The sequence below is a fragment of the Hibiscus syriacus genome, unplaced genomic scaffold (genome assembly GCF_006381635.1).
Source record: "Hibiscus syriacus cultivar Baekdansim isolate YM2019G1 unplaced genomic scaffold, ASM638163v2 tig00117056_pilon, whole genome shotgun sequence".
Lineage (NCBI taxonomy): Eukaryota > Viridiplantae > Streptophyta > Magnoliopsida > Malvales > Malvaceae > Hibiscus > Hibiscus syriacus.
Window position 1 is genome coordinate 8,301,412 of NW_024063539.1, and position 288,358 is coordinate 8,589,769.

The following is a 288,358-nucleotide window of genomic DNA, read 5'->3' on the forward strand; positions in this document are numbered from 1 at the left end:
TAATCCAATTACCATTTCAACAATAATAACAAAAAGACATTGATACTTACTAAAAGTACATATATCCACCCTTTGGTTGCTTTCGAGTCTCGGCCTCAATTTCAAAGTCATCTGCTCCACCAACAATTTTCCAACCCATTGACTCCATTTTTCCTTCATATATCAGTTTACGCAAATCAAATTATTTTGTTACATACACTTTTCAATATACAAATATAGATAACTACTCTTGTGGTAAAACGGTTTTCTTCAAAAGAATTTGAATGGCCACACCAAAATGTGTCGGCACATTTATACAACCTATAATATCATTTTCTACCTATAATATTTAATAAAAGTATCGACATTTATATTTTCCTTGAATATCTATTTCTACCTGCAATCGGTCCCAAATGCTTCCTTACTCCAAAACCCAAACAAACATAAAAAAACCCTATCGTGATTACTGTAATAATTAAAAATTAGGGTTTCGACAACATACTTTTCGATTCGACTGCAGCAACAAACAAACAAACTTCGCTTTAGAAACGCCTTCTGAAATGCAGCAACAATTACTCTTCGATTTCAAAAACTCGTCCATTCTATCTTTTTCAGAGGATATTTAGCTATGGCCTTTATATTTTCATCGGATATGTTATTTATATTTAATCGATACAAATACAAAAGTGTCGATACTTTTATGTCAGGTGTCGATACTTTCGAAAGGATAATTACCTATTTCTTTGAAAGTGTCGATAATTTATTACACGTACTTACGAAAGTATCGACACTTTCAATATATCCGGTATCATTTTACCGGTTTTATCATTTTGATACCGGTTTTATCATATTTTTACCTGTTATATCGTTGTGGATCGATATATTTTTTTAAAGTATCGACACATTATAGGCGCTATAACTGCTTCTCTTTTAAATTCACAAAGTGTCGATCCTTATATAACGTATCGACACTTTTAAATTTACCGGTTTTATCATTTTGTTACGGTTTTATCATATTTTTACCTGGTATATCGTTTTGGATCAATATATTTTTTAAAAGTATCGACACTTTTTAGGATTTATAACCGCTTTTAAAGTTATGTAATTTATGTTTCAATTTATTTAATAGTGTTTCATGTTTTCCACCTACAATATTAATTTAATAATTTAATTTACACAAAATTTTATTTGATTGTTTTGATATTTTATAAATATTATTTAGAATTTAAATTTAACAATATTAACCAAATATAATAATAAATATGTTTTCAACAGTGAAATAAGTATGGACACTTTATAAAAATGATATATACTTTTTTGAAAGTTATGTAATTTATGTTTCAATTTTTTTTTAATAGTGTTTCATGTTTTCCACCTACAATATTAATTTAATAATTTCATTTACACAAAATTTATTTGATTTTTTGATATTTTATAAAATATTATTTAGATTTTAAATTTAACAATATTAACTAAAGATAATAATAAATATATTTTCACAGTGAAATAAGTATGGACACTTTTATAAAAAGGATAGATAATTTACAATATAACATGTAAAAATATGACAAAACCAGATTCATTATGACAAAACCGGTAAAATTTACTTGATATGTTAAAAGTATGGACACTTTTATAAAAAAGATAGATACTTACCGATAACCAAAGTTTACCGGTTACCAAATTTTTTAATAGTTTTTCATATTTTCTACCTAAAACATTATTAGTTGTCAACATAATAGGTACCGCTAAACCGAATTTATTAAATACATTTTAATGTATCCGGTAATACTGTATATTAACCGTATATTAACCCGCTCCTGACACATTCCCATATATACACTCGCGGTGCAAGATGGTAAAGTTCCGTGCATAATGATATATGGATTAAGAGTACAAAGATAATGAGACATGCATTAATAGCTTACAATTTTTTAGTTTATTGTACTTTTTTAATTGAATTACTATCACTTAAATTTGTGTACTAAATTCAATCAAATATTTTATCATTAATTTATATTTTACTTTTTTGTTAATGTGTAAATAATTTATATCATATTATATATGATCTAGATTATTAAATAAGTCTAAATTCGAAAAACATAAATACATAGAATTTGAAAGAACATTTTTTAAAATGTCTAGGCTGAAATGATAAAATAAACAATTATCTTAATTATAATGCTTGTTTGATATAAAATCAAGGGTTAATATAAAAATAAGTGTTCAAATTATACTGTTTTACTTATTTTGGTGTCAAAATTATTTTTCGGTCAATCTAAGCGCATAACATTACAAACGTTATCATTTTAAGTGTCCTGAATGTAAAGGCCGATAAAAAATCATGTTAAATAACACGAGTCACGTTATGATAATTTGAAGATTTATTAAAAAAATACTTAAAATAAATTATTATATTTAAAAAAAAAATTCTCCCAACCCCCGTCCCCTCCCTCCCCTCCCTGATTGAAAATAGATTATTGATAGATAATATTTTCAGATGACGAATACCTATACTCACTCTCTTAGTACACCCCTAATTGAAACTAAATTATGAAAAAAAATAAATTTATAATATATGATAATTTAAAATTTATAAGAGAACCGCGTACTCTTCTTCTATCCATCTCCGGTTGAAACTAAGACACTGTGAGAGCCCCATGATGGGCCAGTGGGCGAGAGGGCATTCACCAAGTCTGCAACGTCTTCCTGTGGGTTATGAAAGACTGTAATTATTATGTTTTTTTCCCCTTTTTGTTGGGCACAGCACCTCAGAAAAAACCATTGTCAGGGGTCACAACGTCTAATTTTGATTCAAATTTGAAAAGGGAACGGTTATTCATTCACTTTGGTCACGTAAATATGCAAAGCATTGGCAGATCAACTCTAAACTGACCAACAATAAATATGCATATTCATAGCATCCCCCCCCCCCTAATAACTAACCCAATTTATGCTTCTAAGCTTCAACCCAACAGAAAACGAAAGGCTCCCTTTCTTAAATGGGTTGGTTCCTATTTTCAAATTTTGAGTTTGGATAGAGATGGGTCAATAAAAGAAATTATCTTTTCATTTATGAAAATTGAATTTGTAAGTATTATATTTTAAAATTATTACTTTATTTAATTTATAAATACACATTAAAGTATTTTTTAACAATTTTAAGAGAACAAATAATTTTCAAATACGTTGAGGGGCCAATATAAAAAATATATTGTCTATTAAAAGAAACAAAGCAAACATTAGTAAATTAAGCATTAAATCCTGTAGACTTCCATAAATAATCAAATAGATAATTAGTGTCATAATTCCCCTTAAATCCAAATACCCATTATACACCATTTATTTTTTAACACAATTTAAAAGTGATAATCAATTACGAATCAAGCAATCCCAGTAATTAAGAGATTTGTTGTTATCTCTTGAGGTCTTGAGCTTGAGCACTGTGAATGGTTAAAAATCTTTTAACGTATATTACCTTGTATTCACCTTGAATTTATCCAAAAATAATAATAATAAAAATCAACCGTTTTAAAAGAAAATTAAATATATATTTAATATTTAAAATATTTTTTTTTAAATTAATATTTAAAAAGTATTTTTAAATCAGTACTTAAATTAGACTCGTTTTTTAAGTTGTTACGTAAAAAGATTTTATTCTGACTCCTGAACTAGACACTTTTGTCAAGTTTTCCTTAATTTTTTAATAAAAATAAATTAAAAAATTTTAAATCTCATAAATTTAATTCCTAAAACACTTAAACTTAATATAATTGTTCTAATAAACTATTTGACAAATACTTGACAATCCTAAGAGTGTAAATGAATCGAGCTTGAACGAATAAGATTATGTTCGTGTTTAATGATATAATTTTTTCACATATTTGTTTAATGTTCGCGAACGTGTTTGTTTAGTGTCCGTTTATATGTCCAATTTTTAGTTTTACCCTTTCATTTGCAAGTTAAAGAGAAATGATAAAATTACACCACTAGTGCTTAAACTCCTTAAGATTCACAGTTTGAATTTTAACTTTTATCATGTGTTCAATTTAGATTGTACCTTCACAAATATTTAAAATGTTAAAAAAAGGAAAATGAGAACCGGGTAAATGAGTTTGTTCATGAACATAAATGAACGAGTCGATAAACGAACTTTTCATAAACAAGCTTGTTCGTGAATATAAACGAAGCGAACACATCTTTGTTCGCTTATTTAGCTTAATAAATGAACATAAATGAACGTTATACAAACAGTTCACCGAACTCTCTGTTCATTTACCCCTAATCATCCCTTTGGAAGTCAACATCAACAAACTAAATCCTTGAGTTGGAGCAACCAACCAAAACCCTTGCAAGCAAAGTTATAAAAAGAAAGAAAATAAGAAGGGAAGTTGGAGTCTATACGTTAAACAAAGGAAGGGGATGATATTGAAAATGATGACACCTTGGCTTAAACTCCAATGTCATTTTCAATGTTAGTTATCAGTTATGAGGGGGGAAATTGCTTGATTTCTCTGTTGCTTTCATCTTTCGATTACTCTCTCAATCCTAAACCCATGTCCCTTTCATTTTTGGAAAAATTAAATAAAATAAAAGAAGAAAACAACATAAAATTACATTAAAAAGTATTCCTCAAATGTATATGCAATCAGTCGGTGATAGATACAATTATATTTTAAGATACAAAACATATAGTCCTTAAATTAATGTTTCATTTATATACAAAAATTTATTAATTGACCGAGTGATAAAAATATTTATATTATTTCACTTTATATTAATTTGAATCTTAGTATTTATCTCTAAAAAAGTAATATATTTAGTTAATTAAAAAATGTTTCATTCACGTACAAATGTTCGTCTAAACCCTAACTATATTTATTTGAGGATGTCTAAGGAAAAAAATAACTTAATATAAGGTTAAGAAAGACGCTACCGAAAGTGTTAATATTTTTTTTAATATTTTTAGTAGAGTACTACCTAAAATGTTATTTTTCTACCGAAAATATTAATATCAAACGTTACCTAAAATGTTAGTTTTTTATCGAAAATGTTAATATCAAAAATATTCATTTGAGATAACGAAATTAAAATTTCCGGTAGAAAAAAAATAGCATTTTAAGTAACACTCTATCGAAAATATTAAAAAAATATTAATATTTCCGATAACGTATTTATTTAACCTTATATTTGGTATTATAATTACCTCCCTATTTGTTGAATAACAGATAAAGTAGGGTTGTTTTAATTTGGGACTTGGGGATTTACCAAACAATCCCTTGTACCCATAAGGAATTACCGAATTGGTCTGCCGTTCATAGTATTCCATCTCGATGTTACCCAGGAGGCAAAGTCATCTCTTTTTCCATTATACATAGTATTCATCACAATGATGGATGATTGGTAAGTCCGTCGCCTACACGGCTCCTCCAATTAACTTACTTTATCATTAATTTTCAAACATACCCTGCTGATCGTTAAGATTTTGTTTGTTTTGATTTGGTTAAAAATTTCAAAATAGGAAAAAAAAATGGGAAATGTGAGGAGGTCTTTAATAGTTTTAGAGACGAAGAAAAAGGCTCTCCTAGTCATGTCTTTGTGCAGGCCTCAGTAATCATCACCAGCTACTCCCCCACGTATAAGAACATAAAGCTTCTGCCTTTTTTCTGAAGGGAAAAAAACCCACACTAAGTTTTCTGCTTTTTTTGTTACTTCTATTTTACCCCATTGAAGTAGACATGTTGGCAACCTTATGGATGGAGCTTTCACCAACCAAGAACAAATAGGGTCTACCAAACAGCAACAACAACATCATTCATTACCAGTTCAAGCCTCATATGCCTTTGCCAAAGCTAAAAGCTAAGAGCTTTTGGGTTTCCAAATCTTTTAGAAGGTTGTGTTACAAAGCTAAGGAGTCCAATTTTTGTTGCTCACAAAAGTTGGAGTGTAGTGGTATGATAGTTAGCAACTCTGTTTTTTGTCCTTCACCTGCTCCGTCTGAAGAACAGCCAGCTGAAATGGAGCGTTTGGTTGAGAAAAATGGAAGCTTTGAAGAGAAAGATGAAAGCTTTGGGGAGAACGGGGTTCAAATGGGGACATTTGGCGAGTTGCTTGAAGAAAAGGGTCGTGAAAGCAGTTCAAGTTCCGATTTTTTAACATCTGAAACAACAGTTCAAGAGGAGGAACACAGTCAGAGTAGTTCAGAGGAAGGGACAACTTCATCACCTTCATTAGGATGGCCTGTAAAGGAAAATGCCGGGGAAGAAGACTGCACCAGCACTAATTGTAGTGAAGATGGAAAGAAAGCCCCATTGGATAATAGGAAATTAGAGAAACAAGGTTCTACAATTTCAGGTATTATTATTGATATCATGTGATTATTATGTCTCACACCATTTCCTTGCTTGAAGTTTAACCATTTGTTTTAATTTGTTTGGTTAATGGGGTTATAGAGATTGAGTTGATGAAGGAAAGATTTGCAAAATTGTTGCTTGGAGAAGATATGTCTGGCTGTGGAAATGGTGTTTGCACAGCCTTGGCTATTTCAAATGCCATCACCAATCTTTGTGGTATGATATAGTTTTCATCAATTCTTTTTGACAATTTGTCCATGTGGGAATTTGTTTCTTATTTTATGTTGGTTAATTGCCATTGACCTTTTTGTTTGATTGTTATTTCCCATTCATTTCCATTTTGAAGCTACCTTATTTGGGCAAATATGGAGATTAGAACCAGTTCCTCCTGAGAAGAAAGCAATGTGGCGACGAGAGATGGAATGGCTTCTTTCTGTTAGTGATCACATTGTTGAGCTGACACCTTCGTGGCAGACTTTCCCGGACGGAAGCAAGCTCGAGGTATAGTTTTCCCTATAAACATCTCCCAGGATTTGAAATTTCGATATTAGGTCGGTGTTTGAGTTCTAGGGAGCAAGTTCTATCCAGTGGAAGATTTGTAGCTTAAAATGGCAAATGCCGTTGGTGATGAAATACACCCCAAGAAAAGCTACTAAAAAAGTTTTATAATCGTGTAATGTATAGTCTAAATAAGTTAGTATATTGCACTGTGTTACATGGATATGGTTCTTGTTGTGATTGCAGGTCATGACTTGCAGGCCTCGTTCGGATCTTTACATTAATATTCCGGCTTTAAGAAAATTGGACAACATGCTTCTTGTGAGATCCACTGTCTTTATGACAATGTACATATCATTCTGATTGGAGAGTGTTTTTTTATTATAACATTATTTTTGCAGGAGATATTAGATAGTTTTACCGATACCGAGTTCTGGTACGTTGACCAAGGGATTCTAGCCCCAGAGGCTGATGGATCAACCTCTTTCCGGAAAGCCCTTCAACGACAAGAGGAAAAATGGTGGCTGCCGGTCTCTCGAGTGCCGCCAGGGGGCCTCCATGAAAATTCAAGGAAGCAGTTGCAGCATAAACGTGACTGTACAAACCAGATCCTAAAGGCTGCCATGGCAATCAACAGTATTACTCTAGCTGACATGGATGTCCCTGAATCATATTTGGAATCTCTTCCAAAGGTAAAAGAGAATTAATAAATACTAGCCATTCTTCATTCTATTTTCTTCTATTAAAACTTTGGTGCAAACTTGTTTCAGAATAGCCGAGTGAGCCTAGGAGATCTCATATATCGCTATATTTCATCGGATATGTTTACACCTGAATGCCTTCTTGATTGCCTTGAGCTATCATCTGAGCATCAAGCTATAGAGATTGCCAATCGAGTGGAGGCCTCGATATATTTATGGCAGAAAAAATCAAACTCCAAACCTCTCAGCACAACACGGTCCAGTTCAAGGTCGTCATGGGATTTGGTCAAGGACCTAATGACCGATGCTGACAAGAGAGAGATGCTTGCCGGTCGAGCAGAGAGCCTCTTGCTTTGCTTGAAGCAACGTTTCCCTGGTCTTCCCCAGACCACTTTAGATATGAGCAAAATTCAGTATAACAAGGTTTGTGTCAATATTTCTAGTTCGAGTTATGTTCTTATGAATTCTTTTAATTACAAAATTCATGCTGATGAATGAACATTACGGTGGTTATCAGGATGTTGGGAAATCCATTTTGGAGAGCTACTCGAGAGTTTTGGAGAGCCTTGCGTTCAACATTGTTGCACGTATTGATGATGTGCTCTATGTAGATGACTTGACCAAGCATTCGGATCAGTTCTCTTTGCTTTCCAGGATTGGTGTTATCGGTCAGAAGAGTCTCTCAATCCCATGCTCAGTGCCCTTCCCCAGCACTCCTTATAGAACAGCATTTTCGACCCCAAACTTTTCACCTGCACCATTAGCTACCCCTTCCAAGGGTAATAGATCACCGTTTCTCTCAAACAGCAAAGTTCCTCAGCGTGGGATGAGTGTGGCAAAGGTCTTGACAGATTATCTTAGTATCGATTTAAAGCCAAAGGAATACAGTAATTCAAATGAAGGAACTGAATCCGGTTCAACCGTAGGTAAAGAAACATCGGTATCTTTTGAACCTCTAACAGAGGCAGCGAGCTTACCAAAATTGGAGTCAGTTCCAGAGAAAGAGCCCTGAAGCTGGACATCACGAGCCAATTTTATTTTTTGTTTTAAATTTGGTAGGAATAGGAAAATGCTTGAGAATGACAAACATTCACCCGTTTCTGTAAATGTTAAATAAGTGGAGTGATCCATGCTTTCTTAGGGCATCGTTTATGGTCTCAAAGTGGATCATGGCTGAACATTCTATGAATCAAATTCAGAATAGGAAAAATAACCTCTTTTAGTATCTTTTATGTCCGTTTTACGGTTTATGTTCGAGGTTCGTGGCTGCGCCTCTTTATGCGAATAGCCAACGTTAAATGTAACTCTTAATGTTAATAAAGATGGGGGTAGTTGATTGTAAGTTGATTACACGTTGCCAAAAAAAAAAGGAAGTTTGATTGGAGCAGGCACTGTATTGGGTTGTTGTTGGCAGAGTTTAAGAAATACGGGGATGAAGTGGCTAAATGGCAAGCTTTGGTCGGTTTTACAGTCGTTGAGATGATTCTGAAATCAAAGTGCTACTATTATAAAATTGTCTCTTATTATAGTGCTACCTCCATTATACCATTAGTGCCTGGTGCTTTAATTCCATCTCATGCTCAAGTTTCAGTTATAAATACCCAGCTTCGGAATCGGTAATCTGCATTCAGGTTCAGGTTCAGCTGAGTGTTCTTGGATTTGTTCAGATAAGATAAAAATGGCAGCCGCATTGAAACTTATGTGTGTTATGGGATTGATTGTGCTCATTAGCATTTTGGAGATACGGAAGGTTAATGCAGTAGGGGAATGTGGAAAATCATCTCCTGATAATGAGGCAATGAAGCTAGCCCCATGTGCCGAAGCAGCACAAGACGCGAAAGCTCCTGTTTCAGCCGCTTGCTGCGCACAGGTGAAGAACATGGGCCAAAATCCGAGCTGTCTCTGCGCGATTTTGCTATCCAACACTGCTAAAGCATCCGGAATTAAGCTCGAGAACGCCATAACCATCCCTAAACGCTGCAACTTCGCCAACCGTCCAGTCGGTTACAAATGCGGACGTGAGTCATGATTTTTCATTGTTCCATATATTCTTTTACACTTCCATTTCCAAGTTCTTACACCACAACTGTTTGTTTTGCAGCTTATACACTTCCTTGAAGTGAAAGTTTGGGGACTGGAAAACTGATGCCGGAGCTCACTTGTACTACTGAATTTGTAGCTTAAGCTTACCTTTGTACGAATAAAAATAGCCCTGTTTATATTATTATATCCAATCTTTATGCCTTTTATTATCATCGCCTTTTGAATCACATGCATGGATGTAACATGAAAATCCTAATCAACTTTGATAAAAATAAGTAAAAAATGGGTTTACATAATCTTTCTTCCGACATAAAATCATGCGTTCATCCTTGTGTATAATTATGATAGATTAGATTGTCGTATAATGATGGACTAAACTGTTATCTGTATATATTTTCAATTAGAAATTTGTAATTGGAAAAAATAACACTATTAAAATTGGACAATCATTTAAAATAATTTAACATTATATATCTCCACATATGAGAGAAATAATATTACACATAAGATACATATATATATGTCGCAACCGTCTTTAGGTTGTGCCTCGGAATTGGGCTTCGACTTGAAAAATATGGATTGGAGTCGTCACCGATCATTTATTTAAAACAAATGGGTTGATCGGATACCCTATTTCTTACCTGATCTGCGTCTTTCCAAAGATGTGTCGGGTTCGGGAGTCGGTTACGGTCAAGAAAGGATTAGCACCCTTGAACCGTCCTTTCGGTACTACGTAATTTCCAGTTGTCTTTGATTAAGAAAATTACAAGTTAAATTAAAAAGGTAAAATTTGATCCGAATTACTTACCCTTAATGAGTTTACAGAAATACCCTTAAAAATAAGATTTTAAAAGAAAATAATAATAATAAAAGAAAGTAACAAAACTAAAGAGTAAACCAAGGAAGTAAATGAAACCAATAATAATAAACATAAAATAATTGGATGGAAAAAATGAAATTGAATAAAATAAAATAAAATAAATGAAGATAAAATATATATACAAAAAGAATAAAAAAGGTAAAGTGTTTTTTTAAAAGAAAAATAATAATAAGAGCAAAGAAACTAAAAATATAATGAAAATAAATAAATAGTATAAATAAAATAATAAAATATATATATATAAAAATATAAAAATGTATGTATAATATAATAAAATACTAAATAGTAATAATAATAATAAATAAATAAAAAATAAATATACATATAATATTAACTAAAAAAATAGTAATTATAGAAATATAAAATAAAATAAAATAAGAATATATATATAACGTTAGGAAAATATAGTAAAAAAAACATAGTAAATAAGTAAACATAAATAAAAAATAATAATATAATATATATATATATAATAATAGAAAAATAATATAATATAACGCAAAGAAAAATGAAAAAAATTATAATAAATAAATAAATAAAATATAATTAAATATATACATATATACATATAAATAATAAGGGTTAAATTAAAATAAAAAATGAATTAGAAGTCAAAATTAAAAGCCAATCGAAGAAAAAAATGACAAAACACGCGGATCCACACGACCCGTTTATAAAAATCCGAATAGTTTTTCAAAAACACAATCCTCGGGGACTAGATCTACGAAAATAGATCTCGAAAACGCCCCCGTTCATCGGCCAAAAACACTTCTCTCAGTTTTGTTTCGAAATCAAAACACAACAAGGGTAAGGAAAAAATAACATGCGAATGTATGAACTTTACCTTTCAAAATATAAATGCTTCGAAAAATGGGTACGAGTTGCTTGTAATTTTTTGCTTGGTATTTCGTATATCCTCCTCCGAATGTGTTACAATAGTGAGTTACAATGACTATTTATAATGCTTGTGGATCCTATCTTTAGGAGTTTAAATAATAGTAGAACTCTATCCTATTTTTAGGAGTTTGAATCCTAGTAGGACGAAAAAGTGTGTTGACAGCTGTCCCTCTTTGCCCATAGTCGTGTAACGGGGATAGGGCAAAGATTAAAAGACACACTTTTCGTCCAGTGGAGTTGAAAATGACTCTGATGTTTCAATTGTCTAATTGAGTTACGGATGACTCCTCCATCGTGAAGTCGAGTTCATCTTGAAATGATATGAAATTGAAGCCGTAGTTCGAAATTTAAATCAGCACGTGGCTTCCCGTTGCCCTTCGGTCTTCTTCTCGGTTTAAAGACCTTGGATCGGAATCGAACTGAGAAATCTTCATTGACAGATAGCTTTTGCTTGAAAATGGTTGCTTGTTACTAAAGCACGGTTAACCCAGGTCCTCTTCTCGACTTGAAAACCTCGACTGCAACTGGAAAGTAGTGCGATTGATGTGTCATCGAGCTGAATGGAATCGAACTCGACAATTTTGATGGCAGATAACCCTTCTAGCCTTGAGTTATGCTGTAAATGATGTGCCTTGGAGCTGAGCGTAGTCGAACTCGAAGGTCTTTGTTGATAGATACTCCTTCTTTGAGTTGGATATCCTTCGTCGTGAAGTTGAAATCCAATCTAAAGATGGATGATGCTTGTGAGCACGATTCCCTTCGTCGTGAAGTTAAAACCGCGGGTGGCCCTTCGTCGTGAAGTTGAGCCTGAAATTGGATATCCTTTGTCGTGAAGTTGAAATCCAAGTAAGTAGCATTGTTTTGAGTCCAATATCCTCCGTCGTGAAGTTGAAATTGGCTCTGGAACCGGGAAATTATTTGTTGACAACCAGCCGTCCCTTCGTTGTGAAGTTGAACTTGTGTTGTCTCGAGTCCAATATCCTTCGCTGTGAAGTTGAAATTGACTCTGAATGAATTTTTTTGACAATCAGCGCCCTTCGTCGTGAAGTTGAGCTTGTGTTGTCTTGGGTCCAAGATCCTTCGCTGAGAAGTTGAAATTGGCTCTGAAATTGGGAAGTTGTTTATTGACAACCAGTGGTCCCTTCGTCGTGAAGTTGAACTTGCGTTGTCTTGAGTCCAATATCCTACGTTGTGAAGTTGAAATTGGCTCTGAAATTTGGAAATTGTTTATTGACAACCAGCGGTCCCTTCATCGTGAAGTTGAACTTGCGTTGTCTGGAGTCCAATATCCTTCGTTGTGAAGTTGAAATTGGCTCTAAAATTGAGAAGTTGTTTGTTGACAACCAGCGGTCCCTTCGTCGTGAAGTTGAACTTGCGTTGTCTGGAGTCCAATATCCTTCGCTGTGAAGTTGAAATTGGCTCTGAAATTGGGAAGTTGTTTATTGACAACCAGCGGTCCCTTCGTCGTGAAGTTGAACTTGCGTTGTCTTGAGTCCAATATCCTTCGCTGTGAATTTAAAATTGGCTCTGAAATTTGGAAATTGTTTGTTGACAACCAGGGGTCCCTTCGTCGTGAAGTTGAACTTGTGTTGTCTAGAGTCCAATATCTTTCGTTGTGAAGTTGAAATTGGCTCTGAAATTGAGAAGTTGTTTGTTGACAACCAGCGGTCCCTTCGTCGTGAAGTTGAACTTGCGTTGTCTGGAGTCCAATATCCTTCGCTGTGAAGTTGAAATTGGCTCTGAAATTGAGAAATTGTTTATTGACAACCGGCGGTCCCTTCGTCGCGAAGTTGAACTTGCGTTTTCTGGAGTCCAATATCCTTCGTTGTGAAGTTGAAATTGGCTCTGAAATTGAGAAGTTGTTTGTTGACAACCAGCGGTCCCTTCATTGTGAAGTTGAACTTGTGTTGTCTTGAGTGGCACGATATCCTCTGTCGTGGATTTGAAATCGTGGATGTTTGGCTTCGAGCTAGATATCATTCGTTGTGAAGTTAAAATCTACTCTCGAGCAAATTGTGAGTTCGAGAGAAACTTTCAATATGTCGAGTTGGTCGAAGTGTAGCTTCTTGCTGCTGAGTTAAACAACCAACATGAATCTTTAATGGTGCTTTTGAATCGAGTATCCTTCGTCTTGAAGTCGAAACTTGACTCTAAAAGCTGCAAAAAATTATGTATGTGGAAAATGATAAATATGATGCTCTAAAATGTATGCATAAGATGCATGTAACATGAATTAGTTATATTTTATCTCCTGAAAAAGGTCTGAAATGCCCCAATATTTGATGTTGAATCTTCAAAGATGCCCCAAATGTTCCTCATTTCTTGCTTCAGTATTGATTCTGAGCATGAGTTTTATGGTTCCATGTCATTTACCAAGATCCACTCTAGAGAGACTGTCTTGTTTGAAAAAAATGTTTTTCTTTCTCTTTTATTTTCAAAGTTATGAAAATATCAATTAAAAGAGTTTTGAAAAATGTTTGATCCAAATTTTTGAAAATATTGTCACTTTCACGGTTTTACAATTGAGACGAATCATAAACTAGAGTTCATCGGATATCAAAGAATTAATTATATTGTTAATCCTTCAATGAATTATAGCTCTTTGACAAGTGCCAAGATCAAAGCTATTTTTGGGAAGTGGTTAAGTAAGGAAAGGATAAAAAAAATCTCAGGTTATTATGTTTGGTCAAAGGTTTGGCATTTTATGCTCAAAGGTTTGGCATTTGATGCTCATAGGTTTGGCATTTGATGCTCAACGGTTTGATGGGGTAGCTTGCATGCTCCTCTACTGGAAGTGTTCTCTGACTCCCAACCTTCGTGGTCACACTAGGGTTGTAAGATGTCGTATCAAGGAATTTGTGTGATTGCCTCAGTTGCACAATTTTTATATTCGAGCCGCCTTTTCAGGTTTTCAACTCGAACCCTCCTTTGGTTTCAAGACGTTATTCAGGATTTACGTCTTGAACCCCCCTTTGTTATTTTTCTCTACCATGCATTAATTACATTGTTTTTTGCAAACAAAGATTAATCCTGATGGGCGGGATGAAATCTGAAGATAATCTCTTATGTTTAGAAATCCATGTATGATTAGAAAGGACTTTTAAGGCACGTAATGTATGTCAGGGTTCATGGTTATGAAAGAAAAGGATAAATAGGCCCAAACAAGTGTTTCAGTGTGTTGAACCAAGGATCAATTCATTCTGATGCCTTCAATCATGTCATGCTCAAAATGTCTCTCTCTTGATTCTCTATGATCTTCGAGTGAAGTGATTCAGTGATTCGGGAATGATTGTGCTTGATCAATCTCATAGTTTGAAGCTTGATGTGCCATTTCAAACAAGTGTTTCAGGGTGTTGAACCAAAGATCAATTCATTATGATGTCTTCAATCCTGCTCAAAATGTTTCTCTCTCTTGATGCTCTATGATCTTCAGTGAAGTGATTCAGTGATTCGGGAATGATTGTGCTTGATCAATCTCATAGTTTGAAGCTTGATGTGCCATTTTTTTTAGGGAATCTTTGCATGTGCTTTTGTCCCTTTTTTTTTTCTTTTTGTTCTTGTTTCTCTTTTTTCTTTTTTTTTTTTTTTGCTTCTTTTCTTTTTTGTTCTTGATTGGATCTTCGCACTTGCCATTTGGTCCACGTTTTGGTATCTCATCTGAATCAATGTCTTCGCTCATGTGAGCATATTTCTTCCACCTTGCCCCCCAGTGTGGAGGGTGATCCTTGGTTAGGGTTGAATCAAAAGAAAAATAATACAGGCTCAAAAGGGGACACAAGGGATATATTTTTTTCTCCTGTTGTGAAGGGATAAAGAAAGAAAGCCGTTCATCATTTCATACATTTAAATCTTCACAGAAGAGGTATCCCCATGGGGGATAGATTTTCAAGATTAATTCTATTCACACGAAAACAGTGTAATTAATGCATGATAGAATTATTTCGAATGAATTTTTCTTTTTTTTCTAGATGTCTCAATGTTCAGGCTCCCGCGAGATACCTCAAGTTGGTTCTTTAGAAGAATGCTCATGTTAAAATGAACAACTCAATGCCTTGGGTTTTAATGGTAAGAAAGGTTATTTTTGAGTCTAAAAAAGACAGTGGTGTGATCTTATTGACTCAAAGAAAGGTGTGGGTGTATCAAAAAGATAAAGGTAATGTTCAAGAATTTCAAAGGGAGGTAATGTCAAAATTTGGTCTTTTTGGTAATGACCATGAGTTATTTTGGGTAAAGAATCAAGGTATTTTATTTTGGGGTTTGAGACAGGATAAGAAAAGACTAACCTTGCCATATGTCAAAAATCTATAATTCTTGAAGAATTAAAAGAATCCTTAATTCATTTAATATTCGAAGAACTAAAGATTAGAATTTGTTCAATTGCTCCACCTTAGAAAGTAGCATAAATTCAATCCTTTAAAATATTAAGCAAACGATGAAAGATTAGAGACGTGTTTAAACAAAATAATCCTCTAAGTGCAAATGGTATATGCCATGCCCTCTTCTTCGGCCGTTTATGCCCCTTAATCCATCAGGTTTTGGATCTTGCGCTTCAGTGCCTTATAGTTCTCAGAGGAATGTTTGGGGCTTCTTATGTGGTAACACCTAACAGCTTCAACATCGTAGTCCTTAGGATATGGGGATTCTTTTCTTAGATCATCCTGGCCGGCTTTGTCCTACCATCAGCTGATCAGGTTCTTTAATGTTACAATCTTGCTTCCATGTGGTTAAATCCACTTCATCGAGTCCTTCATGACTTAATTTCATATTTGTGAAAATGCTTGAAAATGTAGATGAAGATGCAAAAATGCAAAATGCAAGAATGCATGAAATGTTTGAGGCATTGATCCAGAAAAGTGTCCATTATTATAAATAATCTTTACTTAGACAAAAATGTTTTATCTTATAAGAGACATAAAAACGATCAAAGGTACATTCGGACTAAATCCTATAGACCCTGAACAGCTTCTAATAGATTGACAAGTCTTCTGTCTTCATCTGTCACTGGTTGTATACCTTGTCGGACCATTCCAGCTTCCCTTGCCAGGCCGTGTAGATGACGAGCTGCCTTCTGTACTTGATCCAGGAAGTCTCGAATGACTGCATCTCTGGCCTTCACCCTTTGTTGTGCTTGCTCCCAACGAAAACGCCACTGTAAACCTCCGTCGAAGAGCACTATCTGAAGCTCGCTCACTTTCTTCTTGAACCCATCTACAATAGCTTCTAACTCAGCTATTGTTTTGTCATTTCTCTCATGTTGTTTCTCCATATCAGCCATCCAGATTCTCAAGCATTAGTTTTGATGTTGACTGTCTGCTAAGCGCCTCTGGGCAGTCTTCATCTGTTCCTTCCAAGCTCTCTCATCAGGCCTTTCGAACTTTCTTTTCAGGCTATGAGCTTCGTCTTTCCAGTATTCAGAAGCCACTTTCAACTTGGAGTTATCCTTGACTTTATCTTGATACCCATTTCTCAAGTCTTCGAGCTCAAAACAGACTTTTTTCTGTTCTTTTTCAAGTTTATCTGCTCGATCTTTCTGAAAGTCGACATCTAGCTTCCACTGATAGTGCTCAGCTTCAAGCTCCTTTACCCTCTGCTTCAGCTCGTTATTCACAGCTTCAAACTCTATCTTGGCTATCTCAAGTTCTGAAAAGACGGGCCTGAGATGTTCTTCCAGGGTTCAGGTGTCCTCACAGTCTGGCACCGGGATATTGTCCTTTTTTCTCAATCTTCGCCACTCCACATAGTCCAGAGTAAGCATGTTTCTGGCAGCTACAACATCCATCCGGAATACTTTCCTCCATGAATTGAATGCTTCCTTGATCATCTTCTTATAGTTGTCACTGTGATACTCAAACTCTGATTTAGCTAGTCCGCATGTTGCTGGGACAAACTGACATGCCCCATAATGTCTAAGTGCTAACAATGGAGCATACCCAACTGCATCCCAAAGTTCAGGTAAGGTCATAGTGTTAGAGTCCCCACATTGGAAAAGAACGACACTGAGAAACAACCAGGGGGCTCTCCAAGTAATATCTCGGTCTTGATAGATGAGTGAAGACTTTCATCCACTTCTCTTTTGAAGTTCCTTCATGCCATTTCATGGTGATAAACTCTCTCAAAGGTGAATACGTAGTGCTAAATCGGCGGTAGGCAACCCAATTAGTCTTCCAGAAGTGGTTGTGAATCCAGACTTGAAGGAGCTGAACACATCCTGTAACACCCCCAACCCATACCCGACCCGGATATGAGTCAGATATATTACATTGACTTTAAAACACAACTCTTAATAAATAATAGTAAAATATTTGATCTTATATTAAGAAAATACAATAATATACATACTGTAATATAAGTTTACCAAAATATTCAGAGCATACACAACTTAACCCTTTAATTACATGCCAACTGCTATTTACATAACATGATGACCTACTGATTAAGTTGCTTCTGATCTGATGGTTGCAGGAGTAATACTGTCAAGCTGCTTCACCTGTCTCGTCTAATTCCTCGGATCCTACGTGTGAAACACTCACACGCTAAGTCATCGACTTAGTGAGGCAATAATAATAACAAGGCAATGTAATGTAATGAAAATGTCAGGATCATATGAGATGAGATGCAAACATGTACTTAATCAATGTAGTATACTTCATCAATATCCATACCTGTAAGCGTATGACTGTAACATTCATGAATCTGTATTAATAAGTTTATTGGCCCATGATAGCATATTGAGAACCTAAGGTATCGGAGTAATGTGAGGTTGTGCACTATGCTGTCACCACAGCTCGTATAAATGCACCGAAGTGCCCCGTAGAATTGCACCGTAGTGCCATATAATGATGTCCATAAGGACCACATAGAATTCCTTAAGAATCATATACATATACTAGGGATCAAGTATGTGTCTTTCAAGACTTCACACATGTTCCAAAGAATATACATATGTCCCAAAGAACCGCGTAGACCCTCTACCCTTGGCATGCCAACTATACCTATAGTTCTCATCTACATAACATGGGCTTTTACATTTCACGTAGTCTATATCGCGTAGACATGTAATTTCTTACCTTTTCACATAGCTCATAATTTTTCCCACATATTCATGTCATATAATGCATTTATATGAACTCATGTCATGTCTCATAATACAAAATATGCTCATGTATCAAAATATAAAATCTAGACTTATCACAAGTCTAGAATGTAGGATATTTATAATCATGCTATGCATATGCACTCACCTATACTTCTTTGCCTTTTCCTCGATCGATCCTACTTGTAGATTGTTCCCGAACTCGTGTAGGCTCGGTATCTTTACTTGCAAGCTCCACGTTTGGAGAAGGAAGAGAAGAAGATAAGAAAGAAGGAAGAAGAAATGAGAGAATTCTGGAAACCTAATGCTCCACGTGGGTTCTCATATATCCCCATAACATTTTTTTAATTATAATTTTCCTTACAAATGACCATTTGGTCCTCACCTTCATTTCATATTTACTAACCTTTATTTTTAAACTATATAATTATTCTACTTTAATCACCAAATGTTGAAACTTTGCAAATTAATCACTAACCCAGCATGGAGGATGTTACAAATCTCTCCCCCTTAAGAAAATTCGTCCTCGAATTTTTCATTGCACGAACAAATGAGGGTATTGATGTCGCATATCCTCTTCACGCTCCCACGTTGCTTCTTCTACTCTGTGATTTCTCCACAACACTTTGACCAAAGGAATAGTCTTGTTCCTCAATTGCTTAACTTCATGGGCTAAAATTTGAATCGGTTCTTCCTCATAAGTCATATCCGATTGTACCTCGATCTCTTCTGGATTTACAATATGGGAGGGATCCGATCGATATCTTCGAAGCATTGAAACGTGAAAGATATCATGTATCTTTTCCATCTCAGGTGGTAAAGCTAGCTGATATGCTACCGGTCCTACTCTCTTTACAATCTCATAAGGTCCAATAAACCGGGGACTCAATTTTCCTTTTCGACCAAATCTCAACACCTTCTTCCATGGGGACACTTTTAAAAACACTTTATCTCCAACTTGAAATTCAATTTCTTTCCTTTTAAGATCAGAATAGGACTTTTGCCGATCAGAGGCCACTTTGAGGTTATGCTGAATTTTTCGAACTTTCTGTTCTACATCTTGAATTAAATCCGGACCAAGAACACTTCGGTCTTTGAGTTCATACCAATTTAATGGAGTACGACTTTTTTTCCATATAATGCTTCATATGGGGCCATCTTTATACTAGACTGATAACTATTGTTGTAAGCGAACTCTGCCAGCGGTAAATACTTTCCCATGATCCTTTAAATTCCATTACGCATGCTCTCAACATATCTTCCAATATCTGAATAGTTCTCTCTGATTGCCCATCAGTCTGAGGATGAAAAGCCGTACTAAAGTTTAAACGAGTCCCCAACGCTCCATGCAAAGATTTCCAGAATCTAGAAGTGAATCGAGGGTCTCGATCAGAGACTATGGAAACAGATACTCCATGCAATCTAATAACTTCTCTAATATACAGTTCTGCATACTTTTCCATAGAGAAATCCGTTCTAACAGGGAGGAAATACGCTGACTTAGTTAATCGATCAACAATTACCCAGATTGATTCTCTTTTGTTCGGAGTCAAGGGTAACCCCGAAACAAAATCCATCGTAACATTTTCCCATTTCATTGAGGAATGAAAAGCGGTTGCAATAATCCTGATGGAACTTGATGCTCGGCTTTCACTTGTTGACATATCAAACACTTAGACACAAATTCGGTGATGCTTCGCTTCATCCCTGACCACCAAAATCGATCCTTCAAATCCATATACATCTTGGTTCCACCCGGGTGCATCGTTAACGGACTGCAATGAGCCTCTGTTAATATTTCTTTCTTCAAGTCGTCATTGTCGGGTATAACAATTCTTCCTTTACAATATAGATTTCCATCTGACTTAATCTCAAAGTCTTTAATCTCTTTGTTCTTTACTTGTTCAATTCTTTTCAAACACATTTCATCTTTACCTTGCAATTCTCCTATTCGTTCTAACCATGCTGGTTTAAGGGTTAATTCCGCACAAAGACCACCGTCTCCCGTTAAAGATAATCTTGCATCCATAGCTCGTAAAGCTGCAAACGTCTTTCTACTCAGAGCATCTGCTACCACATTAGCCTTTCGGGATGATAGTCAATTATCACATCATAATCCTTTAAGAAATCTACCCATCTACGTTGCCTCAAATTCAATTCTTTTTGAGTCATCAGGTACTTCAGGCTCTTATGATCCGTATATAAGTAACAACGCTCCCCATAAAGATAATGACGCCAAATCCTAAGAGCGAATACTACAGCAGCCATTTCTAAATCATGAGTGGGGTAATTCCTTTCATGTGGTTTCAACTGTCTCGATGCGTACGCTACCACTTTTCCTTCTTGCATTAATACACACCCAACTGTTATGGGATGCGTCACTGTATACTACAAAATTCTTGCCAGATTCCGGTTGAACCAATATCGGAGTTTCCGTCAGAATTCTTTTAAAGCTTCGAAGCTTTTGACATTCAGAAGTCCAAACAAATGGTACTTTCTTTCTCATTAGCTTTGTTAGAGGCAACACAATCATAGAAAAATTCTTAACGAATCTTCGATAGTAACCGGCAAGTCCAAGAAAACTCCGAACTTCAGACCATTCTTAGGAACTTGCCAATCCATTATAGCTTTAACTTTCTGAGGGTCTACTCTAATCCCAACTGCCGAGATCACATGCCCTAAGAAAATTACTTCGTCTAGCCAAAATTCACATTTAGACAATTTCGTATAGAGATTTTTATCCCTGAGAATTTGCAAAACTAGCCTCAAATGTGTGCTGTGCTCTTCAATGGACTTCGAGTAAACCAGTATGTCATCAATAAAGACAACAACAAACTGGTCCAGATAGGGCTAAAAATCCTGTTCATGAGATCCATGAAAGCAGCAGGTGCATTCGTTACTCCGAATGGCATTACGATGAATTTATAATGACCATATCTCGTTCTGAAAGCTGTTTTCGGAATATTTTTCTCCTGGATCTTCAATTGATGATAACCCGAACGTAGATCAATCTTCGAAAATACCGAAGCTCCTTTTAGTTGATCAAACAAGTCATCAATGCGCGGAAGGGGATACTTGTTCTTGATGGTCACCTTATTGAGCTGTCGATAGTCAATGCAAAGACGCATTGATCCATCCTTCTTTTTAACAAATAACACCGGAGCTCCCCAAGGTGACACACTTGGTCGAATAAATCCTTTCTCTAGCAACTCTTGTAATTGATTCTTTAACTCTTGCAATTCTTTCGGAGCCATTCGATAAGGTGCCATTGCAATCAGAGTGTTCCGGCATTATTTCAATTTGGAATTCTACCTCTCTATCCGGAGGTAATCCTGGCAATTCAGCAGGAAAAACATCAGGGAACTCTTGAACTATTGGAATTTCCTCTAACCTTTTCTCTTGAGCTCTTGAATCAATCACATTTGCAAGAAAACCCTGACATCCTTGTAGCAATAATTTCTTGGCAGACATCACTGATATTACATTTGCTAAAGGATTAAACTTTCACTGCTCACACTTATCTCTATTCCTTCTGGACTTTTCAGAGTTACCTTTTTCAATCTGCAACTAACATCTCCATAATAACGGAACAACCAATCCATTCCCAGAATCACTTCAAACTCGTCAAAGGGTAATTCCATCAGATTAGCAGGGAATTCAATTCCCTGAACCTTTATGGGACACCCCTTACAGACTTTATTCACCGGGCACTATGGCCTAACGGAGTTGTTACTATAATCTCATTACTCGTAGCTTCTAAGGGAATCCCCAACTCCTTTACTAACTTACTTGTAATATAAGACTAATTAGAACCCGGATCAATCAGTACCAATACTAATTTATCATACAACTGAAAAGTACCTGCTATAATATCAGGGTCATCACGGTCTTCACTTGTCTTTAGGTTGTATGCTCGAGCAGTGGATCGAACTTCAGGTTGAGCAGAGAATTCAGATGGGTTCCTTCCTCTGCCTCTTCCTCGTCCTCTTTGTGAGGAAGAACCAGCTCTTCCAGATGGTGATGGCTCACCAACAATCAATGGACAATCCCGGACAAAATGTCCGGCATCTCACATCGAAAACAAGTCCCAACTGCCATACGACAAGCTCCATAATGGTTTTTCCCACAATGCTGACACTGTCTCCCTTGACCCGGAGTAGATCTCCCAGCACCAGATTCCACTGACTGCGTCTGTCTAGGTCTTGCCTGACTTGCTCCCCTAGCAGACGATGCAACTGATTCTGATCTATTTGTGATCGAAATCCCGAGTCTTCCCCTTTTTGTTGGTACTGAGCTAGAAGAAGTAGTCGTCCTCTTTGATGTCTGAACTCTTGAGTCCCCAAATCGTTCATTCTGAGCCCTTTCAAGAGCTTTTGCACGATTGATCACCTCCTGGAACGAGGAAAGGTTTAATACTATCAACATTTCTTTAAGTCTAGGGCGCAAGCCCTCCACGAACCATTCACAAGCATCTTTCTCAGTAGGCACAAGCTCAGCTGCAAACCTGCTCAGCTTATTAAACTCATATTCATACTCATATACAGAGCGGCTCATCTGCTTCAAATTCATAAACTCCTGCTTCATTTGTCGGATAAACTGATCTCCAATATACTTGTTTTTAAATTCTTCTAAAAACAAAGACCAAGTCAACTGGTCGGTTGACATCCTCATGGTGACGTTCGTCCACCATATCCTCGCCTGACCCTCAATAAAGACACAGCTCCATCTAATTTCTCCACTTCGAACAGTGGAGACCATCTAACATGATTTTCAAATCATTCAACCAAAGATCCGCTGACACTGGACCTTCCTCAGCTTCTCCCTTAAATTCGGGAGCTCCTAAACTTCTCAACTCTTTTGCTACATTAATTCTTGGAGTTAGTGGAGCAGGAGGTTGAAGACGCGTCAGAATAGCGTCTAACGTTCTGAAGAACGTATCTTGATCTTGCACAGGCACTCCTTGAGATGCATGTTCTTCACCTTGCCTGGCTAGGGCAGGTGAATTACTGCTTTCAGCATGCCTATCTTCTCCCGCTTCACTTCGGGAGCTATTATGTCGGACATCTAATAAGAATAAACACATTATTCTATTAGCAAAACAGCATACTCATACTATACCAGATCAGAAGTTCTCGCTATTTGTTGGCATGTATTCCATTTAAAGACTCTATAGACTCTGGTTTATGCCTAGAATCGGCTAAACCATAGCTCTGATACCATTAAATGTAACACCCCCAACCCATACCCGACCCGGATATGAGTCAGAGATATTACATTGACTTTAAAACACAACTCTTAATAAATAATAGTAAAATATTTGATTTATATTAAGAAAATACAATAATATACATACTGTAATATAAGTTTACCAAAATATTCAGAGCATACACAACTTAACCCTTTAATTACATGCCAACTGCTATTTACATAACATGATGACCTACTGATTAAGTTGCTTCTGATCTGATGGTTGCAGGAGTAATACTGTCAAGCTGCTTCACCTGTCTCGTCTAATTCCTCGGATCCTACGTGTGAAACACTCACACGCTAAGTCATCGACTTAGTGAGGCAATAATAATAACAAGGCAATGTAATGTAATGAAAATGTCAGGATCATATGAGATGAGATGCAAACATGTACTTAATCAATGTAGTGTACTTCATCAATATCCATACCTGTAAGCGTATGACTGTAACATTCATGAATCTGTATTAATAAGTTTATTGGCCCATGATAGCATATTGAGAACCTAAGGTATCGGAGTAATGTGAGGTTGTGCACTATGCTGTCACCACAGCTCGTATAAATGCACCGAAGTGCCCCGTAGAATTGCACCGTAGTGCCATATAATGATGTCCATAAGGACCACATAGAATTCCTTAAGAATCATATACATATACTATGGATCAAGTATGTGTCTTTCAAGACTTCACACATGTTCCAAAGGATATACATATGTCCTAAAGAACCGCGTAGAATTGCACCGTAGTGCCATATAATGATGTCCATAAGGACCACATAGAATTCCTTAAGAATCATATACATATACTAGGGATCAAGTATGTGTCTTTCAAGACTTCACACATGTTCCAAAGAATATACATATGTCTCAAAGAACCGCGTAGACCCTCTACCCTTGGCATGCCAACTATACCTATAGTTCTCATCTACATAACATGGGCTTTTACATTTCACGTAGTCTATATCGCGTAGACATGTAATTTCTTACCTTTTCACATAGCTCATAATTTTTCCCACATATTCATGTCATATAATGCATTTATATGAACTCATGTCATGTCTCATAATACAAAATATGCTCATGTATCAAAATATAAAATCTAGACTTATCACAAGTCTAGAATGTAGGATATTTCTATAATCATGCTATGCATATGCACTCACCTATACTTCTTTGCCTTTTCGATCGATCCTACTTGTAGATTGTTCCCGAACTCGTGTAGGCTCGGTATCTTTACTTGCAAGCTCCACGTTTGGAGAAGGAAGAGAAGAAGATAAGAAAGAAGGAAGAAGAAATGAGAGAATTCTGGAAACCTAATGCTCCACGTGGGTTCTCATATATCCCCATAACATTTTTTTAATTATAATTTTTCCTTACAAATGACCATTTGGTCCTCACCTTCATTTCATATTTACTAACCTTTATTTTTAAACTATATAATTATTCTACTTTAATCACCAAATGTTGAAACTTTGCAAATTAATCACTAACCCGGCATGGAGGATGTTACACATCCAATGAATCTACCTCCACCAGCTCTTTGGCAATGGTTGAGAGACCGAAAGGTCTCGGCTAAGATGGTTGGTGTTGGGTTGACTCGTTTCGGAAGTTACTCAAACAGTTCCACCACGGCTACGTCAATGCATCCCAAAATCTTCGGAAAGATGATCAAGCCATACAGACCTAGTGTAAAAAAGGTCTATAGTCTTCCATTCATCAGGGTGGTCATTTATTAGTTTCCTTATGTGGATCCACTGAATTCCTTGCCCGTTACCTTTGTTTCGGAGTCAGTCAGTCACCCACTTTTCATCAACTCCTACAATCTTAGCCAGTCTGTTCTTGAAAGGCTGACTCTTGATGTGTTTGAGTAGGCTCGCTCCAGTTTAATGCTTTCACAGTGCAATAGTATAGTATACTCCTCGATGGTAGGTACCATGTCCTCTTGGTTAAAAGTGAAACAATTGTATCACGGGTTCCATAATTGAACCAAGGCTCTGATTAAGGGTTCACCGGTCTTAACATGAAGCAAAAGTGCAATGTCACCATACCACTGACTGAGCTTCTATTTTCGATCATTCTTTCAACTGTCCCAGATGTCTCGAAGTTCTTGCACATTGTTCTGTTTTAGGCTGATAGAGGCATAGCTAACAAGCTCTAACACATAACTTCCTTGAAGATTATCTCCATTTTCTTTCTGAGTCTTCTCGGACCATAGTCGTACCTCGGGGTTTTTAATCTCCTGTATTACAACACCTTTGTCCATTAATCCAGATTATTTATGGTTAACGAACACATTTTTTGGTGGTTCAACACCTCTTTTGAATGATGCAGATGATGGAAATAAAATAAAAGAGAGGAAAAAAATTGAAAAGAGTTAGTAAGGTAAAGATAATAATCAAAGCAATCATGAAAATAAAAGTCCTACCCCACATGCTAATTATTCCTACCCGGACATGATCTCTATCCCGCAAGTTGATTTTGAACAAGTCCTAACGCATAAATTTATAGTTCACATGTTTTGAACAGAAAGTAAAGCAGAAAATAATTTTGGCATCCTAGGGTGTAAAATGAGGTTTTGGGGTGGGCCCTAACTCCTTGTAGTCTCTGGGTTTAGGTTCTAAAAAAAGGTACTCGAGTTCTCCTTGTTGGTGCCCCCTTGGGCTTACCAGACCCTTAGTCCTAAACCCATCACAGGATTGTGTGGACTAAGTTAAACTTGAGAGGAAACATTCCCTTATGCCCATACGGAGAATAAATTCACACGAAGGCATAAGGTATATGAATCCCGAAGGTTACTTGTTAGGCCCATACGATGAATAAATTCACACGAAGGCGTCGCTTTCACCCCACTTAAAATGGTTTCGGAGCTCGGGTATAGAGCCTTTGGATGAAAAATCTTTAAGGGCTGAAATCATTAAAAAACGGTCAGTACAACTATTTACTCGAAAATATAATCAAAAGTAAGTAATAAGGATCGAAATGTTACCTTAAAATTTAAACTTACCCTTTTCATTAAAAAGACAACTGGAAATTACCTTAGCCTGACTCACTTACCTGTGTCCCCAGCGGAGTCACCAAGCTGTCGCAACCGTCTTTCGGTTGTGCCCCGGAATTGGGCTTCGACTTGAAAAATATGGATTGGAGTCGCCACCGATCATTTATTTAAAACAAATGGGTTAATCGGATACCTTATTTCTTACCTGATCTGCGTCTTTCCAAAGATGTGTCGGGTTCGGGAGTCGGTTACGGTCAAGGAAGGATTAGCACCCTTGAACCGTCCTTTCGGTACTACGTAATTTCCAGTTGTCTTTGATTAAAAAAATTGCAAGTTAAATTAAAAAGGTAAAATTTGATCCGAATTACTTACCCTTAATGAGTTTACAGAAATACCCTTAAAAATAAGATTTTAAAAGAAAATAATAATAATAAAAGAAAGTAACAAAACTAAAGAGTAAACCAAGGAAATAAATGAAACCAATAATAATAAACATAAAATAATTGGATGGAAAAAAATGAAATTGAATAAAATAAAATAAATGAAGATAAAATATATATACAAAAAGAATAAAAAAGGTAAAGTGTTTTTTTTAAAGAAAAATAATAATAATAGCAAAGAAACTAAAAATATAATAAAAATAAATAAATAGTATAAATAAAATAATAAAAAATATAATATAAAAATATGAAAATGTATGTATAATATAATAAAATACTAAATAGTAATAATAAATAAATGAAAAATAAATATACATATAATATTAACTAAAAAAGTAGTAATCATAGAAATATAAAATAAAATAAAGTAAGAATATATATATATAACGTTAGGAAAATATAGTAAAAAAACATATTAAATAAGTAAATATAGATAAAAAATAATATAATATATATATATAATTATAGGAAAATAATATAATATAACGCAAAGAAAAATGAAAAAAATTATAATAAATAAATAAATAAAATATAATTAAATATATCATATACATATAAATAATAAGGGTTAAATTAAAATAAAAAATGAATTAGAAATCAAAATTAAAAGCCAATCGAAGAAAAAAATGACAAAACACGCGGATCCACACGTCCCGTTTATAAAAATCCGAATAGTTTTTCAAAAACACAAGCCTCGGGGACTAGATCTACAAAAATAGATCTCGAAAACACCCCCGTTCATCGGCCAAAAACACTTCTCTCAGTTTTGTTTCGAAATCAAAACACAACAAGGGTAAGGAAAAAATAACATGCGAAGGTATGAACTTTACCTTTCAAAATATAAATGCTTCGAAAAATGGCTACGAGTTGCTTGTAATTTTTTGCTTGGTATTTCGTATATCCTCCTCCGAATGTGTTATAACAGTGAGTTACAATGACTATTTATAATGCTTGTGGATCCTATCTTTAGGAGTTTAAATAATAGTATAACTCTATCCTATTGTTAAGAGTTTGAATCCTAGTAGGACGAAAAATGTGGATTAGGAGTCGCCACCGATCATTTATTTAAAAATAAATGGGTTGATCGGATACCCTATTTCTTACATGATCTGCATCTTACCAGAAATATGTCAGGTTCGGGAGTCGGTTACGGTCAAGGAATGATTAACACCCTTAAACCGCCCTTTCGATACTATGTAATTTCCCGTTGTCTTAATTAAGAAAATTGTAATTTTAAATTAAAAGGTAAAATTTGATAATGAATTACTTACCTCTGATTAATTGATGAAAATATCCTTAAAAAGTCATAAGATGTGTTAGAGGGAAAAAATGAATAAATGAAAAAAATGAAGAATAAAAATAAGTAAAAAAATAAAATAAAAGAATAAATAAATAAATAAATAAATGAAATATTAAAATACATATATATATATATATATGAGTAAATAGAAAAATAATAATCATAACAATAATGATAGTAATATGAAAATATAATATAATATAAACAAATAAAAAAACCAAAAACAAAAATAAATAAATATATAAACCAAATATAAAAGTATACAAACATACATATATACGTATAATGATAAAGTAAAAAAAAAATTAAATAAAGATAATTACAATATATATATAGTAATAATACGCTTATAAGTAAAATATTTAAATAAAATATATATATATATATATATAATAAATATAGTATTAAAAAATAACCAAATGAATATAAATAAAAAAATATATATGTATATATAATAATATATAATGTAAAAAAATCAATTGAAAATCATTTAAAAAAACATACGTATATATATTTATATAATGACAATAATGTAAATAATAAATAAATAAAAATATCTATACAATAAATAAAAGGACTAATATAAAGAAAAATAAAAATTGGGGCCAAATTTGAAAGCAATTAACGTCGATATTGCGCATTAGGGGGATAAAAATGAACACGCCTCGGGGTAGATCTAGGTTCAAAACTTCGAAACCCCACCTATTTTTGGTCGTCGGCGCAACCCACGTTTTGGATTATTCGAACCAAATCTCAAGAAAAATAACGTGCACATGCGAGAAATGAATGAATCAAAAAAAATGCTACCTTTTATTTCTTTTTCAAATCGTTTACAATAGTTTTACTTTTGTACTTTCCGTGCTTTCCTCTGTATTTTGTCTGTAAATCTTGTGTTACAATAGTGAGTTATAATGGCTATTTATAGTGCTTGTGAGTCCTATCTTTAGGAGTTTAAATCATAGTAGAACTCTATCCTATTTTTAGGAGTTTGAATCCTAGCAAAATTATATCTAACTTTTAGGAGTTTGAATCTTAGTAGGACGAAAAGGTGTGTTGACAATATATATTATAAATAAGTTAATATTTTGTCCAAAGATTAATATTGATGGAGTATACCTTTATTCAACTTTAATTCAAATAAATAAACAATATTATGGTTAATATTATTGTCTAAAAACGTAATATTAATGTTGTGTTTGATATCTCGAGAAGTAACTGTTATTTTGAATTATTATTATTATTTTTGATTTATTTTTATTTATGAATATTGACATGAACTTATTTGTATTTTATATTCAGTTAGTTCATCTTTTGTCGTCACAATATCTACTAATATTAATTCTATACGTATGCTTAATTGGACTAATTTTGAGGAATAAAAAAGAACTTTATTTATAGTTCTTGGTTGTATGGGCATAAACCTTGCACTAAAGGAAGAACAACATGTATCTCTCGTTATGACAAGCATCCTTAATGGTAAAAGAGATTTGTATAAATCTAATAATCATGAAGAACGTCATTTCAAAAGCTTTAGGGAAACAACACCGAGATTCTTTAGAATAAGAATTTCTTTGAAGAAATTGAAAAATATTTTATCAAAAACGCTAAGGTTGAACTACTAAGCGATCTAGGAGTTATAAGATTTATAATTCCACGATTAAGAATATTTTTTTAGATTAGAACTGTAACATTTTTTTATGATGTTAAATTTGAGGAGAAAAACAAGGTTAGAGCCATTACTTTTGGGAATGAATTAAACTTTAACTTAGTTGCTACTATCACTTTTGATGATTGGTCAGAAAAGTGATTATAGAACTTTAAAAAGACAATATTAAAGATTAGATAATTGTTTAGAGAACAAACTCAATAATTTCAAGAACAAGTATCATTAAGGAGGTCTATGAGAGATTAAAAAAACATTATTTTAGATAATTACATTGTATTTTTTAAAAGAAATGATGATGATAATGAATTAGTAAAAGATGATTCAATTAATTTTCGCCAAATCATTTCGAATTCTATATCAGTTTTGTTTACCGTTAAAGTGCATGCATTTGATTTTGATACATGGAATAACAAGGAAATGATAATAAGAATCGTTATAAGTAGAGTAATATCCGGCCTAACTGGTAACCTTGACCAATCATTTCAAATTGGTTAGTTGTATTGAACTGGACTGAAGCTATTGGCTCGTACCGTTGGTGAAGTAGTCACTTGTGATTGCTTTTTTCTTTACTAGAGGCGGTTGGTAGGGATAGACCGAGAGATAAATAGAGACAGTCGTTCCTTTAAATTTAAAATTATCATATATTTTAGATTTTTCTATGTATTTTATATTAAAAATATTTTTTCATTCCCTAAAATTTTATAGATGTGCATCCTAAAATTTTAAAGTTTCACTCTCCCTACCGGTTGCATTGTAAAGTGGTTCACTAAAAAACGAAGTAGTTGATTACACATAGCCAACAAAAAATACCCTGATTTGAACAAGCACTTTATTGGGTGGTGGTTGTTGGCAGATTTCAGAAATAGTGGGATGGATGAAGTGGCTAAATGGCAAGCTTTTGACGGTTTTACAGAGTCGTTGGGATGATTACATATGGTGGAATACTTTGATGTATGATGGGACTTAAACGAGAAGTAGATAATTTATTCTTAAATCAAAGTGTTACTATTATAAAATTGTCTCTTCTCATAGTGCCACTTCCATTATTTCGGTAGCTTGGTTCTCAAGTTTCAGTATAAACTGCATTCAGATTCCAGGGCCAGGTTCAGTTGAGTGTTCTTGGATTTGTTCAGATAAAAGAAAAAATGGCAGCTGCATTGAAACTTATGTGTGTTATGGGGTTGATTGTGCTTGTTAGCATTTTGGAGATGGGGAAAGTTAACGCAACAGGGGAATGTCGGAAATCATCTCCTGATAATGAGGCAATGAAGCTAGCCCGTGTGCCGAAGCCGCACAAGACGTGAAAGCTCCTGTTTCAGCCGCTTGCTGTGCACAGATAAAGAACATGGGCCAAAATCCGAGCTGTCTCTGCGCCGTTTTGCCATCCAACACCGCTAAAGTATCCGGAATTAAGCTCGAGAACGCCATAACCATCCCTAAACGCTGCAACTTCGCCAACCGTCCAGATCAGTTACAAATGCGGACGTGAGTCATGATTTTTCATTGTTCCTTATTTTTTTACACTTCCATTTCCATGTTCTTACACCGCAACTGTTTGTTTTGCAGCTTATACACTTCCTTGAAGTGAAAATTTGGGGACTGGAAAACGGATGCTGGAGCACACTTGTACTACTGAATATGCAGCTTAAGCTTACCTTTGTATGAATAAAAGCTTAAAGCCTTGTTTATGTTATTATATCCAACAATGAATAATAATTTTCAGACAAAACTATTGGATAATTTTCAAGATAATTGCGGTATGTGGGCCGTAGCAATTGAAGGTTGTCTTTAACTTTTTATGGTGCGTCATCTTCAGAGACAATCTGTGAGTGTTCATGAAGCGGAAAGGTGGGGCTTTCAGTGTTACCGGTAACCTCAAAGACAGTTTTAAAGGAAAGAAATGTTCTGTCCGCTTCATACTTTGACTTGTTCAAAGCAAAAACTAAAAATGGGTTTATTTCATGTCCTTGGGATTGTAAATGAAGAGTCTAAAGAAGCTAAGAAAATCATGACAAGACTTGGAACAAGATAAAGGATTTTTCCTATCCAAACATAAAGCAAATTCTCATGTTGGCTAAAGGCTAAAAGAAGAAAAGAATCCATCCATGGATTCTATGATATTATCAAGTCACTTAAGCACATATCATGTTCCATTATCCTTTACAGTAAACAAAGGTAAAAACAACATATATCTGTTTGGCTCGAGAAAGTAATATCGGTATACTGGCTGCGACGTTTTAATAACTAATGTCCACCTCCCACATGTATAACCAGAGATTGATTAAACCGTTATCTATATGTTCCTATGTACCTGCTAAGGATAAATTCAACAAACAAAGATGCAGTATCATAAAAAAAAAAAGATAAAGGGAATATGGTGAAGTCATGTTAAGTGTTTTGCATATTATTCGATTGATCAAACTTTATGAAAAAACAGTATTATTCGTGATATGATTGATATAAAACTCAAGTGACAATGGATATCAGACTAATGGTACCTTGATATGAGTATGTTGAAAGACAAACAAACTCTTGGTAATATAGAGACCCTGCAGAAAGAAAATATAGCAAAAGATTAACAAAGATGTCAACCTTACAGTTAAAGAGTTCTCCACTATGCTCAATATATCCCATCAGACAATTTCATACCTTTCCACCAGTTCCTCTTGTTGCACTCCCCGAATCATCTTCTCCGCCATATTTCTTGTACTAGGATGAAAAGTAAACATGTTAGCAGATTCCTAAATCGAAAGACTCGTCAAACTAAAGAACGTTCTCAACACGTGATGCCTATAGGATAAGTAGGTGTACTCACCACAGAGTTCAACCCAGAGCCCTGGCTCTGGGGACTAGGGTACATCTTGCCCGCCATAGATGATCGACGAACTTAAAGGACACGGTTGCACTCTCTGCTCCTAATACATGTAACTCCCGTCTTGTACATTCTGATTTTCACCTTCATGTCCTCCCGAAGAAACACCTAATGATTTACAGTGTCTCAGATGCAAAACTGAGAATTCAAGAACTACTTGGTGTTTCAGAATCGTTGGGGGATAAAAGAACTAATTGTAAAATCAAGCAGTCAGTAAACTTCAGATTATCACTATACAAATTAAAACCAAGAACTACAAAAACAGTGGTCTTGTTTGGGTCTAATGTTCAACAAAAAACGAACCAACATATGATATAATAAAATTGAGTCAAATAAATTCCCAGTCATGTAAAAGCTAAGACTGATGCACAAACCAGAGGCTCCAGGATTTGTGTTCAAGGGCTCATTTGGAGAATGATGGCTTCTGGTCCCAGCAGGACGTAGAGACTCCCTTCCTAGCACCTAAATACCAGCTTGGAGAAATTAGAACTTGCTTGAACAAAATATAACAAGATTGACACAAAAAAGATGCACAAAGAGACTAGTGGTTCTTAATAATAGAGAGCTTGCATTCATTTGAGAAAGAAGAAACCATGGAAAAAGAAACGAGAAAAGATTCAATCGCTTGACAGTCTTGTTTTTCACCTTCAAAATCGTTCGATCACTGTCTTAACACAATCTCAAGTTTGTAATTCACTACCATCAGTGAAGCTCTTGTCATTAAAACAAACAACTTTAGAACAATAGTTTCTTGAACCGTCTCAGATTACCCAATTGAAAAAAAGATTCAATCTTTGAAACTTCACGGACAATGAACAAAAAAGCTTAAAACCCCATTATCAAGAACATGGAATACCAAAGAAATACCTTAGAGGGAGAAGCATATATTGAGCCGAAAATCCAAGTGGAAGGTGACGGAGAATCTTTTGAACCAAAGAGCTCTGAAGTAAAGGAAGACGACCCCACGTTTTCCTTCCCTCCATTCTTTGTTCTCAACAAATTACAACTACTGATCCTAATCAAATCTTATAAGCCTATTAATCCTTGTTTAGTATCCAACAAAATGAGACACGTATATTTAGAGAGAAAGCACAGTCAAGATAAAAAAAAATCAGAGAAACAAAAAGGAAAAGGGAGAGAATAGAACTTGGAAAGAAAGGAAAGGAGTAAATAATGGGGAAAAGAAAGGAAAGACACGTGAAGGTTGAGCCTTTGTTTTAAGAAAGATATAAATCAAGAGAAAAAAACAACTCATTTTGCGTCATGAACTTGTAAGTTAGTTGTTGCCGACGGCGATCATTGCCTTTAACCTTAAAAATCTGTTTGATGGTATTTGGTGTTTTGAATTTGTTGAGAAAGAACGTGATTTTACTAGCACGAGTAACTCGGTGCATAATAATAATTCCCCGAAGCGTTATGCTTGCACTGACGGTGTGTTCCCTCTGGATTTTAGATGAACCTTCACCCTGTTGAACTCGATTTGACCACCTGACCTGACTTGAGCTGACGAGTGAGTGAGTCAGCCCCACTTTATGAGCTTATCTCATTGTCGTAGCATACACTGACGGGTCTTCTTCAATCCACTTCCACTTTCACTTTCTGTCATTGCTTTATTTGTTGATAATGGATAGGGAGGCGATATTCCCAAAAAAAAAAAAAAAAATAACCCTACATTTATATATTTCCCTCATTTTAGGTTGATCTCACGTCACGTGGGTTAAACGTGTTCACTAAAGTGTTTTGTTAAATGTGTAAAATTTAAATATTAATTTTGTAAATATTTTTAAACTGGTATCTAATATGTAATTAATTTCTGTTAGAGTGATATATGTGTAAAAACGTTAATTTTATCTATTTTTTTGATATTATTTTTAACAACCGTTAATATATTTATTGACTTTTAAAATTATTTGTTTAAAAATATTAAAATAAATTTAATTACAATTGAAATATCAATTAATTATTATTAATTTTTTTAAAAAAATTAAAAAAATAAGTAAAGCTAAAAAATATCTTTATTTAAAATATTCTTTTAATATTAATTTTAAAAAATATTAAAAAAATATTAAATTTTAATTTTATTAAAAATGAATAAACAAATTAATTATTGTTAAATAATAATAATTAATGAATAATAGTTCATTTGATCCTCAATTGTAATTAAAGTTTATTTTAGTCAAGTTTATGATTGTTAAACAGTCGTAAGTGTGGAAAGCTACATGAATCGAATGAAAATTCGATCGTACAAAGTCAATAACTTAAAATTGTCTAATTTATGTCTAAATATCAACTCAATTGTACCACGAATAAACATCCGATCAAAGAGTTGATCTTTTCTACTCAATCTTCACAAAAACGTTTTGTCTAGTCATTAATTATTATTTTTTAACAACAGTTAATAATATTTATTTTTTTTAATAAAATTAAAATTATATAGTTTATTTTTTAAATTAATTTTTTTAAAAAGTGGTGATATTTTTTAGCTTTGCATTATATTTTTGTTGAATTTTATTCATTTTTAATTCATTTTATTGCATTTTTCTTTATTTTTAAAAAAATGAATAATAATTAATGTGATCTCTGAATTGTAATTAAAAGTTTATTTAATATTTTAAACAATTAATTTTAAAATCCAATAAGCTGTCTAATATCAACTCAATTGTACCACGAATAAACATCCGATCAAAGAGTTGATCTTTTCTGCTCAATATTCACAAAAACTGTTTTGTCTCGTCATTAATTATTATTTTTTAACAACAGTTAATAATATTTATTCATTTTTAATAAAATTAAAATTAAATATTTATTTTATATTTTTAAAATTAATATTAGAAAGAATATTTTAAATAAAGATGTGATATTTTTAGCTTTACATTATATTTTTATTGAATTTTATTCATTTTTAATTCATTTTTATTGAATTTTCTTTATTTTTTTTAAAAAGTGAATAATAATGCATTGATCTCCCAATTGTAATTAAAAGTTTATTTTAATATTTTTAAACAATTAATTTTAAAAGTCAATAAACATTATTAACTGTAGTTAAAAATAATATCACAAAAAATAAATAGATAAAGTTGGTTTTTTTACACAAATATCACCCTAACATAAATTAATTAATATTAGGTACCACTTTAAAAATATTTATAAAATTAGCATCCGAATTTTTACACGTTTAACAAGACGCGTTGTAGGGGACGCACCTTACCCCACATGGTGTAAAGTGCGGTGCAGGGGCACACTTTACTACTAAGGATATTATATTGAGAAATATAGCCTGAACGATGATTAAGGGAAATATAGGTGTAGGGTGATTTTAGGGAAAATCGCCGGATAGGGAGAAGTATAGAACTACACTCACAATTCATTATTCATAATATGTTAATCTTGGTAAGCAAAAATATTTTAATATATTATCTAAGATTTTGGGGTAATCATATACAATGTTATCTGATTCCTGGGTTAGTTCATATGAGAAACGAAAATTGCAACATAAGTTTTTGTTTTTATAAAATATAAGGTAAAGTACACAAATGATCCCCTGACAATAAGATATTGTTTTGTTGAGTCTCTTGACTATTAAAAGTTACAAAATGATCTTTCAACTATAGAGAGTTGCTTTGTTGAGTCCCTCAACTATTAAAAGTTACAAAATGATCATACTATTTATTATGTTCTAAACTCGTCATTTTCCATTAAAAACTAACAACAATATAAGTTGGACTTTAATATACTGACTGAGATATGATAATCGTTTGAGATCATGAGATCAAATTTTATCATATATCAGTCAACAGGTTATCGTTCAACTCAGATTGTCATATTAAAAACCAATTAATATTTAGAGCACTCTAGTAGATTGTTAGATTGAAGAAATGACCTGATTCAAACCATATCAATAGTTTGAGACAATGAAAATATTTTAAAATTTAGATACTAATATATAATCTAGACATAATTTGAGGGTATTAAGTGCAATTAACTCTTTAAACTGATTTAATCCCTAAGCCTGGTCCAAAACCAGAAGTATCCCAAGAAAGAATTGCAATATGAAGATATGGCATAAAAGAACCCTATAAATAAATGGGTTAACAAGTATGTGAAAAATGGGCCTCGGGTCTGCTCCAGTATCGGTGGATCCACAATATTACGAGAATGGGCACGTGACTACTTAAAATTTGAATTTTTTCGATCAATTATTTATTTTAATTATAATATCCACTTCAAAATCTTACTTGTGTTCGCATCATTCAAAATTTTATATTGTTAACATATATATATATATATTCACTCTCAAGAATATTTCTAGATCCACGACTACATCTTACCATTAACTAGGCTAAAAGTATAAACTCTTAACTTTTGGTAACTTGAAATGGCTCACGTTAGAAGTGTCTGACTGAAAAGTAGCACATAGGATAAATTACACAATAATCACTAATGTTTGCATATATTTTTATTTTTCCTACTGAAATTTCAAAAGTAACAAATTGATCACTAACATTATTGATTTATAATAAAATGATTACTCCACCGTCATTCCTATTAAATTAATTATGTATCAATGTTAAAAAAAAGGTTAATATTTAATTTTACTCTTAAACTATTAAAACATCAAATAAATCTTTAAACAACAATTTTGTATCTAATTTACCCTAAATTTTTCTAATGAGAGCTAAAAGATGGTGAAAACAAATCCTCCACCAGAAGCCTGCAACACTCAGCTGATCAATGTGTGAGTTTTCTTCATTGAGGTCATGAATGCTTTGAATCTCAGCAACCCGGGGCTAATGATCTTTGTACCATCCATCATCCCACCAATATTTAGTCAAACTAAGAGTTATATGTTAATAAACCGATATGAGAATAAATAAGAAATCTATCATGTTTTGTCATGGAGATGCTTCTAGCTACATTCAAATGGCAGAATCAAGATCCTTACACTTATCTTCAAATTCTCCTAGTTTCATTTCTATAATCAGGCCATACTTCGAGCAACTACGAAAAAAAAAAACGGCTGATAAACCAACCTGACAAGAATGTACACAACTTATCTGGTTAATAAGTAAAAACATGGTGACAAACCCTTCTGTTTGATCTCGCTGGAAGACGGTGAGCTTGAGAGTCGGTGGTAGAAACCCTTTCTTCCACTCAATCATTTCCAACATTTCCTATAGGCTGCTGGCTGCAACTCCTTCACCTAGTAACCTCAAAAGCATGCTACCCCAATTCCCATTACACACTTTAGATTGAAGATAGCAGTCAAAAGAAAACAGAAATTGGATTTCAGTTGCAGCAGGCAGGAGTAAAATATTTAAGGCTGGCACTTCCCAGCAAATCCTACATAATAAACAGCTTAACACAAAATATCATTCATTTGGTTTGGGGGAATAATTCCTTTGGTAACTCCCACCGGGTTTTTTTTGACATCGTATGAGGACAGGACCTTCCTCTGCAACAACCAAGGAGAACAAGAAGTCAAAACATTTAAGAACGGTCTTTCAATTATATATATTCTCTTGTTAAAATAACCGGGAAGGAGTTGAATTATAAGAGTACTCGAACATTATAGACGAATATGCATATGAAGTAGCACTCATGAGAAAAGTTTACATTGATGGGAAGAAAAAGATCGAAAGCATATAGTTTCCTATGCCAATAAATTCGTAACGGAAATAATGTGTGAAAGTGAAATATAAACATAAACTTAAATACTTACAATTGGCTCAAAATCTGGACTACACAAGTTAACGGTGAGGTTTCTCATCAGTAACAAAACCTGCATGGCATAAGAGAAGGTATTACATACAGTAACTCAAACGATTTAGAACAAGACAAATTTTAGGGGGCAAAGGAGTGATAGAGCCCCAGCCCCCAGGCTTCAATGGGTATACTGCTTGTTTCTCAAGGCAGCTTGGGATGTGGTAGAGGAGGATCTTGTAAAAGCTGTGCAACATTTCTTTCAAAAGTCAGAATTAGTCATGCCTTTAACTCTACTGTTGTGGTGTTAGTTCCAACAACAAATAATCTGAATCATGTCAAGGAGTCAGGCTGATTTCCTGCTACTCTGTGGTGTACAAATGCATCACGAAAATCATGGCAAAAAGGTTAAAAAAGTATCTTCCTGGAATAATCTCAAGTAGTCAAAGTGTTTTCATTGAAGATAGGAGTATTTTTTATAATATCCTTATGGCTCAAGAATTGGTGGGTTCTTTTTCTCCTAGATGTGTTGTTAAGATAGATTTACAAAATGCATGCGATTCCATTAGCTGGGAATTTATTTTGAACGTGCTTGAAGCACTGAGGTACCCAGAATTTTTTGTCAATTGGACTAAAGACAGCATAACTACTCCTAGGTTCTCCATCTCCATTAATGGATGACTTGAGGGTTATTTCAAGGGTGACAGAGGCATTGGGAAGGGGACTCTTTGTCCCCTTACCTGTTTGTGTTAGCGATGAGTGCATTATCTAGAATACTGGAAGCAGCTGCAGCTAATGGAATCTTCAAATTTAATCCTAAATGTCACGAAGTTGAGCCGTCTCACTGTTGTTACATGGATGACATTATGGTCTTTTCCAAGGGGACTATTGATTCCGCTGTTGGTATTTGGAGTGTTCTAAATCAGTTTTACCTGAATTCTTTGATTGCGGCTGAATACTAATAAAAGTGAGATTTTTTGTTTTAAGGAGGGAAAACCTAGGAGATACTTGCAGGTGCCCTTTGTCACAATGAAACTGTCTGAAACAGATTGTATGCCTCTTTTGGAGAAAACAAAAGGAAAAATAAATAGCTGAGTAGCAAGCCAGCTCAGTTATGCTGAGAGAATGCAATTAATACAGTCAGTTATCTTTAATATTCAAAATTACAGGTGCAGGCACTTCGTTTTGCCTAAAATGGTTTTGAAGAGGATCATCAGCTGTGTATGAGATATTTTTGGAGGGTTCAGGATATAGCAGTTGCTGGTGCAAGAGTCAGCCGGTCTCAAATCTATTTGTTGAAGGCTGAAGGTGGATTGGGGATGAAAGATTTGGAGGGCTTGAACAAGGCGTGTCCTGAAATTAGTAAGTTTTCTAGCGGGGGAAGGTTCAATCTGGATTGCTTGTCTGCAAGCTTACATCTTCAAAGAATCTGATTTTTGGTATGTGTTACCTAAAGCAAATCTGAACTGGATCTCAAGGAAAACGTTGAAATTAAGAGAGGAGGTCATTAATATTCATCATCTGCTTATACCAGGTCATAGAAAGATCTCGGTTACTAAGATTTGGTCTGAAATAAGATTGAAGCGAGAAAGGGTGGTGTGGCATGGACTCATTTGGTTCCATTTGCATATTCCAAGACAGTCAATAATAGCTTGGAAGTCTATTTTGGATAATTTCCCAATGAAAGATCGGATGATTCGAAGAGGGCAAGCTGTTAATGATTCTCAATGCAAGTTATGTTGCAATGAACTGAGAAGAGAGCATTTGGTTTTCGATGTAGCTACTTGAGGAAGGTCTGTGAAGATATTCTTAAGCTTTTGCAAGGTTAATAGAAGAGTTTTAACTGGAAGCAGGAATTAGTTTGGGCTTTCTCTAAACCAAAGGTAAGTCTCTTATTACTATAATAATGAAGATTGTTTGGTGTGCCTATATATTTGATTTGGAGGGAGAGGACTCGTAGGTTACAAACCAGCATATAACGTTATATGCATATCTAAAACATTATCAATATAAATGAAGATTGCGTATAACGTTACAAATATGCTATCTAGAAAATTACGTATAACATAAATTAGGGTATTTCCTTAGATGCTACAATTATAAAATGTTGAAATAAAAAAAGAAAGTGTCATTTTGACTTACAGTTTCAAAATTTATGGGGTCCATCTCTTTGAGTTTTTGCACGTGACCCTCGGTGTCTGGATCGAAGACACTCCCAATGAAGCTATAAACTTCAGCAAAATCAGGTATACCTGCAAAACAGACAAAGTTAGCCAAATACCATCAAGTATGAAGTAACTAGGGAAAACAATTGATTACGATCAATACAATTACCGTGAAGCATGGATGCTTGTTTCCCTTGCTTTGGCATATCAGAATGAGGTACTGCCCGGCTAGAGCTTCCAATGCCACTAACATCACTGTTACAAATCCTTGCTATGCCCTTTGATCCAATATCACCTGAATCAGTAATGTTATATGCATAAGAAATGCTGGAAAATTTCCTTTAGGAAATCTAGTTTACTACTTATAACAAAGGTATTGTCATAGAAAAGAATTCATGCCTTCCACTACTCGAAGACTTGAAAATTCATCTTGTTGTGACATGATTTTGCTCGAGGCACTGTTTGCTAGCATGGAAGCTTCATCCCAGGGACCATATCCAGGTGGAATGGTATTTATCAAAGAAGGAAAACCCATGGATGCTTGTAATGGCACTAAAACTGGTATTATAAGAGCATGTCAAAATGAAATTATACCCCAAGAATTCAATCAAAAATCATCACAATCCAGTTTTAGAAACCAAACCATTTTTAGAGGCCTTTGAGGGTAAGGGTGATCAGCTTTGCGTTTGGGACGAGGTGGCGGCACATGTGCAACTGTCCCATTCTTTTGAACCTTCAAAAATATTTCTGGGCATGACTTCGAATCTGTAAAGACAGCAAAATATCCATTTGAAAAAATGAAGCAAAATGAGAATAAAGATTGAAAACCTTAGCTCAATAAAAAAAAAACATCAAATCTTCGTCTTTAAACCTGGATAACTGTCTTTGAACCGACAAAATCTTCAATCTTTTTCCACTCACGATCAAACCTAAGTCAGCAAGAAAGATAGAAAACTATTTAACAGGCTAACAGGGATGTTTTTTTTTCTATCATAGAACAATATCAATCCTTATAGCTCATATTCCTAATAGACGCAAAGAGGAACAAGACAATAGCTGCTAATGTATTTCCATTGGCACCCTCGTACGACGTTCAATACAATACAGGCTGACAAGGAAGCTTTAAAAAAACATGACTAGTTAATTCTTGTACCAAATCCAACCAAAAATTGAGCTCCAAAACACCTTGAATTGAAAACCAAGTTTACATAATCAATTTCTCCGAACAAACATCCCTTCACAGTTAAACCAAGGAAAATCTCGATCAAGATTTTCTCAGTTCTCTACTAGCCAAAACAGAAGAATTGAAACTAAGAAACAACATAGAGAAAGGCAAATTCCCTAAAAAAAGGGTGAAATCAAAATATTGGGTACTTTTAATTCAGCTTTTTTTTTCATTAAGAAAAAAGGAAAAAATGGAACAAAAGTTTCCATCTTTGGAAAAAAAAAGAACATACAGTTGAAGAGCTTCAAGGAACTTGTCGTGTTCTTCTTCAGTCCAGCTCTCACGTGATTTGGTAATGGTGTAAGGTTTCCTAATTTTCTTGCCGAAGCCATCTGCTGCGGCAGTGGTGGAAGTGGAAGACTGCGGCGGAGGAGGCGGCGGCTGTGGAGGATTGGGTGATGAGTTCATGGTTTTTACTCAGTTTCCTTTGCTTGCCTTTGGTTTTTGCTACCTAACAAATAGACAAATGAGTATATCTTTCCAGAGTGGGAGAGAAGAGGTTGGCTGAGTAGTTTCGTTTGGCTGAAGAATACGTTGGGTGTGTTATCTAAGGCCTGCTCAATTAATCGTCTGGTTTCAATTCCTCGTATCCGCGATTTTAGTTCATGGTTCTTATCCCCGATCAGAATTGAGAGAGGATTGTTTCGTGTGTGGGTCTCATTCACCACCCATATGCACTGTCTAATCTAATTCAACACTCTGATTGGAGAACCGCCTAAATTTCATTATTCTATGGTCTAAGCCCTATACTTTTTGTAAATCTATAATTTAAGGTTTGTTTATTTTACATAATTTATTTACTACAAATATTTTTTATCTTTGAATAATACGAAATAAATTAATTAATGTAATTTATTTTTTGTTGTATTACAAACATACAAGATAGGTGGGAGAGGTAATAACCCCTCCAAACTTTAATGGTCTAATTACATTTTTAGGCTAATGCTAATTTTGAAATTGAAATCATTATAATTGAGTTATTAATTGAATGTTGAGTGAAGCTTTCTTTACTTTTAAGATATTCAACATTAAGGTTTAAGAAAGAATTACTTTTATAAAAAGAGAAAATCGCCTCAGTGACCAAAAATGCCTTATAATATACGATTTTAACCAATTTTTTTTGGATTTGCCAAAATGACCAACAAAATCGTAATGCGATCTCTAATTCGCAACGCGATTTCCAGTATCACAAATTCGCGCTGCATTTCGCGTTGCGATAGTTGAAAATCGTGTTTCGATAGTCTACAGTATCGTTGCGATTTTCCATTTCGCGTTGCGATAGTTGAAAATCGCGTTGCGATTATCCATTTCGCGTTGCGATAGTGTACAGTGTCATTACGATTTTCCAAATTCGTTGCGATAAGAATTTTCTCTAAAAAGATAGTATGCGCGCGGACGTGTCGAAGACACGTATGACCACGACCACGACCACGACCCGAGACGAGACGGCGGCGGCGGCGGCGGCGACGGCGCGCGAGAGTCCCCCTTGTTCTCTTTCACTCAACAAGGAAATGGGAAATCCAAGCCTTAAATACACTTCCATATAGTGTTTCCAATACTATGTGGGATTGAGCATTACTCAACTTCAAGAAAATATAGCAATTTTGTAGCATGTTTCCTACTTAATCCATATCTAAAATATTAAAACATTTTATCATATTAAACTATATGTATAAGTTTGAATTGAAATGTAGATATCTACAACTCTTTTAATTCTCTTGATAAAATGATAAAATGTTTTTTTAATTTACTGTAGACTATCGCAACGAATTTGAAAAATCGCATCGACACTGAGACGATTTTCTCTTATAAAAAAGGGATTCATGACTTCTATTAAAGCAGTCTATGTATATGATAATGATTTAATCGATCTGACCCCTACGAAATATTTGCGCATTTGAATGTTACTACCATATTTGCGATAGATCATTTAGACTCAACGTCAATTATGCTCCAACCTCAATCGTTAGAGAGGAACATTATGAAACTGCGTAAAGATTAAGTAAATCTTACAACGTTATAAAAACTTCAATACATTATAACTATAATCAAGTTGGACAAATTATCTGAGAGTCGCTTAATCATATTAAGAGTACAAAAAATTGAACTTTCTTATCATAATATTTTTTTCATAACAGAAGTATTTATTGGTTCCCCTGAAAAATATGTCAGTATAGTAGAAACAATTGGATATGAAGTATTTATAGATTTAAATTTATCCTTTCTGACGAATTAGATATTCTTTCTGAACATGCCTTTTATTTGGTAAGTAATCGATGAAAGCTGCTACGAAGGCTATGACCTTAAAATGGAGTGAAAATTGGAGAAATTACCTTAAATCTGTGTGAACTTACCCTCAATTGAATTGTTTAAGATTCAAAAGCAAAAGAAATCATTTTATCTAGTAGTAGAAGACAAATTGACGTATTACCAAATCACGTATCTATTATCACAATTGTAGATATAGGTATTTTAAGAATACAACTTAACGACCAATGGTTAGCGATGGCTCTGATGAGTGATTTTGTTAGAATAAACAACAATAAAATTATACTTTAATAAATTATACGAAAAGGATAGTAACATTCATCCACAAAATGCTTAGCAAACTCTTGAATAGCAGAAGCTAACTTGAGGAAAGCTGAGGGCAAGAGACAAACAATTGAGGTAAATTTAGCTCTCAAACAGGCTAGAACATGAGTAGAGGTTATCAGCGTGATTTTGTAATTAGTTAGTTAATTGAAAGAATTTATGTAAACAAAACAAAAGAATTCATCATATTTCAAAGACGCAACATGCTCTTTCATTAACCGATAGAAGATCAGCTAGTCTACCATAGAACTTCTAGGAGAAAAGAATAAGATGACTTTATGTTCTTTGATTCATTATTGATAGGGAGCATTCCAAAGTATTTCAAAAAAAGTAATTGTTATCTTGACGTAGGTCTACATCTTGCCTAGATCAATTTAAGTTAAATGGAGTCTTCATTATCCTGATTCTCAAATGATAAATTCTTTTGATTACATGATTGACTAATTTAAATTAGGTATTATTTACTCCATTATAATGTTAGGATTTAAATTATTGGTCTTATTTAAGGGATCTAGTCTCTCTCCCACTAGATCAATTAGTTCTTTATAATTTAGTAATGTTTTTATCATAAATAATAATGACTAAATCATAACTATAATATTTTAAATTTAATAATATTATATTTTAAAATAAATAATATTATTTAATATATTTTAGGTTTATAATGAATAATATTTGGAAATCTTATTAAACAATTAAAAATTTTTCACAATATCATTTAAATAATAAATTTTAAAAAATATATATATAATAAATTTTCAATGAAATAAATCAATCTTAAACTCTTTACATTTATTTTTATGAAATTATTATTTTTTTTATTTTGCAAATTCAAAATTTAAGAAAATTTCTTCTTTAATGTTCAAATAAAAGATTGATCAGTTGGCGCCTCATTGATTAGATTCAACCCGATGTGCATCGATAATTTATGTTTATATGATTGACAAGAAAATAATAAACATGTTAGTAATAACAAAATATTTAAATTAATATTATAAATTTACCAAAAAATTTGAGCTGATTTTTTTACAATAATGCAGTCGAAATTTTTCGAATAAAGTATTCTTGAAATTATTTCTTTAAATAAGTTGATTGTTATAGTACCCTAAATACGTATTATAATTTATATGACTCTAATATAAATTTAAAGGAGATGCATGAAGTGCAATACATTTCCCATATTTTTTTCTTCCATATTTTAAATTTATTTAAGTTTTAATCATTATAAAAAAATGAGAAATGCTAAAATTGGAGGTGGAGGTGGAGGTGGAGGTGGAGGAGAGACGCATTGTGATCCGGGGAGGGGGAGTCGCATGGCATTTCATGCGATCTTCGGGAGACACGGAGAGTCCACTGCGACTTTGATATATATTGTAGCATTCACTCCATTCGAATAAAATAATATTTCGAATAACTTATTCGAAAGATTATTTTTAAAACTGTGTTATTGTAAAAAATCACCCAAAAATTTGAGTATACTAGTTTCCATCTAAAAACTGGCCACACCATAGTTGCCATGGGGAAACAAGCAGAGGAATGGCTTCAATTGGTAGCAGTAGCACAAACAGGCGCGTGCCGCCGATGTTTGAGAAGTTTTGAAAATCGGCAAGAAGGTGGGTCCTAACTACTGTAGAGTTCTGAAAGCGACACCCAATCTTTCTTTCCCACTAAATAACAACCACCCAAAATTTTGTGTATGTCCCACTTGTCCCGTTTTTAATTATTTGTACTATTTTCAAAATATATATATATATATATTAAAATAAGTGTAAAGTATAAGTGGTTCGCCTTTCTATAAAATATTATTTCGTTGATTTATTAAATTATTAAAAATTAAATAAATTTTTAATTATGTAATGTTATTTATTTATTTATTTATTAAAAGTTATAAAATAAATTTTTTATTTATTATGTTTTAAACTCGTTCTTTTTTATAAGAAACTTGCGATCATCTGAATTTAATGTTAATATGCTGACTGAGATATGATAGTTGTTTGAGATTAGATTTATCATATCTCAATTAGCAGTTTAACGTCCAGCTCAGACTGTTAAATTTTTAATGAAAAATGATGAATTTGAAACATAAAATAGTCGGATGACTATAAATTTTAATAGTTGATGGACTCAAAAAAGTAACGTCTTATAATCAAATAAATGATTTATTACTTTTAATAATCAACTCTACAAAATAACATATTACAGTTGAAGAACTTTTTGTATACTTTACCTAAAATAATTAGATGAGGAATAAAAAACAGTGGCACATAATATGTTACATTGCCGGTCTTGACTAGAAAGGATTAGGGGTTGTTTTTTTTTCAAAATATTTTTTTTTTTTTAAGAAAAAATAATTTAATCTCTTTAAAAATTATTAAGATATTTTTTTAAAAATATTCTTAATTAAGTGGGCTTTTCAAGATTCTTAAAAGTTGTTATTAAGTTTTAATTTTTTTTGAAAATTTCATTTTAAATGGAATACTTTAAATTCGATCCTTTTCAAGATAAATTTAATATGTCACATTAAGTCATCAAAACGATAATTATTTTAATTTTGTTATTAAGAATATAAAGCCGTTGATTAATCCTAAATATTAAAATTCATATGATGATAAAAATTCTTATAAAAACTGAAACTACATTATACAAAGTATAAATTAAAATAAGTTCAAAATATAAATAGAATTACAGATCAAATACACATGAGGGTCATATGAATATACATGCCACTAAAGTATTCAGATATTGTACTCTGATATAGATGTTGAAAATCATACAGTGACGATGTTCCATGAACTATTTAATATACTAACCTACGAAAAACATTTGAACGCGAAGCTTCACAAGTTCAATAGTACATTATTAGTCTAATATATGTCATGAAGTTCATAAGCATAAGCATGATAAAACTATAAGCAATGAACGGTGAGTGTAAACATGTTTCATTATTCCAAGGTATATTATATCTATGATCAATCAACTAGAAATATTTCAACGTTATTAGTCTCATGATTGCCTAGCCCTTACTCTTAGGAACTAGTCATGAAATTACACCAACAATGATAAATTGTCTGGTTTTACCTACCATAAGATAAAATAGACAATGTCAAATATTCAATCACAATCACATAAAACACAATAATATCATTCGTTCTCACAAAACAATCAAGTAATAAAGTTATAATGACACTTGACGTCATATAAATAATCAAGTATTAATAATAGGGGTGGTACTCGGTCTCACAAAGCACTGAGTGTTATTCCATCATATAATCTTAAATATGGCTACTCGATCCCACTCAGCATCAAATTATTTATTCACAAATATCCAAATAATTCTATGTTATTAAGATCGTATAGATAAATATTATCTTACTACTGAGACTGAATATAAACATTCTCACATAGAGCCACATATCGATAATTACCCTTATGGCTAACAATTGTAGCTGAACTACATAAGACGTGTGTTTTAATCTTGAAGGTATATTCATCTAGTCTACACATAAGGTTCACATGACTAATTAGTAAGTCTTATACGTTAATTACCTTTTTACGTATTATAACCTTTTCTTTACGCATTTAGCTAATAAGAGTATTTTTGTAATCTTACACTTAAAAGTACGTTTTATTAATATATCTCAAGGTACTTCAATTATTTAATAAGTTAATGTATCTTTTTAATCTCATTTAATTCTATTAGGCCATCACCCATCAACCTTAATTGATTTTTGGACAAAACAAGGTTTTCCTAATCTTCAGTATCAATATCATGCAGTTAGTATCGATACTCAATCTATGATATCGAAACTCTTAGAAAATATTGATACCATATAAGCACACTAAAGTGCATCTTTCAATTTTATCATCGATAGTGGTAGCTCAGTATCGATACCCTATGATTTTTTTGCCTAGATTTCAACCAATTCATAAATATTGATACCTTATAAATGCATGATTTCGATACTCGAACTTAAAAATAACCATTTTAAGATCGAAACTCATCACAAATCCCCTTTACATATACATTTAAGCTTTACACTATTTTAAGGATAAAGGGGCTGACATGGGATCATATGCATCATTTATACATATGTTTAACATATAATAATCATTTTGGCCATCAAATATACTTAACTCAAACATGGTCAGCAAACAACATACAACACATAAGACATTATTTTATGAATGTCATGATACACAATAAGATTTTACCTTAGTTCAAAACACCAAATGAAATTCTTACTAACTTCCACCAATCTTCTCTTTACTTCTAACTATAGAGGATTCACCTCATTCTATTGCTAACCATATAAAATTAAAAGAAATACATAATTAACAAAGTCATAATAAAATTATTTAAGCAACTATAAAATACATGAATGCATTAGATTAAGCTCTCTTCATCCCAAAGACTAAAATCCCTTCAAAACTCAAGTTTGTTCTTTATCTTTTTTTTTCCGTATGAAATATAAAATATAAAATATAATACTACCTATGAAAATATAAAATTGAAGTTTAGATGATGAGACCAGAAGTCTTACATCCCAAGTCATTGAATCTCCTTTAAACTTATTAATTTTACTTCTAAGATTTTTTATTTGGTTTACGAAGAAGAGATAGGAAAGAAAATTACGATGAAGTAATATGAGAGGAATAGTAAGTAAAATGTCATGGTCAAGGTTCATAATGAAGAGATGATTGAAGGAAGTAAAGGGTTAAGGATTTGTAAACTGAAATTATGGGAAATTGAGAATTGAGAAAATACGAGCATTATACTTGGAGATGGAAACAATAGCGTTTTGATATTTAGCAATGATGTCAATGAGAAGTGGGTTAGAGCAACAAACCGTGAGAAAGCCCCAACAATAAACACTTTGATGAATGTTCAACAACAACCTAATCAAGGGGCCAAGTAACAATAATTATTCTGCAGATGAGACAAAAACTGTTCTATTCTAGGACAACTGGAAATTAGTACATTGTTAATGAATATAAGGATGTACAAACAATAAAAAAGGTATCTGGATATTGAATTAAGTTATATTTCCTTAAATCTCCCTTTCTTCTCTAAATCTTTTTATCTTAATCTCTCATTTTTATTTTTCTTTGATCATATTTCTTTCGATTCTCTTAGATTCATGACAAATTGGTATCAGAGCAATTCATACTTCTAACATAACTTGTGCACTTGTATTTAAAGTGGAAACCATGGGTACTGTTTGTGGAAGAGAGAACATTTATTTAGTTCATCTCGTTATACACACAATATATTCTTGCTTACAATGGTAAGGGTTGCAAAGATTGTGAGTATTGTTAGTGTCATGAGCAATGGTGTACTAAGAAAGGATAAAACACATGAAGCAGTAGTGAAATCCACAAAATCTCCAAACCTCAATAAGGATGATAAAATCCAGGTAGCATTTCAGGGAATTAACATCAGTAAGGTGATTATTGAAGCATCTATGAGAAATAATGTCATGACCAACACAATGCTTAGTTTTAATTTTGCAATATTACTTGCTTTATGTTGGCATTAGGTGTCTTACAAGATTTTAAGCGACACACACTCCTTAAAGGTATTTCTATTGTTGCTTCTATTGTTTGATACTTGGGAACAATAATCATCTAGAGAAGAGGGGAATGTCATAACTATATGGGAAATCAACATTGAATCTATCAAAATTAAAGTAAAAGTTAAAAAGCAATTGGAAATTAAATTCTTTGGTATAATTTCAACTCATTGTTCATATGAAGATTGTAGCTTGGTAATGGTTTCTTATAACATGAAAAGGTTCTTAGAGCCTAAATTAATGGAGTTGATAGCTGCAACCATAAATAAGAAAAATGATAGGCAATTTACAGTTCAATTAGTGCAAGAAATGCTCAAATATAGGGAAAACATGAATCAAATGTTAAAGGTACAGCTTAAGAAGACATAAAACATCATGAAAATTTATACAAGCAATAAACGTACAAAGAAAAATTATAAATGAGAGAAATGATTTACTTAAAAGTACAACCCTACCAACAAATATCCTTGGCTCTTTGAGGAACTTAAAACTGGTTGCTCAAGTTTATGGCCCCTTGTAACATCCCAAACTACGGATTAATGACTAAATTGTAAAATTTCAGAATTTGGTGATTAAAGTAGAATAGTTCAATAGTTCAATGATTTATTTGGAAATATTTCTTGAAAGTTTTTAGTAATTATTAAAGGAATTAAAGGACAAAATGGTCATTTGATATGAAAGATATTTTTCTCCCCTTTAATAGAAGATAAACACGTAGGGGGAGAGTGAGATGTAAAACTCTCTTCTTCTTACGTTAATTACCCTTTTTACATATTATAATATGTCTTTACGCATTTAGCTAATAAGAGTATTTTTGTAATCTTACACTTAAAAGTACGTTTTATTAATTTATATCTCTCAAGGGTACTTCAATTATTTAATAAGTTAATATATCTTTTTAATCTCATTTAATTATATTTGGCCATCACCCATCATCCTTGAGTGATTTTTGGACAAAACAAGGTTTTCCTAATCTTCAGTATCAATATCATGCAGTTAGTATCGATACTCAATCCTATGATATCGAAACTCTTAGAAAATATCGATACCATATAAGCACACTAAAGTGCATCATTCAATTTTGGCATTGATACTAATAGCTCGGTATCGATACCAAGGGGTCAATATCGATACCCTGTGATTTTTTTGCCTAGATTTCAACTACCAATTCATAAAATATTGATACCTTATAAATGCATGATATCGATACTCAAACTTAAAAATAACCATTTTAAGATCGAAATTCATCACAAATTTCCTTTACAGATTACATTTAAGCCTTACACTATTTTTAAGGATAAAGGGGTTGACATGGGATCATATGCATCATTTATACATATGTTTAACAATATAATAATCATTTTGGCCATCAAATATGCTTAACACTCAAACATGATCAACAAACAACATACAACACATAAGACATTATTTTATGAATGTCATGATACACAATAAGATTCTACCTTAGTTCAAAACACCAAATGAAATCTTCTTACCTAGCTTCCACCAATCTTCTCTTTACTTTTAACTATAGAGGATTCACCTCATTCTATTACTAACCATATAAAACTAAAAGAAATACATAATTAAACAAAGTCATAATAAAATTATTTAAGCAGCTATAAAATATATGAATGCATTAGATTAAGCTCTCTTCATCCCAGAGACTAAAACCCCTTCAAAACCCAAGTTTGTTCTTTATTTTTTTTTCCGTATGAAATATAAAATATAATATTGCCTAAGAAAATATAATATTGAAGCTTAGATGATTAGATCAGAAGTCTTATATCCCAAGTCATTGAATCTCCTTTAAACTTATCAATTTTACTTCTAAGATTTCTTTTATTTGGTTTACGAAGAAATAGATAGGAAAGAAAATTATGATGAAGTAATATGAGAGGAATAATAAGTAAAATGTCATAGCCATGAAATTAGGGGAAATTGAGAATTGGGAAAATACGAGCATTATACTTGGAGATAGAAACGATAGCGTTTTGATATCTAGCAACGGTGTCAAGGAGAAGTGGGCTAGAGCAACAAACCGTGAGAAGGCCCCAATAATCAACACTTTGATGAATGTTCAACATCAGCCTAATCAAGGAGGGCCAAGTAACATTAACTATCCTGCAGATGAGACAAAAATTGTTCTATTCTAGGACAGTTGAAAATTAGTACATTGTAAATGAATAAAAGAATGTACAAACAATAAAAAAATGTATTTGAATATTGAATTAAGTTATATTTTCTTAAATCTCTCTTTATTCTTTAAATCTTCTCTTCTCTTAATCTCTTAATTTCTATTTTCTTTGATCATATTTCTTTCGATTTTCATGGGTTCATGCAAATTGGTGTCAGAGCAGGTTCATTAATCAAATTTCAAGTTGGGTGAATCAAATAAAATGCATAAAAAAAATTAGTGAAAGCAATGAATCCACAACAATACAAAAAATTCTTTAAAAACCAAAGAAGAGGTTCTAACATGGAGGACAAAGCAAAAAACTATCTTGGAGGAAAGAATGGACACCATAATCAAGAAAAAGAGGTGTCTCATCAAAATATTGGAGTTATTCATGCAAAAATGAGTTGGTTTTACCTACCAAGACATTGATTTGGTGATTCAAAAACAAACAAAAATCAATATTGTTCATCTTACATATATACTGCATAATCAAGCCATGCAGGATGACACAAAAGCTACTATGATGGATGATGATTATGGTAAGAACAACTATATTGTTTACACACTAAAAAAATTTGACATTTTGTCCAAGAGTAACCTAGAGAGCAGTGACCAACCACCTAAAAATGATACTAAACCAGAACATGGTACCTCCACTAATGAGTTTACAACCAAGGATGCCACCACCCTAATAGCCTTTCCAAAACCCATAACTAAAGCATGTAAGCTTCAACTACTGCCCAACAAATTCCCTAATTAATATAAATTAGCCTACATCAACCTTATTCATTATTTATTGTTTGCAAAGCAATTACCATTGATCAACAAAGCATTTCATCATCAAAGAAAATTCTTTAAAAGGTTGCATACAAGGTATTATGGTGTTTCACACCAAAGAATAAACTATTCAACGAAAGGTCAAACCTAAAGTGTTGATATATGGTTGGATTATGGAAATGTTTTCAGACATGCAACAGATTTATCAATTTCAAAATTGAACAGATCATGGCAATAATAATAAACAAAATGAAGCTTTCTTTACTCAGGTAGCTAAGCTAAATTCATGTTATTATGGGAGTTTGGCATAATATAATAAAAATAGTAAAGAACTCTTAGTCAAGTTAAAAGTTGGGACGAACTCATATACTTACTTTATATCTTCAATTCTATTTAGAGAAGTTATATCTTGTGGTGAGGATAAATTCTTCAAAATTAAGGTGTCAAATGTCAAAAGGGTTGGAAGTGTGAAGTTTGATTATTTATCTGTGTTATACATAGCAATTCAAGCATTAGATGAGCTTAATTATGAAGTTGGTTGTCTACCTACTTTGGATTTAAAGAAGCACGCCAAGAAGCTTACTTCTAACATTACTTGTGCACTTGCATATAAAGTGGAAATCATGGGTACTGTTTGTGGAACAGAGAACATTTATGTTAGTTCATCTCATTATACACACAATATATTCTTACTTACAATGGTAAGGGTTGCAAAGACTGTGAGTATTGTTAGTGTCATGAGCAATGGTGTACTAAGAAAGGATAAACACATGAAGCAGTAGTGAAATTCAAAAACTCTCCAAACCTCAATAAGGATGATAAAATTCGGGTAGCATTTCAGGGAATTAACATCAGTAAGGTGATTATTGAAGCATCTATGAGAAATAATGTCATGACCAACACAATGCTTAGTTTTAATTTTGCAATATTACTTGCTTTATGTTGGCATTGGGTGTCTTACAAGATTTTAAGCGACACACACTCCTTAAAGGTATTTCTATTGTTGCTTCCATTGTTTGATCCTCGGGATCTAAAGAAGAGGGGAATGTCATAACTATATGGGAAATCAACATTGAATGCATCAAAACTAAATTAAAAGTTAAAAGCAATTGGAAATTAAATTCTTTGGTACAATTTCAGCTCATTGTTCATATGAAGATTGTAGCTTGGTAATGGTTTCTTATAACATGAAAAGGTTCTTAGAGCCTAAATTAATGGAGTTGATAGCTGCAACCATAAATAAGAAAAATGATAGGCAATTTACAGTTCAATTAGTGCAAGAAATGCTCAAATATAGGGAAAACATGAATCAAATGTTAAAGGTATAACTTAAGAAGACACAAAGCATCATGAAAATTTATACAAGCAAGAAACGTACAAAGAAAAATTGCAAATGGGATAAAAGATTTACCTAAAACTACAACCCTACCAGCAAATATCCTTGGCTCTTTGAGGAACTTAAAACTGGTTGCTCGAGTTTATGGCCCCTGCACAGTAATTCGAGAAATGGGATCAATAGCCTACAGATTACAACTACGAGACACTTCAAGAGTACACCCAATGTTTTACATCAGTTTCTCTAAAAGAAAAGAAATAGAAATTGTTACCTCATTAGACCTCCTAAATTGGGGTCAAATGGCCAACTGAAGGTCTCTCATGTTATTGTTTTAGATAAGCGTACAGTGAAGAAGAAGAACCAGACCATCATTCAATTATTGGTGCAGTGAAAGAATTTGGGACCTAAAAACACCAACTGGGAGGATTATATGGTGCTAAAGAGGCAGCTTTCGGATTTTGATCCTTGGGGACAAGAATCGTTTGAAGGGGAATGAATTGTAATGGTCAAGGTTCAAAATGAAGAAATGATGAAGAAAGTAAAGGGTTAGGGATTTGTAAACTAAAATTGGGGGAAATTGAGAATTGGAAAAATGCGAGCATTATATTTGGAGATGGAAACGACAGACTTTTGATATCTAGCAATGATGTCAAGGAGAAGTGGGCTAAAGCAACAAACCGAGAGAAGACTCCAACAATAAACACTTTGATGAATGTTCAACAGCAGCCTGATCAATGAGGGCCAAGTAATAGTAATTATCCCGTAAATGAGACAAAAATTATTTTGTTTTAGGGCAGTTGGAAATTACATTGTAATGAATAAAAGGATGTACAAACAATCAAAAAGGATATTTGAATATTGAATGAAGTTATATTTTCTTAAATCTTTATTCCCTTAATCTTCTCTTCTCTTACTCTCTCAATTTCTACTTTCTTTGATCATCTTTTTTTCGATTCTCTTAGTTCATGACATAAAATCAACTTTTTATCCATAATCCCATGCCACATTGAAGAGAACTAAGGTGTGTTTGGTTGGGGGAATGTGAGATTCCCATGTGAATGTAATCCACATTCCCCGTTTGGTTGGGGGAATGTTATTCCGGTAATCTTACATTACCAATAGTGGATTTTTTGGGGTATATTACCGGGAATGTCATACCTCCCTTTCCTTAGGTATTGTTGGATTACCGACGTTTTGGACTAAAATGCCCTTAAATTTTTTTTTCTTTAAAAAATATCCTTATTCTATCATTGAATAATAAAATTTCTACGAATGTTAAATTACAAATTTATCCTTAAACTATTTTAGATTTACAAAAGAAAGTCTATAATTAAAATTTTATATGAAATTCAGGGTTAAAATAAAATTTTACCCTTTCATTAAACATTTTTATATTTTCAATTTTGTAAAAATATATATATAAATTTTATGAAATTATTTTTTTAAAAAGAAAATATATAAATATTTTCCAACTTGTTAAAAAACAAATATATAATAAGGACAATTTGGTCGAATATACATTCAAATAATATTTTATTCTGTTAAGTTAATCGATCGATGAAATTGGCCAAAAGGGGGGTGAATTGGCAATAAAAAATTTTGGTGGAAGCTTTTGCAAAAAATTGAAAATATTTGCACAACGATTTAGAGTGGTTCGACTTTCTCAACCAAAGTTTACGTCCACTACCTTAGCTATCCACACTAAGGATTTTCCAACAAATTCACTAATTTGTTCTTTCTTTTGAGGACAAAGAGTAACCTTACAACTCCCTCAAGAATTATACCCCAAATTCTTGAGCACACTCTTTTTCAAAGAGAAATATACAAATTTGCAAACTTACAAGGAAAACCTCACAAGGTAGATTGTTTGCACAATTCTAGAACAAAGAAAGAACACTCAAGAATAAATACAATAGAGCACAAATGGTGTTCTTGAAAGTACAATGAATATTGAATGAAAAATAGGCTTGAAGTGCTCAAACAATGAGTTTGATGCTTTCTCTTTGATTCTATCTCAATTCTTGATAATTGTTGTTGATCAATAGCTTCTAAACTTGTTTATAAACTCCTTCAATTGATTCTAAACGTTGAGGATCATTAGTGGAGTCAATAGAGTCGTTATTGTGTGAAAATAATTAATAAAACAACCTGGAGCGTGGGGGGAATCGGTTCCTGCAGTGTAAAATTCAAATATTTCAACCGTTAGACAGGGGGAATCGGTACTCCCTGGGGGGGGGAATCGGTTCCCTCCAAGCATTATGTTTTTCTCGGAGCCAAACCATTCAGGGGGGAATCGATACCCCCTTGGGGAGGAATCGGTTCCCTCTGAGCAATCTGGAATTTTTGGCTTTGAAATGGTTCGAAATACTTTGTAAAATTGTTTTGAAATTATTTTAAGATTAAAACTTAATTTTACACTTGAGTAAGGATTAAAAATGACATTTGAAAGATTTGGAGTAATATTTTGATATTCGAATAATTATATCGAATATACTTAGAAAATCTTTTGGAAAATCTTAAAATTCATTTAACTTAATTTGTTATATCGAGATATCAAAATGTTTTCAACAATCTCCCTCTTTTTGATATAACAAAACATTTTAGTAATTTTAAGATTTTGAAATCAAGTTTGAAATTACTCCCCCTTACTCTAACACTTCTCCCCTTTAAAACACTTCTCCCCCTTTTTGTTAAATAAAAAAGACTTTAAAATATTTTAAACAAGGTTTTGAAAAAGCATAGCCAAGTGATTATAAATATAGCTTAAGCTGCTAAGATCAAAGATCAAGAGAAAAGTTAGCCATTAGTTTCATAATCACTATTCATGAATAATGTGAAATGGCAAAGTTTGTCATATATCTAACATGATGTAAATGATGCAATAATGAATGAATTTAACCAAACCAAATATATTGAAATATAAGTTCAAACATCCATAAACCATCAAACAAATTCAAACATCCAATAATCAAAGTTAAAAAATCCAAAAGTATTCAAAATGTTGAAAACAATAAGTTTGAAGTTTTGATCCAAGAAAGCTAAGCAAGAAACATGGCCTAATCATCTATCGGTGCATCAGGAGGAGATAAATGTGACCAAATGTTAGTCACATCATGTGAAAGTGCATCGACCCTTTCATCTAAAGTGTCAAAATGACGATTCAGTGTTTCGGTTGTAGCAGTCAGATTTGAATCGATGGATGCAAACATCAAATCAATGTTCTCTATAAATGATCGGAAGTATGGAGGCACTTGATCTTCTTGCTGTACTTGTTCCTCGTGCTACTCCGGCTCATCATCGGAGTCGTCTGCTTCAGGAGGTTGCTCACCGGTACGAACCCAAAGACCAGTTTCTTCATTGATCTTCCATCCCGATTTAGTTAAAGAAAATAAGTTGATTTGGTTTTTGAGGGGAAAGGAAGCATCAAGACCAACTCTAAGTCCAACCTTTTTGAACAGATTACTAAGAATACAACCGTAAACTAAAGATGAACATAATTTCTTATTGGGAACAAGATTTAAGGTTTCGGCAAGTTCAACAAAGATAATCTGTGGAAGGTTGATTTTAAGATTATTTTGGACACAATGTAGTTAAAATAAATCCAAGGCTCGAAGAGTGGAGTATCGGCCTCCGGATGGTCGAAACCACCAAGAGATCATCAGATGAAGAAAACGGTCATGAAGATCTAAAACACTCGCAATATCTCTTCATTTATACTGAGATCCTACCGTTAGTTTTTCATTATCTAACCCGTCATTATCTAATCCTAATATGGTGGCAATGTATTCCGAGTCAAGATGAAAGAATCATCCTAGAAGATAGGATCGGATTCCTATGGTTAAGGTTTTATCTCGGTTTTGAATGCAAATGGCATTAGAGTAGAAGATACGAATAAGTTGAAAAGTATACTTCTCATGCTCACTAAGAACCGTAATCAAACATGGTTGTTTACCTCCATTTTTGTTCTGTTTTTCAGCTACTGTTGGTTGACTCTTCACTGACTGAGGTGAATCTTTCTCCTCAGCTGCTTGATTGACCAGCTGTAGGATCCTCTGTAAATACACCCTATTTTCAGTCATTCCATCCTCCAATGCTTGAATCCTCCCTTCCAGCTCTTCTTTCTGCTCCGCCCACCAAGAAGGTAAAGTCTCCTCCTTAGCCTCCACTGCTGATTGTTCTGGTACTTCTGTGATTCCAGTTTTTTTTTTTTTGTCTTTCCCAGCGTGAAAAATTGCTTTTGGATCACTAAAACTCAGCTCTGATTACCAATTTGTTATGTTTCCGGGTCAAATAAGAGAGAATTTTAGGGATTTAAGAAGTGTAGAGAGAAATAGATACAGAAAACTTGTAATTCATTCATATATAACCCTTAAAGGATTGGTACACATTATTTATACTCAGTACCAGCTGTCATAATAGCAATCTAACAAATAACCGTTTGAAGATGACTCACCCTCCAAACATCTCTCCTAAAATGATTCTATCCAGCAAGCCCAACATAGAAGCCCACCTGAACTCATATGGGTTGAGTATTAAAACCCATTATCCTTTCCTCTGCCCAAGTATTCAATACCGTCTCATACTCTTACTTTTTCCCCCGATTCCAATCCCCAATTCCTCAGATAGGATCTCAATCCCTAGCTTCCCTCTCAATCCCTAACTTCATTCGATCTTCCCCTAATTGCTGCTGTGATTTCCCAATTCTTCCCTTCACCATTTCCCCCAAATCAACACTATCCAACCCTAACTTTCCTGTCATCATAACAAATATACTAACTGGTTTTATCTTCAAGCAACCTACACAACTTGACCTTCATCCAGTCAGCCTGCACGTAAACTGTTAATGATGGAAATTTGAAGAAAGCTGTATGATAATATTCATGTCCGTCAGATTAATTACAGGTGAAACAACTTAGAAACCTTGAAAAAGTTCAGTGAGCATAAACCTTGATGATTAGTTATAAGAACAGAAATCTCTAAGCTTTCATTAAGTCATATGATGAATTTGTCTTTAAATCAACATTCAAGAGATTATGCATTGTTCAGTCAATGTGCTTATTTATGCTGAAGCCATACCAATTCTTTGTTTTTCTAGGGTTGACAAATCAAATGAGGTGGGCAGCTCAAAACCAGAATTTGGTTAAAGTTTATATGCTGAAAAAAAAGTAGGCAAGAATCAACGGCTCATGGAAATTATTAAATCAGTTGCTTAAACACATACAATCCGTGGTATGTGGACCCTTACAGTATAAAACAAGTATCATTGATGAATGGCTACCTGATGAAAAATGAAGTGTACAAATGCTAAGAAGACGAAAGAGAAGTACCTGCTCCTAAATATCTGGTAGATAACCAACTAAATCTGCACTTAAGCTACAAAGCAATTGATCCAGAAAAGAGGAATGGGACTCCAACTTAAGTTCATCTCCATCAGCTAAATCTTCAACAAGCTTAGCTTCTTCCAATAGTGAACCACGCTCGTTTTTTACACAGTACCGTGTATATGCAAGTCCTTTTGAAGCTTTCGTAAATCGGCTTCTTTTTGTTCTTTCCTCAACATCCAGTAGCACAGATGGTCTAAGCTTGTCTCTCAGCTTTCGCAATTTAGCATCAGTCACAGCCAAAAACCCCATGCAGGCAGTCAAAACAAGTTGGCTGCTGTCAAATGTTGAGACAACAAGGGATTGCAGCAAATTGATGGCATCCCCAGCATCCTTAGTTGTAATTAAGGCAGCACCTACAGTAAACTTTAAGTAACTATTGCTTTTTGGGTTCCTCATCCACATTTATGCTTCAGATATTTTTTAAAAGTACAAAATCTTGATACCATAACTCCATCAAAGCAAGGGCCATACGAAATAGCATAACACGATTTCCTTCAAATATAAGTACATCCCAAATGCGAAGAACTGGAGACCAAGAAATCCATTACAAAGTAAACATGGTTACGAATAAAGAGAGTGCAAGGCGCTCAAACTTGCAGCAAAGTTTTAATCTTACCACTCTCCCAAGGAAGCGTATTAATAAAAATGGAAAGAAACCAAGGTGCGCATATCCATGCCACCTGCACTCCCAAGTAATCCAGATGATTGACTGTAGATGAAATAAAAATCACAAATATTATTTCATGTAAAGCATGAGAAATAATTAATATAGAGAATGCTTAAAAGGAGCAAACCCAATTTGGGATATCTTCCATGCATCAACTCATCGAATACAAGTTGGTCAACCTATGAAAATAGAAATATTAGAAGCACAAGTTATAAATTGGCAAATCTCTTTAAAAATACTACAATATCAGAGTGTTGGTTAACATGAAGAGAAGGAACATGGAGTATCATAAAAAAGACGCAATAAAAAAAAATAAAAAAACCTGATATTCTATCATTCCCTCTGTATGGTAACCTTCAAAGTAATCATCAATAATAGTCACCAAGGCCCTGAGAATACATTGAAGAAATCAGTCTTTAAGGCTGACCTAGCTATTCTTGTATCATGAGTATGCATGTGTCTATATATGCCTTTGCATAACAATTAGCACGAGAGAATAAGATGACTGTGTTTAGAAAGACGACACCTTTTTCATTTTGCATGGAAAAATAAATTATTTTTAGCACCATTAGGCAAAAGTTGGCCTAAAAAGCTTCTGCACACCCAAAATCATTTGAGGGTAAAACATACAATATTCTAGGGATATAAATAGCCACTTCCCGAAATTCATTATTTTTATAGAAAGCTACCTAAACTTACCAAAAGGCACTTTCCTCTGGCATCACAAGTAACAATAATCCAGTAAGAAATTCATTGGCTGCATGTGTTTGACGTCAAATTAGATGACAAGAATAAGTACAAGGAGTGTGGTTATTAAAAATATTTATCACTTGCAAAATGAGATTGTTAAGATCCATTAAGAGCAAATTTAAATCCTAGGTAAAATCGATGACATGCTAGACATAAGGTTTTTCAAGTTGCACTTAAAAAGTTCATGCTTACAACTTTTCTGGAAAAACAGATTTAGTAGGGAAAACCTCATGTTCTTACAATTTGGGAGCAATTTGTACACTTTTTAGGTTAAAAAAGTGTAATGCAACATAAGCACAATCATAATTTTAGAACATTAGATTTGTTCTCAAGGACCATGAGTTTTCAATCAACAGAATAATGGCCTCTTGGTGCCGTGCTTATAAAGCAACGGCATGACTGAAATGAAGGAGATAATACGAAATTGGATAATTTCTCTTTAAATCTAAAGAAAATTCTTAGATTATAAAGAACATAAGAGTGAAGATAGAACTGGAGTGAGTGAGAGAATAACGCTGTAATACAGATGGACAATTGTAAAAGTTACAACTAACAAGTAAGTTTCTAGTGATAAAGGAGAAGAAAATTGCCATATATGGGGCGAGTTTAAAAGAGAGACACCAATTAAAATTAACACTAAATCATTTTTACCAGTTGAACTCATTTCAGAGAATAAAAGCTTCAGATAATCAGTTACCTGACAGTAACCAACAGAGGGATTATGTCGTGCATATGCTAAAAGTAAACGCCTCAAGGAATCCCTATTCAAAGTTGGATGACCAGGAAAAGTACGCATTATATCCTGAAAACATAAGCAGAAGAGTTAACATAGGGAGAAATGCAAAAGCAATATAAAGCAAAAGAAGTAGAACCTATGAATTGATAACAATGAACTATAAAGTATACGGTGCATGTATCTAATGACCTTCTCAATCTGCTTCCTCCAATTTCTGAACAGACCAGATGAGTTGCTATGCTGATCATCATTTTCTTGAGCCAGCAACTCCTCATAATATCTTTCCACTCGTCGTGCCTTGACACCCATAACAGCTTGCCATACCTGCAAATGCAAGCCATAGTATAGAAAACAGGGCATTTTTCAACAAATAAATAGCAAGGCAATAATAAACGGAGTAGTTTCAACCTCACCTCCCCTGGAGATCCTTTGGTACTCCTCCATGGACAAGGCTTTCCAGCTCTTCTTTCCAAGGGAAAAAGGATTCTTGAGAGTCCTCATTGTCTTCACTTTCATTCACATTTTTATTTTTCATATGATTTCCTTTCTTAACCCTTGAATTCATCATACTCTCAATGCAACTAAGGACTGGTCTACTCTTGGCCCATCCTTTGGCCTTACTTGTCTTTGCATGATGTTCAAGGAAGATCTTCCATTTCTCCGATCTTTCCTCTTCCTCTTCCTGGTATAACAAATTACTATATCAATTTACCAAATAAAAAGAACAAACTACACATTATACATTAGAGACATTCTTTAGAGTAAATACAAGAACTAAACCTATATAGAAACTTTTACCTTACAAATATTAAGGCATTGTCGAGATGTTTGTATGTGTTGCGGTCTGACAGCAAATCCATAGGCATCCCTAACCACATTATCGCGCACATTCGGATGTATATTAAACCAGGGAACACATGGGTGCTCAAAAAACAAAGAAGAATTTGGAAAAGGAAATCATAAAAGAAGACCCGTCACTCAAAGATCCTGACCACTAACTATAGTAAACAAGTTGGATATCAGAATGTCTTGAAATTTAGACAAAAACATCAGGATTTATAAAGTTATCAATCTTCAAGTGTGCTAAATAATTAAGCAAAGGGGCATACTGGAATCACCCTTCAATGAGAGAAATTACAAAAATCCATCTAAAATTAACCAATACTCCACGTTCTTTTTAGCTCAAAATTCCCAAACCTATTCAAAAGAAAATTAATATTAGCTTGAAAAAAAAAGGTCACCTTTGTTTGTTTAGATAGATTCCCCCCCCCTAAAATTTTCTAACTGAAACAGTGAAAACTGAAACTAAGAAATTGTCAAATTCATGAAAAAGAATTAAGCTTTAATAAGCAAATGCAGGAACAACAAAACTGAAGTACCTCATTGGTTCGAGAGATTGAAGGAGATCGAAGTTCGAGTCCATCGTTTTCGGGTTGATCAACGGCTGGAATTGATTTCTTCTTTTCCTAATTTTTGTATGATCAACAGAAATTCATGTTTAATTAGTATGATTCGGAAGATCTAAGGATTTTGCCTGATTTCTACTAACAGAAACTTCATTTTAAAAAAATCAGGTGAGTAAGCTCCAAGTTCAAGCTGCTGGTTTTTTACTCGTTACAGACTTGGCACTTGTTAATTTAGCGGGTACGACAAAAGTGATTTTGTTTTGCCACGTGTAGAAATGTGAAGCGGTGGATTTAGAGGCAGCGCTTAACTTTGAGTCACAGATGGGTAAGGTTAGGTTTGACCATTTGAGTTTGACTGAGCAGGATCCACTACAGTGCTTGTAGACCTTACCGGTCAGTTAACCATTTAAATACACGTTGTCCTGTCTTTTCACTATATTTTTACTGTATAAAATTTTAAAAAGGATAAAGTATATAAATGGTCACTAATATTTGAATTAAGTTTTTGTTTTTCACTAAAATTTTAAAAGTAACAAATCAGCCATTAACATTATCAATTTGTAACAAAATGATCACTCCACTATCATCCCGTTAAATTGATGATTAGTAATGTTAATAAAAAGAATAATATTTAATTTATCCCTAAATTACTGCTAAAACATCAAAGAGGTGTTTAAACAATAATTTTATATCAAAATTGTTCTAATTTTCAATTTTTTTCAAACACCCCATCACCTCTCCCATATTCGAACAACCTTCCTTACAAAATCAAAAACCACACTTAAACAAACTCTCACCATAATTGTTAACACCTTTCCTTCCCTAATTGTTAACATCTGCAACCTTTTCAGCAACTTTACCGTATACGTTGGATCATCGTTTCTAGTTTGAGCTACAACAGAATCTGGGGCTGAATTGGATACATATAGATTCTGCTTCTGCATTATTTCAGTTTCTGAATTAGTAATCTTTGGTGTTGTCACTGTATAAGGTTTCGTGCTAGTTTTCGGTTAATTGGTGGATGTCAACTTAGTGGGAGTATGCAGCTGCTGTAACCTGTAATCGGGTCCGGGTTGATGGCAAGTCTTCCAGGTATAAAATTCACAAGTGTATAAAAAAGACGTTAAAAGTCAACAAATACAAGACTCAAAGAATGCAATATATAATAATCTAATGCTTAATTAGGCTTGCCAATAAATTTTTATGCAATGATAGGGTTGTCAAGGTTTTCAGCCATCTTAGAACCGATTGAAAATTTTAGCAAACCAGTGCACATTCCTGTAGAAAAATGCAAGTGTTTCCTCGTGTGGCTAAAGCATTTATGGTTGTAAAATCTAATGCTGAATTGTTATTTTTTCTTTTTGATTAAGTAATGCAGAATCTTATGAGCGTGCATAAAGGAGAAATTTCATTCATCCGAGAAGGTTCTAAATTTATGTTGATCATCACATGGAGAATCGACACTAGTCCCTATAATTAAATCCACATTGTGCTTTTAGCAGATGCCATATGTTGATTTGATTCACAAGTTTTCATATAATAATGCTCAAAACAAAAAACATCGAACCGAGTCAAGCTCAAATAGTGTGAAGCTCGAGCTTGAACTTAAATTTGTTGTTAGAAACTGGACACGAGCTCAGTCGAAAACACTATTATTTAAGCTCAAGCTTCACTAGAAATAAAACTTAATCTATTCAAGCTTCGCTTGATTACATGATTTATATACTCAAACTCAAGCTCAAGCTCAAGCTCAAGCTCAAGCTCAAGCTCAAGCTCGTTTCATATATTAATTTTTTTATTTAAGCAATGATTATTTTGGAAAAAGTAAAAAAAAAATTAACATCAACCGAATTCAAAATTTTCAAAACATAAAAAAGAGGATTACAGTTGCTTTGAGGAAAAAGAAGCTGCCAAATCACCGGAAGAATTGCAAAGCATGAAGCACCTGAAGGATGAGAAAGAAGCGTTAGAAAGCTCAGCAACGGTGACCGGAGTAAACATCGGTGATCAATGATGAGGAAGAAACGATTTAACAAGAAGAGCAAAACAGGAACGAAAGAAACAAGATAGAACATAACCTCTGAATTTTATTAATTGTAAAGAATAAATCCCATAACAGCCAATACAATAGACCCAACTATATAACCCAACAGAGGCCTAACAAACTCAAACAGACTTCTAACCAACTCAAACGATTAGCTACAGTAGAAACAAACTAGAAATTCTAATACTCTCCTGGTTTTCCCTTTGCCTGCTATTAGAATACTCTAATACTCTTCTGGTTTTTCCCTTTGCCTGAACCTCTTCATAAGACTTAACACCAAGTTGATAACAAATTCGAGGGAAGGCAGCTCGTGGCACAGGTTTAGTCAGAATATCTGCAGCCTGCTCACTGCTGGGAACATAGTTAACAACCAACTGCCCAGTCAGAACACGTTCTCGAGCAAATTACATGTCAATTTTAACATGCTTCACACGAGCATGGTGTGTAGGATTTACAGCTGAGGTGTTATCACACCAAACAACTGGCTTCCCAAGAACAACACCACCAATTTCATTCAACAACTGTTCTCCATATTAATTCAGAAACATCATTAGCTAGACTCCTGTATTCAGCGTCACATGTGGACCTTGACACTACACTTTGTTTTTTAGAGCTCCAAGCAATTGGGTTGCCACCAATATAATGCAGCAGCCAGAAGTGGACCTGCGATCTTCAACAGATGTTGCCCAGTCAGCATCAGAATAGCAGACAATATGAAAAGGATTTCCAGCAGAAAAAATATCCATGATCCAAGGTTCCCTTAAGATACCTTCAGACTCATGGCATTATGCACACGTAGGCCTGCCACACACTTCTAAACAAAATGGTACTGTTGAAAGAAAACATAGGCAAATAGTAGAGGTTGGTCTTACCTTGTTAGCTCAAGCATCCATGCCTCTTACCTTCAGACTCCATGCCTCTTATTAATACGTTACCTTCAAAAGCTTTGCTTGGTCAGTCCCCTTATGAAAAATTGTTTAAAGTGTGTCCTGATTATAGGTTTCTAAAGGTTTTTGGTTGTTTGGCTTTTCCTTTTTTGGGTCCTTATAATAAAAAAAAGCTACAATTTTGATACTCTGAATGTGTTTTTCTAGGCTACTCGCCTAATCATAGGGGTTATAAGTGTTCAAGTTCTACAGGAAGAATTTATATTTCAAGGCATGTCAAATTTGATGAGTGTGTTTCCCTTTGTTTCTAGTTCTAAGTTCTCTGTTCATGAGTCTCATTTGAAAGCAAAATGTGTTCACTGTCATAAACAAAGATCTTTCAATATACACTCAATGTTGAGTCCTTTGGCTAAGGTTATACAGTCAGGTTCTGGTTTTCTTCCTCACGTGTCTGTTGTTTTGTCCACATCACCTCATCACTCTACTGCTATTCCATCTCCATTACATTCATCACCACATAATATTACTACTATTCCATCTCCTTCACATTCTTCACCACATAGCACTACTGCAATTCCATCTTCTTCACATTCATCACCACCTAATGCTTCTGCTATATCACCTCCATCGCCACTGTCCCCACATATTTCCACTTCTACTACTATTCCATCTCCATTACCGCCATCACCATATAATACTTCTGATGTGCAATCTTCGTCACCATCATTATCACATAATGCTCCTGCTATTTCATCTCCATCACCATCATCATCTCATTCCTCTTCTTCTATATCACAATTCATCTTCTTCATCATCCACTGCCCCTCAAACTTCATCAGTTCCATTGTGTGTGAAAAATGCTCATCCTATGGTTACTCGTGGAAAATCTGGAATATTTAAGCCCAAGTCCTTTTTGGCTTATAGTGTCTCTCAGGAACCTCTTGATGTGCATACTGCCTTGAAAGATCCAAACTGGAAGCCGGCTGTTCACAATAAGTATGATGCTTTAATTAAGAATGGCACCTGGGAGCTTCAAGTTTTGCCACCTACAAGGAAGGCGATTGGATGTAAATGGTTATTTAAGATGAAGAGGAAACCGGATGGTTCTGTGGAGAGGTTCAAAGCGCGACTGGTAGCTAAAGGCTTCTCTTAAACAGCAGGTTGTGATTTTCGTGAGACCTTCAGTCCTGCGGTGAGATCTAGTACAATCAGAACTGTGTTGGCTACTGTTGTGATGAAGAAGTGGACAGTCGGGCAAATTGACATAAATAATGCCCTTTTAAATGGCGAGTTAGCTGAAGATATTTACATGTCTCAGCCTCCTGGTTTGAACAAAAAGGGTCACATGGAGAGCATCTTGTTTGTCACCTCAAAAAGGCACAATATGGGCTTAAGCAGGCTCCAAGGGCCTGGTTTAACACACTTAAGGATTTTTTGATCACTAAGCTTGATTTTAAAGCTTCCAAAGCTGACATTTCTTTTTTCATCAAGACCTCCAATGAGTCAACAGTGTTGCTTATGGTGTATGTTGATGTCATTACAAGAGGTAATACTGCTGAGGTTGATGATGTTGTTCTGTAGATAAATTCTGAATTTTCTCTGAAAGATTTGGGTCATCTTGGTTTTTCCTTGGGATGAAGGTTCAAGCATATCCTGAAGGGGTTCTGCTCAATCAAAGGAAGTATGTGCAACAGCTGCTGGAACGAACTGATATGCTGTAATCAACTCCTATTCCAACACCCATGGTTGTCACTCCCAAGCTTGTTGCTCATGGATATTAGAATACTTTAATAATAAGCATAAGTTGAATCTCTACAATCAGAGCTAGATGTCCTCAAAACTCAATGCAATAAATTGAAACATTTTATATCTGGAGAAGTAGTGGAAAAAAAACCTCAAAAACACGTAGTTCAACTAAATGGTGACCTTAAGAAGAAGGAAAATACATTTACTAGCCTGGAAAAGAAGCTGAAAGAGAGCAATGGAAGAGCAACGGTTTCTTATGGAACAAGAGCACCGTTAAGAAACAATAGATCTCCCACGGTTCCCAGTAGTTCTAAAGGTTGCAGATGTTAACAATTAGGGAAGGAAAAATGTTAACAATTATGGAGAGGGTTTGTTTAAGTGTGATTTTCGTTTTGTAAGGAATGTGGTGGTTCAATATAGGGATGTGGTAGGGTGTTTAAAATAAAACTGAAAATAAGAAAGTTTTAGGAGTAAATTAGATATAAAATTATTGTTCAATGACCTATTTGAGGTTTTAGCAATAGTTTAGGGGTAAAACTAAATATTACCCTTTTTGTTAATGTTGTCACATCATCAATTTAACGGTAAAAATAGTAACTAATTTGTTACTTTAGAAATTTCAGTAAAAAATAAAAACTTATTCAAACATCAGTGACCATTTGTATAGTTTACCCTTTTAAAAATATATTTTAATTAATATGATTGATAATGTGATTTTAACACCAGAATTCAAAATAGTGAAAAATTGAATCCAAAATATCACATCAATTAATTAAAAGTAAATCAAATTTGAATTAAAATCAAAATATAGATTTAATCACTCAAGCATCACAATTTACCGTAATAAGGACTGTGTTGACATATACAAGTATGAAGGCCATATTGTAACATAATAAATTAAAAAAAAGATTAAATCGAACAATTTATCAAAGTTGAAAAAAAAATATTAATTTTAAACTCTCTAAGTAGCCTATTTCAGAGGTTTCAAAATTAAAGATAATGGTCATTCATGTAATCTATCCTAAAAATTAATATTGATAAAATATTAATTAATACCAATATGACAGTTTAAAATTAATAGAAAAAATATCATATCACTACATAGTTAAAAATATAATGGTAGGATGATTAAGAAATTGAATCTTCAAAATGAAGTGATTAAATTAATAAGATTTAAATTTCAACGATCAAAGTAGAAATAAAAGTAAAATTAAGTGATAAAATTTATTCTAAATATTAATATAAGGCCCATATATTATTATTTTGAATTCTACTTGTCAAAATTCTAAACACGTCGCATGAGATTATTTTCATAAGCGATCTTGAAATTTTATAAGTTCAACCATAATGTGTCTGTCCCGGTCTAGATATAACTACTAGCAAATTTATTCATATAGGTGGCAGATACAAGTACACCATAGATGCTTAACCGAGAAAACAAATCACTGATCTAAGCACAGCTCATTGTCATTCTTTCTCACACACATTCATATGATGGTGGCAATTTCATCGCTTCTAGGCCTGCAACAATAAGAATTTATTTCACTGGTTAGAAACTTCTGGTATAATAATTAATGATGCAATTCTAATAATCTAAGGGTATGAACAGAATAGTACTTTGAACATCTTCTTATAGAGTGCCACTAATTCATTTGGATCAGTTTTCTTCGTCTGCTTATACGCATCGATCTTGTTCGCTGCCTGCATCATGAAGTTATAACAACAAATGTTGCAGAATATGACATTGCAGACAAACATGGAGGCATGGAACACAAAATGCAAGCAAAACAACTCTAGATGCAAATTGGGACATAGTCCGGTTGGTTCATGCAACCGTTCTTAAGAAATGACGTCTAATAGGCTCGTTTTTGAATCCCGATATCTGTTATTTCTTCCTATATCTCATTTGAGGCCTCCTTTGTACAAAAAGAAACTCACAATGTGCAAAAGCATTTTAAGAACATTGCTAAAACCTGCATGTCTTCAGCTGCAAAGTGGCTATAAATCTGAAGGTAAGCATATGATTTAAATTATACCTCAATCCATGCTGTTAATTTTGGCCTGCCGACTGCGATGTCGTAATTAAATACCTCCGATAAGTAGATCTGGAATCTTTCTACTAACGTAATGTAGGCAACGTCCGCCTGAAAATATGACAAAATCATTCATAGATCTTTGCAGAAAAACAAAAGATACATAATGATATCACTATTAGCAAGCTATAAGCCTTTTTTTTTTATCCTGAAAGTTTATCATTAATTCAACCTTTTACATAGCTTTCACACATTACCATTCATTTAAGAAACATACGGTGACAATATTACAGCACTGCCAAAACAATTTAGCACCACTGGAGAACCAACTTACCAGAGAAAACTCATCGCCAAGGAGGAATGGGCCATCATATTTTGTAAGAGCATGTTCCAAGTGATCAAAAGCAACACCTGATGCAGGTCCTAAGATTTAGCTGGTTCATATCGTATTATATACAGATACATGATACACTCGGTAAAACGGAAGTCTCTTTTAGACTAACCAGCTTCAGTTGTTGAGTCTCCTTTAAATGTAGTAAACACCATCCCTGCAAATTTGTCCATGTCTGATAACAGCTCCTCGTATAACTTTCGTTTTTCGGGATCCTAAAACATTTTTAAGAGACTGCTTAGTTAATATAGATAACGGGAGAGAAATCTCCACCGAGAGCACTAAACAATTCAACAGATCTTACATTAGGTAAAAGGGAAGGCCCTGCAAAGTTGCTATTAACATATTTAATCAAATCAAGACTGTCCCCAATGACTTTGCCATTATGTTCCAAGGCTGGAACCTGAAAATGAAATTCATTAACATAATAATTAATAAAAGAACATTGGATTGACATTTTCATCAAAGCACTATTTTGATTCTCATACAGAGATTTTTTCTTGACAATTCTCAATGGAACTTGGAGATGCAATCCAATGCAAGATCAAGTAGCTCTACCAAGTTCACAACAGATTTTCAACCCTTTTTTTGTCTGAATTGTTCATTTATCAAAACACATTTTACCATGACAAATTCACATAATTCCTTATTGAACATGTCTCACCTTATTTTCAGGGTAAACTTTTTCCTTGAACCAGCAGGTCTATTTTCTAGGTTCAAAGGAACCAACTTAATCTTGTCTTGCAAACCCTGCAACTCAATCAAATTCACAACAATTATTTACTTGAAAATTTTGGGGAAAGGAAAAGTAATCAACAAATCAGGAGGGAAAAAAAGGAAAGAATAGTGCAAACTAAACCAAGGGAATTAGACAACCTTATAATTCCTGGTGATCCACACACGCTGAGCAAAAGGGCAAGTGTAAGTCATATACAACCTTCAAATGGGAGGAGAAGACAAGGATCAACTTTATTTTGTAGCAATAAACACAAGCAAACAAGATTGCCGCAAAAAGGTGTTATATCTCCTGAGGGTAACCTCTGGAAATTGCCAGCCATCCGCTAGACAAGTTACCGGAGTCTCAAAGGAGCCCTTATCCTCCGTACATAAATCTTCTAGTTTATTATGGTTCATAGACAAGATCTGACATGCTAAAACGAAGTACAAGATCTAATTACTAGATCTACCTTGGCTATCAACAAATAGCTATAATTACTTTATATTTGACACCAGGTCACTATAAATACCACAATTAAGATTGATAAATCGAATCTCCTACAATCTAGACTCATCTTCATCTTCTTTATGACTATCTCTCTCACATAAAAACATCAGCTAACGGCTGTTCTCGACCGTGACTCTCCATTTAAACTAAAAGTGGTGAACCACCCACAAGATAAACTTGTCATCGTCAACAAAAGAAAAAAAAGTGAAACCTGGTAGTTCCATCAAAGATAGCCGGTTGCTCTGCAGTAGCATCCAATGGAGGAGGCAAGTACTCTAGAGTTCTGAAATAACAAACCAAAGAAGTGAAAAAAAGGAGATTTTTTGAGAAACTCAAAAGCTAAAATTGGCAGAGAAGCTTGAAATTTGAGAAGATAGTTGAAGATTCTTACACAGTTGCCATGTTCCTGGGGAATTCCGTACATCTCAGCTTCAAAAATGTTCCATTTCGATTGTTGATGCTATTAAATTTGCTTAAAAATTGTCTCCACATTCAGGAAGGAATTCTTTGCCTACAGATAAATTCGAGAACTGCTTAACTGATACTCAGCAATCACGAAATTGATAAAAAGATTAATTGTCAATAACTTTGCTTCTCCCACCACCGCCTTATACATTTCCTTGGTTTACTTTGACCATTCCAAATCCAAGAACCAAGATGGAGGGTTCTGAGAGTCGTCATCAACGACGGCATCAGACAATAACTTCTTTTTTTTAAAATGATAGTCACATGCGACCGCCAAAGTGTTCATATTGGAAAATGATAATGGAACCTGGATTGCGGTTCTTGTTTATTATATTATTGTGTGTTCTCTATTTAATTGATAATATTGTTAATTTACGACAGCGTTTTATTTTCCTCTCATATATTATAATAATAATAATAATAAAACTCTTTTTTATTGATATTTATTATTATTTTTTGGTACACAAAAGTTTAGGTAAGGTGTGGGTTCTCTTGTCTAAGGTCGGGATATACCTAAGATCCAATTGAGATTTATATAAGAATTTATAGATTTTCCACCAAGACTGACGGTGATAAGATTCGAACTTGGCCTTACAAGCTCAAATTCCTGAATAACGAATCCATTACCTCTAGGAAAAATAATGAATCTCCTAACTATTGAGGTCAATTGGTTCGTGCATCGATATTTGTTATTTTAACTATAGTATAAAATATTATAAAATAAATTATTTTGAGATTAAATTATGATATTTGCTTTAATATTTTTTAATATTATATTATATGATAAATATTAGTATGACACTTAAATAATACATGGAGAATAATATTATACTTAGTTAAATCAATTTTTAAATAAAGGAGTAATATCTAAATTTGTTTTTACAAATCCTTTTTTTATCAACTAAAATTATTAAATTATATTCTCATCATTTCAATTAAATCTATTATTACGACGAGCAATGTACATACATAAGATTAAGCTTTTTCCCTTAATGAAATCATTTTTCTGATTTTGAATGGTCATAATAAGGACTTTATGATTTCACTGACGTGAAAATGAAGAGTTTTTTAATCTTGATTATTTTATATCTTAAAGTTGGATAATATTATTGAAAATGACTTGAGAGGGACGAACCTACATAGTAGGTTGTTCCTCCCAAATTTTGATGGTTTAATTATTTTTAGGTTATTATATTTTTAAAATCATTACAATTAAGTTCTTGCCTTCCCAAAATTTATTGGTTTAATTATTTTTAAGACCCTTTTGATTTTAAAATGAAATTATGATTTGACTTCTAATTTTTCTGGTTTAATTACTCTTTAAGACCTTTTAATTTTAAATTTAGTGGAATTAAATCAGGACTCATTCAATTTTATGGTTTATTTTATTTTAAAGATCCTTTTTTGTTTTAAAGTTAGACAACTTGCCCCCTCGTAGTTCAATTCCGACTCCGTCCGTGAGACTTGATGAATTCATCGACAAGAAATGTTGAGTATTATACTCTTAATGAATTCATATCTCATAGGTTGGTTTTTTTCTAGAAAAATTGATGAATTCATTGTATTTAAAATTCGAGAGGTTGAACTTACTATAACATTCTTAAAGATTTCATAGTCTTGATTCGAGTGGTTTATATCGAAATAGATTTGATGAAATCATCTAAATAAGTGTGAAGAATTATTCAACTTCTATAGAATATATTAGCATTTATCACCACTTACCATCATCTTGAGGTGTATTTACTAAAATTGTTAATCTATGATATGACTCAACCGTATGAAGAGGTTAGCTTTCTGTTATGATTTTACTCTTATTTTGACAAGTTTCATATTCGATCACTTTTTAACCGACTAATTATTCATTTTAATAGTTTCAAATATGTTCATTAGTACTTAATATAAACGACCTTGTTTGATCATAAATATATAAGATTTGATTTTTTAAATGTAGTTTAACTTAATATAATTCAAGTTGATTATATCAAATTATCATTCACTATGAGTTAAGTATTATTATTATTATTATTATTAAAAAAAAGCTGCAAATTATTTTTAAATTAAACACATTGAGTGGATTGGTTTGACTTGTTAATGATATGGTAAGAAGATGAGATTATGATACTAAAAGAGTATGTGGTGATAGATCAGAATCACAGTACATATCCAACTATGAAATTTAACACCATCATGTCACATGCTTCAAACTTATTCATATATATAGGTACCAAACACTAACACAACATTGATTCTTAACTCAAAGCAAATCACTCTGATCCAAGCAGAGAGTTTATCAAAAGTCACACACACACATTAATATATAATCATATGAGGGTGGCAATATCATCACTTCTTGGCCTGCAACAGCAAGAAATCATTCCACTAATTAGCAACTTTTGGTATAATAATAGTAAAATACTTAGATTGTTAAGGGTATACACAGAACAGTACCGAGAACATCATCTTATAAAGTGCCACTATTTCTTTCGGATCAGCTTTCTTTGTCTGCGTATACGCATCGATCTTGTTCACCGCCTGCATTTATTAAGTAATGTTTCAACAATTGAAATATATTGGCTATATTTCTAAACCATCTTTATCTACATTTTCTGATGCAAACATTCATATGTTGCTCTAGTAATGTTTAGGCATATGTTTTCGATTATACCTCAATCCATGCTGCCACTTTAGGCCTGCCTGCTGTGATGTCATACTTAAACACCTCCGATAAGTAGATTTGGAATCTTTCAACCAGAGGAATGAAGGCAATGTCCGCCTGCAATTCAAAAAATCATTCATACACCTTTGCAGAAAAACTCCAACTAGTGCAAGCAAACTATATTACATATCTTCTAACACATTGCAACAAAGGTAAGAAACAGCAACAGCAAATTAGCATCACTGGAGAGCCAACTTACCAGACTAAACTCGTCGCCGAGGAGGAATGGGCCATCATATTTATTTAGAGCATTTTCCAAGCGATCAAAGGCAATACCTGATGCAAGTCCAAAGTTTTAGCTGCTTCATATCATATCATATACAAATACACACTACACTCAACAAAGCTGAAGTATATTTCATTCAGACTAACCAGCTTCTGTTGTGGAGTCTCCTCTAAAGGTAGTAAACACATTCCCTGCAAATTGGTCTATGTGTGATAACAGCTCCTCAAAGAACTTCTTTTTGTCAGCATCCTGAAACATTTTCAAAAGACGACTTTGTTAATATAGATAACAAGAGAGAGAAGCCTCTACTGAGAGCAGTATTCGACAGATCTTACGTTAGGCAAAAGAGAAGGGCCTTCGAAGTTGGAATCAACATATTTAATCAAATCAATACTCTCCCCCATCACTTTGCCATCATGTTCCAAGGACGGCACCTGAAAAATGAAATTAACTAACACCATGATTCAACATATTACTTGTGATCAACGTTTTGAAAAGAGATAATATGTTGATAACTTCAGACCTTGTTGACAGAGTAAACTTTCTCCTTGTACCAAGCAGGCCTATTTTGAAGGTTCAACGGAACCAGCTTAATCTTTTCCTGCAAACCTTTAGAGTTCCTGGTGATCCATACACGCTGTGCGAAAGGGCAAGTGTAGGTCATGTAGAACCTTCAAAAGAAGGACGAAGAACAGGGTCAACTTTATTATGTAGCAATAAGCACAAGCAAAAAAAAAAGACAGAAGACTATTGTAAAAGCACCAAGAAAAAAAGAAAGAGTGGAACCTGGTAGTTCCATCAAAGAGAGCCGGTTCCTCAGCGGTAGCATCCAATGGAGGGGGCAAATACTCAGTAGCCATTGCTGCCGGGGGAATTCAAAAGTTTGCCTTTTGTGTGTTTGTTAATTTGCTTAACAGTTCTGTACACATTCAGGAGGGAATTCCTTGCCTTTAAGTAAGTCTAGGAATTGTTAAGGTGAGAGTCAGCAATGACGAAATTGATAATATAAATAAATGCCAAGAAACTTTGAACTTGATTATTTTTTCCTAACATATTTCCTTGTTTTACTTTGACCAAATCCAACGACTAAGATTGAGAGCTCTGGAAGTCTTTCATCAACGACGGCATCGGGCAGTAACCTTGCCTTGCTGCACTGGCGGAACATCGGGAGGCTAAGGGGAGCCTTGGCTCCCGCTAAATTTTTTAATTATTAATTAATATTAAAAAAATTATATATTTTTGAAAGTTAAATAAAAAAAATTATCATACATCTTCAATTAAAAAAAATTACATTTATAAAAAATAAAAAATATTTTAACTCTCGCTATAATAAATTCTTAATTCGGCCTTTTCCTTGCCATTAATATGGTTGAGTTATTGCAATTTTGATTTGGAAATGGGAAGTGCTTTTTCATTCTGCATGGGCTTTTTGCGGATTTTCCAACAAATTATGGATCCTTTATCAGTTTTCGGTTTAATACGTTGAAAATGGTTAAATACAAAATCGTAAAAATAATTATAATTTAAAAAGAGAGTAGGGATCCTTTATAAGACTTTTAGAACACTGACAGAGGCCAAATATATTTTTATTTATTAATTAATATTAAAAATGTATATTTAAAAAGAAAAATAAAGAAAATTTTACCAAGTCCCCTCAATTAAAAAATTGCATTTATGGAAAATAAAAATATTTAAACTCCCCCTATAATAAATTTCTAGTTTCGTCCATACTATAGAAAGAACAACATTCTCTTTACCACTAAAACCACGTGACGGTTTCATAATTTGGAAACAATTTTTAGTTGGTTTAATCCGTCTTTAATTGGCTTTTTATTTTAATGCCCTTTTTTACCGGTTTACGATGATTATTTTATATAATTAATTAAGTTGTTTGGGTTATTAACACTTAATTCAAATAATCAATTTAATTGAGATTCAATAATTGACCGTGTGACCAATAATATTTATGTTGTCCTATCTTACATAGATTTAAATTTTGACATTTTAAAAATATAATACCTCTCAATTTAACTAAAAAAGTAATCAACTTAATGAAAATGATTTTGACAATCCTTAAAAATCTCAAAGAAAATAAATATACTTTTATTTATTTTAAATGTATATAAAAGAAATTAATATATGAATGTAAAAAAATGTATTAATCGGTCTAATTTTCCTTTTTTATCTTTTTATTTCCCCTCTAAAAGAGCATTTCCTTGAAGAAAAAAATAGAGAAGATGGTTATATTGCCTTTAAGTTTTATTTTCAATCAAATTCTCTCACTATACCTAATTAAAGCCAACCACCAATAAAGTTTGATTTAGAAATACTAATTAGTGTCGTGGAACTTAATTATGCCTTTTTCGAAACTATACTTTGTTTTAATCCGATATTATTTTTTATTAAGTAGAAATAAGGTTGTAAAGTCGTGTCATCGTTTCAGTTTCAATAAGATTTTGTTAAGTCATGTAAAATCGGATACATGTTGAGTCAGATCAATTTAATGGTTCGATTTTGATTAGGTCGAGTATAAGTCAAATTATTTTTAGGTTGATTTGTCATCATATTCAATTCGAATTTAAGTCAAATAAGTTCGAGTCATTTTTAGGTTGATTTGACATTATATTCAGTTCAGGTTCAAGTTAAGTTAATTTCAGTTCGGATCGATATCAGTTCGGATCAAAACGATTCCGGTCCAAAAAAATTAAATACTAAGTTAATTTAGGTCTGATATTATTTTTTATTAAATAGAATTTAAAAAATATTATAATATCAGGACAAATATCAAAATTTAAACTCACACAAAATAAAATAATATGGACATCTTTAACCATCGAATTAATTAATAAATCTCAATCAAATCTTATTTTTGATTACACTTCCTTTCACATTGTACCATCAAATAGTCAAAAATCATTTTCTATGTTCATTCACACTTTCAATTGAAACTTAAATTCAAATAAAAAATAAAAAATTAATTCAAATAAATATACACTTACTAGTCTGTCTATATAATCACCTTTTTCAATAAAATCTATAACTTAATGAGTACTATTTTTTAAAAATAATATTAAATATATTTAATGTAATAAATATTCATTAATAATTGAAAATTTTAATTAAGAAACTTTTTCTGTAATTAAGTTTTTATATAATCAAGTAATATACTATATATATAAAGATGATGTTGGCACACACGACGAGCACATATGAGCATTGTTCATAATAAGCATGTTGAGTTAATCGATCGACGGAATCGGTCAAGAGGGGGTGAATTGGCAATTAAAATTTTAGTAGAAGCTTTTGCAGAAAATTGAAAGTAATTGCACAGCGATTTAGAGTGGTTCGACTTTCTCAATCAAAGTCTACGTCCACTACCTTAGCTATCCACACTAACGATTTTCCAACAAATTCACTAATTTGTTCTTTCTTTTGAGGCCAAAGAGATAACCTTACAACTCTCTCAAGAATAAACCCCAATTCTTGAGAACACTCTTTCTCAAAGAGAAGATTGCAAATTTGCAAACTTACAAGGAAATCCTCACAAGGTAGATTGTTTGCACAATTCTAGAACAAAGAAAAGAACATTAAAAAATGAATACAATTGAGTACAAGTAGTGTTCTTGAAAGCAAAATAAATATTGAATGAAAAATAGGCTTGAAATGCTCAAACTTAATGTTTGATGCTTTCTCTTTGATTCTCTCTTGATTCTTGTTGATTGTTGTTTCTTGTTATTGATCAATGGCTTCTAAGCTTGTTTAAATATACTTTCAAATGATTCTGAACGTTAGGGAAGCTTAGTGGAGTCAATAGAGATGTTTAAGTGTGAAAACAATTAATTAAAGCAGTTGGGAGCGTTAGTGCATCGATGCATACCCATGGTGCATCGGTGTAAAATTCAAATATTTTGACCGTTGGACCCTTAGTTCATCGGTGCACTAAGAGTGCATCGATGCATCAAGTGCATTCTATGTTTCAAAATAGCCAGAGTACATTGATGCATGGCTGGTGCATCGATACATCAAATGCATTCGATGTTTTCATAAAATCCTTAGTGCATCGATGCATGAAATGCATTCGATGTTCAATTTAATTCATGGTGCACCGATGCATGGATTGGTGCATCGGTGCATCACTTTGATTAATTGATTTTAGGCTTGATTTTGGTTCAAAATACTTTATGAAAATTGATTCAAAAATAGTTTAAGTATAAAACACAATTTTACACATTTAGTAAGGTTTGAATTTGAACTTGAAAGACTTGGAGTAATAATTTGATATTCGATTAATTAAATCGAATATACTTAGAAAATCATTTGTAAAATCTTAAAATTCATTTAAACTTAATTTGTTATATCAAAACACAAAAATGTTTTCAACAATCTCCCCCTTTTTGATATAACAAAACATTTGTGTTATTTTAAGATTTTCTAAAATTTTGAAATCAATTTTGAAAAATTACTCTCCCTTACTACAACACTTCTCCCCTTTAACACTTTTACACTTATCCCCCTTTTTGTTAAATCAAAAAGACATTAAAATGTTTTAAACAAGGTTTTGAAAAGCATAACCAATTGATTTTAAATATATATATATAGCTTAAGCTGCTAAGATCACAATCAAAAGAGAGATTAGCCATTAGTTCCATAACCAATAATAAACAAATGTGAAATGACATAATTGGTCATATATATCTAATGATGCAAAAGTAAGAAAATTCAACCAAACCAAATAAATATATATATTAAGTTCAAAATCCAATCATCCAAACCATAACAAATTCAAGCATTTAACAATCCAAAACAAACAATCCAGAAACATCAAAAACAATCCAAGTTTGAAATACTAAGAAAGCATGGAGAAAAGGTCTAATCCATCGGAGGGTCGGGAGGAGGAGGATAATGAGCTCGAACTTCAAGAGTGAGCGCGTCCATACGTTCACGCATCTCCCGTTGAAACTCAGTAATCTGAGACTCCATGGAGGCAAACCTCAGATCAAACGACTCCAAGAAGGATCAAAAATATGGTGGCATTTGATCTTCTTGCCGTGTCGGTTCTGGTGCAGGCTCATCGTCTGGAACGTGATCGTCGATATCTTGCATAAGTTGTTGAAACTCAGGATCATCGTCAGCAGCCGGTGCCGGAGGAGAACGAGGAGCACGAGAAGAGCTAGGAGCAGCTCGTGAAGAGCTAGCTCCCGGAGTTTGCTTACCGGGTCGAAATACCCAAAGACCGGTTTCCTCGTTTTGTTTCCAATCCGCTTTCTTCAAGGAAGTAAGATTGATTTGATTTTGGAGTGGGATAGGATTGTCGAGAGAGAAGTTTAGACCGAGTTTGATAAAGAGGTTACTCAGAAGACATCTATAAATCAATGTTTCAACATGTTTTGAAGGAACAATGTTTATGATATCCACTAGTTGACTAAAAATAATAATGTGGGGTAGATTTATTTTGATCTTAGTTTTAATGCAGTGCATCCACCATAAATCCCTAGCACGAAGAGTGGAGTACCTACCTCCAGATGGTCTAAACCACCAAGAGATCATTAAATGAAGAAAACGATCGTGGTGAGATCGCAGAGTACTAACACTAGAATTTGGAACATAGGGATATTCCACATTTTCATTCTCATTATATAACCCATCATCATCTAACCCAAAACGGAAAGCTATAGTCTCGAGGTAAATATTAATATATTGGCCTAAAAGATAGGATCTAATGGCTACAGTCCCACATTGAGTTTCGTTTTGAATACATACCGCATTGGAATAGAAAATGCGGACTAATTGTTGATAAACAATAGGTTTGAGCTGAAACATTTTATCAAACTTCCAAGCTTTAAGAATCGGAAGGTATTCAAAGTCAATATCTATCATAGCTTGAAGAGAAGGAATACGCTCTTCCCAGATTCTATAAGATTGAAAAGAATTTATGTACCTAGAGTACAATTCGTCTCTACGATGCTCAGGCATGTTAAAACAAGATCCTAATAGAGATGTAGGTGGAGGAGGAACGAGATTAGGAGATTGGTTTGAACAAGAACGACTCGATGAAGTCCTAGGGCGTTTGAGATTTGAAATTTTTAAAGATTCAGAAAAGGAATGTAACCTGCAATTTGAAACACATGTATGCACAATAATCAATCCCAAAACTCAATAGAGTCCTCAATAATTCAAGGTTCTCTAAACCGAATCCTAATGGGCAAGGTTTTGAAAACTATTTGAAAACAATTTTTGTAAAATCATAATATGTATTGTTTTTATCAAAACAACATAATTAAATCAAAAACATCAAATTTAAAAATTAAATTCAATTTTTCAATTTTTTAATTTCTAAAATTCAAAAATTCCTTTGAAAATTTGTGAGGTTTTGATGAAATTAGTTGTAAAATCTAGTTTGTAATAATCAAACAATCAATGCCCAATAAAATGTTCATCCTAGAACTAATTAAAACTAGTCCTAAGATTAGAATATGATAAAATAGAGGTTTTTAGAAAAATACCTTGAAAATTTTGGATTTAAGAGAAATGAGATGTTGTGTTGCACGATTTAATGATAGTAGCAGGATATAGAGATGAAAAGCTCGAAGATTCCGACAAATTTTTGATGATTTTGAGCAAAAGGAGATTTAGAGAAAGAGAGGCGACAATGGAGTGTTTTTGAGGGTTTTGAAACAAAGAAGAGAATCAGGGTTTTTAACCAAAACCTGATGGATGCATCGATGCATGGCCTTGTGCATTGATGCACATTCAAGGCGTGCATTGGTGCACCTTCATGGTGTATCGATGCACATTCAAGGATGCATCGATGCACTGTTAGGTGTATCGATGCATGAAGTACAAAAATGTCAAAAATCTATTTTAAACACTCAAAATGCTAAATTAATTGGCTCTAGTGGTATTGGCAATTCATATATTTAAAATTAATCATGTTCAATCAATAAAATTAATCCTTAAACTACTTTTGAACATAAAATTAATTTTCATCAAGCAGCATAAACTCCCCCTAACTAATAGCAAAGAATGCAATAAAAATTATTATTATAAGCATTTTTCATTTATACTTAAAAGTGATAAAATTATTTTAAACACTAAGTGAAGATAGGTCAGTTAAACCTAATTCTCTCCTAAGTGTCCACAATCTTTCATTGTCTAAAGGTTTTGTAAAGATATCCGCTAATTGGTGCAAAGTATCAACAAATTCTAGAACTACATCTTCCTTAGCGATATGGTCTCTAATGAAGTGATGTCTAATTTCAATATGCTTAGTTCTAGAGTGTTGGATGAGATTTTTAGTGAGACAAATAACACTAGTATTGTCATACTTGATAGGAATGATACCTACTTCAATTCCATAATCAAAAAGTTGTTGTTTCATCCATAAAACTTGTACACAACAATTACCGTCTGAAATGTATTCCGCTTCAGTGGTAGATAATGCAACACAATTTTGTTTCTTTGAAAACCAAGAAATCAACATATTTCCAAGGAATTGGCAAGTACCGGAGGTGCTTTTCCTATCTAATTTGCATCCTCCATAATCCGCATCAGAGAAGGCATGCAAGCTAAAGCTAGAGTCTCTAGGATACCAAAGTCCTAAACTAGGAGTGTCCTTAAGGTATCTAAAGATCCTCTTAACAGCTAGTAAATGTGATTCCTTAGGGCATGATTGAAATATAGCACATAAGCAAACACTAAACATAATGTCTGGTCTACTTGTAGTTAGATAAAGCAAAGAACCAATCATTGACCTATATAATTTAACATCCATACATTTACCATCCTTGACATAGTTGTACTCTCTTGGGTAAGATACTTCCCTTTCTTCAATATTTGGATTCTCGAGAGGATCTTGAGTTTCCTCATCTTTCGTTTCTTCCTTTGATGATGGTTCTCCAACGTCATGTTCAACGTCGTTTATATTTATAATACATACATCATCATTCAAACAAGAATCCTTCCTCGGAAGGGGATTATCATCGAAAACAATATGTATAAACTCTTCTACAACTAAAGTTTTTTTATTAAATACTTGATCATCTTTATAATTTAAGGAATAACCCAGAAAAATTCCTTCATCACTTTTAGCATCAAATTTGCCAAGATTGTCTTTACCGTTGTTTAAAACAAAACATTTACATCCAAAAGGATGAAAATAGATAATGTTAGGCTTTTTATCTTTGAAAATTTCATATGGAGTTTTCTTTAAGATTGACCTAATCATTACTCGATTTACAACATAACAAGCGGTATTTGTGGCTTCCGCCCAAAAATATTTTGGCAAATTGTTTTCACAAAGCATGGTTCTAGCCATTTCTTCTAAAGTTCGATTTTTCCTCTCAACAATTCCTTTTTGTTGAGGGGTTCTAGGTGCTGAAAAATTATGGCTAATACCATTAGAATTACAAAAATCAGTAAATCCAAGATTTTCAAATTCAGTTCCATGATCACTCCTAACTCTAATTATAGAGTAACCTTATTCGTTTTGGATTACTTTTGAAAACGTGATGAATTTTTCTAATGCTTCATCTTTAGTACTTAAGAATAGAACCCAAGTATATCTAGAATAGTCATCTACCAAGACAAATGCATATTGTTTTCCACCCAAGCTAGTAGTCCTAGTTGGCCCAAAAAGATCTATATAGATCAATTGTAATACTCTACTAGTTGATTCATCATTAATGGATTTAAAAGAAATTCGCTTTTGTTTTCCTTTAGCACAAGCATCACAGATTTTATCATTATCAAATTTAAGCTTAAGCAACCCTCGAACTAAATTTCTTTGAATTAACTGTTGCAAAACACTTATACTAGCATGTCCTAGTCTCCTATACCATAACCAACTATCATGCTCATCCTTAGCAGCTAGGCATAAATTAGTCATATCAATAGAGTCTAAATGCACCATGTATATGTTTCCTATTCTATGACCAACAAGCATAATCCGATTAGATGCAATGTTAATAACTTTACAACCATTAGTTTCAAACATGACATTGAATCCTTTATCACATAATTGACTAATACTTAAGAGATTATGCTTTAATCCATTCACATATAAACATTTTTAATTTGTATGGAAGAAGTATTACCTATGGTACCTATACCTTCGATGTGGCCTTTTGAATTATCACCAAAAGTCAATTCTCCTCTATTTTTGGCGTTAAGCTCTATGAACCGGCTTTTGTCTCCGGTCATGTGTCTTGAGCATCCACTATCAAGGCACCATGAGTTTGAATTTGTTTCTCGTGCCTTGTAGCAATGCTCCTTTTCCTACAAACATAGATTAATTTCTAATTTTTGGTACCCAAATTCTTTTGGGTCCATATTCATTAGTTTCCAAAATCCTAGTCCCCTTAGGTATCCATTTGTGTAGGATATCTTTATCTTTAGTAGTAATGAGTTCTTTAGGAACCCATATACTTCTAACAATTTTTCCATTAGAGGTTCTTCGGGGACCTCTATGATTGTAGTTTTTAAAACTTTTTCTAACAAAGTTGAATTTTGAATTTTCTCCATTTTCAAAACGTTTTGTTCCAACTTTATCAAAAGAAGCTTTAAGATCATCAATTTTCTTTTGATGATCATCATTGACCTTTGAAAGTAAATTTTGCAAATCCAAATTTTTCTTTTCAAACTCTTCTAGTTTGATTTGTAAATCTTTGATTTTACTTTCAAAATCATTGCTGGTCTTGGATATGAGCTTATTTTCTTTTTTCAATTTTGAGACATCATTTTTATATTTTAAAAACAATTTCTCATAATCTGAAGCCAACCCATTATATTCCTTTAATAACTCATCATAAGATAAATCATCTAATTCAAACGAGTTAGAGGTTACCTTAGAATCTTCCCCAAATGCCATCAAGCACAAGTTTGCTACTTCTTGTTCCTCTTCATCGGAACCCTCTTCATCACTCCATGTAGCCACATGAGCCTCGTGCTTATTCTTTGATTGACCCTTTCTTTTCAATTGTGGGCAATCATATTTGACATGCCCTGGCTTTTTGCATTCATAGCAAATGATAGGGTCATTCTCTTTTGGTTCATTTTTTAGACCTTCATTTCGTTTGAATTTTCTTCCTCGGTAAGGTCTCATCATTTTTCTAAATCGTTTGGCAAACAATGCCATTTCCTCATCATCGTCATCTTCATCTGAATCACTCTCATGTTTTGTGGATTTGAGAGCAACTCCAATGTTTTCTTCTTCTCCTTCTCCTTTGGTGTCTCATCAATCTTATCGAGGTCCACCTCATCTTCAAGCATCATTTCATGAATGAGGAGGGAACCAATTAGCTCTTCAAGAGTTAAGGATTTTAGGTTCTTAGCCTCGATGATTGTCATCTTCTTGGATTACCACAATTTTAGAAGTGAGTAAACTAACTTCCTCACAAGCTTTTCGTTTGGAATGATCTCTCCATATGATTTGAGACCATTGAAAATCGTTGAGAATTTATCCGTCATAGCTTTGATATATTTATTTGGTTTCATCCTGAAATTTTCATAGCTATGTGTTAGAAGACTAATTTTAGATTCTTTTACCTCGTCGGTGCCTTCATGAGTGACTTGTAGTTTATCCCATATTTCTTTAGCAGTTGTACAAGATGAAACTCTTCCATATTCATCTGGTCCAAGAACACAAAATATGATATGGATTGCTTTGGAGTTGAGCTAGAACATTCTTGTCTCTCATTCTTCACTCCACAATCTTGGATGAGTGAGAGGATTGATATATCTGTCATCTACAACATTCCATGCTCTCATGTCACTTGCTTGAATGAAATACATCATCTTATTCTTCCAATAGGCATAGTTAGCTCCATTAAAGAAAGGAGGCTTGTTGACGGGCATCGAATCGAGACCGGAGTTGACATTTGAAGTAGAGGCCATTGATGACTTGATAATCGATGTAACTCTTCCCGAATCAACCCAAGAGGTGATTAAACCTTCAAATAAGTGAGGATATGATACTAATTATTAAGTTAATCGATCGACGGAATCGGCCAAGAGGGGGGTGAATTGGCAATTAAAATTTTAGTGGAAGCTTTTGTAGAAAATTGAAAGTAATTGCATAGCGATTTAGAGTGGTTCGACTTTCTCAATCAAAGTCTACGTCTACTACCTTAGCTATCCACACTAAGGATTTTCCAACAAATTCACTAATTTGTTCTTTCTTTTGAGGCCTAAGAGATATCCTTACAACTCCCTCAAGAATATACCCTAATTCTTAAGAACACTTTTTCTCAAAGAGAATATTACAAATTTATAAACTTACAAGGAAATCCTCACAAGGTAGATTGTTTGCAAAATTCTAGAACAAATAAAAGAACACTAAAAATAAATACAATTGAGTACAAGTAGTGTTCTTGAAAGCAAAATGAATATTGAATGAAAAATAGGCTTGAAATGCTCAAACTTGAGGTTTGATGCTTTATCTTTGATTCTCTCTTGATTCTTGTTGATTGTTGTTTCTTGTTAATGATCAATGGCTTCTAAGCTTGTTTAAATACACCTTCAAATGATTCTGAACGTTGGGGAAGCTTAGTGGAGTCAATAGAGCTGTTTAAGTGTGAAAACAATTAATTAAAGCAGTTGGGAGCGTCAGTGCATCGATGCATACCCATGGTGCATCGGTGTAAAATTCAAATATTTTGACCGTTGGACCCTTAGTGCATCGGTGCACTAAGAGTGCATCGATGCATCAAGTGCATTCGATGTTTCAAAATAGTCAGAGTGCATCGATGCATGGCTGGTGCATCGATGCATCAAATGCATTTGATGTTTTCATAAAATCCTCAGTGCATCGATGCATGGTATGTGCATCGATGCATGAAATGCATTCGATGTTCAATTTAATTCATGGTGCATCGGTGCATGGATTGGTGCATCGGTGCATCACTTTGATAAATTGATTTTAGGCTTGATTTTGGTTCAAAATACTTTATGAAAATTGAAGGACTTGGAGTAATAATTTGATATTCAATTAATTAAATCGAATATACTTAGAAAATCATTTGTAAAATCTTAAAATTCATTTAAACTTAATTTGTTATATCGAAACACAAAAATGTTTTCAACAAAGCATCATTAAATTAATTTATAAAACGTTAAATTTTAAAGTACTAAATGTATAATTATAAATTAGTTAAAAATCTAAATGTAATTTGATTAAAATACAATATTTATAAAACATCAGTTTTTAGGGCAAATTATACTATTGACCACCTAACTATTTATCTCTTTTACTTTAACTATCGATTTTTTAATTTTGTCAATCGGATCACCTAACTATTTAAATCTTGTCAATCAAGTCATTTTCCATTAAATATTAATAAAGAAGATGATGTGACAATTAATAAATTTTATATAATTATACATTTTATTTTTTAATACTTATGCATTCTATTAATTTGATCCTAACATTTATTTAATTCAATAAATTTAATTCGATGGTGACATATGTCACTGTGTAATTGGATTTTTTAATATGTTTTATTTAATAAAATTATCATCCAATCAAATGGTGCCACGTTTCACCAATTGAATGGAAAATAAATTAAATCAATAACCACTGTTAGTATAGTTTGAACCTGGGATGCAAGTCAAAAAATTAAACGTCCTAACCACTCAGCTAGACCACTAAATTTGTCTAGTATACAAAATATAATCTATATAATTTATAATATAGTCAATGGTAATAAATGATCTTATAAGGGTTCAAACATGAAATAATTGAATAATATGAAAATATAAAATATATATAAACAAATATTATAATTGATTAATAAAATGAATATGTTTTATTTATATTTTAAATCACATTTAATGCAAAATTAAAATAAAAGTGAATTTAATATGGTATAATTGAAATGTATCATTTTACATATTTTAAATTAGTAAATTATCTTCATTACATATTTTATTGAATTGCAATGTATCATATCTTATATTTTAAAATATTATAATATCGATCGAATTCTAATCTTATTTAACAACTCTATATTAAAATAGACTAATTCAATAAAATCAAGTTTCCTCTAAAATTTTCTTCAAATATATAATAATGAATAAATAATAAAATATAAAATATTTATTCTGACTGGATATAAACAAGTCAATGCATAAGTTAAAATACTTACTACAATAAGCCCTCAACTATTAAGGAAAATTCCAAGTCAACGAAACTCTTCGTTATATTTTAATTATAATATATATTATTAATTTTATTATTTGAATCATATATAGGCCCAAATGTTTCCAGCAGTCTGCTATGGCCCAAACCAACAACAAGCCTACATGCAGCAGGTTAGGGTTTCCATAAACCCTAGCTTTCCATTCTCTCATCCAGCGCCGAAATTCCGTCCTAGCCGAGGACTCCTCGCCACACAGCCGTGTATCACTCTGATTCTCTCGACCTCTAACCAACGTGAGCATATGGAACTCTAACAACCCGAGTTCTCCGGCGCACTCATCCACAACCAACACAACAATTATATTAGTGTTATTTTCGGTTTAAAACACCTAAAAAAGTAGGGTTTTTAGTCCTATAAATTCATGTAAGCAAATCCATTTGTAACTATGGATTTCATATGAAATAAAAGCATAAACTTTCGAAATAAAACCACGAGCATTATCAAGGCAAAACCGAAGCGTTGTTTTGAGTTTTTGAGAAGAACCAAAAGGTAAAGTCCATACCTTTCTTCGTTTTGGTTGCTTGCATGTCGTTGTGTTGAGTTTTTGATCCCAAAAAAGCATTTTTCGGCCGATGAACGAAGTGAGGCTATTCTTTCCGAAAACTATTTTCTAGATCTACGCATTTCCAAGAGTTTTTTTTTTGAAAAATCACTTTGCTTTTCGGGTTGTGGAGAGAAAGGGCTTTAAAAAATATGGGTTTCGATGTGGACCACCGTCGGTGAGCGGCGGCGAGGCGGTGGCCACCGGCCGAAATCTAGAATCCCACGGCGGTGTTCATCTCAGGGGATGAATAAAGCAGAGAAAAAACGAGGAATAGGGGGGGGACTTGGTTTAAAATGAAAGGAAATGGGAAATTAAGGCACATTTTTGAGTTAAATACTCAACCCGAGGATGCCTAGTGACCTGACCCATACCCGAACGCGGTCCGCGTGTTTTTTTTTAAAAGGGATAAACCGTGCTTTTAAGCCTGTTGGTTTTGAAAACCTTCTATTTTAGCCCCAAATCAACTTTAATACTCCCGGTTATTTCGGAATTTGGCCCCAACTTTGTCTTTTCTTTCATAGCAGTCCTTTATTTATTATATACATATTTTCATTTATTTCTTTTTGGTAATTCGTGTTATTAAATATATATATATATTAATTATTTTTTTCTTTTTTATGTTATATTATCGTTTTACATGTATATATTTTTAGTAGTTTATAAATCTATCATTATTACACGTATATCCTAATTAGCTTTGTTTGATTATTTTTCCATTGTAGTTTACCATTACATGCACATATGTATATGATTAACACTTTATTTATACGTCTACTATAATACTTTTTTCTGATTTTATTTTTTATTTACTTTATATTACATGTGCATATACTTATTTATTTTTACATAATATTTCATACCTCTACTATTTTTTTAACTATCGTTTTACCTATTATATTAATTATGATAGCTTATTATGTATATGTATATATTCTTTATATATTTTATTATTATTTTTTTGTGTGCGTTTTGTTTCTATTTTGTCTTGGTTTTTGCTATTGTTCCTTTTATGTTTTTATATTTTCTTCCCTTATTTATTTATTTATTTTTTTCATTTTATCTTCTGTTTGTTTATTTTGTCGTTGTATTTGTTTTCCTTATGCTATTTATTTTATTATCATTTTCGTTTTCATTGTTTATTAGCCTTTTATATCTCAATCCAATTCGGCTTCTCATTCCAAATTTAACATTTAAGTCCTTTTAAGGGTACAATTTCAAATCGATCGGAGGTAAGTAATTTTGGATCGTTATTTTACCTTTTAAGTTAAACTTACAATTTTCTTACTTAATGACAACTGGAAATTACGTAGTACCGAAAGGGCAGTTCAAGGGTGCTAACCCTTCCTTGACAGTAACCGACTCCCGAATCCAACATGTCACTGGTAAGACGCATATCAGGTAAGAAATAAGGTATCCGATCAACCCATTTTTAATAAAATAAATGATCGGTGGCGATTCCTAATCCATTTTCCCAAGTCAAAGCCCAATGTGGGGCCCAGCCGAAAGACGGTTACGACAGCTTGGCGACTCCGTTGGGGACACAGGTAAGTGAGTCAGGCAAAGGTAATTTCCAGTTCTATTTCTAACGAAAAGGGTAAGTTTAAATTTTGAGGTAACATTTCGATCCTTATAGCTTACTTTTGATTATATTTTCGAGTAAATAGTTGTACTAATCGTTTTCTCATGATTTCAGCCTTCAAAGTTTTTTTCACTTAAGGCTCTAAACTCGAGCTCCAAACCTGTTTTAAGTGGGGGTGAAAGCGACGCCTTCGTGTGAATTTATTCACCGTATGGGCTTAGCAAGTAGCCTTCGGGATTCATATACCTTATGCCTTCGTGTGAATTTATTCTCCGTATGGGCATAAGGGAATGTGTCCTCTCGATTTTAACTTAGTCCACACAAGCCTGTGATAGGTTTAAGACTAAGGGTCTGGTAAGCCCAAGGGGGCACCGGCAAGGAGAACTCGGGTACCGTTTTTAGAACCTAAACCGGGAAGCTATGGAGAAATAGAGCCTACCTCGAAACCACATTTCAAACCCTAAGACATTTTTACCCTAACCATGTTTTTGTTCCTTCTTATTTTTCTTTCTTCATTTCATATTTATTTATATGTTTTCATTTTACTAACGTTTTTACCTTTGTATTTGTTTTCTAGCATTTGTATCATTACAAGAGGCTATTGATCCCTAAAAAGCATTTTTTATACACAAAATAATTCGAATTAATGGACAAAGGTGTTGTAATGCAAGAGATTAAAAACCCTGAGGTACGACTATGGTCTAAGAAGACCCAGAAGGAAAAGGGAGACAATCTTCAAGGAAGCTATGTGTTAGAGCTGGTTAATTATGCCTCTATCAGCCTAAAACAAAACAATGTTCAAGAGCTTCGAGATATCTGGGACAGTTGGAAGAATGATCGAAAACAAAAGTTCAACCAACGATACGGTGACATTGCACTTCTACTCCAGGTTAAGACTGATGAGCCCTTAATCAGAGCCTTGGTTCAGTTCTGGAACCCGGGATATAGTTGCTTCACTTTTAACCGGGAGGACATGGTACCCACCATTGAAGAATACACTACACTGCTGCATTGTGAAAACATCAAACTAGAGCGAGCCTACATTAAACACATTAAAAGTCAGCCTTTTAAGAATACACTGGCCATGGTTACGGAGTAGACGAAAAATGGGTAAATGACCGGACTCAGCGTAGAGGCAGTAGGGAAGGAATTGAATGGATCCACATAAGGAGATTAATGAAGAACCACCCTGATGAGTGGAAGACTATAGACCTTTTTGCACTAGGTCTGTACAGGTTAATTATCTTTCCGAAGGTATTGGGCTGCATTGACGCAACTGTGGTAGAATTGTTTGAACAACTTCTGAGATGAGTTAACCCAGCACCGACCATCTTAGCCGAGACCTTTCGGTCTCATAATCATTGTCGAAGATCTGGCGGAGGAAGGTTCGTGTGGTGTGTTCAGCTCCTTCAAGTCTGGATTCACAACCACTTCTAGAAGACTAACGGGGTTGCCTACCGCCGATTTAGCACCACATATTCACCTTTAGGAGAGTTCATCACAATGAAATGGCATGAAGGTTCTTCAAAGGAAAAGTGGATGAAAGGTTTTACACATCTTCAGGATCGGGATATTACCTGGAGAGCCCCATGGTTGTTCCTCGGTGACATTCTTTTCTGTTGTGGGGATTTTGATACTATAACTTTACTTGGACTTTGGGGTGCAGTTGGGTATACTCCGTTGTTGGCACTGAGGCAGTATGGGGCACATCAGTTTGTCCCCGCAACATACAGACTAATTAAATCAGAGTTTGTGTATAGCAGTGACAGTTATAAGAAGATAATCAAGGAAGCAACCGATTCATGGAAACAAGTATTTCGGATGGATTTTGTAGCTTCCAGAGACATGCTTACTTCGGACTATGTGGAGTGGAGAAGATTGAGAAAGAATGATAACATCCCGGTGCCAGACTGCGAAGACACCCGAACTATGGAGGAACATCTCATGACTGTCCCTTCTGGACTTGAGATAGACAGGATAGAGTTTGAAGCTGTGAATAACGAGCTTAAGCAGAGGATTAAGGAACTTGATGCTAAACGTTATCAATGGAAGCTAGATGTCGACTCTCAGAAAGATAGAGCAGACAAACTTGAAAGAGAACAGAAAAGAGTCTGTTTTGAGCTCGAAGATTTGAGAAAGGGGTATCAAGATAAAGTCAAAGATAACTCAAAGTTGAAAGTAACCTCTGAATACTGGAAAAATGAAGCTCACAGTCTAAAAAGAAAGTTCGAGGGACCTGATGAAAGAGCTTGGAAGGAACAGCTGAAGACTGCTCAGAGGCGCTTGGTAGACAGTCAACATCAGAACCAACGCTTGAGAATCCGAGTGGCTGACTTAGAGAAACAACATGAAAAGGATGGCAAGACAATAGCTGAGTTAGAAGCTATTGTAGATGAGTTCAAAAGGAAAACGAACGAGCTTCAGATAGTGCCTTTCGATGGAGGTTTACAATGGCGTTTTCGTTGGGAGCAAGCATAACGAAGAGTAAGGGCCAGAGACGCAACCATCAGAGATTTCCTGGAACAAGTACAGAATGTGGCTCATCATCTTCACGGCCTGGCCAGGGAACCAGGAGTAGTTCGACAAGGCATTCAACCAGTGACAGATGAAGGCAGAAGACTTGTCAACCTACTAGAAGCTGTTAGGGGTCTAGAGGATTTAGTCTGAATGTACCTTTAATTTGTTTTTATATCTCTTAAAAGATAAAACATTTTTGTCTGAATAAGGATTATTTATAATGATGAACACTTTTCTGGATCAATGCCTCCAAATTGCATACATCATGCATTGCATTTCTTGCATTTTATATTTCATGTTTGTTTTTATTTTATATTTTCCATGTTTTTACATTCGTATTAACAAACAGAACATGTCTCAGACACCAAGCTTACCGCCGCAAGCATTAGATACACATCACCCTCACAACACTCGTGCAAAAAAGAAACAAATGGATGCCAAAATTGAGAAGATTGAGGAGAACATGGCAAGACTGCAGAAAGAATTGGAGGACAAAATGGCTCAGAACAGTCAACGTACCATGGAGTCCATTAAGAAAAGCACGGAGTCCTTAGTCGACCAGATCGTGGCTAAGTTATCTGGTTTACAACAACAGACAAGTGCATCCGGAGAATGTGCATCTGAGGGGATAATCATACCACCAACCCCACAAGTGGTTATCTCATCCGGGACCTTACCCGGACTGCAAGGTGACTCATCCGCCGCCAAAGGGAAAGCTGCATCAGTGGCAAATTTACAGACTTCAGCGGCGAAACCTGACAGTCAGTCATCCGGACGACTGCCCTATCCCAGATTTTGACGAGGAGGATAAGGCAAGGAAGATGGAAGAAAAGATCAGGATGTTAGAAGACCAAATGAAGATGGTCCAAGGAGACCATGATTATTATGGTGTGGATGCAATGTAACTAAGTTTGGTTCCCGATTTGGTACTTCCACCAAAATTTAAGGTTCTTGTGTAACACCCCCAAACCGTATACCAACCCGTATACCAACCCGGATACGAGTTAGAGATATTACATTGACTTTTAAAACACAACACATTACAAATAATAGTAAAATACTTGAACTTATATTACGAAAATACAATAATATACATATGGTACTATAAGTTTACCAAAATATTCAGAGCATACACAACTTAACTTTTTAATTACATGCCAACATCCATTTTCCTAACAAAATGACCTACTGATTAAGTTGCTTCTGATTTGATAGTTGCAGGAGTAATGTTGTCCAACTGCTTAACCTCGATCGTCTACTTTATCGGATCCTACGTGTGAAACGCTCACACGCTAAGTCATTGACTTAGTGAGGCAATAATATAATAATAATATCAATAAACATAAAGTAATTGCCAAAATGAGATGGGTTGCAATAATAAGATGTATGTAAACAATGCAATAACCAAAACCATGTTTCTTACACATATACTTATCAAATTCACATTCATAAGTTCGCCTTAGTAAGTTCATTAGCCCATAGTACCATACAGAGAACCTAAGGTATGTGAGTATTGTGAGGTTGTGCACTATGCTGTCACCACAGCTCATATAATTGCACCTTAGTGCCACGTAGAATTGCACTGGAGTACCGCGTAGAATTGCACCGTAGTGCCATATAATAATGTCCATAAGGACCACATATCATTCCTTAAGAATCATATACATATACCAAGGATCAAGTATGTGCTCACCAGACCTCACACATGTTCCAAAGAATACATATATGTCCCGAAGGACCACATATCATTCCTTAAGAATCATATACATATACCAAGGATCAAGTATGTGTCTCACCAGACCTCACACATGTTCCAAAGAATACATATATATCCCGAAGGACCACATAGACCCTCTACCCTTGGCATGCCAACTATACCTATAGTTCTCCTTTACATAACATGGCCTTTCACAATTTATCTAACTCATATCACGTAGACATATTATTTCCATACCTTTATCATATAACTCATATAACTTTTCTTTCATATTCATGTCCCATAATGCATATGGTATGGATTCATGTCATATATCATCATATGAACTACGATCATGTATCAAAATATTGAATCTAGACTTATCACAAGTCTAGAACTGAATAAAATACATATTCATGCTATGCATATGCACCCACCTAGATTTCTTTGTCTTTCCCTCGATTGATCCTACTTGTCGATGGTTCCAGAACTCGATTAGGCTCAATATCTACATAAGCATAATTTTCAAGATGATTATCAGATGCCTAAGTCTTGAAATTAATCTTTAATAGCCTACCAATTTAAGGGATTAATAGTTTAGTCTTTCTTCTTTCTTCTTTCTTCTTTCTTCTTCTTTTTTTTATATGGGGGAATCGGTTCCCCCTGGGGGTATCGATTCCCCTCAAGCATTCTGGAAATTCATATTCGTTGAGGGGGTATCGATTCCCCTTGAATGGGTACCGATTCCCCTAGCCTAGAAATCCTATTTTGAGCTCGAAAATCATCTCATTTCAGCTCAAACCTTCATATTTTTACTCCCTTTAATACTCTTAACTTTCATACACTTATGTAAACTAATTATTATCCATTCAATACCTCTAAAACTAAAAAAACTAATCCTCTATATAGAATTTAAGAATCTTACTCAAATTCCAACTTGTTCTAATTTTAATTCTATCACCTCATACTTCTTAATTAGCTTGATGACAAGTCAAATCCAGCTTCTAATTCTTATTATGACCTTTAATCTAAGATTTCATTCAATGGCTCCCAACATTTAATCTCCCTTAACTTACAATTCTTTGAGTTCTAGGATCCTTGTTTCTCTCCATCATATTTCCTAAATCTTCATTAACCAAACCCATGCTTAACTCATAAGAATTAATCCAAAAGAAGACAACTCACCTTTGCTTGCAAGCTTCACGGTTGGAGAAGAAGAAGAAGAAGAGAAATGTCTGGAACCTTGTTTATCTCAAATGCTTTCCACGTGATTTATAAAATCACCTTAAGGAATATTTAATTATTACTCTTACTAAAATACTCTTTTGCCCTCTTAATTTTCCTTCTTTATAATTCAATCCTACACCAAATAACTCAAATAGGTCATTGAACTCTTCCATCATTTTACTTAAATCACCAAATGCTGAAACTTTACAAATTAATCACTAACCCGGCATGGAGGATGTTACAAATCTCCCTCCCTTAAGAAAATTCGTCCTCGAATTTTCAATAAGAAAAGAGATGGGGATACTGATTCCTCATATCCTCCTCACGCTCCCATGCTGCTTCCTCTACTTTGTGATTCTTCCATAAAACTTTAACCAATGGAATAGTCTTGTTCCTCAATTGTTTAACCTCATGAGCTAAAATTTGAATCGGTTCTTCCTCATAAGTCATATCCGGTTGTACCTCGATCCCTTCTGGATTTACGATATGGGAGGCATCCGATCGATATCTTCTAAGCATTGAGACATGGAATACATTGTGAATCTTTTCCATTTCTGGTGGTAAAGTCAATTGGTATGCTACGGGTCCCACCTTTTTTACAATCTCATATGGTCTAATAAATCGGGGACTTAACTTTCCTTTCCGACCAAACCTCAACACATTCTTCCATGGAGATATCTTTAAAAACACTTTATCCCCAACTTCAAATTCAATCTCCTTTCTTTTAAGATCAGAATAGGACTTTTGCCGATCAGAGGCCACTTTGAGGTTATGCTGAATTTCTCGAACTTTTTGTTCTACATCTTGAATTAAATCCGGACCAAGAACACTTCGATCTTTGAGTTCATACCACTTTAATGGAGTACAACATTTTCTTCCATATAATGCTTCATATGGGCCATCTTTATACTAGACTGATAACTATTGTTGTAAGCGAACTCTGCCAGCGGTAAATACTTTTCCCATGATCCTTTGAATTCCATTACGCATGCTCTTAACATATCTTCCAATATCTGAATAGTTCTCTCTGATTGCCCATCAGTCTGAGGATGAAAAGCCGTACTAAAGTTTAAACGAGTCCCCAACGCTCCATGCAAAAATTTCCAGAATCTAGAAGTGAATCGAGGGTCTCGATCAGAGACTATGGAAACAGGCACTCCATGCAATCTAATAACTTCTCTAATATACAGCTCTGCATACTTTTCCATAGAGAAATCCGTTCTAACCGGAAGGAAATGCGCTGACTTAGTTATCGATCAACAATTACCCAGATTAATTCTCTTTTGTTCGGAGTCAAGGGTAACCCCGAAACAAAATCCATCGTAACATTTTCCCATTTCCATTGAGGAATGAAAAGCGGTTGCAATAATCCTGATGGAACTTGATGCTCGGCTTTGACTTGTTGACATATCAAACACTTAGACACAAATTCGGTGATGCTTCGCTTCATCCCTGACCACCAAAATCGATCCTTCAAATCCATATACATCTTGGTTCCACCCGGGTGCATCGTTAACGGACTGCAATGATCCTCTGTTAATATTTCTTTCTTCAAGTCGTCATTGTCGGGTATTACAATTCTTCCTTTACAATATAGATTTCCATCTGACTTAATCTCAAAGTCTTTAATCTCTTTGTTCTTTACTTGTTCAATTCTTTTCAAACACACTTCATCTTTACTTTGCAATTCTCCTATTCGTTCCAACCATGTTGGTTTAAGGGTTAATTCTGCATAAAGACCACCGTCTCCCGTTAAAGATAATCTTGCATCCATAGCTCGTAAAGCTGCAAATGTCTTTCTACTCAGAGCATCTGCTACCACATTAGCCTTTCCGGGATGATAGTCAATTATCACATCATAATCTTTTAAGAACTCTACCCATCTACGTTGCCTCAAATTCAACTCTTTTTGAGTCATCAGGTACTTCAGGCTCTTATGATCCGTATATAAGTAACAACGCTCCCCATAAAGATAATGACGCCAAATCCTGAGAGCGAATACTACAGCAGCCATTTCTAAATCATGAGTGGGGTAATTCTTTTCATGTGGTTTCAACTGTCTCGATGCATACGCTACCACCTTTTCTTCTTGCATTAATACACACCCCAACCTGTTATGGGATGCGTCACTGTATACTACAAAATTCTTTCCAGATTCCGGTTGAACCAATATCGGAGTTTCCGTCAGAATTCTCTTTAAAGCTTCGAAACTTTCTTGACATTCAGAAGTCCAAACAAATGGTACATTCTTTCTCATTAACTTTGTTAGAGGCAGCACAATCATTGAAAAATTCTTAACGAATCTTCGATAGTAACCGGCAAGTCCAAGAAAACTCCGAACTTCAGACACATTCTTAGGAACTTCCCAATCCATTATAGCTTTAACCTTCTGAGGGTCTACTCTAATCCCAACTACCGAGATCACATGCCCCAAGAAAATTACTTCGTTTAGCCAAAATTCACATTTGGACAATTTCGCATAGAGATTTTTATCCCTGAGAATTTGCAAAACTAGCCTCAGATGTGTGCTGTACTCTTCAATGGACTTCGAGTAAACCAATATGTCATCAATAAAGACAACAACAAACTGGTCCAGATAGGACTGAAAAATCCTATTCATAAGATCCATGAAAGCAGCTGGTGCATTCGTTACTCCGAATGGCATTACGATGAATTCATAATGACCATATCTCGTTCTGAAAGCCGTTTTCGGAATATCTTTCTCCTGGATCTTCAATTGATGATAACCCGAACGTAGATCGATCTTCGAAAATACTGAAGCTCCTTTTAGTTGATCAAACAAGTCATCAATGCACGGAAGGGGATACTTGTTCTTGATGGTCACCTTATTAAGCTGTCGATAATCAATACAGAGACGCATTGATCCATCCTTCTTCTTAACAAATAACACCGGAGCTCCCCAAGGTGACACACTTGGTCGAATAAATCCTTTTTCTAACAACTCTTGCAATTGATTCTTTAACTCTTGCAATTCTTTCGGAGCCATCCGATAAGGTGCCATTGCAATTGGAGCGGTTCCTGGCATTATTTCAATTTGAAATTCTACCTCTCTATCCGGAGGTAATCCTGGCAACTCAGCCGGGGAAAACTTCAGGGAATTCTTGAACAATTGGAATCTCCTTTAGCCCTTTCTCTATAGCTCTTAAATCTATTACATTTGCAAGAAATCCTTGACATCCCTGTAGCAATAGCTTCTTAGCTGACATTACTGACATTACATTTGCTAAGGGATTAAACTTTTCACTGCTCACACTTATCTCTGTTCCTCCAGGACTTTTCAGGGTTACTTTTTTTCAATCTACAATTAACATCTCCATAGTAACGGAATAACCAATCTATTCCCAGAATCACTTCAAACTCGTCAAAGGGTAATTCCATCAGATTAGCAGGGAATTCAATTCCCTGAACCTTTATGGGACACCCCTTATAGACTTTATTCACCCGGGCACTATGGCCTAACGGAGTTGTTACTATAATCTCATTACTCGTAGCTTCTAAGGGAATCCTCAACTCCTTTACTAACTTACTTGTAATATAAGAATAATTAGAACCCGGATCAATCAGTACCAATACTAATTTATCATACAACTGAAAAGTACCTGCTATAATATCAGGGTCATCACGGTCTTCACTTGTCTTTAGATTGTACACCCGTGCGGTTGATCGAACTTCAGGTTGAGCAGAGAATTCAGACGGGTTCCTTCCTCTGCCTCTTCCTCGTCCTCTTTGTGAGGAATAACCAACTCTTTCAGATGGTGCAGGCTCACCAACAATCAATGGACAATCCCGGATAAAATGTCTGGCATCTCCTCATCGAAAACAAGTCCCAGCAGCCATCCGACAAGCCCCAGAATGGTTTTTCTCACAGTGCTGACACTGTCTCACTTGACTCGGAGTAGATCTCCCAGCACCAGATTCCACTGACTGCGTCTGTCTAGGTCTTGCCTGACTTGCTCCCCTAGCAGACGATGCAACTGATTCTAATCTAGCTTGTGATCGAAATCCCGAGTCTCTTCCCCTTTTTGATGGTACTGAGCTAGAAGAAGCACCCGTTCTCTTTGATGTTTGAACTCTAAAATCCCTAAATCTCTCATTCTGAGCTCTTTCAAGAGCCTTGGCGTGATTGATCACCTCTTGGAACGAGGACAAATTCAACACTATCAGCATCTCTTTCAATCTAGGGCGTAAGCCCTCCACGAACCATTCGTAAGCCTCTTTTTCGGTAGGCACAAACTCGGATGCAAACCTACTCAGCTTGTTGAACTCACATTCATACTCATATACAGAGCGATTTATCTGTTTCAAATTCAAAAACTCCTTCTTCATTTGCCGAATGAATTGTTCTCCTATGTACTTGTTTTTGAATTCATCTAAGAACAAAGACCAAGTCAACTGGTCACTGGGCATCCTTATGGTGACATTCGTCCACCATATCCTCGCCTGACCCCTCAATAAAGATACAGCTCCATCTAACTTCTCCACTTCAGAACAGTGGAGATCATCTAACATGATTTTCAAATCATTCAACCAAAGATCCGCTGACACTGGACCTTCCTCAGCTTCTCCCTTAAATTCAGGAGCTCCTAAGCCTCTCAACTCTTTTGCTACATTTATTCTTTGAGTTAGTGGAACAGAAGGTTGAAGACGCGTCAGAATAGCGTCTAACGTTCTGAAGAACGTATCTTGATCTTGCACAGGCACTCCTTGAGATGCCTGTTCTTCACCTTGCCTGGCCAGGGCAGGTGAATTACTGCTTTCAGCATTCCTATCTTCTCCCGCTTCACTTCGGGAGCTATTATGTCCGGACATCTAATAAGAATAAACATATTGTTCTATTAGCAAAACAGCATACTCATACTATACCAGATCAAAAGTTCTCACTATTTGTTAGCATGTATTCCATTTAAAGACTCTATAGACTCTGGTTTATGCCTAGAATCGGCTAAACCATAGCTCTGATACCATTAAATATAACACCCCCAACCCGTATACCAACCTGGATACGAGTCAGAGATATTACATTGACTTTTAAAACACAACACATTACAAATAATAGTAAAATACTTGAACTTATATTACGAAAATACAATAATATACATATGGTACTATAAGTTTACCAAAATATTCAGAGCATACACAACTTAACTTTTTAATTACATGCCAACATCCATTTTCCTAACAAAATGACCTACTGATTAAGTTGCTTCTGATCTGATAGTTGCAGGAGTAATGTTGTCCAACTGCTTAACCTCGATCATCTACTTTATCGGATCCTACGTGTGAAACACTCACACGCTAAGTCATTGACTTAGTGAGGCAATAATATAATAATAATATCAATAAACATAAAGTAATTGCCAAAATGAGATGGGTTGCAATAATAAGATGTATGTAAACAATGCAATAACCAAAACCATGTTTCTTACACATATACTTATCAAATTCACATTCATAAGTTCGCCTTAGTAAGTTCATTAGCCCATGGTACCATACAGAGAACCTAAGGTATGTGAGTATTGTGAGGTTGTGCACTATGCTGTCACCACAGCTCATATAATTGCACCTTAGTGCCACGTAGAATTGCATCGGAGTGCCGCGTAGAATTGCACCGTAGTGCCATATAATAATGTCCATAAGGACCACATATCATTCCTTAAGAATCATATACATATACCAAGGATCAAGTATGTGTCTCACCAGACCTCACACATGTTCCAAAGAATACATATATATCCCGAAGGACCACATATCATTCCTTAAGAATCATATACATATACCAAGGATCAAGTATGTGTCTCACCAAACCTCACACATGTTCCAAAGAATACATATATGTCCCGAAGGACCACATAGACCCTCTACCCTTGGCATGCCAACTATACCTATAGTTCTCCTTTACATAACATGGGCTTTCACAATTTATCTAACTCATATCACGTAGACATATTATTTCCATACCTTTATCATATAACTCATATAAATTTTCTTTCATATTCATGTCCCATAATGCATATGGTATGGATTCATGTCATTATCATCATATGAACTACGATCATGTATCAAAATATTGAATCTAGACTTATCACAAGTCTAGAACTGAATAAAATATATATTCATGCTATGCATATGCACTCACCTAGATTTCTTTGTCTTTCCCTCGATTGATCCTACTTGTCGATGGTTCCAGAACTCGATTAGGCTCAATATCTACATAAGCATAATTTTCAAGATGATTATCAGATGCCTAAGTCTTGAAATTAATCTTTAATAGCCTACCAATTTAAGGGATTAATAGTTTAGTCATTCTTCTTTCTTCTTTCTTCTTTTTTTTATATGGGGGAATCGGTTCCCCCCTGGGGGTATCGATTCCCCTCAAGCATTCTGGAAATTCATATTCGTTGAGGGGGTATCGATTCCCCTTGAATGGGTATTGATTCCCCTAGCCTAGAAATCCTATTTTGAGCTCGAAAATCATCTCATTTCAGCTCAAACCTTCATATTTTTACTCCCTTTAATACTCTTAACTTTCATACACTTATGTAAACTAATTATTATCCATTAAATACCTCTAAAACTAAAAAACCTAATCCTCCATATAGAATTTAAGAATCTTACTCAAATTCCAACTTGTTCTAATTTTAATTCTATCACCTCATACTTCTTAATTAGCTTGATGACAAGTCAAATCCATCTTCTAATTCTTATTATGGCCTTTAATCTAAGATTTCATTCAATGGCTCCCAACCTTTAATCTCCCTTAACTTACAATTCTTTGAGTTCTAGGATCCTTGTTTCTCTCCATCATATTTCCTAAATCTTCATTAACCAAACCCATTAACTCAAATAGGTCATTGAACTCTTCCATCATTTTACTTAAATCACCAAATGCTGAAACTTTACAAATTAATCACTAACCCGGCATGGAGGATGTTACATCTTGAGTTTGAGAAGTTCGACGGGAACAGCTGCCTTTCAGCCCATATCACTATGTTCTGTCGGAAGATGACAGGGTACGGGGGAAATGACCAACTCTTAATCCACTACTTTCAGGAGAGCCTGTCTGGTTCAGCTATCCGGTGGTATAACCAGCTTAGCCGAACTCATATCAAGACATGGAAAGACTTAGCCAAGTCTTTCTTAGAGCAGTACAAAGATATCAATGATATGAGACCAGACTGAGTTATGCTGCAGAGCTTGGAAAAGAAGTATAAAGAAAGTTTCCGACAATACGCACAGAGATGGAGGGATTTATTTGTGCAAGTTCATCCACCATTGGATGAAAAGGAAACTAGAAAGTTGTTTGTACAAACCCTGAAGGCACCTTACTTCAGGCATTTGGTAGCAATCACGTCGGAAAGTTTCTCAGATTTAGTCATAGCTTGTGAGATGGTTGAACTGACCATAAAACAAGGAAATATTGAAGGAGGTGACTCTAGTAGAAAGCCTCCCGTGAAGAACAAGGACCGCGAGATCAACAATGTCAACACCTAAAACGCTATCAAAGGTGTTACGATCTCAAAAACAACTACAGTTGTACCATCTGGTACTTCTAACCAATCTCAGAGAGAACCAAGGAGGGAAAGGGAAAGGGAGGAGTTCGATCCCATTCCCATGACATATAAAGAGTTATATCAAACAACTCTTCGACATTCACACAGTATTACCCTACCCAATGGATCCGATAAAGCCCCTATATCCAAAATGGTTTGACGAGAACGCCCACTGTGAATATCATGGAGGTGTGCAGGGGCATTCAATTGAAAACTGTCTCGCATTCAAGAGGCTTGTACAACGAATGCGAAACAAGAATTGGATTCATTTCAACTTCGGAGCACCGAACGTCGCCCAGAATCCCTTGCCTAATCATCTAGAGACCGAGAGATCAACGCAATCACCACAGAGAATGGCAAGAGAGTCAAAACTTGTGTTTCGGAAGTTAAAGCTCCTTTGGCTTGGGTATGAAGCCAAATGATAAAGGTCGGGCTTCTTACACCCCATTCATGGGCAACAAGGATAGGAGATGGTGACTATTATTGTTACCACAATGAAGAGGGGCATAATATGCAAGAATGCCCAGAGTTCATATCGTTAGTCCAGCTCATGATGGACCGGAAAGAGCTGGAATTTTACGAGGAAATTCAAGATTCTTCGAAAGAAGATGTTTGCACTACCGAAGAATCATCCGACAAGAGGTATGGCAGGGGTGGTCCTCTGATAATTACCCCTAAATAGAAGACGACAACAACAACACAAGCCAGGATGGTGATCACAACACCTCGACCTTTTCAATACAAGGACAATCGACAAGTGCCATGGAAGTACGAATGCCAATTGAGTACTTCTAAAGGATGTGATGGCAAAGTGGGACAAAGACCACTTGAGCCATTCAAAGAAGATGTGTTAGCTGTCAACGAGCCCATAAAGGAGGAAGAAGCTAAAGAGTTCCTCAAGATCTTGAAGTACAACGAGTACAACATTGTAGAACAACTCCATAACTTACCTACGCGTACTTCAATGCTAGCACTATTTTTAAACTCGGAGGCATACCGAGAAGCATTGTTAAAAGTCCTTAATCAAACGTTCGTGCCACAAGACATACCAGTCAGTAAGATGGATCGACTGGTAAACAATATTCAAGCTGATAATCTCATATCGTTTTCAGATGATGAGATTCCATCCGGAGGAAGAGACCGAACAAAGGAGTTACACATTACCACCTACTGTAAGGGGCACGCTTTACCAAGTGTCTTGATCGATAAGGCTCAGCCTTGAACGTGATGCCTTTGGTGACACTGAAAAGGCTGCCAATAGATACCTCACATATGAGAGCCTGCCAGAATATGGTCTGAGCATTTGATGGGACTAAAAAAGAGGTTATTGGCAAGATCGAGGTACCGTTGACCATTGGACCAGCCACCTATGATGTTGAATTTCTTGTGATGGATATCAGGCTGTCCTACAGCTATCTTTTGGGAAGGCCATGGATTTATCAAGTAGGTGCAGTACCCTCCACGCTGCACTAAAAAGTTAAATTTGTTATTGATGGGGCCCTGGTAATCATTAATACTGAGGAAGATATCATTGCAAGTGTAACCACGGAGGCCCCATACATCAAAGTAGATGAAGAAGCGGTGGAGTGCTCATTCCGCTCCTTGGAATTTGTGAATGCCACATTCGTGGCAGAGGGAAAGAAGATTTCTAAACCTCGACTCTCCAAATACACAAAGATGGATATCAATCAAACCTTAAGACGATGTGCTAAAATTAGAAGAGGGTTTGGGAAACAGTTACAAGGGAGGATTAATCCAGTCCTTCCCATTTCAAAGCTAGATTAGTTTGGGCTCGGTTTTCAGCCCAGTTATCAGGAAAAGAGGAAAGAGATCCAAAAGAGTCGGGAGAGGAGATTAGCAAGGTTGGCTAGAAATGAATTCCAATGGAAGCCTATGACATTCCCGCCTCTTTACAAAACATTCAAGTCAGGTGGTTATGTGTTTGAAACCACCATATCTGAGTTAGAAGTGACTCTGAAAGATCTTAATATCAATGCCATGACCACAGAAGATGTTGACAACGAAGATATATCTGGGATATGCCCTCTGCCACCTGGGTTCGTGCCTAGCAGTTGGTCGGTGGAAGAACTACATGTGGTTTACAAGAGTATTTCAGAGTAATATTCGAACTATCCCTATTTGCCCATACCCGGGGCAATAGGTGATCTTTTGTAAGAGTGAATAAACATTTGCTTTAATTTCAATAAAGGATGCATTTTTTTCTATATTCATGGCAAACACATTTTCTTTTATTTCTTTTTGAATTCATTGTCTATTTTCTTCATTTCAACACTTCATTTCCATTTCTCGGTCAAATTTAATTCTTTGACCGTTTCATGTGGGTTATTTCCTCTCACACACCCATACCTTCTTTGTTCTTTCAGGACCCCAGATAACGATAATGTAGGCACTGATGGTCTTGATCCGAAAGTGGATTTTGAATCAGTCATTTGCCTCAGAGAATTTGATGAATGCGACACTGAAGAGGAGTGTAACTTGCCTACCGAATTGTTGAGGATGGTATAAAGAGAGGAGAAGCAAATTCTACCACATGAGGAAGCGATAGAAATCATGAATTTAGGCACTGAAGATGACAGAAAAGAGGTTAAAATCGGCACAACTCTCTCGGCTGAAGCAAGACAAAACCTGATAGTCTTACTTTAGGAGTATAGAGATGTGTTCGCCTGGTCATATCAAGACATGCCAGGATTAGGCACAAATATGGTAGTTCATAAACTGCCAATTAAGCCAGAGTGCAAACCCGTGCAACATAAACTGAGAAGGATGTGACCTGAGATGCTCCTTAAAATTAAAGAAGAAGTCAAAAAGTAATTCGATGTCGGTTTCCTTCAAGTGGCCAACATAGTGCCAGTTCTGAAAAAGGACGGGAAGGTTTGCATGCGCGTCGATTACCATGATCTTAATAAGGCGAGCCCTAAAGACAACTTTCCTCTGCCTCACATTGACACGTTGGTAGACAATACAGCTGGGAATACATTCTTTTCATTCATGGATGGATTTTTGGGATATAACCAGATCAAGATGCATCCTGAAGACATGGAGAAAACCGCGTTCGTCACAATATGGGGAACCTTCTGCTAAAAGGTGATGCCCTTCGGACTAAAGAATGCTGGGGCAATATATCAAAGAGCTATGGTGACCCTGTTTCACGACATGATGCACAAAGAGATAGAAGTTTTTGTTGATGACATGATTGTCAAGGCACAAACCGAGAATGAACATGTCGAGAATCTGAGGAAGCTCTTCCAGAGATTGAGGAAGTTCCAACTAAGATTGAACCCTAGCAAGTGCACTTTCGGGGTAATATCCGAGAAACTATTAGGCTTCGTAGTCAGCAGGAAAGGCATCGAGGTTGATCCTGATAAAGTTAAGGGTATCCAAAATCTGCCTCCCCTACGAACACAGAAGAAGGTCCGAGGTTTTCTAGGTAGATTGAATTACATAGTACAGTTCATATCCCAGTTAACCGACAAGTGTGATCCAATCTTCTGTCTTCTCCAAAAGAACAACGCTGGAGCGTGGAATAAAAAATGTCAGATTGCATTCAAGAAAGTAAAAGAGTATTTGTCTCACACTCCTGTCCTGATGTCCCCTATCCTGGGCAAACCTCTGTTCTTGTATCTCTCCATATTCGAGAACTTAATGGGGTGTGTTTTAGGTCAACATGATGAATCCAGGAAGAAAGAAAGAGCCCTCTACTATTTAAGCAAGAAGTTCACCGATTGCGAGGTCAGATATTCTCCTATCGAGAATGTTTGTTGTGCTTTAGTCTGGGCTACAAGAAGACTCCGACAATACATGTTGTATTATACCACTTGGCTGATTTCTAAGTGAGATCCCCTTAAGTACATGATGGATATACCTGCCTTATCTGGAAGGTTAGCCCGATGGTAGATGCTCTTGTCTGAATTTGACATCGAGTACGTGAGCCAGAAAGTAGTCAAAGGGAGTGCCATATCGAAGTTCTTAGCAAGTAGAACCAATGAGAGTTACGAGCCTTTGGACTTTGACTTTCCAGACGAAGAATTGATGGCTATATCCTTAGAAGAAACAAGTACTTCAACGGACAGTTCATGGAGAATGCATTTCGATGGTGCATCAAATGCATTAGGACATGGCATCAGGGTAATCCTGATCTCTCTAGAAGGAAATCACTACCCATTTACCAGTAGACTGAACTTCGATTACACCAATAACATGGCAGACTATGAAGCATGTGTCTTGGGGAATCCGAGTAGCACTGGGGCAAAGCATAAAGACCTTGCGGATATACGAAGATTCAATGTTAGTAATCTATCAGCTCCGCGGAGAATGGGAAACCAAGGATACAAAGCTAATGGAATACCGGAGACTGATACTGGGTCGGCTCGAAGAATTCGATGAAGTCACCTTCCACTATGTGTCTAGAGAAGAAAATCAAATGGCTGACGCTTTAGCTACCTTGGTAGCTGCATTCAAGGCTGGCGGGGAGTCTTAAATAATGCCAATTAACATGCAATCGTATGAGTACTCGGTTCATTGTTACTAAATTGAAGAAGTGAAAGACACTAAGCCTTGGTACTACGACATTCTGCAGTATATCAAGCATCGGAGTTATCCAGAAGAAGCCACTGAAACCGATAAAAGAACCATTAGAAGAATGGCAGCTGGATACGTCCTTGACGGAGAGGTTTTATACAAGAAAAGCCATAATCAAATCCTGTTAAGATGCGTCGATGCTGAAGAGGCAAAAATGATAGTGGAAGAAGTACATGATGGAGTTTGTGGAGCACATGCAAATGGACATACGATGTCAAGACAAATAATGAGATGTGGATATTTTTTGTCCACACTTGAAAGTGATTGCATCAACTACGCTAGAAGATGTTATAAATGTCATATTTACGGAGATAAAATCAATGTTCCACCTCATCCACTTCATGTAATGACGTCACCATGGCCTTTCTCTATGTGGGGCATGGACGTTATCGGGCAAATCCATCCAAAGGCTTCGAATGGTCATCGTTTCATTCTCGTGGCAATCGATTGCTTCACGAAATGGGTAGAGGCTGCATCATATGCCAATGTCACTCAGTCCACTATTTGTAAGTTTTTGAAGAAAAAAAATCATATGTCGGTATGGTCTACCTGAAAGGATCACCACCGATAACGCTACAAACTTGAACAACAAAATGATGAATGTTGCTTGTGAGCAGTTCAACATAAAGCATCACAATTCTACTTCTTACAGACCAAAGATAAACGGAGCAGTAGAAGCAGCAAATAAAAATATTAAGAAGATAGTGGAAAAAACGACTGAAACTTACAAAGACTGGCATGAGAAGTTACCTTTTGCTTTGTTCGCCTATCGAACCTCGGTACGAACCTCGACTGGGGCAACTCCATTTTCACTAGCTTATGTAATGGAAGCAGTATTATCCATTGAAGTAGAGATTCCTTCACTTCGGGTCTTGAAAGAAGTTAAACTGGATGATGCAGAATGGGTACAATTCATATATGATCAGCTTAATCTGATAGATGAAAAGAGACTGAACGCGAAGGAGATCTGGTGCTAAAAAGAGTTTGGCCAGTCCAGAAAGATTTTTGAGGAAAATGGATGCCAAATTGGGAAGGACCTTATGTCGTGAAAAAGGCCTTCTCTGGAGGAGCCCTTGTCTTAGCTGAAATGGACGGACCTGAATTGTTGCATCCCATTAACTCGGATGCAGTCAAGAAATACTTCGCTTAGGATGAAAACCATAAAGGGCATCATAGGTTGGGAAAAAAGAAAAAAAAAACAAGAAAAAGAAAAAACGTTTAGGGTGAAAACCCGAAAGGGCGCCCTAAATTAAAAAAAAGAAAAAGAAAAAAGAGAAAAAGAGAAAAAGAAAAAAAGAAAAAAAGAAAAAAAGAAAAAAGAACGAAACAAGAAAAATAAGGTGGGTTCAAGATGAAAACCTGCAAAGGGCGTCTTGCAACCAAGGATGGGTCCAAGTTGAAAACCCGAAAGGGCGATTTGGATATCAGTTCAAGAAATACAGACAGTGGAAGCATCCCGGCGTATGAATCTTCTACAGACTCAATAAGTCGGAGAAAGGTTGCACTCTCCAGAATATTGTCGTATTTTCAAAGATCCCTTGGCAAAGGCTGCGTTCGAAGTCACTTAACGGATTTTCAGCTCAGAAGTGCCCACATTATCGTGATCTAAGACATTCGTTTACACCTCATCACGTATTCATTTTCCAGAATGTTTGTCATGTATTATTTGTTCTTTTTTTTTTCTCATGAATAAAAGACAATATTTTCTCTAAATCAATTCCTTTTGAGCATCTTGAATTGAACTTAAACTCAATGATTTATCTACTTATGAAAAAGATAATCGCATATTACTGTACAAAGATTCATTGAAAAGTACAGGTATCTGAAAGCCGATCAAGGCTCATGCACATACTTGAGATGGTCGAGAAGTATTTCCCAAATCAAGAAGCAAATAGAATGCGTACATCAGATTGAAACATTTAAAGAATCCAAGATCAAGGATTAGAACTTCAAGATTTCAAAATCAAGAGTCAACACGACGGGAAATCGGAGATCAAGATTTCTCTCCAGAGTCCCAAGATAACATATGTTGCATATGCATTTTAGGCACACCTAAGAGCATTGCATTCATAACATCGCATATATGCATATCTTTGCAGGTTTTATCTAGAGCCAATTTCAACTTCGCAGCGAAGGATATTGGACTAAAAAAACGACACAATTTGCTCGAGTAGATTTCAACTTCACGACGAGGATATCTAGCTCGAAGCCAAACTTCATAATAAAGGGGTCATACACGGTTTCAACTTCACGGCGAAGGGAATCGTGTCCACCCGCGACATACAATACTTGGATTTCAACTTCACGACGAAGGATATTCAAGTCAAGGCTCAACTTCACGACGAAGGGGCCATCCGCGATTTCAACTTCACGACGGAGGATATCGTACCCACACATCCACAATTTTAACTCCACGATGGAGGATATCGTGCCATTCGGGGCTCAACTTCTCGACGAAGGGGATTCTTAATTTCATAACCAATTTCAACTTCACAGCGAAGGATATTGGACCCAAGACAACACAAGCTCAACTTCACGACGAAGGGGTGGCTGATTGTCAACAAACAACTTTCAGAGTCAATCTAAACTTCACAACGAAGGATATTAGACTCGAGACAGCACAAGCTCAACTTCACGGTGAAGGGGCGGCTGACTGTCAACAAACAACTTTCCAGTTTCAAAGTCAATTTCAACTTCACAATGAAGAATATTGGCCTCGAAACAACGCAACTTACATTGGATTTCAATTTCACGATGAAAGATATCCAATTCCCAGGCTCAACTTCACGACGAATGGGTCGTATACAATTCTAACTTCACAAACAAATTAACCCAACTTCACGACGAAGGAGGTATCTGTGACACATCAACACCAAAGTCTTCAAGTCAATTTTCACCTTCACGACGAAGTATCTTGAGCTAGAAGGCGATCCATGAGTCACTTGCCAAAAAGCTTCAAGTTCGATTTCAACTTCACAACGAAGGATATCGTGCTCAAAAGTTTTCGGTTCAACTCGACCTCACGATGAGGGAGTCATTTCATATTTCAGTTCAAATTGACAAACCAGCCTTACATTTAATTTTAACTCTACAACAGGGGATATTCGATCTGGCCGAAATTCGTGTCTTTTAATCTTTGCTCCATTTTTGTTACACGTAAATGAGCAAAGAGGGGCAGCTGAAGACACTTAATTTCGTCTAATGCTATTAATATTATTATATTATATAATATTACAAGTTATATTGTATGATTATATATATAATATTATTAATTTTATTATTTAGATCATATACAAGCCCAAATGTTTCCAGCAGTCTCCTATGGCCCAAACCAACAACAAGCCCATACGCAGTAGGTTAGGGTTTTCAGAAACCCTAGCTTTCCATTCTCTCATCCAACGCCGCAATTTCGTCCCAGCTGAGGACTCCTCGCCACACAGCCGTATATCACTCCGATTCTCTCAGCCTCCAACCAACGTGAGCATATGGAACTCCAACAACCCGAGTTCTCCGACGCACTCATCTACAACCAACACAACAATTATATTAGTGTTATTTTCGGTTTAAAACACCTAAAAAGTAAGGTTTTTAGTCCTATAAATTCATGTAAGCAAAATCCATTTGTAACTACGTATTTCATATGAAATAAAAGCATAAACTTTTGAAATAAAACCACGAGCATTATCAAGGCAAAACCGAAGCGTTTTTTGAGTTTTTAAGAAGAACCAAAAGGTAAAGTCCATACCTTTCTTCGTTTTGGTTGCTTGCATGTCGTTGTGTTGAGTTTTTGATCCCAAAAAAGCATTTTTCGGCCGATGAACAAAGTGAGGCTATTCTTTTCGAAAACAAATTTCTAGATCTACGCCTTTCCAAGAGTTTTTTTTTGAAAAATCACTTTGCTTTTCGGGTTGTGGAGAGAAAGGGCTTTAAAAAAAAATATGGGTTTCGATGTGGACCACCTTCGGTGAGCAGCGGCGAGGCGGTGGCCACCGGCAGGAATCTGGAATCCCACAGCGATGTTCATCTCAAGGGATGAACAAAGCAGAGAAAAAACGAGGAATGGGGGGGACTTGGTTTCAAATGAAAGGAAATGGGAAATTAAGGCACGTTTTTGAGTTAAATACTCAACTCGAGGATGCCTAGTGACCCGACCCATACCCGAACGCGGTCCGCGTGTTTTTTTAAAAGGGATAAACCGTGCTTTTAAGCCTGCTGGTTTTGAAAACCTTCTATTTTAGCCCCAAATCAACTTTAATACCCCCGGTTGTTTCAGAATTTGGCCCCAACTTTGTCTTTTCTTTCATAGCAGTCCTTTATTTATTATATACATATTTTCATTTATTTCTTTTTGGTAATTCGTGTTATTAAATATATATATATATATATATATATATATATTAATTATTTTTTTCTTTTTTATGTTATATATATCGTTTTATATGTATATATTTTTAGTAGTTTATAAATCTATCATTATTACACGTATATCCTAATTAGCTTTGTTTGATTATTTTTCCATTGTAGTTTACCATTACATGCACATATGTATACGATTAACACTTTATTTATATGTCTACTATAATACTTTTTTCTGATTTTATTTTTTATTTACTTTATATTACATGTGCATATACTTATTTATTTTTACATAATATTTCATACCTCTACTATTTTTTTAACTATCATTTTACCTATTATATTAATTATGATAGCTTATTATGTATATGTATATATTCTTTACATATTTTATTATTTATTTTTTTTGCGTTTTGTTTCTATTTTGTCTTGGTTTTTGCTATTGTTCCTTTTATGTTTTTATATTTTCTTCCCTTATTTATTTATTTTTTTTTCATTTTATCTTCTGTTTGTTTATTTTGTCGTTGTATTTGTTTTCCTTATGCTATTTATTTTATTATCATTTTCGTCTTCATTGTTTATTAGCCTTTTATATCTCAATCCAATTCGGCTTCTCATTCCAAATTTAACATTTAAGTCCTTTTAAGGGTACAATTTCAAATGGATCGGAGGTAAGTAATTTTGGATCGTTATTTTACCTTTTAAGTTAAACTTACAATTTTCTTACTTAATGACAACTGGAAATTACGTAGTACCGAAAAGGCAGTTCAAGAGTGCTAACCCTTCCTTGACTGTAACCAACTCCCGAATCCGACATGTCACTGGTAAGACGCATATCAGGTAAGAAATAAGGTATCCGATCAACCCATTTTTAATAAAATAAATGATCGGTGGCGACTCCTAATCCATTTTCCCAAGTCGAAGCCCAATGCAGGGCCCAATCGAAAGACGGTTACGACAAATATATAAATAAAATACATTTACATATTAATCAATTATAATATTTGTGTATATGTATCATATTATCGTATTATTCAATTATTCTATGTTGGAGTTCTTATGAGGTATTTTTTCCCTTTTCATTTCCATTAACTATATATATTATGTCGTGATAAGTTTGTCATTTGAATGGTGTAACCCATTGGTTGGGGCGTTTTCTTTCTCTCTTGACGTATTGGGTTCAAACCTCACCAATAACAATTATTGATTCAATTTATTAAATTAAATAAAAATATTAAGAAAAAAATTCAATCACATGCCATCTGATTGTAGACTAAATTTATTGAATTAATTAAAAGTTATGACCAAATTAATTGTAAGTAATGAGGACTAAATTTATAATTATATAAAATAATATATAATGAGGACTAAATGTGTAATTATATAAATTATATAAACAATTCATCCGCGCTCGACTAAAGTTATAGAACTTTCCTATATATGAATAGTTGGATTTAAACTTCAAAATTATGATAATGGAAAGAGATGCAATTTTTTTATGATCTTTATGTGAAAGGTTTCGTAATTTTTTTCGTATGAAAATTGCGTAGATGATTTACAATATTTTAGTGTAAAAATCAATATTTACTATGATTAGTTTTTATTTATTTTAATCTCTTTCAAGTACCTGCATTTCAACAAACATCCTATTTTGATCATTAAAAATAATTTATTTTAGTAAGAAATATTTCTAACTACTTCGGTCGGTTTAAAAAATACTCGGTCATTCCAAATTTATTTATTCATTTAGAATAAAATAACCTTATGGATCTGGTTTATTGGTCAAGTTGAAAGGAATTATAAGATTATTTTTTAATTAGTCAAAGTCAATAATGAAATTTCATTTTGATATTTTAGAACAAATTGAATGAATTTGTTTTATGAAATTAGTCATCTTAAGTTGGACTCATTCTAATTTTTCAATTACTTTTATATTAATATTTTGTATAATTAAATTGAAACAAAAATAATAAATGGCAATTCATATCAAACGGATTAGACTTGAATTATAAAATTATTTTTGAATGGTCTGAATTTATAAAATTATTTATCCAGGGTGCCCGTCATTCTAAATTTATAACATTATTTTTGAATGATCTAAATTTACAAAATATTAAGAAAGGGTGCGCGTCATTCTAAATGGCAACATAAAACACGATATTAATTATTAGAAGGTAACATATATATATATATAAAATGATCATCCGATTATAGAATATTGTTTTATTGGATCCTACGATTATTAAAAATTAAAAAAAAATAGTCACTTTGACTAATTCGGATTGATCCGTGTCGTATACCTAACTTTGATAGGTGAATCTTTCTGCAGAGATTTTCAACATACATAAAAACTCGTACTTAAAACCTTGTTTAAACGATGTTAAGTTAATTACCACTTGAACTATTATTACTAATTCGGCTTGTGTCATTTTTCTTATTATTTCTTCCATGTTTCTCTCTTTTTCATTTTCTAAGATTTTTATTTTACATACCTATTTTATAGATTTATAATTCTTATTATTACTTTTTCTTGGTATCTCTTGATGTTTTCAATTTTTGTACAAATTTTAGTTTTATTTTTGGAATCTTTAGGGTAAATATATACATGACCACTTGATTTTTGTTTCTTTTTATTTTAGTTATCAATTTTTGAATTTTTTTATCATACCACTTAACTATTTAAGTGTTTCAATCAAATCATTTGCCATTAACATTTGACGGAGGAGCTGACATGAAAAATAAAATCATTCCGAATTTATTTTCCTTTTATGAGAAGGGGACTCTATGCAACATTTTCGTTAGTCAAGAAGGAACCCTAAGATTTATTTGTTACTTGGTCATGGTCCATCTAGAAAATACATTTTAAATGATAATTCAAATCAACTTTAATAATAAAATAATTTATTGACTGGACCTGAGTTATAAAATAATTTATCTAAAGTTTGACCTATTTTAAAATAATGAATGATAAATCAATTAATTATTAAATGGTAAGATAAATAGTTATGGTATTATGGATAATTAATTTACATATTGAATTAAAAAAATCTATTTATTTCGTATTAGATAATATTCGGAAAAAACTTTAATAGTTAAGAATAGAGAAAAAAATTCATACGAAAATTTTTGGCGTTTCGTTTATATTAGTGGTTAAATACATATATATTAATCAGACCCATTTCTCATATTTTGGTGGCCCTTTGCGAACCAAAATATTAAGTCCCCAGTCAAGGATTTAAATTACAGTTTGTATTTATGTCTTCAATCACGTTGCATTATCGCTATTGTGAACATGAAGGATAATATTGTGATCACTACAAGTATCATGGTTTGGATTTTTAATAACATATGTTATTGTGGACATAAAAATTGTAGATATTGCAATTTTGGACGATGTCGTTACCATTGTATAACGGTCATTGTTGTGGTTACATACCGTTATTTAAGTAATTGTTCCTAATAACAAGTGTTAAAAGTATATTTTAAAGGTAACTCAATAATAACAAGTATTGAAAAATATGGATCCCTGATAACAAATATTTAAAAAAATTAAATTTTAAGAGTATGTTTATAATAACAAATGTTGAAAAAAATAGACATTTAATAAAAAAATACTGAAAAAAGTGGACTCATAACAACAAATAAATATTAGAAAAGAAATTAAATTTTACAAGTATGTTCCTAACAACAAATATTGAAAAAAATTGGACCTTTAATGACAAATGTTAGAAAAATATTGGTAAAAAATTGGACACATATAAAATATTAAAAAGATATATTATAATAATATGCTCCTAATAATAAATACTAAAAAAATTGAATCTATAATAATAAATAGGAGAAAAAGTAAACATTTATAACAAGTATTAAAAATAATTGGGTCCTATAATTAATATAAATTAATTGTTTTACAAATATAATACATTATATAAATTTTGGCCGTAGCCCGTATATGATCCTGATATTAATAACATAAACTTTTATGTGTGTATATAAATAAAATTTTATGGTGATATAATCAATAAAATAAATAATTATTCAAAGAAAATTTAGATTTTATGATATAAAAGTGGATGAAGACTTTAAGGACACTTCATCTCGTTGGATTTGGTCAAAGTAAAACAAGGAATTATATAAGAAATTTTGGTTGAAAATGGAGCAAAGTTTTTTTTTAACAATTAGTGTTTTTATCAGTTTCGTCATTGCTGACTATCAATTTAAGGTTCCTACACTTATAAAATGGCAAAGAATTCCATCTTGAATGTAGGCTCAATTGTTAACCAAATTAAACTTTTTGAAGCTAAGATCTCCGGAATTCCCAATCAGAAATGGCAGCTGAGTAAGAATCTTGAACTACCTTCCAATGCTCAACCTTATCTGTCAAGCTTAGCTTTTGTGTAACTTAAAAAATAATGTTTCTTGTCTTTGGTTTGTGATTTCAGATATTTGCCCCCTCCATTGGATGCTACTGCAGAGGAACCCGCTCTCTTTGATGGAACTACCAGGTTTCACTCTTTCTTTCTTTCTTTCTTGGTGCTTTTACAATAGTCTTCAGTGTCTTTTTTGCTTGTGCTTATTGCTACATAATAAAGTTGACCCTTTTCTTCTTCCTTCTTTTGAAGGTTGTACATGACTTACACTTGCCCTTTCGCACAGCGTGTATGGATCACCAGGAACTCCAAGGGTTTGCAGGACAAGATTAACCTGGTTCCATTGAACCTTCAAAATAGGCCTGCTTGGTACAAGGAGAAAGTTTATTCTGTCAACAAGGTGTCAAGTTATCAACATATTCTCTCTTTTCAAAATGTTGATCCCAAGTAATATGTTGAATCATGGTGTTAGTTAATTTCATTTTTCAGGTGCCGTCCTTGGAACATGATGGCAAAGTGATGGGGGAGAGTATTGATTTGATTAAATATGTTGATTCCAACTTTGAAGGCCCTTCTCTTTTGCCTAATGTAAGATCTGTCGAATCGTTTACTGCTCTCAGTGGAGGCTTCTCTCTTCTTATCTATATGAACAAACTCATCTTTTGAAAATGTTTCAGGATGCTGACAAAAAGAAGTTCTTTGAGGAGCTGTTATCACGCATAGACCAATTTGCAGGGAATGTGTTTACTACCTTTAAAGGAGACTCCACAACTGAAGCTGGTTAGTCTGAATGGAATATACTTCTGCTTTGTTGAGTGTAGTGTGTATTTGTATATGATATTATATGAAGCAGCTAAAACTTTGGACTTGCATCAGGTATTGCATTTGATCACTTGGAAAATGCTCTTAATAAATATGATGGCCCATTCCTCCTCGGCAACGAGTTTAGTCTGGTAAGTTGGCTCTCCAGTGATGCTAATTTGCTGTTGCTGTTTCTTACCTGTGTTAGAAGATGTGTAATATAGTTTGCTTGCACTAGTTGGAGTTTTTCTGCAACGATGTATGAATGATTTTGTGATTTGCAGGCGGACATTGCTTTCATTCCTCTGGTTGAAAGATTCCAGATCTACTTGTTGGAGGTGTTTAAGTACGACATCACAGCAGGCAGGCCTAAAGTGGCAGCATGGATTGAGGTATAATCAAAAGCGTATGCCTAAACATTACTAGAACAACATATGAATGTTTGCATCAGAAAATGTAGATGAAGATGGTTTAGAACTGTAGCCGATATATTTCAGTTGTTGAAACATTACTTATTATACGCAGGCGGTGAACAAGATCGATTCGTATACACAGACAAAGAAAGCTGATCCGAAAGAAATAGTGGCACTTTATAAAATGATGTTCTCGGTACTGTTCTGTGTATACCCTTAACAATCAAAGTATTTAACTATTATTATACCAAAAGTTGCTAATTAGTGGAATGATTTCTTGTTGTTGCAGGCCAAGAAGTGATGATATTGCTACCGTCATATGATTATATATTAATGTGTGTGTGTGACTATTGATAAACTCTCTGCTTGGATCAGAGTGATATGTTTTGAGTTAAGAATCAATGTTGTGTTAGTGTTTGGTACCAATATGAATAAGTTTGAAGCATGTGATACGATGGTGTTAAATTTGATAGTTATATATGTACTGTGATTCTGATCTATCACTACATACTCTTTTAGTATAATAATCTCATCTTCTTACCATATCATTAACAAGTCAGACCAACAACACCGACTACTTGCAGTGGATTCATGCAGCTCCAAGGCAGTCTCTGAGTTGCAAGTTCCCAAAGAATGACTCTGAAACTATAAACATCGCATCTATACATGCAAAAAAAAAAGGTTTTTTGTTGGAAGCGTAGATGGGCACTCAGTAATTTATAACACTCAAACCTTTTATTGATACGAAACAAAATATGTTACAACGACACTCTTAATATTACAATACTAGCTTCTGCTAGTTCACAAAACACTTATAGCTTTGCTAAGCTTTCTTTCTAATTTTTCTTCCTCTCACTCGTTACTCATTTTTCCTCACTTGTTTACATGCTTGCTTTGCTCACACACACACATATATATATGTAATAAACCGACTTTGAAAATGTTAGAAGCTTCTCAATTTCTCCATTATTGCCGCCTTACATGATGAATATATTTGCTTGTCTTCATTTGCTTTCATTAAAAATCTTTGCCGACATACTAGTGCATTGCCACGCTATTTCCTTTGTTTTTAAGCATTAGCATGCTTCCAAAAGTTGCTGCCATTTTATAATTTTTTATGGGACCACCTAAGCTTTCTACACTCTTCTTTTGAGTTTGACTTCAACACTCCCCCTCAAACTCGACTTTCAATTCCAAGCTTTTCTTTGAGTCGGTTGAATATATATGCTCTCAATGGTTTTGTGAAAATATCTGCTAGTTGATCTTCAGTTCTGCAGTAAATTAGCTCCACATTTTTGTTCTTCACCTGCTCTCGTATAAAGTGATACTTTGTATCAATATGCTTGCTTCGGCTATGGGAGACTGGATTCTTGGCAAGGGAAATTGTAGACTTGTTGTCGACATAGATTGTAGTTGGTTCTTCTTGTACCACATTTAGCTCGTTCAAAATATTTTTTAACCACATTGCTTGGCAAGTACACGCTGCTGCGGCTATGTATTCTGCTTCACACGTTGAAAGAGCTACCGTTTGTTGCTTCTTTGATGACCATGGAAATGTTGCAGAGCCGATATGAAATAGATATCCAATTGTGCTTTTCCGATCGTCTAAGTCTCCCCCATAATCACTATTAGAATAACCAACCAGCTTCGAATTTTCTGAATGCGTGTAGAATAAGCCATGACATGTTGTACCTTTGACATATTTGAGGATTCTTTTTGCTGCAATCCAATGATCTTGTTTCGGATTCTCCATGAATCTCCTTACCAATCCCACAGCGTATGTTATGTCTGGTCGTGTGATAGTCAGATACCTTAGACTTCCAACGATGCTTTTGAACAACGTAGGATTCACTTGCTCTCTTGTTGAATTCACACTTAATTTGACTCCTGGTTCTGCTGGAGTGGCTACCGGCTTGCAATCTTCCATTCTGAATCTTCTTAAAATTTCTTCTGCATACTTCTTTTGTGATATAAATATTCCTTCTTGCATTTGCTTCACTTCAACTCCAAGAAAGTATGACATTTCTCCAATATCTGTCATTTCAAATTCTTTAGTCATAGCTTTCTTAAAATCATTGAACATACCTGGATTATTTCCTGTGAAAATTATGTCATCCACATATAAGCACACGATCATGATATCACCGTCTTCATTTTTCTTTGTGTATAAGGCATGCTCGTATGGACTCTTCATGAACCCATTTCTCTGAAAATATTCATCAATTCTTGTGTTCCATGCTCTCGGGGCTTGCTTCAGACCATATAGTGCTTTCTTCAATCGGTAAACTTTGTCTTCATGTCCTTTTTAATGTATCCATGTGGTTGCTCAATATAAACTTCTTCTTCTAGGTAGCCATTTAGAAATGTTGGCTTCACATCCATTTGATAAATTTTCCATCCTTTTTGTGCTGCAACTGCTGTGAGAAGTCTGATGGTCTTGATCCTTGCTACTGGAGCAAATACTTCATCATAGTCTATTCCTTGTCTTTGCATATAGCCTTTGACAACTAGCCTCGCTTTGTGCTTCTCGACCTTTCCTTCTTTATTGGTCTTTGTCTTGTAAACCCATTTTACTTCAATTGGGTTATGGCCTTCTGGTTGTCTTGTTAGCTCCCATGTATCATTTCTTTCTATTGATGCAATTTCTTCATCCATTGCATTCCTCCATTTGTCATCTTCAACCGTTTCTTCGTATGTTATTGGATCACTGTTCACAAGCAAGCAGAAAAGTGAAACATTATTTAGTTCATAATCGTTGTACCTTTTTGGCATTCTTCTCTCTCTTGTGGATCTTCGAAGTTCTATGGGAGGTGCTTCAGGATCTTCTATTATGTTGTTGGCATCGCTGCTGCTTGAGGACAATGGTACATTTTGTTGAGGACATTGATCATCAGCTTGTTCATCTTGATTGATAAGATCATCATCTTTAAAAAATAGTCCTTCAACTTTCTTTTCCTCTTTGCTCCATCTCCAATAATCTGCTTCATCGAACTCGACATCTCTTGAAATAATTATCTTCTTGGTAAGAGGATTATATAATCTGTAAGCTTTGCTTCTTTCATCATAGCCAATGAAAATACATTTTTCTCCTTTGTCATCAAGCTTTTTTTTGGTCTGTTCAGGAACGTGGGCATATGCGATGCATCCAAATCTTGAGGTGTCCAACTCCTAGTTTCTGACCACTCCATGCTTCGTTTGGCGTCATATACTTCACACTTTTTATTGGACATCTGTTCAATAGGTAAACTGCACATCGAACTGCTTCAGCCCAGAAATTTCTCGGTAGTTGTTTGCCTTTTATCATGCTTCTCGCCATGTCAAGAATTGTGCTATTCTTTCTTTCTGCAACTCCATTTTGTTGTGGCGTGTATCTGGCTGTCAGCTGATGGATGATGCCATGCTCCTTGCAGAATTGTTCAAATAACTTTGATGTATATTCGCCTCCTCTATCTGATCTGAGTATCTTCAAATATTGACCGCTTTGTTTTTCCGTTATTGCTTTAAATTCTTTCAATTTTTCCAGCACTTTTGACTTTTCTTTCAAGATGTAAATCCAACATTTCTTACTAAAATCATCAATAAAAGTTAGGTAGTACATGTTACCTCTAAGCGATGATATATCAAAAGGACCAGCTATATCTGTGTGTACTATCTCCAGCGGTCTTCGGGCATGCCAGGATCTACCAACTTCAAAGCTTTGTCTATGTTGTTTTCCTTTGATGCAAGCCTCACATAATTGATTTGGAGGTTGATCTCTGGTAGTCCTTTCACCATGCTTGTTTTTTATAACAGCTTCAAACCAGAAATTCCAAGATGTCCATATCTTAGATGCCATAGCCATGAATCATCTTTGATCACGGTCTTCATGCACTTGACTTCTCCCGACTAGATATCAATTTTAAAGAGACGATTTCGAGTCATATCAGCTTGGGTTATCAATTCTCCTTCTTTATTTTTGATGACAAGCGAGCTATTCTTCATCTGCACTTCGTATCCTTTTTCAAGGAGTTGACCAAGACTGAGGATATTGCTTTTCAAACCAGGTACATAATAAACATCTGAAATATATTTCTTTTCTCTATTTCTTTGAGTAATCATGACTTCGCCTTTTCCTTTTAGTTCTGTGTGCGAGTCATCTCCGAACGTTACTCGTCCATGAACTGTTTCATCTAATTTCACAAACAGTTCCCTTTGACCACACATATGGTTACTGACACAATTATCAAGATACCAAATATTTTTCTTGAATTCTTCATTTCCTTTATAAGTGAGGAATACATGAGATTTTTCAATTTTTTTCTTCTTCAGCTGCTGCTACGTTATTTCTTTCTTCTTGTTTAGGAGCATATCTACAGTCATAACTATAATGACCATACTTATTACAATTATAACAGTGTACCTGGAATTTATTTCCTTGCTGATATCTGCCTCTACCTCGGCCTCTAAATCCTCATCCACGACCTGATGTTGGATTGTTTTCAGTTATTTGAACGGTGCCATATGATCGACCACCACGTCTACGAGTTCCTTGTCCTCCTCTATATCTTCCACGATTTCCTTGACCTCGTATGTAGCTGCTGCTATCTTCTCCTTCGTTTGACATTCATCTTGCTTTGTAGAGCTTGCTCCAAATTTTCTGAATCTTCATTTTGTTTCATTTTTTGTTCATGGGCTTGAAGTGAACCCACAAGCTCACCGATCGATATCTGAGATAAATCTTTCGATTCTTCGATTGCCACCACCACGTAATCGAATTTTCTTGTCAATGACCGCAAAAGTTTTTCCATCACTCTAATATCGTCGAGTGATTCACCATTTCATTTCATTTCATTCACGATCGCTTTCACACGGCTAATATAATCATCGATGGTTTCTGTATTTTTCATTTTTAACATCTCAAACTCAGCTCTGAGAGTTTGTAAGCGTACCTTTTTTGCTTTTTCGGCACCTTGTAGATTTTTGCATTAGAAATTTTTTCAAATGTAGATTCTTCTACTCCTTGAAAAATAAAGAACAACGCTCTTTTATCTTTTTTCCGGGATTCCTTCAATACCTTCTTTTCTTCATTGGCCAGGGCTGCTTCTGCTGCTGCATTTTCAGGCTCGGTGTAACCATCCTCGATGATATCCCAACAATCTTGAGAGCCTAGTAACGCCTTCATTTGAATGCTCCAATTGCCGTAATTTGTCTTTGTCAATCTCGGGATTTGAGGTTGAATCATGTTGGCCATCTTCTCCACCACGTTGAACTCGAACCAAGCTCTGAGGCCACTTGTTGGAAGCGTAGATGGGCACTCAGTAATTTATAACACTCAAACATTTTATTGATACGAAACAAAATATGTTACAACGACACTCTTAATATTACAATACTAGCTTCTGCTAGTTCATAAAAACAGTTATAGCTTTGCTAAGCTTTCTTTCTAATTTTTCTTCCTCTCACTCGCTACTCACTTTTCCTCACTTGTATACATGCTTGCTTTGCTCACATATATATATATATATATGTAATAAACTGACTTTGAAAATGTTAGAAGCTTCTCAATTTCTCCATTATTACCGCCTTACATGATGAACATATTTGCTTGTCTTCATTTTCTTTCATTAAAAATCTTTGCCGACATACTAGTGCATTGTCACGTTATTTCCTTTGTTTTTAAGCATTAGCATGCTTCCAAAAGTTGCTGCCATTTTATAATTTTTTTATGGGACCACCTAAGCTTTTTACACTCTTCTTTTGAGTTTGACTTCAACATATTTTACCAATTGAGCAGCTTCAAAATCCATGAGTTTGATATATAAATCCATTTCATGTTTATTTGATTAGTAAAAGAGGTGGATGGATACTTCGAAATGGTTCTTGTATTTTATAAATTTGATACTTTGCATAGAGTGTTTTGAGTGTCAAGGATACTTTAATAATCTTTGTGGTGGTTTGACTTTTAAATTTTTAAAAATATTGCCAAGTGATGCTTAATAATCTCATAAACTACAGGATTCAAGTAGGACTTAAAAACAAGTGCTTAGAGATGTTTTATAATGACTTCTCGAGCATTGTTATGATTTTTTTAGGTTGAAGTATCGATATAATTCATACAATATCAGTACAAGATGAATTTAGATTTGAGAATATATATTTTTAAGAATGCGTACCGATACTAGTTCATATAATATTAATATTGTTTATATAATACGATACTCCCTTGAACAGTATCAATACTGAATGATTTGTGGGATTATCCAATATTCATAGTTGAATATTGATACTCCTAACAAAGTAGTACCTATGCTCTTGTCTTTGTAGTATACGTACTCCTTAGTAGTATCTATATTGTTTGTTGGATTACCTATACTCTCTAGCATAAAAAAACTTATTAGAAACACTTCTCATTACACGAATACCTTCAAATCACTTTAAAGTAAATATACAAGCCTATCAAGAGGTCCTAATGTATGAAGTGACTCAAATAACCTTAAATGATGTAAATTATCAAAATAACTTTGTATTGTGAAAAAGACTATAAACACCTCACAACTTAATTAATCTCTATATAATCACTCGATAAGACTAATCGAAGGTAAGAAACTACTAAATGATTGCTTTATTCTAATGCATAATATTTTTAAAAAATAATGAACGATAAAGGAAATGTTCTTATGTATTGCTTATGGGCACTTATTTATTCTTGTGACAACACGTGGTATAAAATTATCTAGATATCTAAAATCAGTATAACATGATGTTAATGATTTCAGATACCTGCACCTTATATATATATATATATACACGTTATAGGAAATGTAGTACCTGATGCTTAGTGATTTTAAGTATCTTCACTATCTATAATACTTAATGTCTAGTGATTTTAGGTAACATACTACTATTGCTACGATTGTGTGAGAAAGTATAGATTTGTTGTTAATGATACCTCGTATCGATACACGATTGAATGTTGTCATAAATAATATTTTGAGTACTGATTATATAATCTTATGCTTCCTCTAAATTTCCCATGATTCTTGGTAATTTTGATACGTTTTGATATGCATTCTTGGTGATTTTGATACTGCGTCCTTACAATCAGACTGCACTTACACACACACACACACACATATATATATATATATATATAACTACCAAATTTTGCATAATGATATCAGACGCTTCAAATTTATTCATATACTGGCAAATACCGGTACACCGTAGATTCTTAACTGAGAAAACAAATCACTGGTCCATGCAGAGGTTATTGTTATTCAAACGAACACGAAAATGAACAAGAACATATATATAATCTGATGGTGGCAATTTCATAACTTCAAGGTCTGCAACAATAAGAATTGGTTTCAGTAGTTAGCAACTTCCTGTATAATAATCAACGGTGAAATACTAATAATCTAAGGGTATAAGCAGAACGTTACTGAGATTATCTTCTTATAAAAATCCACTAGTTCTTTTGGTTTGGTTTTCTTTGTCTGCTTATAGGCATCGATGTCGTTCACCGCCTGCATCACAAAGTTATGACAATAAAATGTATTATTCAAGAATTGAAATAGATAAAGAAATGTTGCTCATAGTAATATATTAGCTATATAGAGCTTCTCCATCTGCATTCTTTTATGCAACTGATTCAAACATTGCTGAGTGACAAACATGGATCCATAAAACTCAAAATGACATCTGGTAGTTTGGGATTTTAAGAACATTGCTGAAATCTGCATGCTTTAAGCAGCATAGTGACCATAAATCTGAAGGCCTGTTTTCAAGGAAGTTTCAATGGCTACGAAATAGACGAAGCAATTAATATTTACACCCAAACAAGAAAACATAGAACCCAATCTTTCATTGAAAATTTTATCATACCAGTTAAATTTCACAAGTAGATGCAGAAAAAACATATTTGTCTATGTATATGCTCTAAATTATACCTCAAACCATGCTGACACTTTAGGCCTGCCTGCTGTGATGTCGTACTTATACACCTCCGATAGGTAGATCTCAAATCTTTCGACAAAAGGAATGAATGCAATGTCCGCCTGCAAATGACAAAATCATTCATACATCTTTCTAGAAAAGCTCCAACGATAAAGAATGATATCTCCATAGTTATTCTATTGATTACAGTAGTGAAAGCAAACTATATTATAGATCTTCTAACACATTGTAACACAGTCAGCAACAGCAAAATTACAGCACCGGGAAAGCAAATTAGCATCACCGGAGAGCCAACTTACCAGACTAAACTTGTCGCCGAGGAGGAATGGGCCATCATGTTTTGTAAGAGCAGGTTCCAATTGATCAAAAGCAGCACCTGATGCAAGTCCAAAGTTTTAGCTGCTTCCTATCATATTATATACAAACACTACACTCAGCAATACAGAAGTATATTTCATTCAGACTAACCAGCTTCAGTTGTGGAGTCTCCTTTAAAGGTAGTAAACACCATCTCTATAAATTGGTCAGTGTGTGATAACAACTCCTCAAACAACTCTTGTTTGTCAGGATCCTAACACATATTCGAAAGACGACTTGGTTAATATCGATAGCGAGAGAGAAACCTCCACTTACAGCACTAAACAATTCAACAGATCTTACATCAGGCAAAAGGGAAGGCCCTTCAAAGTTGGTATCGACATATTTTATCAAATCAAGACTCTCCCCAATGACTTTGCCATCGTGTTCCAAGGCTGGCACCTGCAGAATGGATAGCTCTACCAAATTACTAGCAGATTTTTAAATATTTTTAAATTTTTCATTTATTGAAAACACATAATATCTTGATCACTTCACAAATCTCACCTTGTTTACAGAGTAAACTTTCTCCTAGTACCATGCAGGTCTATTTTGAAAGTTCAAAGGGACCAGCTTAATCTTGTCTTGCAAACCCTGCAACTCAACCAAAAGGAAAAGTAATCCAGAAATCAGGAAGGAAAAACATGAAAGAATAGTGTAAACAAGGGAGTTAGACAACCTTATAATTCCTGGCGATCCACACACGCTGTGCAAAGGGGCAAGTATAAGTCATGTACAACCTTCAAAAGAAGGAAGAAGAGAAGGGGCCATCTTTATTATGCAGCATTGAACACAAGCAAAAAAGATGGCTGTTTAAAAAAACAACAGAGGAAGACTATTTGTAAAAGCACCGCGAGAAGAAAGAGTGAAACCTGGTGTTTCCATCAAAGAGAGCGGGTGGCTCTGATGTAGCATCCAATGGAGGAGGCAAATACTCAGTAGCCATTGCTGCCGGGGAATTCAAAAGTTTGCCTTTTTGTGTTTCTGTTGCTGTTGTTTAATTTGCCTAACACTTCTGAACGCATTCAGGAATGAATTCTTTGCCAATATACATAATTTTTGGAACTGGTAAAAGGTGTAGTCAGCAATGACGAAAATTGACGATAACAACAATGACTTGCTATTAATGAAGTTTCTATTAGTAACTTTCTCTTTGTTATCTTCTTCTCTCTAACCGGCCTCAAACCTTGGGACATGTGGCTCGTCCTCTCTGAACTAAGCACACTATCAATCACTGATACAACGATATAATTTAAGTTAAATGACTTATGATTCCTAACTTTTTACCTATAACTCTACCTCCAAGGAGACGCAGCTTGATCTTGGTACCATCGGTAATGTTACATTAGTAGGTCACGGATAGGGTTGGATAGGTTTAATTCGAACAGTGTAGGTGACTTGATCGGAATTGCGGTAGTAAACGATAGGGTTGATTAGAGAAAAAGACTAACAAGAGGTTGAAGATGAGTCAAAATAAATTTTATTGTGATGAATCAAAGAGAGTTTTATTTGATTAAATGTTGCATCAACATCCATTAGGAGAATAAATGATTAAGTGATTAATATATATATATATATATATATATATATATATAAACACCTTATGCATCTTAGTATGTTAAAAACGTATTTAAAACGTTAAAATATTAATAAAAAAAAAATAAGTGTTATAATCCAAGTATCAAATATGAATATAATGATAAAAATAATAATAACGTATAAAGAAAACTTCAAATATCGATTAAATCTCTATGCCAATGTCTGATAAATAAAATAGATAATTAATATTCATTACACAAATTGCATAGTAAGATTATGGGTAAAATATACAAATGGTCCCTCGACTACATGATGTTATTTTATTGAGTCTTTTATCTATTATAAGTTACAAAATAGTCTCCTGACTATGGGATGTTATTTGATTGAGTCCTTTTATTATTAAAAGTTATAAAATGGTCACTCAACTATTCATATGTTCTAAACTCGTCCTTTTTTGTTAGAAAATTGGCACTTATCTGTAACAACCCGAATATTTACAAAATAATATTTAATTGAAATTGGAGGTTAATGGTGAAAATTGGTAAATTGTTGGTGACTAAATCAAAATTTATGAGAGTTTATAGGTCATTTTAGAAGTGAAGGAAATCCAAGGACCAAACCTTGAATTTACCCTAAAACTGTCGGCAGCTTTGATTATAAGCGTACATTTGGTTCTGATTTTCAGAACCAAAATGCTCCCAATTTTCCTTTCTCATACGCAGTTTCCAACTCCGATTCCGACGCCGTCCAAATTTCGATCATCGTTTTAAAACCACCGTTGTGTTCATCATCGAGCGAGGAACAAACCCTTCAAATTAATTGAAGCGAAACGCGACCAAACGTCGGGAATTTCCAGTCAAAGTAGCGACGGTTTTGTTAGCTCTATCGCCGAGGAAATCTTAAATTCACCGCTGATCGTTGCTCCGTTTACGACACCTCCCGCACCATCGTGTTCCTTGTGTCGTTCCGAGTTCACCGGTGTCAACCTTGTCCGCCGTAGACGGCGGCGCGTGAGGAGGTGGTGCAGTCAAAGATTCGGCCGATTTGAAATCGAGCTCTCCGCCGTTCAAAAATTTGAACCGATCGTTGTAAGTATCTTGAAATCGCTCAAAATAATTTTTAGAAATTTTTTCGGGATTTTTAGGGCCCCGGAGGACGCCTCACGCGCCACACGCGCCGCCGCAGGGCGAGTGGCTGCTGGAAACCGGTTTAACCGGTTTTCAACCGGTTATGACCGGTTTGACCGGTTTCAACCGGTTCGAACCGGTTTGACCGGTCTGAAACGGCTTGACCGGTCTGAACCGGTTTGACCGGTCTGACCCGACCCGACCGTTGACCCGACCCGACCCGACCGTTGACCGTTGACCGTTGACTTTCTTTGACCAAAACTTAAAATGGCTTTGACCGAGCATTAAACGACCGTTAATCTTTTCCAAGTATACCTATCCTGATAGTTTTCGACGTGCCGAATCCGTTTCCGTGGTCTGTTTTGTCAAATTCGAATCCGAAGGTCTCCAAATCTACGGTCAAAGTGGTTGACTTTGACTTTGACCAAGATTTTGAATTTTCGAAAAGTCATACTTTATGTTTTTCGACGCCCTGATTCCGATTCCGCAATCCGTTTGGCCAAATTCAGACTCGAAATACCTCAAATTGATAGTCAAACCCGAAAAATGCTTATATACTTAAGAAGTTTAGCTTTGAACAATTAAATAAGATTTGGGACTGATAAATATTATTGTTTGAAGGTACAAGAGACTCTCCGGATCGTTCGACAGCTCGACCCAGCTCTTCTAGATCAGTTAAACCACGTGTACCAGTATTCACCCGTTCGAAAACTGTAGCAGAGCGTGGTGAAACCAACAATCAGTAGATTTGTTATTTGAATCTATTGTCGAGGTGTGTTCCCTACTTATTACTGAACTATTTTATTGGTTTTAATATGTGGTACACTGAATTCATTGGTTATTGTTTTATTGATGCACCAATTTAATGTGACAATTTATGGATTATGGCTGCTATCTAATTTTTGTTTTGAACTGGTATATGATTACCATGTTTTTGGATTTATGGAATTTGTGTCACGGTGCAATTGAATTTTGGAATTGAATTACGATAGAATAGCTCTGATCAAGCTAACTGGGCTTAATGTGACTCTTGAGGGCCCCAAGATGTTTCATTAGGTCGGCTTTCCTTTGCTGTGTGCTTAGGGTAAGCTATATGGACTTATTGACTTGGGCTTAAGGATACAAGCTTCAGAGCCTATCCTTAAGTCGGCTTTCTTTTTTCTATGTGCATAAAGTAAGCTATATGGAAAATAATTTTGGGAACTACTGATGGTGTACCGGAAAAGGGTTTAAACTATGATTTTCAAAAAGTTAAACTCTTTTACGAATTTGTGAGATTACTGGACTATGATTTGTACCTATTGTGGTTTTATGGAAATGTTGGGACACACTGAGCCTAGCTCACCTTTTGAAAATGTTTTCCCCTTTCAGATACTGTTGGTTAGATACTTTGGTTCGAGCACTTGGAGGATTAACATATCTCTTGAAGTAAATCAGATTGTAATGTTTTTATCTGGCAAGTTGACTTTATTTTGGTGACATGGACCTCATTTTAAAATATCGGATTTTATAATGATAACTCTTTTGCTAATACTGCTCGGTTTATTCTGATATTGAATTTGAAGACATGTTTTAAATTAAATTATTATTTATTGGTACTATATTTACGAGTTGGATTTTGATAGTATAATTTGTTTATAATTTCAGGTTATTTATAATGTGATTTTATATTGATGAAATAACAGTTTCGAAAAATGTATTTAATAATCATAATGTGATCCACTAAACTTAGTCGAAACGCATAGGCCGGGTCTAGGGGGTTACATTTATTGGTATCAGAGCTTTTGGTTTTTAACCCTCGGACTGTGTATGAGTCCACATTGAAAATACGGTTTTGAAATATTTTACAAAACGAGTTACTAAGGCCATGTCACAAAGTTATTAAGATTTTAACTATGTTTGAGACTCCAAGTGCTTATCTAACCCTAAGTTTATCTTCTGTAGTAAACTTGAGATCCATCAAAATGAGTGCTAGACGTGGTCGTCGAACTAGCCGTGGACGAGGTCGAGTGGCTAGATTCGCAGATCCGATCGATGAGATACGGGTAGATCCCCCACCTCCGATAGGTGATCATGCTCCTACGACCCCAACGGATCTGCCTCCTGCCGCTGGTATTGGCATGACTACACCGATAATAGGAGCGACCGATATTGAGTCAGAGTCTACCAGAGTTGCTTTGGATGAGAATTTTGGTAGACAATTTCTGCAGTTAATACAGTGAGCAGTCAGAGCTACTGGTGTTGTAGCTGAGGTTCCTATTTCGCAGACTTTGATTGCCAATGGAGTTAGAACTTTTGGGGGACAAATAGGTGGAGCTCCTACTGAAGCTGAGGATTGGCTCCAGGATACAGAGAGATGCATGGATCAGTTGGGTTTGGACTCAACTAAGAGATATCAGGGTGCTGTGGCGATGTTAGATGGCAATGCCTACACTTGGTAGGAGTCAGTGACCAGTAGTGTTCCTACCGATCGTTTGACTTGGAATTTCTTTAAGGATCGCTTTCGGAGCCGTTTTCTGGGAGAGCGCTACTTAGCTCAGAGACGACAACAGTTTCAAGATCTGGTTCAGGGAGACATGACTGTTTCTGAATATGAGATCGAGTTCCTGAAGTTGCTGAAGTATGGATTCAGTATGGTACCTACGGAGAGAGATCGATGTCGTAAATTTGCCCTTGGACTCAGATACGAGCTGCGTAGGCAAGTTGTAACCCATCAGGATGAGATATTTGATGTGCTGGTGGGCAGAGCCAAAGATGCGGAAGAGGTGGAGGTTTTAGCTTCTGGTAGAGAGCGTGTTGATCAAGATCGATCTAAGAAATTTTCAGGCCCGATGGAGTCATCAGCACAGTCCGGAAAGAGGACTCGTACTTCAGCCCCTCAGAGAAGCAATACACGTTTCAGGCCTGCAGCATCCTCACCTTTAGCTGTCAGTCGAGGCGGTTCCTCGACGTATTATAATGGGCCCCTTTGTGAGTATTGTGGTAAACAGCACTCAGGAAAGTGTCGTAAGAAGATGAGTCTTTGCTATCAGTGTGGATCTAGTGGTCATTATCGGAGGGATTGTCCTCAGTTAGTTTCGTTTGAGCAGACCACTACCCAAACTCCTGTGCGTTCGCAGACTACAGTACAGACCCCAATTAGAGATCGTAGTCAAGAAAAGACTCGAGGATCAGCGTCCAGGACAGACAGTAGAGCCCGACCTCAGCAAAATAGAGGGCCAACAGCTTCTGAGGCTAGACAACCAGCTTTAGTTTATGCAACTAGACGTCGTGATGACAGAGATGAGCCTGAGGTTATTGCAGGTACATTTACTATTTATTCTACCCCATACTTTGCATTATTGGACAATGGCTCCACTCATTCCTATGTATCGAGCTCAGTATCTCGAAACCTTCAGATTCCGATCGAGAACACTGAAAATACTGTTACAGTTACAAGTTCAGTAGGACAAGCGGTATTAGTGAATAAAGTATTTCGGCGTTGTCCTCTCGAGGTTCAGGGAGAAATTTTTCTCGCTGATCTTATGGAACTTCCTTTAGGGGAGTTCGATCTAATTCTTGGAATGGATTGGTTGAATAAACACAAGGTAAAGCTAGATTGCGAATACAAGCGGGCTACTCTGAAGACTTCAGATGGTCGGACTGTTGTGTTAATTGGTGAACGGCGTGGTTATCTCTCCAATATAGTTTCAGCGATGGAAATTGATCATATGATCCGGAAGGGATATGAGACCTTCATTGCTTGTATTTTGAACACCAAATGTGCATTGTCCATGATCGAGGAGATTCGTACAGTTAGCGAGTTTCCTGATGTTTTTCCGGAGGAGTTGCCTGGGTTACCTCCTGATAGAGAGGTAGAGTTCGAGATTGAGACTTATCCGGGATCTTCACCTATTTCTATGGCACCTTATCGTATGGCTCCAAGGGAACTTAAGGAGTTGAAAGTCCAATTGCAAGAATTATTCGATCGAGGATTTATCCGACATAGTACTTCACCATGGGGAGCTCCAGTTCTATTCGTGAAAAAGAAGGATGGGTCGCTAAGATTATGTATTGACTATCGGAAATTGAACAAGATGACGATCAAGAATAAATACCCATTACCCAGGATTGATGACTTATTTGATCAATTGCGAGGAGCTACTGTATTCTCTAAGATTGATCTTCGTTCGGGGTATTATCAATTGAAAGTTAAAGGATCTGATGTTGCAAAAACAGCCATTTGCACTAGATATGGTCATTATGAATTTTTAGTGATGCCTTTTGGTTTGACGAACGCTCCTGCAGCTTTTATGGATTTGATGAATCGGGTGTTCCGACCATATTTGGATCAATTTGTGGTGGTCTTCATTGATGATATTCTGATCTATTCTCGTACTGAGGCAGAGCATGACGAGCATTTGAAGATCGTTCTGCGGACTTTGAGAGAGCATCGTCTATATGCCAAACTAAGCAAGTGTGAATTTTGGCTTCAAGAAGTGTCATTTCTGGGGCATATTATTTCTGCGCGAGGTGTTCAGGTGGATCCCAGCAAGATAGAGGCTATTATGAATTGGAAACGACCAAAGAACGTATCTGAAATCCGCAGTTTCTTGGGCTTGGCTGGTTATTATCGACGTTTTGTTGAGGGCTTCTCGATCATTGCTTCTCATTTGACAAAGTTGTTAAGGAAGAATGTGCTGTTTGACTGGGGCGAGGCACAACAGGAGAGCTTTGAGAAATTAAAGGCGGTTTTGACTCAAGCACCGGTGTTGATTCAACCAGAGTCCGGGAAGGATTTTACAGTGTATAGTGATGCTTCACATTCAGGACTTGGTTGTGTTTTAATGCAGGAAAGTAAGGTGGTGGCTTATGCATCCCGTCAGCTGCGGCCGTATGAGAGTAACTATCCTACTCATGATTTAGAGTTGGCAGCAGTAATTTTTGCCTTGAAGATTTGGAGACACTATCTTTATGGAGAGAAGTGTTACATTTTCACAGATCATAAGAGCTTAAAGTATCTTATGACCCAGAAGGAACTTAATTTGAGACAACGTCGCTGGTTAGAGCTTCTAAAGGATTATGATTGCGTGATTGATTACCACTCTGGTAAAGCTAACATTGTAGCAGATGCTTTGAGTCGAAAGACGGTATCGGAGTTGAGGTCTTTAATGGCCAAGATGAAGTTATATGACGATGGCACTTTGTTAGCAGAATTGCAAGTTAAGCCGACCTTGGTTGATGATATCAAAGCTAAGCAGCCCCTTGATAGCTCCTTGCTTTCCATCTTTGAGCAAGTAGAGCAGGGGACAAACTCAGATTACGCAATTGATCAGGATGAAGTTTTATGCTTTAAAGGTAGATATTGTGTGCCTGATGATGCTGAGTTGAGGCAGACTATCCTTACTGAGGCTCATAGTAGTCCATATGCTATGCACCCCGGAGGAGATAAGATGTACCGAAATTTGAGAGAGAGGTATTATTGGATTGGTATGAAGAAAGACATATCTGACTTTGTGGTTAGGTGTTTGACTTGTCAGCAAGTTAAGGCAGAACATCAACATCCATCAGGTTTGTTACAGCCTATCAAGATTCCTGAATGGAAATGGGAGCGTATTACTATGGATTTTGTTACTGGCTTGCCTATGACTCCTTCGAAAAAAGATTCAGTTTGGGTGATTGTTGACAGACTTACAAAGTCATCTCACTTCATTCCTGTGCGAGTAAATTATACTTTGGATAAGCTGGCAAGATTGTATATTTCAGAGATTGTCAGATTGCATGGTGTTCCATTGTCTATTATTTCTGATCGAGATCCGAGATTTACTTCGAGATTTTGGAAGGCGTTACATACGGCTTTGGGAACAAGATTGGATTATAATACATCCTTTCATCCACAAACTGATGGTCAATCTGAGAGAGTAATTCAGATTCTGGAGGATATGTTGCGGGGTTGTGTAATCGATTTTCATGGTAGTTGGGAGAACTTTTGCCGTTGGCTGAATTTGCTTACAATAACAGTTATCAGACCAGCATTCGTATGGCACCCTATGAAGCGCTCTATGGGCGTAAATGTCGCACTCCGATCTGTTGGACTGAGTTGCGTGATAGGAAAACGTTGGGACCTGAGTTAGTGCGAGAGACGGAGGACACAGTCAGATTAATCCGTGACCGTCTGAAAGAGGCATTTGATAGGCAGAAATCTTATGCAGATCAAAGAAGGAAGGATATACAGTTTGAAGTGGGAGATCGGGTCTTTTTGAAAGTTTCACCCTGGAAGAAAGTATTGAGATTCGGGCGTAAGGGTAAATTGAGTCCAAGATTTATTGGACCATTTCGTATCTTGAAGAGGGTAGGACCTGTTGCATATCAGCTTGAGTTGCCTTCTGAGCTAAGTCGTATTCATGATGTCTTTATGTATCAATGTTGAGGAGATACCGTCCAGATCCAGGTCACATTATTCAGGTTGAAGAAGTAGAGTTGAGACCTGATTTGTCATATGAAGAGGAGCCCATTCAGATCTTGGAGAGAGATGAACGAGTTCTTCGGAATAGACGAATTCCAATGGTCAAAGTTCAGTGGAGTAATCGAGGCCCTTCAGAAGCTACTTGGGAGACATTGGAGTCAATGGAGGCTCAGTTTCCTCAACTATTCTCATAAGGTAAATTTCGAGGACGAAATTTCTTGTAGAGGGGGAGAATTGTAACAACCCGAATATTTACAAAATAATATTTAATTGAAATTGGAGGTTAATGGTGAAAATTGGTAAATTGTTGGTGACTAAATCAAAATTTATGAGAGTTTATAGGCCATTTTAGAAGTGAAGGAAATCCAAGGACCAAACCTTGAATTTACCCTAAAACTGTCGGCAGCTTTGATTATAAGCGTACATTTGGTTCTGATTTTCAGAACCAAAATGCTCCCAATTTTCCTTTCCCATACGCAGTTTCCAACTCCGATTCCGACGCCGTCCAAATTCCGATCATCGTTTTAAAACCACCGTTGTGTTCATCATCGAGCGTTGAACAAACCCTTCAAATTAATTGAAGCGAAACGCGACCAAACGTCGGGAATTTCCAGTCAAAGTAGCGACGGTTTTGTTAGCTCTATCGCCGAGGAAATCTTAAATTCACCGCTGATCGTTGCTCCGTTTACGACACCTCCCGCACCATCGTGTTCCTTGTGCCGTTCCGAGTTCACCGGTGTCAACCTTGTCCGCCGTAGACGGCGGCGCGTGAGGAGGTGGTGCAGTCAAAGATTCGGCCAATTTGAAATCGAGCTCTCCGCCGTTCAAAAATTTGAACCGATCATTGTAAGTATCTTGAAATCGCTCAAAATAATTTTTAGAAATTTTTCCGGGATTTTTAGGGCCCCGGAGGACGCCTCACGCGCCACACGCGCCGCCGCAGGGCGAGTGACTGTTGGAAACCGGTTTAACCGGTTTTCAACCGGTTCTGACCGGTTTGACCGGTTTCAACCGGTTCGAACCGGTTTGACCCGGTCTGAACCGGCTTGATCGGTCTGAACCGGTTTGACCGGTCTGACCCGACTCGACCGTTGACCCGACCCGACCCGACCGTTGACCCGACCCGACCCGACCGTTGACCCGACCCGACCGTTGACCGTTGACCGTTGACCGTTGACTTTCTTTGACCAAAACTTAAAATGGCTTTGACCGAGCATTAAACGACCGTTAATCTTTTCCAAGTATACCTATCCTGATAGTTTTCGACGTGCCGAATCCGTTTCCGTGATCTGTTTTGTCAAATTCGAATCCGAAGGTCTCCAAATCTACGGTCAAAGTGGTTGACTTTGACTTTGACCAAGATTTTGAATTTTCGAAAAGTCATACTTTATGTTTTTCGACGCCCTGATTCCGATTCCGCAATCCGTTTGGCCAAATTCAGACTTGAAATACCTCAAATTGATAGTCAAACCCGAAAAATGCTTATATACTTAAGAAGTTTAGCTTTGAACAATTAAATAGGATTTGGGACTGATAAATATTATTGTTTGAAGGTACAAGAGACTCTCTGGATCGTTCGACAGCTCGACCCAGCTCTTCTAGATCAGTTAAACCACGTGTACCAGTATTCACCCGTTCGAAAACTGTAGCAGAGCGTGGTGAAACCAACAATCAGTAGATTTGTTATTTGAATCTATTGTCGAGGTGTGTTCCCTACTTATTACTGAACTGTTTTATTGGTTTTAATATGTGGTACACCGAATTCATTGGTTATTGTTTTATTGATGCACCAATTTAATGTGACAATTTATGGATTATGGCTGCTATCTAATTTTTGTTTTGAACTGGTATATGATTACCATGTTTTTGGATTTATGGAATTTGTGTCACGGTGCAATTGAATTTTGGAATTGAATTACGATAGAATAGCTCTGATCAAGCTAACTGGGCCTAATGTGACTCTTAAGGGCCCCAAGATGTTTCATTAGGTCGGCTTTCCTTTGCTGTGTGCTTAGGGTAAGCTATATGGACTTATTGACTTGGGCTTAAGGATACAAGCTTCAGAGCCTATCCTTAAGTCGGCTTTCTTTTTGCTATGTGCATAAAGTAAGCTATATGGAAAATAATTTTGGGAACTACTGATGGTGTACCGGAAAAGGGTTTAAACTATGATTTTCAAAAAGTTAAACTCTTTTACGAATTTGTGAGATTACTGGACTATGATTTGTACCTATTGTGATTTTATGGAAATGTTGGGACACACTGAACCTAGCTCACCTTTTGAAAATGTTTTCCCCTTTCAGATACTGTTGGTTAGATACTTTGGTTCGAGCACTTGGAGGATTAACATATCTCTTGAAGTAAATCAGATTGTAATGTTTTTATCTGGCAAGTTGACTTTATTTTGGTGACATGGACCTCATTTTAAAATATCAGATTTTATAATGATAACTCTTTTGCTAATACTGCTCGGTTTATTCTGATATTGAATTTGAAGACATGTTTTAAATTAAATTATTATTTATTGGTACTATATTTACGAGTTGGATTTTGATGTTTATAATTTCAGGTTATTATAATGTGATTTTATATTGATGAAATAACAGTTTCGAAAAATGTATTTAATAATCATAATGTGATCCACTAAACTTAGTCGAAACGCATAGGCCGGGTCTAGGGGGTTACATTATCTAAGATGGATGTTAACATGTTAACTGAGATATGATAAAATATGATCCTAAAATTGTTTTAGTTGTATTTTATGGATTGAATCTTCATTTATATTATATCGTCAAGTTAGTGCTTGAAACATTATGATGGCGAGTCAGTGCTTGAAAGCAACGACGATGTCAATAGATATCAATAAAATATAATTTTATCATATCTCAGTCAATATGTTAACGTCCATCTCAGAAAAATATCAATTTTTTAACGAAAAATAATGATTTTAGAACATATAAATAGTTGGTGACTATTTTAAACTTTTAATAGTCGGAGAGTCATCAAAGCAACATTTTATAGTCAGAAGATCGTTTTGTAATTTTTAATAGTCAGAAGATTCAATAAAACAATACCTATAGTCGGAGGACCACTAGTGTACTTTAGCCTAAGATTAAGCTTACAAATGATCATTTTTCTTGTAACTTTTTTAAAAGTTCACCTCGAATCTCATCTATAAATTCATCTTCATCATTATCTATACTATTAATTTCAAACCAAGTAAAATTATGTCATTTCTGACTTCCTGCATTTGTTTTCAAAGATATATATCAATTCTTTCTTCCTTTGAAAGCCATCAAGAAAAACATATCACCGCCTCACGCTATTAGGTTTCAGCTCGTACGTTTTCTTCACGCGACCCTACCTATCACTCTTATGGCATCCACCACCGACAAACCCAGCGCCTCCACCGCAGAAGCAAACCCTGGGAAGACCGTTGACGCACCCTCACCTTCAACGTACAAGTCAGACCCTCCTAGCAATCTCACTCATCCCGATGCTGAACTTTCTGTGAAGGAGAGCGAGGATTCGAAAACCTCCGGTACTGCTGCGGCCTTGGTTGCAGGGGAAAGCGGCGGTCCCGTGGACGATGTCCAGAAGAAGATTCGACGAGCTGAGCGATTCGGCTTACCCGTCCAGTTATCTGAGCAAGAGAAGCGTAATTCTAGGGCTGAAAGGTAACATCTTTTATTTCCCCCTTTTTTCTTTGTGTAAATTTAGGGTTTATCTGGTGTTAATTGGATATTTTTTGTTCTTTTATTTGATTTATTTCTGAAAACGACTATCTTGATAATTTTCTTTAACTGCAATTTTTGTACTCTTATAAGCTTAGGTTAATGCTCTTGAATTTTATCCACTTTAAGATCTCGATCTATGTTATTTAGGATCTCTTAATAGCTCATAATTTTCAAAATGGTTGTCTTAAATTTAGCCAATTTATCCATTATTTCTCGAGAGGCGAGTTTAACCCATCATAACCTTACCTAGTTACCTTACTAAGCATGTCTGCATGTTGGATTGGAGCCTAGGAAAGTTTGGCAGAATAAGTAAATATTTAGATATCTACTTGTATTTGATTAGAGAGAAATCTTATGACTCCTTATTCTGTTATACTGGAAGAGATTTCTTGATGATAAAGGTGCAGTTGTTGATGATGAATGCCATTTCTTGACTTCTCCATGTGTTTGTAACTTGATGATTGAGGGCCAATAATATTGTAGGTTTGGCACTGCACCGAGCTCAAATGGATCAGAAGCATCTAAGCAATCAGAGGAATTGAAGAGGAAGGCTAGATCAGAGAGGTTTTTTTTCCCATACTATATTTACCTAGTGATATCTATCTTGCAGTTGTATTTATAAGTTTGTTTTATTTATTTTTGTGGTTCTCAGGTTCGGGATTACTGCACCCGCTACAGCTACTGATGAGGAGAAGAAGGAAGCTCGTCATGCCAGATTTGCACCATATTCCAAACCTGATTCAGTAGAAGAAGAAAAAAGAAAAGCAAGGGCAATCAGGTATGTTCCAATGCTAAAGAACTGTTTCCTACATTTTTAGAGATATATAATTCTTCAAAAATCTTTATTTAATAGGTTTATGCTTGAAATTGAAAATTTTATATTTTCTGGTCTTTCCAGGTTTTCGAATCCTGCTTCTAGTTCTTTATCACAGGAGAATGGCAAGGGAAATCTTGAGCTAGTAAGGCCTTGTTGTTTTCCTGACAAATTGCTTTGATAGGCGAATTCAAGTATTTTAAAGGTGCTGTCTGAGATGCTGATTTATGTATTCCCCTCGCCCCCCTTCCCCCTTTTTCAGGAGGCTCCTATTGATGGAAAGGCTGGTGGAGAAATCTAACTAGAAATTGCCACATAGTTAGATGGTATCGTTGGAGATATGCATTGCTTTAATCTTGTATATATACAACTATGCACACAGATATACTTGTTTAGATATGTCTATTCATATTATTGATTTATTTATCAATGATTTATATTTTACATTGTTGCTTTCTTTTTTCTTGTCAGGTCTAATGTTCTAACAGCTTGTGATTCCCTCAACGGCTTCTTTACAATGCTTTCTTTCCAACCTCAGAATTCTTAGATGCAGCATTCCTTCATCCCCAAATAAATTCTAAAGTAGTGAACTCTTTCTGCAGTATGGAAGGTGTTTTTCTTTCTTCTCATTTCAGGCACAGCTATGGTTTTTATTCATTTGGTGAGACCTAGAGGAATCAGCAACCACCTGTAGTGTTAACCTGTCTCAAATCTTACAAAGAGCATTAGAAATTCTGAAGTAGTGTCAAAATATTTTCAACCTTTCCCTTTCGATAATATAAATGAGAAAGTATTGAGTGGTAAGTAGTTTCCTATTAAAAAAAGTTAATTGATTTGGTCCTTTTTAAAGGAAAAATTATGGAAGCAGTTTATGATGTTCTAAGTTGCATCATGTGATCATGTGTGAGACAGCAGTAGTAATTCATATTGAGTCTAACATCTATGTCCCTGGCTTTATAGGAATTCTTTGTCTGTCTAGCTTGAAATGCAGGAGGAATTTCTATTCTTGCTTTGCCTTTTGTATGTTGGGGTTTGTAGGTTCCTTTTCTTTTCTTTTTTGGAGGAGGGAGGGGGGTCCTTGGCTATAGGATAAATGGTAAATCATAGTTCATCGATGCTTTTGATCTGAACAAGCATTGATAGCTTCATTTTCTGCATTTAAGATTAAAAAGTGAGTTAACTCTTTGTTTAGTTAGTTTTTTTTCTCTTTTGATATGATTGTCATCTTGTTATATTTGCTCCTTTTAGATAGATATGACATATTTTCCTCCTCGTAAGAAAGAAAAGGAAATATAACCTTTTGATGGATATGTGCATGAGCATGCATTGTTCTTGATGTGCTTGGCTTGTGGACTAGAATGCTTCTGTTTGCATGTTTGTGTGCATATCTCTGCTATGTGTCATCATACACATGGTTCAGATTGTATTAAGTTGAACATAATTAGTTACTAGTATCTTTCTTTTCACAAAATTATCTGTATGATGCTATTCGTTCGTATATATGTTACTACTGCTGTTCAGCATTCTATCATGAGAGAAATGCTGAAAATTGGGAATGGTTTTATAGTTTGACAATGGTCTGCGGTGAATATATTCAATGGATGATGAGATTGTTTGATCCAAAAGCTAAAACTTTTGCTCCGCCTACTACAGAATTTCTGATTTTTTTCTGGTTTGAGATAAGTGAACAGGTTTTAGGTGAGTGCTAGCTTCCCTCGGTCTGACCTTGTGAATTCACTGATCTGCAAGGTAAATATATATGCTGGGAATGAAGGCTGTGTAATGTTTTCTCGGTGTTTTTGTTAGTCATGTAATATGTATTTTTGGTTCACTACAAATTAACAGTAGGAGCTTCTTTGGAATCTGTTTTTTGGTTGGATATACTTTTACGGTAACGGGAGACCGGTTAAATTGGGGGAATTAAATTGTCTAACGTTTTGTTAAACCTCCACGAGCTTTGTTTTTTTTTTTTGGGCATAATTTTAGTTTAGTTGATAAATAATCCTCTATGAGAAGGATAGAAAATTCTATAGAAGTGAGAAGAAAGAAACATTTGCATGCTAGGAAATATTAATTACCGGAATTTAGGCCTCGTTTTGGATTGTTTGACAGCTTAAAACCATTTATTTAGCAGAAGCAATCCCAAACAAATGCGATTTTAACTGACGTTTCAAACGGGATTTGAGACCTAAACCCAAAAATTGGGATTTTGAAGCTTTTGAGGTTGAAAAGCTCTATTACGTTTGGGTGGGGTTGTTCTATCTTACCAGTAATAAAAGTTATAATCAAGAAGTTTCTTTCTTCCTCACATCATTACGGTGGGGAGGTTGCTATGCAAAATTAACTTGTGTATATTTCTCAATATCTTAATACTCAAAAATAAACATATATTTATTTTGGTATAAATATGTATGTTTTTTTAATATCTTAATATATAAAAATAAATATATTTTATATTAATATATCAAAATAAACACATATTTATACCTTTGTAATTATGTTTTAGTATTTTTATATATAAAAATATTATTGATGAGTTATCTTAAAATATTTTTTATATTTTTATTATAGTTTAAGTTGATATATTTCAAATATTATATTATTAATAAGTGTAAATATAATTTAAATATTATATTTTAAGTTTACAATAATCTAAATGAATATTTTTCTTTTCAAAATCACTTTTTAATAATAATCTCAAATAGTTAATTTTAAACCATATATTTTTAAAAATATCTTTAAAAGTATTTTTATATAACATCTTTTAACATCACCTTTCAAAAGTAATGTCGACACTTAGACAATTAAATGATGGAGATTGGATTAAGTGCAAAAAAGTAATTAAAAGAATGCACACCTCTTATTGTTACGTTTCCTTTGACTAAATAGATGACTTATGCCTGGTATAGAGATCAATACCATTATTATTAGGTTTAAAACAGTTTTTAGGGCTTTAATTATATATCAAAATACGATTATCCTAAATAATTCTTTGCTTAAAATAGGTATCTAATATTTTTTAATTTTTTTAATAATAAAAATATTGTTTTTTAAGAAAAGAAAAAAAACTAAAAAAACTAAATCAACCCCCACGTCGTCCCTTTCCCTCCGGTGTTCACACCTTCGACGGCGAAGGGTCATCACTGGTCGAGTTTTGTTTGGAGCAGGACAAGAAACTCAACGGTGGTGGTCATGTAACGTACGAAAGACTGTAGCTGTTGAAATCGTCGGAAAATAACAACGGAAATTTAGAAATTAGACGATCTTTTGCGGGGGGTTTCACGATGATCGACACAATTACATGGTGAGGGGGGATTGGGTTTTGGTCGCAACGGCGAAACGACTCTGACGGTGTCAACAATAATGGCCATGAACCGATGGTGGCCGATCAACGGCGAAAGATGTAAATTTTGGGGTTTTTTGGTTTTTTTTTTAAATTACAATATTAAGTTTTTTTAAATTAAATAATTTTTAAATTTTGTATGCGTAACACGTGTCGGATAATAATAAAATTTAACTGTTATTACGGTTCAGACACCTAAAAACGTAATGTTCCTAACGTTTCACGAAAAATTCTTTAGATACCGTATTTTGAGGTATAGTTTAAGCACTAAAAAGTGTATTAAACCCTACTATTATCCTATTGATAATGTTTTACTAAACGAAGGAAAGTTCCTTCTTTCTCATGGCTATGGAGGATAAATTTTGAAAAATTTAGCTCCAATCTTTGCTGCCTATGAGACGACATCACCACTATCAACAGCCAGTCCTCCGCCATTTATCGATAATGGGGAAGAGTAGGGGGAGCTCCCATTGATCAAATGGGGGTTTATAAACACAACTATGACTGTGATATCATCATGAAAATGCCGACTCACCCCTCTATCAATCTTTTTCAGGTCTGAGTGTCTCATTTCTCTCTTATTTGTCGTTTCCGTGAGTGTGTTGGAAGCGTAGATAGGCTCTCGGTAATTTATAACTCGAACTTTTTATTGATACGAAACAAAATATTTTATAACAACACTCTCAATATTACAATACTGCAATACTAACTGTTGCTATTTTACAAACTCACAAATATAGCTTTGCTAAGCTTTCTCACAATTCTCTCTAATTTTTCTTTCTCTTACTCGTTATTCTTTTTCTCACTACTCACACACAACTTGGACCTAAAACACACATATTTATAGGAGACTTAAACCGCCTAAGACTTGCTCTGGATGATTCTCAATTCCTCTTGCCGCCTTATGTTTTGTTGTTATCTTATATTATAATATTAATAATTCATGAAGTTTCTCCACGTTGAAATGCTTCATTAGCATGCTGCCTAAACTTTCAAAATATCTTGCTCTTGTTTGTTTCTCCAAATTGGTCCACGTTTCAAGATTGGATAAGATTTCACATCTTTATGTTGCTACATTTGTTTTCTTTAATAATTGAGTTTGTCTTTAACACTCCCCTTCAAACTCGATTTTCCATTCCAAGCTTTTCTTTGAGTCGGTTGAATATATCTCCTCTCAATGGTTTTGTGAAAATGTCTGCTATTTGATCTTCAGTTCTGTAGTAAATTAGCTCCACATTTTTGTTCTTCACCTGCTCTCGTATAAAGTGATATTTTGTATCAATATGCTTGCTTCGGCTATGAGAGACTGGATTCTTGGAAAGAGAAATTGTAGACTTGTTGTCGACATAGATTGTAATTGGTTCTTCTTGTGCCACATTTAGCTCGTTCAAAATATTCTTTAACCACATTGCTTGGCAAGTGCACGCTACTGCGGCTATGTATTCTGCTTTGTGCCACATTTAGCTCGTTCAAAATATTCTTTAACCACATTGCTTGGCAAGTGCACGCTACTGCGGCTATGTATTCTGCTTCACATGTTGAAAGAGCTACCGTTTGTTGCTTCTTTGATGACCATGAAAATGCTGCAGAGCCGATATGAAAGAGATATCCAGTTGTGCTTTTTCGATCGTCTAAGTCTCCCCCATAATCACTATCAGAATAACCGACCAGCTTCAAATTTTCTGATCCCGTGTAGAATAAGCCATGACCTGTTGTACCTTTGACATATCTGAGGATTCTTTTTGCTGCAATCCAATGATCTTGTTTCGGATTCTCCATGAATCTGCTTACCAATCCTACAGCGTATGTTATGTCTGGTCGTGTGATAGTTAGATACCTTAGACTTCCAACGATGCTTTTAAACAACGTCGGATTCACTTACTCTCTTGTTGAATTCACACTTAATTTGATTATTGGTTCTACTGGAGTGGCTACCGGCTTGCAATCTTCCATTCTGAATTTTCTTAAAATTTCTTCTGCATACTTCTTTTGTGATATAAATATTCCTTCTTGCATTTGCTTCACTTCAACTCCAAGAAAGTATGACATTTCTCCAATATCTGTCATTTCAAATTCTTTAGTCATAGCTTTCTTAAAATCATTGAACATACCTGGATTATTTCCTGTGAAAATCATGTCGTCCACATATAAGCACACGGTCATGATATCACCATCTTCATTTTTCTTTGTGTATAAGGCATGCTCGTATGGACTCTTCATGAACCCATTTCTCTGGAAATATTCATCAATCCTCGTATTCCATGCTCTTGGGGCTTGCTTCAGACCATATAGAGCTTTTTTCAATCGGTAAACTTTGTTTTCATGTCCCTTTTTAATGTATCCAGGTGGTTGCTCAATATAAACTTCTTCTTCTAGGTAGCCATTTAGAAATGCTGACTTCACATCCATCTGGTAAATTTTCCATCCTTTTTGTGCTGCAACTGCTGTGAGAAGTCTGATGGTCTCGATCCTTGCTACTGGAGCAAACACTTCATCATAGTTTATTCCTTGTCTTTGCTTATAGCCTTTGACAACTAGCCTCGCTTTGTGCTTCTCAACCTTTCCTTTTTTATTGGTCTTTGTCTTGTAAACCCATTTTACTCCAATTGGATTATGGCCTTCTGGTTGCCTTGTTAGTTCCCATGTATCATTTTTTTCTATTGATGCAATTTCTTCATCCATTGCATTCCTCCATTTGTCATCTTCAACCGCTTCTTCGTATGTTATTGGATCACTGTTCACAAGCAAGCAGAAAAGTGAAACATTATTTAGTTCATAATCGTTGCACCTTTCTGGTATTTTTCTCTCTCTTGTGGATCTTCGAAGTTCTGTGGGAGATGCTTCAGGATCTTCTATTATGTTGCTGGCATCGCTTCTGTTGCTTGACGACGATGGTACATTTTGTTGAGGACCTTGATCATCAGCTTGTTCATCTTGATTGATAAGATCATCATCTTTAAAAAACAGTCCTTCAACTTTCTTTTCCTCTTTGCTCCATCTCCAATAGTCTGCTTCATCGAACTCGACATTATCTTCTTTGTAAGAGGATTATATAATCTGTAAGCTTTGCTCCTTTCATCATAGCCAATGAAAATACATTTTTCTCCTCTGTCATCAAGCTTCTTTCTAGTCTGTTCTGGAACGTGGGCATATGTAATGCATCCAAAAATCTTGAGGTGTCCAACTCCTGGTTTTTGTCCACTCCATGCTTCGTTTGGCGTCATATACTTCACGCTTTTTGTTGGACATCGGTTCAATAGGTAAACTGCACATCGAACTGCTTCAGCCCAGAAATTTCTCGGTAGTTGCTTGCCTTTTATCATGCTTCTCGCCATGTCCAGGATTGTGCGATTCTTCCTTTCTGCAACTCCATTTTGTTGTGGCGTGTATCTGGCTGTCAGCTGATGGATGATGCCATGCTCTTTGCAGAATTCTTCAAATAACTTTGATGTATATTCGCCTCCTCTATCTGATCTGAGTATCTTCAAATATTGACCGCTTTGTTTTTCCGACATTGCTTTGAATTCTCTCAATTTTTCCAGCGCTTCTGACTTTTCTTTCAAGATATAAATCCAACATTTTCTACTAAAATCATCAATGAAAGTTAGGTAGTACCTGTTACCGCCAAGCGATGGTATGTCAAAAGGACTGACTATATCTGTGTGTACTATCTCCAGTGGTCTTCGGGCACGCCAGGATCTACCAACTTCAAAGCTTTGTCTATGTTGTTTTCCTTTGATGCAAGCCTCACATAATTGATTTGGAGGGTTGATCTCTGGTAGTCCTTTCACCATGCTTGTTTTTTATAACAGCTTCAAACCAGAAAATCCAAGATGTCCATATCTTAGATGCCATAGCCATGAATCATCTTTGATTTCGGTCTTCATACACTTGACTTCTCCCGACTCGATATCAATTGTAAAGAGACGATTTCGAGTCATATCAACTTGGGCTATCAATTCTGCATCTTTATTTTTAATGGCAAGCGAGCGGTTTTTCATCTGCACTTCATATCCTTTTTCCAGGAGTTGACCAAGACTGATGATATTGCTTTTCAAAGCAGGTACATAATAAACATCTGAAATATATTTCTTTTCTCCATTTCTGAGTAATCATGACTTCGCCTTTCCTTTTATTTCTGAGTGCGAGTCATCTCCGAACGTTACTCGTCCATGAACTGTTTCATCTAATTTCACAAACAGTTCCCTTTGACCACACATATGGTTGCTAGCACAATTATCAAGATACCAAATATTTTTCTTGAATTCCTCATTTCCTTTATAAGTGAGGAATAAGTGAGATTTTTCAATTTTTTCTTCTTCAGTTGTTGCTACGTTATTTCTTTCTTCTTGTTTAGGAGCAGATCTACAGTCATAACTATAATGACCATACTTATTGCAATTATAACATTGTACCTGGAATTTACTTCCTTTTTGATATCTGCCCCTACCTCGGCCTCTGAATCCTCGTCCACGACCTGATGTTGGAATATTTTCACTCATTTGTTCGGGGCCATATGGTCGACCACCACGTCCACGAGTTCCTCGTCCTCCTCTGTATCTTCCACGATAACCACCACGATTTCCTCGTCCTCGTGTGTAGCTGCTGCTAGCTTCCCCTTCGTTGACATTCATCTTGCTTTGTAGAGCTTGCTCCAGATTTTCTGAATCTTCATTTTGTTTTATTTTCTTCTCATGGGCTTGAAGTGAACCCACAAGCTCATCAATCGAAATTTGTGATAAATCTTTTGATTCTTCGATTGCCACCACCACGTAATCGAATTTTCTTGTCAATGACTGCAAAATTTTTTCCATCACTCTAACATCATCGAGTGATTCACCATTTCTTTTCATTTCATTTACGACCGCTTTCACACGGCTAATATAATCATCGATGGTTTTTGTATTTTTCATTTTTAACATCTCAAACTCAGCTCGGAGAGTTTGTAAGCGTACCTTTTTTGCTTTTTCGACACCTTGTAGAGATTTTTGCAAACTCTCCCACGCTTGTTTTACGATCTTCGCATCAGAAATTTTTTCAAAGGTAGATTCGTCTACTCCTTGAAAAATAAAGAACAACGCTCTTTCATCTTTTTTCCGGGATTCCTTTAAAACCTTCTTTTCTTAATTTGCCAGGACTGCTTCTGCTGCTGCATTTTCAGGCTCAGTGTAACCATCCTCGATGATATCCCAACAATCTTGGGAGCCTAGTAACGCCTTCATTTGAATGCTCCAATTGCCGTAATTCATCTTTGTCAATCTTGGAATTTGAGGTTGAATCATGTTGGACATCTTCTCCACCACGTTGAACTCGAACCAAGCTCTGAGGCCACTTGTTGGAAGCGTAGATAGACTCATGGTAATTTATAACTCGAACTTTTTATTGATACGAAACAAAATATTTTATAACAACACTCTCAATATTACAATACTGCAATACTAACTATTGCTATTTTACAAACTCACAAAATATAGCTTTGCTAAACTTTCTCACAATTCTCTCTAATTTTTCTTTCTCTTACTCGTTATTCTTTTTCTCACTACTCACACACAACTTGGACCTAAAACACACATATTTATAGGAGACTTAAACCGTCAAAGACTTGCTCGGGATGATTCTCAATTCCTCTTGCCGCCTTATGTTTTGTTGTTATCTTATATTATAATATTAATAATTCATGAAGTTTCTCCACGTTGAAATGCTTCATTAGCATGCTGCCTAAACTTTCAAAATATCTTGCTCTTGTTGGTTTCTCCAAATTGGTCCACGTTTCAAGATTGGATAAGATTTCACATCTTTATGTTGCCACATTTGTTTTCTTTAATAATTGAGTTTGTCTTTAACAGAGTGCAGCTTTCACAAGTCACCTAGCAATGCCCTGCATTAAAAGGGGACATAAATTAAGAGTCAAAACATGCTCAACCAGTTTTAGCATTTCCTTGCTATCTGGAAACTTGCATATCGTGGGCTACTCTGTACAAGTTCATCAGCCTCCTGGTTGCTAAGGTGCTCCCACAGACCGTAAGAAGCAAATATAAGAAACTGATCATCAGGGTGCAGTTTGTGTATTAACAGCGATGGCTCGGCAGTAAGGACCGGCTTTTGCAATTGGTTCAGACGGTCTAAACTTGGGCAGGAGAGGCTCTTTGTTGAACTCTACTTTCTTTAAATATGCATCACCAATGGATCTTGAGATTTACATAAGAACTCACAACTTAATTTCACTTCCAGTTTTCTCGAACCTTCTAATGAAAAAATAAGAACAGAATATAAACCTGTATCAAGCCCTTGACCCGCCAAACTTTGTGTTTCATCATAATAATTTGTGGATCATTGGGATGCAATGAGCGAAGCTCTTCTCTTATACCATCTACGCTAGCATTATGTATCATGGATAATTGCAGGGCTTTAACTCCCTTTGTTCCTCTTCCTGATCTGCCTAGAACTACTCTCGAATCTCCAGCATTAGCGATATATAGCAGTCCATTGCAGATTACTCCGGTCAAACAGCATGATCCCGCCGATGCCATATGCGGCTTACCGTGCCACTGTTTCCTCACAACACAAGGGATAGAAAATTCTCTTCTTTTGCCAAGAAAGCTTTTCTAAGAACATTTACTGACATTTCTTGATGCTCAGGTGCAATTGCTGCACATCAAAGGGATGGAAAATAAGCATTCGGCAATTACAGAATATTAGCAAAGTTTAAGTGGAAACGTACACTTAAGATTGTTTAAAAGGTTGTCATTGATGTAGCGGGAAGTCTCACTTCCGCCATGTCCGTCATAGACACCGATGAATGTCCCGTAAGGACCGGATATACTCGAACTCAACTGCCCTGATTCGAGTTGGCTTTGATCCTCCAACAAACTATTGGCTTGAATCACTGCCATGGAGAACTCTCCATAAGCATGTTGTCCCAAATCTTTATACCACAATAAACCATCAACACGACCGCAAGAATCAACTTCAGCCGATGGATTCCAACAGGATTTAACCATTTTCAATCAATATTTCAAGTGAAGCAAGAAGACCAAGAATCAATCTGGGGTCAAGCTTTTGTCTTTGTTCTACAATATACTAGAATCCTACTAGGTGCAACTATATAACCAAAGAATTAGACAGTAGACACCATTAATCTGAGTGTGTGACAAATCTCAGACAAGGGCCAAAGTTGGGGTATGGGCTAACTCAACTGCCAAGCTTGTATTTGAGGCAAGAAAGCAATAGTTTTAAGTGAATTCAGAGAATATGGAGGTGCGCTGGTTGCTGTATGCCTTGAAAATAGGGTTTCAGCAACCGACGTAGCTGGAAAAGCACCTTGGGATTTGGTGGAGACAGAGTTTGGTTTTGAGAACAAAGTGATGAAAGAAGCTGCAACGGATAGGAGGGGGAAAAAACACTTGGAGTTTAGTTGTCAGAAGATCTTGGGTTTTGTTGTCAGAAGAGATCCAAGATGAGAAATAAAAGAGATTCTAAATCACTGACGCGTGACATTGTTTTGTTCTTGTTCCCTTGCCTGTTTTCTAGTCTTCTGTGTATTTCTATGTTCTATGCTTGTCCTCGAGCTATTTTATCATTGCATGGCTGAGACTTTTAGTTTTCCCACCTTTATTTACTTGCAATAAACCAACTGTGTTCCATGCTTGATATCAAGTAATAACACATTTTTCATGACTGTTATTCTTTCTTCTTATCTCACTTTTTCGGGTTCGTAACAACCACTTAAATTTTCAAGATTGGAACTCGAATGAGCAAAATAAACCTTACCAATTTATCCGACACATGCTAATCTTTACTCGTGCAATTTCTCCACCAAAATTTCATTTGCAGCAAACCTGTTAAGGAATATCTATAAAGAAGAAAAGAGTATAATTCCTTTTCAATTAGCAAAGTGTTCCATTAACGTCTATGTCAGTTTTAATCCTCAAGATTTGTGGTTCAAACAATATATTATTCTGTTTTATCACTTTGTTTTTTTATGAAACTGAAGAATTGATTAAGGAGAACAGTGTTTTTTGAGTTGAAAGTGATGGGAAAAGGGGTCCATGAGACTGGTTTTTGATTTACTGGTTTTGAATGGCTAAAAAAATTATTCCCTTCTACAACGCCCACACACACTCTATGTAGACGTAGCTGCTAAAATACGGATATTCCTTAAAAAACAACATTTCATTTTATCACTGAGATTACTACTTAGTGTAGGAGTAATATGGTTGCCGATGGAATGATAAAATTGGCGTCCCCCAACACTTTCAGACACTTGTATACGGTGATGCTCCAATAGAGATTCAGTGGTCAGTTGTTCAACGTGTTTTTGACCATCCTTATTGTAAATTGTTAAGCTGTTCATTACTAATTTCATGACCTAGGCCTCCTTTCAATTAAAGAAATATAATTCTAATTAGTACTCTAATAATTTTTTTTTCTTACGATTACGCTGTAATATTCAATCGCAAGTTATAATAGTGGTATAGATTTGCCATTTCAATTTATGTGAAAGTTTCGGTAGTTCAAAAAGGAAGGGGCTAAAAGTAGGGGTATAAACTAACATAGCGTTGGGTGAACTGTTCGTGGATCGTTTGTTAAGTTAAACAAATGAGTATGAAATAACAATTTTGTTAATTTAATGAATGAACGAACACGAATAGAAGTGTGTTCGGTTCGTTTATGTTCATGAACAAATTCGTTTATGAACTCGCCTATAAACTAATTTGTTTATATTCATGAACAAACTCATTTATAAACTCGTTTACTTTTTATTTATTTTTTTATATTTTAAATATTGATGAATGTAGGACTAAATTGAACACATGATGAAATTTGGAGCTTAAACTATGAAACTTAAGGAGTTGAAATACTAGTACATAATTTTACCATTTTTAGCTTACAACTGAACAAATTTACCGACACTAAATGAGCATGTTCGAAAATATATAAATGAACGTTAAACGGACACTTTTAAAAATAAATGAATAAACACAAACATGATAATCAAAATTTAAACAAACACGAATTAAACATAAATAACTTTAAAAATAAACAAACAAATACAAATACAATTTTATTCATTTAAATTTTGTTCATGCCTTCTTGGATCTTTGGGTTTAACCCGACATGGCATTGATTCGAATGGGCTGTTTTAAGACAAAAATGGTTCAGTCTGTCCGAATTCACCGTAATTCCAACAAAGCTACGAATCAGTTTCAAGATCACAAGAAAATAGGTCCTTGGATTAGATGAAAGGTCCCGACACTCAACAACGCAAAAGCAAGCTTAACCAGCAACATTTAAGCTGTTGCAAAAAGCTTGCAGAGCATTGTTCATTTATTCAGATCTGCACAATGAATGTTGTTAAAAGGCCTCTGCAACTTTTTTAACATAGAAATTCAAGAACTTTGTTAAATTTGGTCGGCTGTCACACCCAAACTCAGATGAGACCCGGATTTGATATTCAAACTCAGTTCTAACCCAAACGATTTGACTAAGGCAAATACAAGTACAACAAGCGACATTATGCCCCACATTTATGTTTCACTGCAATATCTGTCACTCTGTACTTTATTTATCTAAATGCCACAATCATCACTGTTTACTTCGCATGAATTCAAGATGGCCCTACTCTAATCATTTGCCTTCTTTCCATTGAGCTCTGAATTCTTTCCCTGGCATGCCTTAGAGTTTCAAGAACTTCACCTATACTTCTGTTGACTATCTTTATCTCAGGGGTCACCTTGGTTTCAGGTAGGAAGAATGGAACCAATGCCAATGAGTCATCAACAGAATCATCATCCTCGTAATTCTCATTTCTTCCATTATCAATCTCCAGTCTTGAGGAAGAACTGAAAATGAATGATATAAAGTGATCAAATCAAATATATACTTGAGCAAAGCCAGTTGGATAAATGCGGAGAAAATACACATACCTTGTATCATCAACCTTTGGAACTTCATGGCCTGAACTTGATTCAACACTGGACTTCTCATGTGAAAAATCGTTTGTATTAGTTATAGTGGTGTCTGATGCATTTTCAGACATGGAAGCTGTTCTGTCTGGGATTTTGTACATGAACTGCTTGTGGATGAAACACAGGAAACTTCATGGCGTTCTGATTTGCGGGATTCAAGCTTCTTCCTCAACAATTTGAGCCTTTTCTCAGCTTTGTTCCTTAGTTTGGTCTCTTCTTTGAGTTCTTTCTCCAGCTCCATTAGCTGAAGTTGGAGAAGAGCAAATTAGAACAAACAAATAAAAAAATTCAGATCTTTTTCTTTATCAGATTGAAACAAAGGCTACAACAATGTAACCTTATTTCCTATAAGTTGAGCATCTTGTTTTGCAGTCTTTGAAGCTTGTCTCTCCGCAAGAAGCCTTCCCCTCAAGAACTCTACAGGCCTCAATCCTTCATCAGTTTCCATCTTTTCATTGAAAAGAGAAAACAAAAATAACCCAAATTATTATGAAGCAGCAACACTCACAAGCTTTCATTTACTGTTTTCCTTGAAACTCACTCACCATCCACTTTGTACTAAAATGGCAGCACAGTAAGCTATGGCCTGTAATTAATGGCGGATTCTTCCACATCAAAAAGACACTCGGAGTGCTAACAATGTTGGAAATCTAAGGTGATGGCTTCGCCCTATCTATCTGCTCCAGGTGGCTTTTATGTCACATCCTTAAAAAACACAACATTTGGCTACTGTTTTTCTCCTCGCTCTAGCTTTTCACAGCAACAATCTTTATGACACTTCTTTTATCATTCTGCAAATTGGGGTTAAACACAAAAAGGGTTTTTTGAGAAGGAGGGCAAAACAATCAGAGGTTAATCCTTCTAGTTGCTGAGATTTTGACATGTATCAGTCAAAGGGAACTCTGTTTGACATCCGCTAATCTTATGCAAAGTTTACATTTCTTTTTCTTTTTTCCTTTTCCACACAAAAAACCATCATGATCACAAAACCCACCCGACCCAATATATGTATCTGATGGACTTTAGTCCAGGATAACGACATAAGTTTTCTAGTGCTTATAGTGTGTATATATATATTTGACCCAAAAAAATTAGTCAAAAATACCTGATCGGTCGATGAAAGATTTAGGGTAAGCAACGAAGATCCAAAAAAATTATTTATGTTTTGTTTTAAAAAAATTAGTATTAATATTGTTTGAATATAATTTCTATTACATTTTTGTTTTAAAAAATTTATTTATGTTTTGTCTATTATACGGTACAAATATAGGAGTATAAAATTATTATCTCGACCAGAACATTATAACTCATTGGACCGGCCTGACAAAACCAAATCATGATTTTTGCACATTCATCCTTCCACATAATCCTAAACTGTAATTGCTTATTTTATTCTGTTTTAGCTCTTCATATTTTATTTCTTATACTTCCAAATTGATAAAATTAAACTAATTCAACCCCATCAGTCAGCAGAAATGTCAGTTTCATGTGACATCACAATAACATATGGACATGGCATATATTCTTTTAGCAAATTAGAAACCCATCTTTTAAATTCTCTATTATATATATATATATATATAATATATATATATATATATAGATATATATATATATATATTTATAGAAGGTATAATCACATGACTGCATGATTCTAGGGTATGGGAAAATTGGCTTTAACTTCACTCAAAGAAAATTGATGAGGATGAATAGGCAAATGCTACAGCTTCAAGCAAACTCATTGTCAAGATCTTTCTGGTAAAATAGGCCTTGTGAGATCTTTCTGGTAAAATAGGCCTTGTGAGATCTTTCTTGTTGTGGGTTTCGACAATTAATAAGGGATTGACCTTTGTGAATAAGATCCACACTCTGTATCAGTATTGGTGCAATGCTTTAACCACATGAATTAAGTGAGATTTGTTTATGATTTGCTGCTAATGGTATACATTGATTGAGCATTAATTGCATGGAATTATAATGGAATTGGCTGGCAAATGCCATTGTAGGCATTTTGTCAGTCAGTTTATGTGCATTTCAAGAATCTGTTGACACCCTATTTCTTATCTTATCGTTATTTCTTTCCACTTTGACATGCAATAAAATAAAACGAGATTCGAATTTCATCTAACTATTCGCGTGACATTAGATGATGAAACTTTAAATCAAACTATATCACATCCAATTTACTTTGTATTCTATTGAGAATACAAAATTCTTTTAAGAATTTAAATATTAAATTTAAACTTAGAAAAGGGTTTAGTATTCTATTGATAATTGAAAGTATAAGGACAAAATTGAAAAGAACGCAAAAGTGAAAACTTTGCATGTTTATTATTCCAAAAGGAATCGATAATGGAAATTTATGGAATTCCTAAAGATAGGTGTCATGTTTCGATTATATTAATAGAGAAAATATGATAAACAATATATGGTTTACTTATAAAATATAAAATAAATTGATTATAATAGTAAAGGGTAAAGTATCTATTTGATCACCCACATATTCTCACATTTTTATTTCTGTCCCTCAACTATTTTTTTAAAAAAGAAAATTATATATAATATTTTATTTTATTTTTATACTCCGCCATTAAAAAATTAAAAATGATATTCACGTTATTCAAAATCATACGTTCACTTGACAGTTTGTTATATTTTTTTAGTTGGTTAGGTTTCACAAAATAAATAAAAAATTGAGAGCTAAAATGTGATTGGGGTAATATAATTTGCATGTTGGAATTATGAATCTTCAGCGTGTGAAATTCATGAAGTGAACGATTAGACATACGAAGATTGTTCAGCTTTTAACGAAGCCGACTACTAATTAAAACTTTTATACGTAGAAACGTGAAATCAAAATATAATATTTCATGGGATCTGTTCCTTAATTTTCTTTACAGTTTTACGCTATATTATTTTATGAAGTTTTAAATTATATAAGAATCGAGTTTTCAACCATGAATTCTTATACAGACAGCGATGGAGTTTCAAGAGTTCCCCATGGAAGTTGTCGAAGAAAAAAACGATGTTCATCGGATTCTAGACATTCAAATCCCCACCATTGATCCATTTATATTTTCCTTCAGAAACTTAACCTATGAAGTCAAAGTCGGCAGCAGCAAATCAAGGTTCCCATGTTGTGGGAAGAAGACGAACGTCAAAAGCTTGCTCAATGACATCTCCGGCGGAGCAAAGGAAGGGGAAGTAATGGCTATTCTCGGTCCAAGTGGATCGGGCAAATCGACCCTGATCGACGCTCTAGCCAACAGGATTGATAAGCATAGCCTGAAAGGGTCCATCACTTTGAACCAAGGTTTCAAAAAAGGTCCGCGACCACGATTTCGGCCGCGATATAGCGGTTTCGCCGCCGTCCGAGTTACCCGCGACGGCCGTAATAGCGCCCGCGACGGCTGTAATCACGGTAAATTTGAAATAACCGAAAACGCGACCGCGACCGCGATTTGAAACCTGCTTTGAACGATGAAGCCCTGGAATCAGGCATTTTGAAAGTGATGTCTGCATATGTTATGCAAGATGACATGTTGTTCCCTATGCTGACAGTGGAAGAGACGCTGATGTTCTCATCCGAGTTCCGGCTCCCTCGATCGGTTTCGAAGGAAAAGAACAAAGTGAGGGTTCAAGCTTTGATTGATCAACTAGGGTTGAGAAATGCTGCCAACACTGTGATCGGCGATGAAGGACATAGAGGCATCTCTGGAGGCGAACGTAGGCGTGTTTCGATCGGGATCGACATAATCCATGATCCGATACTATTGTTCCTCGACAAACCTACTTCGGGACTCGACTCAACTAGCGCATATAAAGTCGTCAAGGACTCAAGGTCCTTCAGCGAATAGCACAAAGTGGAAGCATTGTTATAATGTCCATTCATCAACCAAGTTCAAGAAGTGTAAGCTTACTCGATAGCTTGATTCTCCTATCAAATGGGAAAACTTTGTACAGTGGTTCACCAATAAATCTCCATCGTTTCTTTGATGATTTCGGGCATCCAATTCCTGGAAATGCAAATCCATGCGAGTATGCTCTTGATTTAGTCTCTGAACTTGAAGAAACACCCTCAAGAACCCCAGATTTTAGTTTAATTCAACAAGTCATGGAAGGCCTCAGTGAATTCTTCCAATAAACCAAGTCTTTCACTTGAAGATGCAATAAAGATGAGCATTTCTCGAGGAAAACTAGTCATCGGGACCACCGCCACTGTTCCATCATTTTCCAATCCATTTTGGTACGAAGTTCTGATATTATCCAAAAGGTTAACAAAAAAACTCGAGAAGAACGCCGGAGGCAATCGATCTCCGGTTACTCCAAATAATCATCAACGAGATCATCATCGGCACCATGTTTTGGCAGCTCGGCGACTCCCCAAGAGGAGTCGAATAACGATTAGGATGCTTAGCTTTTTCCATAAGCACAATCTGCTTTATATCCACAACCAAAACCCCAAAGTTCATCAAAAAAAGATATATTTTCATTAAAGAAACCGCTTATCATCATACGTTTCGCTCGTTCTTTCTTCTCCATCCCATTGCTGACCATAAACTCCCTCTTGTTTTCACTCATAACGTTTTGGGCCATTGGTCTTTCAGGTTCCATCTCTGAGTTCTTTTTCTTTTTCCTCACAATCTTAGCCACCTTCTAGCAGGAAGTTCATTTGTGGCAGCCATTGCAGGGCTTTTGCCTGATTTCTTCCTCGCCTTTGTTATGTCCATCGCCATTGTTTGCTACTTCCTGTTCTTATGCGGATTCCTCGTTGCGAGAGATCGACTCCCCAGATATTGGCTATGGTTCCATTACATCTCGCTGATGAAATATCCATATGAAGGTCTTTTACGAAATGAATTTGTTCCATTGAAATGCTTTGGTAAGGGTGCGGCAATCTTAGACAGAATGGAAGTTGAGAAACTGCCGACGCCATTGAAGGATGAATTGTTGAGTAGCATGGGGTGTTAACTATAGAAGGAGCTTAGTATGGAAATGCAAGAAAGGAGTGTTTTACTATGAATATTAATCGATGCACCATTTACACAGATTGAGCAGCCATTTAAAGCCACCAATGAGCTACTGCACAGTTGGTTACAACTAACTACAATCACTTAACTGCTTAGCAACTACTTAACCGAATATGGTTTAACATTCACCCTGCTTCTTACAAACTTCCTTCAACTCAAAAACATAAAGTTTACTTCTGAACAAATTAATTGACCAAGGGAAGAGGTTTTGTTAGGATATCTGCTACTTGGCTACTAGTTGGCACATAGTTGATTTGAACTTCTTGTGACGACACCTTTTCTCGCACAAAATGCAAGTCTAGCTCGATGTGCTTGCTTTTTGCATGCAATATGGGGTTTGTAGCCATAGCTACTGCACTTGTATTGTCACACCACACCTTGGGCTCTTAAGGAGTGCAACCTTCATCTCATGCAGCACGACCTTAATCCACACAACTTCAGAAGTAGCATCTGCAAGGCTCCTGTACTCAGCTTCTGCAGTGGACCTGGATACTGCACGTTGTTTTTTCGAGCTCTATGCCATTAGGTGGTTTCCGTTGTAAACACAGTAACCAAAAATTGATCTCATGTCATCAGCATCTCCTCCCCAGTTAGAATCCGAGAAGGCATTCCGTACGACCATTTTTTGTGCTTGAGTTGAAAACCAGAGGCCAGTTTCTAGCGTTCCTCGTAAGTACCTCAGGATACATTTTACAACAAGCCAATGCACCTCAGTGGGCTCTTGCAAGAACTGTGTAGCTTTGTTTACTGCAAATGAATTGTCTGACCTTGTATGGCAGATGTACTATAGTGCCCCAACTACACTCCTATACTGTTGTGGCTTGCTTAACACTTCTTCATCATTCTTACTGAGTTTGGTTGTTATTGCCATGGGAGTGGAGGTTGAATTTACATTCAGCATTTGATTCTTTTGCAACAACTCAGTAACAAACTTTTTTTGGTTGAGGAACAAGTCATTGTCTGATCGGTGTACTTCTATACCAAGGAAGTACTTAAGCTGCCCAAGATCCTTCAAAGAAAATTTTTCATGCAGCGCATGAATTATTCGATCAACTTTGAGTTGGGAACTTCCTGTGATGAGAATATCATCCACATACACAACCATGTACACTACCTCATGATCTTCTTGACGAATAAACATTGAGGAATATACCCTCGAATGCTTGAACCTTAAGCTAAGTAAGAATTCTCTTAGGTTAAGGAACCAGTTTCTTGGAGCTTGTCTTAACTCGTACAGTGCCTTCTTTAGTTTGCACACCAAAACAACTCCATCACTGGATTATTCCTCAAAGCCAGGGACCTGTTGCATATACACATCCTCGCTCAGATAACCTTTTAGAAAGGCATTATTGACATCCACCTGCCTTATTTGCCAATGACATGAAACAGCCAATGAAATCAGTATGTTTATTGTGAAAAACCGAACCATAGGACTAAAAGTGTCCATAAAATCATAACATGGTATTTGAGAATACCCTTTGGCAACCAGTCTAGCTTTCAACCTTTCTACTGAGCCATCAACATTTTTCTTCACCTTGAAGAGCCATTTGCAGCCAATGGTTTTTCTACAGCTGGTAACTCCACAATGTCCCATGTATTGTTGCTAATAAGTGCATTATATTCAGTCATAACAACCATCCTCCAGTCATTATCTTTGAGAGCAGCTCGAATGTCACCAGGCACTTCTTTGCATTGAGCCGAGTAGATTTTTGGCTTAAAATCCCATGCTTGCTTTGAGTTATCATAGAATGAGTATTTCTCATCCTGGCATCTGGAACAGTTTCTTGATTTTGGATTTTCTTACTAGAGGCAAACTGTTCATATTGAGAGGAGACATTAGCAGCAAACTCAAAGCAGGAGAGCCAGATTCATTATTTGTTGATTGCTCTTCAGAATGCATATGTAGATCATTGCATGTGGTTACAGGTTGACCAGCACTGCTTGCTTCTAGCCTTTGATCACTACTGACATCAGCATTAATATCTGACCTTGATATAGTCCTAGCTTGCTTGTGTGGACTGTTGACAACTGGTATGACCCTTGATCGAATTACTTCTTTACCACCTCTATTATGAGTTGCTGCTTTGTGAGCAAAAAGAAAAATATTTTCATTGAACACCACACTTCTGGAAACATAGATTCTGCCATGCTCATCCATGCACTGATAACCATGATGCATAGGAGAGTACCCTAGGAAAACACAGGCCTTGGATCGAAAATCCAACTTGTGTGTGTTGAACACCCTAAGGTTAGGAAAGCACTGACAACCAAAGGTTTTGAAGAAGTTGTAATTAACAGGCTTGTCATACAGCTTCTGATAATGAGAGACATTACCAAGGATCTTGGAGGGCATTCTGTTGATGAGGTATACTGCACTGAGAACTGCATGAGACCAAAATGTTAGAGGCATTGAAGCTTGTGCTAGTAGAGTTAAGGCAATTTCTACTATATGCATGTGTTTCCTTTCCACCAGCCTATTTTGTTGTGAGGTATGTAGACATGATTTCCTGAGCTTAACACCAAGTCCAAGTGAGACAGCTTCAAGAAAACTAAACTCACCTGCATTGTCTGTTTGTAATGCAAGAATAGTTGTTTTAAATTGATTTGAAACTAAGGCAGCAAACATTTCAAAAGAGACACCAACCTCACTTTTATTCTTTAAGAGATAAACCCAACTGTTCTTTGAGTACAAGTCTACAAAACTCACAAAGTATCTGAAACCACTAGAAATAATAGGAGCAGGGCCCCATATATCAACTTCTACTAACTCAAATGGTTGTTTGTACACAGTTTGTGACATAGGAAATGGTTGAGCTTTTCTTTTTCCCATCTGATTGGTTGCACACACTTCACTTTTATCTATACTTAGCCTTTTATTGAGGATTGTCATTACCACCTCAGCTGCTGGATGACCCAACCTCTTAAGCCACAACCAATAGTCATTGGCATTTTTAACAACAGTGTTGTTAAGTGTTGTTGTTTCTTGCATAGTTTGACAATCAAAGCTGTAAAGTCATCCATCAAGCTTCTCTTCTACCAGCACGATGCATGTGCTTTCATCCTTAACATAACAAGCATTTTTATGAAACTCAAAGAAAACTGAATTGTCTTGAGTAAATTTTGAAACTTGTCTTGAGTAAATTTTGAAACTGACAAAATATTCTTGTTAATATTGGAACATGAAGTATGCGATCAAGCAAGAGATCCCTAGAAACAGTCTTTAAAGCATTTCTACCAATATGAGCAATTAGAATAATGGAACCATCTCCTAGATGAACCTTACCACTGCCAGTGTAAGCTTGTTTGCTCGAGAATGTATAAGTGGCGCCATTTACATGGTGTGTAGCTCCTGAATCAGGAAACCATTTTGCATAGTTCAAAAGACCATTGGTAATTAATGCGTTAACCTGCACATTGTCATTTGGCTTAATGGCAGCTGAATCTTCATCTCCTGCATTGGCACTTACAAAGGGACTGTAATGACAGTCAGATGTTCGAGGGAAGCATGAACACATGTTCATCTGCATGTCATTAGACGAGGAGCTTTGCTGAGCAGTTACACCTTTGAAGTTCTGATCAAACCTATGCCAGCACCTGTCAACTAGATGACCTAGCTTTCCACACAGTTGACACTGTTGTTTGGGTATTCCCTTATACTTGTTATTTGCAGTATTGTTAGACTTAGCAGTACCACGATTCTTATATTGTTGAGTGTCCGAGACCTTGTTGGTGTTGTAGCATGTGAAATTAACTCCTATTGGAAACCTTGATGATTCATCAAGGCGAGACTCATCAGCAATGAGAACATATACCACATTGTCGAAGGCAAATAGTTCTCTGCTTGCAGTAATTGCAACCATCGTTGGTTCATATTTGACTGAAAGACCATTAAAGATGGTGGCGATGTGATCAATGTCTGAAATATGATTACCACACGTGGCTAAGATGTCACATATTTCTTTAATGGCCATGGTGTAATCTCTCATAGATTGAGAGCCTTTCTTCATCGATCTAAGGCGACAATGCAATGCCATTATTTTTGTGGTAGACAGCTTGGAATACAACCTGGTAATGGCATTTCAAATTGCAGTTGTGGATTCAGCACCAACCAATTGAGGAAGAATATTGATGCTAACAGTGGAAAGAAGCCAAAGAATTGTCTTGCTTGACATACCGTAGATAAACTGGATTAACAACTTGCTCGCCAGCATCGTTAAGTGTTAGTTTTACTGTAACCACCATGGATTCATCAAGAAAATCTTCAAGTCCAAGCCCTCTTATTGTGAGAATCACTTGCTGCTTCCAAAGAAGATAGTTTGAATCAGTTAAGCATACGTTGATTCTTTTATTAGAAAATGTATGCGAGCTAGCTTCTGTTAGCTGCTCATCCTCAGCTATCATCGACATGCCTTGTACCATGACTCTTCTTCGAAAAACAAACAAGAACCAGAAAGCAAGAAAGAAGAAATAATAGCACACAACAAAAGTCTTTTCAAGATCTAAAGTAGAATGATACCATGTTAACTATAGAATGAGCTTAGTATGGAAATGCAAGAAAGGAGTGTTTCACTATGAATATAATTGATGCACTATTTACACAGATTGAGCAACCATTTAAAGCCTCCAATGAGTTGATGTATAGTTGGTTACAACTAACTACAACCACTTAACTGCTTAGCAACTACTTAACCGAATATGGTTTAACATGGGGAATGTTATGGGCATGAATGTTACGGACGCAACCTGCATAACGACGGGGAACAATGTGTTGAAGCTGCAAGGGATCACTAAGTTGAACAAGTGGAATTGCTTGTAGGTTACTATAGCTTGGGGATTTTGCTTTAGGTTTGTGTTTTATTTGACTTTATTGTTTGGAAGCAAGAACAAGAGGAAATGAAAATGCATGTCAATTAAACTCTTAATTCTACTTATCATATCATAATGTATTTTTTTTATAAAACATCATAATAAAATGGCATGTCTAAAATTTTATAAGACATGATGGAATTTTTATGTTTCACTATTAAAAAATTAACAGGAATATTATTCATGATGCGGAAAGACCTATTTTTACCTACATAGTAGATTTAATTTATCATTTTCGCATTTATGGTATTTTCGCATCAATTTAGCCATTAAAAGTTGTTTAAGGACATCATCCTAGCTCTTGAAGTCCATTTTGACTAACAAAACCGTTAGTCTTTTACGTCTGCAGACGCCAATAATTTTCACGTCAACCAATATTGCTGACGTGGCATGATGATAACGTGACATTTATTAAAAAAATATTTACTAAACACAATGGTTAGAAAAAAATCCCAAAAATTTTAACCTAATCCCTTAATCTCATTGAAATAAATAATAAACGTTTGGGAATTTTTTTCTAACCGTTGTGTTTAGTAAATATTTTAATCTAATCCCTTAATTCACAGACGTAGAACACTCACGGTTTTGTTAATCAAAACGGTCAATGAACTTCGAGGGCTAGGATGATGCCCCTAAACAACTTCGAGGGCTAAATTGATGGAAAAATATCATATAGGCGAAATGATAAATTGAGTCTATTACAGGGGCAAAAGTAGCCCTTAAGTATTTTTAATTTGAACTCTATACTTTAGATAAAATATTAATTTGATATCTAAAATTTAGATAAAATATCAATTTAATCCACGAATATAATCAAAGCTCCCTTTCTTCAGGCGTCGGTCACCACCGTCACCGATCATTGTCGATTATCTTCATCACCGATGATCGTTGGATCCTAAAATTTCCAATTCACTCCTTAATGGCCTCCCAAATGCAAATTTGATATCTATTTCATCGAAAAACGTCTCAAACTCTATAAATCTAGCCTAAAATCTGAATATATATCATAATCAAATCTATAATTTTTTTATAATGATATAGATTTAGATAAAATTAAATCATCATAATAAAAAAGATTATGGTGTAAATTCCATACTTGTGATAAATCAAGAATCCTAATAAACATACTAAATAAAAAAACCAAACTGAATATTTCTACTTTTTCATCCAACTGGTATTTGCTTTGATTATTCATCAACAAGATTCCAAATTTAATTAAGTACTTAATGAAATCCCACTGCATGGAAAGCTATGATTGTATACAAAGTGGACTGGTTGCACCTTATAGGTTCCTTGTATGTTGAAGTAGTTTATCCTCAACACTTCCATAACTAGAGATTGATTCTTACAATGACTTTTGTCGTAACAAAATTGGTCGACCATTATAGAAGTTTTGTCTTTTGAAACTTGAACGTTTGTGAGCAATGGTAAATGAAGGACAACAGCATGTATATAATTGGAAAAGAAGTCTGACCCATCAAAGTATTGATGAGTTATGAATGTATAATTTTATGTTAGGGGTCAACTTATAAAATTTTCAGGAGAGTCAACTTATAAAATTTTAAAATGTAAAAACATGTTTCCAATAAAAAATACAAAAGCATATCTAAAATATATAAGATTTTAAAATTTTTAGAAGAGACGATTGTTCTCATGTATTTACTTGAACCACACTCGAGTATTGTTGAATTTATTTTCACAGTACGAATATGGAACAGAGAGTAAGTTGGAAATTAGGTTGATTTGAACAATGATATCAATGAATATATTATTATATATACATAGGCAACTACATTGGAAACTCCTACCCACGTGTATTACTCCAACCATAAATCTACTTAAAGGCGGCCCCTTTCTTGGTCAATAAAATAAACAGCATTAGCATATCCACTCTTTGCCTACTAACACACCCTTGCCCATTGCTGCTCTAATCATGGCAATATAAGCAATATAAGCACGAAGCAATCCCACTTCCCCCCATCATTTCTTTCTTTGATAGCTTTTTTTTTTCCATCAGAACTTTGAAGAAATGAGTTCTATTTGCATATCTAGTTGTTTGAATGATGCTAGAGACCCCCGGGTGCCCGTGAGGGCAACGTATGTGAATCTTTACAAGTGGCTCGAGTCGGATGCCGAGTTCGTAAGGTCGAGGAGCTCATCGGGGTCCATCCATGGTGGTCGAGCATCGGTTAGAGTCGTCGACGGTATCTCGTGCAGGCAGATGTATCTGAGGAGCTATAGGTTCTCGAGGAAAGAAAGCGTGCCAGAAAAGGTGGTGAAATGTTTTGGGAGAGTGAAGGAGAAGGTTGTTCGGAGGAAGAAGCAGAAGAGACGTATTGGAAGGAAGTGTTTGGTGTGGAGGAAAGTGAAGGTTGTGTTGTTTAGGTTCTTCAGTAGGTTGCTCTCTTGCTCTGCTAGTGTGCATGTTGTGGATCCAAGGAATGTTTTCCTTTGATTAACTTTGTTTTTTATTTAATCTGATTTTGTTTTGTTAATTATGGGTTTATTTATTTGTTCAATTATTTAGTTTACTTATTTGAAACTATTAGCTTGTAAAAGTTGTAATGAACAAGTATTTCAGGCATAGCATGAAGATTAAAATTAGCTTGTTGCTTGAAACTCTAAAATGACATTCTCAAATGTATGGTATGTCAAAGGTGAAAGTACCTAAACAGTATCTCTACTATTTTAAAATGAGCAAAAAAGTCATAACAACCCGACCTGACCTGTTTTTTTTTTTTTTAAAGGTTCACATCATGTTGGGTTTTTTAAGGTATGTCAAGTCAACTCAAATTTAGATTTAGGGTGAGAAAATTTGATGTATATATTTAAAGATAATTATAATAATACTCCTCTTTATTTTATTTTAAATTAATTTTTTATTTTATATAATAAAAATAAATTTATATATATAGACTTGATCGAAGTGGGTGAGGGTTTTGACTTAAAATATTGGATCAGGTTTCGGGTTAGATGAGAAACCTCCTAAACCCAAATTAGATCGGGTCGAAAGCGAGTAGAGAATTTCAATTTTCGAAACAAATTCAGGTGAGTCAAAAATCCAACTCAACTCGACCTATTACTATTCCTAATCTTAGAACTCGAAAAAACATAAATTTGTGTGAAGATCTACCACAAAAGTAGAATATAAGAGCATCACATGTATGATTTCTGAAATTACTTGGTTGAGTGTGTTGTTAAGTGATATGAGAATTGATCAAGGCCCAATTGTAGTTGTGTGGAGTGACAATACTAGTGATTTGGCTATAAGTACTAGTCCTGTGTTTGATGCTCGTTCAAAACATATTGAGTTGAATTTCCATTTCATTCGTGAGAAGGTTACTGATAAGAAGCTGTTGGTTAATTATGTTCCATCTCCTTATCAAATAGTTTATGGTCTTACCAAACTATTATCTTGTGCTTATTTTATTTTGCTTCGAGAAAGATTTAATGTTCGATCTGTTGAAAAGTTATACGAAACAAGAGCTGGAAGGAGCAAGATGAATGTTATGACGGGGAGCTAAATGATAAGTTATATTGCAATTTCCATTATAAAAACGATCATGGAACCTAGAAGGAATTCATCACACAAAAGCTGACAATTACCAGTGCATTTTGACAACTTTTCTCCTACTTCGTTGCTAATTGGTCGAACGCTTTTCTAAGTTTAACCACAAAATATACGTAAATTCTAGTTGAGCACTGCCAACAAGAAACAAACAAACACAAGGCATTACCATTCAAATTGCTGACAAGGCCAATTGGAAATACATAAATGAATAAGTCAAAAGTTGAAACAGCAAAACGCTGGGTCAATTGACTTGCACACAACAACCAAAATATGCTCCAAACATTAACTAACAATAATAATCAAAGACCATACTCCGTAGATTATATTGAGTGATTTGAGTGGTAAAATAGAATATTGTTCTACTTAAAGGACTCATATTCGAGCAACTGAATGAATGTAGGTTGCCAAAGACTAAGAAAAATTCTAAACATATATGAAATTTACAAATTTGAATTATATGAGAAGTGAAAACACCTCTAGCCAGCATCAAACCAATATTTTCGACATAATATTTCATTAGATGCATCTAATATCGTAATATAATTCACATAAACCTCTAGCATTGCAATACAGAAGAAACTTGAAATCTTGTTTTAAATTTCAACCAGCTAAGAGAAACTCATTAAGTTGTAAGAAATACAGATTTCAGTAACAAGTTAAACATAATAAGAACAGTAATAAAGTAACTGATCAAAACATATTTAAATTTCAGCAACATGTTGAACATAAAAGGAACAAGAGAAGAGCAGCAGCTTTGTATCCGTAAAATTCACTAAGAACAAACCTCAAACTAATCCGAATTTTCATGCCGTCGTGTGAATTCTCTTTTCAGCAACACTTGTTTCTCAGAGATCGAATTCTTCATCTCTGAGAGCGATTTCAGCAGCCTCTTCATCTTCCTCGTCAAGAATAAAGTATTCATTTTTCTCCACCGGCCTAAACATGTAAAACATGACCAAATAAAATGCGAAACTAGCGGTCTCCTCCGCGGCATTACTAACCCATTGATACTTGTAAGCGGCGATCGTCCTCAAAGCAAACACCACAATTCTTGTGAAATACAAATACCCGATCACCACAATGTAAAACTGCCTAAACAGTGTCAATTTCGCCAAATTCCTGGCAGCCTTGCCATCGGTTTTCGAGGTTTCTCTCAATGAACGAATCGACCAAACAATCGGGAAGATAATGGCGCAACAGCAGATGATATCAATCAGCAGAAACAACTGATTCCATGTCACCCAATCTTTAATGAACGGCCCGGTTTCTCCGATCACAATCGAAGCGATATTGCTAAAACTTGGAGCGGGATCACGATCATCAAAACCTTCTTCTCCCTTCTTGTAAAAATGGTTTCAAAAACGACCAGCCGGTGCCGATCAAAATGATGACGGTGAAAAGCAAAACGACACGGATAAATTGAAAAATGTAGAACAAACATCCCAACCGTGAGGAGTTCCGGTGACCTTAACGAAATGCTTATCTTCGGCGGCGCAGATCAGATTCAATGCTTTGAATAAAAGCAATCCGGACATCAATAAATGGATCCGGTGTACGGATCGCTTGTTGGTATAACAAACGTAGATCCAACAACCCAATAAGACCAAGTAGAAGATCGAGAAGACGGTGTAAAGGGAAGGGAGGTGGGTTAGACCGGCGGATAGGTAATCTTTCGAACCGTCGCGTTCGAGGTTGTAGATTTCGGTCCGGACGTTCATCGAAATGCGGGTTTGGGGGGCGCAATTGGAGAAAAAGAGGGAGTATTCGTTGGGGGAAGAAACGCGATAAGTGCGGTTGAAACGCGAGAGCGGAGGTGGGGAGAGGTCCGCGAAGGTGAAGAGGTGTTGGATGTAGCGAGAATCGAGGACGCAGAAGTGAGGATTTTGTTGAATCTCGAGGAGGACTTGGAGGAGAGCTTCTTCGGACATGAGGAAGAAGCCGAGGCGGGAAGCGTCAGGGTTGGGGTCATTGGCGGAGGAAGTGACGGAGACGGAGGAGACGGAGACGGATACGTATCCATTGTGGGTGAAGCCGAATTTCTCGAAGAGGATCATGGGGCGGGAGTCGGAGGTGATGGTTAGGGTTTTGATCTCGGCGGTGGTGGAGGAAATGAGGGAGAGGAGGAGACAGAGGAGGATTTGCAAGGGCAGTTTCGTCATTTTGAGAGGGTTTACGGCGGTCGGCGTGGCTTGGACGGGAAGGAAAATGGAGAAAGTGACTGAATTTAAAAGGCTAAGGACATCGATTTGGTTTTTTGTTGTTGTGATTGTTTTATCAGTTGTTTTATCTAGACGACGAGGGTTGCGGAACCAAAAATAGGCAATTTTATAATAATAATAATAATAATGTGGATTGTAAGGCGATTTTACCGATATATCACCAGTGAACAGTATATTTTTTGATCTAATATCGGTCAGATTATATTTTCCGATCTAACACCCTTAGCAATAAAGCGCGCCCCCTGTATCGCGTTATACGATGATTTGGCGCCACGTAGGGTATAGCGCGCCCCTGCACCGCGCTATACGGTGATCTGGCATACACGTGGGTATAGCGCGACCCCTGCAGCGCGCTATACGCCACGTAGGGATATAGCGCGGGGCAGGTACCGCGACATACCTTTACTCCTGATATAATTTTATATAGTGCGGGGCAGGTATCGCATTTTGTATAACTTTCCTCGCTATAAATATCATTCTCCGCCAGTTAAGTTTCTCACATCTCTCCTCTCAACTTATAAATTAATACAACAATTCCGTCAACGAGTCAATAATTCTGGCAATCTTCTCATATTTTATTTAGAAGTTCGTGCGATTTTTCGTTATAAGGTAATTTTGTTATAATTTTTTATTATATTTATTGTTTATTATGATTATTTGAAAAAAATATTATACTAATTATTTTCAATTAATTTTTGTGTTTGTAAAATTAGAAAGCGGGAGCATACGTCGAAATAGTTTTGCGGTGCAGGTAATAATATTAAATTATATTATTTAATTTATTTACGTTGATGTGTAAAAGTTTTATTGTGTTATATGTTCGTTCATATATAATTTATTAAATCAGGTTTGTTTCATTTATTTTTTTTGCAAATATAATAGTGCCGCACTTTTAAACTCAAATAATGGCGCGACTTTCAGCTATTGTTTATTATGATGGTGAAATTCGAGAAGATGAAACCGGCGTTATTTTCGTATTAAATGAGCGTGTTAAAATATCATTCAAGAGAAACATAACTCTTGAGGAGTTGATAACGAAGATTTCGAGGAAGATTCATGTTGGAAGTAGTAGAAGAGTGTCGTCATTGCAATATAGATTTCCAACATCATTGTTGCCATTAACTTATACAGCGTTCGAACTTTCGAACAATGATGATGTTGAAATGATGGTTGAAGCTCAAAGTAATTATTCAGACGCCGCTATTGAGATGTATGTACATTTTGTTCAAGTGCGTGCTGTTCGGGGTCAATCATTAAGCTCCCACTCACTATGGGCTGACTGAACAAGTTGATCAAGTTGACAGCCCAACGAAAGTTATGTGTAATGATTTTAATGCCATAATGGGGAGACATTCATCCGCAACTCCTTACGATGTGTACCGAGGTAGGTCGACGAACAATACGTATGACAACATCGCATCCAATTCAAGGGGAATGCATTCATCTGCAAATCTCTTTGACCTTAATATGGAGATGCCATCGACACAACCATCTGTGCAGTTTCCATTTGACGCGATGGCTTCAAGCTCTAGGGGGAGGCATTCGACTGCGAGCTTTTTCGATCTCAATGTCGATATGCCTTCCATTTCAAGGGGAATGCGTGCAAGTAGTAGGTTCTACGACCTAAATGTGGAGAGCATGGAGGAATCATCATCTCTACCAGAAGAACCGCTTCGTGAGCCTGGTGCGGATGGTGTTGTGACTGGACTATTCATTCACCCAGAATCACTGCAATTCAACTCCGATGATGATGAAGTTCCAGGAAATATGGCACAAACTGACCCTCATGCACACATGTATGAAGCTGATTATGGTGCAATGTACGGGCCAGAATTTGCAGATATGCCTCATCTTGGTGACTATAGGTATTAATCATCAATAAATAATGGTGAGTTATCTTTAGGCATGGAGTTTTCAAGCAAAGAAGAAGAGATGACGGCTATCAAAAAAATACAATATCCGTAATTTTGTTCAATCCAGAGTAGACCGCTCCACGACCGAAAAATATGTATGCTACTGTGCCCAGCGTGAAAACGGATGCAATTGGATGGTTCGTGTATCGAAGAGGAAGAGGAAAAACAACAGATGGGAACTAATAGTATACAACGGTTCTCACACATATTGTGTTGGATGGGTCAACCAAGATCATCCCAACTTGGACTCTGAAGTGATATGCCAAGCCATCATGCCCATGGTCAAAGCAAGCTCTCATATAGTTGTTGCAGTGTTGATTTAAGCTATACAATCGCAGTATGGGTACACTGTCTCCTATAAAAAAGCTTGGTTGGCAAAACAAAATGCCATTGTCAAACTTCATGGCGAATGGGATGCATCTTACAACGAACTTCCAGGTTGGTTTAGGCTGGTGCAGACGTTGAATCTTGGGATAATTATGGATTTTGAAACCTCCTATGCATATCATAATGATCGAATTCTTCGCGATCGATGCCAATTCTACCGGGTTTTTTGGAGTTACCCACAGTGCGTTAATGCTGTCAAATACTACAAGCCTTGTGGTCCAGATCGACGGGACTTTCTTGTATGGAAAATACAAGCAAGTTTTATTATTGGCAGTTGTCCAAGATGGCAATCGCAACATTCTTCCAGTTGCTTTTTCTCTTGTCGAAGGAGAAGATACAGCTTCTTGGGCTTTTTTCCTCCGAAATTTACGGGCACATGTTATCACGAGGGAAAACATCTGTGTCATTTCAGATCGCGGAGCTGGGATCAAAGCAGCAATGGAGTCTTTGGGTTCAATGTGGCAACCACTCTTTGTCCAACATAGGTATTGTCTTCGACACATTGCCGAGAACTACCATGGAAGGTACAAGAAGAATGATGAGCGTCAATTAATTGTGCGCATGGGTAAGTGAAACTTAGCAAGTTTATTTTCTTTCGATCGTTTTAATTTTGCAAAGACAACAAGTTAGTAAGTTATACATTTTTTGATCAGGTTACGAACTACTTCCTCGAACGTTTGAATCAATATTTCAAGAGTTGCGGGCGAAGAACGAGGAAGGATATGTTTACATCAGCCTCATCGATAAAGAAATGTGGACGAACGCATATGATGGTGGATATCGATATGGACACATGACGACCAACTTGGCAGAGGCAATCAATTCAACCTTAAAGGGTTCACGTCACTTACCAGTAGCGGCTTTGGTAAAGACTACATATTTTCGTTTGGGGGCGCTTTTTGCGAAGCTCGGGGGACAAGCTCAAACCTGGATGCAAGGCGGTCATGTCTATCACCCTAGATTAGTTACAGATCTACAGAAAAAAAATTGCTGCATCAAATGGAATGTATGTAACAAGCTTCTCTAGAAGGCATGAAATGTTTTGTGTCACAGAGTTGCCGCGACCTCTTCGAGGGATTGAAGTTATATCGTTAAGAGTAAATATAAGGGACAGAACGTGCGACTGCGGGTTTTTTCAAGCTCTGAAGTATCAATGCTCTCATGTGATAGCAGCTTGCTCGCATACACGTCAAGACTATAACCATTTTGTGGATCTCGTATACCTACTATCTGAAGTTTTTAAGGTATACGAATTTGAGTTCCCCCCATAGGTAATGAAAAAGACCTTGATGAGGTTCAAGATTGGCTTCCGATTGTACCAAATCTGAGTTTATTGAGGGAGCGTGGTCGTCCAAAATCCAATCGAATTCATTGCGATATGGATATTAGAGAAAGATCTAGACAAGACAGAAGATGTGGGCATTGTAGAAACCCAGGACACACTAGAAAAAACATGTCCACTTCTGTTGTCATCAAGTAACAATTGATGAGGAAATGATGTATTTTTATTATCAAATAATAATTCTTGTACTTTAATTTGCATTTACTTCAAGTTAATGTCATTTGATAATCACCGATGAAGATTAAAAAAACAAACACAATCATTAAATTTTAACAAACTAATAACAATAAGTATTAAATGATAAATGATAACCAAATTACAATAACTGATATTAAATGGTAATAAACAAAATGAACTGAAATACATTAAAAAAGTCCAACAAATTTAACAAAATAAAGTAAGTATTAAATGAGAAATAATAAAAAAATTACAATTTAACAAAATAAAGTAAATACAAATATAATAAAAAACAAAATCTATCGATGCCTGCGACGCGAATGTGTTCCGCAGGGGGTGGTTGTCGGTCTCGAGGAGGATTTCTTCGTATCACTGGTTCTGACTCCTTGCTGTCATCATCATCACATCGTTATCGTCGTCATCGTCATCGTTGTCGTCGTCGTCGTCTTGCACAAGTACATTAGGTTGATGAGGAGCTGATAACGATGAAGCACCTCCGTAGAATAAGACCCTGGAGGTGTATGACTGACTATCCCACCGGCCTGCGAAAACTGGGAAAACTCATAAAACCCAGACATCGTTGAGTGTGAAAACTGTACAGGAGGCGGTGTCTGTGCTGCGGCCATGGGTGATGAGGCTGAACCCGCCAAATATCCAGCATATGAACCCAATGTCAGATCTGCAAACATAGACCCATAATAGCCTCCAAGAGGGGTCATCTGTGACGGTGGCGGTGGCGGGGTCATAAAACCAGGTGGCGACAGCGGCGGCGACATCTGGTAATGGAAAGGCGATGGTGGCATCATATATGGATGCGGCATCATATATGGCTGCGGTGGCTGCTGGGAAGGTCCTGCTTGTGCAGCTGAGGATGAACCGGAAGCACCTGCTCTCCATCCACGAGTCGGGGGACGATGGTGATGTGTCGGTGAACGTCTTTGTCGACGTCGTGGAAATGTCTGCCCTCGTGCATCCTCGGGAAGTAGAAAAGGTTTCCCGTTACTGTTGAACCACTCATAATAATCCTCAGCATACATCAAGAAGTCAGTAAAAATGGGCTCTCTACGTGGAAGGCCCCGATGTCGATCCTCCCACAACACGACCCACCCATGATGCCTCACCAGCCAATATGTATCTGTCTTGCCGCGTCTATCTAAGCTATGCAACTCGTCCATATTGCGAGGTGCTTCCGGAATTAGTTGAAAACAACCAAACTGCCGGAGCACGCGATCAGTGTAGTGCCACTCGACGGCCGCATAACATATCAGAGGGGCCATCACCATCCAAACATCTAATGGACCCCTCAACTTAGGTAGGATCACCGCCCTCACATCATCAGTAGAATATGACACCCACTCAAACTAAAACAAATAATATATAATTTTTATCAAAATAATAATCTAATTATATAACTATAATGTAAAATTGATTTTTAAACATTAAAATTCATACATGTGTGCCAGCCTTCTGATCGATTAGCACCCTAATCTTTTCTAAATCATCAGGTAGCTCCTAATGATTTTTCCTATCAGTAGACCACTTATTCAAGGACAAAAATTTGTTATACGCTGTATAAAATTATTAATATACAAAATCAGTTTTATAATTACCTCAGAAGTAGTGGAAATACGAATGAGTTCTTCACAATGGGACATAAAAAGAGCAATCGATACCATGCCCAAGACTGCAGCAGCAGGAGACATCCGCCGATAGCATTACGCCTGTAGTCAGTGGCTCCACACATCTCCCTGTACAGCAAAGCCAAAACTGCCGAGCCCCAACTGAATGATCCGGCGAGACGAAAGTCGCTAAGATGTCGCAATCACATGCAGTGAACTAGGTTGCGCGATTTGTCCGACATCAGCAACCCTCCTATCAGCTACAATATGCATGCCTGTGCATACATCTTAACCTCATCCTCAGAGGCGTCTGCGTTCAACTCCCGAAAATTAGCATCTAACCAATTTAACGGTATCATACCTCCGATAAAATTTTCCAGGACACGTCCTAGACTATCCCGAGACAAAGTAGTCCAAGAACCGGAAGCTATCCCCGATATCACATCTCCATCCACCGGAAGCCCCAGGTGCATAGAAACATCCTCAAGCATGATCGTGCACTCTCCGCACGGAAGATGGAATGTGTGGGTCTCCAGCCTCCACCGCTCTACTAAGGCAGAAATCAGGTCTGGCTCTATCTTACAGTGACCCTGATATCTACCTATGTAACCGAATCCAGCCTCTGCTAAATACGACAAGACACGACTGAGTATCACTAACTTAAGATTCCTAATAAAATGATCTAACACACTGTCCTTCTCCTAAAAATAAATAATTACAAAAATTAATTCTTAATCTAATAATCATGTATTAAATGAATCAACTAATTATTACTAATAATTTAAATTAAATTAAAACGTTAAAATGTTACCGTATCAGCAAAGTGTCGAGATATTTAATTCTTAATCTAATAATCATACATTAAATAAATAACTAAATATTACTAATAATTTAAATTAAATTAAAACGTTAAAATGTTACCGTATCAGCAAAGTGTAGAGATATATGATTTTCATCCGAGCGAAGTAGACTGCCTTCCATTATATATATGCAAAAGAATTATATTAGTAAAATATTAAATAAAGTAAAAATATTATAAAATATACCTTAAAAAGTGAGTATTTGAGAGAAATTTAGAGAATTTGAGAGAATTTAGTGTGATAAAAGTGATTGAGGATGAGGGAATTTATAGGGATGATAGGGACATGAGGGGGGTAATTAGGGGTATAGCGCGCCCCCTGCACCGCGCTATACCCCACGTGTCAGATATTCAGGTATAGCGCGCTGCAGGGGCCGCGCTATACCCACGTGTATGTCAGATCACCGTATAGCGCGGTGCAGGGGGCGCGCTATACCCCACGTGGCGCCAAATAATCGTATAGCGCGGTGCTGGGGGCGCGCTTTACTGCTAAGGGTGTTAGATCGGGAAATATAATCTGACCGGTGTTAGATCGAAAAATATATTGTTCACCGGTGATATATCAGGAAAATCACCGGATTGTTATCATTTTAATGGTAATACGTGTAGTGTGACTATTGCAAGTATTTTATTTCTTTTTGATTTGAATGAATAATTGTAGTCGATAATCTTATAGAGAATTCATTTTGATAAGTCAAGAATTATAAGTAATATCTCACTGAGAGATAGAATTCAACTCTTACATGAGGGTTTATAAAATGACTTTTAATATTTATGTTAAGCTTCGAATCATGATGATTATTCGTAGATTAACAGAGTGAATATATATGATCGTCTTATAATAGATTTAACTATGACACATCACATGGATCTATCGCATGTCATGTCAAATATAGTTGATCGAAAGATATCTAACTCTGAAGGTTTTAATCAGTAGATCAATTATTCCAAAAACTTTAATAAACGAATGAGTGATAGCGGATATGTAACTTGTGAAATAGACTCGAAAGAGGTATAACGTTTATCTCCTCAATTGAAGGAATGTCGCAAATTATTTGAATCGAAATTTATGTGTAAAGTCATTTATTATTTATAATAATAACTTAATAAAATCAAGAATTAATTTAAAATTCAAGTAAAACCCATTTAAAAATTTATAAAAAATCTATTTAATTATTTTAAATAAAAATATAAAAGGTGCTTCACATCAACCATATCTTTTCATTAATACTAATTAAATGTTAATCTCTTCTAATTTGGTATTCCACATAAACAAAAGATATATCGAGTTAGACACGTCTTCTAAAAACACGATTAACTATGTGCATTTTTCATCTACATAGTACACGTAATTAGAAAATGAGTATTATTTTCGTGATTAACTTTTTTAGTGTCATTTTATTAAATATATTTTTAATTTTTTTTAAAAAAAATTGCTAGATTTATAAGGAGAGAGAAAGAGGAAAGGACATTATTTAAGCGAAAAAGCTTGTTTTACTTGCATGAATTTTAAAATTTTAATTTTAAAATTTTAATTTTAAAATTTGAAAAGATGTGACTAATTATATCTTTCACATAAATGAAAGTATCTATTGATTGAAATGTTCTGTAAGATAAAAATGTGTTATCTTATGCGATATAATTAAGGTGATGTTTGTTTTTGCAGAGGTAAAAAGTTTGCAGTCTACGGATCACATCTGCAGGCATCTGCAGCAGAAGAGGTAGACCAAAAGTCTGCAGTCTGCAAGAAGAAGATTGTTTGTTTTTTAATGTCTGCAGACTGCTAAAATAAACTGAAATATAAATAAGCTGATTTTTTTAACTTAAAAGAGTTTTGCAATACTGAAATTTAAATAATTTTAGTTTTATAATACTGAAATTTAAATAATCCATACAACTATAATAATAAATTTTTTAAAATAAATCAATCCATATTTTAAAATAAAATTTTCCATATTTTAAAATAAAATTTTCCATATTTTAAAATAAATCAATCCATATTTTAAAATAAATCAATCCATATTTTAAAATAAATCTATCCATATTTTAAAATAAATCAATCCATATTTTAAAATAAATCAATCTATATTTTAAAATAAATCAATCCATATTTTTAAAATAAAATTTTTCATATTTTAAAATAAATCAATCCATATTTTAAAATAAAATTTTCCATATTTTAAAATAAATCAATCCATATTTTAAAATAAAATTTTCCATATTTTAAAATAAATCAATCCATATTTTAAAATAAATAAATCTATATTTTAAAATAAATCAATCCATATTTTAAAATAATTTTTTTCATATTTTAAAATAAATCAATTCATATTTTAAAATAAATCAATTCATATTTTAAAATAAATCAATTTATATTTTAAAATAAAATTTTAAAATAGATTTAAATAATTTTAATTTCTTTGAAGACGTTTGAAGACATAAAACCATGTCTGCACCAAGAAGACCTCGCGCAGACGTTAAAAGAGCTTATGTCTTCTAAAAAACAAACGATTTGTGAAGCTCAATGTCTGCGCGTGATCTGCGCGGCGCAGACATAAGAGCTTTACAGACCTTACACAGTAAAAACAAACACCACCTAAATAATATGTTGATGAATGATTGTAAGAAGATTTTCTTTTTTATAAATAAATTTTAAAAATAATAAATATAATTAAATTAGCTAACATAACGAGTGTGGCCAGATTTAGTGTGTTATAAGCTATTAAAATAGAAATTAATTTTATTTGGCTCTTCATTTTGATTCGACTTATGTTGACAGCCTTATTGTTCCTCTAAGTTGTGGTGAATTTATGGTATCAGTTACTGTTCAATAGAATGTTTCCTTATTGTACCAGCCTACCAGGTCTTTTCCACGCTAGATGCACAAGCAATCTGGAAGTCAAACTGTCCAATCTCCCATGTGTCATTGGATATTCAGGTATGGAGCGGTCACTCCTCTGGTACCTATTTCGTTCGCTCCGATTGTTCTTGGCTTCGACGTTAACAACGTGTAGAATTGTTGTATTCTCGCTTGTGGCTCTACTTATCCCGGTTGCATACATTACCCAAGACGCGATTGTTTGGTTGGCGCGTAGCTCATGAGGTGTTGCCGGCGTCTCTCCCTTGCAACTTTCTGATAACCGATGTTGTCTTTGTGTCATAGGAAATGAAACTATTTTTAGGCCTTGCGTGATTGTGTGGACGTCCTACATATTTATGTCTCGACAGGCTTTACTTTCCTGATTTTCAGTTCACAATAGTCTTCATTTGGGGCATGGTTAGAGCTTCTTACGAATTCCTTGGATCCCTTGCTCTTTGTTGTCGCTCTTCATGGTTGAAGCTCATGAATCACTCGACTCTCATCCTTATGGTAGTATTCAACACATTTATCGCTCTGCTAATAGTGTTGCACACGCTATGCCGTTATGCTTCGACTTTGTCCTGTACTCTAGTTTTTACTTCTGATTATCCATCGTATATTCGAGATATTGTTATTTCTGACACTATTTACGGATAATACATATATGGGACATACCGAAGCACGCCGTGGTACGTTCAGGGTGTTTTGAAAGGGGCTGAGAAGGTTGTTGGTATAACTGTTAATGGCGTTGAAGCCAATTTTCACGTGTCTCGACAACTCCAAGGAAGCATATTTCGCAAGAGAGGTCGATGCCGGTAATGGATTTGATACCATGGAGGGATAAAAGATTCTGGTTGTCAAGTGACACAGGATGATGGTAATAAGCACAGTGCTCAAATTTGTAGACTTGAACATAGTGTCTCGGAGTCCATGGTGGCTGTGTTGAGGGACGAATTAGACGCCATTAATCCGAAACGATTCGAAAGGACAGAATCCGATACTAGGTTCTCTGGGTTTCAAGATGAGCAGTCCACTCTAGAGGAATCGGTGGCGCCCGGTCAGTGCAAGGATTTGGATGGTCATTGTCATGGTGAAGCACAAGATATAGATTCGGAAGTTTTGTTTTTCAGTGTGCATGGTCATGTACTTACACCCCCTGTCTCAGAATCAGAAAAAATGCTGAAGATTTGCCATTAAGCACGCCCAGGTTCCATATAGGACCAGATGAAGGACCTGAGTGTTTCAATGGTAATGAGGAGATTATTCCAGGTTACAATGTGTGTGCTACTGATTGTACTGATAAGCTCAGTTCAGCGGTGGATAAGGGTTCCTCTCGTGACATTTGCAGTGCCGATAGCGATTCAACTGCTTTGAGACGCCATTCAGAAGTTAGTGAAGATGGCTGTCGATCGGAAGAAACTCTGGACATTCCTAACCATCAAAGTGAATTTAACAGGCCAAGTGATGTTGGAGACGACTCTTTAATTAAAAAGGGGGGAGGTTTATGAGAGCTTCCTCGAACTGTCTGAATTAGGCAGACAGTGAAAACACTGATCCTGGAGATACAGATAGGCCGTTGAAAGCTCACATTTCTCAAGATAAACCTTCTTGCATCCTTTCAGACTTTAATGAAAGCAAAGATGGAGCTGTTGATGACTCCAAAAATGAACATGTGTCGTCTTCCTCCAACGATAATGGATCTCCCAACTTGCAAGTTGAAAATAAAATGCTGGATTCAAACAATGTGTCTGTCGGACCTATTGGTAATGAGTCTCAAAGGAGCGTTGAACGGTTTGGTGCATCAGTGTTAACTGAAGGGATAAATGGCAGTCTGCAAAGTCCTGAACCTGATAATAAGAATGGCAAAAGTGAGAATGTCGAAACTGAACATACTTCTGGTAAAGAGACAGGAGATTATACTAAGCCGGGTAACAATCTAAGGTCCTTTTCGTCTCTTCTATCTCGCTTTGGTTCTCATGGAATACTTAGTTTCTCTTGTTCAATTTGTCTTTCCAGGATTTGAGATGTCTCTTTGTTGAAAAAAAAACTTCATGCAGGTATGGGATTAGAGGCTGTTGTTGCAGCAGTCCTTGAAGCACACCACATACCAAATAAGGAATAAAAAATAATGCAAGTTCAGTTATTAAGAATGCATCTGGTTCAGAGTCGATTGTTGATCCCCAAGATACAGTCCGTGTTGAACAGGTTGAGCCATCAAACCCGAAGGGTGACGGTTATACAGTCACTTCTACAGCTTCTACCCGCAGATGGAAGCTCTGGCCTATTCCCTTCATGAAGGGCAAAAATATTGAGAACACTGACACCAATTCATCAAATGGGGAGGCATTTGTTGATACTAAACCTGATCTACAAAATTCACAAGCAGGTTCAACTCTTGATTCTTCCCGCAAGCAATTTATTAGAACAAATGTTCCCACTACTGAGAAGATAGCTTCCTTGAATCTAAAAGATGGTCAAATTATGGTTATTTTCAATTTCTCCACCAGGGTTTTCGGAAACCAACAGGTTTCAGTTCTCTATTACTCAATTCTTCTTGCAGGTTTGCAAGGTTTGTGTTTGCTCAGTCTGTTAAACATATGCACTTTAACAGGTTGATGCTCATCTTTACTTGTGGAAGTGGAACGATAAGATTGTAATCTCAGATGTTGACGGAACTATTACCAAGTAGGGATTTTTTTTCTCCTGATGTTATCTCTGCATTATTTAATGTGTTCTTGTTTCACTCATTTAGCAACCTGTCTAAACTCACCTGTATTTTATATTATGATATGTACATTCTGGAAACGGTAGATGGTTTCCTTACTAGGCATCATGATGATGAGTATGATAAGGGAACCAACAAATTAAAATGGATTACAAAAGAAGAGGAGATAAATAAGTCATCTGCTTATTTTTGAAGCTGAGATAAGCTCTTCCATTATGACCTTTGGTATTAAAGCAGCAATGAGCATTTTTAGAAGTTGTCATTCGCCAATTGGTTTATGGTGAAATCCTTGTTTTGAACATTTTTCAATCGTGATTCGTGTCTAGGTTTAAAAGAAGCTGTTCCTCTCGATAACCTTGACACATTTCTTTCAGGTCTGACGTTTTAGGCCAGTTTATGCCATTAGTTGGAAGGGATTGGACACAATCTGGTGTAGCTAAACTTTTCTCTGCTATTAAGGTGTGCTTTCTCTCATATGTTTTACTGTTCAACTTGATTTGATCGAGCCTTTATTCTGTTCCGGATTGTCGTGCAAAACTAGATCCACGAAATGACTTCTGCAGTATTGCTCTCCTTTTGTATACACAAGCACGTGTAAGTGATGATATATTCTTCAAACTTAGATCATTATGATGTGAACATTATTCTGACATGATTATGTTCCTTAACTTTCTTACTACCATGTTTCTGCTTACACAAACATAATATTGTTTCTACGCAACACTGGGCTCAATATCGGGTCACATTGGAGTTTGATTTGAACGATTAATTGTCACCTGGTGTGGTTATCATTTTTATGAGACCCAATGCGCTTCTTCAAGCGATTTCATTTAACTAAGATATGTTTACATGCATGTTAGCAAAGTGATTTCATTGGTATTACGTACAATACTGAATTGTGTTCATATCAGGAGAATGGACACCAGCTGCTTTTCTCAATTTTCATCTTAGCCGTATTAATATACGAGACTCTTTCTGATTTCGTCAACAATTTCCTCCTTATTCACGGCAGTGATATGACGAGCACCTCATGAATTCAAAATAGCTTGTTTAGAGGTAAGTTGTGACATAATAAACTCGGTTTCTCAGTATAGATTGAAACTATTACTATGAGAGGATCAGTTTTTCACCTTTTTTATTTCCTTCTTATATATGCATTGTAGGATATCAAGAAACTTTTCCCTTCCGATCATAATCCGTTTTGTGCTGGCTTTGGAAACAGAGACACGGATGAACTCACTTATCTAAAAATTGGCATCCCAAAGGGCAAGATATTTATAATTAACCCTAAGGTACTACAATATGGTATGCGAAAAAAGAGTGAAAAATTAACCGAAGCAATTCGTGCCATTGCTACCGACTTTCTATATCTTTCTTCTAAACTGGCAGGGTGAAGTGGCTATCAGTCATTATATCAACAATGCAAGGTCTTACACATTGTTGCATACTCTTGTCGACGACATGTTTCCACCGGCCTCGTTGGTTGAGCAAGTAAGGAGTATATTTCTCTCCTCTCTACTTATACCGCGAAAAATTTTCTCATTGCATACTCCTGGCTAGATTTTTTTTTAGAGCCTTCAATGGTATCCCTAATATCCCAATACGTTTCCAGGAAGATTTTAACCAATGGAATTTTTGGAAAGTGCCATTACCGGATATTTAGTGAGATAGTTGATGGCTTAGAGGATATAGTTTTACTTCTATTTGTGGTCATTCATCATGTTTTCACACATACATATCATATGTAAAGTAACCTTCAAAATCAAAATCATTGCCTCCCATTGCTATGTACCATAAAGATAAAATCATTGTTTGTTGATTTCTATGATTATATATGTATGCAAAATTTTACCAGGAAAATGTGCTAAAGCAGGATGAACAAGGCACTTCTGTCAAAAGGGTTTATTTCAGTAACAAGTTTGTCTTTGAAAACCCATTGCAGCAAAATATTTCTGAAATAATGCATTCAATAAGAAGTGTTTATGTGGTTGAATCATTTAGTACTGATTGAAATTAGGTCGTTGACCAAGTGTTTATGTAATTAGAAACCCAGTTGCAAAAGAGAAGTTTATGAAAGTGACCCCCATGACCCATTGGGTTAAACTTTTATTGTATTAATTTTATTAATTAATATGCTATCTGTTGTTAAATTTTCAACATTAATAGATTAATTTATTATTTTTATATTTTTTATAATTGAAAACTCAATAAAAATATTCTATAATCAAAAGATTGTTTATATATTTTATTTAATTATTTCTATCGTTGTGTATTGTCATGTCAATATCATCATTTTCTAAAAATTATTATGCTATCGTAATCATAGTATACTTGTATTAGATGTTCGGGTTCATGTCTTATTCTATTGTGTATAGAGATCGAGCATAATGTACAAAGGTATAATGATAAAAGATAACTTTAACGTTTGACTAAATAATCACTTTGACTTCTCTTTTTTTTAATCAATAAACGAGAAACCCTTTAAAATAGAGGTTTTTTGCCCTAAGATAAAACGATGGTAGTCAAAATACTCCCAAAAAGATAGAGTAAGAACTAAAGTGATTGTTTAGTCAAACATTAGATACTTTTTTATCTTAAAATAAAACGTTATGAGTCACTCCAAAAGGAAAAAATAATAGAGACCAAAATAATTATTTAATGAAAGATTTTTTAACATTATGCTGTATACACAACTACATGTCCTAGGTTCAATGTAGTTATTGAGTTTATACTTGGTTTTCTTAGGGGTCGGTGGAGCTTGTGTTTGTTTTCAGTGAGGTGCTTGGAATTTTCTAAAAATTGGAAGAAACTTGGGCTATAAAACATCCCATCTCTGAAAATTATTAATCAATGTTTAAGTACATTCCTAAATGTCGTAGTTGTTAATCAGCTAATTCATATCACACCGTCTAAATATAACAATAGTCTGATACATCATTATCATACATTTAATATTAGCTTAGCTTAACTTAATTCAAACTCTTAATATAATAATAACACTCTCTCTCTCTCTCTCAGCCTCTAATTTATCAGTATATTGAATTGTAAAACTTAATCAAGCTCAGTTGGTAGAGCACAAGATTTTTAATCTTGAGGTTGTGGGATCGAGTCCCATGAAGGGCATTTCATAATTTGGAGGTCTCGGAAGTTGCTCTCAACCTAGTGTTGGGGGCAGCCTATCTTACCTCCCGTTACCCTATTATATATGGGAACAAGGGACAGCCACAGTGCTGAAAACCAGGTTTTGGAAACAGGGCTGGCCGCCTGCCTGGTTTCTCCCCTTTCTAAATTTAAATTATGTTGCAGTGAATGAAGTTTGTGGATGTGCAGAAACCAACTACCCTATTTTATAATTGGTATTTTGTTTTATATTCAGTAAGTAATGCTGTTCTTATTTTCTTTAATAAAAAGGTTTAATCCACAATTATTCTTGAACACAAGTTGAGGAGGATGCAGATAGACAGGCAATAGATGCTTAAATCCTTGAGAATTCCCAAGTGGATGCACTATCATCATGCATGTCATTATCATATAATTTCAAATCCATATGATCTCTTTGATCTATTTTTTGTTCTACTTTCATTTTCTTAAACACTGTTGAAAGAGATATGTACGCAGCTGCCTGCAATGAAACTTTCAGCAAAACAAAGGGCACTGTCACCTTTTTCTTTCTGGTGGGTATACTGGAAGATTCTTACACATTCTGTACAAGTTCAAAGAACATGAGCATGGGTTTTCACTAAACAACAGTTTCTTGAGTTATAGGGATTTGATCACATGGTTCCAAGTTCCTCCTGTTTTGAAGTTCATTGGTTAATGGTTTTAATAACTATGGTAATCAGAAGATTCTTTGCTTTCTTCAGTTTCAGAATTGGTAAATGATGTAAAAGAGTAAAACCAAGGTCATTTTGATGGAGAATTGAAGAGATAAAAAATGCAAAACAAATACTACATAAATGGGGTCAGTCAGAAGATGATAAGCTGAGTGAGTGGGAAATCCAGACTTTTTTTTTTGTGCCATTTTATTTTTTGGAACCATTGAAGATATTACTACAAAGGAGAAAAAAAAAGAAGTGGAAAAGATCTGACAACTCCTGATTTTTTTTCTAACTTGGCTCCATCTTCACTTTGAAGGATACCCCTCTTTCATCACCAAGCTCACCTTCCCATAAGCTCAAAACAAGAGAGAAGAGTGAGGTTTTTTAGAGTTCAAATGATGGCCAGATACCATGCAGATGAAGATTATATTGATATGGAAGTAAGCTCACCCTCCAACTATTTGTGTTATTCCATATGCTCTCCATCTCAAAGCAGAGAGTTTGAGTTCCAAATGTGTTCAGTTTCTCCAGATGGAGAATTCACTTCAATTAATCCGGCTGATGAACTGTTCTACAAGGGCAAGCTCCTTCCCCTCCACCTCCCTCCTCGCCTGCAAATGGTTCGGAAGCTAACACAAAGTTCCGATAATGCTACCTACGAGTGCAAAACTCGAGCACCCTTTGAAGAAAACTCAAGCATCTCACCATCAGAATCCCGTAGGGTGAGTAGTGAGCTTAATGTCGATGACCACTTCGAATGTTCGACTGAAATGAATGGTTTCATCGGTGATGATTCGGTTTCGAAGACTTCTTGGTCTCGGAAGCTCAAGAAGATCAAGCAATCCTCGATAAGCCAAAAGTTCAAGGCGTCTTGGGCGTATCTCAAGTCTTTGTTTAGCAAGTCTGGCTGTTCGGATGAATCTTGTGCCAAAGCAGCATGCAATGTGGAAGCAGGTAATGTTTCGAAAAACAAAGATTGTGTCAACAAGTACATGAAGATGGCAAAGATGAATTCATTTGGGAAGATTGATAATGAGAGATTTAAGATATTGAATCTTATTATGAAGAGCATTGATAAGGAGCTAGCTGAAGATGCAGCAAACAGCCATAGGCAATCTTTCTCAGGAGTAATTCAAAAGCATTCTACAGCAAAGTCTTCATCTACATCAACATCTTCATCGAATTCCTCATCGTCATCTTCATCGTTTTCATTTAGTTCAAGTGGATTCTATGATTTACAGTTTCTGAAAAGAAGCACCAGCACGAATTTGGAGATTGAAAATTCCATCGAGGGAGCAAATTCTCACTGTAAGCAGTCTCAGCAGCTGTCTGGTTCAAGAAAGACTGCAACTGAACTTGGGGTTTGTTAACTTTCTGCTTCAAAGATTTCAGTTAGTAGGGACCAAGAAAAACCAGTACTTTGCAGCATATGAACTTGAAAAAAAGGAAAAACACTGAAAATTGTAGCCAGTTCCTGTTACATGCTTCCAAAGTGAGTGTTATTTTCAGATCAATTTGTTAATGATCCTGTAATAGGTTTCTGTGGAAGAACACATTGAAAATCCAATATTGTTCAAATAACAATGAAAAAGAGTGGAGATTCTTCCATGGAAGTTTATCATTCAAAATCAATGGTCATTATATGGCTTTCCTTTTTGTACTTGTTCAATATTGGATGATTGGAGTTGATTGATTCCACTAACTGTTTGCTTAAATTCTCTTTTCCCCCTTGTACTGAGACAAAACATTCTCTTTTACAAGGACTTGCCAGTTTCCATGGAGCATCTATTAGGCATTTGACAATGATCTTTTACTACTTAATCAAGTTTTTTACACCACTGAACTGATGCTAAGTTGAAAAGTTAATTCCTGTTGAAAACAAAGAAACCCCAAAGTTTTTTAAATAAAACTTTTCCAGTAAGAGCACCAGAACTTCAAATCAGTAGATTCTGTTAAAACTCTGTATTTTACAAAAATACTTTTCTTTACATGAAGCTTTTCCCAGAAATAGAATTTTTTTTATTACTGTTTCAGCCCTTTTTATATACAAAACTGAAATCTCCCAGTTTTCAACATTCCAGAAAATGAGGCCTACTTTTCTCTTTAGTAAAAGAAAGTTCTTACAAATATATATTTCTATTTTCATCTGATCTAAACAAACCAATAACAGTAAGTATTCTTTCTTTTACTGGTCAAATAACTCACTTTGCATCAAGAAGAGACCCTGTAATCTTACTTTATAAAAGTGGGTTTAAATTACATTTTGATACCTTGAAAATAAATTGATTGAAGGAACAAACAGGTGCTTTATTCAGGACAAGCATGATCACTCCACCAGCTGAGCAGCATGGTATACTGCAAATTAAGGCTAAACCATACCTAAAGCTTTATGTTAATTGCAATTATATACTATTTATGAAATGATTTGATCACTAGATATATAGTCTTTCTTGCCTGTATGAAACTGAAAACGGAATGACCCGAACTTTAGCTGTCAAAACAAAAAAGAGTTTCTTTCTATCTTATCGTTATTTTCTCATGATTTCGACTAACCATTAAACTAAAACAAAACATGCCTGCTATATTTTTGACAAGAAGGGAAAGGAAATAACGAAATTGCATAGCAGATAATTTGATAGATGTTGAGCATTAAGAGTACAGATAAGACTTGAAAAGCAACTCCTTTTCCCTACCTGTATGGTCACATTTTTTCCATTTGGTTAGCAACAGGAAGAGCAAGGCTCTAACACTTTGTAAGCTAGTAAAATGGATCTTTATTCCAATGGAAACTCGAACTATTTCTACAAAAAAGACAGGTAACATTTTCCCTTCTTTTCGAATTATCGTGTTCGTGTGATGAAACAGATCAGATTGACAGATATTTTACCATTGCATTCAATTATAGCATCCTGTACAAATTTCAGTAATGAACTCTTTGAAAGTTTTCTCTTTGGGACCATTGTCAACAAGTGAAGCATGTGAGAAAATGTCCGGATAGATTCAAGGGATCACTATTATATCCTCAAGAAAAGATAATGAAGTTATAAAAAAAATAATCTGCAAGTAACTTGTCATATTTCTTGCATATTGCTCTGAAGCACAATGCACCTTCTGCATAATGTTGCCATGTATAAAATAATCAAACTATTCTCTCATCTCATTTAAATTAAACTTTATAATCTCGTTCTTGTTCCCTTTAGAGACCGGAATGAAGCCTTGATGAACTTAGTTATCAATATTACAGAAAAGTAGCATGTAAAAGCCTATTGTCTGCTTAAACAAAAGATGAAACTGCATTAGCAGGTCGTTTATGTGTTGTCTGCTTAAACAAGAAACGATAAGTTTATAAAGAAAAGTTGAAAGAAGTAAATACAATCTAATGAAACCAACTTGTCTTTTCAATTTGGCATATCATAAATTCTTTTATTAGCAGTTTTTAGCTTGCACTTCTAGGCAACCCCTTTATAAAAAATTCCAAGTTCTTCCATAATTAAGACAGAATGACAAAAAGTGAAAGCAATTACAGAAAATTTGAGACAGGGAGGCAGGGCATGTCTTTTTCACATTCAAATTTAGAAGGAACAAGAAAAGAGTAAATATCATCTTTTTAAATAGCCAAAACAAAGAACATGCCACACCCAAGTGTGGAAACTATTGGTTGGTCATCCTAATGCTGGACATGGTGAAATTGAAGCATTATCCTAGGAAGATTGAATCATAAGAAGAATAGCAACAAAGACAGACTTCATAAGCATAAGATATTTTTATTTGCAATGAATGTGGTAAAAGGCATTGGTTATATATGTGACTAATTATGCCATGACGGCATATTACGAAGGAAACTATGCAGGAGAATCACTGCAATACTCACCTGGCACCAGAACCTTTGTTGTCTTGCAAGAAGAGGAAAAGGGTTACACCGGGAATCTTATACATGTGACCTGGGAAAAGCACAGTATAATATGGGCATATATTATTATACTCATTTGAAAGATGTTTAGTTTATGTAGTTAAGTGTAATATAGCGATATCCTTTGGGATTATCTTTGGAACAAAAGTAATCAGCAAGTTCCGAGGTTAGAGTGATTGTCAGTTGGAACATTAGGACATAAAAGCAATTAGATGCATTAGAATGTAACAAATAATCTAGACAATGAAGCCAGATTATTGAGTAATTGTTGTACAAAAAGGAATGTCTATATATATATGTTGTTATACAATCTGTATAAGCTCAATCTTGCAGTTTTGCTTCAGTGAGAAGCACTAGGCTAACTTTCTGCTACAGTTAGCCAGATCCATGTACATATGAGAAAAAAGATGCGTGAGTAAAGAGTGAAGCAGAGGATATAAGGCACATCAGAGCTCAAACTGCATAGAATTTCTTGTGTTCATTGTTCAGAATCTCCGTGTCAGACATATATGACATTGACATGGATTGAGATCTGCTATTCATTGAAGACCTGCGGATGCTCCGCAATTTTGAAGCCTCGACACGGTTCACAATCACCCAATAACACAGTGTCGCCAATGTTGACACCATGATAACAGTCCCTATACCAGTAACTAGATTAGCTAACCACTTCTCATCTTCTCCAACCACAATATACGAAAGGGCAAGAAATGCGACTGAAATCAGTATACAAGCCAACCACATGAGCTTATTAATAATAGCCATCATCTGCTTCTTTGCTTTTCTCTGTATAACTACAACTGAGGTTTGAACGACCACAACAGCCAATGATATGAAGAGGGATATAGCGTCAAAGACAACAAATATCATAAACGGCAGTTTTGGAGCAATTCTTGCTTGTCCAGGAGAGACTCCTGGTGAAATGTCTTGAGGACTGTCAGCATATTGGCCTGGGACACTGAATATGGCAGCAAACGCAATAGTGGCAATAAGGACAGCCACCACTGTGGTGGAGTTGATTGCATTATTGAGGCTTTCAACTTGGATTTTGTTGAGCCGGTGAGCTATACCTTGCATGTGTTTTCTTGTTTGGCGTGTGTGCTCAAGCTGATGATGAACCCCGTGCTTTATATCACTTACAGTTTGTTTCAGTTCTCGAGCCGAATTTGTAGGTTGTATCTTGATGAATTTAGCACATTGGACTCCATTTCTTTTAAGATGCCTGCAATAGCTGATAGCTTGTGTTTTCTGCAATGTCAAGAGCCGTTTCCCTGGACTTGTTGATGACTGATTTGTGATCGCCACTTTGATTCAGAAGCTTATGAACAATCTGAAAGATTGAATTAGTTATTAGAAAGACTCAGTCTTTTCAACAATATAAGAGGACCTAGAAGTTCTATCAGAAAAATTCATTCCTAACTACCTGAATCCGACCCTTTCGAGTCCCTATATGCAAAGCATTGTTTCCCTTAGTATCAACCATATTTAATAAACTAGGATCAGAATTTATCAGCTCATCTACCACATCAACATTATGCCCTTTAACTGCCATATGCAGAGCAGTCTGCCCCTTCTTGTCCGTTCTCGTTGTGATTCCAGGCTCTTTAGACAAAAGGGCCTTTACTATCTCTAGATGCCCATTCCGTGCAGCGGAATGCAAGGCAGTTTTCCCGTTGCTCCTCGCTATTGGTAACACATTGCTGACTTTTTCCAAGAGAAAACTCACCACTTCAGCATGTCCTTGTGTTGCAGCAGTGTGCAACGCTGTGGTGTTATAAGAATCACAAGTCATTGAAAGATCAACATTGGCCTCCATGAGAATCTTCAATACCTCTGCGATAGTACACAGACACACATAAAGACGATACTCAGAATGCAAATACATCAATAAAGAACCGAAGACACTAAAGAATATGGAAACTTATACAGATCAAATGACTTCAAAAAAAAAAGGGTTCAGCTTTACTACAGAACATGATTTCATAGATAATTTGCTATAGAAATCGATTGATTGGACATTCATACTGATATTATCGTGCTAAAGAACTCACCCAAATCACCTTGCTTGGCAGCAATATGAAAAGCATCATAGCCATTCCTTGCTTTAATACCAGCCAAAACAATATCATAACACTTCATCAACTCCTTCACTAAATCAACATTACCACACTCAGCAGCAACATATAAGGCAGTTTCACCAGATTGATTCTGCTTACACAAAAAATCCCTCAATTCCCCATCTCCAATGTCCCTAATCATTTCCAAAACCAGTTCCAGATCCCCTGCTCTCACGGCTGAGTGAAGTGGCGTATCATCCCTTTTGCCTGTCAACTGCTTCGCCATCTTCTTTCCCTGAAAATTCTTCACTTCCCCCATAGTTTCTTGCCTTTTTTTCCTTCCTTTAATGCTTTTCCGTCTCTCTTCCTTTTGATTGTTTTGAATGAACCAATAACTCCAATTATCCACCATACAGACTGATCAAAAACTTCATCCCCAGCATAAAAGAATCCCTGAAAAAAATCAATAAAGAAAGATAAGATGATTCAGAAGACTGACCAGGCACGTGGGAAAACCATTTTGTCTCCCCATTCCTAATTATAATATCCACACAGTTGCATATATCTATATAATTATTACCACAAATCATGCAAAAATGTATGAAAGAAAGAAACCCGTTGGATAAAAGTTGGAATCTTTATCTTCATTCAATGAATCAAAGAGACCAATCCGGTACTTAAAATTTAATGCCAACAATAAAGAAACGATCTTTAATGTTTTTAACTCACCTTGGTTCCTAGCTCTGAGAAAAAAGGGTACCAAAGAGAAGAAAAGAAGGGAAATTAGAAGCAAAAGAAACAGTGATGGTTACTGGAAATAAAAAAGCCTGTAAGCAGCTATAACAAACGCCATTGAAAATATGAAACTTGCCGCTAGATCTTTTTTTAAAAAAAAATCACAGTGGTCCCACGTGTAAATTTAGTGCCAATAATGTTATTCCACGTCATCAGTCAAAATCAACCCCTGGGCCCACCAACAACTAAAAGAGAAATTGAAACATCCCCGCGGGCTATTGGCGGGTGATTTTTGGCCTTTCGTACGTTGTACCCGTGTGGAGCATAGCGATTAGCACCCGGCAAATGGCAATGGCTAGCAAAATACTGTGTAGGAATCTTACACGTGCCGTCCCTTGTTCAGGTTCGGACACGAAGATCCCACGTGTCGGTTCTCAACACGTGAGATTTCTGGTCGACTCATGAATATTAACTTAAGGGGTTAACATGAATTTATTCATCTCATGTCTATGTAACTATTAAATTATTTTCGATCCAACTTAAGATTAAATTGATAAAATATATAAATAATAACGATCAAATATGAAATCATATAAATTCATTTAATTGTCACGTTTATATTTTTATTTACGGTTAACGATCAATGACTTATTAAAATTATTTTGATAATTTAATAATTCAATTAAATACAATGATTAAAATAAAATCTATGATTTAATTGACTTAAACATAGTAAACATTTTTTTAAATATATCTCTGAAAATATATACCTATTAAAATTATAATATTAAAAAGTATTTTTGGAAAATAAGTAAAGTAAACATACGAAATATATGGGGGAAAAACCAAAAAGAATTATAAGGAAAGTGGATGGTGAAAGATGATAAGCATGAATCGTATAATTGAAGAAGGGAAAGCGATGAATTAATTGAATTGATGTATTGAAAGGTCAAAATTGAGGGTCTCAATTTTATTAATTTTTTATATCTAATATAAAAATATTTAAATTATATTATTTTTTATTTAGGTGTCTAAATTTTTACAGTCAATTTAAGTATCTAACGTTATGAATGTTATCACTTTAAGCGTCTCAATCGTAATGAACATTAAAAAACTTAATAAATAATACATATCGCATTAATGTAATTTTGATAAATTTATTTAAAAAAACTTAAAAACATTATTATATTAAAAAAAACTCCTAATTTCTTTAAAATTACACACACAAAAACTCAAATCCCTTAAAATTTCTAAAATCACCCTAAAATCTCTAACCCTAATTTTATTATCTCCTTTGTCGGCCACAACCACCACGAGCGTTAATGTCATCTAGTCATCTCCTTTGTTAACCGTCGTCTGCCTCAGCATCAGGTCATATGGGTGTGGATGAAAGCTTTGAGGTTCTTTGGGTTATGAATTCTATGTTGCCGTACATGTCTTGTCGTTGAAGAATGTTCGACTGACAATAACAATGGCCGACTGAACATAAAAAGAGAGTGTCTCAGGAAAGGCGGAGTAATATACGGTTAATATACGATGTTATCGGATACATTAAAAGATATTTGATAAATTCGATTTAGTGCTATCGGAAATATCGAGTAATAATAATGTAATAGGTGGAAATCATAAAGAAATATTAAAAAATTTGGCAACCGACAAACTTAGCTTGTCAGTTTGTGTCGATACTTTATAAAAATATATTAATCCATAACAATATAACAGGTAAAAAAATGACAAAACCAGTCTATAAATGACAAAACAGGTAAAGCGCTACCGGATATATTGAAAGTGTCGATACATTATAAAAATATATTGATCCATAACAATATAACATGTAAACAAATGACAAAACCGGTCTATAAATGACAAAACAGGTAAAGCGCTACCGAATATATTGAAAGTGTCGATACTTTATAAAAATATATCGATCCATAACAATATAACAGGTAAAAAATGACAAAACAAGTTTATAAATGACAAAACAGGTAAAGCGCTACCGGATATATTGAAAGTGTCGCTATTTTATAAAAATGTATCGATCCATAACAATATAACAGGTAAAAAAAATGACAAAACCGGTCTAAAAATGACAAAACAGGTAAAGAGCTACCGGATATGTTGATAGTGTCTATACTTTATTATAAGTATCGACACTTTTAGAATTTAAAAGAGAAGAAGTTATAGCGCTAATAAAGTGTCGATACTTTATAAAAATGTATCGATCCATAACAATATAACAGGTAAAAATATGACAAAACCGGTCTCGAAATGACAAAACTGGTAAAGAGCTACCGGATATGTTGAAAGTGTCGATATTTTATTATAAGTATCGACACTTTTGGAATTTAAAAGAAAAGAAGTTATAGCGCCAATAACCTGTCGATACTTTATAAAATTGTATTGATCCATAACAATATAACAAGTAAAAAAAACGACAAAACAGGTAAAACGCTACCGGATATGTTGATAGTATCGATACTTTATTATAAGTATCGACACTTTTAGAATTTAAAAGAAAATAAGTTATAGCACTAATAAAGTGTCAATACTTTATAAAAATGTATCAATCCATAATAATATAACAGGTAAAAAAAGGATAAAACTGGTCTATAAATGACAAAACAAGTAAAGAGCTACCATATATGTTGAAAGTGTCGATACTTTATTATAAGTATCGACACTTTTGAAATTTAAAAGAAAAGAAGTTATAGCGCCAATAAAGTGTCGATACTTTATAAAATGTATCGATCCATAACAATATAACAGGTAAAAATATGACAAAACCGGTCTCGAAATAACAAAACCGGTAGTAAAAAGTGTGCTTGTGTGGTTATTTTTATTTCAGAATTTTCATTTTTTAATACAAAAAGTTGGATATTTTAAGCGAAACCCAGAAAGAAAAGAACAAAAACTTTACAGTAACAAAAGAATAACATTGGGAAATCCACTATGTTATTAGTTTCTCAAAGAACAAAAACTCAGAAACAGGTAAATTTACAATGTAACCGGTAAAAATATACTGATTAATTAGTAAATATGTTTACATTATGTATCGACACTCTTTAAATATGCGTCGATACTTTTTTTTTCCAAAATGAAAGCACAACGAGGTACACGTATAAAGTGTCGATACATTTAAAATTTTATCAATCCAAAAAACATCAAAACTGATAATTATAATGTAATAGGTAAATTTACAATGTTACCGGTTTAAATATACATACTTAGTTAGAAAATAGGTCAATATAAGCGCTACCTATTACATTATATAAGCGCTACCTAATATATTATTGTACTTGATAATATTTTCGGTTAAATGATATAACATAACCGATCTAAATTTTAACTGATTATTTGTTTAACAGGTCACGATTTTTTTAGACGCAACACAACAGAAAATTCCCACATAAAAATTAAAAGTAGAGTTTTTAAAATTTTATGATCGTTACTTCAAAAAAGGAGGGGTCCCGCACGAAGTAATCGACCTCTTTTAGGATCATTTTACGGGAAAATTCTACGTTGTCACCTTTAATATAAAGTTAAAATAAGACGTTATTGATTTTGTTATTATTTAAATAATAAAATCGGTAAAAAAATATTAAAAATAATATTATTTTTATTTAAAACATAATTTTTTTAATATTTCCGATAAAAGTCACAATATTAACAAAACTGGTAGAAAAATAACAAAACTGATATCGTTTTACCAAATCCGGTAAAACGTCTAAATAATAATAAAACTAGTATAAATAATAATATTTTCGGTAATTATTTATCAAATTTGTTATTTAAATAATTACAAAATCAATAATACTTTTTTTAACTGTATATTAAGACTGCTGCACGTGAGCATTTCCCAACCACATGACCAAATTAATAGTCAATAGGCTGAGTCTCATAGATGATTTGGGTGGTGGTACACAGGTACCGTTGAATTGGTGGATAGATTTTCAAAATAAGCACTAAAAATGGGGAATTTTATTAGTGGTTTTGTAAAACTCAAATTACACAAGTGATTAAAAAGTAAAAAGTGAATAAAATTTGATTTGATTTAACAAATGATTTTTTTAAATTCGATTCGGTTATAAGTTTCAGAATTAAAATAGATTATTAAAAAATACAAACAAATCACATTTAAAAATCCATTTATGATTTTAAATTATTAAAATAAAATTAGAATTCAAATAAAGAATTAACTAATCCCTAATACCCCTGCATTTACAAGATCCTAAAACCTTTGATAGGCATTCCTTTTTGTAGGCTTTCTTTTTGACTTCGGGACCATTTCCACTTTCTTCTGACTGTTCATTTTGCGGCCATCTTTTCGGCCCTTATGATGCTTAGTGAAGATAATGCGTTACTTGCTGGCGGATTGAATTATTAATATATATATATAACTAAATTTAAATATTTTTATTTATTAAATAGTAATTCGAGTTCTTAGGGGAAAAAAAAGTCAAATTGGACCAACCCGACGTCAAATTTGTTTGTTCAAACCTCTTAGATATAGGTTTAAGATAGTGGCATTGGAAAAATTAAAGATTCGATGTGGGACTCAAATTCTATATAATTTATCCCCTCTCCAATAAAAGTTGTAATGCATGTTTCGAATAGTGAAACATGTTCCTATACTTGTTTTTTTTGTCAGATAGTTAGAGATGGACACAATATTTTATATTAAGAAATTAATTTTTAAAATTTTAAGAATTAATAAATTTATGAAAATTTAAGAAAACATATTATAAATAAAATATATATAATAACTTAAACTTTTTAGAGTGAATGACTATCCTCACCCGTTTCCCTCGGTTTATTCCTACTAATAGCCACATGTAGCATTGTATTATCGTATTTGTCGGGAAGTGTAACGTCTTTAATCTACCTGAAGAAGCAAGCTCACCTCCTCAAAGCTAGTCTTTTGGCTGTCATATGCAATGTTGTATTCTCTTTCTTGTGAATCCTTGATAAGAAATATTTTAATCAAAGACAGATCAAGATTTTATATTATATAGATAAACTTATAAAATTTTAGAAAAAAAATGAAATTATAAAATTTTAAGAAAAATAAAATAAGATTATTAATAAAAAAATACAAAGAAAAAAATTAAAAAAAAATCTTACTAGAATTGAATGCCAAAAGGGCCTTGGCGTAGTCGGTGTAGTAGGTTGTAGTGCTGTCTGCCTTTTGAGCAAATCCCTTCTGCCATTCTTCTCACATTGCACTAAAATATCGAAGGACAAAAAAAACATAAATTCTAATATATTGGTACAAATATAAAATAATTTATGACAGCTTCATAAATATGTTTCATTTTTCGTCAATCAAGTTTACATAAAATTAAGTCTAAAGGTCAAATGAGACAAAATCTCAAGGACTAGAATGAATGTTTTTAAAGTTTGAAGATCCAAAATGTTATAAGACGGAGTAGAATTTTGGATCAAATATGGACTGTTTAACACGATGGACTTGGTGGCCTGAGCACTTCTCATCGAAAGTTGCAATAATATATAAAAACATTAAGGGTAAATTATATATCTAGTCATCTATCTATTTATATGGTTCTGTTCTGGTCATATAATTAATTTTTTTTTAAAAATATGTCTAATATTTTATTTTGATCATTCATAGTTAAAAAAAATTAAAACAGCTGATATAAGATTTTTTTTAAAAAACTGTTGACATAAGATTTTTTTTTAATGATGATATATTACTTTATAGTGATATGTTAATATTATTTTTAAATTTTTAATAATAAAAAAATTAAAATATAACAATAAATATAATATTTAAAAAAGAAATAGATGATTGATGAAATCAAATTACTAGAATAGGTGGCTAACCCAAAAACCAAGTGCAAAAAAGCTTCTGCCAAGCGTAAAGCAAACGCTTTATGAACTGACGCCAAGAATCATAAGAAACCACCGAAATGATTTGTCGGCAAAAACCACTGTTGCGTCACATAATTTAGCCAACCAATCTATTCTACGTAGCAAAGCACTTCCGTTGCAAAAACAATCAATTCCCTATACGTTTTTCAGCTGTTACAACCATTAATGGGGAACGCTCACGGCCACCGTAAACACCGTAACGACCACCATCATCCAACAAATCCTACCCCTCACTATATATCTCCCCAACCTTATGTCCCAACCCCCACGCCCCAGCCCCAGCCCCAGTCCCAGCCCCAGATGGCCCACTCTTTGCCTTATCTTCATGTCGACTCTACTCTTCGAGCTCTCGCCGGCCAAGCTGAGGGCTTTGGTCGCTTTGCCATTGGTGGGCTACACGGTTCTCTCTACCATGTCACCACTTTAGCAGGTGCAACTCCCTCGCCTTTCTAATTCATTTGCTATGTTGAAAAGATTTTTTTTGAAATAAATTAAATCTTTTTTGTTCCCCTGAGGAATTAATATGTTTTGGTGTGTGGGTTTCCATTTTAGAACCCCACTGATGCTTGAACTTTTATAATTCCTGAATTTAAGTTAAATTGATGGTTAGGTTACAAATTTTGAATTGATCGTTTGAGTTTATGTATTGGCGTTTGAGAATTGGGATCCCTTATGTAAAGAAGAATATCATGTATTGAAATTGGCTGCGGATAGTTTAGTTACTTGAGTGAAACTAGGAGTGATTTTGATGGGTGATTGTAGATGATGGACCGGGATCGTTGCGTTATGGTTGTCGTCGAAAAGAGGCCCTTTGGATCGTTTTTGAAGTTTCCGGAACCATTCATCTTTCATCTTACTTGAGTGTATCATCCAATAAGACCATCGATGGACGTGGCCGACGGATAAAACTCACAGGGAAAGGTCTGAGGCTGAAGGAATGTGAACATGTTATCGTGTGCAATTTGGAGTTTGAAGGTGGTAGAGGACCGGATGTTGATGGGATCCAAATAAAACCCAACTCCAAGCACATTTGGATAGACCGTTGCAGCCTTCGTGATTATGATGATGGATTGATCGACATCACCCGAGGAAGCACGGATATTACGGTTTCCAGGTAAGGCTTATGTTAGGGAAAGTATCTGCTGTCGGGAAGGTTAAAACTTACATTAAACGATCGTTAACTTGGTTCTCAGGTGTCACTTCTCACAGCATGACAAGACGATGCTAATCGGAGCGGACCCTCTCATATTGGTGATAGGTGTATCCGGATAACTATTCACCACTGCTTTTTTGATGGAACTCGGCAACGCCATCCTCGTGTCAGATACGGGAAAGTACATTTGTACAACAATTATACTAGAAACTGGGGCATTTATGCTGTTTGTGCCAGTGTGGAATCACAGGTGATTATTCTCCTATGCTTAAACTTGCTTCCGAGAATTCACTGTTTATGGATAAAGATAACAGTTTTAATTTACTACATGACATCAGATACACTCTCAGTGCAATATATACGAAGCAGGGCAGAAGAAGGTAGCTTTCAAGTATCTTCACGAAAAGGTAATTTGCTTCTTCATTAGTGTTTTGGCCTCACTCGATAAAGAGAAGTCATTTTGCAAACATTTATGCAAGTAGGAACTATCTCTTGGTATCTGATCTTCATTATATGGATCTTGAATAAGAAAAATGTTTACCTTGCTTGATGATGCTCCCTTAAGTCTTACTTTAAAACCCATGTTTGCCATTCCCTTCGATTGAGGAGTTATCAGCTCTCTTCCATATATCTTCTGTTGATCTTCAAACCGTCAATGTATTGGTGATACAGGCTGCCGACAAGGATGAAGCTTGCACCGGCTGCATAAGGTCGGAAGGGGATTTGTTTATATCGGGAACCCAAGCAGGGTTGATGACTGAGAATGTTATGTCCAGCATGTTTCATCCAAGTGAATACTACCCTACATGGACAGTGCAACCCGCTACAGAAGCTCTTAAACATGTTGTAAAGCACTGTACCGGATGGCAGGCTGTTCCTCTACCTGCTGAAACAGCCTCGTAGCTGTACTCTTTTATGATACCTACTGCAATTGTTGTTGCACTGCATAAATAGAACACGTGATATATTTCTTTACAAACATTAGACATAATCTAACTTCTATTCGATATTGTGTTGCAATTAACGGTCGTCTTTCTGCTCTTTCATTAGAATATGACCCGTATTAGTGCCTAAATTATACCTCCAAATAAAATACGATTTGACGCCTAAAGAATTATTTTGCTTAAAATAGGTGTCTAATGTTTTATCTATTATACTTTTAGATGTCTGTTAAAATCACCCATCAGCTGACACGTGTTGTCTTTATATATTTTTTGAAATTTTATCTTTTATTTAATTATTATTATTTTTAAAAAAAACCCATATTTTTTAAAAATATCAAAATGGCCCCTAAGATTTCAAAAACTAAATCATTAAACTTTTGTCAACCATTGTTGCCGTTATCGGCCGCATACCCACTGGTCGTCGGCCTCCATTGCTTTCAAGTTCATTGTCGTCACCCTTAAATCAGTAGTCGGCCGCAAATCGCGCGCAAAATTGCAAAACAGTCGCACACAAATTGGTCGAAGATGGTGACGGGGCTTCATCGAACTTTGGGATAGGGATGGTCGGTAGTGGGTTCTGTCGCCAATGGGTGTGGTTTGTCAAAATTTGGGTTAGGGATTTGGGGGTATTTGGGGATTTTATGATTTTGTGGTGTTTTATGCAAAGAATGAAAATATAAGGGTTTTTTTTATAAAAAAATAATAAGTTTTAGCTTTTTTAAATAAAAATTTTAAGAAATTTGAGGTTCACATGTATCTCTTAACGGTAAATTTTAACACCTGAGCACTTGAACTATAACAGAGAAAAAAATTCTTTAAGCACCCTATCATATTTTGATATATAATTTAAACACTAAAAAATGTATTAAACCTGTTACATATAAAGATATAATACTTTACTCTCTTTTTTTGCTGTCATTTTCTCCTATATTGATTCTCAAGGTTTTGATAATTCTTGCTGGTGAAAATTATTGATACAGTAATGAAATGACAATTTCATCATTTTTGTATATAAATTTCCTAAACCAAAAGTGCCACAGCCTCGGATACTATTTCATCTACCAACAGTCTCTCAATTCCCAGACCTATTTTATCGATATCCGAACTCAAGTCTAACCATTGAAATTCCCCTGCAAACACCATCTCTCCTTCATCCATGTGAGGTTTCTTGTTTTGGCTTACTATTGACTTGCGCAGGCTATATTCAACCTCTTCGGTGTCACATTTCGGAACAGTAATTTTCCTTCCAGATATCATCCAGGGCTGGTCTCTATATTGCTGATAGATCTCCAGTATCTTTGAGTTAATCCTATCAAACATTAATCTCCTTTCAGCCCTTGACCAAGAGTTTACGTGACAATATTTTTTCTCGAGTTCTTCGAATACGAGTGGATTCACTGGGCATTCTGGAGAATGCCATGCTGCTAAGAAGGCATCCAGTTCGGCTTGACCAAATCCAGAATCAACCAAGACATCAACTATGTATACGGATTCGAAATTTTCTTCAGCATTTGGTCTTCCATTGTCCTCTGTAAACCCAACAGATACTTCATTGCTATCATCATCACTTGAAAGAAGCATAGTTCCCTCTTCATATGCCTTGGATTCTAGTTTTAATTGTCGAAGTTGCATCCGAAGCTCTGAAAGCATAAACACTCGTAAAGGAGTGGAAGCTAAATATAAATGTAACGAAACTAAAACTGCCATTTACCATGAAGATCGGCACTAATACTCTCGAAGCATTCAGAAGCAGATGACACATCATCTGCAAAAGGAGTTTCTATAACTGAGACTGGACTAGGTTGCTCTGCCTCCTTCGATACAGGGCAATGCGGTGTGGTTTGCTTAGATGGTCCCTCAGATGGTTTCTGGAGATCATCACAAGAGAGATGCGTATGTCAAACTGAGTAGAGAAATATCTCCTGAGAATTTCTTATAATATATAATTCTATATAGTATATAGATCATTGATATACAAAATTTTGCTGGAAAGGCCAAGGCTGCCCAAGGTATTAGGTTTGTCAATTAGAGCAAATAACAAACAGTCTGCAACACCATGGGCAACATCAAAGAATATATTCACAAAATTGGATATTGACAAACTAAAACACAGTTTGAACAAAAGAAATACCAGGGAGTCCAAATTATCCAGGTCACTAGTAGAAGCAACAGCAGCATTCATTGAAGCAGGAGCCGATAATTCCATGTGAGAATGTTCAGAAAGCACAGAATTATTCCGATCATTGACATCCATTTCATTTTCAAGAACTGTACTTGAATCCACAATAGTACCAACAGAAGCCTCTGAGACCATAAGTATCTGTTCAGATTGCTTATTTTGCTTTACTTGATATGGGGTGATATCAGAATCTTGTTGAGTGTTGCTATATTCCTTATCACGGCAACTGCTACCCAGAAATTGAGATGTCTTAACATGTGATCTTCGGTTACTAGGTAATGGAGCTTCCTTTTGGTTAAAATTGCCTTTTACTGCCTTGTTTCTGTCCCACTTGAAGCCCTCTTTTGGAATCACATACTTGTCTCTTAGAAGACTTTCATGGCGTGTGCTTATTCTAGGACTTCCAAAGTCGGCAGATGAAGCAGGAAGAGATCGTGATCTTGAAAGATTACCAAGACAACCATCCCTACTACTAATGCCTAAAGGTTCATTCCAAACTGCAGGCCCAACAAGATGACGAACCTCATTGCATCCTTCCACACCAACCAGGCCACTAGAATTTGCAGGAATTACTTCCCTATCTGAAGTGGCAAGCATTTCACCCAGTGTGCTGCCCCTTCTAAGCATGTGCACCTCTTGAGACTTGTGTGTTAATTTCCACCTCTCAGACAATCTCTTCTTGGCCTCTCTACTGACTGATGATTCCTTAGAACGGGATGATGACCTCCTATGTCGCTTATCCCAGTCAATGTTATCTCTGTAAGACACTGTTGTTACATCTGAATCATTTGCAGATTCAGATCCAGATACATCATATGAGCTGTCATCTGCTGCATATCCTCTCAACAAGGAGGTTGAAGTTGTCATCGAGCTATTGTGGGAGTTATTTTTCATTTTCCTAGTAATCTCCTTTGCCATTTCCCTAGAGTCTCTAGAATTATACCTCAAAAACTCAGTATCTTGATGAACCTTATTCTTCCCCCACATTTCTGCCTCCCTAGAGTGTCTTGTGCACTTGGATGGAATATGATGAGGAGAACGAGGTGATGGAACAGTTTTGGAAGAGTTCTGCAACTTCCCAAGATTTGGTTTCAAGACAACAATTCTAGTGGGTACAATAGCTGGTCCATTTTTCTCTTCTAATTGAAACGTAGGTGACATGGGGGGGTTGTGAGCTGCAAATCCCCCATGAGTGTAACTTGGACAATCTTCTTGATGGCCCTGAGGAGATTTAATGTGGCTCTTTGTCCGAGTTTCTCTACCATTTTTGTGTGCAAAGCTACCTTTCTCATTATTTAGAGTGTGTGATGACTTCATAGCTGATACTCGACCACAGTGGGACCAGGGTGGCACACCTTGCAAATCATGTAAATGGTTCGTAAATAATGAATCTGGTTGTTGAAAGAACTTCAGCAGAAGATCGGTGTTGGAGTCCAACACCTCGAGGGTATCATTGAATTCCTCAGACTCTTGAAGCTTTTCATCAGTTGAAAGACGTTTCTCCTCCATAAACTTCTGTCGAATAAAGGCTATCTCGTCATTAGAAAGGCTCGAGTTTGCAGTTCCTTGTGAAGAGTAAGCAGCACTCTCCATTTTTACTGCATCCAAAACCTCAAAAACATCTTTGAATTCCTGCTCGTCCTTAGAACTTTTCCTAGAGGATTGCCGGCCATCGAATGTACTACCCTTTTGAACCTTCTCGTGGCTAATCTTAATTCCTTTTCGCTGCCTGTGGCCAGGCTGCTGAGGCGACAGTCCATCAAGGCCCATTAATCTTGCAATAACACTTGGTGGTCGTCTCCTAGATTCGTTTTCTTCCGACATCTCTTGTGCTAACAACGTCTTCATTGGTGTCACAGTTGATTGTTTTGAAGATGTAGAAGCGAACTCAAACGTTAACTGCAACAACCAGAAACAATTGATTAATATTACAACTATTACCTCATGAGTCATTTCATATAAAATTAAAAATACAGGAAAATATAAAGCATTAGAATAAATTTTATCATATGAAACAATAATGGAAACAAGAAAATGAAATAGCACACCTGATCTTCGTCTGTAGTAGCACTACTGCAAGAACCAGAATCAGATGCCAATTTTGGAAAATGTCTCTGTTTTTGAAGATTCATGTTTCCTGGAAATAAATACTTATAAAAGAATTAGGATAGTTGTTCCATGAACGAAAGGGCAGACTAAAAATGTATTAGAACATAAAAACTCATCAAATCAACACAACGGGGAAAATCGTACGAATTATTATAGTAAAGAAATCAACCCGGCATGGAAACCCAGACACAAAGTTCAACCTTGGGAAACTTTTTAAACAATTGACAAGCAGAAGAGAAAAAAAAAGTTCAGATAAATGGAAAAAATTAATTGTAAGAACGCAAAAGCAAAGACTAGAAGCAGGGGATATCACAAAATTAAAACAAAGAAAAGGAAAACGCAAGCTAAAAATCTTACATTTAACAGCAGTATAATGAAGAAAGTAAGAAAGAAAGGGGGACCGAGGGAGAACGCTGCAGCGTTTGGTAAATAAGAAAATGTAGGAAAAGAAAATCAACTTTAACGGGAAAAAAGAAAAGAAGCTTATAATCACGAGTTTGTTTGTTTTTTGCAAAATAAATTTAGCAATGTAACTCACTCATTTTCATGAATCATTTTGAAAATGGAAAAGCAATTATATATTAAAACAAAACGAAACTAAAATTCAAAAAAAAAGAAGCTTTCTGCCTCGGATTCCTTAACGGAAATAGAGAGAGAGAGAGAGAAAATTCACTCAAAATACGTCAAAAAGAGAAAAATGAAGAGAGAATCGAACCTCTGAATGAAGAAGGGGCAGTTGAAGGCAGCAAGTCGATTAAGGCCTATCAGAGGAGAAGCTCGAAATCTTAGGCCTCCGTTGACTAAATGTCTCCATTTTCACTCATTTAAACTAACAAAAAAAAAACAGGTATTCCGAAGAAACCCAGATAGAAAATCCCCGGAAAAAAAAAAGAACTCATAAACCAGAAAAATCCAGATCTTTGAACAAAATAAAAAATATACTCTCAAAAGGTTTTTTTTTTTTGAGAAGGAGAAGAAGAAGATAAAAGAAATGCGTTAGCTGAGGTGGTTAACACGAGAGATCGTGACAACGGCGGCGGTAACAACGACAGAAGTGGTGGAGGTGGTCGGTTAGAACCGTCGAAAACGGGGAAGAGAGCGTGAGTGAAGGAAGAAAACAAAGTTAAAATTTTTGAACATTCAAATACCTGAGTGAAAGAGAGTCCGAGAGAGGGAGAGGGGCAAAGTGCCGCTTGTACCCCGAACTGTATTCTCCACGTGTCAGTTGTAAAATGGCCACTAATGGTTAGAGAAAATTATTCTTATTAAATCAAAATTAGTCTAACTAAAAATATTACAATAGAATTTAATTAATTTGAAAATGAATCGAATTAGTCGAATTTTATTCCATTAAATTAATAAATTTTAAAAAATCAATTCCATTAATGTTAAAGAAAATATTTTGATTAATTCGATTTTAACTAATTTAGGTCGATTAGTGGTCAAATTAATTGTTTGAACCCACAAATACAACACCAAGTAGTAAGGTTATAAACGAAACGAGACATATAGCAAGCTATTTAAATTCGACTCGATCAAAGTTTGGTCAAAACTTGAATCAAATGGACGCGACTAGAGTTATTAAGGAGCAGAAGCGAGTTACTTGATATCCTACTCGAAAAACTCGCGAACAGCTTAAAAAATGATATATTGAATTTTTAATTTTATTTAATTAAATAATTAATAATATTAACATTTATATTTTGTTGGTTTTTTAAAATACAATGTAATACTTTCATGTATTTAAGATTCAAGTTTGAATTTGAGTTTGAGTTTGAGTTTGAATCGAACTCGAATGTGAGCCTCAATCGAGCTAATATATGAGAATGTTTCGAATTTAATTTTTTTTAGCTCGAGTTAAACTTTAATTTTTGATTTCGAGTTCTAATCGAACTTAATAATTTTAAACTTACGAATTTTTTAGTCACTTTGAACTCAATTTTAAACTTTTTTTTAATCAAATCAAATTCAACAATAATCGAATTCGATATGATTCATTTACATCCTTACCAAGAGGCGTGGAATCTCCAATACTGAAAACAGCTGAATGATAAGCCAAGAAGGTCGGGACCAGCGCTACTGGGTAGTTTGGTCCCTCTAGGCTCTTAGCCGTCGGTGAAATGTTTGACTGGAGCCTTAGTTTATTTTCATTTTGGGATGAGAACAGAACAATCGTAGATGGGATTTGTGCCCTTAATACGATAATTGTACAAAAAGGATCAGATTTCTACACCTCCTGGACACAATCCTTTGTCTGTGGTATTCACCTCTTTCTAACGTATATAATCTATAGATTTGGTGGGATCTTGAGAATCTACTTGTCAATGTGACTTCGATTCCACATTATCCAAAGAAGGACAAAGGACAATAAATGCAAGATGAAACCAATTTGAAAAGTATCGGTTAGAACCTATTGAATTGTCTCCATAGAATAAAAATGTTATTTTTTTAAGTTTTAAATTTAAAATATTGTGTCTATAAAATGTGTATGTACTTATTATCAACTGACTAATTTTTTAATATATATTATCTTATAATAATTTCGTACAAATAAAATAATTATGTCAATCACTCATTGAGAATATTTGGCTTCCAAATGCGACGACCGCAAAGTGTTAATATGTTGGGGGGCTAATTAAGCTGATTTCCCCTTAATTTTTGGATCAGACGAAACCTTTAAGCGCATGTCAAAACAAAATCAAGTGTTATTTCAATAATTAAACCCCCAAGTTTGTAAATGAAGCAATGTCTTCACATTTGTCTCTTTCCTCACAGCATTTTCTCCCAATTTGCAATAAATTTTCTTACTTATTATCCTAATAGATTGGTATGGGCAGGCCGAACACATACCGGATCCATGAGACAGAAAATGCAAAATACATTAAGGTAAGAAGCAATCTTTTTTGGTGTTGTTATGTTGAGGCCCAAAAGCAATCTTTTTACTGTATATTCCATCAAGGCATATGATTAGCCCTGAACACCTTTATTTCAGTGTAAAAAGGCAAAGGCAGAACAAACGAGTGCCGCAAGAAGAATGATGGTCGTCTCTCTGGTCCATACGATAAAAGTTGATTAAAGCTAAGTTCGGCTCTTCCATTCCATCATCATGATGGAGATTGGAGATTGGAGATTGGAGATTGGAGAATGGAGAGTGCTTTTTCCCTATGATAAGGGATCCAAAGGTTGATTTTTATGAACATGTCCATGAAACAAGTTTTAAAATTTTTTTATATAGTAATTATGATAGCTTAAATAAAAAAACATCAACAATAGCAATTATTGATAAATTTTAAATCAAAAATATATATGATAAATTTTAATGAAAATACTATCGATAGTAATTACTGAGTTGGGGATTTTATATAAAAAAAGTAGGTGTTTTATGAGAAAAGTGTGATGTTCATCCCTTTTGATTTGCATGAAAAACCACAGTCGGTGGCTTGTGAGATGAAAAAGACAGTGAATAGTGAAAAAGTTCAAAGAAAACCATCTAGGGGATGGGAGAGAGAGAGAGAGACTCTCTTTAGTTTTGCGTGATGGTTTATAAAGAAATCCTTAATGCTAGTGTCAGTCTAAAGTCATCATAATTATTTATAGATTAACATATTAAATAAATTTGAGTTTGAAAGTCCTTTAGAGGCCCTTCAAAGGTCATAGAACTTTAAAGGTTTTGAGGAACTCCAAAAAAAAAAAAATCTAACAGTACGCAAGTATGGTGGTAGGGGTGTAACCTTGCATGATCTGTGGAGGAGGTTTTTTGCAAAGGAGATATAACAGTAAGAATCACTAATTTTAAACTTTGTAAATACGTAATTTAAATCTTGACGTTCATTCAAGTGCTGTATGTGCATGAAGGTTTCTCCTATTAATTGCTCAGCAATTAGTATGAAATACTATTATTATTATGTTGCTTGTTAGAAGAACAAGGAATGGGGAAAAAATAGATGGTCAAAAATCAAACAAACCCTAAAAGCTACAGCTAAATAGGTTAGACTAGAGTTGAGTCGGAGGCCGAAATCACGGCTTTTTTGAACGACTCACTATAATTGTCTGTTACCTTTTGACAGACAAATTAGCTTAATTAAGAAGCAAAAAGATGGCCACAAATTAATACTAAGCGGATCAAGCAGAAACATGATTTAGTTTTTATCGTTTCACTCACGTTAATCTTTCACTTCATAACATGTTGTCTCGTTGGTCTAGTTCGATGATGTTATCGAAAGAGCAATCGTAAACTTTTGAACATAAAATGTAGCACAAATATTATTAAAAAAGGACCCACTAGATTCATCGACATTAAAAGGTTGGTTTCAGAACCCCTGAACATTCACAAACAAGACTTGAGATTTAAGCTTGGTTTATAATAAAGAAGCCCCAAGTAGTGTAAATATACATACATGTATGCAACTTGGCAAGTTGCATTATATGGTGTAGAGCAGTTATGATATATATATTTTTTTCTTAAATTTTTTTAATTTTTTTAAATTGTCTCATAATATAAAATACTACTTCCTCTCTTATTGTGGGAAAGAACTAAGCCGGGTAAACAAAGGGATAGGAAGAATCTGGTGTCACGAGCGATATCGTTGACTCAATTCTGAATCAGCTGTACAGTACGAGAACCCCAAGAAAAGGAATCCCCTTGCCTGTCACGCTATGTATGTAATGAACTCCTGTCGCAACCGTCTTTCAATTGGGCCCGAGATTGGGTTTCGACTTAGGAAAATGAATTAGGAGTCGCCACCGATCATTTATTTAAAAATAAATGGGTTGATCGGATACCCTATTTCTTACCTGATCTGCGTCTTACCGGAAATATGTCGGGCTCGGGAGTCGATTACAGCCAAGGAAGGATTAGCACCCTTGAACCGCCCTTTCGGTACTATGTAATTTCCAGTTGTCTTTAATTAAGAGAATTGAAAGTTAAATTAAAAGGTAAAACATCGATCTGAACTACTTACCCTTGATTGATTGAAATTCCCTTAACAATACAGACGTTAAAGAACGAAAACAAAAAAAATGAAAAATAAAGGAAACAAGAATGAAGATAAAAAGAGAAAAAAAGGGTTAATAAGCAGAGTAAAATAAATAAATGAAATATTAATAATCTACATACAACCAACGAATAAATAAATACAATGAATAAAAAGATGATCATCAAAGAAATAAAAACAAAGTAAAGAAAAAGGTAATCGAATAAAACGTTTGAAATGTACACATAATAATAGATATATAAATAAACTATTATAAGTATATACATATATATATATATATATACATATATTAAAATATAACATTAAGCAAAATAATCAAAGAAGGAAAAAAAGTATACGTATATAATAATAATAACGTAAATATATATATATATATAAATTAGTAAAAAGAAGATAATAGTAATAGTTAAATTAAAATAATATACATATATAATAATTTGTAAAACAGTATATACATATATATTAAAATATAACATTAAGCAAAAATAATCAATAAAAAAAAAGGTATACGTATATAATAATAATAACGTAAATATATATATATATAAATTAGTAAAAAGAAGATAATAGTAATAGTTAAATTAAAATAATATATACATATATAGCAAATTGTAAAACACAACAAAAGTATTAATATAAAAATAAAATATGAAATACGTATATATATATATAAAGTAATAATATTAAAAATAATAATAATAATTATTATAAAATAAAAAAACGAAGCAACATGACTAAATTGAAAGAAAACCCTGATTGAAGGTCGAATTCAAAAGAGGATGGGGTCTAAAAAAATCGGATTCGGGGGGTAAAATGGAAGTTTTAGGGATCAGAGGGTCACAAGGCATAGTTTACCCTTAATATAACAGAAACACGCAGATCCCCTCATTTTTAACTCAACCAAACGTTTGAAATTCATTTCATCCTCATCTCTCGCCGAAATATCTCTTTTGTTCTCCCTTTTCTCGAATGTTCTTCACCAACGAAGAACGGGGGTCTTGCTTTCCAGAAAAACAATGGCTTTTTTTTTAAAGAAAATGGCCTCGGGAGGGTGGATCTGGCAAGATCCTCTCAAAAAGCCCCTCCCCGGGTCCTCGGCCTTCCATTTTTGACTGTTTTCAAGCCAAACCTTAAGCACAAAACGACATGCAAAGGAAGAGATGAACGAACAAAGGTAAAACGAATCACTACCTCTTTATTTCTATGCGAATCGTTTACAAATGCTTTGAGTTTGCTTCGGTTTTCTGGGATGTTTTCGTGACCTCTCTCTCGTAATGTTTCGTGTGTAATTTGTGTGATAATTTTCTGGTTGTCTTTCGTATCCACCGTGTGAAAAAAAAAATCTCCCTAATACTGTTGATTACATGCCTATTTATACAAAAATGCATGCCTATTTTTTTGGTCTAGCTTGAGTCCTAATCAAACTCAACTACTCTTATTTGTTTGACATCCACCATCGTTGCTTGTGGCCGAGAGAACCGGGCTATGTTGAGCAGTTGGTGTCCTACACATTCACGTAAGTTGGAGGCCGAGAAAAGTGGGTTCGTTGCGTGACAAGCGGCGTGCCAAGTGGGGACTGTGGCGCTTGTGGAGAGACGAGTGAGGGAGAGCTGGGTGCACCATGCGGCGCTGATGGAGTGAAGGCTTGCTAGGGTTTCCATTGCAGTTGGGTCAGCGTGTGGATTGGGCCATTACTGTTGGGCCTGTAAAAGGAGAGAAGAAAAGAAGGGAAAAAAATGTAAATAAACATAATATAATATATATATGTATGTATTATAAGGGACGAATTTAAGTGTAAATAAACTATATATATATATTATAACTTATAACATAATGAATATATTATGAGCGACGAATTTAAGTGTCTTCAGTTGCCCCTCTTTGCTCATTATCGTGTAACGAAAATAGAGCAAAGATTAAAAGACACAAATTTCGTCCACATCCACTATCCTTTGTCATAGAGTTGAAATTCGATCATGAAATGACTCCCTTGTCGTGAGGTTGAGTCAAAACTGGAAGATTCTGAGTATGAGTCCTTTGTTGTGAAGTTTGGCTTCGAGTTAGATATCCTCCGTCGTGGAGTTGAAATCTACTCTTGAGCAAATTGTGTTGTTTCGAGTCCGATGTCCTTCGTTGTGGAGTTGAAATTGAATCTGAATGAAATTTTGTTGACAAGCAGCGGTCCCTTCGTCGTGAAGTTGAACTTGCATTGTCTGGAGTCCAATATCCTTCGTTGTGAAGTTGAAATTGGCTCTGAGATTGGGAAGTTGTTGTTGACAAGCAGCGGTCCCTTCGTCGTGAAGTTGAACTTGCGTTGTCTGAAGTCCAATATCCTTCATTGTGAAGTTGAAATTGGCTCTGAAATTGAGAAATGTTCGTTGACAACCAGCGGTCCCTTCGTCGTGAAGTTGAACTTACGTTGTCTGGAGTCCAATTGTGAAGTTGAAATTGGCTCTGAAATTGAGAAATGTTCGTTGACAACCAGCGGTCCCTTCGTCGTGAAGTTGAACTTACGTTGTCTGGAGTCCAATATCCTTCGTTGTGAATTTGAAATTGGCTCTGAAATTGAGAAATGTTCGTTGACAACCAGCGGTCCCTTCGTCGTGAAGTTGAACTTACGTTGTCTGGAGTCTAATATCCTTCGTCGTGAAGTTGAAATTGGCTCTGAAATTGAGAAATGTTCGTTGACAACCAGCGGTCCCTTCGTCGTGAAGTTGAACTTACGTTGTCTGGAGTCTAATATCCTTCGTCGTGAAGTTGAAATTGGCTCTGAAATTGAGAAATGTTCGTTGACAACCAGCGGTCCCTTCGTCGTGAAGTTGAACTTACGTTGTCTGGAGTCTAATATCCTTCGTCGTGAAGTTGAAATTGGCTCTGAAATTGAGAAATGTTCGTTGACAACCAGTGGTCCCTTCGTCGTGAAGTTGAACTTACGTTGTCTGGAGTCCAATATCCTTCGTTGTGAAGTTGAAATTGGCTCTGGGTAAAACCTGCAAAGATATGCATATATGTGATGTTATGGATGTCATGCTCTTAGGTATGCCTAAAATGCATATGCAACATATGTTATTCTGAGCTCTGGAGAGTAATCTCGATCTCCAGTGGCCTGTCGTTGTTGACTCTTGAGCTTGAAGTTCCGATCTCTGATCTTGAATTCTTCAAATATTTGATGATGATTTTTTTCAGTTTTTTTTTTTTTTTGAAGATGCTCCTCAACCATCTCAAGCATGTGCATGAGCCTTGATCGGCTTCTGGGTACCTGTACTTTTCAATGAATCTTTGTACAGTAATATGCGATTATCTTTCATAAAAATAAATAAATCATTAGGTTTAAATCTAATTCAAGATGCTCAAAAGGAATTGGAGGAAAGATGGTCTTTATTCATAAGGGAGGAGAAGAACAAATAATACATGGCAAACATTCTAGAAAACGAATACACAATGATGTGTAAATGAATGTCTTAGATCTCGATAACGTGGGCACTTCTGAGTTGAAAAGCCGTTTGGTGACTTTGAATGCAGCCTTTGCCAAAGGATCTTTGAAAATGCGACGACGTTTGGGAGGGTGCAACATTTCTCCGATTTGTTGAGTTCGTAGAAGATTCATGTGCCGGGATGTTTCCACCGTTGATATCCAAATCGCCCTTTCCGGGTTTTCAACTTGGACCCATCCTTAGTTGCAAGACGCCCTTTGCGGGTTTTCATCTTGAACCCACCTTATTTTCTCTTCTTTTTCCTCTTTTTTCTTTTTTCAATTTAGGGCGCCCTTTCGGGTTTTCACCCCAAACGTTTTTCCTTTTTCTTTTTTTTTTAACTTAGGACGCCCTCTCGGGTTTTCATCCTAAGCGAAGTATTTCTTAACTGCGTCCGAGTTAATGGGATGTGGCAGTTCAGGTCCGTCCATTTCAGCCAGGATAAGGGCTCCTCCGGAGAAAGCCTTCTTCACGACATAAGGTCCTTCCCAATTTGGCGTCCATTTTCCTCGGAAATCTTTCTGGACTAGCCAAATTCTTTTTAGCACTAGATCCCCTTCACGGAATATTCTCGGGCGCACCTTTTTGTCGTGTGCTCGGATCATTCGTTTCTGATAGATTTGACCATGATGAATGGCTTTCAGTCTTTTTTCATCTATCAGATTAAGCTGATCATATCTGGATTGTGCCCACTCTGCATCATCTAGTTTGACTTCTGATAAGACCCTGAGAGACGGAATCTCGACTTCAATGGGTAGCACTGCTTCCATTCCATAGGCTAGTGAAAATGGAGTTGCCCCAGTCGATGTACGTACCGAGGTTCGATAAGCGAACAAAGCAAAAGGCAACTTCTCATGCCAGTCTTTGTAGGTTTCAGTTGTTTTCTCCACTATCTTCTTAATATTTTTGTTTGCTGCTTCTACTGCTCCGTTCATCTTTGGTCTGTAGGCAGTGGAATTGTGATGTTTTATGTTGAACTGTTCGCAAGCAGCACTCACCATCTTGTTGTTCAAGTTTGTTGCGTTATCGGTGATAATCCTTTCAGGTAGACCATACCGACATATAATTTCTTTCTTCAGAAACTTGCAAATAGTGGATTGAGTGACACTGGCGTATGACGCAGCCTCTACCCATTTCGTGAAATAATCAATTGCTACGAGAATGAAACGGTGACCATTCGAAGCCTTCGGATGAATTTGCCCGATAACGTCCATGCCCCACACAGAAAAAGGCCATGGTGACGTCATTACATGAAGTGAATGGGGTGGAACATTTATCTTGTCTCCATAAATCTGACATTTATGACATCTCCTAGCATAGTTGATGCAATCGCTCTCTAGTGTGGACCAAAAATATCCGCATCTCATTATTTGTCTTGACATCATATGCCCATTTGCATGCGCTCCACAAACTCCATCATGTACTTCTTCCACTATCATTTTTGCCTCTTCAGCATCGACGCACCTTAACAGAACTTGATTACGGCTTTTCTTATACAAAACCTCTCTGTCTAGGACGTATCTCGCTGCCAACCTTCTAAGGGTTCTCTTATCGGTTTCGGTGGCTTTTTCTGGATAATTCCGATGCTTGATATACTGCAGAATGTCGTAATACCAAGGCTTAGTATCTTTCACTTCTTCAATTTGGTAACAATGAGCTGGATACTCATACGACTGCATGTTAATTGGCATCATTTCAGACTCCCCGCCAGCCTTGAATGTGGCTGCCAAGGTAGCTAGAGCGTCAGCCATTTGATTTTCTTCTCTAGGCACGTAGTGGAAGGTGACTTCGTCGAACTCTTCGAGCAGATCCAACACTAGTTTTCGGTACTCTAACAGCTTTATATCCTTGGTTTCCCACTCTCCTCGGAGCTGATAGACTACTAAGGCTGAGTCTCCATACACCCGTAGAGTCTTTATATTTTGCCCCAGTGCAGCCCGAATTCCCAAGACACAGGCTTCATATTCTGCCATGTTATTGGTACAATCAAAGTTCAGTCTGCTGGTAAATGGGTAGTGACTCCCTTCTGGGGAGACTAGAATTGCCCCGATGCCATGTCCTAGTGCATTTGATGCCCCATCGAAGTGCATTCTCCAGGAACCGTCCGTTAAAATACTTGTTTCCTCTAAAGATATGGCCATTAAGTCCTCGTCCGGGAAATCAAAGTCCAGCGGCTCATAGCTCTCATCAGTTATGCTTGCCAAAAAATCAGATATGGCGCTGCCTTTTACCGCTTTTTGGCTCACGTATTCGATGTCAAATTCAGACAAAAGCATCTGCCATCGAGCTAACCTTCCGGATAGAGCAGGTACACCCATCATGTATTTTAGTGGGTCTAACTTGGAAATCAGCCAAGTGGTGTGATACAACATGTATTGTCGAAGTCTTTTTGTAGCCCATACCAGGGCACAACAAACCTTCTCAATAGGAGGATATCGGACCTCGCAATCGGTGAACTTCTTGCTTAAGTAGTAGATGGCTCTTTCCTTCTTCCCAGACTCATCGTGTTGACCCAGAACACACCCCATGGAGTTCTCGAATATAGAGAGATACAAAAACAGAGGTTTTCCTGGGATAGGGGACATCAGGACAGGAGTGTGAGACAAGTACTCTTTTACCTTCTCAAATGCAATCTGACAATTTTTATCCCATGCTCCAGGGCTATTTTTTCGGAGGAGACGAAAGATGGGGTCACATTTGTCGGTTAACTGAGAGATGAACCGAGCTATGTAGTTTAGTCTGCCCAGAAAACCTCGGACTTCTTTTTGGGTTCGTGGTGGAGGTAGATTCTGGATAGCCTTAACCTTATCTGGATCGACCTGTATGCCTCTCCTGCTGACTATAAAGCCTAATAGTTTTCCAGATGTTACCCCGAAGGTACATTTGCTAGGGTTTAGTCTCAGTTGGAACTTTCTCAATCTCTGGAAGAGCTTCTTCAGATTCTTGACATGTTCATTCTCGGTTTGTGCCTTAACAATCATGTCGTCGACATAAACCTCGATTTCTTTGTGCATCATGTCGTGGAACAGGGTCACCATAGCTCTCTGATATGTTGCCCCAGCATTCTTTAATCCGAAAGGCATCACTTTGTAACAGAAAGTTCCCCACATTGTGACGAAAGTGGTCTTCTCCATGTCTTCGGGATGCATCTTGATCTGATTATACCCCGAAAATCCATCCATGAATGAAAAGTAGGCGTTCCCAGCCGTATTGTCCACCAGAGTGTCTATGTGTGGCAGAGGAAAGTTGTCCTTGGGACTGGCCTTATTAAGGTCCCGGTAATCGACACACATGCGTACTTTCCCGTCCTTCTTCGGCACAGGCACTATGTTGGCCACCCACTCAGGGTATTTGGCCACTTGGATAAAACCGGCATCAAATTGCTTCTTGACTTCTTCCTTGATCTTAAGGAGCATTTCTGGTCGCATTCTTCTCAGTTTTTGCTGTACTGGTTTGAATTCTGGTTTGATTGGCAGTTTGTGAACTACCATATCTGTGTCTGGTCCCGGCATGTCTTGATACGACCAAGCAAACACATCTTCGTACTCCTGAAGTAAGGCTATCAGGTTTTTTCTTGCTTCAGTCGAAAGAGTTGTACCGATTTTAACCTCCTTTCGATCTTCCTCAGTGCCCAAATTTAAGATTTCGATCGCCTCCTCATGTGGCAGTATTTGCTTTTCTTCTTTTTCTATCATTCTCAACAATTCGGTAGGCAAGTTGTACTCTTCTTCATTATCGCATTCTTCAAATTCCCCAAGACAAATGGTTGATTCAAAATCCACCTCCGGATCAGGGTCATTAGTGCCCACATTATCGTTATCTGGGAACCTGAAAGGAGGAAGATGTGTATGTGTGAGAGGATAATATCCCACACGGAATGGTCAAGAACTAACTTTGAGAGTAACTGGAAATGAATTACTGGAATGAGGGAGATAGATAATAAATAAAAGAAAAATTTGTTTGCCATGGAAAAGAAAAAATGCATCCTTTATTAAACTTAAACAAAATATTTATTCACCCTTACAAAAGATCACCTATTGCCCCGGGTATAGGCAAATAGGGATAGTTCGAATATTACTCTGAAAGATTCTTGTAAACCACAGGTAGTTCTTCCACCGACCAACTGCTAGGCACGAACCCATGTGGCAGAAGGCATATCCCAGATCTATCTCCGTTGTCAACATCTTCTGTGGTCACGGCATTAACGTTCAGATCTTCCAGAGCCGTTTCTAACTCGTATGTGGTGGTCTCAAACACATAACCACCTGACTTGAATGTTCTGAAAAGCGGCGGGAATGTCATAGGCTTCCATTGGAGTTCGTTTCCAGTCAATCTAGCTAACCTTCTCTCCCGGTTCTTTTGGATTTCCTTTCTCTTTTCATGATAACCGGGCTGAAAACCGAGCCCAAATTGGTCTGATTTTGGGATAGGAATGACATGATTGATCATCCCTTGCAAATATTTCCCAAAACCTCTCCCGGTTCTGGCGCCTCGACCTAGGGTTTGCTTGATCTCCATCCTTGTGCATTTGGAGAGTCGAGGTCTTGGGATTCTCTTTCCTTCTGCCACAAATGTGGCATTCACAAACTCCAAGGAGCGGAACGAACATTCTACCGCTTCCTCGTCTACTTCGATGTATGGAGCCTCCGTGGTCACGCTTGCCACGATATCTTCCTCAGCGTTGATAATTACCAAGGCCCCGTCAATGACAAATTTAACTTTCTGGTGCAACGTGGAGGGTACTGCACCTGCCTGATGAATCCACGGCCTTCCCAAAAGATAGCTATAGGACGGCATGATATCCATCACAAGGAACTCGACATTATAGGTGGCTGGTCCGATGGTCAATGGTACCTCAATCTTTCCGATTACCTCTCTTTTGGTCCCATCAAATGCTCGGACCACATTCTGACAAGCTCTCATATGAGAGGTATCTATTGGTAGCCTCTTCAATGTAATCAAAGGCATCACGTTCAAGGCTGAACCATTATCGATTAAGACACTTGGTAAAGCGTGCCCCTTACAGTAGGTAGTAATGTGTAACGCCTTCGTTCGACCTCTTCCTCCTGATGGAATCTCATCATCTGAAAACGAGATGAGATTATCAGCTTGAATATTGTTCACCAGTCGATCCATCTTGCTGACTGGTATGTCTTGTGGCACGAACGTTTGATTAAGGACATTCAACAACGCTTCTCGGTGTGCTTCCGAGCTTAAAAATAGTGCTAGCATTGAAGTACGTGTAGGTAAGTTGTGGAGCTGTTCTACAATGTTGTACTCGCTGTGCTTCAAGATCTTGAGGAACTCCTTAGCTTCTTCCTCCTTTATAGGTTCATTGACGACTAGCACATCTTCTTTGAATGGCTCCAGTGGTCTTTGCCCCACTTTACTATTACATTCTCCGGAAGTGCTCACCTAACACTCGTACTTCCATGGCACTTGCCGATTGTCCTTATATTGAAAAGGCCGCGGCGCGGAGATTACCACCTTGGTTGGTGTCGTTACTGTCATGCTTGCCTTAGGGGTAATTATCAAAGGACTACCCCTACCAAATTTTCTATCTGATGATTCTCCGGTGGCACAAACATCTGCTTCCAAAGAATCTAAAATTTCCTCATAAAACTCCAGCTCCTTTCGATCCATCATGAGCTGGACTAACAATCTGAACTCCGGGCAATCTTGCACTTTATGCCCTTCTTTGTTGTGGAAATAACAATGATTACCGTCTTCATTTTCTGTCGTATCTGAATACGGTGCAAGAAATCCTGCCTTTACCATTTGGCTCCATACCCAAGCCAAAGGAGATTTGATTTCCGAAACACTTGATTTAATTCTCCTTCCCCTTTCAGTAGTAATGGCATTGATTCCTGTCTCCTGATGATTGGGCATGGGATTCTGAGCGACGTTTGGTGCTCCGGAGTTGAAAGTGATCCAATTCTTGTTTCTCATTCTTTGCACAAGTCTCTTGAATGCGAGACAACTTTCAATCGAATGCCCCTGCACACCGCCATGGTATTCGCAATGAGCGCTCTCGTCATACCATTTCGGGTAAGGGGGATTTATTGGATTCATAGGATAAGGCGAAACTGCATGAGTGTCGAAGAGCTGTTGGTATAATTCTTTATACGTCATGGGAATCGGGTCAAACTGCTCCCTTTCCCTTTCTCTTCTCGGTTCTCTCTGGTTCTGTCTAGAAGTACCGGATGGTACAGCTGCTGTGGAATTTGGGCTTGAGATCGTAACCCCCTTGTTGACGTTGTAGGTGTTCACATTGTTGATCTCTCGCTCCTTGTTTTTCATTGGAGGTTTTTTACTGGAGTCTCCTCCCTCAATCTTTCCTTGTTTAATGGCCAACTCGATCATTTCACCGGCCATGACCAAATCTGAGAAACTTCCCGACGTGATTGCTACCAAGTGCCCGAAGTAAGGTGCCTTCAAGGTCTGTACAAACAGCTTTCTTGTTTCCTTTTCATCCAAGGGTGGGTGAACCTGCACAGATAAATCCCTCCATCTCTGTGCGTACTGTCGGAAACTCTCATTGTGTTTCTTCTCTAGGCTTTGTAGCATGACCCGGTCTGGTCTCATATCGTTGATATGCTTATACTGCTCCAAGAAAGACTTGGCTAAGTCTTTCCACGTTTTGATATGAGTTCGGCTAAGCTGGTTGTACCACCGAATAGCTGAACCGGACAGGCTCTCTTGAAAACAATGGATCAGGAGTTGGTCATTCCCGCCATATCCTGTCATCTTTCAACAGAACATAGTGATATGGGCTGAGGGGCAACTGTTCCCGTCGAACTTCTCAAACTCAGGAATTTTAAACTTTGGTGGAAGCACCAAGTCTGGAACTAGGCTTAGCTCCATTGCGTCCACTCCATAATAATCATGGTCTCCCTGGACCATCTTTATTTGATCTTCTAATATTTTATCTTTTCTTCCATCTTTTGGCTTTATCTTCCTCGTCAAAGTCTGGGACATGATAATCATCCGGATGATCATCAGGGACGATTGTAGAAGTTTGCATCTTCGCAGCAGGTGCAACTTTAGCTTTGGTAACGAGTGAGTCCCCGGGTAGTGCTACTTTCCCTTTAGTAGCAGATGCGTCCCCGGGTAATATTCCGGGTGAGATAACCACTTGCGGGGTTGGTGGTATGGCCACCCCCTTAGAAGATATGCCCCCTGATGCACTAGCTTGTTGTAGACCCGACAACTTGGCTACGATTTGGTCGACCAAAGACTCCTGATTTTTCTTGATGGACTCAAGAGTACTTTCGTTGTTCTGAGCCATCTTATCTTCTAGTTCCTTTTGAAGTCTTGCCATGTGTTCTTCGATCTTCTCTATTCTGGCTTCCATTTGTCTCTTTTTTGCTCGAGTATTGTGCGGTGATGTGTATCTGATGCTTGCGGTGGTAAGCTCGGTGTCTGAGACATGTTCTGTTAGTTAATACGAATGTAAAACATGGAGAATATAAAATAAACAAACATGAAATATAAAATGCAATGAATGCAATGTATGATGTATGCAATTGGAGGCATTGATCCAGAAAAGTGTTCATTATTATAAATAATCCTTATTCAGACAAAAATGTTTTATCTTTTTAGAGACATAAAAACAGATTAAAGGTACATTCGGACTAAATCCTCTAGACCCCGAACAGCTTCCAGTAGGTTGACAAGTCTTCTGCCTTCATCTGTCACTGGTTGAATGCCTTGTCGAACCACACCAGCTTCCCTTGCTAGACCGTGAAGATGACGGGCTGCTTTTTGCACTTGATCCAGGAAATCTCGTATGGTTGCGTCTCGGGCCCTCACCCTTCGTTGTGCTTGTTCCCAACGGAAACGCCATTGTAATCCTCCGTCGAAAGGCACTATCTGAAGCTCGTTTGCTTCCCTCTTGAACCCATCTATAATAGCTTCTAACTCAGCTATTGTCTTGCCATCTTTCTCATGTTGTTTTTCTAAGTCAGCTATCCGAACTCTCAAGTGTTGGTTCTGATATTGACTATCTGCCAAGCGTCTTTGGGCAGTCTTCATCTGTTCCTTCCAGGCTTTCTCATCAGGCCCCTCAAACTTCCTTTTCAGGCTATGAGCTTCGTCTTTCCAGTATTCAGAGGTTACCTTCAACTTGGAGTTATCCTTGACCTTATCTTGATACCCTTTTCTCAAGTCTTCGAGCTCAAAACGGACTCTTTTTTGTTCTTTTTCCAGTTTTTCTGCCCGATCTTTCTGAGAGTCAGCATCAAGCTTCCACTGATAACGTTCAGCTTCAAGTTCCTTTATCCTTTTCTTCAACTCATTATTCACTGCTTCAAACTCGGTCTTGGCTATCTCGAGTTCAGAAGGGACATGCCTGAGATGTTCTTCCATGGTCCGGGTGTCATCACAGTCTGGCACAGGGATGTTGTCATTCTTTCTTAATCTTCGCCACTCCACATAATCCGGAGTGAGCATGCTTCTGGCAGCTACAACATCCATCCGGAATACTTTCCTCCACGAATCGGCTGCTTCTTTGATCATCTTTTTAGCTATCGCCGTGATACTCAAACCCTGACCTAGCCAACCCGCATGTTACTGGGACAAACTGTCGTGCTCCATATTGTCTAAGTGCTAATAGCGGAGCATACCCGACTGCTCCCCAAAGTCCAAGTAAGGTCACAGTGTCGGAGTCACCACATCGAAAAAGAACATCACTGAGGAATAACCAAGGGGCTCTCCAGACAATATCTCGGTCTTGAAGATGCGTAAAGACCTTCATCCATTTTTCTTTCGAGGCGCCTTCATGCCATTTTAAGGTAATAAATTCACCTAGAGGTGAATAGGTGGTACTAAAACGGCGGTAGGCAACCCCGTTAGTCTTCCAGAAGTGGCTGTGAATCCAGACCTGAAGGAGCTGAATACACCCGGTAAATCTTCCTCCGCCAGTTCTTCGGCAATGGTTGAGCGATCGAAAGGTCTCAGCCAAGATGGCTGGTGCTGGGTTAACTCGTTTAGAAAGTTGCTCAAATAGTTCCACCACGGCAGCGTCAATGCACCCCAAAGCCTTCGGAAATATGATTAAACCGTACAGACCCAGTGCAAACAGGTCTATAGTCTTCCACTCATCAGGGTGGTTTTTCATTAGTTGCTTTATGTGTATCCATTCAATTCCTTCTCCACTGCCTCTACGCTGAGTCCGATCGATTACCCATTTCTCATCTACTCCTGCAACTTTGGCCAGTGCATTCTTGAAGGGCTGGCTTTTGATGTGTTTAATGTAGGCTCGCTCAAGCTTGATGCTTTCACAATGCAGCAGTGTAGTGTATTCTTCGATGGTAGGCACCATGTCCTCTTGGTTAAAAGTGAAGCAACTATATCCCGGGTTCCAGAATTGAATTAATGCTCGGAGTAAGGGCTCATCAGTCTTGACATGGAGCAAGAGGGCGATATCACCATATCGTTGGCTGAACTTCTGCTTTCTGTCATTCTTCCAACTGTCCCAAATGTTTCGCATCTCCTGGACATTATTCTGTTTCAGGCTGATAGCGGCATAACTAACCAGTTCTGACACATAGTTTCCCTGAAGACTGTCTCCCTTCTCTTTCTGAGCCTTCTCGGACCATAGTCGTGCCTCAGCGTTTTCAATCTCTTGTATTACCACACCTTTGTCCATTAACTCGAATTATTTTGTGTATAACAAACGTTTTTTAGGGATCAATAGCCTCTTGTAATGATGCAAATGCTAGAAAACAAACACAAAGGCAAAAACGTTAGTAAAATAGAAATAGATAAAAATAAATAAAAATAAATGGTAAATGAAAAAAAAGGTTAGGAAAGAAATGTCCTAAGTTTTGGAATGTGGTTTTGGGGTAGGCTCTATTTATTCAAAGCCTCCCGGTTTGGGTTCTAAAAACGGTACTCGAGTTCTCCTTGCTGGCGCCCCCTTGGACCGACCAGACCCTTAGTCCGAAACCCATCACAGGCTTGTGTGGACTAAGTTAAACTCGAGAGGACACATTCCCTTATGCCCATACGGAGAATAAATTCACACGAAGGCATAAGGTATATGAATCCCGAAGGCTACTTGCTAGGCCCATACGGTGAATAAATTCACACGAAGGCGTCGCTTTCACCCCCACTTAAAACGGGTTCGGAGCTCGGGTTTAGAGCCTTAGATGAAAAATGTTTGGAAAGCTGAAATCATGAGAAAACGATTAGTACAACTATTTACTCGAAAAATATAATCAAAAGTAAGCAATAAGGATCGAAATTTTACCTTAAAATTTAAACTTACCCTTTTCGTTAAAAAGACAACTGGAAATTACCTTAGCCTGACTCGCTTACCTAGTTCCCCAGCGGAGTCGCCAAGCTGTCGCAACCGTCTTTCGATTGGGCCCGAGATTGGGCTTCGACTTAGGAAAATGAATTAGGAGTCGCCACCGATCATTTATTTAAAAATAAATGGGTTGATCGGATACCCTATTTCTTACCTGATCTGCGTCTTACCGGAAATATGTCGGGCTCGGGAGTCGATTACAGCCAAGGAAGGATTAGCACCCTTGAACCGCCCTTTCGGTACTATGTAATTTCCAGTTGTCTTTAATTAAGAGAATTGAAAGTTAAATTAAAAGGTAAAACATCGATCTGAACTACTTACCCTTGATTGATTGAAATTCCCTTAACAATACAGACGTTAAAGAACGAAAACAAAAAAAATGAAAAATAAAGGAAACAAGAATGAAGATAAAAATAGAGAAAAAAAGGGGTTAATAAGCAGAGTAAAATAAATAAATGAAATATTAATAATCTACATACAACCAACGAATAAATAAATACAATGAATAAAAAGATGATCACCAAAGAAATAAAAACAAAGTAAAGAAAAAGGTAATCGAATAAAACGTTTGAAATGTACACATAATAATAATAGATATATAATAAACTATTATAAGTATATACATATATATATATATACATATATATTAAAATATAACATTAAGCAAAATAATCAAGAAGGAAAAAAAGTATACGTATATAATAATAATAACGTAAATATATATATATATAAATTAGTAAAAAGAAGATAATAGTAATAGTTAAATTAAATAATATATACATATATAATAATTTGTAAAACAGTATATACATATATATTAAAATATAACATTAAGCAAAAATAATCAATAAAAAAAAAGGTATACGTATATAATAATAATAACGTAAATATATATATATATAAATTAGTAAAAAGAAGATAATAGTAATAGTTAAATTAAAATAATATATACATATATAGCAAATTGTAAAACACAACAACATATATATATATAAAGTAATAATATTAAAATATAATAATAATAACGAAGCAACATGACTAAATTGAAAGAAAACCCTGATTGAAGGTCGAATTCAAAAGAGGATGGGGTCTAAAAAATCGGATTCGGGGGGTAAAATGGAAGTTTTAGGGATCAGAGGGTCACAAGGCATAGTTTACCCTTAATATAACAGAACACGCAGATCCCTCATTTTTAACTCAACCAAACGTTTGAAATTCATTTCATCCTCATCTCTCGCCGAAATATCTCTTTTGTTCTCCCTTTTCTCGAATGTTCTTCACCAACGAAGAACGGGGGTCTTGCTTTCCAGAAAAACAATGGCTTTTTTTTTAAAGAAAATGGCCTCGGGAGGGTGGATCTGGCAAGATCCTCTCAAAAAGCCCCTCCCCGGGTCCTCGGCCTTCCATTTTTGACTGTTTTCAAGCCAAACCTTAAGCACAAAACGACATGCAAAGGAAGAGATGAACGAACAAAGGTAAAACGAATCACTACCTCTTTATTTCTATGCGAATCGTTTACAAATGCTTTGAGTTTGCTTCGGTTTTCTGGGATGTTTTCGTGACCTCTCTCTCGTAATGTTTCGTGTGTAATTTGTGTGATAATTTTCTGGTTGTCTTTCGTATCCACCGTGTGAAAAAAAAAATCTCCCTAATACTGTTGATTACATGCCTATTTATACAAAAATGCATGCCTATTTTTTTGGTCTAGCTTGAGTCCTAATCAAACTCAACTACTCTTATTTGTTTGACATCCACCATCGTTGCTTGTGGCCGAGAGAACCGGGCTATGTTGAGCAGTTGGTGTCCTACACATTCACGTAAGTTGGAGGCCGAGAAAAGTGGGTTCGTTGCGTGACAAGCGGCGTGCCAAGTGGGGACTGTGGCGCTTGTGGAGAGACGAGTGAGGGAGAGCTGGGTGCACCATGCGGCGCTGATGGAGTGAAGTCTTGCTAGGGTTTCCATTGCAGTTGGGTCAGCGTGTGGATTTGGGCCATTACTGTTGGGCCTGTAAAAGGAGAGAAGAAAAGAAGGGAAAAAAATATAAATAAACATAATATAATATTATATGTATGTATGTATTATAAGGGACGAATTTAAGTGTAAATAAACTATATATATATTATAACTTATAACATAATGAATATATTATGAGCGACGAATTTAAGTGTCTTCAACTCCCAACCAACTCATTTTGGTATTGGCTGCTATTTGGGGGCAGAAAAAAACAATCGACACAAATTAAATTTGGTTTCGAGTCTATATGAGATTCCGGAAATTATAATCAGACATAAAATTTTTATTTATAGAATTTGAGTCAGACGCATAATTTTATGTTTGGAGGGAAGAACTTATAAAATTTTTAAGTATGGGCGAAAATACATTTTTTAAAATATATTTAAAATATAATTAGATGGATGGGGTTTGCTTCAAAAGTCCTTTAAGAATTGATCTTGAAGACGTGTTTGGAGAGTTGTTTGCTTGAAAATTATTCCGAGGATCGTGGAGTCTTGATTTTAGGTTGATGAGATCTAACCTTCAGTCGTTGGAATTTGCTTCGAGGGTCGTCAAAACTTAATTTTAAACGACGAGTTTTGTTGCGTAAGACGGCTATCGGATAGAGAAAAATCACAACTGATAATTTGAGAAAATAAAAATGAAGATAAAAGAGACACAAAATTTACGTGGAAAACCCCTAAATAATATATGGTAAAAACCACGGGCAACGGTAGAAAAATTTCACTATGAGAAAATAGGAATTACAACTTCTCTCTATCTACCAAGGAGAAAACAATGATAATTCTCTCTTGATAAAAGAAGAAAACAACTCAAGAAACTCTCTAAATTCTCTAATTGGAAGAAAGCTAGAATGCTTTGGGATGATTTGAAGCTAATGAGCTAGGGTATTTATAGTTGAAACCTAAGGGCTAATCTTGTAAATACCCTAAAGTACAATGATTAATGTTGTAATTATCCCTTGCATAATTCAACAAAAATAATAAAAAACAAAAATCAGCAGCCTAGCAGCCGGCTGCTTTTGATTTTTCCACAATCTCCCACTTGAAGATTTGATTGGAACAATCATATCTTCACACCATTCTTTCTACCTTGTACCATCATGTTGCTTACGTCTCTGACAGGCCACAAGAGGATCGACACAGGTAAATTTATCAGCGTTGATTGCCTTCGTCATGAAATCTGCTATGTTGTCTTTGGTATGGATCTTCTGCATATCTACCGTTCCTTCTTCAACCTTTTCACGAATGAAATGGTACTGAACTCGTATGTGCTTTGTTCTTGAATGAAATGCTGGATTCCTTGCTAGATGCAAGGCGCTTTGACTGTCACAAAACAGAGAGACATACTCTTGATTGTGCCCAAGCTCCTCTAATAGCATCTTCAACCAAATTGCTTCTTTACTGGCTTGTGTAGCTGCTACATATTCTGCCTCTGTTGTGGATGTAGCCACAACTGACTGCAATTTTGAAACCCAGCTTACAGCTCCACCAGCAACTTTGAACACATATCCTGTAGTAGATTTGCTTTTATCCAAATCCCCTGCATAGTCAGAATCTACATAACCATTTATTAGTAAGTTTGATCCTCCGTAACATAATGCAATATTTGAGGTTCCCTTGATGTATCTTAGGATCCTCTTTACTGTATTCCAATGCTCTTTGCCTGGATTCGCCATGTACCGACTAACCACTCCCACTGCTTGTGCAATTCTGGTCTTGTGCATATCATAGCGAACATTAAACTTCCCACTGCTGATGCATACGGTACTCGAGACATCTCCATCCTCTCTTCTTCACTGCTAGGACTCATACTGGAGGATATTTGAAGTTAATAGGAAGAGGAGTAGAAATTGGCTTACAATCTTGCATGCTGAATCGTGACAAGATCTTCTTCAAGTAATTCTTTTGTGAAAGCCAAATCTTCCTATTACTTCTGTCTCGGTGAATTTGCATCCCTAGAATCTTGTTTGCTGATCCCAAGTCCTTCATTTCAAATTCCCTAGCCAGTTGTGCCTTTAATTCTTCAATATGATCTTTGTTGGGTCCTGCAACCAACATGTCATCCACATACAACAGCAATATAACAAATCGTTATCACCAGACCTCTTGAAATAAGCACAAGGGTCTGCATTAAGTCTGTTGTATCCAAGGCACATAATGAAGGAATCAAATCTCTTATACCAACACCTCGGCGCCTGCTTTAGATCGTACAGAGATTTGTTCAACCTGCAAACCAAGTTCTTCTTTCTTTTTCTTCAAAACCTTCAGGCTGGAGCATATAAATCTCTTCTTCAAGATTTCCATGAAGAAAAGCTGTTTTAACATCTAGCTGCTCTAGATGTAAGTTCAATGTAGCACACATTGCCAAGAGTACTCGAACTGTTGTTAGTCGAACCACAGGAGAAAATATTTCATTGAAATCAATACCTTCTTTTTGAGCATATCCTTTGACCACCAGTCTTGCACGGTACCTCTCCACTTGATCGTCAACATTTCGCTTGATTTTGAAGACCCATTTGTTACCAATTGGCTTCCTTCCTTGTGTAGTGGCACAAGGTCCCATGTATTATTTTTTATGAAGGGCTTCGATTTCTTCTTGCATCGCCATCATCCATAATGAAGCATCTGAGCTGTTTATTGCCTCCTGGTATGTTGATGGCTTACCGTCCTCTGTTAAAAGGCAGTATGCAATATTACCTTCTATAACATAATCTGAGTGCCAATTGGGACGTCTTCTCACACGATCTGATTGACGATTATTGGAGCTTCAGAACTCTCTAGTTCTTGTTCATCATGAGCTGGTTCTGCTTCAGAAGAATCTCCTTGTTCAACCTCCTTTTCCACATGTATATGAGTAATCTCTGACTTTTCAGCGCTAGCATCGTCTTCTTTTCTTTGTAGCTTATCTTCTACAAAGATAACATCCCTGCTAATGATCACTTTGCGGGCAGTGGGATCCCACAAGCGATACCCCTTTACTCCATCAGCATACCCCAAGAATTTGCATTTCCTGGATTTTGGATCCAACTTCGAAATTTCTTGGGAGTTGTACATCACGTACACAATACTTCCAAATACATGGAGATTTGAATAATCAGATGGTTTACCAGTCCACATCTCCATTGGTGTCTTCAGCTCTATTGCAGTTGATGGAGCTCGATTCACCAAATAACAGGCGGTATTGACTGCTTCTGCCCAGAATGATTTTTCTAGGCCTGCATCCCTCAACATTGCTCGTGTTCTTTCTAACAAGGTTCTGTTCATCCGCTCTGCCACTCCATTTTGTTGAGGAGTGTTCGCCACTGTGAACTGTCTTTTGATGCCTTATCTCTTGCAAAAGTCATCAAATTCTTCGCTTGTGTATTCTCCTCCATTATCTGTTCTGAAACACTTGATCTTATTTCCAGAATCAAGTTCCACCCGCGCTTTGAAGTTTTTGAAAGTTGCAAAAACATCTGACTTCTTCTTAATAGGGTACACCCAACATCTCCTGGAGTAGTCATCAATAAATGAGACAAAGTATTTTGCTCTGCCTAGGGATGTGACCGGTGCTTGCCATACGTCAGAGTGAACCAATTCTAGAACACTTTTGCCTCTAGAATTTGATGTGTTGAATTTCAACCGGTGTTGCTTACTTGTTATACAATGCTCACACAAAGGAAGTGATACCTTTGTTAAGCTGGGAAGTAGCTTTTGCTCCACAAGGACTTTCATTCCTTGTTCTGACATGTGTCCAAGTTTCTTATGCCATAACATTGCAGAATCTGAACTACATGAGGCAACAGAGGCTTCTGCTTCTAGCAAAGTCTCTCCCTTCAGCATGTACAAGTTTGCAGCTATCTTTTCGCCTTTCAGCACCACAAGCGCTCCACGGAACACCTTCATGATTCCTTTCTGTGTTTCAATCTTGCTTGCATTATTATCCAACAATCCGTAGGATAATAAATTTTTCTTCAGGCCTTTCACGTGCCGCACATCTCGAACAACTTTAATTGTTCCGTCATATATCTTCAATTTGATGGTTCCCACGCCAACGATCTCTAAGGCATGATCATTGCAACTATAAACAGATCCTCCTGAGACAGGTTCATAATGATGGAACCATTCTCTTCTTGAGGTCATGTGATATGTTGCTCCCGAATCAATGAGCCATATATCTGTAAATCGTTTTCTTCCTTCCACGGTGGTTGACGCTTCACAGCATAGAGCATCTCCATCATCTGAAGTGTTTGCAGTATTGCCTTGTGGATTGGAGTTTTTATTTAGACTCCAACAATCCTTCTTCAAATGACCCTTCTTTCCACAGTTGTAACACTTTAAATTCTTCTTGCTCCTCGACTTCGATCTACCATATTTGTGACTGCTGCTTTGGCCACGTTCTGTTGATCTCCCTCTCATCGTTGTCATCGTTGTTAACGCTTCTGCTTGTTGCAGATTTACTTGTCTGTCTTCTTTGTTCTTGCGCCGATTTTCTTCTTGTAGAACAGCAGCTGCAACGTCATCGAAGACTAGACTGGTGACATTACTGTTTGTCAAGTTGATGATGAGTTGATCGTACGAATCCGGTAGACTTTGAAGTAGAAGTTCAGCACGTTCTTGTTCTCCTATTTTACAGCTTAAGGATGTAAGCTGAGAAAATAAGGTGTTCAGTGTATTTAAGTGCTCCATCACTGAAGTAGATTCTGGCATACGGAGAGTGTACAATTTCCTCTTAAGGAAAATTTTATTGTGCAGCGATGTGGCCTCGTACAATTTGATGAGATGATCCCATATCTCTTTAGCTGTCTTTTTCTCCTCGATGCTTGACAATACTTCATCTGCTAATGCTAGATGAATGTTTGCCATAGCATTCCCGTCCATCTCGTTCCATTTGATGTCATCTACGAAATCCACCGGCCTTTCATTGATAGCCGCTAGACACCCGTCTTTCCTCAGGATGGCCTTCATCTTCAATTTCCACAGTGAGAAATTTCTCCCATTGAATTTTTCAATATCAAATTTCGTTGTCATAGCTTCTATTACAGATAGCTCCCACTATTTCACTATCGTGAATAGTTCTCTGGAACCTTCAAAGAATGGGTAATACCTTCTTACTTTCTTATGTTGGAGGATCCACCTTTTGGTGGCAACCACAAAGACAATAAGCAGATATTACACACTCTAATCTAGCTCGGATACCAATTGTTGCGTAAGACGGCTATCGGATAGAGCAAAATCACAACTGATAATTTGAGAAAATAAAAATGAAGATAAAAGAGACACAAAATTTACGTGGAAAACCCCTAAATAATATAGGGTAAAAACTACGGGCAACGGTAGAAAAATTTCACTATGAGAAAATAGGAATTACAACTTCTCTCTATCTACCAAGGAGAAAACAATGATAATTCTCTCTTGATAAAAAGAAGAAAACAACTCTCAAGAAACTCTCTAAATTCTCTAGTATTGGAAGAAAGCTAGAATGCTTTGGGATGATTTGAAGCTAAATGAGCTAGGGTATTTATAGTTGAAACCTAAGGGCTAATCTTGTAAATACCCTAAAGTACAATGATTTGTAATTATCCCTTGCATAATTCAACAAAAATAATAATAAAAAAACAAAAAATCAGCAGCCTAGCAGCCGGCTGCTTTTGATTTTTCCACAAGTTTAACCTCTATTATAACGATGCAATCAAATTAGAGAAGTTTTAATTCAAAGATTATCAAAACTTGAATATAAATTATTGACTTTATTCCAAGGATAGTTTAGACTTAAGTTGATTAAATGAAGATTAGTTCCCATCCTTTACTTCAAACGTAAGTGTCCATCAAATTTTGAGTATAAATCGAGTTCTTAATAATAATTTAAAATAAAAAATTGAATCAAGAAAGAAGGAAACTACAAAGTGGACCGTCATAGTGGAGATGCCCAATGGTCTATGGTTTGAAATGCAACGTTTTACATATTTGGATTTGAAGTTTAAGGCCCAACAATAATTTTTCCATGCTATTTTAGATCTGAATAACCCCAATTTTTGCAATTCTCCTTTTTCAAATTCCTTTAACTAATATTTAAATAAACAGTTAAAAATAAGGCTTTGAGCAATTCTAGTGACAGAAGGAAGTGTTCTTTTTATTAGAGGTCCCATATTAGAGCAGATACATTTGCATCATTTGTATACATTCTTAATGGTTAAAAATGATTATGAACATATATTATATTATATTTATTTCATTTTTTACAACTCATATGTGTTTAAAATTGTATTCATTTTTTTATAATAATTAGTCGATATGTAATCCATGGCATAACATATAATACTATATCTTATTAGGTTTCATAATTTCGATTAATAGCCCCGCTATCATGACTCTTTCTTTCCCATCTAACATATATATGCGCTTGTATGTTCCCAACAACAAGAATAGAATAATATAAATTGTCTGCAAAATTTCACTTGATATTTTACGTATGAGTTTGAGATGAATTGTTATATTAGTGGGTTGTTGAGGAATATAGCAAGGGCAAGTTTTCCTTGGTTTGCTACACCAAAAACTAAACCTATATACAAAGAAGACAAATGAAGTACTCATTCGAAATTGATATTGTACGGTCGCGATATTCATAATGATCTCAATAACATCTATTATTATTGTAATTTTGATTAATGCAACGCAACCGAAAACATGACTTCAACTGTAATTAAAATCAATCCTTGTCATTATTCTCTCTTGTGTAGCCATTCAGACTGCTCTGGATCCTTTGTCTTTTCTGTATTTCAGTAGCTCTTTCATGGTTTCCCTTTGTGTAACCCTCAAAGAAGTCTTTGTTCTCTTTCTCCAACTCATTCCAAACTGTAACCAAATCGCAGATTCTATAATTATACTAACTGCAGAACACCCTTACTTCCATTATACAAATTACCTGTACAAGTGATGACTGGTTTTATATTTGCATTCTTAGACAAAGCTTCCATGCACTCTTCTTTGCTCATGCTGAATATCAAACATTCTTCAATCAGACGGTGCACCTGCGTTTATACTCGATCATTAATATATTGTTCATAAAACCATATTTTTCATAGAAATAAATTCAAGACTTACCATATGGATATACGAAGAAGACGAAGAGGAGTCAGCCATAAACAATAGAAGCTCTTCAACTGGAGTTAGGGTTATAGGTAGAACTAGAAGGCTGGCAAAACCCGGGAAGTACAGATCAAAAAGAGAGATGAAGAAGAAACTAGAAAATGAAGGTCACAGAAAAAGAGAAAGTAGGAGGGTAGAGAAGGAATAGCAAATCTTTACTTTTTATCGCTTGCTCTATTGCTGTACGGATGTACTTTGAGGGTTGTTAGAAATTGAATAGCAAGAAATCCATTTGAGTTAGGTTTATTATTTTTAATCCATGTCTAATAGTAGAAATATAATCTTATAGAAATTTCAATTTGGTTTTTTAATCAAAGTTTAATAGTAGAAGTATACTCTCGTATAAATTCAAACTTGGTTTTTTACTCGAATTGGATTTCTCTAATATATTTATATATCAAGCGAAATGTATCACAAACTTTGTGGGGAAATATTTTTATCTACCACAAATCAATTCTAATTGGGAATTTAAGTGAAAATTACTACCAGATTCAAGAATTTACCCCTTATTTATTATAAAATCTTCATAAAAAATAACTAAAAGTTCATCATCGTCGTAGTCTTCCATTATGTTAGCCTCCCTAGGTTTCTTTCATTGTTTTCTCTTGTGATCCAAAATATTCCTTTAGTTTTTATTTGGTAACATGTAGTACTTGTGGTTCAATGTAACATGTAGTATTCAACCTTAATGTCTCCCTTGTTCTTACAATAATAACATATTTTTCTTACATTCCTAGATTTTGACTTAATCTTTGCATTGTCGTCATAACTTTTTTTTTAATTCGTCCTAGGTTTTGACTCCTTGAGGCTTGGATCTATTCACGAGATGTTTTGTCTTATCATATATATCTAAGTAATCATAAACTTCATCAACTATAAGAATTATTATCAAAATTATATTTTTAAAGGTCAAATAAGAATAAGGCAACAAATAAAATGGAATTAACCGTAAATCATCTTCTTTATATGTAACTTTCATGATCTTCAAATCTGAAATTTTCTTAATGATGGTTAAGTGTTCTATCAAATATGTACCTTTTTCGAAACGATGAGAATAAAGACATTTTTTTCATTTGCAACTTACTAGTTAAGGTTTTTTACATACATAGTTGCTCCAATTTCAATCCTAATTCATCAACAATCTTTTTCTTCAACGCGTTTCATAGAATTTCATTCAATAAGTACATATGCAATTGTGATCAAGCCTTTTTATCTTTACATTGTTTTTCTTCAAGTATTTATGTCAAAGGTATTTTATCTAACCTTAGTGAGACATCATCTAAATCCATCTACTTTAGAACTACTTGCATCTTAACCTACCACAATGCAAATCTAGAGTTACAATCCAATTACATAATTTTATACTTCATAAAACTATTATCATGATCATATAAAACCTGAATATGCTTTGATATCACTTTGTTAGAGTATACAATGATAAGTATAATAATCTCATAATAAAAGAAACACCAAGATTTTACATAAAAAAAATCTTTGACTGGAAAAACTACGAAGAAAAGATGATAATTTTCACTACTGTTGAAAATAGAAAAATATAATATAGTTGTAAAAATTGTCTTACTTCTAAATATAATCCCTATTATCTATCTATATGAATAATTATTTAGCATTGTTTATGGGGTGGTATATAACGACAAGCGAATCACATATTTAACACCATTAACATAATACATTTTGTTCATATATCGCTTTTCTTGATTTTCATTCATTTAATAGTTCGATTTGTATTTAGATATAAACGACTTCCCGAGAAACGACAAACAAATTGTTCAAGAAATCTATACACATGATATGAATATATTTATATAGAATATGATCCTACATTAAGAAAAGTGGATTATACTGTAGTAGCCCTTGCAAGAGATCAATCGAATCTCCTGCGGAATCATCTACATGCTGCATTAATAAGTTCTCAGGCTAAAAAAACCCCAAAACAATCAGGAAAGAAGCAAACGTAGATAAGAACGAACACAAGATTTTATGTAGAAGATAAATTTCTAAAATTTTAAGAAAGAGTGAATTTATAGAATTTTTAAAGGTGAAAATAGATTATTAATAGAAAAGACATAGAAAAAAAAGCTAATATATATGATAATTTAGAATTTTCAGAGAGGACGACTTGGGGTCCATCTCTTGATGTAAATTGTGGTAGACGTAAGATTTTATGTTAGAAAGATAAATTTATAAAATTTTAAGAGGACTAATTTATAAAGAATTTAAAATTTTAGAAAACAATCGCCTCAATCAGTCCCTCAATCCATCCCTGAGAGTAAGAAAAAGAAAACCGGTAATGAGCCCAAAGATCCGCGCTTTGTAGGCTATTTTAACAAGACAATAGGCTTCCATTGAATCAGAGTCTTACTTGTTATATTCCGTGAACATGAAAAGCACCATATGTTGAGAAAATGGACCTAAATCCCTATCCCTCCATCATGGCTAGACGCTCCAAGTTCTCATGAGCACAATTCAATGGACCACAATCCATGTTAAGAACCAATCCAAAGAAATTGGTAGACCGATCGAAAACAATTCTAAGTTTAGTGATTATTTAGTAAATAAATTGACTTCAAGATCCAAAAATTCTGATTAATTTATTTAAAAGTTAAATGTCGAGAATACTTGGTTAAGAAATTGCAAAAATAGCTCTATGGAATAAAATTACAAAAATGCCCTTGCATTGTAAAAAGACCAAGATTGCCCCTGAAAATGAAAAATAACCCAGAAAGGACATACTTGACCAAATTACCAGAAAAAGTGCATATGTTTGGATTGAAAAGAATTATCGAAATGTCATCGAGCTACGAAATAACTAAAATAACATCTGATATTTAAAAGATTGAAATACCCCTAAACCCTAAAATGATTAAAATACCTTGAACTATAAGATTACAGAAGTAACCCTGAGTGTTGAAGTGAACTAAATATCCTAGTGAGTTGGAATAAGTGAATGTCTTTGGATAAATTCTAGAAATACCAATAAACTTAAATGTTGTATCGTCCCTAAAGGTTATGGAGCATAACCCAGACATGTCTAGAATTCTTGATATTGATACAATACAAAAATAAATAATATCATCGGAATACTTATTCGTCTCTTTGAGAACTGATCTATGATGATTCTGAAAGGTGATCGATTCAGCTAGTGCATTTAGTATTAAGAAGAGAATATTATGAAGGGTCTCAGTCTGAATTATTGGTATGTATTATATTGTTGGGATCTGATTAGTCTGATCTGACTCAAAATTCATATAATTCAATATAAATCATGGATATCGTAAATCATCGTTTACCATTATTGGATTAAGTTACCAAGAATTATTCATGAATTAAATGTCAAGAATGTCTTGAGCAGTCCGAGTAATGAAATCCCTCTTGATATATTTATATGAATGCTAACTTTTTCCAAATATATCTAAACCTTAAATGATTCTGATGTAAGGTTTTTGAATACCTTTCTGATGCACCTAAAATCCTAAATGGTCGTGAAGCATCAATTCCTGAATGTATGATTAGATCTGCTAGTAATCGAATCCTTTTATATAGGGACCACATATCTGAAATCCGATTAATCTACAAAAATTCTACGTTTTCTCTTCTTGATAACGATCAAGTACCTTTGAAAAATAATTGAATCTTCTAGTGTGTTCCCTATGTTCTTTATGACCGTTTTATTTGTGTTCAAATTATAAATTGATATCTGGTTAATTTACGATTGTTTTTACTGATTTATATACTAATTTACTGGTTACTTGTTTTCCTTGAAAATGAAATATGCCTGATGTATAGATCATGGAACTACTAATTGCTACTTGAACTGTTTTATTGGGACACCATCTGGTAGGTTGAAGTATGGATGTTCAGCTCTGATCAAGCTGGTAAATCCTTACGGACCTAAGGTGACTCTTGGATATACTTTTAGGCCCCGAGATATTCCCTTGGGTAGGCTCTCAGGCCCGAGGTGCTTCCCTTGGGTAGGCTCTGAGGCCCAATGTAATATCCCTAGTATCGGGTCAGTGACCAAATTGTAAGAACTTTTAAATTCATTGGTTGAATTAGGATAATGTGATAATTCAATGATTTATAGAGGAATATGTGTTGGGTATTATAGCAAATATGGATGGTTAACAAGGGTAAAATGGTAATTTACAGGGAAATGATATTTTAGGATAAGAATGAGAGAATGAAAGAAGTCTGGAAGCTTTTTCTTATTCTCTTCCTTATTCTCTTCTTCCTTCACGTGAGCTCCCTCTTTAAAGGTACGAATATTAATTTGGTGTTGTTACTTTGATTTTTGGGTTAGTAATGGAAGTTTGAATGTTATATAAGTTCAAGGAAAGCTTATATAGCATTAAAACAACAATATAAGTGTCTTAGAGATGGATTTGTAGAATGGGGTTTTAAGTGAATTGTTATTATGGTGTAGTTTTTGAAGTTTTAAGTGGATATTTGACTTGTCAATAATCTAATTAAAAGATTAGGAGTGATAGAATTGGGTAATAACATGTTTGAATGTTGAGTATGATTTGAATATTCAAGTGTTTAAATGATAATTTGGGATGTTTGAGAGTTATAAATGTGTACAAGTTGGTTTGAAGGTATAAAGGTGATTTTATAAACACAAAGAATGCGTTTAAGAGAGTTTTTGGGTGGATTATAAGTTGAATATGCGTGATTGTATGAGTGTGTATCGGTACACTGAGGAGTGTATCGATACCCTTAAAACATCGAATGTTATTTGTGTATCGGTACACTGAGGAGTGTATCAATACACCCAAAACATCGAGTGCTATTTGTGTATTGGTACACTGAGGAGTGTATCGATACACCAAAACATTGAGTGCTAATTGTGTATCGGTACATTGAGGAGTGTATCAATACCCCTAAGTATGAAATGAAAAATAGGGTTATTGTAATATCAAGTTATTATGATTCGATTTAATTAAGATGAGATTGATTCTAGATTGTTTGTGTAGTGACCGAATGCAAGTGAATTACCAGTCATCTTGTCATTTCGAATATTGACTTAAAAAGATTTGGATTAGACTTTAGTAATGCAAAGGTGAATGCAACTTCTCTTTTAGTAATAAATTTGAAGAATACTTCCGATAAGCCAACCTCAGTGTTTTCGATCGAAAACTATATGTTTATTTTATGTTTTATTTAAATGTTTTATTCAGTTTCCAATTTCTACAAATTATGTATTATGACTATGTGTTATGAACATATGAACCTTGAAAATATGAATATGAGCTTTGAACCAATGAATGCGAATATACTCTATGACAGAGAAGCTATGTGAATAAGAAATACTTTGAATAAGGATTAAACTTAATTATATGATTAAAATCCCAATGTAAATGTATGAGGATTAGAGGTATAGTTGGCATGCCAAGAGTCGAGGGTCTATGTAGTCATTCGGGACAATTATGTGGTCCTCCGGGACAAATATGTGGCACTTTGATGCAACCCTGTACGACACTTTGGTGTAACTTATGTGGTCATTCGGGACAATTATGTGGCACTTCGGTGTAAATTACGAGTTATGGTGACAGTATTAGTGCACAACCTCATAGTACTCAAATACCTAGAGTTCTCAATAGTATACCTTGGGCACTTGAAACAAAGACATTCAAAGTATAATTCATCCTAAGTAAACCTTTGATATGGAAATAAAGAAAGTTCTTGAAAAACATTTTCGAATAATACAAAGAAGATTTCTGTAAATTAATTAGCACTATTAGTAATGCCTCACTAAGTCATCGACTTAGCGTGTGTTCTTTCATGCGTAGGGTTGAAGAAAGCTGATAAGTGATTTGGGGTTGAGGATAGCATATGCTTCTGAAGATCATATCAATACAAATTGAATGTAGGTTTTGTTTCTTTTGTAAACTGGTGGTATGTATTATATATTTAATTTGAAATGCTCTAGTCGATTTTGTAACATTGTATAATTTTGGTATTTTGTAAACTCTTACCTTTTTGGGTTATCTATGTAAATTATTAAGATTTTATGTGAAATGATTTTTATATTTGGGATGATATTATTTCTTTTTTTGGATTGGAATAATAATTTTTAAAATTATGCCTATTTGTGAATTTCGTATGTTTGAGAAGTCAAATGTAACACCTTAGATTCGTTTCTGGGTCATGTACGAGTTAGGGGTATTACATTTAATGGTATCAATGTTATGTTATAAGTGATTTTAAGTTCGAAATGAAGTCATTTTTGGTTTTAAAAAAAGAGTACATGCCAATTTTTAATAAAATTTTCTGATATGATAAGGGAATCAATATGTTATATTCGCTAATACCTTTAGTAATTTGATCATAATAGATGTTGAACTTTGAAGGCTCCCAAAGTGATGTGATATATAGAATGGAGGAGACTAGTAACTTCTCTGCCCCTAGTAGACAGAGTGAGGAGCAGGCACAACCTGGAGTGCATGTTCAAGATCAAGGGACATTCTTTCAGACGCTGGACGCTATCCTGACGCATTTCCAACTGTCTGTCTCTTCAGCTCCCAAGATGAATATACCTAAAGAGATGAGAAGTTTAGGAGCGCCAGAGTTTAGGGGGAAGCGGAAGAAGGTCCAGTTATTGTCGATATGTGGCTTCATGACTTGAAGGTTATGCTAGAGAATTTTCATTGCTCTGAACTGGAGAAATTGGATGGTGATGTTTCATTATTAAGGGGTCAAGCCAGAATTTGGTAGTCAAATGTGACGATGCGAGCTTCAAGGGATCTGGTGAATTAGTTATTCTTTCTGGAAGAGTTTAAGAACAAGTACATAGGAGATCAGTTTATTCAGCAGATAAAGCATAAATTCATGAATCTAAAGCAAGGGAATCACATTGTGTATGAGTTTGAGTGCAAATTCAACAAGTTGAGTAGATTTGGTGTTGAGTTAGTTCCTACAAAGAAGGATTATTGTGATTGGTTTGTGGAGGGTTTGCGACCCCTATTAAAAGAGATGATGTTAACTCTTAACCTCTCTTCTTTCCAAGAGGTTGTCGTCTGGTTCTTCGCAATCAAATAAGAGACTGTTCAAGTTCTCGACCTCATACCAAAGCAGAATCCGCAACATCCTCAGGTAGAGGATTAAATTTAGAAAGAGCAAGATAAGCTTATTCAGTGTAATCCAGAGTGGACAAGCCGAAACAGTGTCAGCACTGTGGAAAGAACCATGGTGGAGTGTGCCGACGGGTCTCCGGAGTTTGTTTTAAATGTGGTGAGGCAGGGAATTTTATTCGAGACTGCCCAATGATGACTGGAGAGTATGCTCAGACAGAAAGATATATGGTTGCGCCAGTGAGAGGAAGAGTAATAAATCAATCTGAGTCTATTACTCAACCTGAAGTGCGTTCTACAGCTCGGGTTTACAATTTGAAGACCAGTGAAGATTGTAATGACCCGAAAGTCATTGCAGGTACTTTTCTGATAGCTATTAAATCTATCTTAGTTTTGATTGATTCGGGCTCAAATTACTCCTATGTCAGTAGTAAATTGGTTAAAGAATTAAGTCTTCCGTTAGAGTCTATTCGTAGTGAGATGATTGTGACGAATCCATTAGGAAATAGTGCTCGGGTGAGATGAGTTTGTAAAGGGTGTCCCATAAGGATTCAGGGAATCGAATTCCCTGCTAATATAATGGAATTACCCTTTGATGAATTTGAGGTTATTCTGGGAATGGATTGGCTTTATCATTATTATGCCAACTTAGATTGTCGACTGAAGCGAGTGTAGTTAACAAGTCTGGAGGGATTGGAAGTTAGTGTGGTCAGCGAAAGAATTCATCCTTTAACTAATGTAATATCAGTAATGCCGGCTCAGAAGTTGATGAGGCAAGTATGTCAAGCGTACATTGCTAATTTAATCGATACAAGAGCTTCAGGAAGTAAGCTTGAAGATATTCCGACAGTTAGAGAGTTTCCAGACGTGTTTTCGGATGATTTGTCGGGGTTACCTCCAGATAGGGAGGTTGAGTTTCAAATTGAAGTGATATCTGATCAGCACCAATTTCAATGGCTCCTTATAGGATGGCTTCGAATGAGTCAAAAGAGTTAAAAGCTCAGTTGTAGGAGCTTTTGAATAAAGGGTTTATCAAACCAAGTGTGTCACCGTGGGGAGCTCCACTACTATTTGTTAAGAAGAAAGATGGTTCGATACGCCTCTGTATAGATTATCGTCAGCTTAATAAGGAGACCATAAAGAACAAGTATCCTCTTCCAATGATAACTATTTATTTGATCAACTTAAGGGAATGGTCGTGTTTTCAAAGATTGATTTGCGTTCATGTTATCATCAGTTGAATATCCAAGAATAAGATGTTCCTAAGATGGCGTTTAGAACTCGGTATGGTCATTACGAATTTATAGTAATGTCATTCGGGTTAACTAACACACCAGCAATGTTTTTGGACTTGATGAATAAAGTTTTTCAATCGTATCTTGATTAGTTCGTGGTCATCTTTATTGATGACACATTAATGTATTCTAAGTCGAAGGAGGAGCATGATGTTCATCTTCGGGTAGTTATTCAAACGTTGTGAAATAAAAAGCTTTACGCGAAGTTTTCAAAGTGTGAGATTTAGTTATCTGAAGTGGCATTCCTTAGATACATGGTTTCGGTAGAGGGTATTCAGGTAGACCCACATAAAGTTAAAGTTGTTTTAGAATGGGAGTTTCCGAAAAATGTATAAGAAGTTTGAAGTTTCTTGGGTCTTGCAGGTTATTATCGAAGGTTTGTTAAAAACTTTTCGATGATATCTCTGCCCTTAACCAAATTATTAAGAAATGATGTACATTTCGAGTGGACTCATGATTTCCAGAAAAGCTTTGAAACATTGAAGAAAGTTTTGATTGAAGCTCTGGTGTTGGTGCAACCATAATCAAATAAAGATTTAACAATTTTTAGCGACGCGTCCCATAATGGTTTGGGATGTGTCCTAATGCAAGATGGAAAGGTAGTTGCTTATGCCTCGAGAGAGCTGAAGCCTCATGAAAAGAATTATCCGACGCATGATCTGGAGTTAGAAGCTACGGTCTTTGCATTAAAAATTTGGCGGCACTATTTGTATGGCAAACGTTGCTAAATCTTCACTGATCATAAGAGTTTGAAGTATTTGTTGACTCAAAAGGAGTTAAATTTGAGGCGAAGAAGATGGATGAAATTGCTGAAAGATTATGACGCGATCATTAATTACTATCATAGGAAAGCTAATATAGTAGCGGATGCTCTTAATCGAAAGACTTTTACCGCTTTGCGTAGTTTGGACGCTCAAGTGGTGCTAAAAGAAAATGGTGCATTGATGCTGAGTTAAGGTTGAAACCATTGTTGATAGATCGAATCAAGGAATTACAAATGAAAGATAATAAATGTTTGGCTTGGTTTGATCGAGTAGAGAAATGTGGACTTGAGGACTTTGAGGTTAAATCAAATGGATGCTTAAATTTCAAAAATCGAGTGTGTATTCCTAATGATTGTGAGCTGAAATAAGATATTTTGTATGAAACACATTGTAGTCCCTTAACGATACACACAGGAGGGAACAAGATGTATCAAGATTTGAAAGAGCGTTATTAGTGGCCGGGTATGAAGAAAGATATTACATAATTTGTAGCAAAGTGTTTAAATTGTCAATAAGTGAAAACTGAGCATCAGGTGCCTTCCGGTTTGTTGCAATCCATCTCAATTCCGCAGTGGAAATGGGAAAGCATTACGATGGACTTCGTCATAGGTTTGCCTTTGTCACCAGGTAAAAAGGATTTGATTTGGGTAATTGTTGATCGTCTTACGAAGACTGCACATTTCATTCATGTAAGGATGGATTTCTCTGTGGAGAAACATGCATAATTGTATATCAAAGAGATAGTAAGGTTGCGTGGTATTCCAATCTCGATAGTTTCTGATAGAAATCTCAGATTCACTTCTAGACTCTGGAAATCTTTGCAATGAGCTTTGGGTACCCGATTGAATTTTAGCACGATGTTTCATCCTCAGACTAATGGACAAGCAGAGCGAACAATTCAGATTCTAGAAGATATGCTGAGAGCGTGTGTGATTGATTTTGTTGGATTTGCCTACAATAACAACTACCAATCCAGTATCAAGATAGCACCGTATGAAGCATTATATGGAAGAAAGTGTAGAACACCATTTAATTGGTATAAATTAAAGGACAAAGAAGTTCATGGTATCAAAGAAGTGGAAGAAAAAGTTCAAGTGATTCAGCACAATTTGAAAGTTGCCTCAGACAGAAAAAAGTCTTACGCCGATTTGAAAAGAAAAGAGATTGAATTTCAAGATGGTGATAAGGTGTTTTTGAAAGTATCACATTGGAAGAAAGTTCTTCGTTTTGGGTGTAAAGGAAAGCCGAGTCCCAGGTTCATTGGACCTTATAAAATTCTGAAAAGGGCTGGTCCTGTAGTTTATCAGTTAGCGTTGCCACCAGAGATAGAAAAGATTCACAATGTCTTCCATATGTCTATGCTTCGGCAGTATCGATATGATCCTGCGCACATCATAACTCCAGATGAAATCAAAGTTCAATCCGATTTAACATATGAAGAAGAACTGGTTCAGATTTTAGCTTTCGAAAGCAAGTAGTTGAGGAATAAAACTATTCCACCAGTGAAGGTTCTGTGGAGAAATCCTAAAGTATAAGAAGCTACATGGGAGCGTGAGGAAGATATGAGGGAACAATATCCCCACCTTTTTGTGCAATGAAAATTCGAGGACGAATTTTCTTAAGGGGGAGATTTGTAACATCTCAAGTATCGGTTCAGTGACCAAATTGTAAGAACTTTTAAATTTAGTGGTTGAATTAGGATAATGTGATAATTCAATGATTTATGACAGAATTTGTGTTGGTTATTATAGCAAATATGGATGTTTAACAAGGGTAAAATGGTAACTTGTAGGGGAATGCTATTTTTAGGATAAAAATGATGGAATAAGAGAAGTCTGGAAGCTTTTCCTTATTTTCTTCCTTATTCTCTTCTTCCTTCACGTGAGCTCCTTCTTCAAAGGTAAGAATATTAATTAGGTGTTGTTACTTTGATTGTTGGATTAGTAATGGAAGTTTTAATGTTATATAAGTTAAAGAAAAGCTTATATAGCATTAAAACAACAATATGAGTGTTTTAGAGATAGATTTGTAAAATAGGTTTTTAAGTGAATTGTTATTATGTAGTTTTTGAAGTTTTAAGTGGATATTTGACTTGTTAATAGTCTAATTAAAAGATTAAGAGTGCTAGAATTGGGTAATAACATGTTTGAATGTGGAGTATGATTTGCAGATTAAAGTGTTTAAACGAGAATTTGGGATGTTTGAGAGTTATAAATGTGTACAAGTTGGTTTGAAGGTATAAATGTGAGTTCATAAACTCAAAGAATGTGTTTAAGAGAGTTTTTTGGTGGATTATAAGTTGAACACGTGTGATTGTATGAGTGTGTATTGGTACACTGAGGAGTGTATCGATACCCTCAAAACATCGAATGTTATTTGTGTATCGATACACTGAGGAGTGTATCGATACACCCAAAACATCAAGTGCTATTTGTGTATCGGTACACTGAGGAGTGTATCGATACACCTAAAATATCGAGTGCTATTTTTGTATCGGTACACTAAGGAGTGTATCAATACCCCCAAGTATGAAATGAAAAATAAGGTTCTTGTATATCAAGTTATTATGATTTGATTTAATTGAGATGAGATTGATTCTAGATTGTTTGTGTAGTGACCGAACACAAGTGAATTACCAGTTAGCTTGGCATTTCAAATATCGACTTGAAAATATTTGGATTAGACTTTAGTGAGGCAAAGGTGAGTGCAACTTCTCTTTTAGTAATAAATTTGAGGAAGACTTGCGATAAGCCAACCTCAATGTTTTCGATCCAAAACTATATGTTTTTTTTATGTTTTATTAAAATGTTTTATTCAGTTTCCAAATTCTACAAATTATGTATTATGACTATGTGTTATGAATATATGAACCTTGAAAATGTGAATATGAGCTTTGAACCAGTGAATGTGAATATACTCTATGACAGAGAAGCTATGTGAATAAGAAATACTTTGAATAAGGATTAAACTTAATTATATGATTAAAAGCCCAATGTATATGTATGATGATTAGAGGTATATTTGGCATGCCAAGAGTCGAGGGTCTACGTGGTCCTTCGGGACAAATATGTGGCACTTCGATACAACCCTATGTGGCACTTCAATGCAACCTATGTGGTCCTTCAGGACAATTATGTGGCATTTCGATGCAAATTACGAGTTGTGGTGACAACATTAGTGCACAACTGCATAGTACTCAAATACCTAGAGTTCTCAATAGTATACCTTGGGCACTTGAAACAAAGACATTCAGAGTATAATTCATCCTAAGTAAACCTTTGATATGGAAATAAAGAAAGTTCTTGAAAAACATTTTCGAATAATGCAAAGAAGATTTCTATAAATTAATTAGCACTATTAGTAATGCCTCACTAAGTCATCGACTTAGCGTGTGTTCTTTCACGTGTAGGGTTGAAGAAAGCTGACGAGTGATTTGGGGTTGAGGATAACATACGCTTCTGAAGGCCATATCAATACAAATTGAATGTAGGTTTTGTTTCTTTTGTAAACTGTTGGCATGTATTATACATTTAATTTAAAATGCTCTGGTCGATTTTGTAACCTTGTATAATTTTGGTATTTTGTAAACTCTTACTTTTTTGGGTTATGTAAATTATTAAGATTTTATGTGAAATGATTTTTATATTTGAGATGGTATTATTTCTTTATTTGGATTGGAACAATAATTTTTAAAATTATGCCTATTTGTGAATTTTGTATGTTTGAGAAGTCAAATGTAACACATCAGATTCGTATCAGGGTAAGGTACGGGTTAGGGTGTTACACCCAAGGTATTCCTTGGGTAGGCTCTAAGGCCCCAAGGTACTCCTTTAAGTAGTCTCACACTTCTGGCTTCTGGGGAACTGTATATCGGCGTTTGAGTGGAGGGTACTACATTGATTTTAAAAATAAGTTTACTGAAATAAACTACTATTGTTTTAAACTACTATTACATTTTATTATAGTTTTGAAGGAACACATTAGATGTCTGTTTTTAATCTCCTGAACCTGGTCCTCTAAACGTTTCCTTTTAACTGTAAGCTTCGTGTCTTTTATTTAAAGAAATTACAGTGGAACCTCAGCTCATCACAAAAACCTGTAGAAGCCTGAATCAATAATGAAATTTTATGCTTGACATTTATCTACATGCCCTTCAGTACCATCAAGTAGTTTTGTATTACTGAGCTTCCCAAAGCTCACTCTTTACTCACAATTTCAGGTTAAAAAAATCGATCCAGTGCAACTAACAACTTCAGTATTGGGAGTTCCTTCGGCTTTGCTTACAGAGTACGGTACAATGTGTAATTAGTGGCATGTAGGCCACATTTGATTTTTTTATATATTGAGTCTGGAACTTGTATGATTTTAATTCTGTTTGTAATATATGAATGGTTTTCTGAACTTGTATTTTATTTATAAATTATTTTATGATTTTACACGTTTCAACAAAAAAATTAATTTTTCCTGGATTTTTACTGTGGGTCGCTCCGATGGCTCTAATATGATACCTCAGATCAGACCGGATCACCTGTATCGATCTGAGGGTGTTACAAAACGTATGACTTACATGGAGAAATATGCATAAACTTTCACGATGTTTGGCAGAACAGAATATCATTCCATTTAAGTATGACCCAAAATTGCAATTAGGAAACCAGACTCACCGAGGAAGATGCAGTATGAAATAATGGACCTTTTATTTCTTCTACTTATCATTTAGAAATGTCAACTACAAATACCCCATAAATAATATATGCTAAGGATGCTCATGTTGTGTCATTTTGTGTGAGTTCAAATTCCGGTATTTACTTTAGGAATGTAATACCTTTTCATTTAATTAAAAAAAGAACTCATTTTGAGTTTTCAACCACCTGTGGGCTTAGATTTCACCATCCCAAAGTTCTTCAACGGTTATGTATACACCACAAGTCGGGTGTACAACTTCACTGCCTCTAATTAGCTTCTCATGGAAGTTCACATTTTCAAATACATTTCCCGAATTTGAGGAGGCGATGATGATGATGATGAAATGAAGTTGACACTTGCTTGCTCAATTTCAGAAAACTTGGAAAGCAAATCTTTAGGGATAGACCAGTTAAAAATGTCAAGGTTTTCCTTCAGTCTAGCCTCACTATTGCTCTTAGGCAGTATATTATGCCATATTTGAAGTCCCCATCGGAGAGCTACTTGTGCCGGAGATCTTCCCAATCGCTCTGCAACCGTCTTCAGAAACGGATTTTCCTGGACCTTTCTCCTACTATCATCTCCACGGCTACTCAAGGGTGAATGTGTTGAGCACATGCACCGAAAGTGCATGTTGAAAAAAAAAATTCAAAAAGCATTAAATGCACCGAAAGGCACATCAAATTTTGTTGAAATTTGCTAATGGGATAATCTTAATTTTAGTCATTATAATTTAGGGTATTTACAAATTAGTCCTTAAAGCTTCAACTATAAATACCCTAGCTCATTTAGCTTCAAAACCATCCCAAAACATTCTAGCTTTCTTCCAATACTAGAGAGAATTTAGAGAGTTTCTTGAGAGTTGTTTTCTCCTTTTTTTTATCAAGAGAGAATTATCATTGTTTTCTCCTTAGTAGATCGAGAGAGGTTGTAGTTCCTATTTTTTCTCATAGTGAAATTCTTCTACTGTTGCCCGTGGTTTTTACCCTATATTATTTAGGGGTTTTCCACGTAAATTTTGTGCCTATTTTATCTTCAATTTTTATTTTCTCAAATTATCAGTTGCATTTTTGCTCTATTCGATAGCTGTCTTCCGCAACAATTGGTATCAGAGCTAGATTAGCGTGTGTAATATCTGCTTATTATCTTTGTGGTTACTACCAAAAAGTGGATCCTCCAACATAAGAAAGTAAGAAGATATTACCCATTCTTTGAAGGTTCCAGAGAACTATTCACGATAGTGAAATAGTGGGAGTTATCCGCAATAGAAGTTATGGCAACGAAATTTGATATTGAAAAATTTAATGGGAGAAATTTCTCATTGTGAAAATTGAAGATGAAGGCCATCCAGAGGAAAGACGGTTGTCTAGCAGCTATCAATGAAAGGCCGATAGATTTCACAGAAAACAACAAATGGATCGAAATGAACGGGAATGCTATGGCAAACTTTCATCTAGCATTAGCAGATGAAGTATTGTCAAGCATCGAGGAGAAGAAGACAACTAAGGAGATATGGGATCATCTCACCAAATTGTACGAGGCCATATCATTGCACAATAAAATTTTCCTTAAGAGGAAATTGTACACTCTCCGTATGCCAGAATCTACTTCATGACGGAGCACTTAAACACACTGAACACATTATTTTCTTAGCTTACATCCTTAAGATGTACAATAGGAGAACAAGAACGTGCTGAACTTCTACTTCAAAGTCTACCTGATTCGTATGATCAACTCATCATCAACTTGACAAACAGTAATGTCACCAGTCTAGTCTTCGATGATGTTGCAGCTGCTGTTCTATAAGAAGAAAATCGGCGCAAGAACAAGGAAGACATACAAGTAAATCTGCAACAAGCAGAAGCATTGATAACGATGAAAGGGAGATCAACAGAACGTGGCCAAAGCAACAGTCACAAACATGGTAGATCGAAGTCGAGGAGCAAGAAGAATTTAAAGTGCTACAACTGTGGAAAGAAATATCACTTGAAGAAGGATTGTTGGAGTCTAAATAAAAACTCCAATTCACAAGGTAATATCGCAAACACTTCAGATGATGGAGATGCTCTATGCTGTGAAGCGTCAACCACCGTGGAAGGCAAAAAAAGATTTGCAGATATATGACTCATTGATTCAGGAGCAACATATCACATGACCTCAAGAAGAGAATGGTTCCATCAGTATGAACCTGTCTCAGGAGGATCTGTGTATAGTTGCAATGATCATGCCTTAGAGATCATTGGCGTGGGAACCATCAAATTGAAGATGTATGATGGAACAATTAAAGTTGTTCGATATGTGCGGCACGTGAAAGGCCTAAAGAAAAATTTATTATCCTACGAATTGTTGGATAATAATGCAAGCAAGATTGAAACCCGGAAAGGAATCATGAAGGTGTTCCGTGGAACGCTTGTGGTGCTGAAAGTCGAAAAGATAGCAGCAAACTTGTACATGCTGAAGGGATAGACTTTACTAGAAGCAGAAGCCTCTGTTGCCTTATGTAGTTCAGATTCTGCAATGTTATGGCATCAGAAACTTGGACACTTGTCAGAACAAGGAATAAAAGTCCTTGTGGAGCAAAAACTACTTACAGGCTTAACAAAGGTAACAATTCCTTTGTGTGAGCATTGCATAACAAGTAAGCAGCACCGGTTGAAATTCAACAAATCAAATTCTAAAGGCAAAAGTGTTCTAGAATTGGTTCACTCTGACGTATGGCAAGCACCAGTTACATCCCTAGGCGGAGCAAAATACTTTGTCTCATTTATTGATGACTACTCCAAGAGATATTGGGTGTACCCTATTAAGAAGAAGTCATATGTGTTTTCAACTTTCAAAAACTTCAAAGCGTGGGTGGAACTTGATTCTGGAAATAAGATCAAGTGTTTCAGAACAGATAATGGAAGAGAATACACAAGTGAAGAATTTGATGACTTTTGCAGGAAAGAAGGCATCAAAAGACAGTTCACAATGGCGAACACTCCTCAACAAAATGGAGTGGCGGAGCGGATGAACATAACCTTGTTAAAAAGAACAAGAGCAATGTTGAGGGATGCAGGCCTAGAAAAATTATTCTGGGCAGAAACAATCAATACCGCCTGTTATTTGGTGAATCGAGATCCATCAACTGCAATAGAGCTGAAGACACCAATGGAAATGTAGACTGGTAAACCAGCTGATTATTCAAACCTCCATGTATTTGGAAGTATTGTGTACATGATGTACAACTCCCAAGAAATTTCAAAGCTGGATCCAAAATCAAGGAAATGCAAATTCTTGGGGTATGCTGATAGAGTAAAGGGGTATCGCTTGTGGGATCCCACTGCCCGTAAAGTGATCATCAGCAGGGATGTTATCTTTGTAGAAGATAAACTAAAAAGAAAAGAAGACGATGATAGTGCTCAAAAGTCAAAGACTACTCAGATACATATGGAAAAAGAGTTTGAACAAGGAGATTCTTCTGAAGCAGAACCAGCACATGATGAACAAGAACCAGAAAGTTCTGAAGCTCCAATAACTCGTCAATCAGATCGTGTGAGAAGACGTCCTAATTGGCACTCAGATTATGTTATAGAAGGTAATATTGCATACTGCCTTTTAACAGAGGACGGTGAGCTATCAACATACCAGGAGGCAATAAACAACTCAGATGCTTCACTATGGATGATGGTGATGCAAGAGGAAATTGAAGCCCTTCATAAAAATAATACATGGGACCTTGTGCCACTACCACAAAGAAGGAAGCCAATTGGTAACAAACGGGTCTTCAAAATCAAGTGAAATGGTGACGATCAAGTTGAGAGGTATCGTGCAAGACTGGTGGTCAAAGGATATGCTCAAAAATAAGGTGTTGATTTCAATGAAATATTTTCTCTTGTGGTTCGACTAACAACAGTTCGAGTAGTTTTGGCAATGTGTGTTACATTGAACTTACATCTAGAGCAGCTAGATGTTAAAACAACTTTTCTTCATGGAAATCTTGAATAAGAGATTTATATGCTCCAGCCTGAAGGTTTTGAAGAAAAAGAAAAGAAGAACTTGGTTTGTAGGTTGAACAAATCTCTGTACGGTCTAAAGCAGGCGCCGAGGTGTTGGTATAAGAGATTTGATTCCTTTATTATGTGCCTTGGATACAATAGACTTAATGCAGACCCTTGTGTTTATTTCAAGAGGTCTGGTGATAACGATTTTGTTATATTGATGTTGTATGTGGATGACATGTTGGTTGCAGGACCCAATAAAGATCATATTGAAGAATTGAAGGCACAACTGGCTAGGGAAGTTGAAATGAAGGACTTGGGATCATCAAACAAGATTCTAGGGATGCAAATTCACCGAGACAGAAGTAATAGAAAGATTTGGCTTTCACAAAAGAATTACTTGAAGAAGATCTTGTCACGATTCAGCATGCAAGATTGTAAGCCAATTTCTACCCCTCTTCCTATTAACTTCAAATTATCCTCCAGTATGAGTCCTAGCAGTTAAGAAGAGAGGATGGAGATGTCTCGAGTACCGTATGCATCAGCAGTGGGAAGTTTAATTTTCGCTATGATATACACAAGATCAGACATTGCACAAGCAGTGGGAGTGGTTAGTCGGTACATGGCGAATCCAGACAAAGAGCATTGGAATATTGTAAAGAGGATCCTAAGATACATCAAAGAGACCTTAAATGTTGCATTATGTTACGGAGGATCAAACTTACTAATCAATGGTTATGTAGATTCTGACTATGCAGGAGATTTGGATAAAAGCAAATCTACTACAGGATATGTGTTCAAAATTGCTGGTGGAGCTGTAAGCTGGGTTTCAAAATTGCAGTCAGTTGTGGCTAAATCCACAACAGAGGTAGAATATGTAGCAGCTACATAAGCTAGTAAAGAAGCAATTTGGTTGAAGATGTTATTGGAGGAGCTTGGGCACAATCAAGAGTATGTCTCTCTGTTTTGTGACAGTCAAAGCGCCTTGCATCTAGCAAGGAATCCAGCATTTCATTAAAGGAAAAAGCACATACGAGTTCAATACCATTTCATTAATGAAAAGGTGGAAGAAGGAATAGTACATATGCAGAAGATTCATGCCAAAGACAACATAGCAGATTTCATGACAAAGGCGATCAACGCTGATAAATTTACTTGGTGTCGATCATCTTGTGGCCTGTCAGAAGCATAAGCAACATGATGGTACAAGGTAGAAAGAATGGTGTGAAGATATGATTGTTCCAATCAAATCTTCAAGTGGGAGATTGTTGAGCACATGCACCGAAAGTGCATGTTGAAATTTTTTTTTCAAAAAGCATTAAATGCACCGAAAGGCACAGCAAATTTTGTTGAAATTTGCTAATGGGATAATCTCAATTTTAGTCATTATAATTTAGGGTATTTACAAATTAGTCCTTAAAGCTTCAACTATAAATACCCTAGCTCATTTAGCTTCAAAACCATCCCAAAACATTCTAGCTTTCTTCCAATACTAGAGAGAATTTAGAGAGTTTCTTGAGAGTTGTTTTCTCTTTTTTTTATCAAGAGATAATTATCATTGTTTTCTCCTTGGTAGATCGAGAGAGGTTGTAATTCCTATTTTTCTCATAGTGAAATTCTTCTACCGTTGCCCGTAGTTTTTACCCTATATTATTTAAGGGTTTTCCACGTAAATTTTGTGTCTATTTTATCTTTAATTTTTATTTTCTCAAATTATCAGTTGCATTTTTGCTCTATCCGATAGTTGTCTTCTGCAACAGAATGTCCCTGAGAATTCAAACAAATTAACATCGATTACCAATACAATCAGCCTGCTCAGCTGATTCAAAATGGTTCAAATTCTTCAAACTCAGACAAGTAAATTCCCTTGCATTGACAAAATTCGTGCAGCTTTGGCTGTTGTCATACTGAGTGAAGTTCCACCTGATCAACGGCAGGAACTATGCGTGCCACTCTCAAAAGATCTCCGAGCTCCTTCGAAGAGAAATTACTCACTCCGATAGCCCGAGCCTTACCAGAATCATAAAGTGCCTCCATTGCTCTCCATGTACCGAATATGTCGGGTAGAGTCATGTTTTCGGGCTTAAGACCAACCGAACCTTTTTTAAAACTACTGGCCAGTGTATCTTCAAAATTCATCACAATTAGCAACAAATATAATGACAATTGACACTTAACTCCATAGAAAATCTTAATTTAAAAATGAAGTAAATACCAGATAGAGATCAACATAGTCAAGCTGCAAATCTTCCAAAGTTTGATTTAAAGCCTCTGGTACATCTTCGGGCAAGTGATGGGTGCACCTGCTCATTTTATATGTTGTTTAGATAGTAAAAAAAGGGGGGGGGATCCTATATTTTAAGTCCAACACTACAACCGTTTGAAAATATAACTTTCAAGTAAAACTTCCAATTTAGGGGTTTGAGGATTGCTATGCATATATAGAGGGTAAAATTACGCCCGTGACATTTTATCAATTTAATTTTAATTTAATTTGATAAATTTAATTCAGTATTAACACATGTTACCAGTTGATTGGAGAAAAATAAAATAAAAAACACAAAAATAAAGGTAAACTGAATTGAACATAAGCAACTTAGAAAGTCAAGCACACATATAATCATTAAGTCAAGACCATTTTATGGTTTATACTTGACAAACAACCTGTTATATACATCTTGTATCTTACTATTGAAAAAATAAATAAAACTTGAATTCGTAACATTTTATATATTTTAATTTAAATTCAAATCTTAACTTTGCTCACTAAGTTGGGCAGGTTTGATTTTTCCTACCTTATTTTTTTTATCACGATATGTGTCAATATCTTATTAAAAGATTAAATTTATTTAATTAAATTAAAATTAAAATCAAACTAATAGAATATATAAGTAATCATAATTAAATATATAATTCAAATTATTTAAATAATTAAATAATTTGATTGATAAAAGAAAAAAAATATCAGATTGAAATCTTGGTTACGGATATAATTTACCCATATATATATATATTACTAACTTCTTCGAGGCTAAATAAAATGAGGAAAAAAGCAAGGGGGAAGGAAAAACCATAATCACAATAAGATCGACCGAAGTTTACCCAACTTTAAAATACGGCTAACTGAAGCCAACTAAATGTAAACCGTTGGATGAGTGTGAGGTGGATCTGAACCTTTGAAAAAGAAATTTCAATTAAATGAAGGGAAACGAAAAACACCCCATGTCATTGTCACTTTGCTTGAATAGAAGTTTCAGATGATTTAAATCTTCTAGTAGGGTATATAGACTTTCAAAAAGAAAATGATTATTACTTTAATTAAGATTGTGACTAATATTTGTTTATTTATTTAAATTTCTAACTTTATTATAAAAACAGTTATTATGCTCTTACATGTACTTGTAGAAAATAAATTTTGGTCTTAACCAAAATTCTCAACGACAATCAACCATTCCATCACATCACAATACATAATAAAAAAATAGGTAATCGTAGGTAATTAAAGATAATTTTGATAAAGTTATCCGCAGTTTCCATTTTTACTCTCTCTCTCTCTCTCTCTCCTACAGTTTTAAGATGAAATTGAGAAAAAAAATAAAAGTATATAGGAAAAGCAAAAAATATAAAATTATTCGTTTGAAAGAAACGATATTGGTTTTGATGTTTGAGCTATAATTATAGTTTAAAATTTTAAAATGTGTACAAATCAAGAACCTCTATGGTTAAATGAATGATTGTTATCTCTAGAAATTTTGGATTTGAATACGTCATCTGTAGATGTATTTAAGCATTAATTGTCAAATAATTGAGACCTACATGCTATCAATTGATCAATTGATCGAAAGTGTCTTGTCACCATTTTCATCTCAAAAAAATAAATAAATATTATTTCGATATTTAATTTTGAATTTTTAGATTTAATCATTAATTTTATATATTTGATTTCGTTCTTTATTCACTTGTCAAACTTAAAAATTTGATTTTTTTCACAGAGATATATTATTTTTATAAGGATCTTATATGTGTAATTGTAATATAAATTTTAAAATTTTCATTTTAATTCCTATAATTTTAATATTTTTTTTTCAATTTGGTCTCCATGCAAAATAAAATTGCAATCTAACCAAACATGCAAGCAGCTACCACCTACCCTGACAATGTCAATGACAAGTTAAATAGGAAGAAATATTATTATCACATTAATGCTAAAATCACATCACTAGTAGATTGAACCCAACAAGTAGATTGAAAAATATTCAGCCAACAGAATCACGTCACATTATTGATAAAAAAATAAATTTATCTAAAAAATATTTAAGACTAAAAAAATTAAAATACTTGCAATGAGATTTAAACTCAAAAATTTAATAATTATTATCAACATTCTTAACCCCCAAACAAAATATTATTATTTAATAAAGAAATACATTTTATTAAAAGTGCTTTCATATTAGAATTAAATATTTTAATTTATTAATCAAAGTAGAAATAATATTTTTTTTTGTTGCCTTCCCAATTCCAAGATTTTATTTTGCCTAATCCGGATCGATCCGCGTCGTACACCTAGTCTTGGTGGATGAGTCTCCCAATAAAGATTTTCTACATACACAAAGATTCTAACTCGAAACCTTAAACGATGTCAAGCTACTTACTACTTAAACTAACACTTGTTGGTAAAATAAAAATATATTTTATATAATATAAATAAATATTATTTTAATAAATAATTTAAAAACATCAAATCTGTAAATAAATTTTACAAGTGTGTTATAGAAATAAATAAGCTCGAACTGTTGCCAATCCCAACTAATACTTCTATCAATTATACTAAGAAACAAATTGGGTTATAGTCATACGATAAAGTCCAAGCTGTAAAGTCATACGATTATTAAATAAACAAAAATAGATGATTAAGATTAACAGTATGAATTAATGGGGTTGGTTTAAGTGATAAGTAAAGTCATGTATGCGATTCGGGTTGGTCCAAATTAGTCAAGGAGAAGCCTTGGAACTGGAGGGCAACAAAAAAAAAGATTAACAGTAGGAAATGAGAAGATATTTATTAGAATAAAAATAAAGAGTTAATCACACTAGTATATTTTCACTCATTCAATAATCTTAAATCTGTCTAAAATTAAACGAATATATACAAGCAGTCATTATACCTATCTTTTATTAGGTGCAACCATTTTCAAATTTTAGACCATCAATGAATGAAGATTAACTTTAAATATATATGTATATGGAGGCAGTCCCTACCTGCCTCAATTAATAAAAATGCAAAATTTGACTTGAACTCATTGCAGGAATAGCAATCTGTTGGCCAAAAAAGAGTGTTTTTTCTTCATTTCAGACTGCACTAAATGAAGTGTAATGATAATTAATTTTTTTGGTTAATTAACCTTCTTTCTATTTATTAAGGGATTTAAATAAAGATTTATTCATATCAAATTAAATAAAAATAATAAACTAATAAAACGTTCTCATTAAATAATTAATATGAAGTATATTCTTAAAATTTTGATTCTGAAATCTTTATTAAACTGAAATAACCCCATATGATACGAGTTATGCTTAATTGAAAATATGGAGAGGATTGCGAGCTAGAAACAGCCCACAGTGAGCACCAAATCAACGTCTGCTGCCCATTTTGCTTGACAAAAAAAGAGGGGTTGACAGTTCTACTCGGCCTGCAACAGGCAGCTGGTTTATCTGCATTTTTATCAACAACAAAAAGGGGTTGAACATTGAAATTTTCTATTGTTTTGACCCAATTATAGCTTTCATTTCCTAATATTTCAACTTCTTTACCTTCTTCGGCTCATGCTTATGACTTTTAAGTTACGTCATGAATATCATCATCACATCTGCGATTATTATCAACTTAAGTAAAACCATATAAATGTGACAGTGAAACCCTGGAAATTTACAATGAGCAATTATTGTATAAAAGGAGTTTAGTATAAATTTATTTCTCTATTCCCTTGAATTGACTTATTTTTTGAGTTAATCAGTTGATCTTAGTGTCAAGGTTAGGGATGGTAATGGATTGAGTCAGATTTTTTATCTAACAGAATTTGATTTGAAAATTGAAGTTTTTCACTCGCATTCGACTTAACTTGGGTTTAAGACTATTCCACCCGATCTAAAATCTGATCCGATATTTTATGTTAAAATCTGCACTCAATGCGACCAAATCCATATATAATTTATTTTTTATTAGATAAAATTAGGATCTAATTGAAAAAAATAAAACTTAAAGAGATATTATTAGTCTATTACAATTATCTCTAAATAAATAAATGATAATTATAATATTATCTCATATTAGATCGAGTTTTTTTTTTACTTTAAACTTGAATCTGACCCAACCATACCCTAAAAAATATGATCCAATTTAAGCCTATTTTTTAAAATAAAAAATTATTCTGACCAAATCGGATCAAATCATAACCCATCGAATCCGAGTGTAATTACAATCCCAAGTTAAGATACTAATAGTTGGTGCAATGGTGCTTTACCTAATACAACATTAGATGTTGGAGAACAAAAAGTAGCCGAAGCTTCAGCGAGAGCCACCATTATACTATGATAGCACGCCACTCGTGACCTTGTCTCTACTACATTTCCTCACTTTTGACCAAATCCAGGCTTCTTACTTTATTATTACAAGACAACACGTCCAAGGGTTTCATTTAGAGCTCATGATTCAGCTCTCATGTCTCCGTAGACACACGGGGTTGTTTTGTTTCTGTCTTTTAGAATAGTCAACTTAGCCGTCAAACTTCCCACCCTATTCACAGCATAATTGAGCTTCCCCTTCTTTATATATACCTCAAACACCCGTTCCCTTTTTCTCATGTTCTTTTAGCCATAAACCCAGAATATTCATAATGAAAAGAGGAATAGAGTGTGTAGAGATTCAGGGTTTCTACATTGCAAAATGTCTAATGCTGATATCTCAAGGCCTAGAAACCCAGCAAAAACACCATTCGGCCAGCGAGGTTTTCGAGTGCAAAACTTGTCACCGGTGCTTTCCGTCATTCCAGGCATTGGGGGGTCACCGAGCAAGCCACAAGAGACCCAAATTGGTGGGGGACAAACCAAACAAAACAACGCATTTCCTTAGTTTATCATCGACCGATCAGTCCAAGACTCATGAGTGCTCAATTTGCGGCCAAGTGTTTTCCATGGGACAAGCTTTGGGTGGACATATGAGGAGGCATCGAATCACCATGAACGAATGCTTCTCTCCGTTTCCGCTTGTTCCGACGGTGCCGGTCTTGAAGAGATCGAATAGTAGTCGGAGGGTGGTTTGCTTGGACCTGAATTTGACACCGTTGGAGAATGACTTGCAAGTTTTGTTTGGGAGCAAGGCTCCCAAGGTTGATCTTTGCATTTGATAACATGTGAATGTTATTTTTTTTCTCTTCTTTTGATTTGTATTCTTTTATTTGTTTCTTTGGCTTCCTCTTCTGTTGTTCATTTGTTGTAGTTGAAATAGAAAATTTTAATAATATTATTACTTCATTTTCTCCCTAAAATCATCATGGTTGTAACAAGATAACAACTTATAGGGTAAACTTCCAACTATCACTTTTATTCCGTTTTAATCATCCAATTATTTTTTGTTTCAAGAAAAAGAAAAAAAAATAAAAAAGGCAAGAACAAACTCACTTCTTTCTCTCATTCAAAACCGTGCATGAGACTTTCACCTCGTAGGGTTCTTAAGTATCATACCTAACGTTAAGTTTAGTTTTATTTTTGTCATTATCATAAGATAATGTCACATCATCATTAAAAAAAATTAAAGTATCACGTCAATTGTTATGTTATTTTTTAATGACAGGTGATTAAAATAAAATCAAAACGTAATGTTAAATATGATTTAAAAAAATAATTGAATGACGAAAAAAAAAAAAATGATAGTTAAAATACCAAAGCCTAACTAAGGTTGATTTTAAAAAGTTAAGGTTGGTAGACACCAAAAAATTAGAAGAGAGGGAGCTTGATCTTTATTAATCTGAAACTTTTTTTTTTTTTGCTAGAATGAACCAGAACCATGATCATAAGAAATGTTAGTTTTGGATGGTAAAAAGGAGGAGAGGGAGAAGCAGGGCTCAAAGATTAAGTTGACCCGTGCAAGAACGTCAAAGATGATAATAATAAAATATATCTCCGTTCAAACTTCATCCAATGAGAACGATGGAAATTAAAAAAAAAATTCGAACTTTTCCTTATATTAAGTCGTTATGGTTTTTTACATAAAGATTTTATATGGATCCCATGTTTCTATGCAAAAGTGATGTCAAAATGTAATTTTGAGACAAAATAAAATAAATAAATTATAGAAATTGAGTAAAATAAATAACTTTATATTAATAAGTGGAGCGTCACGTGTATATATTATTATACATTTATATTAATATGTGGAGCAAAGAAGAGACCCAATGCCCGAAAAGAATGCCCCAATCTTCAGGCCTGAAAGTCTGAAACACCCCACGCCGCCATGAAAGCTGAAGCTTTTCTTCCTCGTACGTATATATTTCCATAGTGGCAGCTACCCTTGTTTCAAAACGCTCGACTCCCCTTCTCCCTTTTGTATGAGGTTTACCATGTCAGAACCAGACAAACGTCATGATTTTATACATAAGAAAATAAATTAATTATTGTATATACGAAAACTTATCAAATATTCTCAATAATAAAATAAATTATTGACCTCTTTAGAAATTTTAGATCCGAATAACGAGATTCACAAGATACGTGTACATTGTGAATAAATTAAGAAAGTTTTGGAAAAAAATTATTAAAAAGTTATTGAATATATGATTTCTGAAGTTTCAGTGATAGTTCACAGCCTTTTGTGACATTCTCATTTGCTTAAGCATTTACGATTGGTGTCATTCTAAAAAGGCTCCCAAATTCATTCTTTTAATGACATAAAGGACCCAGCTTTACAAATTATGCAATTAACCAGAATATCAAATAGCAAAAGAGTTTTATGGTTCGATTTGACTACTTTGGATAATGGTTTGCAAAGCAAGCATCGTTTGGGGAAATGGCTCTTAAATTTCTTGTTTTTTTTAACAAAAGTCTTAATTTTTCGTTTATAATTTTCATGCAAAGGATTGTAAGTTATGATTATTTTCTTTTCTGAAATAATGGCATGATGAACTTACAATAATTCCCTTAGCGGCTGCTAGTCTCATTTCTCCATCACTCAACGCCCCTATCTCCTTTCTGTACGAGGTTTATCGTGTCTGATGCAGACAAACATCATGATTTTATGTATAAGGAATTGAATTGATTAATCCAATCCAACCAAACTTGTAGACACTCATTTTCGCCCGGAGTTATTGTGTTTTTTTATTATAGTTTGTAAAAATGTTTTTGACAAAATATAATATATATAATTTTCAGAAAATGATTTTCGAAAATTTATATATTATATAGTTTTTGAAAATATTTTGAAAATATATATAATATATAGTTTTGAAAACATTTTGAAAACGTTTATATATTATATAGTTTTTAAAACATTTTGAAAACATATATAGTATATAGTTTTAAAAACATTTTTTGTGAAATTATATAATATATAGTTTTAAAAACTTTTTTTTGAAAACTTATATAATATTTTTAAAACGTTTTGAAAACTATGTAATATATAGTTTTGGAAACTTTTTTTTTAAGTATAATATATAGTTTTCTAAAACATATTTTTGATATATATATATATTATATAGTTTATATCATATTATTTATTTTATTTTATTTTTTATTAATTTAATTTAATTTCATATATTTTTTTTCTCCAGGTCCAAAAACGGGTCCAGAAACGGGTCCAAATCCAGTCAGACGGGCCTGATCCAGCCCAGAGGTCAAATTAGGGTTCCAGTATATGTCACAACGCCACACAACAGGGGACCGTTGGATCAACAAAGAGATCAACGGCCAACATAGCAAGGGAATCAGGGTTTGTTTAACCCACAAAGAGCTATCAGTCGCGGCCGATCTTGGACCGTTGGATCTGACCCAATCCAACGGTCAAGATCAAATCAAGGTTACCAGAAGCCTGAACGCCACCACACACCGGTCACCGAGATTTCCGGCCGAGGGGATCGGGACTGACCCATCCCGAAATCCCCGGCCAACCAACCACGATCCCGAGATCGTCGGGACTCCCAACGGCCGGTAGGGGTTATAAAAACCCACGACCAACACAGTACAGAGGGGGTTATCGGGAACCAAACAGAACCCACAGAGAGCATCGTCGAGAATTAAACAACCACAAACAAACAACGAGAGTGAGACCATCAACAAGGTCAAAGCAACCAACCACGAAAATCAACTGAAGCCAACAGTACATCAGAGTCACAAAAACCAGAAACCAGAAGACATCAAAAACCCATCAAACCACAACTACCAAATACATCCAAGATACAAAGCAAAATATATCAAAGAAAGGATCGAAACCCTTGGCGCGAGGAAAAGCACCACCGTGAGGAACGAAAAACGTCGGGATACGAAGGGTTTTAAGGGTAAAAATCGAATCTTTACGCCTAGATCTACGCCGGTAGGGGCATATTTTGTGTTTTTGAGTCACAGATTTAGGTTTACGGGGTGGAGAGGAGTATTTTGAGGGGCTTTGGTTTTTTCGACCACCGCGAGCGGCGGCCGTCGGCGGTCATGGATAGCGTCGGCAGGTGGTCGGAATTGCCAAGGAAGAGGGGTTCAGAGCCTTCTCTCGTTTGAGAGAGATGAATCTATAAGGAAATGTTGAAAATGAGCTGAGAAAAGATGTGTTTGGGCATTTATATACGAGGGACCAGTGTGCAAATAAAGGATTCTTAAATCCTCTCCGCAGTCCCTATCATTTTGAGTCGCAGTTCAATTTGGTCACTACCTGTAAATTTGCCTTCATATTTCTGATTTAATCAATTTGGTCCCTATTTATATTTTTTTATATTCTGTGAATTGGTCCCCTAACTTTTTATTTGTTCTTTTGCAGTTCATTTTCTAATTCATTAAGCTCAATTTGTTCCAATTTGATCCTAAGTTTTATCTTTATTTTTTTTATTTTACTTTTAAATATTTTTTAAACTTAACCTTTTATTATTATTTTTTTATTATTTCTTTCTTTCATTATTATTATTATTTTTTATATATTTTATTCATTTTTTATTTATTAGCATTTTGTTTTCTCTTTTTATCTAACATATTTTGTTTCAGTCGTGATTTCAGCCGATCAAATGGTAAGTAATTCGGATCGAATAATTTTAATTTTAATTTAAATTCCAATTTTCGCAATTAAAGACAACCGATAAATTAATTGGTACCGAAAGGGCGGTTCAAGGTTGCTAATCCTTCCTTGACCGTAATCGACTCCCGAACCCGACATTTTTTTGGTACAACGCAGATCAGGTAAGATGGTGTCCAACCCACCTAAATTCGTTTTAAAGTGGTCGGTGGCGACTCCCAATCCACATTTTCCAAGTCGAAGCCCAATTCCGGGGCCCAATCGAAAGACGGTTGCGACAAAACTTTTTCTTAATTGCTTTGTTTGTACGTATATGTGCACACTATTATGTTGACAGTTGACTATAAATGCCCTATGAGGTTCATAGATTTTCTCACAAAAATAATAACATTTCCGAAGTTTCAGTGCTCGTTCACGGCCATAGCAGCTCGCCATTAGTGACATTTTCTTTTGCATAATGCTTACGTAAGTTGCATTCATTTCTTTTCCGTCTGCTGAAAAAAAGCTCCCAAATTTATTTAATGCCATAAAGGACCAAGCTTGGTGATTTTTGTTCCAGTCAAATAGCAGATCGTAGGTACAAATTATGCATATAAATACAAGCTCTAATCTTTCGTAGTACATTAGCTCTTGTTCATCTACCTTTGGTCTTAAAACCCAAAAATATTTCGTTACATTTTGTTTGTTAGAGATGAAGAGAAATCTTGAAAATTAAGAGAGAGTGATACTCGAGTCCATCGACACTACAAAATGTCTGATGTTTATTTGTCAAGGCCTGGAAACCAAGCCAAAACCAGACCATTTGGTCGACGACGATGTTTTCGAGTGTAAAACTTGTCATCGTTCATTCTTCCAAGCACTGGGAGGGTATAGGGCGAGCCATAAGAAACCCTGATTGATAACTGATAATGAAGGATTAGCAAATGGTTCCAAATCCAAGGCAAAGATCCACGAGTGTGCAATATGCGGTAAAGGGTTCACAATGGGACAAGCTTTGGGAGGCCATATGAGGAAACATAGAGTTTCCACTAATGAAACTTTGAAGCCTGTTTTGCCTTCAAATCTGCCGGTGTTGTGGAGATCGAATAGCGGAAGTTTGGATTTGGACTTGAATTTGACTCCTTTGGGGAATGGTTTGAGAGCAATTTTTGGGACAATGGCTCCCAAATTTGATCTCGGCTTTTGATGATCTCAACCTAAATTTATTGCCTTTTCCCCCCTCAACAACATTCTTAATTTTTCGTTTTATCATTTTCGTGCAAATGAATGTTAACTTGCGATTCTTTTCTTCGTTGTACCGATAATTGAAGCTCATAATAATATTTTATTGTTTTTTCCCCGTCATTTTCCATTCGTTTTCTCTCCATTTGATCATATGCAACACTACTGTATAATTACATCTAATTATACTTAAATGATGTATATGTGCTTTATGTTCATCATTACTCGTATATAATAGTAGTCAGCTTTTGATTGAAGGAATACCAGACTAACTTGGCTTCAATTTAAACAATGTTTAAGCTTCTCCAGTCCAACTACACCCTTGAGAATCAACCGCCTGTCAAAAGGAACCACCCTTAATGACATAGGAGAGAATTCAAGCTATCCAAATTGACCCCTCTTGCAAAAGCAGTTTCCTAATCAACAAGATGAAGCACGCCTGTTTCTATGAGATGAGATCCTTCAGACCAAGCCTCCCCCCCCCTTTCAAGATTTCGGGCTACAAATGCCACTCCAACTGACCCTAGCTCCCTTCACAGGATTATCTTCCCCCTTCCAAAAGAACCGAACGCACAGTTGATTAACCTGCCTGATAATAGCCGCTGGCAAGCAAAGTTGTCTAGACCAGTAATTTTGGATAGTATATAGAAAGACTGAATAAGTTGCAGCCGCCCCACATACGAAAGTTGCTTGGCCTTCCAACTTTGAAGCTTAGCCGAGATCTTGTCAAGTAGAGGAGCACAGCCTCTGATCGTAAGCCTCCTAGTGATTAATGGGATGCCAAGGTATCTCACTGGGAGACTACCCCCTTTGATGCCAGTGGTTTCAAGAACAAATTGCAAGTCAGCATTGCTAACCCCCGAATAAAAAATTTCGGACTTGGACGAATTCATTTGCAAGCCAGAAAAAGCACAGAACACTTCCAGGACCCTCCACATACCCAAACTAGACTCACAAGTGCCCTTAGTAAACACTAGTAACTCATCAGCAAAGCACCATTTCGTTAGCTTCACACTATGACACTTCGGCTGGTAATTAAAGACACTCCACTGCCCTATCCCACAACCTTGACAAAACATTCACGGAAAGGACAAAGAGATGGGGAAAGAGGGTCCCTTGCCGCACCCCTCTCGCCCTTTTGAAGAGACCCACCAAACCACCATTTAAAAAGATAAAGAACCGTAATCCATCCAAAAACATAGGAGACAACTCCAAAGCAGTCAAGACAACCAGAATAAATTCACAATCAATGAAGTCAAATGCCTTCTGCAAATCAATCTTTAGAGCATACCTCGGAGGTAGAGAAAATCTCCTATAACCCCTAACAAGCTCATCGGCCATGAGGATATTATCAATTATGATATATTTTGATTTGAAATACTTAGAAAGGGATGACCGAGGAAAATGAAATCATAAGCATTTTGGGAGGAAAAAGTACAATTTTCCCATTGAACTAATTTAAATTTTTATATCTTTTAAGGGACTAATTTTCTCATTTTTTTAACAAAAACTGCTATATTGACAGAAGCGAGTACATAACGCAACAAAGATTAAGATCTCGTTAAAAAAAACTCCTTACACCTAATTGAAGGAAAAAGAGTGCCTAATACTTTGTTATTACATAATTCACACAGAGTACATGTTTCAAACCCCCCCCAACATAAAAGGTGGGTAAGGATTTGTGCATAGTCACCCCCATGAAGAAGAGACCGCAGATTACCCAGCTGCATGCTTCATGCGAAAGTGCACAGAGCAGATCCACCACAATGCATAAATTCGAATAACCCGAGGCAACAAACCCAGCCACACCAATGAACAACCGATAACAAATTCAGGGATATTCCACACATCACTAAAACTCACGATACACATGGTTCATCCTCTCAAAGATTGCAGCATCCAAAATTGACAGCATATAAGATTTCCATATTCGATTCACAATGCATCACGAGCCAAGACACATTACCCCAGGACACTATCGATTACTTCATAGTTAAACTACTACACAGAGCCCAACAATACAGCAGATTTAGCAGCAGACGTAAAACCAAACTCACACTCAGATAAACAAAAAAACAAGAGAAGTTTGGGTTAGTGATACGTATAATTTTGATTTTGGGTTAGTGATACGTATAAAACTTTGATTTTGATTTTATCATTCACATATTAAAAAATAAATACATTTGTTTGTTTTAATTTTGTATAAGTATATGATATTCAAATGTAAAATGATGTTATGCCAGTAAAAGTTTTAGTAATTTGTAAAAATTAAATGAAACCAATACTTCATATATACAATTAAATTAAAGCCCATGTATAACATTGTACATTTGACCAAAGTTTCTGTGTAATTTTATGTATGATTAAACTACACCCAATGGTGACTGTACTAGCCTCTATCTCGTTTTGGTCGCTAAACTATAAAAATTTCAATTTTGCCATTAAATTTTTCAAATTCAGTTTTTAATCATTAGATCTTTAAATTATTAATGGTGTGAGTATTTCCCATTTTCTATAGATAATTGTCAATTCTTTCAATCGTTATCGTCGATCGTCATTCATACCAAAATTAGTATTAAATTCTTCGTATTTCTTTCTTCTGACCATTGGTATTGCATCCAACACAAATTGCGATTTTCGAAGACCAATGCGCTGTTTATTTCTTAGTTGAGGTTCCCATTTGGGCTTGCCTCCTCCATGATGATTAGGTTTTGATATTTAATAGGCTTAGCACGAAGTTGTTACTTATATAAACTCATTAATCACAGCTGGTCCTATCAAACTCTTAAACCTCTCTATCAAATCATAATTTATAATATATTTTTCATTAGAATAATCAAATAATAATAAAATTTATAATATTGAATACTGAACTAAACACATTTCTAAGTTGTCAGTTTAATTCATGTTAATATGCTATTATTTATTTTATATGTCATGTTAACAAATAATTTAAAATTTATTAGAATATTTAAAAGTTATAAAGATTCCATAAAAGAATTACTATGAAGTAAATGTATTGTCATGTGAGCTACCATGTTATCCTATTAAAATTTAATGTTTAGTTAACATTTAGATTAAAAAAATGATTTACTCGTTTTGAAAGGTTAAGGGTCTAATTAACTTTTTTTAAAAGATTAAAAGTCAAATTTAACTCATAAAGAAAATAATAAAGGATACATTAACAAAAAAAAACATACATGTATATGTATCAAATCCATTTGTTTTAAATATACTTAATTTTATTAAATATATTTTCATTTTATTAAGGTCGGTTTAATGACTATATTAGATATCAAATCAAATTTTAATTAAAATTTAAGTTTAATTTTATTGTAATTTTAGTAGTTGAAAATTAACAGGTGATTAAGCAAAAAATGTGATTGGACCCAAGTGCCATGAACCCTGCAGGTTAAACTTCTTTTAATATATACACTGACAACTAACACTTCTTAACATGAAAAAAATATTAACAATTATGCTTTCATGAAATAATGCTTCACGTTTGTCTATAGAGTAGTTTGATTGTAGGGTCTTATGATTGATTATCATTTGCTTTTTATGTTGTTTATCGAAAGTTGCACTTTGGAAACCCATATTCTATTGTGAAGCCATGTTCTTTTTTTTGTACCTTTTTTCCTTTTCTTTTCAACATAATCGATTATTTTTTCTTTTAAAGCCCAAAATGAAAAATGGGAAAACTTGAGGACCATAATAGAGCTTAGTTCTCAATTGTGGTCCATATTCATTACTGAAACTTGTCAGAGCTGTGTGTCTAAATTCTTTTTTGATTCGATTTAAAATAATTAATAAGAAATTTACTTAAAATAAAGATTAAAATAAGAATATGTGGTGATGGACAGATGAAGAGTAAAAAACTCAATTTAAGTATATTTCTTTTCGTACAAATCTATTCATACAAATAGATACTAGGAATTAGGGTTTACAATAATGTTGATCAATTCTTAAATCGTGTTTAAACACAAATCTTTCTTGTATTCTTTTTTGATATAGTGAATTTTATCTTTCTTTCCCAATTGATTTTTTTTAAAATGGGGTTTCGCGTTAAATTTTAGCATTCTTTATTTTACGATTGTTTAACATTTATTATTATCATGCTTACATTAATATAAAATTTGTGGATAAGCATCTTCACTCAGACGATAAAATTTGAGATTTTAAGTCTTATTATATGCAAATTATGTGTCAATTTTCTAGTTTTAGATAATTTAATTATTAAATTAATTATATAATTTAGTATTTATAATGATTAATTTTGATTGTAAGTGTAACTCTAGTTTTCTCTTTTGAATAGTATAGGGTGATTATAAAATAATATGTGTTTAAAACTTTCCTTAGTTATTGAAAGCGTACACACCCGTAGAAGCTGCTTAAACCCAGAATTTTTAGGAAGAACAACACTTCTTTTAACCACTGACACAATTTGATAGGTTCCAGTGTTATTCTAATTAAACGATATATATATATATATATATATATATATATATATATATATAAATCATTATTGAATCTCAAAATCATAACTTGAAATATATGGAGACCCCATATAATTGATGTAACGGTGTTAATGATTAAGAGACTTAACTCTAATCATGTCCAATTTAATCACAATGCAATTGAAGTTTTCTATTAACTAATCCTCTTTTGCTTGTATTATATAAATCATGGCCCAAAGCTAGCTTAAAGTTTGGTTTCACATGGGATTAATCACCTACTTTGTAGTTGTTTAAATGTATAATATGGGATCCAGCCGTCGGAGCAAATATTCCTTGGACATTTCCTTCTTCTTCTCCATTTAAATTAGGTTCATACTTTTATATATATTAATGAATCAAGTTACATTTTAACTCATATGATAATATATTTTATTTTCTTAAGCATGAACAAGGTCCGATTCTAATTTTATATTTATATATTTATAATTAAATTTAGATAATCTCACTGTATTTACATTGCAATTTAAACAAACTCAAATTATTTAATAATAATATGATCCTACCATTCTTCTTCTACAAATATAAATTAATTAGATAACTAGAGTTAAAAATTGTGATTATTTATTATACTAATGATTGAGTATTTTAATTGTAAAAGTGAGATTAAAAAATCACATTAATCCATATGTAATAGTTAAAAAGGTACAAAAAAATAAATAAATGATTTTTGTAACACCCTCAGACCAATGCGGGTGAACCGATCCGATCCAAGGTGTCATACTAGGGCCACCGGAGAGAGCCACAATTACAATCCAAGAAAATTTAAATTTTTTTGTTAAAACGTGTAAAATTATAAAACAATTTATAAATAAAATACAAGTTCAGAAAATCATTTATATATTAAAAATAGAATTCAACTTACATGCCCCCTAATTACATGCACCGTACTCCGCAAGCAATGTCAGTGGGGCTCCTTTACTGATGTCGATACAAGCACAAGATCAAACTCTTTAACTTAAAATAGTAAGTAATAGAGTGAGCTTTGGAAAGCTCAGTAATACATAACTACCAGATGAATGCAATAGGTCATCAGGTATATGGTAAAGCATACCTTAGTGGAACAAACATCATTAGATTCTATCTGTGATTTCAGATTCAATTAGTTAAGTCTTCAGTTACAGACATGAATTTGCGGTCCTAAGGAAATATTCAGAGAGATATATTTAGAAGTTTAAATTGGAAGTTTAGTGTGTTCCAACAAAACAAAGATAGATCATTTGAAAACATTAGTAGTTTAAAACATATTTTAAAACCACAATAATACCCTCCAACAGGACACTGATATGCAGTTTTCCCATAACTGCATCCAAAAGGACTTACCCTAAGCACACAACAAATGAGCCACCCTAAGGGAGTACCTTGGGGCCTAGGGACCTACTCAAGGGTCTCCTTAGGTCCGTAAGGATTTACCAGCTTGATCAGAGATGAACCTCCGTACTCCAGACTCATACCCATACAATATCCAATAGAAATCAGATTGAGCAGTAACTTTAATATCAAAAATTATGATCAAGTAGAATGTTGTAAAATGACAATGTAGTTATTTAAATAACATGAATGCCCTCCATCTGTACACCAAAATACAGTCTCATACTAAGGGAGTGCTTGGGGCCTTAGAGTCTACCCAAGGAATACGTCCATCTGTAAGGAATTTCCAGCTTGATTAGAGTTGAACCTTCATACTCCAACCTACCCAGATAGTGTCCCAATAAAACAGTTCAAATAGTAACCAATAGATTCCATGATCCATAAATCAGGAATGATTATATTTTCCAGTGAAAACATGTAACCATAGAGCACATATCAGGTAGCTATAGTTCATAAATAGAAAATAAGAATATTGAACAGTTAAAAAATTCAGTAAAACAATAACTTCAGTAAATCACATTTCAGGACATATAAAATAATCATATAACACATAAGGAACACACTAGAGAATCCAATTATTCTCCGAAGATATTTGGTATTTATCAGGTAGGGAACCATAAAACTTTTGTAATTTGATAAAATTTTAAAAATGAGATCCCTATTACAAAGGGTTCGATATATAACATACTAATCAGTCATTCATAAAGCGGTACATCAGGACCATTTAGTGTTTGGATGTATCGAAAGGGTATTTAATAATTGTTGTATTAGAAGTACTTAAGATTCGAATATTCCAGGGGCGATTCCGTCAATCAGAATCACAAGGGCATTATAATCATTTGATTCCTGAGAGATTTGATAAACCAGTTTAATAATGGTAAGCAGGGATTTATAGAATTCCAGATTTCAAACATCTTAACAGGTTTATAATTCCAATCGCATTATACAAATCCCAACAAATGCAATACTTATCAATTATGCACGTAAAGAAACTTAACGAATATTTATTTCTTAAAACTGGTTGCACTGCATAATCAAACTGATAACTTCAGAACCATCTTTGGACAGATCATGAGGATATGAATGGGTATTTATGTAGTATTTATTTACTTATTATATCGTAATAATATTAGGGCTGATCGACCTACTTAGGTCATACTCTAAAAACCTCAAGGGTGTTACCGCATTTAAAACTTCATCGATATCTTCAGAATTTATCCAAGACATTTGCTCAGTCCAAGTCATGAGGGTATTTATGTTATTTTGGTATTTGAGGTTGATTTATTCATTTCAGAGCTTGAGGGTATTTAGTCATTCCAGGGCTTGGAGGTACTTTGGGTCATTTTACACTTCAAGGGTATTTTGTTCATTTACGGTTCATGGGTATTTCAGTCGTTTCCTTAAGTCTGGTCTTTTCATTTAATTCAATTTTCATGAACAATTCAAACATAAATAGTAGTTTTGATGTTTTAGCCATTAGGTATTTGTTGACAAATCATTAATTTTAGGTCTTGTACCTTCTCGGATGTTAAGATTTGATTATCAATGACTTTTCAAACATATTAGGAATTTAAAATGTGAATCATTAGTTTATCAGATTATGTAACACCCCTAACCGTATCCGAACCGGATACGAATCCAAGGTGTCACATTGACTTTTCAAAGCATTTACTTTTAAAAATTTGTTGGAAATCTAAAACTTTTTTATATTAAAATGGTGGAACCTTTAAATAAAAATTATTAACGAAATTCAAACTCAAATTGAAAATAAAACTTAATCATTTACATAAATACAATCAAGTATTTTTACAAAATCGGATCAGATCATATACGATTTAAACATCTAATTACATGCCAACACATTTAGTGCAACAAAATCACATACTGTGTAAATCGTTTCTGATATGATTTTCTTGCAGAGATAAGATGTATTGCTTATTCTAGCTTTGATCTTCCTGCTTCTTTGTACCTATGTGTGAAAAACACACACGCTAAGTCGTTGACTTAGTGAGGCATATAAAGTGTATAATAAAGCATTAAAACACTTTATCATATTCTAAGCATTTCATAAAATCATATAAAGAAACCATATAACACATCATATAACAAAAGCATACATGTATGTTTATATATATATATATATATATATCCTTTTAATAACCCATGATACATCATTGAGAACTTAAGGTATATGAGTGCATTGAGGTTGTGCACTAATGTTGTCACCACAGCTCGTATAATTGCACCGAAGTGCCACATAGAAATGTGTCGAATGACCACATAGATATGTCCCGAAAGACCACGAATGACCATATAGAATTGTCCCTAAGGGCCGCGTAGAACCCTCGACTCTTAGCATGCCAATTATGCCTTTAGCTCTCATATCACATACTTTTGGGCTTTATCATTTATAACATTTCACATAGCTTATATCACATAGACATATAATCACATAGATCATTGTCATATAGCTTATATCATATTTTCATGTAATCACATAGGTCAATGCCACATAGCTTTTATATCATTTTCATGTAATCACATAGGTCAATATCATATAGCATAAAATATAAACAATGCATGTTCACATAATAACAGAATCAAAACTATGATTATATTCATGTAACATGTAATCAAAACATTGAAAATAGACTCATCGCAAGTCTTTTTTCCATAAGACAATATATATAATAATATGCACTCAACTTAGCCTCAATTAGTAAAAACAAAACTTTTATCTATCTCTTGGTCAATCTTATATCGTCGATTTGTCTGAAACTTGCTTTCTTTCGATATCTAAAAAAATATACGATCAATATGAATATCGAAATTCGAATCACTATTAATCGATCATCAATAACTTAAGTAAAAAAAACTTAATTCACAATTTCATTCTGAATAGTATCGGTACCCTAAGCACAGTACCGATACTTCCTCACTATGGTATCGATATTATACTTCAGTATCGATACCCAATCGACATTATAGAATTCGAATTCTAAAAATGGTACTGATACTTGTCCATTAGTATCGATACCCTTGGTATCAATGCTACTCCTTTGGTATCGATACTGTTTTAAGGATTCATCAACTTTTACCTTATGATATCAATATTGTTCTTCTAGTATCGATACTCAAACCAAAATTTCACCCATTTTTGCTTTGGAGTATCTGTATTATTCATCTAGCCTTGCCCAGAATTTACTTATTCAATTCGAAAATTGACCAAAACTTAGCTAAAATCCTCACTTTTAACTTCTTTCAGGACTTTAAACTCCAATAAACTTATTAAAACTAACTTATCTCACTTTAACACACTTAAACATCCAAAATCCCACATAAGCACTTGAAATTAAAAATCATCCCAATTATTTAACTTTGTTATTAATCCTTTTTAACCTCTTGAACCTCTTATTATGGATGATGATAAGTCAAATATGACTTAAAAATCCATTTAATAACTCTTTCTTTTCAATTCACTCAAAAACCCCCTTCACTTAATCACCCATAATTTATTCATCTTTTAGTTTCTACTTCTCTTTAAGCTTTCTCAAGCTTCCCTAACACTCTAATAACCAAAACCAATCATAAATTACAAGAAATAACCAACTGAAAGATTTCTCACCTTAGCTTTGGAGTCACGGTGGAGAGTATGAAGCAAGGATAAAGAAAGAAATAGAAATTTCTGGATTCTTTTTACTCTTTCTTCCCTTGTTCCACGTGTATTTAAAACAACAATACTGAAGTTTTAATTCATTTTATTTTCTAATGACCATTATGCCCTTCCATCTTTCAATTCTTGCTAATCAACCTACACCAATAATTTCTAATTAAATCCCTAAACTTTTCAATTTATCAAAATTAACCACAAAGTTTTAAAATATTACACTTTAGTCACTAGCCCAATTTTTGGGATGTTACAAATCTCCCCCTTAAGAAAACTCATCCTCGAATTTTCACTACACAAAGAGATAGGGAAATTGTCTACGCATATCATCTTAACATTCCCATATTGCTTCCTCTACTTTGTGATTCCTCCACAAAACCTTGACTAATGGAATCGTCTGATTTCTGAGCTGTTTAACTTCACATGCCAAGATTTGCACCGGTTCTTCCTCACAAGTTAAGTCAGGTTGAACTTCTATCTCTTCTGGTGCAACGATATAAGAAGGATTAAATCGATATCTTCTAAGCATAGAAACATGGAAAACATCATGAATCTTCTCCAGTTCTGGTGGGAAAGCCAACTGATATGTCACTGGTCCCACTCTCTTAACAATCTCATACGGACCAATAAATCTGGGGCTAATTTTTCCTTTTCGTCCAAAACGTAACACCTTCTTCCAAGGAGATACTTTCAGAAATACTTTATCTCCAACTTAAAGCTCAATCTATTTTCTTTTTAGATCGGCATATGACTTATGTCTATCGAATGCCACTTTGAGATTATGATGAATCACTTGAATTTTCTCCTCTACTTCCTTGATCAAGTTAAGACCAAGAACATCCCGATCCTTGAGTTCGTACCAATTTAATGGTGTAAGACACTTCCTCCCGTATAAAGCATCATAGGGAGCCATCTTAATGCTCGACTAATAACTATTGTTATAAGAAAACTCTGCAAGTGGCAAATACTTCTCCCAAGATCCCTTGAACTCGATAACACATGCTCTTACCATGTCTTCCAAGATTTGGATAGTCTGCTTGGCCATCTGTCTAAGGGTGAAAAGTTGTGCTAAAATTCAATCGAGTCCCTAAAGCTCAATATAAAGTCTTTCAAAATCTTGATGTGAATGTGAATCGTGGATCTCAGTCAGAAACTATCAAAGCAGGCACACCATGCAATCGAAAAATTTCTTTTATATACATCTCAGCAAACTTGTCCATAGAAAAATCAACTCGGATTGGAATGAAATGTGATGACTTAGTCAATCAGACAACTATCACCTATATTGAATATCTTTTATTATGAGTCAAAGGTAACCCCGTTACAAAATCCATCATCGTATTCTCCCATTTCCACTGAGGAATGGAGATTGGTTGCAACAATCCTGAAGTAACTTTATGCTCAGCTTTGATTTGCTGACACGTCAAACACTTGGACACAAATTCCGTAATGCTTCTTTTCATTCCTGACCACTAATAACAACTTTTAAGATCCATATACATCTTGTTTCCACCTAGGTGCATAGTCAACAGACTATAATGAGTTTCTTTCAATAAATCGTTCTTCAATTCCTCACTATCCAGAATTACAAGCCTCCCACGATAATAAAAAATTTCCATCGAGCTTAACCTCAAAAATCCTTATTTCATTCATTTTCCACTTGCTCCATCATTTTCAAACATTTATCATATTCACTTTTTAAGTTTTTGATTCGATCCAGCAACGCTGGCTTAAACTTTTAATGCACCATCTCTATTTAATGACAACCTCGCATCTAAAGATCGTAAAGTTGAGAATATCTTCCGACTTAGAGTATCAGCTACCACATTTTCTTTATCGGGATGAAAATCAATGACTATATCATAATCTTTGAGAATCTTAATCCACCTTCGCTGTCTTAAATTTAATTCTTTCTGAGTCATTAGATACTTCAAGCTCTTATGATCCGTATTAAGGTAGCAATGATCACCATATAAGTAGTAATATCATATATTCAGAGCGAACACTATTGCAACCAACTCCAAATCATGTTTTGGATAGTTCTTCTCATGCTCTTTCAATTGCCTCAATGCATATGCCACTACTTTACCTTCTTGCATCAATACACATCCTAAGCCATTATGAGACGCTTCACTGTAAACCACATAGTTCTTGCCAGATTTGGGTTGGACCAATACTGGAGCTTCTGTCAAAATTATCTTTAACGCTTCAAAACTCTCTTGATATTCAAGCGTCCAAGCAAAAGATACATTTTTCCTCAGCAACTTGGTCAAAGGCAAAACTATCATCAAAAAGTTTTTAATGAACCTTCGATAATAACCTGCAAGACTTAGTAAACTCTAAACTTCTAACACATTCTTTGGAATTTCCCAGTCTAATATGGCTTTTATCTTCTGAGGATCTACCTAAATTCCATCTGCAGATACTACATGGCTAAGAAATGTCACTTCAATTAACTAAAACTCACACTTAGACAGTTTAACATATAGCTTCTTATCTCGTAGAGTTTGTAGAATGACTCTAAGATGTCCGTCATGTTCTTTATTAGACTTTGAATACACCAGAATATCGTCGATGAAGACAACTATGAACTGATCAAGATAGGGTTGCAACACTCTATTCATTAGATCCATAAATGCAACAGGTGCATTAGTCAACCCAAACGGCATAACGATGAATTCATAATGACCGTATCTCGTTCTAAAAGTCATCTTTGGAACATCTCTTTCTTGAATCTTCAGTTGATGATATCCATAACGTAAATTGATCTTGGAGAATACCGAAGCTCTATTTAACTGATCAAACAAATCATCAATTTTGGGGAGAGGATATTTGTTCTTTATTGTCACCTTTGTTGAGTTGTCAATAATCAATGTAGAGACGCATCGAACCATCTTTCTTTTTTACAAACAACACTAGAGCTCCCCAAGGTGACACACTAGGCCTGTTAAATCCTTTATCCAATAATTCCTGCAACTGAGTCTTTAGCTAACTCAGTTCCTTTGGGGTCATTCGGTGGAGGAGTCATAGCAATACGTTTTATTCCAAGCATTACCTCTATTTGAAACTCGACCTCTCTATCTGGAGGTAATCCTGGAAACTCAGTCGGAAAAACATCTGGAAATTCTCGAACCATTGGAATATCCTCCAATCTTCTCTCCTTAATTGAGTATCTATCACATTAGTAATGAAAGCTTGGTATCCTTGTAACAATAACTTCTTAGCCGACATCACCGATATAACATTAGCTAACGAATTAAATTTTTCACTGGTCACAATCACTTCTAATCCCTCGAGACTTATCGAAATTACTCTCTTCAGTCTACAATCAACATTAACATGATAATGTTACAACCAGACCATTCCCAAAATTACTTCAAATAAGTCAAAGGGTAATTCCATCAGATTAAATAGGGAATTCAATTCCCTAAATCCTTATGGGACACCCTCGACACACTTGATTTACCCGATCATTATGCCTTAATGAGTTAGTCACTATTACATTGTTACTTGTTGCTTCCAATTGGATTCTCAATTTGCTACTAATCTATGAATAAGTTGATCCCATATTAATCAAAACTAAAACAAACTTATCAAATAATTGAAAAGTACATGCAATGATCTCTGGATCATCGCGATCTTCATTAGTCTTTACGTTGTAAACCTGATCAGTTGAACGCATTTCATGTTGAGTGGATTACTCAGACTGATTCCTTCCTCTACCTCTTTATCTACCTCTCTGAGATACCTAAACAGATCACTCAGATTGTATAGACTCTCCAATCATCATTGGATAATTCCGGATAAAATGTCTGGTGTCCCCACATCTAAAACAAGCTCCGGAGACTACCCGACATACTCTGGTATGATTTTTTCCACAATGCTAACACTGTCTCGATTGACCTGGATTTAATCTTCCAGCTCCAAACCCTACTGATTGACTCAGTATAGCTTTCATCGGATTTGATCCTCTGGTAGAGGATGCAACTGACTCAGATCTCGTATGAGATCGAAAACCGGAATCTCTGCCTCTCTTTGATGGTGCTAAGCTAGACAAAGCACCAACTCTTTTCGACATCTGAGATTTTTGCTCTTTAAACCTTCATTCTAAGCTCTCTCTAGAGCTTTAGCACAATTGGTCACTTCTTGGAACGAGGACATATTTAAAACTATCAATAATTCTTTCAATCTGGGGCGTAAGCCCTCAACAAACCAATCGTAGGCATCTTTTTTAATCGGAACCAGTTCGGCAACAAATTTACTTAGCTTATTGAATTCACACTCATATACATACACGGTTTGATTCCCCTACTTCAAGCTTATAAAATTTTGTTTCCTTTGCTTAATAAAGTAATCCCCGATATACTTGTTCTTTGAACTCTTCTAAGAACAAAGACCATGTCACTTGGTCACTTGACATTCTCATGGTGACATTAGTCCACCATACACGAGCTTGCCCTCGTAGCAAAGAGACCACTCCATCTAACTTCTCCACTTTAGAACAGTGGAGACCCTCCAACATGATCTTAATATCATTTAACCAAAGGTCCACAACAACAGGACCTTCCTCAGCATCACCCTTGAATTCAGGAGCTCTTAATCCTTTCAACTCTTTTGCTATATTCATTCTAGGAGTTGATGGAGTAGGTGGTTGGAAACACATCAGAATAGCATCCAACGTCCTGAAAAACACATCCTAATTTTGTACAGGCACTCCATGTGGTGCCTGTTCTTCACCTTGCTGGCTAGGGCAGGTGAATTACTACTACCTTCATGTTTTTCATCTCCGACTTCACTTCGGAACTCTTGTGATCAGACATCTAATAAAACATAACCACTTAACTCTATTAGCAAGACAACATACTCATTACTTGTTAGATCAAAAAAATTTCACTTTTTGGTTGACATGTATCCTTTTGAAAACACATTTGACTTCAGTTTATGCCTAGAATCGGCTAAACCATAGCTCTGATATCATTAAATGTAACACCCCTAACCCGTATCCGAACCGGATATGAATCTGAGGTGTCACATTGACTTTTCAAAGCATTTACTTTAAAAATTTTGTTGAAAATCTAAAACTTTTGTTTATATTAAATTGGTGGAACCCTTAAATAAAAATTATTAACAAAATTCAAACTCAAATTGAAAATAAAACTTAATAATTTACATAAATACAATAACGTATTTTTACAAAATTGGATCAAAGCATATACGATTTAAACATCTAATTACATGCTAACACATTTAGTATAACAAAATCATATAATGTGTAAATTGTTTCTTATATGATCTTCTTGCAGAGATATGATGTATTGACTAATTCTAACTTTGATCTTCATGCTTCTTTGTACCTACGTGTGAAACACTCACACACTAAGTCATTGACTTAGTGAGGCATATAAAGTGAATAATAAAACATTAAAACACTTAATAATATTCTAATCATTTTATAAATTCAAATAAAGAAACCATAGAACACATCATAAAATAAAATCATACATGTATATATATATATATATATCATCATCATTATCATACATTGTTCATTTATATAATTTCTTTTAATAGCCCATGATACATCATTGGGAACATAAGGTATGTGAGTGCATTGAGGTTGTGCACTAATGCTGACACCACAACTCGTATAAATTACATCGAAGTGTCGCGTAGAATATGCACCGAAGTGCCACATAGAAATATCCCGAATGACCGCGTAGAAATGTCCCGAAGGACCATGTGGAATTGTCTCGAAGGACCGCGTAGAACCCTCGATTCTTGGCATGCCAATTATACATTTAGCTCTCATATCACATACTTTTTGGCTTTATCATTTATAACATTTCACATAGCTTATATCACATAGACATATAATCACATAGATAATTGTCACATAGAAATATATTAATTACATACTTATAACCAAACATATGCATATATGCATAATCCAATATTAACATGTTCCATAAAGTATACATAAGGTAGAAATGTATTACTTTGATTTTTAAGCCATAATGATTAACCAATCAAACTCCATTTGATTATCTTTGAACTTTAATTTCACATCCCATAATGTCTCAGATACATGGAAAAACCAATTACATTAGAAACAGAACTTAAAAGTGAAAATTTGTATTGAATCAGGAGATAAAATGCCAAAAATAGATTATCGAGTTTAAATTTGGCAAAATGGACTTCGAATTTAGACTCAGAACGTCGAAAAACATAAAATATGACTTTCAAAAAATTTGAAGTTTTGGTCAGAGTCAACACTGGTCATAGTCAAAGATCAACTATGGTTAGGTCAACGGTCAGTCAAAGTTAATGAGTTGACTCTATACGAGTTGACTCAATCGAGTTAACTCGATGAAACTTGATTCAATCTGACTGGACCAAATCGGTCCTGATTCGGTCTGACTGGACCGATTCCAGAATGCTCCTGGACCAACAGAGGAGCCCCCCACGCACTGACGATACGTGATGATGCGTGCGGTGGCAACGGGGTTCGTTTTAGATGATTGATTATCCACAGTTCATCTACTTACTCAAATTAACCAATATCAACCCAAAAATCACAACAAAATGCCAAAATCACTGAAAACTTAAATCCGATTACCTACGTTGACAAAGGGGGATTTTATGGCAACAAGGGACCAAAGGGGTCGAGTTCTGGTTTGAATTGAGTGGGGAACTCAGTGACGACGGTGGTGAAGCACGATAGTGGTGAAATTAACATAAAATTATGATAAATTTCAGGACAATGATGGTTTATTGAAGCATTCGAAGGTCGATTTAAGGTAACTGAGGGCTTTTTATGATATATGGTTTGATGGATTTTGGTTTTAGGTGAACGCTGGTCATAATGGTACTGACGATGCACGACACGGTGGTCGTTGGACGACGATTAAATAAACGATGGCAATAGGGGAGATAAAATTTTGGGTGATTTGGTTCGATAGTAACTGGGATCCAACTGATTTTGGAATTTAAAATCCCATCTATAATCTTTAAAAAAAGTTTAAAATGAAAATCTGACACTAATAATGCTCTATCCTAATGGTTAGGGCATGGTTCTCCATACCCTCCTGTCTGGGTTCAAAACCCACCGACCTAAACTTACTTTTTTTTCAACAGATCAACAATGGTTAAATTAGGGAACGAGTCCCTGATAGGCCTGTAAACGAACCGAATGAACATGAAAGGGGTATGTTCATGTTCGTTTATTTAACTTTAACCAAACAAATGAACGAACACGAACATAAACGAACAAAAAAATTATTGTTCGTGTTTGCTCGTTAAGGAATGTAGCTTGTTCGTGTTCGTTCATGTTCGTTCATTTAAATGATAAATGAACACAAATGAATGAACATAAACGAACGGATGTAAACAAATAGAATAAACGAACACAAACGAACAAACGTAAACGAACAAAATAAATAAATATAAACAAACGTAACCGAACATAAATGAAAATATTTTTTTTCTTTCCTAACATTTTTAGGATTATATTTTATTTAATTGTTTTGAGTTTTTATTATTTGTATTTAAAATTAATTGAATTTTAAAATTTTTATGGGTATCAGATTAAAATTTATTGGCCTTTAATAATTTAAATGGGTCTAGAGAGATTAGGCTAAACATAAATGAACACACTAAACGAACATAAACGAATGAACATATTACCGAATGTTCACATTAATAAGTCTTATTCCATATTATTTAGAACTTACAGACCTTTTAATGTTACAATTCACCTAAGTACTATTTGACATCTCACATTAAACACATTACGATCCCACAACGTAATTAAGCCTCCTGATGCACCTATAGCAGGCGCAAAAACCATCTCTCTATCTATCCTACCTTTTAATCTTCTTTATACAGAAACAAAAATGACAACTTTAGATTCATGTAAAATAACCACGCTAGCTTTTTTCGTTTCAATGACCTGACTAATATCTCTTAATTTTTCACTTTCCCTAATCCTCTAACATTCCAAGATAACACGGATATACCCATCTCCATGAAATAATGAAACCCACAAAATTATAGCTCAAACACTACTCAATAACAGTATCAGGACTTACCCAACATCTTTGAAGATATTATTTCCAGATGGAATTTGATAGAAATTCCAATTTCTGGTAGTCTGTTTACATGGTTTAGGGGAGGTTTGAATGTGGCTGCGAGAAGGCTCGACAGAATTTTGATTTTAATTGACATTGCATTTTTTTTCCGAATTTGATGCAATTTACTCTCCCTAGACGTTTGTCTGATCATAAATTGTCATGTTAAAATAAAGGAAGTTACAAAAGTTCTGCAGGCATTTCAAATGGTTTAATCATTGGGTGGATGATTCTATTCTCTTTGACAGAATTAATGATGCTTGTGAAGCTAATAAGGGGAAAGGTATGAATTATGTGTTGATTATGGCAAAGTTTGTGACCAAGGATTGTGATAGAGCAATCCGAGAGAAGAAGCTAAATTTGTTTGAAGAGATTGGAAAAAATATCAATATCTTAGAGAATATGTGTATTTCAAATCCTAGCAATAACTCAGTCTAATCCGAGCTGGTTTCATTGAAGGTTAGATTGTGGACAGTTTTGAGGAAGGAAGAAAGATAATGGCTACAAAAGTCCAGACTTAGGTGGTTCAAAAAGGTGATAAAACACAAAATTCTTTCATATAATAGCTGCATCAAGAGGTCATATGAATCAAATTTCGAAACTGAAGGTTAATAATTCAGTCCTTAAACATCAGTCAGGGATACAACAAGCATTCGTAAACTATTTTCGTTGTGGCTATAATGATGTGAAAACACTTCCTATCAAGAAATTTGATATTCCTTTCAAGAGACTAAATGCTACCACTAGAAGGTTGATTGAAAGTCCTTTTTTTAAAGACGAGGTTTGGCTCACAATTAAGTCATCAGATTGATCAAGAGCACTAGGTTCGAATGGTTTTAGCTTGGATTTTTTAAGAAGTTTTGGAAGGTCATAAAAGTAGATGTCATGAAATTCATGGACGATTTTTATTGGGGCATAGAGAAAGATTTCTCTTTTAACAAATTGTTTATTGCTCTTATCTTGAAGAAAGTTGGGGTTGCTTATCCTGATGACTTCAGCCCAATTTTATTGGTGGGTAGCTTGTATAGATTGTGTCTCGTGTTTTGGCTAAGAGGATGGCAAGCTTCATTAAAGAAGTGATTGGAGAGAATCAGTTCACTTTTATGGTTGGAAAACAGATTACAGACTGCATCCTTATTGCAAATGAAGTCATTGACGAGTTGTTTAAAAGCAAGAATGAAGCAGTGTTATTTAAGGTAGATTTCAGCAAAGCATATGACACTGTTGATTGGAATTTTCTAAATTTGATTCTTAAGAAAATGGGCTTTGGTAGAAGATGGAGGAAATGGATTAACCTCTGTATCTCGACCCCTACAATTGATGTTCTAGTTAATAGGTGTCCTTTAAAGAGTTTTTCAATTAAGAGGGGTCTAAGGCAAGGTTGTCCATTATCACTGTTACTATTTAATGTTGTGAGTGGGGCTCTCAGTGGGTTGTTAAAGAAAGTGGTTGTATCTGGTTTTTATGGAGGGGTCGGTGTAGGGTCTGGAAGCGTAGGAGTGTCTCATATTCAATTTTCAGACAACCTTATTATCTTTTCGGAAGAAAATGATGAGATGATTAAAAACCTTTATCGTGTTCTTAAAATCTTTGAGGTGGATGCTGGTCTGAAGTTAAACATGAGGAAGACTAAATTATTTGGTTCAACGTGGAAGATAGTAGAGTAAGAAGATGGGTTGACTCTATCTATTGTGATTGGGTAATGTTGCCTACGTCTTATTTGGGGCTCCCGTTAGGACATAAAAAGAATTCCAAGCTCTTTTGGCAACCTATCGTGGATAAAGTCGGATCTCGTCTTTAAAGCTAGAAAGGTAAAATTCTTTCTCTTGGGGGTAGGATTACATTGATTAAATCAGTTTTGATTAATTTACCGGTGTATTATATGTCCCTATTCCCAATTCCAAAATCCATAGCTGAGATGATTAACAAATGTATAACTAGATTTCTTTGGAATGTTAAGTCTGAGAGGGATATTCATTGGATAAAGTGGAATAATATTTGTGGACCAAAATCTCATGGGGGCCTGGGCATTTTTGATGTTAAGTCTAGGAACCGAGCTTTGCTTAATAAATAGATTTGGCATTTTAGTGAGGATAATGACAGCTTATGGAAAAAGATAGTAGTTTTAAGTATAACTATGCTCCGGATTCGATTCTCCCAAAAGTTGTTAATATTCGAAAGTCTTCATGGATTTGGCGTAACATTGTCAATCCGGTAGTTACCAATGAGGTGGGTTTTTTTCTCTGAAGTAAGGTGCCTAATGGGTAATAGAACCAAAATTGATTTCTGGTTTGACCATTGGACTGAAGTAAATTCTTTAAAAGCATCTTTTTCTAGATTATATAGGATATCTATAAAAAAATTTGGGATGATTAATGAGTTTGGTTTTTGGGTTCATGGAGTTTGGGAATGGAAGATTGAGTTGAAGAGAGATCTTTTTGTTTAGGAAATGGCTCTTTGGAGTGAATTTATTCAAGTTCTAGATAGAGTTGTTAGTTCAGTTCCAGTTCTAGATAGATTAAATTGGTCAGGTTCTTCTGATGGTAGATATAATCCTAATTCTTACTGCATAAAGTTGGCTTGTGTTAGAAAGTTGGAAGATCTAATTTAGAAACTGGTTTGGTATAAATTTACACCTCATAAAGTTTCTGCTTTTGTGTGGAAAGCAGTGCATCAAAGGTTGCGGTTGTTACTGTGCTGGTTAAGCGAGGTGTTATTTGTAATGTCCATCCCCTTTGCATTTTTTACAGCCGTGAACCGAAAGATATTAACCATGTGCTGTGTTACTGTGATGTTGTTTGGAAACATTGGTGTAGTGTGTGGAAAGTAAATATTGTTTTCCTCATGAACGTTAAAGAGTTAATAGATATTTGGTTTTCTCATAAAATAAAAAAGAAAGTTCGGGCGTTATGGCAACTTGGGTTTTTCGGCTTGATTTGGAAAATATGGTCGTGTAGAAATAATTCAAGGTTTAATGGGAGCTCCTTTACGGTGGATCAGATTTTTAATATTGTCTTGCTTCAAATAGGGGTTTTGGCTAATAACTTATAATCGTCGTTGATTCCATATGTTCAAGACTTTGTTCGAAGCCCGATTATATTATATTTGGTTGTTGTTGATAATGTCTAAATTTTTGTGTTATAGTTTTGCGCATTCATCATAGTAGGGCAACTGAAGCTTTCGGTCTTGAATGTTATGAATTAGCTCTGGCTATTCTGCTTTTTGGTTCTGCTCTCTGCATTTTCTTTTATACTGTTGGGTGGCTGCTAGCATTCGTTATTCATCTCAGAATTGGTCGGTATGAGGTTAGATGTTTAGGTTGGGGTGTTCCCTGTTTGATGTAATAGCTAAAATTGTTTATTGTTATTTACCACTTCAAGGTACACTCTTTTTCCTCCAATTAGGTTTAGGGAGCCTTTTAATAAGGTCCTTGTGGTGGTGTACTTTGTGATCATATTAATACAAAGTACCATTTTCCGAAAAAAAAGATTAAAATCAAATCAAAATCAATTAAGAATTAAGGTTAAATTCATTAATTAATTTTGAATTGAGAAGTAAATTGAGGTCAATTAAGACATAAGCCAAATTCATTAGCTAATTTCAATTTATGGGTCCAATTAACTAAACCAAAAATCAAAGCCAAATTATAATAAATTCATTCTAAATTAATGACCAAATTAAAGAGAAATTAAGTTTCTATGACTAATTGGAATGAATTACAAACTATAGGGCTCAAATACTAATTAGGATTATGCATTTAAGACCTAATTAAAATATTCCTAAAATTAGAGGATCTAATTATTAAGAAAATTATGAAATAAATACTTAATTGTGAGAATCTAAAAGGGTGAGAAAACCAAATAAATAATGGTATAATACAAAAAATGACCCCCAATATTTACCGAAATGGTCATTTTGCTCACTATTATTTTTTTGGAGCATTTTATCCCCTATGTTTAATTCAGGGTAAAAATCTCCCTCTATAGATGAAAATATTAGTTAACACGTGATCAATGCCACAAAATAGGAGCTTTTTTAACCTAAAATGAAATGTTGATGGCTAAAATGCCCTAGAAAAATAGAATAAGGGACAAAGTGATTATTCTGTCAAATAGTAGGGGTCTTTTGTCCTAAAATGAAATGTTGGGGGGTTAAAATGCTCCAAAAAATAAAATACGAGACAAAATAATTATTTTGGTAAACGTTAGGGGGCTAATTTTAACGTTATGCCATAAATAATGTTGAGTTAATCGATTGACGTAATCGGCCAAGAGGGGGGTGAATTGACAATTAAAAATTTGGTGGAAGCTTTTGCAGAAAATTGAAAGTAATTGCACATCGATTTAGAGTGGTTCGAATTTCTCAACCAAAGTCTAAGTCCACTACCTTAGCTATCCACACTAAGGATTTTCCACAAATTCACTAATTTGTCTTTCTTTTGAGGACAAAGAGTAACCTTACAAACCCTCAAGAATTATACCCCATATTCTTGAGAACACTCTCTCCCAAAGAAAACAATACAAATTTGCAAACTTACAAGGAAATCATCACAAGGTAGATTGTTTGCAAAATTCTAGAACAAAGAAAAGAACACTCAAGAATGAATACAATTGAGTACAAGGAGTGTTCTTGAAAGGAAAATGAATATTGAATGAAAAATAGGCTTGAATTGCTCAAACTTGAGGTTTGATGCTTTCTCTTTGATTCTCTCTTGATTCTAGTTGCTTGTTGTTTCTTGTTGTTGATCAATGGCTTCTAAGCTTGTTTAAATACACCTTCAAATGATTCTGAACGTTGGGGATGATTAGTGGAGTCAATAGAGTCGTTTAAGTGTGAAAACAATTAATGAAAGTGGATGGGAGCGTTTGTGCATTGATGCATGCCCTAGGTGCATCAGTGTAAAATTCAAATATTTTGACCGTTGAACTCTCAGTGCATCGGTGCACTAAGAGTGCATCGATGCATAAAATGCATTCGATGTTTTGAAAAAGCCTGAGTGCATCGATGCATGGTCTTGTACATCGATGCATCAAATGCACTACGTGCATCGATGCATTGTATGTGCATCGATGCATAAAATGCATTCGATGTTCAAGAAATTAATTGATGCATCGATGCATAGATTGGTGCATCGGTGCATACCCTTGAAGAATTGATTTTAGTCAGTATTTTGGTTCAAAATACTTTGTGAAAATTTGTTTAAAAATAGTTTAAGTATAAAACACAAATTTACACATTTAGTAAGGTTTAAAATTGATCTTGAAAGACTTGGAGTAATAGCTTGATATTCGAGTAATTAAATCAAATATATTTTTAGAAAATCATTTGCAAAATCTTAAAATTCATTTAACTTAATTTGTTATATCGAAACATCAAAATATATTTAATAATCCCCCCTTTTTGATATAACAAAACACTTGAGTAATTTTAAGATTTTCTTTGAAAAACTATTTTGAAAATCAAGTTTGAAATTACTCCCCCTTACTATAGCATTTCTCCCCCTTTAAAACATTTTACACTTATTTTACACTTCTCCCCCTTTTTGTTAAATCAAAAAGACTCTAAAATAAATTTACACAAGGTTTTGAAAAACTTAGCCAATTTATATTTAGAAACTTAAAGATTAAACTGCTAAGATCAAATATCAAAAGAGAGATTAACCATTAGTTTCATAAGCAATATTCATAATAAAATGTGAAATGACATAATTGGTCATAATGCAACTAATATGTAAATGATGCAAGAATTAAACCAAACCAAATATTTATAATAAATTCAAACAACCAATCATTCAACAGAAAAATGTTTAATCAATCCAAGTTTTAAGTTTAATCCCAAATACAATCAAACTAAAATAAGTCTAATCATCCATAGAAGGATTGGGAGGCGGAGGAGGAAATCGGACTTGCATCTCAAGAGAGAGAGCATCCATGCGTGCAAGCATCTCCCTTTGAAACTCCATCTGACGAGCTTCCAAAGTGTCTAAGCGTTGATTTACTGCTTCGTGAGTAGTAGTCAAGTGGGATTCGATTGAAGCATACCGTAAATCAAATGTCTCCAAAAACGAACGAAAATATAGAGGCATTTGATCTTTTTGTGGAGCTGGTTCCGGTGCAATCTCGTCATCGGGTACGTGATCATCGATGTCTTGCATAAGCTGTTGGAATTCAGGATCATCATTAGAAGCCGGAGGATGAGGAGGAGGAGGAGCTAGGAGCAGCTTGTGAGGAACTAGCTCTCGGAGTTTGCTTACCAGGTCTAAAAACCCATTGACCAGTTACCTCGTCTTGTTTCCAATCCGCTTTCTTCAAGGATGTGAGATTGATTGGGTTTTGGAGAGGAATAGAATTGTAAAGAGAGACATCTAAACTGAGTTTGATAAAGAGATTGCTAAGAAGACAACCATAAACTAATGTTTCAACATGTTTGGATGGGATAATGTTTACGTTATCGACTAACACACTAAAGATAATATATGGAAGATTTATTTTGATCTTATTCTTAATACAATACATCCACCATAAATCCCTAGCACGATGAGTGGAATACCTACCCGCTGATGGTCGAAACCACCATGAGATCATTAAATGAAGAAAACGATCGTGATGAGATCGAAGGGTACTCATCAGAAACCGGCCAGAGGAGGAGGAGGAGGAGCACGATAGGAGCTAGGAGCAGCTCATGAGAAACTAGCTCCCGGAGTTTGCTTACCGGGTCTAAAAACCCATTGACCGGTTACCTTGTCTTGTTTCCAATCCACTTTCTTCAAGGATGTGAGATTGATTGGGTTTTGGAGAGGAATATGATTGTCAAGAGAGACATCCAAACCGAGTTTGATAAAGAGATTGCTAAGAAGACAACCATAAACTAATGTTTCAACATGTTTGGATGGGATAATGTTTACGGTATCGACGAGCACACTAAAGATAATATGTGGAAGATTTATTTTGATCTTATTCTTAATACAATACATCCACCATAAATCCCTAGCACGAAGAGTGGAGTACCTACCCGCTGATGGTCGAAACCACCATGAGATCATTAAATGAAGAAAACGATCGTGATGAGATCAAAGGGTACTAACACTAGCGTTTGGGAGATATGGATAATACATAGTTTCTTTTTCGTCATAGACACCATCGTCATCTAACCCAAATTTTGAAGCTATAGTTACGAAATCAATAAGAATATATTGTCCTAAAAGGTAGGATCTAATTCCTATAGTTCCACATTGAGTTTCGTTTTGAATACAAACCGCATTAGAATAGAAAATACGGACTAATTGATGAAAGACGACAGGTCTAAGAGAGAACAGTTTATTAAACTTCCATGTTCTAAGAATCGGGAGGTATTCAAATTTAAAGTCTATCATGGCTTGTAGAGATGGAATACGTTCTTCCCTAATTCTATAAGATTGGAAAGAATACATGTACCTATGGTACAATTCTTCTCTCTGACGTTCAGGCATATTAAAGCAAGATCCAAATAGGCTTTTAAGAGGTTGAGGAATGGGATAAGGAGGTTGGTTTGAACGAGAACGACTTAACGAAGTTCTAGGGCGTTTGGGATTAGACATGGTTTAGGAATCGTAATAAGAAATATAACCTGCAAATTGAAACATATGCATGCAATTTAATCAATCCCAAAACTCAATTGAGTTTGCAATAATCAAGGTTCTCTAAAACAATCCTAATGGGCAAAGTTTTGAAAACTATTTGAAAATATCATTAGAAATATTGCAATACATATAGTTTTCATAAAAATAATATAATGAAGTCAAAAACATTAATGATTTTCGAAAATAATTTTTGTTTATTTCGAATTTCAAAGAAATTTTTGAAAAATTATGTGTTTTTGATGAAATTTGTTGTAAAATCTAGTTTAGAATCATCATATAACCAATGCCTGATATAATTTCATCCTATAACTAATCAAAACTATCCCTAAGATCAAAAATTGATAAAATAGAGTTTTTAGAAAGTTTACCTTGAAATTTCAGATTGAGAGGGATGTAATGATGTTTTGCACGAATTAATGATTGAAGCAGGATTAGAAGTTAAAAGCTTGAAGATTCTGACCAAAAACGATGATTTTGGAGCAAGAAAAGAGATTTTTAGAGAGAGAGATAAACGACTGGTGTATGTTTAGTTTTAGGGTTTTGAAAATAAAGGAAAAAGAAGCATATAAACCCACAAACCCGACGGATGCATCGATGCATGACCCTGTGCACCGATGCACATTCTAGGCGTGCATTGGTGCATCAACATGATGAATCGATGCACATTCAAAGGGATGCATCGATGCACTGTTAAGTGTATGATGCATGATGCACAGAAATGTCAAAAATCTGTTTTAAACACTTAAAATGCTAAATTAGTTAGATTTAGTGGTATTGGCAACTCATATATTGAAGATTAATCATGTTCAATCAATCAAATTAATCTTTTAAATTTCATTTGAACATAAAATTAATTTTCATCAAGCAATATAAACTCCCCCTAACTTATAGCAATGAATGTAATAAAAAATTACTATTATATGCATTTTCATTTATTCTTAAAAGTGCTAAAATTATTTTAAACACTAAGTGAAGATAGGTCAATTAAACCCAATTCTCTCCTAAGTGTCCAAAATCTTTCTTTGTCTAAAGGTTTTGTAAAGATATTCGCTAATTGGTGCAAAGTATCAACAAATTCTAGAACTACATCTTCCTTAGCGACATGGTCTCTAATGAAGTGATGTCTAATTTCAATATGCTTAGTTCTAGAGTGTTGGATGGGATTTTTAG

At 35.2% G+C, this 288,358-nt stretch overlaps 13 protein-coding genes, 1 long non-coding RNA gene and 12 pseudogenes across 18 annotated transcripts; 11 read left to right on the forward strand and 15 right to left on the reverse strand.

The window, feature by feature from the left end:
- Window positions 1-5,685: 5,685 nt before the first annotated feature.
- Window positions 5,686-8,588, forward strand: LOC120198644 (annotated as a pseudogene).
- Window positions 8,589-9,194: 606 nt separating this feature from the next.
- Window positions 9,195-31,689, forward strand: LOC120197836. 2 transcript variants are annotated; one of them, XM_039199233.1, is made up of 2 exons: window positions 9,195-9,549; window positions 31,655-31,689. In XM_039199233.1, the coding sequence occupies exons 1-2, from the start codon at window positions 9,210-9,212 to the stop codon at window positions 31,669-31,671; spliced, it is 357 nt and encodes a 118-aa protein (XP_039055164.1). In that variant the 5' UTR covers window positions 9,195-9,209; the 3' UTR covers window positions 31,672-31,689. The 2 variants fall into 2 exon arrangements, with proteins under 2 accessions (XP_039055164.1, XP_039055165.1); XM_039199234.1 differs by lacking the exon at window positions 31,655-31,689 and adding an exon at window positions 9,633-9,678.
- LOC120198602 lies at window positions 31,172-31,584 on the forward strand (annotated as a pseudogene).
- Window positions 31,690-32,371: 682 nt separating the features above from the next.
- On the reverse strand, window positions 32,372-34,050 carry LOC120197969. Its single transcript, XR_005523326.1, has 6 exons — window positions 33,828-34,050; window positions 33,335-33,422; window positions 32,904-33,068; window positions 32,738-32,797; window positions 32,587-32,637; window positions 32,372-32,399 (listed from the first exon to the last, which is right to left on the reverse strand). It is a non-coding gene; the product is annotated as an uncharacterized LOC120197969 (long non-coding RNA).
- A 3,912-nt stretch (window positions 34,051-37,962) lies between these two features.
- Window positions 37,963-42,540, reverse strand: LOC120198559 (annotated as a pseudogene).
- A 16,764-nt stretch (window positions 42,541-59,304) lies between these two features.
- LOC120198273 (carabin-like) lies at window positions 59,305-62,367 on the reverse strand. Its single transcript, XM_039199620.1, has 9 exons — window positions 62,231-62,367; window positions 62,003-62,107; window positions 61,255-61,312; window positions 60,878-60,944; window positions 60,683-60,734; window positions 60,505-60,597; window positions 60,360-60,413; window positions 59,832-60,241; window positions 59,305-59,330 (listed from the first exon to the last, which is right to left on the reverse strand). The coding sequence occupies exons 3-8, from the start codon at window positions 61,275-61,277 to the stop codon at window positions 59,838-59,840; spliced, it is 693 nt and encodes a 230-aa protein (XP_039055551.1). The 5' UTR covers window positions 61,278-61,312; window positions 62,003-62,107; window positions 62,231-62,367; the 3' UTR covers window positions 59,305-59,330; window positions 59,832-59,837.
- On the reverse strand, window positions 61,764-63,638 carry LOC120198510. The gene is made up of 6 exons (XM_039199826.1): window positions 63,421-63,638; window positions 62,840-62,909; window positions 62,455-62,723; window positions 62,266-62,365; window positions 62,003-62,107; window positions 61,764-61,820 (listed from the first exon to the last, which is right to left on the reverse strand). The coding sequence occupies exons 1-6, from the start codon at window positions 63,462-63,464 to the stop codon at window positions 61,764-61,766; spliced, it is 645 nt and encodes a 214-aa protein (XP_039055757.1). The 5' UTR covers window positions 63,465-63,638.
- Window positions 63,639-69,452: 5,814 nt separating this feature from the next.
- Window positions 69,453-72,353, reverse strand: LOC120198567 (annotated as a pseudogene).
- A 2,075-nt stretch (window positions 72,354-74,428) lies between these two features.
- On the reverse strand, window positions 74,429-127,393 carry LOC120198568 (glutathione S-transferase L3-like). The gene is made up of 11 exons (XM_039199878.1): window positions 127,300-127,393; window positions 109,027-109,035; window positions 78,658-78,669; window positions 75,967-76,051; window positions 75,704-75,851; window positions 75,516-75,614; window positions 75,327-75,429; window positions 75,154-75,230; window positions 74,904-75,011; window positions 74,687-74,770; window positions 74,429-74,593 (listed from the first exon to the last, which is right to left on the reverse strand). The coding sequence occupies exons 1-11, from the start codon at window positions 127,361-127,363 to the stop codon at window positions 74,582-74,584; spliced, it is 801 nt and encodes a 266-aa protein (XP_039055809.1). The 5' UTR covers window positions 127,364-127,393; the 3' UTR covers window positions 74,429-74,581.
- Window positions 116,731-118,546, forward strand: LOC120198569 (glutathione S-transferase L1-like). Its single transcript, XM_039199879.1, has 9 exons — window positions 116,731-116,801; window positions 116,905-116,967; window positions 117,085-117,232; window positions 117,322-117,420; window positions 117,510-117,612; window positions 117,709-117,785; window positions 117,918-118,025; window positions 118,159-118,242; window positions 118,336-118,546. The coding sequence occupies exons 1-9, from the start codon at window positions 116,791-116,793 to the stop codon at window positions 118,345-118,347; spliced, it is 705 nt and encodes a 234-aa protein (XP_039055810.1). The 5' UTR covers window positions 116,731-116,790; the 3' UTR covers window positions 118,348-118,546.
- LOC120198570 lies at window positions 125,887-127,367 on the reverse strand (annotated as a pseudogene).
- Window positions 127,394-138,681: 11,288 nt separating the features above from the next.
- Window positions 138,682-141,942, forward strand: LOC120198420 (protein MODIFIER OF SNC1 11-like). 4 transcript variants are annotated; one of them, XR_005523371.1, is made up of 7 exons: window positions 138,685-139,126; window positions 139,670-139,750; window positions 139,839-139,964; window positions 140,085-140,145; window positions 140,263-140,326; window positions 140,472-140,610; window positions 141,685-141,942. XR_005523371.1 is itself a non-coding variant. In XM_039199768.1 (6 exons), exons 1-5 carry the CDS (start codon window positions 138,825-138,827, stop codon window positions 140,299-140,301), a joined length of 609 nt encoding a protein of 202 aa, XP_039055699.1. In that variant the 5' UTR covers window positions 138,682-138,824; the 3' UTR covers window positions 140,302-140,326; window positions 140,519-140,746. The 4 variants fall into 4 exon arrangements, 2 of the variants coding, with proteins under 2 accessions (XP_039055699.1, XP_039055698.1); XR_005523370.1 differs by having other exon boundaries at window positions 141,692-141,942; XM_039199768.1 differs by lacking the exon at window positions 141,685-141,942 and having other exon boundaries at window positions 138,682-139,126; window positions 140,519-140,746.
- Window positions 141,943-149,227: 7,285 nt separating this feature from the next.
- On the reverse strand, window positions 149,228-150,612 carry LOC120197850 (annotated as a pseudogene).
- Window positions 150,613-152,874: 2,262 nt separating this feature from the next.
- LOC120198511 lies at window positions 152,875-153,759 on the reverse strand. The gene is made up of 4 exons (XM_039199827.1): window positions 153,649-153,759; window positions 153,411-153,555; window positions 153,270-153,363; window positions 152,875-153,173 (listed from the first exon to the last, which is right to left on the reverse strand). The coding sequence occupies exons 1-4, from the start codon at window positions 153,757-153,759 to the stop codon at window positions 152,951-152,953; spliced, it is 573 nt and encodes a 190-aa protein (XP_039055758.1). The 3' UTR covers window positions 152,875-152,950.
- A 2,531-nt stretch (window positions 153,760-156,290) lies between these two features.
- On the forward strand, window positions 156,291-163,238 carry LOC120198512 (annotated as a pseudogene).
- A 1,974-nt stretch (window positions 163,239-165,212) lies between these two features.
- Window positions 165,213-165,707, forward strand: LOC120197851. The gene has a single exon (XM_039199246.1). It carries the CDS (start codon window positions 165,237-165,239, stop codon window positions 165,660-165,662), a length of 426 nt encoding a protein of 141 aa, XP_039055177.1. The 5' UTR covers window positions 165,213-165,236; the 3' UTR covers window positions 165,663-165,707.
- Window positions 165,708-167,562: 1,855 nt separating this feature from the next.
- On the reverse strand, window positions 167,563-169,020 carry LOC120198556 (annotated as a pseudogene).
- Window positions 169,021-178,817: 9,797 nt separating this feature from the next.
- LOC120198513 lies at window positions 178,818-182,583 on the forward strand (annotated as a pseudogene).
- A 2,071-nt stretch (window positions 182,584-184,654) lies between these two features.
- Window positions 184,655-186,282, forward strand: LOC120198349 (probable membrane-associated kinase regulator 4). Its single transcript, XM_039199688.1, has one exon. It carries the CDS (start codon window positions 185,093-185,095, stop codon window positions 186,065-186,067), a length of 975 nt encoding a protein of 324 aa, XP_039055619.1. The 5' UTR covers window positions 184,655-185,092; the 3' UTR covers window positions 186,068-186,282.
- A 2,599-nt stretch (window positions 186,283-188,881) lies between these two features.
- LOC120198534 lies at window positions 188,882-191,212 on the reverse strand (annotated as a pseudogene).
- Window positions 191,213-197,305: 6,093 nt separating this feature from the next.
- LOC120198407 lies at window positions 197,306-199,448 on the forward strand (annotated as a pseudogene).
- A 957-nt stretch (window positions 199,449-200,405) lies between these two features.
- On the reverse strand, window positions 200,406-204,563 carry LOC120198514. The gene is made up of 5 exons (XM_039199828.1): window positions 204,389-204,563; window positions 203,613-203,701; window positions 201,517-203,463; window positions 201,097-201,253; window positions 200,406-201,025 (listed from the first exon to the last, which is right to left on the reverse strand). Exons 2-5 carry the CDS (start codon window positions 203,694-203,696, stop codon window positions 200,406-200,408), a joined length of 2,808 nt encoding a protein of 935 aa, XP_039055759.1. The 5' UTR covers window positions 203,697-203,701; window positions 204,389-204,563.
- Window positions 204,564-231,155: 26,592 nt separating this feature from the next.
- LOC120198515 lies at window positions 231,156-231,593 on the reverse strand. Its single transcript, XM_039199829.1, has 3 exons — window positions 231,551-231,593; window positions 231,372-231,477; window positions 231,156-231,301 (listed from the first exon to the last, which is right to left on the reverse strand). The coding sequence occupies exons 1-3, from the start codon at window positions 231,587-231,589 to the stop codon at window positions 231,156-231,158; spliced, it is 291 nt and encodes a 96-aa protein (XP_039055760.1). The 5' UTR covers window positions 231,590-231,593.
- Window positions 231,594-245,613: 14,020 nt separating this feature from the next.
- Window positions 245,614-251,798, reverse strand: LOC120197924 (annotated as a pseudogene).
- Window positions 251,799-256,131: 4,333 nt separating this feature from the next.
- Window positions 256,132-256,910, forward strand: LOC120198033 (zinc finger protein ZAT11-like). Its single transcript, XM_039199428.1, has one exon. The coding sequence runs from the start codon at window positions 256,302-256,304 to the stop codon at window positions 256,809-256,811; it is 510 nt and encodes a 169-aa protein (XP_039055359.1). The 5' UTR covers window positions 256,132-256,301; the 3' UTR covers window positions 256,812-256,910.
- A 14,865-nt stretch (window positions 256,911-271,775) lies between these two features.
- Window positions 271,776-272,357, reverse strand: LOC120198516. The gene is made up of 2 exons (XM_039199830.1): window positions 272,238-272,357; window positions 271,776-272,114 (listed from the first exon to the last, which is right to left on the reverse strand). The coding sequence occupies exons 1-2, from the start codon at window positions 272,355-272,357 to the stop codon at window positions 271,776-271,778; spliced, it is 459 nt and encodes a 152-aa protein (XP_039055761.1).
- Window positions 272,358-288,358: the final 16,001 nt, after the last annotated feature.

Coding starts and splice junctions, on each gene's coding strand:
- LOC120198511 (XM_039199827.1), bottom strand. CDS start 153,759: ATGGAAACTGATGAAGGATTGAGGCCTGTAGAGTTCTTGAGGGGAAGG. Junction 153,556..153,648: donor CTCAACTTATAGGAAATAAG/GTTACATTGTTG, acceptor CTCCAACTTCAG/CTAATGGAGCTGGAGAAAGA. Junction 153,174..153,269: donor CCAAAGGTTGATGATACAAG/GTATGTGTATTT, acceptor TTCTTCCTCAAG/ACTGGAGATTGATAATGGAA.
- LOC120198516 (XM_039199830.1), bottom strand. CDS start 272,357: ATGGCTCCCTATGATGCTTTATACGGGAGGAAGTGTCTTACACCATTA. Junction 272,115..272,237: donor AAGTAGAGGAGAAAATTCAA/GTGATTCATCAT, acceptor CCTTGGAAGAAG/GTGTTACGTTTTGGACGAAA.
- LOC120198514 (XM_039199828.1), bottom strand. CDS start 203,696: ATGAATCTTCAAAAACAGAGACATTTTCCAAAATTGGCATCTGATTCT. Junction 201,254..201,516: donor TGGATAATTTGGACTCCCTG/GTATTTCTTTTG, acceptor GATGATCTCCAG/AAACCATCTGAGGGACCATC. Junction 201,026..201,096: donor TATTAGTGCCGATCTTCATG/GTAAATGGCAGT, acceptor TTATGCTTTCAG/AGCTTCGGATGCAACTTCGA.
- LOC120198515 (XM_039199829.1), bottom strand. CDS start 231,589: ATGGCTGACTCCTCTTCGTCTTCTTCGTATATCCATATG. Junction 231,478..231,550: donor CTTCTTCGTATATCCATATG/GTAAGTCTTGAA, acceptor GTATAAACGCAG/GTGCACCGTCTGATTGAAGA. Junction 231,302..231,371: donor ACCAGTCATCACTTGTACAG/GTAATTTGTATA, acceptor ATTTGGTTACAG/TTTGGAATGAGTTGGAGAAA.
- LOC120198273 (XM_039199620.1), bottom strand. CDS start 61,277: ATGCCAGAGGAAAGTGCCTTTTG. Junction 60,598..60,682: donor TGGAAGATATCCCAAATTGG/GTTTGCTCCTTT, acceptor TTTCATCTACAG/TCAATCATCTGGATTACTTG. Junction 60,414..60,504: donor TACGCTTCCTTGGGAGAGTG/GTAAGATTAAAA, acceptor CTTGGTCTCCAG/TTCTTCGCATTTGGGATGTA.
- LOC120198568 (XM_039199878.1), bottom strand. CDS start 127,363: ATGCGTTCAGAAGTGTTAGGCAAATTAAACAACAGCAACAGAAACACA. Junction 75,430..75,515: donor GCCCTTCTCTTTTGCCTAAC/GTAAGATCTGTC, acceptor AAAATGTTTCAG/GATGCTGACAAAAAGAAGTT. Junction 74,771..74,903: donor AAGTGGCAGCATGGATTGAG/GTATAATCGAAA, acceptor TAATAAATGCAG/GCGGTGAACAAGATCGATGC.
- LOC120198033 (XM_039199428.1), top strand. CDS start 256,302: ATGAAAAGAGGAATAGAGTGTGTAGAGATTCAGGGTTTCTACATTGCA.
- LOC120198349 (XM_039199688.1), top strand. CDS start 185,093: ATGATGGCCAGATACCATGCAGATGAAGATTATATTGATATGGAAGTA.
- LOC120198510 (XM_039199826.1), bottom strand. CDS start 63,464: ATGGACTCGAACTTCGATCTCCTTCAATCTCTCGAACCAATGAG. Junction 62,910..63,420: donor CAATCTCTCGAACCAATGAG/GTACTTCAGTTT, acceptor TAATGTGGTTAG/GGATGCCTATGGATTTGCTG. Junction 62,366..62,454: donor CCAAAGGATCTCCAGGGGAG/GTGAGGTTGAAA, acceptor TTGCATTTGCAG/GTATGGCAAGCTGTTATGGG.
- LOC120197851 (XM_039199246.1), top strand. CDS start 165,237: ATGAGTTCTATTTGCATATCTAGTTGTTTGAATGATGCTAGAGACCCC.
- LOC120198420 (XM_039199768.1), top strand. CDS start 138,825: ATGGCATCCACCACCGACAAACCCAGCGCCTCCACCGCAGAAGCAAAC. Junction 139,751..139,838: donor AGGAAGGCTAGATCAGAGAG/GTTTTTTTTCCC, acceptor TGTGGTTCTCAG/GTTCGGGATTACTGCACCCG. Junction 139,965..140,084: donor AGAAAAGCAAGGGCAATCAG/GTATGTTCCAAT, acceptor TGGTCTTTCCAG/GTTTTCGAATCCTGCTTCTA.
- LOC120198569 (XM_039199879.1), top strand. Junction 116,968..117,084: donor CTCTTTGATGGAACTACCAG/GTTTCACTCTTT, acceptor CTTCTTTTGAAG/GTTGTACATGACTTACACTT. Junction 117,421..117,509: donor GCCCTTCTCTTTTGCCTAAT/GTAAGATCTGTC, acceptor AAAATGTTTCAG/GATGCTGACAAAAAGAAGTT.
- LOC120197836 (XM_039199233.1), top strand. CDS start 9,210: ATGGCAGCCGCATTGAAACTTATGTGTGTTATGGGATTGATTGTGCTC.